Source organism: Corapipo altera, unplaced genomic scaffold (assembly GCF_003945725.1).
Source record: "Corapipo altera isolate COAL_440 unplaced genomic scaffold, ASM394572v1 2c, whole genome shotgun sequence".
NCBI classification, from domain to species: domain Eukaryota; kingdom Metazoa; phylum Chordata; class Aves; order Passeriformes; family Pipridae; genus Corapipo; species Corapipo altera.
In genome coordinates, this window is record NW_020884923.1 from 2,623,958 (window position 1) to 2,867,750 (window position 243,793).

The 243,793-nt window shown below is 38.9% G+C and overlaps 6 protein-coding genes across 16 annotated transcripts in view; 4 read left to right on the plus strand and 2 right to left on the minus strand.

Moving 5' to 3' along the window:
• ERO1B (endoplasmic reticulum oxidoreductase 1 beta) overlaps positions 1 to 14,745 on the minus strand; it is a 28,337-nt gene extending 13,592 nt beyond the window's left edge. For both annotated transcript variants that reach the window (XM_027657263.1, XM_027657262.1), the window contains exons 1-6: positions 14,635 to 14,745; positions 10,163 to 10,282; positions 7,185 to 7,268; positions 6,761 to 6,802; positions 2,538 to 2,620; positions 609 to 682 (exon numbers count right to left, since the gene is read on the minus strand). In XM_027657263.1, the coding sequence (XP_027513064.1) occupies positions 609 to 682; positions 2,538 to 2,620; positions 6,761 to 6,802; positions 7,185 to 7,268; positions 10,163 to 10,282; positions 14,635 to 14,730 (499 nt within the window). In that variant the 5' untranslated portion in view covers positions 14,731 to 14,745. The remainder of the gene's footprint in view (positions 1 to 608; positions 683 to 2,537; positions 2,621 to 6,760; positions 6,803 to 7,184; positions 7,269 to 10,162; positions 10,283 to 14,634) is intronic.
• A 1,958-nt stretch (positions 14,746 to 16,703) lies between these two features.
• Positions 16,704 to 39,767, plus strand: EDARADD (EDAR associated death domain). Of its 5 annotated transcripts, none has more exons than XM_027657341.1 (6): positions 16,704 to 16,723; positions 26,901 to 26,959; positions 28,712 to 28,751; positions 31,503 to 31,591; positions 34,317 to 34,362; positions 36,849 to 39,767. In XM_027657341.1, the coding sequence occupies exons 2-6, from the start codon at positions 26,957 to 26,959 to the stop codon at positions 37,223 to 37,225; spliced, it is 555 nt and encodes a 184-aa protein (XP_027513142.1). In that variant the 5' UTR covers positions 16,704 to 16,723; positions 26,901 to 26,956; the 3' UTR covers positions 37,226 to 39,767. The 5 variants fall into 5 exon arrangements, with proteins under 5 accessions (XP_027513142.1, XP_027513139.1, XP_027513140.1 ...); XM_027657338.1 differs by lacking the exon at positions 16,704 to 16,723 and adding an exon at positions 22,654 to 22,743; XM_027657339.1 differs by lacking the exon at positions 16,704 to 16,723 and adding an exon at positions 22,672 to 22,743 and having other exon boundaries at positions 26,898 to 26,959; positions 31,521 to 31,591.
• A 5,268-nt stretch (positions 39,768 to 45,035) lies between these two features.
• On the plus strand, positions 45,036 to 60,509 carry LGALS8 (galectin 8). Of its 2 annotated transcripts, XM_027657344.1 has the most exons (10): positions 45,036 to 45,144; positions 47,218 to 47,392; positions 51,186 to 51,274; positions 51,990 to 52,200; positions 52,856 to 52,972; positions 54,706 to 54,762; positions 54,841 to 54,867; positions 56,255 to 56,343; positions 58,653 to 58,818; positions 59,225 to 60,509. In XM_027657344.1, the coding sequence occupies exons 2-10, from the start codon at positions 47,315 to 47,317 to the stop codon at positions 59,372 to 59,374; spliced, it is 984 nt and encodes a 327-aa protein (XP_027513145.1). In that variant the 5' UTR covers positions 45,036 to 45,144; positions 47,218 to 47,314; the 3' UTR covers positions 59,375 to 60,509. The 2 variants fall into 2 exon arrangements, with proteins under 2 accessions (XP_027513145.1, XP_027513146.1); XM_027657345.1 differs by lacking the exon at positions 54,706 to 54,762.
• A 996-nt stretch (positions 60,510 to 61,505) lies between these two features.
• Positions 61,506 to 97,612, minus strand: HEATR1 (HEAT repeat containing 1). The gene is made up of 45 exons (XM_027657343.1): positions 97,570 to 97,612; positions 97,175 to 97,353; positions 94,958 to 95,174; positions 94,255 to 94,396; positions 93,621 to 93,722; positions 92,572 to 92,712; positions 91,789 to 92,000; positions 90,427 to 90,560; positions 89,488 to 89,596; positions 89,027 to 89,137; positions 88,474 to 88,591; positions 87,121 to 87,228; positions 86,607 to 86,702; positions 85,488 to 85,576; positions 84,979 to 85,190; positions 84,585 to 84,706; positions 83,890 to 84,087; positions 83,051 to 83,234; positions 82,643 to 82,791; positions 80,940 to 81,132; positions 80,255 to 80,427; positions 79,764 to 79,931; positions 78,666 to 78,908; positions 77,804 to 77,935; positions 77,282 to 77,388; positions 76,035 to 76,178; positions 75,210 to 75,328; positions 74,856 to 74,977; positions 73,309 to 73,437; positions 71,646 to 71,876; positions 70,843 to 70,969; positions 70,373 to 70,539; positions 69,793 to 69,839; positions 68,846 to 68,969; positions 67,883 to 68,023; positions 67,381 to 67,670; positions 66,434 to 66,584; positions 65,766 to 65,924; positions 64,943 to 65,077; positions 64,579 to 64,683; positions 64,317 to 64,485; positions 63,430 to 63,584; positions 62,926 to 63,084; positions 62,135 to 62,243; positions 61,506 to 61,741 (listed from the first exon to the last, which is right to left on the minus strand). The coding sequence occupies exons 2-45, from the start codon at positions 97,314 to 97,316 to the stop codon at positions 61,653 to 61,655; spliced, it is 6,474 nt and encodes a 2,157-aa protein (XP_027513144.1). The 5' UTR covers positions 97,317 to 97,353; positions 97,570 to 97,612; the 3' UTR covers positions 61,506 to 61,652.
• Positions 97,613 to 113,913: 16,301 nt separating this feature from the next.
• ACTN2 (actinin alpha 2) lies at positions 113,914 to 182,857 on the plus strand. The gene is made up of 21 exons (XM_027657265.1): positions 113,914 to 114,311; positions 138,872 to 138,986; positions 140,243 to 140,362; positions 145,726 to 145,812; positions 146,495 to 146,582; positions 148,626 to 148,704; positions 151,562 to 151,643; positions 154,955 to 155,040; positions 156,481 to 156,573; positions 157,522 to 157,752; positions 158,838 to 158,985; positions 160,541 to 160,691; positions 168,446 to 168,554; positions 169,363 to 169,503; positions 169,865 to 170,047; positions 171,192 to 171,326; positions 171,813 to 171,992; positions 172,360 to 172,506; positions 180,007 to 180,072; positions 180,959 to 181,117; positions 182,463 to 182,857. Exons 1-21 carry the CDS (start codon positions 114,177 to 114,179, stop codon positions 182,619 to 182,621), a joined length of 2,694 nt encoding a protein of 897 aa, XP_027513066.1. The 5' UTR covers positions 113,914 to 114,176; the 3' UTR covers positions 182,622 to 182,857.
• A 12,938-nt stretch (positions 182,858 to 195,795) lies between these two features.
• Positions 195,796 to 243,572, plus strand: MTR (5-methyltetrahydrofolate-homocysteine methyltransferase). 5 transcript variants are annotated; one of them, XM_027657268.1, is made up of 33 exons: positions 195,796 to 195,837; positions 201,496 to 201,707; positions 204,190 to 204,279; positions 205,090 to 205,159; positions 206,178 to 206,270; positions 206,359 to 206,465; positions 207,727 to 207,786; positions 208,302 to 208,396; positions 212,074 to 212,174; positions 212,526 to 212,587; positions 213,410 to 213,477; positions 214,506 to 214,582; positions 215,691 to 215,803; positions 217,148 to 217,288; positions 217,924 to 218,109; positions 218,694 to 218,873; positions 219,862 to 219,978; positions 220,075 to 220,215; positions 222,849 to 222,938; positions 223,581 to 223,733; positions 224,301 to 224,408; positions 228,039 to 228,139; positions 230,091 to 230,158; positions 231,011 to 231,131; positions 234,080 to 234,161; positions 234,954 to 235,052; positions 235,800 to 235,875; positions 237,076 to 237,231; positions 237,916 to 238,112; positions 241,336 to 241,536; positions 242,231 to 242,423; positions 243,143 to 243,255; positions 243,388 to 243,572. In XM_027657268.1, the coding sequence occupies exons 1-33, from the start codon at positions 195,816 to 195,818 to the stop codon at positions 243,478 to 243,480; spliced, it is 3,786 nt and encodes a 1,261-aa protein (XP_027513069.1). In that variant the 5' UTR covers positions 195,796 to 195,815; the 3' UTR covers positions 243,481 to 243,572. The 5 variants fall into 5 exon arrangements, with proteins under 5 accessions (XP_027513069.1, XP_027513072.1, XP_027513071.1 ...); XM_027657270.1 differs by lacking the exon at positions 195,796 to 195,837 and adding an exon at positions 197,842 to 200,113; XM_027657271.1 differs by lacking the exon at positions 212,074 to 212,174 and having other exon boundaries at positions 195,807 to 195,837.
• The last annotated feature ends 221 nt before the right edge of the window (positions 243,573 to 243,793 follow it).

A 243,793-nucleotide genomic window follows, 5' to 3' on the forward strand; every position in this document is an offset into this window, starting at 1 on the left:
ACTTAAGCAGACATTTCTGAACTTGGCAATTCTCATGCTTATCTGAAAAACATTCCTTTGAGCTTTGAACATTACAAGCAAATAAAAAGACTCACATACGCGGAGCAGAGGGAAGACAATCTAATATCCTAATGTTTTAACAATAAGAAAGTCCTTACAAATAAGCGTGCAGAGATCATTTGGAAACAGCAAGGCTGGAAGAAGAAAAAACTCAGTCCAAGCATAGACAGAATAGCAACAAAAAATAATGCAGTAGTAAGAAACTGAATCAGCTGCAAGTAATTTGTCCTATATTTGTGCTAAATGCAATTTCTTGAAAGAAGCTTTTAAAAAATATATATGCTGCCCCCTCCCCAATTTACCTCCTTTTTTATTTCCATAAAAATTTCCTGTTCACTATACTAACAAGAGATAACAGTGAATGTGCACTGTGTAGGCTACAAAATTCTTCTTGTAAAATTACAAAAATGATATGAATTGTCACACTTCCACTTAGGACAAAATTAAAACCTTTTAAAAATGATTATTTGCAGAGAAACTATGATATTTTGTGGTTTTTTTAAGATGCAGTAAATAAAACAAACACTGAAAAAGCTTAAACATTTTACCATCAAGTTCACAAAAATGATCCTGTGAATCATCGTATCTTGCCCAGTCAATGAAAGCCTCCTTACTTTGGTTACTGAGGGGAGAAAAATACATCCCATTTTAAACTTTTAAAGTAACAACATCAATAAGAGCTACTGAAAGAAATACATTCCACATATAGCAGTTAACTCAGAACTGAATTCTGAGTTACTGTATCTGAAACTCGAGAATATATGGAGTTTTGGCTTGTTAATTGCCTAGAGAGTCAAGCAGGTATCAACTGCAATATTTTTAAAAGTCACCTTATTGTTGACACACAGATTTCACCATCATTATTTGAATGAACTGAGCAGTGGGTCCTCTTCCTTCAGTTAGAGCTTGGTAAAGGATGTTCATAGCATTCGTTTTTAACACTTTTCAAAGTACTAATTTTCATAATCTGTACTTTCAATGAAACCTACAATAGTTAGCCTTGCTTTTTACTGGGAGACTGGGTGTAAAAATCCCCCTTCCAAGCTAAATTACTCTATGAACATGATTTGTCATAAGCCATTTAAATAATAATGGTATTCCACTCACTCTAGCATTTTCAGAAGTGCTAGAGAGACAAGTGTGCCAGAGAGACAAGTGTTGAAGTTCCCATACTATGAAACACAAATAGTGCCAAAAGCTTACTTCTTTGCCTATGTGCAGCACAGAACTATTGATGCTGCACTACTGACAGCAAAATGTAAGCAAAGTTAAGGTTCGGAACTCTGCTCCAGGCTGAAGAGAAGCACCTTGAAATAATGAAAACTACCTATCCCATTTGATTGAATCAGTAATAGCTCAATTTTACAAACAGAGGCAATTCTACCATAAGATAAATTTCTAACCACCTGCCAAATCACAATAGGAGATTTTATACTCGGCATTAAGTGAGGAAATTCTCTGGTAATTACCAGAAGGCAAGATTTGATTATTACAAGAAACACAACTGATAAAGGAAAATAATTCAAAACCATGAGGATGATACACTCCTAGGCAGAGAACACGGAGGTTTGCCTACAAAGCACAAAGTCTTCCTGCACTTGCAGAATCCATTACCTGCCCTCTCCCAACTTTAATCGTCTATCCTACTCTCACAAAGGCATTCTCTTTAGGTCTCCATTTTTATATTCAATCTCATGTTCTTTTGCCCTACAGAAGTGGAACAGAGTTAATAGTTTCTTATTTCTCCTAAAAAACCTTGGATAAAGGCTCTTCCCAGTTTGGTTTAACACACCACACACCAGGCAGAAGCAGTTGGTTTTTCATGGAACAAGAAAGTTTCAACACCTCTATCAGGTAGAACTGCTGCAATTTCTGGCCAAAGACACCACATGTCTCCATCAACAGTGAACAATTCATTTTTCTATTTTTATTTTGCCAAGGTAAGTAACCTAATAGAATGCTAGGTTTCCTAAATGCTGTTCCTCACACTTTTGTACTCAGGGGCAACACCATCCTGCAGAATTCCTCCCACCCAACCTTGACAGTGCCATGAAAGAGCAGGGAATTGATCCAACCTTCAAATAACTTTGCCAACAACAAAAGTAACTCACAAGCTCCCTGATCTGGTTCACTGAATGACCACAAACAGGCACATCAGTGTAACAGTGGGACAGAGCAGGACAAAATCTCTTAATCCATCACAGTAGTCAAGAACAAAGAGTAGAAAAAAGGTGGGGTTATTTGCAAGTTTCCTCTGACTCTTGATGCTCTTTTAAATAATATCAAAATGTACTTTAACCAAAAAAAAAAGTCTACTTAACACCTTTACCTTTAGATGTTCATGCATCGTTTCATATTTCCTTTCTAATGGGTTATGGAAAGAATGAAGAACAAAAACCAGCACATTGCCCAAACCAGACAGACAAAATAAAATGTTCCTTACTATTTTTGTACTGTTGATATAAATCACAACATACCTTAAGGTACTGTTAACTGCTCCCAGTTTGTTAGCTTGCTCACAGTCTTCCAATTCTTTGGAATTGTTTGCCACTTTCGAATACTGTAAGAAAGGTCATATTTAATATGTAAATTAATTACTTAAAATACTCTAAGAACAGGTGTTGTGAAAATTATTTCTAAGTTTAGCAGTGAATTGCCTGGTATCAGAGAAAAATCTTCAGATTCTAGAAGCAGCAAGTACTTCTGAAACACTTCTTAATTCTATTTTTTTCTTCACTTAATTTCATCAGGTTGATTTCACTCATTATTTAACGACTACAGAAAGTTCAGCTAAAGATGCCAAAATTCTGTTTTGCTTTTTTTTTTAATTGAATTCTCTTATGTTATGAAACACCCTAAACGGAATGTTTCAGATAGTTATTCAGTCTCATAAAAGGACCTTGAAAGACAAGCAATGTCACACCTTGTATATTGCAAGTATATCCATACCTCATTTTATTTATCATTTCAGTAAGTATATTTATCAGTTTTGGCTATTTTACTCATGTTTCATTTAATCCAACTCATTGGCTTGCTTTCGATGTGCATAGGATTGGAAGAGAGGCTTTTCCTGCTGAACTCAAATGTTGTGTATTTTAAAGAGACAATTTAAGTATTTAAGCTGAACTTTGATTCTAAAGTATTTTTTAAAAAGTAATCCACTAAAATAGACTTACTTCTGGAACACTTCTAAGGAGAACACTTAAAGAATTAAATATTAAATTTCATTACTCTACGATAATATGGTTATTTTAGCAGGGAATTTCAGTCTGTCAGTTTAAAGCTCAAAAAGTTCTGAAACTTAAAAGGTAGCAACAGTGCTCTCTTAAGAGATAAACAAACTCAATTTTCCCTTTTTTGGTGTTTTTGGATAATAAATGATGATTTTTAAAAGAAAGAATAATCCACTTCTGAGGACAGACTTCTGGTCAAGATGCCAGCGGCAAAGTACCGCCCCAATACTTCTCAAAAAAAGAAAGGATTTAATTAAAACTGTTCATATGAGTGAGCAAGATGACTTGCTTTAAAAAAATGCATTTGCCAGAACTAATACAAGAGATAACAGCAGAATCTACTGAAGACCAAAGAAGTGAAGGAGATTAAAAAACACCAAATAATTCAAACCCTGTCAGGGCCCTCGACCATAACGAATATTTACCCTAGAAGGAACTTCTCACTCAATTTTCCTGGTTTTGACAGATATGGGACCTCATTCTTTAGCGTCATATGGACGTTAAATGGAAAAATCTGAACAAGGAATGGATCTGACCTAGACTGGAACAGATACTGCTGATGAAATAACGTACTGAGATGCTGAAGTAAACATTCTGCATGTCTAGAACTGCAAACCAATCCCTACCCTGAAGTGAAAAAAGGTTACTGCCAAGATTATACTCCTAAATTTAAGGTTTCAAATACAATGAACATTCAAGTCTCAAAACATGTTTCCAGCCTTCCCTATTCTACTGTGTTTAACAGCAATAGCTATCAGTGCTCTGTGACCCCTGACAAGATCAGGACAAAGAATCTGTTCCTGCCAAGCAGGATCTCTTAAGAGTAGTTTCTGGAAAAAAAACTGAAAAGAGAAGGGTAGGAAGCAAATTACTAAGTTAAATGCTGTAACCTCGAGTTACTGCATCCTGCCCCTTGCTTCAAAGATTTATACAGCAGCTGTCATGATAGTTCTTTAATCTGTAGCCCCAAAATATGTGTTTACCCCTCAAATGAAACAGGACTATAGAAGGGGAAATTACTGTATGCCCCTCCAACATTATTTCAAAAAGCTAATGTTGGTGTGCAGAATTAAAAAGAGATCCTTTATTGCTAACTGCACTCCTATGGAGAAGCTGTGCAAGTGTAACTTTGGTCTTTGCTGCTAGATGAGCTTTCAAAAGAACTGTTCTCTTTATTGCTCAGCAAACAAACAAAAAAAATCCCCCACAAAGCCTAAATAAAGACAGAAGTTTACAAGCTCCTCTACATTAGAAGAGAAAGGCAATGGGAAACTGCACAGAAGCCACAGAAAACCACTCCACAGGATTCTACCCCAAGTATTTCTACTCAAGAGATTATAGCTCTCACTATTAAAAAGATGCCTTTGGTTGTTTTCATCTTTCCCAGGCAGACATTATCAGGATGAAAGAGGGAAAGTGGACATGTATGTCCCCAGAGAAAAAAGACCTTTTTTTTTTTAACCCAATACCTTATGGATAAGCAACAAGACACAAAAGTTTCCAAAATGGGAAATTAGCACAGGCTAGTAGCACAGTACTTGCATAGTCCTTGAAACAAAACACTCGTACTAAGATGAATTTGACATTTCCTTAAAAAGGATATTAAATCAGGTTGTCAATTTCTAATTGGCTCCAATAAAGATTTTTTAACTGAACCAAAAAAGTAAGAAAATGGTGTAGATAAGACTTATGTCAGTCCTGATGACAATTTTCCTGCAGAAATACTTGCTTCTCCAACAGAAAATCAGCACATATTAGTGACTTCTACTGCAGATTGAAGGTGCAGAATCACCCAACGTTCAGTAGTGTAGCTCGTTGCAACAACCTGCAAAGCAACTCAAAGGAAACCACTGTAGCAAACAAACCAGCAAATGACAGCTTCCCAAAGAAGCTATCCCAGTTTCTTTATTATGGTGAAAGCAAAGCCTGCTGATTTTTCACTTCCTAAGTCCAATTTGATATGCTCATGTGAAGTATCTAAAGAACAGCATAATCCTTGGCTACTAATTAACAACTTACTTATGGCTCTCAAGATTAATCCATCATGCAGCTCAAATGCCTACTAGAAGAATCCTTTCTAAAACAGTCTTTAAAGTCTCACAATGCCTCTTTAGGAGGCATTATGGTATTCCAGGAGTCAGTTTCTCTACAGTCAAGCTCGGGAGAGAAAAGAATCAATGAAAAAAGAGAACTGGCAACAGATTACCCAGCTAAAACACATGATCTTCCTCTCCAAAACAGTGTCAACTTTCCAAAATAACTACTGCTGCTTGTGCTGAAATGGTGAATGACTGACATTTAAGTCATGTCAGTGAGAAAGATGTTTCTTCTCTGATTATCGGGAATCTTTAAATGAAGAGGCAGCATTTACATCAGAGTGAGTTAACAATATATGTATAAACAGAAGACAAGACTTCTGAGCTAAAGCTTGAGCTGACTTGCCTGCACTGCTCAAGACAGCAGGACACACAAGTCACCAATTCATGATATAGTATTCCTCTCAGCTATCTTTGATAATGTTTCCTTGCACAAAGTCTAAACCTAATGCCAATTATCATTTATGATACGGTGAACTACACTCAGGCTGCCCAGTGAGGCAGAAAGCACTGGGGAGGGTGGAGGTAGGATAGTTAATCAGGACATGAGTCTACAAGACAGCTGAGGCACCCAACAGGAAGATCTCTCATTTGGGCACCATTATCCCATCGACTGCTAAAATCCTATTCTTGGGCACTGTGTTTGGGATTTGAGGGTGGGGAAGGGTTACTGGTCTTTCTGCTCTGATCTCTCTTCCTAGGCATATATACCCCCTTTACTTTTTTGGCTTTGCTAAGATCATTTGGTGATCTAGGAAGGATGGTTTGGAGAAAAGCAAGCAAAAGCCAACAGCATGAACTGACTACTTGAGCTTGAACTGACCACTTTGGCCTAAACTGTCTTTAAACTAATAACCAAATAATCTCTGGAGTAATGTGACCTCCTGAAAATTAGACATAGAAAACCTACATGTAATTGTTTGGGTTCTTTTAATATTAGAGGTTGTGATTATACACAATTCTTAAAAAAGACTGCACTGCTACAGCATCTGTGCACCTTAGCCTATAGCTTTATAGAACGTGGCCTGTACTCAGAAATGAATAAACAATTTTGCAACAGGCATTCTGTGGCCATGTACTGCTCTCCCTGGCCATTCTTTGATTCAGTCTGCACCAGCTCTCAAGCAATGATAGACTCAAAATGACATGACAGCACCAGCTACGTCAGAAACACTAAGGTAAAAACTACACTAAGGTCAGAAACTACATAAAGGTAAAAAGGTAAAGCCACATATAGGAACTGATCAGTTATCTTAAGTATTTCATCAGTATGCCAACACTGAAGGTTTGTACTAAAAAGTCACTCAGCTATTGTACTCTTAAGATAAAAAAAAAAAACAGAAAGAACTTAGAAAATAAATGAGTACTTACTTTATTAGAGCTCCCAGCCTTAATTCCAACAGGTATTTTGCTCTAAAACCAAAAAATAAATCACAGGTTTTACGCTGTTCATAGAAATGTTTATGCTTGATTAAAACCGACAAATTAAACGTCATCCCTATAGAGGCCAAAGCAAATTTTTTAAAAAATAATAAACTTTACCTTCTCAACATGTTATATCCCAAACAGTGCTAGAAGAGACTTATTCTTGAAGTTAGCCACTTTGTTCATAAGAGGACTATGACCTCAAAATACTTTGGTTGTATTTCTACTTTTGAAATGGCAAAGGATTTTGTCATTTTTACTTAAATTGAAGTTCTCATCAGTACATATTGTTAGTACAGTACTAGTCACCAGAAATTAGCAAACTTGTAGCTAAAAACCCTTTTTCTATTATATATTATTTGATCCATACCTCAGGACAAGGCTCTACATGACAGTCTTTGATAGAACAATGGCCATCATCAGCCCAAAATGGGCATGGTCTCTTCAGGTTGACCTAAAAACACAAACCCAAAAGTTTATAACCAACACTTCCATAAGGCAACTGCAGAAGAAGGGTCTCAGTATCAGGAAATCCTTTAAATTAAAGGAGAAGATACAAGGTAAAAGAACTATATGTAATACTTTAAGTTTGTGGGGGTTTGGTCAGTCTCTCTCTGAGTACATAAGCTGAAGCTTGCTGCAGTGCAATTGTTAATGATAATGGTCTTCAGTGAATGAACAAAAACACATGGTATGTTAAACCACAAACTAAATCTCTAACCACTGAAGTTTACTAATTCAGATATTTTGGATTTCAAGCAATGAAAACAGGTTATTATTTTAAAATGTTAAACAGATTTCTCAGTTAAAAAAACCTAACAAGACATTTAGCAGATCGTACGACTTCTTAGGAGTGATGACAAATATCTTCTAGTTACAATTCAAACCATGCTAGCACAGATACAATAAAAGCAGAGATTTTGGTTGCTTCCCCTCATTTCCCCTATTCAATCCAAAACCACCACCCCTAGGAAAAAAAAAAAAAAAATTTTTTTTGGTACTTGTTCACTCATCTATTTTATAAAGTGCAAAATAATTTTGCATTCTACAGTAAGACCTATTATATAAAACTTTTCCCTCCCACCTATTTCTACCATAAAAAAGAAGACCAGCTAAATTACAACTATCTTCAAAGTAAACTCTCGCAATAAAAAACGCTTACATACTGAGAAAGAGACAAGTAATTAGGCAGTCACTGCTTTTACACAGAGGAATATTGTAAATAGAAGAACACTGTTGTATAAGCTGCAGATTAATTCAGAAAGAACACATGCAAATCAAGATACACTAGTTCTAGAATGACTGAAGAGCACTAAAAACCAGCAGACCCACAAACTGAGCTTGTATAGCACTTGTACTTTAATCAATACCAATCATGCACTATGTAGAACATCCTCCCACTTTTTTCAAGGTCTGAAGCATTGAGTTTCATTATTAAAATTTAGAGTATTACTCAGTAGTTTTCACAGATTAAAAGATAGATTCTTTATCATGAGGCTCCCATAGTCTGTGTGTTTTAATGTATAAAACTAAAAAGACAAAAATTTTTATTCCTTTATTTCTTTCATTGAGAAGTATTCTACTATCTAGAAACCATAGCACAATTTCTGCAAGAGTTTATAAAGGAAGTTTTACCTGGCCTTTATATAAAAACTACCTCATCCATTCAGTATTATACATCAAGATCTGAGATCTTTTATGGCTATTGAACTAGTAACACCATACTGTTGTGACTGTAGTTACAGAAGTTCACAATCCAAGTTCCTACTACAAATTCAATTACTTCAGGGTAGGAGTGTTTTCACTCCAGAACAACTATATTTCCCCTATGCTGTAGTTGACCTAGATGGTCATTGCCTACCTCCACAATTTCCACATCCATTCTGTGCAGGGATATTAAAAAAAACGTTGCTTATTCAGACAGGAAGGAGTGAAGAACATTCTGACTTAATTACTCAGTTGGCTTGTAAAACACAAACTCTTCCCTGTCACAACCGGAAGGACTAAGGGAAGTGTGGTGATGGGTGGACTGCACACTTGTAACTGCCAAGCTATTAGGAAGATCAGTATAAAAGATGAGACAGGATTGTAATACACCATTAGAGTATGAACTGCAGAACTGCTGTTTGAAATAAAGATTAGCTCTAAATTTGCAGGATGAAATTACTTCGTATGAGACCTTGCATACTTGTTGCTCCTCTTCAAATACTTTGTTTTCTATCTTGCTGTTGCCTCTGGACAATCTAATTACCACTGCTATGTCATGTATTAGTACTGAAGTTGCACATATCTTGTTTCTCCCAGAAAGCAAATTTAGAACTATATCATGTAGCAAGAGATTCAGGGTGCAGATACACATTACTGCTTGCTCAGAACAGAAAGGGAAGAGTTTAGTACTTTGTTCTCCTTCCTCAAATTCCTAACCCCATCTTGCATGACGTTAATACTTGTGTGATTCCAGACCAGCTAGATAACTTCCTACACCCTGAGAAGAAAAAAACCCCAAAACCAACAAAACCAACAAAAAGCCCCAACAAAACCCCCTATCAAATGACAAATCCAAACATCCAAACTAAAAATCTACCAGGTTAAAGAGATGCATTGGCCTAACCAAAAGATAAAAGTAGGAAAGGGGCAGGATGGTCTGCCCTAGAGGAGTGTAACCTTCTTTTTCCAGAGACAGGCAACCATCTCATTAGCTCAGTCAAAATACAACCTCACTATCAAGTTAAGCATATCTGAAAAGAAAAATATCAGGCTTCCAATCTTCTTTTGCACATCATATTCTAATACAGAGGGAAAAAAAAATGTTTAAAGTAATAAAAAAGTGATATTACATACTAATTGAAAATGGAATAGTTCTACCTACTTTTCAAAAAAATAACAGTTCTCTAGATAGCAAACACTAAAATCAGAACTAAGACAGTAATTTAAAAGGAAATCATAGCAATATTTCCATTTCAAATTACACACATTTCTTAGAAGACAAGTACTGCATGCTGTCAGAAAGTTGCTAATATATGATCCTTTTCTAGATGCAGCAGTACAAAGGTACTATCTTTAAAATTACCATTTATCAGTTGAATGATAAGAGTCATGATTTACTGTCACTGACTCCAGGATTAACACAGCAAACAAGACACATTATCAACATTTGTTCTGTATCTCGCTGTTGCCTCTGGACAATCTAATTACCGCTACTATGTCATGTACCTGTTACAACCAAATTAAAGAGCTGTGGGTTTCTTACAGACAGCTTAACATAAGCAAGTTGATTTGATATATAACCCTTCCTATATTTTCTGCATTTTATTTAAAATATTCAGGAAAATACCATTATAATTGTACCTTGTAATATCTGAAGTAATCACGTTCTTGTAGTTTCTGTATTTTGGGGAAGATCTTGAAAGTATTGAAGTCATCAATGCTTTCTATGTCACATAAACAATCATCTAGGACTCCTGTGAGCTGTTGAAACAATACATGAAAATTTTTTAATATAGAAATAGAATATTAACTACAGAAAAACCCTCTAAAGAGAAAAAATACAGCAGTAAACCCTCTAAAGAGAAAAAATACAGCAGTTGAAAGAAATACTAGTGAAATGTAGTTCCATGGCAAATATTTTATTTCTTATCATTAAAATGCTCTATAACATATCTTACACACTCAGAAAATAAGACCTTAATGCTTTTTTGAGCTTAAGTCCACCTCCAAATGCAATGCTGAATCAATGTTACCCAGATTAATAACTGCAGCCCTGAAATTTGTTGACAGCTTCTGTACTTTCTGTAGAATGAGCAACGAGACTTTCCAAACTATGAACACGTGGTATATAAGCAGAGTTGCATACCAAGTATTCTCCTACAAAATACTCATGAGTTGAATTGCCTAAAAAACCCCTACAGTCACACACTGTCATTTTTATACTTCTCAAAGTTTAAGAACACCCCATCTAGTTTCTTTAGAGGTATGGGGAAAAAGGGGTATAGGTACTTCTGTGCCCAAGAAATTTGTAACTTCATAGTTAAATTCTACAAAAAAATCCTAGGAAAACCAGGTGCAGGGATCTATATCGTAATGCTGTAAATCTATCGTGAAACAGTCTGAACTTTCCAGGTCTCATCCCTCTTCTTGTGCCAGGACAGCAAGCTGGTTCAAGGTACCGCGCTAGGTTAAGACCAACTCTATGAAAAGCAGCACACAAAAGTGTACAAGTGCTACTGCCAACACACAAGAGCAAGGAAGAACTGTGCATGTAGCAGAGGACAGGCCCAACTAACTTTGAAGACTAGGCTACAGCAACACTTTTGCCAAGACCCTGAGAGTGTCTTACTCAAAGGTGGAAACACTGCAAGTGTGATTCTATGAACACTTGTATGATAAATTTCAATAAATCTGAACTAACTGCTCCCAAGCACAGCTTCTTAAACTACTACATACATGTTTGAAAGGTCTTTCACTTCTAATGAAATGAAACCAAACACTGCTGTTTACTGCTACTATTCTTCAGCCAGGCAGGAAATTCACTGACATCTATGATGGCCTAGAAAGCATTTAATATAGGAACGCCCACACATCTTATGTCTTGCATGGGATTAGAAGAACTTTTGACTGTTAAAAGGTTATGTGTAAAAGGAGAGAAATATTTTGTAGCTTTTTTTTTCCTCCACAGATTTCACATAGATGAGATTATGAAATCATCTAATCTGTTTTATGCATGATAAATCACTCCAGTACTTTACAGAACAGATACCCTTATATAATCAAGCTTGATGTAAAGGAGCCACTAGAAACCAAACTGTAGGCTTCTGCTCTTTTATGAAGCCTAAAGGAGGCCTGGAAAATGGATTTTCCCTAACCCTCTGTGAGAATAAAGAGGCGAGGGTATGGCAATAAAGCACATAAGTGGAAAATTCACCTTATGTAGATCCTACTTTTCCTGAGGCGCTAAATAGGCTGTCACAATTCTGTAGAGTGATATGGTAATGAAGTAAAACTAATTTAAGGAAAGTTACTTTACCCAAAAGTTTCCATGCTGTTATGCTTGCCTTGTTAGTGTTATCTAACTTCAAACCTGGGCAAACAACTATGAAAGAGCCAATGTGCAATTACAGGTTTTTCACAAAGCCAAGAATGCTCACAGCCCACATGACTACCAACTTCAAAGTCAGAAGACAAAACATGTTATTATTGATACTCACAGAAATAAAACCCCCATGTATTTTAATCTATCATGATTTCAATAAAAATTTCAAATTTTCTTATTGATTGCACACAGGCAGAAACCTGTAAAGCTATGGCCTTTACACGTAACACCACACCACAAAACAAACAGCAGAACATTTCATTACAATATATAAAGGCAAAAAGATAACTCTCAACATTTTGCTCAAATAATACTAAACTGCATGGATAGGACGACATGAGAAATTTTCTTTGGACTCAGAAGATAAAGAGTAGGAAACTATTTTGACAACCAGCTCATTACCAGCTTACAAAAATAATTTTACCATCTATGCAAAACAGAAAATGCTTTTTCAGGAGGAAAACGTCCCAGATAAACATGTAGTAGTTACACTCAGTGTCAAATACCCATGGAAAAAATAAAAAGCTGTAGTGTTTTTATTCAACTAAGATCTCAATCCAAAGAATGCCTCTAAAAATGCAGTACAGTTTACTTAGATCAATGAAGTTTAAGAAAGGAACCCTCCCCAAAAACTAGAACTGGTCTAAGAAATTATGAAGAGAAAAATTAATTCAGAGTAACAAGTGCAAGCAAACTAAATTCTCCATTTTTTTCCTCACAACTTTTCAGAACTGGAACAGTTAGCTCCTTGTATATATAAAACAGCAACATCAGTGTTTCCTTGAAAAGCATACTCTAAAATTGAACTGTGCTATATCTGTACCAAACCACAATTTATTAAACAGTTTGACAGCACATATGAAGCACCAATACTGCACAGCAGTAGAATCAGTTCATAGCACAGTAATACAACAGCAACACAGCCTTCAAGTACTCCAGTCAGAGGGTTTCTTTATTAGTCCAGGTATTGCCTTCAGTGCTCTCACTCGTGTGAGATGGAACACTCTAAGAACATGCAGAAAATTGTTTTGTTTTTGTCAACACCTGGATCTTCCAGTGAATTTTTTTTTCCAACTGGAGACATCAAAATAAGAACAGTGTACTACACAGTTAAAATCACATATCGCAAGGCCTACTTTGTTATTCACACAATGGGTATGTGGCCTTTTTTAAACTGAACTGCACTAGTTAACTTGGTCCACAAACACAGACCCAACTGTACTGTGAGCTATTACAACTTTTATTACAATGGGCAATTACCAAGATTTCTTTTCATCCTTTAATTACTTTGAACTCTACAATAAATTCTAAAATCATTAGCCTGTTATAATTTGTATTCAAGAAGTCACCTGACATTGAGTAGCTGCTATTTTTTTTTTTCACATTTCCAATATGCTTATCAAAGTATTGCCAGATATTGCCAAACCTAGTTTAGTTCTTGAACAAGTATCAGAGCTATACTGGAGATATAAAACTTCTTATTCTCTCCAAGATAAATCAACCTTTCAGAAGAAAAAGCCAATGACCAACCCATATAAATTTCTCCCTATGAAATCTGGAAAGAGAAATGCATTCAGCACTTCAACATTAAGAAAAACCTGAATAAATTCATATATTAAGAAGCAGTCTATTCACACAAACAACCTATTAGCGTTAACAGGTTGTTGTCCTTTAATTGCTTCAACAATTAGAAGACCACCTGGGACATCTTGTTTTGTTTCTTAAATGTTTTACTTGCCATAGCTGCAGAATGTGAGAAAGCATTAGGTAACGTGACTTCAAGAACTAATGGCTAGCTTATCTTTTTCCTGTGCAAGTCAAACTTCGAATACAATATGCTAACAATTTTATGAAATAGCAACAACTAATCTCTCTGCCAAACATCACAAGAAAACCGTGCCAGTTTATGAATGGCTTCTTTGACAATTCCAATTCCTTAACATTTAGTCACACTAAAATAGCTACTAAAGTAATGGGTTTTCAAACCTGAAACAACCTGAACTTACAATAAAAAAAAAGGGCAATTCAGAGGACAAACTTTGTTCCACGTGGACGTTGTATTCCTCTATAAACTCACTCTGATGTCTTTGGCCAAGCTAAAAGCCTTTCTCACTTGACACCAGCTTTTCATTTCAGTCACAGTCATGCAGCTGATAAATAGCAAACTCCCAACTACAGACGCTTGCCCTCCTGAAGCTGTGAAGGCAGCTTATAGAAAGAAGGAGCGTTCTCATCCTTCTCTGTAATGTGGGCAGACAGACACGACCTAAGCACAACCCAAGTGCGGGCACTGGCATCACCATTCGAACATATGGTTTCTCATGGACTTCATCAGGACACCCAAGTTTCTGCCTGAAGCCAACGGCACGATCCCACCTAGAGCTCCTCGGCACAACATCCCACTGACTGGTGCTTTCTGTGCTTCCCAGGTCAACCAACTTCTCCCCGGAGACAGGAGGCACCAGCCCCAGGCTGGATGCCGGCCGCAGGGGATGGAAAGGGAAGGACGTGGGCTACAGACTTCAGAGAGAGATACCCGACTTCTCCACGGGGAGGCTGCACAAGACACGGCCCGGAGCTACCCCCACGACCCCCCGGAGTCACCTCATCCCCAGGAGTGCTCTCCTGCCCCTCAAGGGGGTCCCGCAGCGCTGCCTACGGCCAGCGTGCACCCCTGCCCGGCCACGCTCTCCCCGCGCTCCTTCCCGTCCCGCCCGCCGCCGGTCCCCACCTGGGCCTCCGCTGTCAGGACGCAGCCGAGCAGCGCCAACAGCCGCACCGCCAGCCGTGCCCCCGCCGCCGCACTCCGCCCGGCGCCGCCGCTCATGTTGCTGCCGGAGGAGGGGGCAACCCCCGCCCCGCCGCCGCCGCCGCCACAGGAAGGAGAGGGACGCGGGGCGGGTCGGCGGCGGTGGCAGCAGCGTCTCCTCCTGCCGGCGCGGCCGCTCCTGCGGGCGGCGGGACCCGTCGGGCGGGGGCGCCGCGCTCACCGCGACCCGCCCGGGCTCCTCTCGCGCAGCACCAGCACCGGCACCGGCACCGCCGCCCGCTGCCCCCAGCGCCCGCCGCTCCCCCGGCCGCGCCGCGCGGCATCCCGGGAGCTGTAGTTCCGATCCCGGGCCGGGGCGGGGCGGGACACGGCGCGCGGCGGCGGCGCCGCCCAATCGGAGAGGACCACGCGCGCCTCCAAAACAAGCGGCGGCGGCGCGCGGGCGGGGGTGACTGAGCGCGTGCGCGCGGCGGCGGGAAGGGCCGCGTGAGGGGAGGCACGAGCGGGGCAGTGGAGGCGGGCTGTGGAAACCAGTTTGTCCCAGTGAATCCCAGTGCATCCCGCTATTTCCCAGTTCATTCTAGTCTAACCCAGTATAAACTGAGTCCAGGCCAGTATATCCCAGTCCGGGACAGTACATCCCAGTCCATTCCAATATAACGGAGTCCAGACCAGTATCAACCACTTTGGCCCAGTATCATAAAATCACAAAATATTCTGAGTGGGAAGGGACCCAGAAGGGTCATTGGAGTCCAACTCCTGGCCCTGCACAGGAGAGTCCCAAGAGTCGCATCATGTGTCTGAGAGCATTGTCCAAATGGTTCTTGAACTCTGTCAGGTTTGGTGCTGTGATCACTTCCCTGGGGAGCCTGTTCCAGTGCCCAATCATCCTCCGGGTAAAAAACCTTTTCCTGATATCTAACCTAAACCTCCCCCAACTCAGCCTTATTTTGAGTCCTGTCACTGGTCACAAGAGTGAAGAGATCAGTACCTGCCCCTCGGTTTCCCTTCGTGAGGGTGTTGAAGACCACAGTGAGGTCTCCCCTCAGTCTCCTGCAGGTTGAACAAACTAAGTGTAATCTAGTCAATCCCCCTAAACCCAGTTAGTCACAATCTAAACCCAGAACAACCCAGTCCAGACCTGTATAAACCAGTTTGGCCCAGTATATCCCAGTCCATCCCAGTCTAACCCAGCAGGCTGCGGCTGTGCTGTCCCAGCACTACAGGGGTGAGTTGAGCAAGGCTGCAGTTCCCCCGCCCCACTGTTGGGTTTATGGCCTTAGTGGTGCCCACGTCCAGCCTTCAGCTGGGTGTCCAACAGAGACTCAAACCACTTCCAGAGGCTTCCCACCTCCCTGCTGCTGGGAAGTGCCCTTGAGGTGGCTGTGTTGGGCGCTCAAAGGCTTTTTTTCTTTTCCATTAAACTGCCTGTTTCCCTCGGCATGGCTGCATTAATGAGAAGCTATTTACGTGGAGATGGGTACTACTAATTATTTTTTTTAGAAGCATGAACTATGTCTGGTTCTCTCACCTGTTCCCTTTGAGAGCAAGGCTGGAAACTAATGAAGAAGCTCCAGAGTCCCTCCACTGGTTTTGTTTGTTTGTTTGTTTTTTGGGTTTTTGTTTGTTTGTTTGTTTTGGAGGGGGTTTTTGGTTTTGTTTGTTTTGTTTTGTTTGTTTGTTTGTTTGTTTGGCACCCTCTACCCCCCATGCTATTTTATTTTTTTTTTCCAGTGAAGACACAGGCTCCTGTGTAGCAAATTGAAGCCTACCAGAGAGGAAGGAGATGCTTTCAGGCGTTGTTTCAGTAGAGCTAACATAATAAAATACTGAGTTGTTTGGAAAGAGACACTCCTGTTTCCCTCTCTTTCCCTATCCCATGTGTCTGAGCTAGTTCAGCTCCTTAAGCAAATGTTTGGGGTTTTTCCCTGCTTGGAATAATTTTCTGCCAGAACAGCCAACTAAACTGACTCACTGTATGTCTACTTCATTGCTCAATCTGATTCAGGGGAAAAGGCCAGGGTACATATCCCGGTAGGAAGAAGATAAGGTAGGACCTTCGCTTGCAGTGGCTACTTGCTGTTAGGTCACTTTAGCTACATCTGATTTTATTTTATGAAATATTAGTTTTTTACTGACCCCATAGGGAGACTGTATGACACTTTAGAGGTTGAAAGTTCCAATATGACATCAATTGAATTTGTCTACCTGTGCTTCACCAATAGCTATTGGATCTGGTCTAAGACTTACTGTGGCTTCTTTCCAGTTCCTTTCAAAATATATTTTTTTTAAAGCCCAAACAGCTCAGAACCAATCTGTTGCTCCTGACAGTTCGAAGTTTATATGTAAATTATTTCCAGAATTGCAAAAAGTGATATTCCTGTGGAAAAACATGAGTGTTGCACTGAGGTAATGTGCAGGGTTGCTTGAATTAGGATTTTGTTTTCAGTTCAGATGCCAGCTCAGGCTCTTCTTACACCCTTTCACTTAGAGAATACTGCTTTACTGGAATATGGAGGTGAGCTTTAAGCTTTAAGCCTGGAGTAACTATATCAGAGCACGCTTAAAAGTTTTTAGATTGACCATTTTTATTTACTTATAAATTAATTCAGATTAATTTTGCATTATATTTGTCCTTAAGTGCCAATATGTCACAGATATTTGCATTGCTGAAAATGGCCTGAGACCACGAAATAAAGTAGGCAGTAGTTTGATTCTCTGGTTCCAGAGAGATGATGTAATTGCTCCTTTCTTTCCTCTCTGGAGTACAGACAGTACAGACAGTATACCTATTATTTGGAAACGACTAAATGAGAACCTATTCCTACTTTCAGCATCAGTGGACCAATAAATTTGCTAGATATTTGAGAAGAAACAGCAGAACAGCTGATGTTAATGTTTACATTGCCATAGTTTGCTCTCAATATCTGTACTCCACACTTTATCGCAAGTGGCTTGTTCTTCTCACAAAGGAACTGTTTCTGTTCAGCAGATTAAGGTGAATGCATTGTATTAGTTTACATTTTGTACCTTTGATTCTGGAACAAAGTTTCTATGATGAGTGTTTAAAAAAGCCCCAAAACATTGGAAGAATCAAGCACATGCACTGTCTCACACTTGGGCTGCATAAAGGACTATACAAGTTAGATATAAACTATCATATTTTTTAAGTCATACTGTTCACTTAGTTGCCAGTTCAGAACACTTTATGCTAATTATAGAAGGTACTTTATTTCTTCACCTCTGAAGTGCTTGTATTAGAAGTTAGCAGTGGTTTAGTTTTTTACTGCCATATTAGAAGGACAAGAAACTCACTGTAAAAATGTATAATGACTTGTTTTAAGAGGACAAAAAAATATTTCTTGTTTACATAAGTATTATCTGCTATACCAGAACTGAATGTAGCTGAACATAGTTTTCTTAACTCTGGAGTATTTTCAATCTTATTTTATGCTTTAGTGTTGATTTAAACCTATGAATGCTACTTCGATAGTGGTATAAAAATGTGTAAAAAGCCACCCCAAAAATAAAAATCCTAATATAAGATTTCTTTGTGAAATCAGTTTCAGGAAATAGAAGAAACAGTCTTTGAATTGCAGTCAAAACCTAATAGCATATTACAAAGCTCTAAGTATCTACTTAGCATCTTTCATTTAAAGAAATTTGCCACGATGTTATGATATTTTAGCAGGGGCTGAGAACAAGCCTTTACTGGGGAGAGAGATAATCATAGTTTACAGATTACTGGGGTCATGAAGAGTATGGCCTGTATATTTAATTTTTTAATGTGGTTGGCATAAGAACAAATATCTCCTCTGATTTCATAATATGCATTGCTGTTAAAAATGTTGACAGTTCTATTTGCAAGCTCTTTCCACGTGCAAGCAAAGAAAGCCTTGAACATGGAAACTAAAAACTTTATTCTGTATTCACAAATAAGAATTAAATAATGCACATCAGAGTCATCTCTTTCTCATCACAACGTTGTTCTCTTGAGTGGGCAGAGATCTGGGTGCACCAGAGAGTGACAGACAGTCTTTTAGCGGATGTAGCAAATCTGTAATTACCAAACTTGCCTCTGGCCCGCAGAGAGGACACAGTGGGACTTGAAACTGCTCAAGTCTTGCTACTATCAGCTCCACTGTGCTTTTTAGCCAGGTCTTATTTGCCAGAATTAAGTTTATGCACTCTGGTTGTGGATAGAAATGATAACCTACAGTCATCAACTGTGTAAAAACGGATATTAGAGATTATTATGGACTAATTTAAGTGAACATACAAGGCAAAAGAGGATGGTGTCGCATTTCATGTTAGGAGAAGCTTGGTAAATCCCAGCTGCTTTGTCAAGTTCATGAACTAGATTTCAGTAATATGAAACGTGGATTTTTCTTTTGAATTTTTTTGCCCTTGAAACTTTTGCCTTTATTTATTTTTCCAAATTAACATTTGAGTGAGTCCTTCCTAAACTTACGAGAGTAAACCAGAAGAATCAATATGTCACAAACTTCTGTTTAAGTGTGGCAAACAGCAGCGGTGGGAGGGCAGTGCCTGCTGAGCAATGGAACATCTTGTGGTAGTCTGGATTTAATGATACAGCAAGGCACAGCTGTGGGTAAGGACTTTCGGTAAACCACCTGATGTAAGTACAGAAAGCAGACAAGTAGCAGGGCACTTGAGTTCAGTGGTCTGTCAGGCCTTCTACAACTGAAAAAGCTTTTGTAGGTGGTGAAAAACTAACTACAAATCTTGGCTATAAACCTGTACTGTCATTTCCATGTTTTATGTGTGTGTGTTAGAGCTGGATGCTAACAAACTGCATTGTGTAGTGTATAATAGCACGATCTGAATGAAGGGTAGAAGTAATGTATGGAGTCTTAGTGTCATTCCTGTACCTATAATTTTTTAAGAAGGAATGCTAACAAAGAAATAAGTCTACTAGCTCTGTCAAACTTCTGAATATAGTGGTAGCAGATGAACATACATAATCTTGTTTAAAAAACCCCCTAAGATTTGTGCACTTGCACTTTCTGTACATGTGCTTATCTGTCAACAAATCTGACCATGAGGTATAGATCTCAGCTAAATTGTAGATTGATGGAAACAAGCAGCCAGGCAGGGGGACTGTGCTAGAGTCCCTGCAGAGAGATAAGCTGCAGCCTGAAATCGATCGTATTAGGCTCAGTTTCAAAATGTCAATCCAGAGAAAGCAAGGTTTTACTGTTTCTGTGGCGTCTGTTTGACTTGGACACAGCACAGCTCCTGGAGTGGTGGGAACATTCCCATATCGTGCAGTCCTGTCAGGCAAACAAATTATCCACAGGCTTACATAAGATGGTCTAGGTGTGCGTCATTTCTTATATTTTCTCCATATAATGCTGCTTCTGTCAAATAAATGTCAAAATCGTGACATTCCTGTAAAAGAACTGTAAGAGAACAGACCAATATAATTATTGGCAAAGAAAGTAGCTTTAACTTTTTAGCTGCTGATTTATTATTCCTACTCCAAAACTGTCTCAAAATTTTCAAGAACTGTTCTAGCAACTCTCTGAAGCTGCTGACAGCTGAAAGCTATGTCTAGGACACCTGGGAGAGAAAATGCAGGGAGGTTTTTCCTAAATCTACTGAAACACATCAAGGGTGAGGAGTTTATGTTGACATAGAAGTATTTTACTCAGTATGAACTTCCTTAAATGAAGATATTTGAAACGTAGAAAGCAAACAGATGAGAATGAATAAACCAGGTTGCCATGCAGTTCTGGCAGACCCGCGGTTACTGTGTCTATTGGCAACCCCTGTCAGGGGGATGGGAAGGTTACTGTTCCACTGAGTTATAGTGGCATTTGTGATCTGGAGCAAAAGCTCTTTATTTCCATGGGGAAGAGCCACAGAGGATCAGTTGAGAAAAAAGTTTGGGGTTTTTGGTTTGTTTGTGGTGGTTTGTGTTTGGTGGGTTTTTTTGTCGTTTTTGTTTTTGTTTTTTGTTTTTGATTTTGGTTTTTGTTTTGGTTTTGGGGGGTTTTTTTGTTTTGTTTTGTTTTTTGGTTGCTTTGGTTTTTTGAGGTGGGGGGAGATAGCAATAATATTTTTCAGGAGAGGAATATATTGTCCATGGTTTTGTCTGCAGTCTTGTGCTCAGACAAATGTGGGAAATCCCTTGAGACTGTGCACTAATTGCTATTTCAAACAATAAACTATCCAGCTATATATTACCAGATAGTTTGTAGATCTTTGAGAAAAGCCTCTGTCCTCATCAAAGATGGCTAGTTTGTTTTTTTTTTATGGGGCCAGGAAAGGAGTGAGAAGAGATCTGTGTAAACTTGATTTGTAAAAACTATTTGAAATTATTAATTCTGTACTTGACTGAAAATTTACAAAATCCTGAACTCTTCTCATTATGATTAGTTATGCTGAGTTTAGTAGCTTACAGGGTTACAGCCAGGTAAGAGATAGACTGTAATAAGCTATAGAAATTTGATGAGAAAGTTAATTCAGCATTTTAGAGAATGCTGTTGCCTAAAGTTATCTTATTCTGGACTCAGCTTTTATGATACAGTTGTATTTAGTTTTGCCAAAATAATTCCTGGCTTTCTGGACTGGTCAGTTAGCTGACCGACACTTATTTAATAACACACTGTGAGGAATGACAAAGCCACAGTACAGCTAAAAATTTTCTAGATTTTAAACCTAGCAAATTTATGCCTCAATAAAATGAATGCTGTATCTGCCCTGAAGACCTACATGTATGCATTGTCAACCGATACCTTGAACAGCCAGACTCCAAAGACATGCCTAAAAAAATCCTTCATTTTTTACACACCATGAATTGCAGAAATCTTAGTGATTTGTTACCTGTACCTTGGAGACTAAGATGTATAAATATATATATGTACATGTTTGTGTGCATAACCCAATGGTGAAGGCCCCATTTATCTCAGATGAAATAAGAGTAATGCTCTGAATCTCCTAAATACCATGTCTGTACTTTCACTGGTAGGATGATTGAGAGGTAAGATCTCTCTTCCAAACTCCTTATTCTTTTACAAGAATTCTCAAATTCAACAACAGAACCATTGAAAAATATTTTTTAATGCTTTATGGACTTTTGGTTATGCCAGTGTAAGCCATTTGGCTGAATTGGAGCTTTCCCAGTGTAACAGAATAGAATCTGTCTGTAAAGTTACCTTGTTAGTAAAGGAGCCAGGTGGCTTACTGTCAAATGTGATCTTTCTAATGGCATATTCACTTATGCTGGCTTCTTTTGCTTATATGGTACAATAAATAGTAATACATAATATTTCTCATTTGGAGAGCGATGTCATGCACAGACCCCATTTAAGAAACCTGCATTACTTTTATACTGAAACCTTAAATGAGAGAATTTGCCAGAGATGACAGTGGAGTCCCAAAGCAATTACATCCAAAAGTTTAACATCGTCGTGGTATTGGAAGTGACTGTAGCAAAAGAGGACGAATTTTAAATATCTGTGAGAAACCAGTGCAGTTTATGATTGTCGCTTTGCCGCACTCGGCGTTGGTAAACTCTGTCCGTGCACGTTGAGACATCTGCAGGAGCACCTTGAACCCTAATAGAGACCGCCTTTCTCTGTCTGAAGGCAGCGATTTGAGCGCGTTAATACCCGTAAGAGCAGGAGAGAGAGCACTTGATTTTATGTTGTTGAAGTGACTTTAGGTCCAAACTAGCATTACTTGAGGAGTCGTATATGCACCCTGTTGTGTGTGGTGTTAGGGAAACACGGCGTTTTCACATAGCGGAGCCCGGAGCGGTTAATTCGACGTATCCGCGGGAGCGCGGTGTTCCCCCCTGGGAAATGCGGTCTCCCGACGGACGCGCTCTCTATCCCTGCGGGCGTCGAGGCGTGAGACCTCCCTTCCTTTCCTCCCTCCACCTCCCGTTCGCGGGAGCGCCCTACCTGTGGCGGGGCGGTGCAGGAAGGGGGCGGCGCGGCGGGGCGGCGGTTCCGGGCACGTCGGCGGGCGCTGCGCGTTCCTCGCACCGGGACCCGCCGCCGCCGCCCCCCATGGCCGCTCCGCAGGACCCGCTGCCCCCAGGTGAGGACCCGCCGCGGGGTGCCGGGCGGGCGGGGAGTGCACCGAGGGGCGGCGGCGGCTCCCGGGGTCCCCACGGGTCCGGGACAGGCGCTGTGCGGGGCGCGGCCCACCGCGACCACCCGCGGGCTAGGGGGACCCGGGGCCGCGGCTCAGGGGAGCCAGGTGAGGAGCGCAGCCCCGGCTGGGATAAAAAGAGTTGGCTGGTTGCTCCCTTCCCCCTCCGCACACGCTAATTAAGCGTGGTAATAATTTATCATGTGCTCTGCTGATGTGATTTAGTACAACCTGTCTTGTCAAGCCTGCTGTGGTGTTTAGGGTGTAAGTTAGTTTGCGCTAGCACGTTACAAAGACATTTGTAAAAAGACATTTTCTTAGAATCCCAGAGTTTGGGTGGTTAGGAAGTCCATGCATTTTAACTTACACAGCTAATGGAGCAAATGACTTGAGTACCTCATCTGAGGTGTGCCAGCATCACAGTTTTTCCCTACTTATCTGCTCAGACAGGGACAAAATATTGAGTAGTTAACAGTAAACAAAACTGCACAAGTGCTGATGGACTCAGATTTTTCAGAGAGCTGATTATTCTGATACAATTTGCCATACTTCCTCCTCTTACTAAAATCTGAAATTCAGGTGCTTCTGGTCAAAGAACCATTATCGATTTGATTTACAGGGTTCATCTTTATTAACAACATTAGTATTAGGGTGATAACTTTGTTTAAGTTGTATGAAGTTGAACTATTAATTTCACTTGGTGTGAAAGAGGTCTCTTTTTGTGCATGGTTGAACTACCCAGCTATGGTCCACCTTATATGTTTCACTCACTGCTGATAGTGTCAAGGCTGTGTTGCAAGGAAAAAACTAACGGGGGGGAATTCCATCTGTGCTACATAGTGCTTTGTGAATCCCCTCTGCTTAAAGGTCAAAATGCTGAGGTCCATAAAGCTCACCTTCAGGCTTCCTTCCAATGCAAAGATGAAAAGCAGATACAGAATTGACAAACTGTTTGTGCTGGTAAGGGCACAGCACTGCATCCCCATTGCAGTAGCAGTGTTGAACAGAGAGCAACGGTGGGCATTGGTACAAGTCGGCTGCTCTTTGTGCAGACTGGTTATACTGGATGGGCCCAGGCAGAGCTGTAGCAGCCGCTGGGCAGTGTGCAGGTGCAACAGGGTGCGAGCAGAAATGAACCTTGGAAGCAACCATCGAACCTGCCTTATGACTGTCTGAGACAATTTGCATGAGCTGATTTACGTCCATCTGAGTCAACTCACTTGTGGTTCCCTGTAGAAGTGTGGAGAAGTAAATGTAGGCCAGTGGCAATGTGCTGTCAGTGGGGAGTATGGTGATAGTGATTTTTTTGAGGGATTCCAGGTAATGTTGTTATGAAGCTGTCTGTGAAAGTAACTGTGAAATCAGACAATATGCACTGAACAGTCAGTCAGATGATACCTTCATTTCCTGTTGGCCTTTCAGCATGCAAAACTGTGGATGGTTTACATTTGAGATAAACAGAGAACTTTCCTCCCTGCTGCTTTGTGCACCTGTGCCCAGCTATATGACATGAGCTGCAGAATGTTGTGCGAGATATATGTGGGAAAGAGAGAGGGGACATGGCATTTTAACTGTGTTACTCACAATTAAATATTAAGTCTGGTTTTCAGATTATCTGCTTACTATCAGTGGCCAACAAGAGCACAGTGAATCATCTGAAGCCCAGTATGTTGAGTCTTTAATCTTAGGTATAAATATTCATAAACATACATACCACTTATAGAAAATGTTGGGACTGGGTTGTACTCTGCAACCTAAAAAACATGGAAGTCATTGTTCATGAAGAACTGTAAAAAAAGGGAAGAAATTAAGGTATAGCAAAAGAAACAGAGTTTTAAAATATTTTTCAGGATGGATACTAAGCAAGAAAGATGCAGAGCCATAGATTCACGTGAGTGTGTTTCTGAGTGAACCTAGAAAGCAGGAGTCAAAGATACCACATGGGACCCCATCAGCTCTTGTAGAGACATCCTGGAGTTTGTCCAGTCCTTGTTTCAAATGCCCATATTCTCGGAGCTTCTCCCATTTTTTCAGTGCTTCCCTCTGGATCATAGAAAGTGAGTTACCAGTGCCATAATGTACCTTGGTCGTATCTTGGAGGTGTAACAGAGGATAGGGGATGAAGCCCTTACCATAGCTACATAGCCAGCAAGGTTCATGGGCATTCTATGGGGTCTGCTTTCATCTACCTCAAGGCTCCTCTTATATTGGTTGCATGCTTTGCCATTGGGTTTGAATGGAAAAACCAGAAGACTAGGGGTGCCTGGGCTGGCCTTCTTGCCTAGAGCCTTTGGTTGCCAGTTCCTCATTGTTTTCAGCTTTCCTTTACAATGTGGGCTTCTCTTTTCCCCAGCTTCCTTTTCAGTTCCTCTGCAGCTTTCAACCACAGTTCCCACAAGGAACCTCCATTTTTGGCCCTACTTTTGTGCAATGTCTTATGACAGCTTATTGTATTTTCTTATATCCCGCTGACTATCATCCTCTCTGCATTTGAGTTGGGAAGTTTATGTGCTTCAGTTTGTGCTGACTCTTGCTATCAGGGAAGGCTTTATCCAGATCATTCTGTTAATATCATGTTTCTGGAGCAGGGATTTCATATTTACCAAAAGGGGCATGTGTGACAAGAATATAGGGTTTTGGTAGGGTTTTTTTTTTCCTCTTTTGCATATGGCTTCCTAAACTGCAGTGTGATCGATGCTCATCTGAAATTTCATAGTCCCCTGCCTTTTCAAAACATTCGGTGTGTCTCTGTGTAAAGACTGTGCTCAAGCCTTGTCGTCTGACACCTTTGATCATGTGCCACCTGCCTGGACAATGCCTGTGGATTTTCTGTGGGCTCTAGTGCTGAGAAGGGCTCTGCCTGGCATCACAGAGAGGAGCTGGGCACCATGCTGGACACCCAGGAACTGCTGCTGGTGAGGCTGCCTCACAGAAGCAGGAGGGAGAACAGCTCTGTCCCACTGCTGCCACCTTTTTTATTTTCAATATATTGGACTGTCTTGCATTTTTTACACTTTAGCTTGTTCTGTTGTGTTGAGTAGATTTGTAGCAGTGGGTTCCAAAATAAACAATTATGCTAAATTTGAGTTGGTTAGAATAACGTCTGTGTAACTTCTGTGCTATTTTGGGGTCCAGTGTTTCTACTGTGCATTTTATAGTTAATTTCTTGGACTGCATTCTAAATGCATTACTTTTTATATATGGGAGGAGGTAATTGCCAAATATTGATTCCAATCACCTCTTACTGGTTGCAGCTGAAAACCTTTAATGTGTACTTGTAGCAAGTATGAGGACTTTGAGTGAGAGTGACAAAAATGGAATGACAATCTGACTATATAATTTAAAATGCTTTTCAATTTTTGAGAACATTGATACTTATCATCAGAAGACATTTCTCGAAAATATAGCAGGATGATGTTAAATTACAGGAGTGGTTTTCTGAATCCTGACTTCTGTATGAGATTTGTTTTAGATTCTCTGTGCACTTGTGGCCAGTACCTCCCTATTATTTGTCAGTTTAGCCACTGATGCAGAGGGGTTGACATTTCATGATTCACCTGCAGGTACTTTGAAGATTTCTTTTTTGTATTCTTTTGATGTTCATATAGTTGAAGTTTATTATTCTATTTTATACAAATAATATTTTCCTCAAATATGTTTTTTAATTACGTTACTACAATCTGCTGTTTGTAATAGTATTAATTTTTGTCATAGTGGGTATGTTTCCTGTTTGAATGATTTCTTTGGGGAAAAAATGGAGTGCTGTCACTGGAAGAACAGAACTCAGCTTTTAGAAAATTTACTAGATTTTATTCTTCATTACTGAATTGTTTTGTGGTTTTTTTTTTTAACTAAAAATAGTTTTCATGTAAGTCTTTTTTTTGTTAGCTTAGAGTTGGGTTTTGTTGTTGCGTGTACTTTCTCATCTATGTGCTCTGACATTTTCCAGTTTGTCATGTTTTCTTGTGGAAATGTAATGACATAATGCATATAATGGCTGCATAGTTGTGCTTTATCTTGGTCAGACAAAGAAGCAAAATATGAATTGGCAGACAGAAATACTTTGATGATTATATAGTGATAAAGCTTTCTTATTCCAGCAGATCATGCAGCAAAAGAGCCAGTGGAGGATACAGATCCAAGCACTCTTTCCTTAACAATGGTATGTGTTTCTGGTCTAATACCGTTCAAATCGTTATAGCTCTCTATGGTTATGTAATGCAGAAGTGAGGTAAAAACGTTCAAGGATGCTAACTCTAAATAAGGATTTTGCTTATCTGTATGATTGCATAAACAAATTTTAATTTACTAACTTTGTGCAGTTAAAGTGTAAATAAAAATACCAATCAGTGCATCAGCTGAATTGGATGGTGTCAGCAGAGCTGTCCATGGGATAACCTCCAGAGGCTATGATAGTGCCATCTTTTTAATTTAAAAAAAACCCAAGAACCGAGAAAAATTGGTGCTGACATTCTTCTGTCTGTATAGTTTGGAGGGATAAGAAAACCCATCTAGGACCTATAATGTCAATTGTACTAAGCTGTTATTCCTTCCTGTGCCAGATGAGTTGAAGTCGTGGAAAGGTAGTACCAAAGAGCAGTGCCTTTGGCAGGCACGGGTGAACCTAGGGAGGGACCAAACAGAGCCCTCTAGTGCTTACTGGCAGAGGAACATCGCTTAGGACAAGTGTCTTAGGATATCGAGCATGCCAGTCTTATGCTGAGGTAGGAGTATATCTGCTGGGGTAGAAGTAATATGAAATCCTATGAAGTCTTTTAAATGTGGGGATTTATTTTGGTTTTGGTTGGGGTTTTTTTGTTTGGGTTTTTTGGGGATTTTTTTCTTTGTTTGTTTGGTGGTTTTTTTTAGTGTTGCTATGGATTATTTATTCTGGGGGAAAATTTACAGTGCCATGTACCCCAGGGAAAACTATTGTCAAATATAGTTATGTAAACAGATTGAAATGCGTTAATTTATTTTATGAATGGCAAGTGAGCAAATTATTGCTTTGTCTTGGTGTTTTCTTCCCATTTTGAAGCTTTGCAACAGGGACTCTGCAGGAAACTCTGAAAATTTCACTAGTACTTTAATGCTGAGGCTGCACTGCTATCCATTATTGCAGTATGTTTATTTGCATTTTTGCTTGCAGGTTTTAATAAAAACTATAGACTTCTCTTTGGTTTTGTGGACTGATTAAATTAGATACTGTATTTTGCTAAGGGGATTTTTTTTTTTAAAGGTGAGGGAAAGTTGCTGTGTCTGAGACATGAAGTTTCTTTAACACACAACCCCACCATAAAAGATCTTTTAATCCATTTGCTTGGTTATGAGCTTCTTTAAAAGCCTCACCTACTTTTGCATAAGGGTGAGGGTCATAGGGAAGGAGGTAGATTTCAGGCATAATATTAGGTTATAACATGCCCAGAAATCAGTAGCTATCTCCTTAGACTCAGTAATAATAATTTTCTATTGCATCTTAACTGACTATTTAAGTTTAGAAAAGAAGGGGCAAATATTTCTTTTTTTTCCCAATACAATAATTTATCAAAAGCTCCTATCTCCTAAAAAAGCATTTTAAATCATCTCTGTTCCTCCTGGTATGCATTACCTTTTCAAGATTATCTTGCTACTTAAGTGCAAAATTTCTTTCCCAATCTCTGCTATTTCACTCGAAAGTAATACATTTAAAAATACTGTAGCAACACAGCAATCTCTATTACTTTTGCATGTGCTAATCAAAATTGCTAGTAGCATCTCAGTTACCACGTAAGAAGTGTTACTGTATCTGATGGTGAACAGATCAACTAGTAGCAACTTAAGTGATGCAACTATAATTACACGATTTTATATGCTCTTTCTCCAGCACAATTACATTCAAAATAACAAGTATCTGTTTCTTGCCTTTTTGTGACAGACTGAAAAATATCCTGTCCAAGACACAGGAGTACCTAAAGGTAAGTATTGTGAATTCTGTCTATTCAGGTGTCATAGATATGTGTTGTTACGTGCAATAAAACCGGTGGTGCTATCCAAAAATTGAAACACTCATACTTTTTCCTAGATGTGTGTTTTAAATGTAATGTCCTCTTCTGTATTTTTAAGGTCAGTTTGGTGTGTATATTTAACTTCTGAAATAACCTTCCAAAGTTTAGTTTTGATCTAAAAGTCAGTCTAAAACTATCATCAGAAGATCTGGGTTCTCAGTCTGGAAGGAAAATACATCGAAGAACAGTGTTCAGACAACAGATGGTAGAGACATCATTATGTTAGAAGGTGGCTTTGAAGAGGTTACCAGTGCTTTCAGGTTGGCAGAAATAATAAATCAAGAAATACCCTTCAGGTCTTTTGCTTCTGATTGCATTCTCAGCCTTATAACCAATCAACTCTTCGTGCTGTCCTTTGCCTTCAGCAGATGTTGATGCCATGTACTTGGGACTTGTCCAGGGAATGCACGGGCAGGGGCTCAGTTGAGAAGCCCTCTGCAGACAGTGTGTCTCTGTCCTGTGTTGCACAGCAGGTCTGCAACAGGACAGACACAGAAAACTAGGCAGGAACTAGTCACAATGGAAACTTTTGTTGAGGAGTGTGAGCAGCATACGACTGGGTTTAGAGAAAGGTCGGAGGTTATTTTGGGGACTTAAGGAAGCCAGCTAAAGGAAATGAACGTCTTTTCAGAAGTGCTGCTCAGTAGGGAAATATAACACAGGATGAAGACTTTGAAATCATAAACTACTTTCTCCTTATTTGCAACAGGTGGTTTGGTCATTCAAAATTGTTTTTAGCACTAAAGCAATTACACTGTAGCATTCTTTTCCATGTGCTGTTTTTTATTTCACCCATGACATTAGGTTCTCCTCAAAATTAATTAGATAATTCCTAAATTTTAAATTTGTCAAAGCTGTTTGAAATCTGAAATTGCATGTTTTAAATGCATTTAATTTAAAAAGGAAAGTTAAGACGTAAGTAGAAATGCCAGCATGAAAGGAAGTGAAATCAGTTTATATTTAGTTTCGGCTTCCTCTTGCTATGTGTAAGAAGATGGAAGTACTAATATAAAAATATAGCTTGACATTCCCCCTTTGTAGTTGAAAGTGATACAAATTCCTCTTAATATTCCATTCATTTCCATGATTTCAATTTTTTTTTCTGAGAATGACTTTTCATAACTATTTCTATAAAAATACACTTAGAAATAGGAACCTGTGAGATAAAAGGTATAACAGATGTGTAGGTCTGATTCTGTGTAACACACAATTATGTTTGCTTCAGATGTAATGTTTGATCAGACAGTACATCGGGAGAGTGGCTGTCTGTTGCTTTTAGAGCTCAATTAATTAATGGGCCATTTTGAGTCCATAATTTATTAAAGTTCTTGGCACCCTTTACTGATTATGAAATAAAGGGGAGATATGGGAACTTTTTATCTTGCAGGGGTAGTCTTAATGCTTATCATGATTTGATTATAATTCTACCTTCACTCAAATATAGAGCAAATTTCACATGTACTGTTTCCAGAAATTTGATGCCCATGCTCTTCATATTCAGACAGACTTTTTTTTTTCATTTTGGTTTTTTGTCATTGTTTCTGGGCCTACAGTAATAAAGAATAACAATAATCCTTACTAAACATTGACCCTGCTAGGGGTGAAATACTATTTGGCTTTAAGTTTCAACAGTCTTATAAATCCAGAAAAAGAGGAAAATAATGATTTTTGGGTTTTTTCTTGCAAGTGTAAGGATGAGTTCTTTGATTCAGATAAATTTATTGAGTGAGATAAGCAAATATGTCTTCTTTCTGTTATCTGAAGATTCATAAAGCTAATAGATGTTCTTTAATGAGATCTTACCACTAGGCAAACAGCAAATGGAAATGTACCAGCACTACAAAGGTAGTCAGCACCATGGAGCATTCCTTTGTGTAAAAATGTGGAATATAACCTCTTTTAAGCTTGTGTTAATGGTTGGTCAGCATCTGACCCAGGGGAATGATGGAAATGGTTTGATGAGGAGGACCTTATTAATCATGCTGAGTGGAATTTGTCTATTTGCACAAGGTTCACAAAGGGTTTATGTATCCCTTCTATCCCATTTTGAGGGCTGTAGTGATGCATGAAAGGTTAATAGAGTTTGTGCTGTAATGGGGAATGCCGTGCTTTTCAGTAGAGTCCCAGGGCAGTTGATAAACACACTTTAAAATTGATTATTTCAGTGCTTCAGAAAATTCCTGTGCAGTAGAAATAAGCAGGACGAGCCCAGTTCACAAAGGGGCAGAATAAAAAGTAATTATTTATGTGGTATATATTTCAACAACTGTCATTGTGTGATGAGAAAAGCAAACCAAAAACTATAGTGACTTGTGATAATCATCCTCAGCCTACTTTGATGTATTGATCCTGTAGTCAGCTTTCTGAAAGAAGAACGTGACTCTTGCTTTAAAAGTAGCGCAGTGTTTGTTTAGAAAACAACTGCTACTCTAATAGCTAATCTCTGCAAGGATTATATTTCTTTGCACAGTCATGCTCTGCATTATTGTTACAATCTCTGCTGATTTAATATTTTCGTCTTTTAATATAGCAATTTCCAGTGCTTGATCATGATATGGAGTTAAATTTTGTGTGTTAGACACCTATAATTTATGTTTGATAGTCTTACTATTTAAATTTGTATTTGAGCGGAAGACCAGTGTTTCACACTCTTTGTCTTAGATGAAGAATACCTTACAGATCAAGTTACGTTGGAAATTGCATCTGTGAACATCAAGACCCTTACACCAGATTCTGGCCTAATCCAACAGGTAAGAAAAATGATACTTGAATGTGAAATAAGTTATTGCTGTTAGATTAAGTATTTTAACAAATAAATATATTTTCAGATTATATCTGGAGAGCACAGAATTACTCAGTAAAAGAGATCAGAAATAGGCTCTCTTTCCAAGAGTTCAATGAAGTAAGTTTTTGTGGAGAGAAGCAGAAAGGTTATTTTATCATTAACATATCCTTTTTAGTTTAAATAGGTTTTGATTAGTGTGTAGATGCTCTGAAGAAGAGACAGCAAATAGTTAAGGCTTTGTCATGCATGCTGTCCCTCTTTCCTGTTGAAAATAGAGCCAGGGCAGAGAATAAGTGAAGAAGTAAGGAATCCTAGGTTTTGCCCTTAGGGAGGCATTTGACCATTTTGCTTTGATTTTGGGACACTGCTCTTCCCATAGTTGAAACACTCTCCATTATTTGTGACATCTTACATTGCCATAGAATGGACAATACTGAGTGACTCCCATGCTCCATGGTTATCATATTTCAAGTGAATGTTATTTGCTGAATTTCAAATTGATTCTCTTTGGGTTGAGCAGAAAACTTGGAGAAGAGAAATGAATGAGCATTTTCCAGCGAGACGAAGAATTAAAAGGAGTTCCTTATGCCAGAGTCCCAGCTGAATTTCATCAGAAACAAACATGGGTTTGGTATGCATTTCACAGATGATGGAGGTAACGGTTCATTCCCATCATCAAGAAGAGAGCATTTATTGACAGCTTAGAATCACTATAAAGATAATTCAGTGTATCAGGGTGTTAATGATTCCACAGAGCTGGAAAACTTTCTGCTTACCTTCAGACTGTGCTTAGGTTTATGGCTTTGATTAGATCCATAGAGGTTGAGGACCTTCACTGTGGGCTTAAAAATGCTCACATGGGCAGTAACACTACATTGTCTTATTGCAATTACATTACAAGAAAATTATCTTGAATAAACCCGAGTGCATCTGACTTGATAAAAGTGGATAATGACTGATGGGTAAAAATATGAATTTTGAAAACAGATGTATGGCACAGGTAAGTATCCCTGCTTTATTTTGTACATTTTGCCATACAGCCCACTCTTGTTAATTTTTTTATCACAAGACATGTATAATGACATAAAGGCATTTAGGTATCAGCTTTCACAATACAGTTTGAACTTTCACGAGTTCTTAAAGTCTAGGAAATGTTACTGAAGGTCAGGATAGCAACTAAGTGAACAGGATCTGCTTTTTTTTTTTTTTTTTTTTTTAATTTGCTTATTTGTGTCTTTTGAAGTAGATCTCTGGGGAGGCTGAGCTGTTCTGGGAAGTTCATCTTTCTCCCAGTGGGTCATCCTTCTGGGAGTTTGCTCCTCAGGGCTCATTAATAATATTCTGCTTTTTAAAGGAATTTCTGGGAGTGGAGACAATGACTATAATCAGAATCTCTATATTTAGTTTTTCTTAAACTTTGAGTGCTCACGTGTTGCCATGAAGGCCAACTTTAAGTTTAAAAAGCATTGTCCAGGTAAAGCTGTCATGGAGCCAGTGGAAAAGTAAAGTAGTAGAAGATAATGGCAACGCTTATCCTGTTGCAATTGGCAAGTGCAGTGTTAGATCTCTCTTCAGCAGAGAACAGACATTCTGATGTTGCATGTGTGATCTTGCCGTTTTCAAGGAATAAAGAAATGCTGAAAATAGTATGCAAATTTTTCCTTTGTGAGCATATGCAAGTTCACCAAAACAAATGGAAGTGCCTATATTCTATTTTTAATGGATTTCTTAGTAAAGAGGGTGTAGCAGGTAGGAATAAAGTATCTTATTACACCGTATTTTTACCCATATAATGACTTGTGTTTGCATGCACAACTTGCAAAATGTTAAGAAGCCTGCTGTGATAGTTTTGGAAGAATGACGCAATACAAAAAAATCAACAATACTTTGCTGCAGCTATCTAAGGGGAAAATCCCCTTCTGCTTTCATCTTTAAATCCTCAACGGAGGAAAGCTATTTCACCTGGCTCCACACCCGCATAGTTAAAATAAGGGGAGCTGCAGTTTCCCACAGTTCTAGGATCAAGGGCTGTCTTCCAGTTTTTAGATGTTGCCAAGTAGTTGAATTTTAACGTTACAACGTGTGTTACAGTCTTAAGTTGGTAAGAAATTTCATTATGTTTAATTAGCAAGTGAAAAACCACTGGGGGAATGTTTACTTCTAACAGGGGGAGGGTTAGATCTGAGCCAGCAGAAATGTTCAAATCAACATGTTGCCTAAAAAAGCTTCCTATATATGTAAAAAAGTTTGTAAAAAAAGCTCCCCCACTTTTCCTGGATCAGTGAAACAATCCCTCACTACTGCATTCAACAGGCAAAATCCTTGTTTTTTTCTCATTACAAAACATTTAAAAATATTTAGTCAAACCATGTAAATTGTTGAACAGCTGTTGAGGATTAAGAACAAATTATTCAAAAGATATAATGCTATAGCATATCATTAATTAAGATGACATTGTTCAGTGAATACAACCAACAGGGTAGTTCTGTGAGCCAAAGCATGGAAATCCTGTGTGAGAAGACTGCAGATTGTCAGGAATTCCTCAAAACATTATATATTCCCTGTCTGACTTTAAAAGAATCCTGAGCTACTTGTAAGTAATCTCTTGCCAGTTGCAAATTATCCAAATAGCTATTCTGGTATCAAGTACATTGTTTTATTTTGATTTATATTTGTTTTCTGCTTTGTAGCCAGAAGACAAAGACACGCAAAACCATACCAACGAATCACTTTCAGGTAACGTGTCAGCTTTCTTGTTCTATGTATTTTATTCATAGATTTTCTTTGAAAGTACTTTATTAAAAACTGCTCTTTGTCATAACCAAGAACTGCCTGCGTAACTAGTATTAGTGGACCTCATTTCATGACCTGTGTCATTTACAGCTTCCCCTTTGTTCTGAGAGGTTGGTGATCAATAATGCAGACCATACAAAATGTATAACTTGGGCTTTTCAAATGTATGTAGTACATATGCTTTTAGAAGTGATCTGTAAATAGCTGTTGGGAGAGAGCAAGAGCTGGCAGTAGGCTGTGGGGGCTTATCCCATTACTGTATGAGCTCTGCTGTGTGAGGGGTGTGTATGTGTATGACATACAGTTCTCTCAGTCTAACAGTGAGAAACTGAGTTTTCTATTAGTAAAAGAAGCTTGTCCTATCATGTAGCATCAGGATCATGCAATTAGTTGGGTAGGTCAGTCATTTGCTTGTCAGTGTCTAACATGGGGCATCTTAGAAAAGCAGGATTCTTTATGATGCTTTTGATAGTCTTGCAGATGGTATAGCACAAGAAGCAGGTTGGTTTAGTTTTGTTTACTTATAACTGTGCCCTTTTACAGGGGTGTTTTCTTTACCTCTTCTTCCCTGCTTTTATTGGAGGATAAAATTTAGTCTGGAATCCCTGCCAGAGTAAATAAGATGAAGTTCAGATAGGGTGCTCTCCTGCCCTTTTTGCTCAGCTAGAACTTTGATTGGATTATACTCATTTTGCCTTGTTTGCATAAGTAGATGTTGGTATGAATGAGGCAAGAAAGTTTTGTCTCACTTCAGCAAGAGCTTAGGGTGCACAAGAAGAACAGAAGAGTTAACATACATATTCCTCTAGAGAACAGCTGTAAGGCCTGTGGAATACCTGTGAGCAAACATGTCACCAGAACATGTTTACCCTTAACAGGGAATCTGAGCATTTGTATGAAGTTAAGTGTCTGCAGCACTGTTGTTGCTGCGTGTCCTAACTTGTTGAAAACTTCAGAAGTTGTCTTTGGCCTGCTAAAAAAGCAACCTGATGAGCAGTCTTACAAAAATAACAATAGCCTGTTCTTTCCTTAAAAACAAAATACAAAGTGCATGCAGACACTGCATTCAGCTCACTATTTGATGGTCTTTCTGGACTTTTCACGCCATCTGACAAAAATTACTGCAAATAAATTAATAATAATTAAAAAAAAAAAAGCCACAAAACCCCACAAACAAACCACCTTCACAGATGCTGTTGTCTGTATGAGTAGGTGACACTAAGTACCAGATATGTCCTTTGCCAGAGATACAGTTCAGGCTTCTGATCCAGCACTTGTAAATTGTGTGTCATTGTTTTCTGTTGTTCTTAATCAATGTTTTGATTAATACCAGCCCCTTTTTGAAAAAGTCTCATCCCAAGTAGGACTAGTTACTTCCCTATTTAAAGCTGTACAGTGAGGCTGGAGTACAGAAGCTTTAGAAAATGCTTCTAGAATGTGTCCATTTTGAGAGATCAAATTCTCCCTGCTTTCAAAAAGGAGCAGGGAGAGTTAACGTCATATCTACAGCCAAAATGCTGATTCCATGTCCTACATCACTGCAGTGTTAAAGGTTTTGGCATTAGTGTTTAGCTAAAAGTATGACTAGCACTGGTTTCCACATGCTTTTATGGGCTATAAATATATATATTTGGTCTGACAACACCACATTGTTCACAGTGCTGCAGAGATACTGAATGTTGTGCGTAGGAGACCTCTAAATGATGATTTTTGGTATTTGATGCAGATTTTAGAACATATCACCACCTCCTTCCAGCAACTTGATGTTTTTATTTTTCTCACACATTGAAGAGTATGCACTTTATTCCTTTCCATAATGCACATTTCAAATGGGCTTCCTTGGTAGAATAGGGACAGCTTCTATTGTAAGAGCCCTTACAAAGCAAAGGAATGTTTAGCACTTTTTTATTGTACTAAAGTACTAAGTGTTTGGAACTGTCAGCAGAGATTCTTGTGGGGCACGTATTTCATGTTGCTATGAAGGCAGCAGATCAGAAATGCAAAACCTTTTCCTTTATCCTACAACACATGTATGCATGATGCACGAAATGCATGCATAATCCTGTTGGTGATGTAGGCAGGGGTTATGGCAAATTCGAGGAAGCAACACAGTTCCAAAAACACAAAAGTGGAATATCCTAGCCCACACACTGCATTGAATCCCATGTCTTTTCTATAAAAGTATTAATATGGTGCTTTCAAAATTACTGTCCTTTTGATTAAAGCCACTGAGCATAGCGAAGAGAGGTTTTAGAAAGTTAATGTCATGAGTTCTTCTAAAGGAAAAGCATTGCATGTCGCTGTTCTGACTCAGAAGTGATTCACAGGAACATAAAACTCTTCAACCGTTTATGCTTTTAACATTTAGTTCCCGGTGAAACCACAACAATAGATCCTAACTTCTCCCCATGTAATGGTTTTCACTGCAGATCTCAAGAAAACCTGCAAGGAAAATGTCACCTGCTCCTTGTGCTTATTCCGTGCACCAACCATCAGTGACATGCTCAATGATGAGGACTTGTTGTACACAGTGAGGCTAAAGCTGGATCCTTGCCACCCAACAGTGAAAAACTGGAGAAATTTAGCAAGCAAATGGGGGATGACTTATGATGAATTGTGTTTCCTTGAACAAAAGCCCCAGAGTCCCACCTTGGAGTTCTTGCTACGGAATAGTGACCGGACTGTGGAGCAGCTGATTGATCTCTGTAAATTTTATAAGAGAATTGATGTTGTGAAAGTGCTGCTGAAATGGGTGGAGGAGGAATGGCCCAAGAGAGGGAACAGAACTTACCAGAATGACTTCTAGGTCAAAGAAAGTTGTTAGTCTGTACGTGTTAAATGCTGGGACTAGCTGCCACTAATACATTGGAAGTTTCCCTTGCGAGAGAGAAAAAGCCTGTACTGACAGTTTGTATACTGTGTAAGCCTTTTCTACTGTATACACATATGAATGCTCTGTATCCTCAGGGTTGCAAAGATAATCTTCCAAAAGGGTGTGGAATCATCCAGGCTGTGTTCTTGAGCCTACAAATTCCTTCAGCTTCTTTGCTGCTGTTGGTAGGCTTCCTAAGCAGAAGAGGAATGAAAAAGCCAGAATGCTGGTTTTACTACAGCAGTTGTGAACCATGTCAGCTGTGTTCTGTTGCTATTGGGAAAGCCACAATTAGAAGGCAAGTCTCTTGGCCTTACTGGCAACCCTTCCACAGTTTTGTCTCTTCTACCTAGTAGAAGATGAGGTGTATTTTTTTTCATTTTTTGTTTTTTTTTAAGCTTTGTGACTCTGTTTTTGGCACAGGAACACCTTAGCGTTCCAAGCAGCAATTTGGATTTGCATGTTACAATTAATTCAATGTTTCAACATCACATTTGAGCAAGTTAAGCTTTAAGTCTCTTTTATAAACAAGAATATATTTGCCTTATGAAGAAATCATGCAATTCAGAGAGACTTTCCAACCCATAATCTCTAGGGGGTCAAAAAAAACTAATTAAAATGCTCTATACTTAAAATTATTTTCCAAAGTTTTGAAGACAGTGTATACTCTGAGTGTAGGAATCAAATGCCTCTCACTTTCCAGTGTGAGAGGCTGTGTAAACCTTATCACTCACAGGGTATCGTTAGTATTGACTATAACTTCCCTTTTCACAGGCTGTGGTTTTCTTCACAGTCCTGTGGGTTGACCTACTTTCTGCCCCACACCAAGGTAGTTGCACACCTGTGTGAAACTAGCACTGTGTATTGATTAGAGCCACTCTAATGGAAAATTACCCAGTGAATTCACCTACAGTCCTGGTGGATGGTTATTGAAGCACTTACAAGTGGTTTAGACTGATGTTTTTCAAAGGATTTTGATACTCTGAATTACACTGTTTACAATGTAAGTATTTCAGAAATTGGTCTTTTTCCTACCATTCTTCTGACATCTCAGACAATACTAGTATGTACATAGGTGTATATACCAAAGCACTGGTGAATAGTATGTCAAGACATGGGGTAAAACTAGAATGGGTTGCAGGTTGATACGCTGTTTACTTTTCTCTAGTAGAAATAATAAGAATTAGTAGCAAAGCTGAGGAAAGTCTAATGCTGTATACTGACTTTCTTATTGTAAGAGAATGAAAAAGAACCTCTAGTAATACTTTACTACAGATGCTGAGTGATATGGTTACAGAGGGGCTGGAAGTAAAGATGAACATTTTCAGTGTCAGGCACTAGTTCTGGGGTGGCATAAATTAAGTTTATTTTAGTGACTTCAAGAAGCTGAAAATCTTGTTTCAAGGTGAAAAGAGTGACCTAAATTTGAGGTTTGAATTTTTTATTTTTTTAGAAAAGACTGCAATTTTTAATAACTTTTTTTTAATGATTCCTCAAAAAAGCTGCAACTGTTTAGAACTCTTTAGTTTTCTATCTGTATTTTAAGGAGGAAGTTGTACTGCTGTGTCTTGTTGGGGCTGCAGTTCAGATATTTTGCGTTCCTCTTCCAGGTACTGGGGTTTCCTGATAGATATCTGTCAACTCTAACTTTTGCAAATAATCTTCTGTCCTAAGTTAATGCTCCAGATTCAGCTTTGAGGACTATTGTTGTGGGTGGGCTCTTTGCTATTTTCAGTTCCTACAGAGGTGTCCACTGCCTATGCGCAAACAGCTCATAATGCAGCTTGTCCAACAAAATCCCCATACCCTGGGCCAACTGCACGCATGATTTAGGATTGTATGTCTGTGTGTTAAGTTTTTCTTCTGAGTGATGAGTGCTGGCATGTATGCCAAAGGCTCTTCCCTCCCATAACTTACCACAGCTATATGTGCGTGGTATTATAATATGCTTTGCTTTGGTAGATCCAGTCCAGCAAGGAGCTGGAACCCTCACCTAAGACTCAGAATGGGAATACAAAATGATGCAGCAGCATTCCTGAATCAATGTGTTCAACTGAAATCTACCCCTCTTCCCGTTTCCTGGCTAAAACTTGTAAAATTTTTAAGAAATGCTGATGTCTTCTGGAGATGAGTTCTGATCCCTCAAAGCTCTTGAAAACTCAAATGTCAGCTGCAAGGATTCATGTCTAATGGAAATAAAGCTGCTTCTGAGAGTACATATGTGGATTCTGCGTAAATTGAGCTCTGAAGGTTGAAAATATTAGCCTTAAACTTCACCACACACTGGATTATTTGTTAGTATACTTGAAATACTTTTCTTCCTCTTTGTATGTCGTAAATGGAGATGTACACACTTTTTTTTTAGTTTTATATCTTTTTACAAGATATTGGGTCTGAGTGTTCAGTTTATTCTTATATCTTCTGTTATAATGTATACTATTTTTAAAGAAATATAGATTGTCAATGTTTTACTTTATTGTTTTTGTTTTTATTACAGCTAGGAATACAGCTGTTTTCTTTCTCACCAGTCACCTTGGAACCACTGAACTATCAACTAGTTGTGGGGTGTAAAAAACATCTTATATATGAAATTCATGACTCCTTAAAGCACTTATGTTTGCAACAGGTACTGCTGTTCAAGAAAGGAAGATGCTCTTTTTAATCTATTCCATATGAAAAATAAGTTAATTTTGGTAAGATGATAAAAAGAGAGGTTTATCTAGACATTTGCAGTGGAGTTACTAACTATAGAGAGGTATGAAACCTATAGTGGATGAACTTTCCCTAAATTAATAACCAGTAATGGGCACTAAAAAGGCTCTAATAGGCTATCAGTTTTATTCTTTTATATCTTTCTCCTATTCCCACGTTAGACCTGCTCGCCCTTCAGGGGTTTCCAGCTTTTTGGCTGCTATCTCTGTGCCTGCAGGATTACCAATGGCCTCTCCCACCCACTTTAGCTTCTATGAAACTGCCCAAGCCCCTGTATTCTCTCATTCCTGCAGCTTTGTCTAAGACCTAATGAGCTTAATAACTGTTCTTCCAGGGCAAAGTTCCAGTGTTGTGCTCCAGGAGCACCAAGTTTTTCTGTGGGGCATTCCCAGCAAAACGGTGACAGTGTTCAGTTGCCTCATTCACTGCATGCACTTCCTTTTGATCTGTGAGGAGGAATGCAGGATGGATTTGGGACTGTCCTTTGGAAGCCTACCGTAAAGGATAGGGTAGTCAGCATGGCCCAAGATGCTTGCTTCAAAATAAGTTGTACAGCAACTGTAAACCAGACTTCTCAAGCCACTGCTGAATGATGGAGATCTGCAGCTCTGCCTGGGCAGTGCTTTGTGCAAGAGACTGCATGTTTTTCACTGTCTCAAACTGCCTCCCACAATTCCAAGTGAAGCTGTTAGCAAGAGAAAAAAAAAATGTAAATTCTGATATATGGTTGTTTAAGTTAGGCTGACTTACAGCCAGCCAGAGTTGGAAATTATTTGTCAGACAGCAGAATTGTTTAAACAAGGTCAAAGAAAGTGCATGGCATTTATAATAACTTACAGAGCAGCCTGCTTGTGTAATTTTTGCAGCATATCATGTTCTTCTGTCCATGAAGGCAAAACAATTCATTATTCATAACTAATTTTAATATATTTTGTAAACTTTAAGTTTTGGGTCAGTTTTGGGCAGAGGGGCAGAGCACCATTAAATGAGGACTTGGGCTTGTTGCCTGTTTTGACAGCGAAGTGCTTTGTCTAGCTCCTGAATTCAGCTAGTCTTGATTGCATGGCTATGGTCAGTTGGCCTTAAGTAGATAGGGAATGTATGGATCTACTGGTCAGACAGGCTGAATATAAGCAGCACTAAGAAGAACTTATTTGGAAAGGTGGAGTCTGTAGTATTTGGTTGCCTCTATTTTTGTCAAGGACTGGGACTGATTCCATCTTAAACTGATCACAAAGAGAAGTTTGCAGCTTTGGGAAAGGCTTGCTGTACTTTTTATTAGGGGCAGAGGGGCAGTTAAACTACTGGACAGACTTACTAGCTTGTTTGATCTCTGCATTTTATGTTTGTAAAATGGTGATTTTTGATTTCAAAGGCAAGTCTTTTGGATAAATATGTATTTGTTATTGTGGTAATGAGAGTCATGTGGGATTCTTAAATGTCAGAGAGAGCTGTCCAAGTCTTCTTAGGATGGAATCAGCAAGGTTGGCTTTAGCCTTTTGGAACTTCAACATGAAAGTATTGCTGTGTTAAATTTTTTTCAGGCTTTGTTTACTGGCCTTCACAGTGCTATGAAGATGAGGATTGAAATTGTAGAAGAGATGAGAAAGAAGTAGCTTCTATTATAAATGATTGGTGAGAAATAACGTCTATGGTGTTAATTTACTCTTTCTTCTGATGTATATACACAAATAGGTCCCTTGACTGAAAATCTTAATTATCTCTTTCAACTTTTATTGAGGAATTCTGGAAACAAGGCCAAATGCTTTAGTAACTTGGATAATAAATGTGTTTCTGTGTATCTGTGTACAGCATGAGATGGATACACAATTTTACATAGCCACATTAATGGGCTTTTTTTTTTCATTATGAGTTTGCTTCAAAATTACGCAGTGTTTAGTTTGGGAATGGTTTTTTGTCTTCAAAAATAACCAGAGTTTCATGTTGTTGGTAAAAGACCCAACTATAAAATTCCTTAACAGAAAGAGCCAGGATGAGAAAGGGGCACCCAAATCCTTACAGTAGTAATAATATCTTGAATCTAAGCTGAGGATTTATTTTTGTCTTTGCACCCAATATATGTCAGCTTCCCCTACTTCAGTTCATTCACAATAAACACATTTTTTTTTTGTCCTAATTTACTTTTGCCTCTGCTTTCTCTGAATCGGAGAAGTTCACCAACTCAAAGGTCTATTGAAAGCCTGTTCTTCTCTAACGATCAGAAAACACCTACCATCTTGTGGTGAGAAGTGCTACTACAGCCTTCTCACTTTTTCTTTGAAAATGTAGGAGTGTTAAGTGCAGGGGAGCTCATCTGTAACTGCAGAAACCCACCAGGGAGATCTAAGGGCAACTGCAATGCTGATGATGAAGGTGTGAAGGTCAAGTCCTAGGGATCTTGCGTTTGGTCACAGTCTCATCAGAGAGTTTTTCTCTTTTGCACAAATACGTGATGTTGCTTCTTTCTTATCTCCCTAGGTAGGTAGGGACTGAAGCACTATGTGCAGATCGTGGCACAACAACCTGGGGGGGGGGTGGTGTAGGGGGTTGGGATGCAGACAGGGACAGCTTTGCTCTAGTATCTATTGCAGTGCAAACGAAGAAGTGATCCTGACTACTTGAAGAATCCTAGAGTGCTGTGTGACTGATTTAAAAAAGAAGGGGTGAATGTTTTAGGGGTTATATGGCTTAGAATGGGTTTTAAAAAGGACTGTTTACTTCTCTGTAACTTGTTTGTCCTTTGGCCCTTGTATCTCTTCTATATCTTGTTTGCTCTTATGATTCTCTTGTACGTTTTGCCTTAAAAAGCAGGCATTGCAACAAAAAAATAGATTACTTATTAGTTTCTGAAATGGCAGTAGCATTTTAAGCTTTTGAATGTGTAAGCCCATTAAAAAACCCACAACTTTTTATTTTGTTCCCTGTGATTTGTAAGCTTTAAACTGAAAACTAGAAGCTCTGAATGAACATTGGAGCTAAGTACTGACATATCAAGGAAGAGTTATAGAAGGCCACTAATTAACTTATAGCTAAATAAAAGCTGAGCCAGCTGGACTGTCAACTGAAATTTTAATGTTGGTGTACCAAGAAGTGGTGACTCATGTCCTGTTGGAATCTAAAGCCTTTCAAAGAAGCTAGGGGAATAATTTCCTTCAGAAAATGCTGTAATGTACAAACAGCTCCACTAAAATTGTGAAAGACACAACAGTGTCAGTCTTTTGAGATCATATGAAGTCCTTACACATAAAGTTTCTGCTGAACAATACATTGTGTTGGATGCTTTATCCCCGTGGCCTGTAGTACTGTATTAACTAGGGGAAGAAGTTACAGTTATTCTGGTACCACACAACAATATAAACGAGATTAGCTGAGAGTAACTTTTGGTGGGGAGGTTCCTTAATGGAGACTAGTAGCCTACTTCGGTTGCCCCACTGCAAAGCTAGATAATGTGTGTATCCATCAGCTTTGGGCCAAGGATAAACAAACTTGTCATAATGCATATTTTAGATCTGTTACTAGCCTGTTAAGAACTCTTGATGGGACCTGCAGAGAGCCATTGAAGTTATTAGTATTGAATAATCGTAGTGGCGGATTACCGTGTAAGTGATATTTGTACAGTTCTGGTTCAGGACAATATTTATCTTGCAGGTTATTCAGACAATGGGTCATTAAAACATATTATATGCTGCTGTGGAGAGTTGTTGTGGAGGCCCAGAAGTGGTGTCCTTGACTTAAAAATGAATTGGGCAAATTCATGGTCTGCTTATTCAGTAAGATGGTGCAATTGTAACCTCTGGATCAGAAAGTCCTAAATGGCTGATTGTCAGAAGCTCTGTGTGTGCTTTGTGGTTCCTTTGGCTTTCTCTCTGCTCCTCCAGGCAATTCATGGTGGCCACTCTCTGTAATGGTCTGGGTTCGTGACCTTTTGACTTGATGTGGTGCAGCCAGTTTCATCTCTGCTGGACCACAGATGTCTTGTACTAACCTCAACAGCTGAACACAGGAAGCTGTAATGGTACTTTATGCATCTTGTGTCAAGTCTAGGGAATTCCATTACTGGTGGAAATTTTGTAATTGGAACTGTTCATAAAATATTGGGCCAAGTAAGTGCTACTACATATGCTGTTACCCTGACTTTGGACAATGGCTTGCTGCCCTGAGAGATACAGGCTTGGCAGCAAGGACAGGAGGTCTGCTTGAGAAGTCTCCTTTGAGGAAGTAGGATAGCATGTAATGATGTACTTTATGACACTGTGCTGAAAAGTGTGAGGGACTGGAGAGCAGGAGCAGGTAGCTGATTGGCAGCAAATAGCTAAGGCAGCTAGCAGAGCCAAGAGCACTGCTGGGGTGAGTGACTCATGAAGGACAGGGCAGCTTGGAATGCTGCTGAGTCTGGTGCAGGTTGGATGCAGCCCAGCTGCCCAGCAGGGAAGGCACCAGCCTCTGCTTTGGTGAGAAGTGCAGATGTAAGATGAGGTGTTGCCAGACTCTTTGTAGTGGTGTCCAGCAACAGGATGTCCATAAACTAAACGACAAGAAGTTCCACTTCAGTATGAGGAAGAACTTCTTTACACTGAGAGTGGCAGAGCACTGAACAGGCTGCCCAGGGAGGTCATAGAGTCTCCCTCTCTAGACACGTTCAAACCCCACCTGGATGTGTTCCTGTGTAACCTGCTCCAGGTGATCCTGCCTGGGCAGGTGGGTTGGACTGGAAGATCTCCAGAGGTCCCTTCCAACCCTAACAATTCTGTCATTCTGTGTGAGATGGGTCTTGCCAGGAAACTATACATAGAGGAAGCAAAGGGTTTGCAGGGGAAGGAGCTGAATTAACTTCACAAGATGTAAATCCAGCCCCGCAGGGCATGTGGCTCTCGGACCCTCCCAGTCACTTCCAACACACCCTCGGTGCCAGGCAGGCACTGCACTTCCAGGAAAAGTCCGTCTGCCCCCGGCCGGGACCGGGCGGCACACGGGCCAGTTCCACAGGAGGCGGGCAAGTTCCCGAGGGCCGGCCCCGCGGTGACGTGGCGGCGGCCGGAAGCGGCGGCGCGGGGGCGGAGCGGGGGACGGTGATGGCGGCGCGGGGCGGTGTCAGCCCGCGGGTGTGCCGGCACTGGTAATCGCGGAGGGTGGTCGTGCAGGTAAGAGAGGGAACGGAGAGAGCAGTAACGTCCCCCCTTCCCGCGCGGGTGTGGGTCGGGGAGAGGGGCTGCTCTCGGCGGGCTCTGGGGGGGCCCGGGTCTGCCTCGCGTCGCCGAGAGGTCGAAGTGGCCGAGGTTGCCTGGTGAAACTGGTCCTGTGTCCTTCCAGTGTGCTGGAGTGTTGGGTTTGTAGCTGGGGGCGGGGACACCGACGGTCTTTTGTACTTCCATTGCCTGCAAATATCCATAAAGTATCTCGGTTATTCTCTTTGCAGAAGCCTTGTTGGCACTAGTGTAAAATCCAGTTTTGATTATAAGGTCTGACTGGAGTTACCTTCATGAAGGACGTTTTCTGCGTGTCACAGTGGCACAGCATAATAGCTGGTTATTGGCCTGTATGGTTTCCTGTTTTCCTGTTGAAGAGATTTTGCAGTGTGTGAGAAAAGGAAAGCATATATGTCTTTTCAAGTTCTGAAAGTCCATTCAGGGAACCTCAACTTGCAGTGTTGCAGATACGGTGTTCCGTGTACTGACAGCGGTTCCTCTGACAGGAGGGTACAGGAGAGCCTTGCAGTTGCATGCCCGTCTCCTGGTTTTCACAAACAGATCCTTAATTGCAGCTTTCCCTGATTACTGTGGCCTTGTCAATAAAATACTAATAAACAAACAAAAAAGCCCCTCATCACTTTGTCATAGTGCTGCCAGGTCTGTTACGACTGATAAGCTAGTTCTGTGCCAGGATCCTCTCCCAGCAGGATCTAGATTGCTGTTGCACACCCAGAGAAGTTCAGATAACAGCTTGTTGGGTTGTAGGTTTCATTTTTGTGTGGTCTGCTATTGGACTTTACAATGGTAAAGGCAAAATTATTGTTTGCTTTGGTCTTGATTTTCTCCTTTTAAAAATGAAAACAACGAAATTTGCCTGCACAGGCAAAAGTGAATTGATGGTAGTATCCCATGGGAAGATCAAAAGGCAGAATGTTATGCAGTGTTGGCACCTTATGTTCTCTGAATTGTATTCTATACACTGGTCTTAAGCAGGTGAATTAAAACCCTTCTGGCTCAAATCTCTAACAAGGTAAGTCAGATACTGCAAAATGGAGACACTCTATTGTTTAATCATTGCAGAGATTAACCCCTGTGTCCTGTGGAACAGGTCACAGACCTTGGGGTTTTTTGTTTGGTTGTGTTTTTTTTAATTTTTATTTCTAATGTTGCTTTTCAAACAGTAAGCATGCTAAAACCCTCACCTTTGACTTTTTCCCTGTCTGCCTGTCATCACCACATAGTTTGCATGCTACCTTAAGTTGTTTCTCCAGAATATGCAAGTAATAATTACTTAAGAGTCTCAGTTGGGCCCTGAATTTTGGTCACTTTGTTAGAAGATTTGCTAAAGAAGTTGCAGTGTAGCTGAATATACTCACAAGCTGTTGTTTTATTTCTTATTAATGTTATGCATTTAATTCAAGTTTTACAAACTCCTGTAATTAATTGTGGAGTTCAGGGATTGTGTGTGTTGGAAGAAGAAATATAAAACACCCTTTGCTTCCCTGCTGTGTCTTTGCCTACAATCTCTTAACTTTATGTAAGATAAAGATGGAAAAGACAAGGTCACCCCCTAAGACTTGTCTGCTCTGGGAAATCAGGGGTTAGTACAGAAAGAGTAAAAGAAACATATATGTTTGTTTGTTTTGGAGAAACTGCTTTTGTTCTGTGTATCTTTTCCCCATCTGCAGGCAGGGGTCAGCTGCAAATGGAGAGCTACTGGGGCCCTGTTGAGGAGCACTGAGTTGTCAGTAGATAAGGATGATTTTTACATGTTTCTCTCTCCCTATACTGAATCTTAGGAAGCTGCCAATGACAGTGTGTACTGGTGTGCACTGTCCCTCATTAGAGTGGCACCTTCTTTCTTTAAGCAAGCCTCTTATTTTTGTATTTCAAAACTCCAGCAAATTTGCTGGATAGATGTTTGCATCATTTCTTGTGCTATTTAAAGTTATACCTTGAAGGATTTCACTTCATGTTTTGTCACTTTGTTTCTTTCTAATTAAAAGTTTTGGGTTATTTTCTAAGGGATCTCTCCTTTGATGCTGCCTGACCAGTAAGTCCTTGAAATACGCTCCAGCAGTGGTCACACAAAACTGACAAACTTAAAACTGGAGGAGGGAAGATGACTTCCTTGGATGTAGCACAGAAGACAATGAGAAACCTGACCTTGGATACACCAGAGAAGACAATCAGTAACCCGGTAACTCCTCTGTCATGTCAACAGTGTCTGCCTTGGGAAATGAGACTTTGCTGTTTTGTGTTGTGCTGTTTTGCGTAGTGAGGAGTGTTACTGAGAACTCTGCACCGCTCGGGTATTTTAGGGAGAATGTCACAGGTGACACTAGCTGGTGGTGTTTACAAATTGTGCTGTGAACAAATGGACACTTAATGCATCGGACTTCCAAAACAGGACAGACATTCAGCCTTGGAGGGTAGTCTTTTTTCATGCACAGCTTATGTAGGTGTCTGACCGTTTTTGCAGAGTGTGCTGGAGAGTGAAAATATGATAAGTAATGTTTTCACTCGTAATTCTCTGAAAATATAGGTAGTGCCTGGCATCTGTTATGAAATGTTTATTTTGTGGTGCCTGTGACTTCAGTCTGAACAATTAAACTTGGAATAATTTTTCATAGTTCGCATCTTAATTTACAAAATCCCTGTTTTGTAGGGAAGATTTGAGCTAACACTATTCAGGAATTGCAGAGAGTAGATTTGACTGAATGTTGTTTACCTGGCTTAGAGTCTGGAGACTTTCTCTGAAAAACTCTAACATTCTTATAATCTGTGACAGCAACCTGACCCTGGCTCACCCTAAGGGCTGAGCTGAAATTGTGGGTTTTTTGTTGTGTCTTAAAAAAGGTAGTTTCTTTGAATCTGCGGGAAATAGTATTTCTAACATTCTGTGCTAGAACAGTTCAAAATATTAAAGTCTATAGAGTATCTATGTGGAGTGTACAGTAACATAGATCTGCACAGGACTTCCTTATCTATTACAGCTTTGCACTGTCACACTCTTGTGCCCTCAGTGATTGTTCATTCCCTCTACATGCTCACTGTATTTGGGAAATGGATAGAGTTAGGGATGATGGGGGAATACGTTCAACCTCCCTCACAAGAACCCAGCTGGAAGAGAAATGAAAGCTCTAGGATTACCTAGAAGATGGAAGGACTGAACTGCAAAGGGAAAGGGAGCATGAAAGTTGGTAACTGGAGGTTTTGGTGGGAGAGGAGGCGTGAAGAGGAGGATTAGGAGGTGTTTAGGACAAATGAGCAATCTAAGAGAGAGAGTAAGACTTCAGAAAATTCCGTGATTGCAAGGGGACTGATGAGTATGATGGGTGAGAAGACTTAGCTGGAGAATCAAAGGGGTAAACTGGAGGTTAGGGGTCAAGAGCCTAAGGTGAGAAAAAGAATGAGTATTTGGGATTGAAATATGGAGGCAGAGCTGATGACTGCAGGACAGCCTCCAGACAAGGCCATGAACAACCTGCTCTATCTGACCTTGCTTTGATGAAGGCACTGGGCTGGAGACACCAGAGGTGTCTTCCAATCTCAGCCCTTCTGTAGTAAGGCAGGCCATGAAAATGCCATTATTTCAGTGAATCGCTCCATTAGCGGCAAAACTTAAGAGCTTTATTACAGGTTTGAGTCTGAGATGTATTTCTTCATCACTGTACTATTCTCAGACATCTAGAAAATTCTACTTTCCTCTTTATCCCCTTTACCCCACCCATCTGGTAAGAATTGTTTACATGTCCAATCTGATAGGGCAGCTGTCCAGTACCCAGCAACCTGGATGAAAGCTGTGTTATCACAGTCCTTTCCTCTGTTTTATGAAAACTGGCACATTTTAGAAAGAACTTCATCTTCAAGACCTCTCAAACTAAGTTGACATGAGCAGTTGGCTTTAGAGGTAATTTTTGAGGTCTGAGAGATGGGATAATGGTGGATCATGTCATGTCATAAGCATTATTCTTAATAAACGAGGAAAAATTAGTAGAAGAGTGTCTTGGGACATAAGGAAATTACAGGCACATTCTGTGATGACAAAGTCTCATTAAAATTGCACTGTTGCACCCAGAAAATGCTATATTATGGTCTTGCAGATTCCATGTCTGAGCTTCTGAAGAGTTGATGGGCCATCTTATTTTCTCCTAATTAAATGCATCCTTTTAAATAAAGAAGTGTTTTTGCCACAATTCCTCTTTCAGGAGTAAATGACTTTGCTTCACTAGAGCAGTTAAGTCCCAGTATCCCTGGCCTTTGTCTGTGTGCTTCTCTGGTTTGTCTTTGTAGACTGAACCAGTAACTTACTACTCTACTGCATTACTCAGAGCTACTACCCCTCAGGAGCAGTGTGCTAAAGCTAAACCAGTCAAGATAAGTTTTTTTCTTTTTTATTATTATTGTTCTTATTTTTTGAATAAAAATGAGCTTCTTGTGTGCAGCTTGTGTATTAAGGAACCAAGCCAATGCTAGTAAGCAAAGGGATTTCAGCCTATTTATTCTTTCAATTTAACACTTCATTTCACATTTTGGTCCTCCTCTACTGCACCTGCTTAAGCCTATAAAAATGATGAGACTTAAAACAACCTGATAATTTGTGAGTTTATACTTGAGAAGCAAGTTTTGTTTTGGTTTGGTTTTTTTCTTGATGTAGAAGATGACTCCAAACTAGGTGTTATGCAGTATGTGGGAATGTGGAGGGAAGTGGAGAATGGGCAGAAAAGGATGTGTATCTACTGGCAGAAATAATCATCAGTGGATTTAGACAATTTTTTACTGTCATTCCCCCTTTCTTCCTCACAGATTAACAAGAATATGTGTCAGCAAACACATATCCTTTTCATATCTTCCTCTTCCACGTGATTTTATATATATATATATAAAACCTCAGCTTGTCCTTTTATGGTCCAATATTCCATTCAAGAGTAGTATTTCCAGCGCATTCATTATTTTTCTTGTTAAATTACTGGAACTTGTTTGCAATTATGTTTCATTCCAAAGATATCCTAAAATCTTACACACTATTCCATAGATCGTGGATTTTGTGTGAAAAAAAAACAAAACAAAAGCAAAATTTTTTGTCTGTTTAACTAAAGCAAATGCAACATTTGCTACCATTTACTTCCTTTTTCAATCTAAAGCACATGTGGTGAATGCAGAGTTACAGCTTTGCTTTCAGATCAGTCTCCCAGGAACTTCCACAGTTTAATATCAAGGAGCACCCCTTCCCTTCCTGAAATGCTGGGTGCACCAGCTGATGATCACAGTGGGGCTTCTGTCAGCGTGTCTGAACCTTGCCAGTGAGCTGTGCTGGGGTGACTGGGGCTTTCGTCTTAACTGACGTGTCCCTTCATATGGCTTAACAGTGTACTGTAGATACTATAAGGTCCAAGACTCCTGAGCAGGGCTATTTCAGTGCACTTTGCAGTTCTTAGCTCATTAGGGTAAGGTATTTTGTTGTGTTTGTTTGTATAGTTTTTACTAAGGAGACACTCTGTGACATACTGTCTTCTTTTCCATTCACTGTTTTCCAAAATGCAGCAAGAACAAGCAAAAAGGCACCTGCTCTAGTGTCTGGGGTCAGAAGTGTTGTGGAAGTTGCCTCCTGGTACCAGCAAAGAGCTGATCATAGTCAGCCCTTGGGAATGACCTAATTTTAAATGAATCCTCTTTATCCTCTACGAAAAGTGAAGCAATAAAATATTACCACTCTTCATTTAAGAGCTAGGAATGGAGGATGGAAATTTTAGTTTTAGTTATATCTGGGATGCTTGCATTTCATAGGAAAAAATATGCCAGGTTTTTCCTTCCTGTTGTGGTTTCTTTTAAATTAAAAGCTAGTTATGTTTCTTTTAACATGCTAGAGCACCACATAATTAAGTATTAGAATACTAATTTTTAAACTCTTGTGGATTCTTTTGCCTCCATCACAAAATGTTATTGGAATATTTTCTCTTTTTTGTATTTTTTTTCCTTCCCTCTTCTAGGTCATTCCATATGTTGGGACAATACTTGGCGGCCTTGCTCCTGGAGAGCTGATCGTGATACATGGGACTGTTCCTGATGATGCAGACAGGTAGTGGCTGTGGTGTCACATTTTGCAGTGTCACCATGTGAACAAGAATAGAATGGAAAAAATGTTTCCAGGGGTCTTACTTATGATGGCACACAAAGGCTCGATCTAAATCCCTGTGATAGCATTGGATTAAATGCAGACTTCAGTGGATAATGAAAGCTTTGGGATGAGAAGTGCAGTACTGATTTTTTGCTGATCCTCTCTTCTCTCTTTTTGCCTTGCCTGCTTTGGCATGTTTTTTTCCCAGTCATAGCAGATGTGTGCTTCTCTAAAGGGATTATCTGAGACTAACCAAAATGATAACTGAATGTGTTGTGTGTAGGGATTGCCTTAAACTGGGATAAGGAGGTATGGTGTAGTACATGGGCCCAGTATGGGTGTTATGTTCCCTGACTTTACCCAAAGTTCATTTGATATATTCTGCTGAAGATGATGGGAGGGAAGGTGGTGAATACTATAAGTGAGGGGTTTACATGATATGAATTATAAGCATTAGATAGATACTTAAATACTTCAATTCCTTGCAATAAATCTTGGGAGAACCTTTCACAAATATGTAGGAGTTGGACAAACGTTCATTTTGTCTGCAACATTCAGCAACGTTCATTTTGTCTGCCTGTTCTGAGGCTCCACAGTAAAACTCAAATGTACCTAGCTTTTAGGTGATTTCTTGACAGACTGAGCTGAATGTGGTTTGTCTTATTTTTATGATTAGATTCCAGGTGGATTTACAGTGTGGCAGCAGCATAAAGCCTCGGGCTGATGTGGCGTTTCATTTCAACCCCCGCTTCAAAAGGTCTGGCTGCATTGTTTGCAACACACTGGAGAGGGAAAAATGGGGCCGGGAGGAGATCACTTATGAGATGCCCTTTGAGAAAGGGAAGTCCTTTGAGATTGTCATCATGATTTTAAAGGATAAATTTCAGGTGAGTCTGGGCCAATTCTTCACCTGCAGCTGGTTGTCAGCCCAATAAAAGAAAGGTATTTTGTATAATTAAAATAAGTTTTGGAAGTCTTGGTGTCTGTATTACCTAGGTATAGTCTAAATACAGAAAAGTTTAGAGTTTTTCTTTAAAGAGGTGCTAATTAAAACAGAGTTTTAATTTTGTATTGCTTCCATCTAAGTTGGATGAGTAGGCAAGTAACTTTATGCCATGACTAATGACTACTCCATCCTTCCCTTCTTATGTGCAAAAGGCTAACCTTGGGATAAACCTGTTCTGTGACTTATGTAGGGACAGTCCTCTTGGAGGGAACATGTGAGGTGTATTTATCTTACTCTGTTAGACTGCAATAGTAGATTCTATTAGATTGGTAATACCACACTGGTAAATGATTAGGTGCTAGAAACAAAGGTGTGAAATGCAAATTTTAGTGTAGGCAAATAAATCTTCTTCATAGTGATGGAAAGACAGACTGAATCGTGGATGAACTGAACTAGTCGATCTGATGTTTTCTAGGACACTCCCCGCTTCTGTACCAAACCAGTGTAAACCAGAGATACATGCATACATTTTGATACGTGGCTGGTGTAATGTATGTTTAATACAGTTTTTCTGATTTTGTTTCCTGTCTCTTTAGGTGACTGTAAACAAGAAACACTTGCTGCTCTACAACCACAGAATTAGCCTTGAAAAAATAGATACTCTTGGAATATACGGCAAAGTGCAGATCAAAACTATAGATTTTGTTTCTAATGTAAGTTATATAGATACCTGATTTGTTTGATTCCTTTTCTTTCTCTTGCTAAACTGCATAGTAGGATTTATGGTAAAAAGGAAGTGAAGAAAAGCAGCTACACAATCTAATGTTAGTAACAAGATTTTAGTTTCCCCACATTTTGACATGAGAGTCTTGTGAGGATTTCTGTCCTGCCATTTTAGTCTTGTGGTTAGGGGCAGAAGGGTGACAAAGCTAGTAGGACAGATGGTATAAGAATTGATTGGATACTGAATCTAGAAGTGGATTAGACTTTTCAAGTGTTGCAGGGGCTCCAGAAGGAACTCTTGAGTATTCAGTGCTTCTGAGTGACAAGTTTAGCCATGACTGTCACTTGTCGCTTGGCTTTGAACACCAGGGTCAGCCACAGCTGGAACTCCTTGTGCACATAACCCTGTTTTTCCTGCTAAAATAACCAAATTGTCGAATGAAGCCAGAAGTAGGAGTGTACACTTATTTGTGGGGAATGAGAAGAGATATCCTTTCTAAAAGACTTTGTAGCTTGAGTTATATTTGGACCAAACTGCAGTGAATTTGAAGTGAAGACAGTGCTGTTCTTCCTCTCAACTGCCAGCTCTGCTAGAGAAAGTACACCATCAGGGAGGAGTTGGACAATGTTTTCCCCTGTGCAGAAGGAGAGATTCTTCTATTCTGGGAGGGTGAGTCTTTTAGAGCAGAAACTGAAGGAGATAAATTCCAGGGAGATACAGAAGGTGAATGCCTTTTCCCTTTTCTGTCACTCACTAAGGCAGCCTACCTACTCCTGTGTATAATATTCTGTGTCTTTTCTGCTCCATCCTCACTACATTGTGGGCAAAGCTTGGGTCTCTTGCTGCCAAATATCAGGTCTAACTCAGGTCATCAGACTAACAATTGTGTTGGTAAAAGGTGAAGGACCTGAACATAATGAGGTCTATGCTTTAAACATAGGTCTTACCCACTGATAATTTGCAAAGCCTGTAAACAGACTTTCATGGGCCCCATCACTTGGCCTTGGGCATGTTGCCAGAAATGTGTTCCTACAGAGCTGTGTGAATCCTGGTCTTGGAGGACTGACTCTGAGAAGAGCTTGGGGTCAAGCAGGTGCTGTAGGTTGGTGTCTCAAGCACAAAAGTGTACACTTGGTTTAGTCCGTGGTTGCTGTAACCTTTGCAGAAGAAAAGAATGGAGAAAGGGTGATTGTTTCATTTTAGTCTTTGCTTCTAAGACTCTTTCCTGAGGAGGAAGGGGGAGGCTTGTGTTGAAATGAACAAGCTGAAGACAATCTGCTAGGACTGAGCAGGAGCTGTGTCTCTGCATGGCCACGTTGCTCATCTGTCTTTCCCATGGGAAGGGACAGGGATGCAGGGAATTTCTTAGAATCCCAAGGACCCCCCTGAATGGACCTGCTGTGCTGGCATTTCTACCCCAGTGAGGAAAACTGTGGGTACCCTCCAATGCCGAGGGCTTAATAGTGCTCTTACTGTTAAATAAAGATTCAAAATGTAATGATGTGGTCTTCAGAAATCTCAGTTTGGTTTCAACTATTGTACTTCAGGACTTTTCTGTGGTTTGTAGAGGTTTGGCTATCTTTTTCATTACCAGAGCCCTAGATTTCCATGTTAACAGTTCACCCTTCAAAGCAGCACAGATCCTTGTATGCTTCTAAACCAACTTTATGTTAAAAGTTCTGTGATGTTAGCAATGACACCTAAATATCTCTCTTTCTGCAGTCTTTACAAGGCTCTCAGCCCTCGTCTCTAGGAGTAACAAAGATAAGCACAGAAAATGTACGTATGTTTGTAGAAGGTTGAATGCATCTCCCTGTTGTCTGATAAGCTAGATAATGTTCTTTTTTTCTCTTGTAGGGGGTAATGCCGAGTGGTTCACAATTGGTAAGTGTCTTGTGTAGATTTGTGGCAAATGTGAAGAGTAAAAAAATCAAAATAAAAATATCTCAGTTGTTTGGGGAAAAAACATGCACAGAACAAGGGAATTGAGAGTCTACTGCGAGATGATCATCAGTGATGTTTTGTAGAGAGTAATCCTCTGCTACTAGTAAAAGTGAGGCTATTTGTCAAATCGTTTAGAAAACCCAAAAGATAAACACAGTTTCCACAACCATAACAGAGAAATAAAAAGTTAGGTACCTGAAGTTTTAAAGGACCAAATCACATTCAAAACTTTTTTTTTTTTCCAAATAAGCCTGCTTTGTTTTCTCTACCTTAGGGAATACCTGCAAAGCAAAAGTATTCTGCAGTCATACCATGTTAACGTGTGTGTGCTGGAAACCTGTCTGGTACATCTTCCTGTTGCTGACAGATCCATGCCATCCCTGTGTACACTTCAGGTAGCTGGATGCAGGCATTACACCTTAGGGTTGGAACTTGCACCCAGCTAACGTGGAGCATACACAGAGTGGGTCCTCATCTTTTTGCAAGAAGCTGTACAGGTGGACTGTATCCAGTCTGCAGTAAGGACCATGCTCAGACTGAAAAGGGGTTGAAAGCCAGGAATATATACAAATAGAATTAGTGGAGAAGGTGAAGTTGCAGTGAGTGACATGATTTTAGGTGTTTTGCCACTTAACAGCCTGCCTTCTTCAGTCTTATTTCAAAACCAGATAACATGCAGTATTGTAATTTGCAAGTGGTGGACTCCAGCAAAAAACATAAAGAGGAAGTACTTCTCCATTTACTCCTTTTCCCTGGTAAAAATAACTTCTAACACAATGAAAAAGTAAGATGAATAAAATATTTACCCTGTCTATCATTATGAACTGATGCAGGAGGACAGAATACTCATTGACCCTACTTCTGGTACTTATGCAACTGTGGGACACCACCACACCTAGCATGAGTCTTACCCTTCAAAGCAAACCTGATGCTTTCAGAGAGGAAAGGTCAGGATGTCTCTATCTATATAATTACATGTTTTGAAATTAAATTGTTGCAGGGAGTTTCATGCTTACATTTTTCTTGTTTTGTTTTTGCCATTTTCCTCTCCTTCCACCATTAGTGTTGGCAGAAGTAGTTGTAAATAATGCTAATTTTGAACCCAAGGTGGTTGTCTAAAGAAAAAAGCCAACTGAGTTATGTTTATCTCAGTGTTAAGTTTTCCACTTATAGTATTAGCATTCCAGAACATGTTGATGGGAATAACTTTAGCTGTAGGTGCATATTCGCAATTGTAGGCCAAATTTCTTCCTGCCGTAGTAAAGCTCAGCTTGTATATTGGAAAAGTAAGTCACAGTCAAAACTTTTACTGGTGGTGTTCTTCCAGGGTGTTCCTTATGTTGGGAAACTTGACACTGCACTTCATCCAGGATGCACAATTGCCATTAAAGGAGAAGTGCATAAAAACCCGAAGAGGTACGTTTTATGATTTGTTTTTCTGATATTTAACTAAAGTACTCTTGAGGATGAGTAGGCTTTTCCATTGCCTCTGTATGTCCTTATTGACTTGCAACTTTGCTTCTGGAATCATCTGAAACTACAGTGCAGTTTTCTCAGGAACTTGCAGGATACTGCTTTAAAGAGGACTTAAAGAGCAGCTCCATTGTGAAAAGTGAAGGTAAAACCTGAATGACTTACCTACTAAATCTGCATCATTCACATGTTTGTGTATCTGTTTAGGGCTTTCCATTGTGCAAGGTGTGTGAGCAAATGTACTGTACAGTGACAGCTTCTATTCTAAAGAGATTCAAGAGTAGGGAAATTGGCAGAAATAGGTGGAAAATGAGTGAGTTAGACGAGTTGCTGGTGTGCTCAAATGCTACATGTCACAACATTTCTCTGAATACCTCTCTGACAACCTGCTTGGTATATGCATGAAGGTACTAACTGACAAGAGCTGAGTGATGAACTGAGTGATTAGAGGGATGGAACTCCTCTCCTGTGAGAAAAGGCTAAGAGAATTGGGATTGTTCAGCTTGGAAAAAAAAGAATACTTGAGGGAGACCTAATTGCACCTTTCTGGTACCTGAAGGGAGCCTACAAGAAAGATGGAGACAATTTACAAGGGCATGTAGTGACAGGACAAGGGAAAAGGGCTTCCAACTGAAAGGGAGTAGGTTTAGATTAGATATTGGGAAGAAATTTGTTACTGTGAGGGTGGTGAGGCACTGGAACAGATTGCCCAGGGAAGTTGTGAATGTCCCATCCCTGGCAGTGTTCAAGGCCATGTTGGATGGGGCTTGGAGCAACCTGGTCTAGTGGAAGGTGTCCCTCCCCACAGCAGGGTCATTGAAACTAGATGATCTTTAAGATCCCTTCCAGTCCAGGCTATTCTGTGATTTTATGAAAGCTGTTAGAGAAGTATGAGCTATAAGTTTGATAGCAAATTAGGAACAACAGGTTGCAAAGAAGACATTTTCCCAACATGAAAAAAAGGTGGGAGAGGAGGGGAGCACAACATAGTCAAAATGTAGCTGAGGAAATGTCTGTGCTTCAGCATGCTTTTTATTTAAAGAGTGGTTTGGCTCTGCAGAAACATGCCTAAAAGTGAAGCAATTAGGGCAAATGATGAATAGCATGCTTTTCACACTGTGTGTGTGCATTGCATTCCTACTTTCTCAGGGCATGTTTCTTCCCTGCAGTTGAACAGCATTCAAAGTTCACATTCATACTGGAACCTAAGTCTAGAAATCTCATCAACAAAGTTTGGATGGACTTCAGATTGAACAGGATAAATAGTAATTGGAGAGTAGCATTTGTATTCCTTCTTTTGGCTTGAAAAGTTTATTAGCACATTTCAAGTGCTGAATGTGCTGCTTATAAGCATGACGAGGCTTTTGGCTGTTAGTTAAAGCATTGCAGGTTGTCTGCTCTTTGGGTTTGAGCTTTTAAATATGTCTATTTATGTGGACTTTATTAGTTATTTCATGACTTCCACTCATTTCACACAGTTCTTGATGTTCCTTTTTTCGTGGTGAAAAAGAGAACTTCACAGCTTGGAAGTACTGCAGTATTTCCTATCTGGACTGAGCAATTCTCAAAAGAGGGTAATAATCTAACAGCTGGAGCTAAATGCAGTAAGGTCTTTGCCACAGATTGAAGCATTTGTTTGAATTTGGATGACTCTTCCCTCTGATCACTGTTCTCCAGAGCTCTGCTTTAGGAACCCTGTTTTGTGGACATGTCTGCGACTGTGGAGTGTTCATTTAGCCTGGGCAGACCTATGCTGCCTACAGAATAATATTTTGTATGCATGGTGTCCCACTAGTCTTGAGTGCGTGGAGAGAAACCTCAAAACTTTTCCTCAGAGTCTAACCAGTTGGCAGAAAGAATAGTGTCTTCAGGTAAAACAAAGCCTCCTCCTCTCCATTGTCTGAGTGAAAGAGAAGGGGGAGCAGGCAGCACGGTGTGTTCCTGTGAGAATGCTGCTTCCTAGTGCAATAGGGGGCGGCAGGTCTTGGCCCTCCTGGCTCAATACCTTCCTGCTGAGACATGAGCAGAGAGCTGAGAGTGTGAAGCTGATCTAGACAGATCATGTCCTACATTTGCTACCTCCAGCAAAGGTTTCTGTGCAAGGGAGACAAATGCATGTTAGCTGCCCGCTTGGTTCTTCAGGTGAATCATGGCACTGGCTCCCAAACCGTCCTGAGTATTGGCTAAGGACTTGGTAAATGGCAGGGACTACTGCAACATGTTTATAAACCCTTTTAAAAAATATCTTCCAGCTTTGCTATAAACCTGAGACCAAGTGACTCAAAGGACATTGCGTTACATCTGAATCCTAGAGTGAAAAATAAAATTTTTGTAAGAAACTCCTACCTTCATGACAGCTGGGGAGAAGAGGAAAAGGAAGTTGCTAACTTCCCTTTCAGTCCAGGGATGTACTTTGAGGTAAGATTAACTGAAACAAAGCATCAAACAAGAAATTCTGCCAAAAGGATTAACATACAGATTTAAGTAAAACTGCTATTCCTGCATGTCAATGTCTTGAGAAGATTTAGGATAAGCAGAGCTTTGACTTGGTTTTAAATAGAAGCAAGAATTTGGCCTGTGCTTAGGATGAATTTTAATCGAATTGAGTTGGACTTGGTAATCCTTAGGGGTCCCTTGCAATTTAAGTTATTCTATGATTCTGTGAATTCTATCGATGTTCCACTTTTATTTTTAAAAGTTGCTTATGCATGAAACATTCTCTGTAACAGAAGCAGGTCTTGCCCAAGTCTGGGCTAGGTCATCAGGTTGTTTTTCATGTCTTACCTGAGTTTAAAACTTTACTGTTTCTCTTCTTGCTTTTCAGCTGATTATTTTCTGTGATGCCTACCAATTCAAAGTTGCTATTAATGGTGTTCACACTCTGGAGTACAAGCATCGTTTTAAACAACTTGAAAAGATCAACGTAGTGGAAGTCACAGGAGATGTTCACTTGTTAGATGTGAGGAGCTGGTAGTTCTTTTCAATCTAAAAGAATTAAGCCTCTTCTAATGACAGTGCCTCCTTGTCAAGTACAAACAGGTGCTGACTCATGCTGAGCCTGCCTTTAATCTGTCTAGGCTTCTGCATCTGCCTGAGTTAGGCAAGTACCAGAATTGCTAACTGCAAGATTAAATCCTCCTCCAGTTTACAGTTTCCTGGCAAGCTAAGTGTTTGCTCAGATAAATCTCCTGTATTACTGAACCTAGCAATATCAAAATGCTGCAACCTACTGCGTCTAACAATTGCACTTGTTATGTTTAAATTAAACTACTGTTCATCATTTCTCAATGGCATACATTCATATTGTGATGTAGAAATGAGACTGGAATATGATCCAAAGATACAGTTATCCACCTCAAAAGGGTTGTTCATAATTTATTTAAAATAGAACTGTGAAATATACTTTCCTACTTCTTAGTTAATATTAGCAATTATAACATTTTTACTGAGGCTAGATTAAGCAAACAGTTGACCCATTAGTTCTAGCAAAAGGCAAGGAGGAGTTTGATGTTAGTTCTTAGCCTGCTGCTGCAGCAGTACCTTCTCTGACACTCATGGTTGTATCACTTCCTGCTTCTAAGGGACCTAACATTTCTACCTTTCAGTTTTCTAAAGTGAAACAAAGGAAAATGATTTAGCTGGTTCTAATTTCATGAACTTTGGAAAGCTTATTTGATCTGAAGTGGCTCCTAACTGAGTTAAGATTGCTTAGAGCCTGAAGATGATGTTCGTGGGTTTCGTTTTTGAAAAATGTGTGAACCCAGGTACTCCAGGTAGGGTTTCAGCTGAGAGGGCACTTGAGTGATGACTACTCAAGTAGTCACTAGAGAATGAATCTTTTTTCAGTCTTGTATTAAAATACTGTCGGTGTGAAACAATGTTCCTATTCAGTTTTCTGTACAAATGTCAGTCTTAATTTTTAAATTATTTTTAAAAATAAGTTGCTATTGACTGTCAATACATGCCTGAAGGATGTCCCTATTTATCTTAAAAGCTGCCAGAAGTGAAGCAATTTCAAGAATAAGATGTACACTAAAAGACTGTTAATTACCAGATTTAATGTATAAAAAGCATAAATAAAAACATCTGTGAACTCTGCTTTTCTCCAAGTGTGGCTAAGTAGCTATGATCCCTTTTTGGTTATATCTTGTCTTGTTTTGCTTATTGTACTACCAGTATCTCCAGGTTGGTGTAGTGACCCTGACTGGAACACCATTTCCACTTAGTGGAATTAGTGATCCACAGACCAGTTAACCTGAGCAGGTGTAGTGCTGGGCCTTGGCTGTGCTGGTGTGGCCTTCAGGACAGTGGTGTGCTGTATGTCCCCCTGGGCTGCAGGATAAACTTAGCTGGCTGATTTTAACAGAGGAGCTGGAGGGCAGCTCCTAATGGCAATAACACACCTTGCCTTCCTATAAGAGTTCAGCGGGAAGTTCTTGTGTGACCATCCTTTTTGTTTGACAGCAGACACAATTAACAGTTGTTTTAAGAAAATCCTGTAAGAGCTTGAATGGGGTAACCTTTCCGTGTATGGGAGCTGCACCCTGGACAGAGACCTGTTCCCAGCACCCAATGGGGTGTAAGATCATCTCTTTATAGAGCAGGTTCTAACCAGTTGCATTTTCAACCATACTTTACAGAGTCTGAGTGCCTTTCTTACTACCAGTGTAATGAACCAGTACCTCCTGGTGCAAAACAGGTGGTGAGTTTTTTGGTAAATTCATTATCATAGCAAGCAATTTTTTCTGGAACTTCAACTAAGCAGTAGCAGTCTTCAAAGACTGAAAAACAGATTTAGTTTCTGTATGAATCAGTTTCTTGGAAACTTCCTTTTCAGTATCTTCAGTGGGGCTAGTTTTTACCTCGCTATAAATGACAGAAAGAGCAGATTTTCAGGGTTATAGTGCATGGGTCCAGTGAGTACCATGCCTGGAAAACAACAGCTCCTCCACTGGGACAGTAAATGTCCCCAGCACAGTGGAGTTCAGCGAGTCTCACGTTTTCACTCGGTGCCCAGCTATCAGAATTTGCTTAGAGCCTGCTCCAGTTTTCCACTTTTAATAAAAGAGCAGTTGAGGAAAAGTCTTAAGTCCCCAGTCCATCCAGAAATGACAAAACCACATTCTTAAAATATTTTATTAAAAAGTTAAAATCTTGGCTCTGATAAAAATTATTATGACAGTTTTTCTGTAACACTTGAACGTGTGAAGCTAACACAGTTCAGACAAAATTTGAAAACAAAGGGCATAAACTCAGAAGTAGCTTTGGAGTGGTTCTCCCAAAATTACTTCCAGTTGTTGAATTGTCTTCTGACATTGCTGTTCAACTTCTTCACATTCATCTAGAAAAAAAATAGAGCAGGAATTAAGTAGAACAATGATTACATAGCTACCCTAGGAAGGCTTCATCACTCATCAAAGCTAGAACCATCTTCAAACATCAGGTATGAAATAATTTTTCAGAAATATTTTGTGACTGAATTAAGCAAATTATTTCTACTGTAACACTGATCTAAAACATACAACTGGGGAGATGTGCACAGGCAACAACACAAGAAACTGCTGTAATTTAACTGAACTTTATGAGTGTATTGGATATAATCCATTTAAGTTTGCATCTCGCTGAGTTTAAGCCACTGTATACCAATTAGAAAGATTTATAGCAGTTATAGCAATCAGCCTGTCTGAATCTTTGAAATAGGTCACCCTTCACTAATGCCAGTTTAGAACATTACCTTCCATAAGCTCAGCTAAGAATGGAATAGATTCTGGTAGCAGGACGAGGTAGTTCTCCTTCAGTTTTTGTGCAACTTCTATCAAAGCAAGCAGGGAAGCAAATCGGACCTAAACCAAAACAATAATCTAAGTAAGGAAACAAACATTACACTACAGTTCCCTGTTTCCCCCCCACCCCGCCTTCTTTCCATTATAAGGTTGTAATCTCACTTTCATTACCAAAGGAAACTAGTTTTAAGCTAATTTAAATATTAACATCTGGGTTAAGATAATGTCAAACGAAAAACAGGTTGCAAGAAGCAGATATGTTGCTGCAAGTTATTTGATGTGATGGCCTTTAACCTTCTGGTACAATGCCACTTCCACTGGCATCAGGGCTTAGCTCAGCACTAAGAAAAACCAAGTAACTCTCCCTGAATATGTATAACGTATCAAATAGGAGACAAAACCCTCTTATATAATAAACAGGTCTGAAAGCTGATAAATAACTGTCTTCCAGCTCTCCCTCTAAGGTGCCCCTGTCTTTATACACAAATAGATTAGTGCTTATTCCAGCAGCTACCAAATCTTTAAAAAACTCAAACCACACAGTATGAAAGATGTGGAATATTGATGGCTTACAATAAGAGCAGAAGAGCATGTTGTATACATCTCTACAACTTGGGAGTACCATATTACAGCACCAGTATTTGCATTTAGGTTGGTATTTTAGTAATGACTTAATGCACTTCTGGTTTCCCATTTTCTAACACAACAAAGAAAACCAGTTCAAATTCTGATAGGTCCCAACCTTAGGAGAATTGTGCCTCGTTTTCAGTAGGATGTGGTAGTTCAGTGGTTTCCAAAGAGAATCATCTGCCATTGCCACTGAAAACTGAGCTATGCAGGGTATCAGGTGTTCTGTCACTCTTTCCTGGAACTTCTCATCTCCTCCAAGCACATTTTCTAGCTGTGGAAGTAAAACAGATCCAGGCTCAGATAAACCCAGCCAAAAGCACTTCTAGCTTTGGCTTTCAGGTATTCCAGAGTAAGGTCAAAGAGGATCAATGTGAGCGCACTGGTCTGCAAGAGCTCAACAACATGCATGAACCTTACAAACTGAAGACATTTAGAAAGAGGGTAAAAAGATAATCAGTAATTTAGAGCCTTAGGCAAGGCAGTTAATACTGTCTGTAGCCCAAAGACAATGAACTAATTCCCCCCTTTTTGTTAAGAGGACAGCTGATATTTTTAACTATCAGGTGGAAGGAAAAAAAAACCCCACCTGTGAATTGTTTTAAGAGTTTGTCAATACCTGATCAACCAGAGGCTGCATCAAAGTTTCTGCTCTTTCCTTACTCAGGAACTTCTGGGTGTCAAACAGGAAGAGCTTGTGCAGACAGTCCAAGGTGAACTGCAACAGTAGACAGCTCTTTTCTATGTTATTGTCAGAGTCAAAGAAAGCTTCATCTACACACCAATCAAGGAGAAGAAAAGAAAAACATCAACAAAATGAAAACACAAAACTTGCCCACAATATAGAAACATTGCTAGCTTGTGAATGTAGCTAAAAGATGTACTACATAGGAGTTGTGTACTCATCACTCAGAACAATAAAGTGGATGCAATATATTATCTGTCTTTTAGCTACTGCCCCAGCAGGTCTGCCACTGCCCTTCACAGACTGATGGGGATAAAAGAGAATAACCACAGGCTACAGAAAAAGCGCTTGACCATCCCTGTGGATATGAAGAACTTCTTGAGATCACTACAACTGGAATGGGCAAATAGTTTCCCATACAAAATAGTAAGACTTATTTTTGCCTAGAAAGCAGAGCTGTCTGAGTACACTAGGTAGCATATAAGAGAAGTCAATGAATGAAAAATTAAAAACCCAAACAGAAACAAGTCTCCCTCTTTCCACACAGTTTCAAACAGGGAACTCACGGGGACTGACACTGAAAATTTTCATGTGGTCTCAGCTTTGTAATGGCAGCCCAGAACCCATGGCTGAAAAATGTCCTTTGGTTCCACCAGAGATAGATGTTCTCATTTACCAGAGAAAGACAGAAGAGAGAAATGAGAGGTATGTGCTGTGAAGTAAATCCTGTAAGACTAAACTTTCAGCAATTATAATTAATTTCTCAGCAATTCAGACTGAGCCTGTCAATGTCTCTCTGTAGCCAGTAATGAACAACTTACCAGTTTTAGAAATGTTGACCTGGTTCAGTGTCTCAGCAAATGGCTTCACTAAATGACCAGCAAACAGGGTGAAGAGACCCTTGAGCTTGTCTGCAATGCAATCTGCTATTCTGTGGAATGTCAGCAGCCTGTCTTTTCGGGTAGATTCTGTTTTGGACCAATCAAAGAGCTGCAAGGGAAAGGCAGATTAGCTCTTTCCTGTGTCTGTGCACTGGAAGATACAAATATGCTCATGCAAGTGAATTACATTTAGATTTCTTACCTTGAAAAAGAGGGGCCTGAAAGAAGCCTCGGAAAGTTTCATAACCATACTTATTAGACAATCAATAATGTAAGCCTCTGTCTTACCAACTTCCTCTAAATCATCCTAGAAAAATCAGAAAACAATTCTAAGTTTGAAATGCAAGAATTTCAGCTTTCAAAGCATGTTTTAATTTTGTCTGTTTCACACTGAATACCTAACTAACATGTTTTCTACTGCAAGAACAATTCTGGAACAGAATATTCGATACCTAGAATTTTAGAGCACATTTGCAATGGAATCTACTAATATTTTTTTAACAACAGATAGAATTAGCATGTAGAGGTGTAGCTGCTGCTGCTGCTTATCCCCACAACCAAGCTACCTGGGCATGGTCTGCTCGGAAGTCCAGGACTTTCATGAAAAATGCTGTAAGTTCAGGCTGATGGGAGATCAGGTGCTCCTTCTCCATACCAACAATGTGCTCCCTCAAAATGTTCATAAGGGGACCCAGGCAGTTCTGCCAAAACAAAAGCAAAGCAATGCAAAGGCAACTGTGATATTGACAGTAACTGAGAACCATAACTAGGGAACTGGATTTTTGCACTTAGCACATTTACTCATTAAAATACTGTCGATAAAATAGATAAACCTTTTCCTGTATTTTGGGGGGCTTAAGTTAGTAGGATACCTGAAAAGAGTTTGATCTCCCCTCTCCAATAATGGAAATAATTCTGACTCAACTCATGTTCTCAGAATATAAATCAAGGCCTTTATGAGTGGGATGATCTCATCTAACATGCGAAGGACATTAAACTGGTGGATTTCTCCCAGGTCTACCTTTCCCAAATCAGCATTGCAGTACAAACCAAAAGAGAGACAATATAAAGACTGTGCTAGGTTTGGTTAGGATGGAGTTAATTTTCTTCACAGCAGCTGTGCTACGAAGAACGGTGCTGTGTTTTAGATCTGTGACCAAAACAACGCTGATTACACAGCAGTGTTTTAGCTATTGCTGAACAGTGCTTGCACGGTATTAAGACTTCCTTTGTTTCTCACTCTGCTGCCCCAGTGAGCAGTCTGATGGTGGGCAAGATGCTGGGAGGGGACACAGCCAAGACAGCTGAACCAAATTTTGCACTGCTTGTTTCCTTTTTTTTTTTCTTTCTTCTTTATCACAGTGCAAAAGGATGAAAAAAAATCCTTACCTTGCGGGTATGTGCCACTTCACTGTAACACTTGGTAACTGCAGGCAAGAATATTCGGGGAGCAAGCCTTGTAGCTAGGATAGTTTTCAGTGATGCTACACGTAAGCTTATCTGGGAAGAAGGACCAAACTCGGCCACAATCTTTTCCAAGCGGACAACCTATTAGGAATTTCAACAAAAGTTAGGCCCACTTAAAGCAACAGTAGTTGTCTTTTGCAAATGTCAGATGGGAATTTTGCTGTTTGCACCACTTGGAGCACCTTACATTAAGTTGTCTGTGTACAGAGCTTTGCTGTCTTCAGAAGACAAACACTGAAAAAATGTGTATATCAGCGTCAGAGAGTCAGAATTACTCTAACAAGACCTGTTAGATACATATTTGAGAAGATTGTGGTTATTACAGAATGATCTTTTGGGATTCATGTCCCTTTTCTAAGAGGCAAACTACAACCTATCAGAGGGAAGAGTACAAGATGCTCTTATATTCTGTATCTGAGTTATCTGCATAAGAAAATGAGTAGAAGACTAGTATGTTATAACCTTTCACATAATTGAAACACACTCCTACTACAGTTTCAGAGAGATAAAAAGTAATCTCTATAGCTTCTTCTGGGATCTGGGCAGATCCTGTCCCCCCTTTACAGATCTGTAGGAGATACATAGCTTACCTGCAACAAGCAATCCAGAAGGTAAGGACTAAGGAAATGTGGTAGTGTTTCCGCAACCTTAAGCAGAGCAGTGACAGCACTCAGTAAGTAAATCTCATTGGAGACAAGCTCCTTCTTACTTTTTAAAGTCTTTAACACTGCTGGCATCAGCCTGCGAATATCCAAGCATAAACAGAGAAAAGTGAAATAACTGACCATTTGGAGGTATGTTCAATCAAATAAATCCATCTGTTAGGCGTGTAGGGACAATTTTCACATAATTTTTACATGTGTATTTCAGAAAACTCAGTATATTCTGGGCTTTTCTGCCGTATTTCTTCTTTTTGAAGCTAATGAAGGATATTAGGTTTAGAAACACAGAATCATAGAATGGTTTGGGTCAGAAGGAATCTTAAGGATCATCTAGTCCAACTTCCCTGCCATAGACAGGGACACCTTTCACAAGATCAGGTTGCTCAAAGTCCTGTCTTTAGTTTAAAGATTTAATGACAATAATAAACTTATATTTGTAAAGAGATAAAACAGTCTTACAAGGAATGAGTTAGATGCTTGAATTCTTCTTGAATAGGGACAATAAAATAATGTAGTGTGCAGGGTTTCCAAATGTACTCATTTTCATGTTTTTAAATGCAATCTGTTCTCCAGTAAAAACACAGAATATGGCTCTGACTGTTCTAAAGCCATAAAAATTACCTCTCAGGTCACAGTAGCAGACTCCATAAGGAACTCTACTGTAGATTATTAAAGTCTTGCAATTTCCCCACTAGCTTCTCAGTTCTATGACCCCGAAGCACCTTGAAGCACTATGAATACTTTTATTCTTATCTACACAAAACACACATGTGAGCAGACTGCCACCTGGCCTTCATCAGCATTCCTTCAGTCATGCATTTTAGTGTAACTACTTCCCACTGCAATTGGTTCTGTTAAAAAGAACCCAAAAGTACCTTGGAAGCTCAGGTATTGCTTGGGCTTTCAGTGTACAGGTGACCTCAGCTATACAGAGCAAAGCACTTCCCATCACATTTTTCTCCTCCTTCTCTGAAGAAATAAGATCAATGGCAGTTTTCAGAACAGGTACAAATGGTGCTGGATTTTCTGTGCCAAAACCTTTGCAGAGTAGTTTGAGACTGAACAAAGCAGTCTGCCTGTTGATGGCTTGCTCCTCCTCTTCCTCCTTTCTTTTACACTTCACAATAGCAATGAGCTCAGGAACTAGCTCTAAGAGCTGCAGGATCTGAGAGGACAAGAGCACACACGCATTAGGCATACAATCACAAACTCAGGACCTGCAAGGTAACTGTTGGCAGGTATCCTACTTCTTACTACTCAAGAGCTGCCTACCAGGCTTGGCACTGGTACTTGACAGCTTTATACAGAGCCAAGCATTTCTAAATCAATCTCTGGGTACTTTTGCTACAGGAACTGGGTTTAATCACTTTGTCTCACCTGGCTCTTCTGCCACTTCGTGCGCTGCTGCACCTTATTGTTCAGAAGGTCCATTGCCTTGCGTCTCACAGATGGCAGCTGATTCATCATTAGTCCCCCAATCACAGGGATGAAGGTTTCTGTTGGCAATAAGGCATTGACCTACAAGAAAATACAAACAAAACAATATAATAAAAGCTCTTCCATGCACTGAGACATGGTAGCCTCCAAGAGACAGGCAAACTCTCTTCAACTTCCTTCATGGGTTTCAGGATCAAAGAAGAGAGGACAGGCTGTATCTGAGGTAAGAAAAGACACAAAGCAGGTTCCAGTCAGTCTGTGCTCACTGGCTGCTAATCAGTTATGATCTACTAGCTCTGAAATTTCCTCAGCAATTCCTTTTGTCTACACTGCTGAGCTATCCCTCCTTACCATAAAATAGTTCTGCTAATGCCCTCTGCATGTACATCATGAAGACTGGAATATGCTTCACAGGTAAAAAAAAAATTCAAGCTGTAAAAACATGTATGCTCCAAAGCATGCAACAAAATAGCCAGTCCAATTCTACAAATATACTTCTAATCAGAGAAATACTAGAAAGAAAAGCATAGGGATGCGTATTTCTTCATGGAATTTGAAACAGTTCCATTAGCATTAGTCTATTAATTTTATGAGTTAACAGTGAGAAATGCTGCCAAAAGCCATTCTTCTCCACCAGACAGATAGTGAAATCACTGCTTACAGCCAGTAGAATACTAACGAAAGGAAATAAGCACTCCTGATTTTTTCCCCGTTTTTTCTAAGAAGCTGGTAGCTGTAGTTATTAAAGTTGTTAGATGAGGTTAAACTCATGATGCACCAGACTGCAGACTATCCAATGAGGTTTAGTACTAATCCAACATGAAATCCTACAAAGTTTATAACCATATTAATAAGCAAAAGCAGAAATGTGCCACTGCTAACATGAGGGCTAATGAGACATACTTTATCCAGCATATCATAGCACTTGCTAAGCAGAACCCTCCAAAATTTGGCTGTTGGCTTGTCCACATGTCCTTCCACTGAAGATGCCACAGTGTTTATATAGTGAAGAACTTCTTCTAATAGCCTAGATAGAAAAGAAGTGTATTTTAATAAGTAACGAGGAGACTAAAGAAGATCACTTCTATTACTAGAAAGCATAAAATTTCACAAGACAAAAAAATAAAAGGAAATGGAACAGCTAATGGAGAGACTAGCAGATCATGTCTACTATGTCTTCAAAGTCATCTACCTGGTACCCCCAAAATGAACACCTACACACAACAGTAGTTCTGTTTAAGAACTCAGTTTTAAAACAAAAACAGTCTGGGAAGATACAGCCATTTAAAGATGAGCATTCCAGAAACAAAGCATTTAAAACAAATCCTACGCCCTTCTTCTCCTAGAACAAATATAAAAGTTAGGCCTCTGCAAAAAGACCCCTCAGTTTTGTATCACTGGCTTTTACAGCACAATGGCTACAACTGTGATCTGTGATCATGGTATTTTCCTTACACCAGTATGGGGACACCTGTGAACAATGATTTCTTTTTTCCCTACTAATGAAGCAATGCATTTTGCTAAAAATCTGGAATTCTTTTAGCGACTCAACCATAAATAGCATGATACTTATCACCAAGTATGTAAATAAGCACTATCAGAAATACAGAAAGAGTAGATATTGGGTACAGTAATCTTTCAGAAAAAAACACCCCCACATTCTATTAAGGGAAGAACACAAACCAAAACAAAACCCAAGTAACTTGCACATAATAAATACTGATTGTTGTAGAGGACATTAAAAAAAGTAGCCTTGGGGAAAAAGATATTCTAATAGGACTACACTTAAAAAATATTCCCAGGTTGCAATAAAACTAGAAATATGAGGAGTGCAGCAGATTTAAACATACCTCTGTTCCAACTTCTGCAGCTCTTCTGTTTCTTCACATTCAACTATCTAGTTTAAAAAGCAGGAATGAAAATGTTAAATGTGAAACTTACTTCCCCTCATTAAGCTAATATTCCAGAATACACAAATTTGTTTGTTTTGAATTAAATGTCCTCTAAAATGGTAATTCTGAGTCCCCACATTTGTACTTGAGCCATCATTCTATAAGAAAATCTGAGAACCTTGGGCAGTCACAGTAACAAATACATTTCATGCTGGTGGATTACATGATGCTGAAAAACTGGGACTACAGCCAGCTAGAGTCAGAGCCTAAAATTTGTAACATTTTCTCTTTTCAGGTAGTAGCACGAATCATGAATCCTAAAGCAATTGGAATTATACAGGCTGTGAGGGAAATCCCAGACTCTACAGAGCCAGTGGGAATCCACTGGGACCAGAATTTCACTTGATTACCTATTCATTGATCACACAAATGGAGTCTATCTAGAAAAGCCTTATTAAAAAGTAAATTAAACCTCATCTATTACAGTACACATTAATTACTTAATGTGGTCAGTTTAAAAGTAATCTGCTATTTTTACCTTTTTTACAAAGCTCTGAGAGGACAAAAGCTGTGACATGAAGGAGACTGACAAGAATTTGAAATGCCGAAGTTGTTTGTCGGAGTGAGACTCCACATTAAAGAGCTGCCCATCCTGATTTTTTGGTTTTGTCTTGCATGTTCTTGACTTTTTTGGCCCAGGATCATCTGATGAAAACATTCACAAAATAAATTTGCATCCGAGAGAAAAAGATACTTAATTTCTGATCACAGAAATGAAGTAAAATTACAGTTGCTCAAAGCACCATCCAGCCTAGCCTTGAACATTTCCAGGGATGGGGCATCCACCACCTCCTCTGGGCAACCTTGTTCCAGTGTTTCTCCACTCTCATAGTAAATGTCTTCCTTATATCTAGTCTGAATCAACCCACTTTTAGTTTAAAATCATTACTTCTTGTCCCTCGTAATGGGAAGGTTTACATGCATTTGTTGGCTTTGCTTTGTGGTTACCTTCTTTGTTCTCTGGCAGCTCCGTCAAGTACTGGATTATTTTCATCATGCTCTGGAACTGCGAATGTACATTAAATTCACAACAGATGAAAATCCAAAATTCAGTGTCTGCTTCCAGAACAGCATCCTGTTAATGGTTTAGAAATAAAAAAGAAACATTTGAAGAATTTAAAAAACATAATAATGATAAAAAGACTCAAAAACTCCACAGTGAGTTTCTGAAAATGCCATGCTGAGCTGGACACTGCCAGGATTAACACCAAGGATAACAGCAGCAAGCTCTTGGAGAGAATATAATTTCAGAGGGTGTAGAGAGAGATTAAACTGCTGCAGCAAAGACTGTATCTTCTCAGATACATGTTCCTATAATAGTTCTTCTAGTTTTGCCCATAAACTTTGATTTCATCTAATCTGAGGGCCTGCCTACACAAAAACATAACAGGTTTTTTATCTTGGTCTGTACAGGATGACCAGTATCATGTTTCACAAGCAATTAAAGAAAAAATATCAACTTCAATAATATTGAAGCACTTCCTAATTACCTATCAGCTCTTCAGGCCAAAGACTGCTGTACAATATGACCTGATTTATTGTTCAGGCTCCAGGACAAAATAATATTGTTTGTGCACTACAAATCAGAGCCAACACCACCATCAGGTTCTGCTACAGCACAAGCACAGAGCTCACTACCTTTTTCAGCATAACCCAGGGGCTTATTGTGAACCTTCTTAAAGGCAAAACCATGAACAGAAAGAGGGAGATCAGTCTCTCAAGGGAAAAGTTGACTCCATCAGTCTGCTAACCTTGTCTGTGCTGGATGTTGCTGTCACAGTTTTGGTCACGTACTGCTCGAACAGCAGCACCAGGAGAACCCAGAGGAACTTGTCTCCCCCCACCGTAGTGATCAGCTGGGACAGGATCGGCAGGCGCCGGTGCTCCGGCACATGGGGCAGGGCATCCACAAACACACGGATGATCTTTATCACCACCTCTTCCACACTTCCCGAGGACTCTGACAAATCACTGTCTTCAGCCTGTGTACAAACACGTACAGCAGCTCAAACAGGTTATTGCAGATGGGTGTAAGTTCTTCCTTACTAATTTCATAACATGGGAGAAAGCATCACGTGCCAGGTAACAGCACTGCTAAATGCATAATCTCAAGGGAAATGTAAGTGCTCCACAATAAAGCTTTCAATCACACAGTTCCTTTTCAGTGTTAAAGGAAGATGCTTCAAATAAAAGGGAAAAAAAAAGAAAAAGAGAGAAAAAAAGAGAAAAAAAAGACAACAAGGCAAAAAAGGAATAAAAAAGGAAAAAAAAATGAAGAAAAGGAATAAAAGGAAGAAAAGGAAGAAGAGGAAAAAAGGAAAAAAGAGGAAAAAAAAGAAAAAAGGAAAAAAGGAAAAAAATCGGAAAAAAGAAAGATTAAAAAGGAAAAAAAGATTAAAAAGGAAAAAGGAAAATAGAGAAAACCTGCTACTTGGCATCAACTGAAACAAACAGGAATTTTCAAGAGAAAGTGATGCCACATCCTTCTGAAAATTTTGCCTGTAAGCCTGCTATTTAGGGTCTTGGATTCAAGGGCCTAGTAAAAATAACATACACAGTCTACATGTTCTCAGGCAAGTAACATACGGCTCTTGCCACATGTAATAATTGTGTGTGCCGTGAATAATTTGTCACATAAACTTGTGTTAGCTGCTATGAAAGGTTCTAGATAAAAAAATACATAAAAAGAGAGACGACAACTTGATTTCTTCAACAGAGAACTGCAAGAGGATGAAAAACATGTATACATATTAAAAACACTCTGGGAAATTCCCAGCCCATTGTTAGAAGACAACATTTTTTCCCCCAATTCATTTTTACATAAGAAATTTATATAGCATTTTTTGTTTGATCTATTAATGATCTAGAATTAAGATTTATTAGGTGCAAGTGAAATCTGAATGAAAAAAGCCCTTTGAAAACAACGATGTATTTATTATGTAAGTGGTCCAGACAAAACCAAGAAAAGCCCCACAAACACCAGCAGGAAGAATAAAAGCATTTGTCAAATATTATACCTTTCCACTTCTTTCAGACCATGTCTATTATTCATATGACTATATTATTATAGGACTAATAACCAGTTTTTACTTCCAATGTTCCACTACTGAACTTGCCAGTTATTTTTATGATGAAAAACTTGAATTTAAAGTATGTTTCAAGTCCTCTTCATGTACAGTTCTGATAATTTTGGCTAAACCATTTATAAAGTGCAGGAACCCAAAAGCCGGAAAAGAAGCACTAGTCTGATGAACTCAGTTGGTAAGACACAGAGAAGTCTGTTAATACAGTTACTACATATAATTTAGTATCTAAAAATAAATCTAGAATAGGTGAAAACTTATTCTACTATCTATATTCTAAATCATTTACTGTACTTTATTAATAATATTTCCATTAAGTAGACAAATTTACCTGAATAAGAGCAGGAATAACCATCTGCACTGTCTTGTTAATCACTTGGAAAGTGTAAGTATCATCCAGACGCAAGACATTTGCTCCCATGAATGTAAAAATCGGCATAATGTTATGAAGAACTTTATCCTGGAAAAGAACAGATGAAATTAGTTTATCCTGCTATGCATATTATGCCTTAAGGCATTTCTCATTCTCACAATGCCACTAGATTCCTATAATAAAAGGAGAATCATGAGTATGTTCCAAAAATCTCCCTAAACTAATTTTAAATGTATACTGTCCCTTAATACTATTTCCTATGTGATTGGTAGAGTTCTAAATATTATTTAGAAACCAAGACACTTCTAAGCAAGTACTTAAAGAGTGGAAATTGAGAGTTTAGTCTGATGAAAAACCTTGTATCCTTCCACTCAGAGACATGGTAATATAACAAGCAAAACCAGCTATGAGGAGATTTGCAGAAGCACAAATGTGATTGTGGCACAGATTCCAGTAATTCTCATACCTTTCCCACCCACCCTTTTTATATCTGTAAAACATCTACAATCATACAATGTAAACCAACCATGCTCATCTAAATTTTTGTCTTTTTGGGGGCCTAAATTGTAATCAAAGTAATTAATTTTAAGAGGGCAGGATTAGAAGTGTCACCTAGCTCAAAGTTAGTTTCCTAGATTGTGCCAGAAATTATAAAACTTAGAGCAAGAAAGTATGGGAACATTTTGCATTCAGTGAATGGAAGAAGTGTTTTATATATTAAGAGAGAGATGAGATTGATACAAAATGTTTCCTTGTATTCTGACCATGAAAATCTTGTAAACAAATGCTCAATTTTATAGCAGGTTATGGTAGTAAGATGAAGATAAAAACCAAACAATAAAACTACAAAATCCTCCAAAAATTTGTCAAAAACATTACAGTTTTGCCTTTTGGGAAAAATGCTCTTTTGAAGTGTGTGAAATACTGAGGTAAATATAAAGATGCAAACTGAGTTTGATACGCTGGATTCATTTCGCTGCTTTTATCGTTTCAAAGTAAAAAATCTTATTTAGAAGAGTGTACAGTCAAATTTCAATCTATAGAAGAAAAGGCCTGTTTCTCAGTAAATTAAAATCAGACAAACCTGGTTTTATCATCAACTACAACTACATTTTCCAGTGTTGTACAAGACAGAAACTGTAAGAATGCACGTGCTATCACGCCAGGTGTTTTCTCTCTTTATATAAAAAAGCAAGAGGAGGAAGAAACAAGGCATGAGAATGGTGACCACAGTGGGAAGGTGAGGCAGGGCTGTTGACAGAAAGCTTCTTCCATTTCTAATGTGCTCCACTGCAAGCCACAAATGGCGACCAAAGCATCAAGTCAGAAGTTTCTTTTCAAGTAAAATGGAATGAAAAGCCATAAAAGCAGAGGCAACATGTACATTGCCTCTTGCTCTTTTCAGAAAGTTTCTCCCCATAGAACAGCTCTGTATGTTCATCACTCTACCCAACACCTGGAACCCAAAGAGAAGAGCTGACGCATAAATTTCAGGTGCTACTTACAGGAAACATTCCAGCGACAGCACCAAGGAGCAGCAGTGCATGGTGGTGTGTCTGGGGCATTTTAGATATCCTGATGCACTGAACTATCAGTTCCACGTTGAACTTTTCTTTGTCAAGGATATCTGCAAGTAAAAAACATCAATTGATTAACACTTTAAAGGTCAACCACATAGGAATGAACTGTACACTCAACATCTACAAAAAATGATTAGGAAGGCAAACTTGTATAATCTTATGGAGGAATCTCTCTCTCCTCAACTACACAGTGTAAACTAAAAAAAAACAAAGGTAGAGACCATTGTTTTAATGCTGTACTGGTAAAAGAAGTACTAAGAAATGAGTGATGGCTTTTACCTGCTGGGACCTTGCTACCATTGGACGACAATTTCTGACAGATACTTAGCAGGCAGCTGAGGATAAGCTGCTTTGTATATTCCATATTTTCTTCTTCTGATGCCATAGGTTCCAGACACCTATACATTCAGGAAAAAACATAGAGACAGAAAAAGGAGACAGAAAAATAAGTGACCAAACTGCATATTAAGACACAAATAAGAAACTGCAATCTTAATTCTACTTAAGTTCTAAATAGAAGCTTCTAAAAAGCCTTCGCCAAAAAGTGTCTCTTCGTTTTTTTGTTTTCAATTGCATCAACTGGTCTTATAAAACACATTTATCAAAGCACTGTCAAAAGTATAAGTCTAACCTGAACTGTAATTGCCAGTCTATGTAAAGGCAAGTCATAAGGAAAGAAAGACAAATACCCAATCTATATGTAAACTTTCCTAAGTGCCTGGAGATAGGGCTGGCAGGAAAAGCAATAGTTTTCCTAGGTTGCACTGGACAAAGATTGTTCCACCATGTGTTAAGAGGAATTTTAAAGCTTAGAGTATTGTACTAGCTCTGTCAAAGACACGACTCTTGTCAATTGTGCCAGTTTTAATCCTTCTTGGCAATCCCAACCCCTCTGCCAGACAGACAAAGTTTTCAAATAAAAAGCTACGCATCAGGTAAAAATCTTAAGAAAGTCCATTACACTGTTTAAAGGGAAAAAAATCATAATAACTTCCCATTCCCCTTCTCTGATTCAGAGACAAAGTAGCCCATATTTTAATGCTTTAGAGTGTCTGATGCAGAAGAGAGGGCTCAAGGACTCCTGGGTACTGGGAGCACCATTACCTGCTCAGCAGGTTAAAAAGAGCAGGTACCAATGCCTGTGGACGTCGAAGCTTCTTCTTATGCTGCAGTAATTCCAGAATAAGCATCACTCTCTGCCAGCTGAAGTGGCTTGTTTCTGGTGCCAATTCTGCATCTTGAGGCTTTCTAAAAAGATAAGACAAACAACGAGGATATACATTTGCAAAAGAAATAGTACAGTGTTTCAGAGAATACACACACAAGTAATTAATTAAAAAAAGGCAAGTATTCTTTCACATAGTAATGTCTTTAACTGCTGCTCCTGGGAGAAGTGGCAATGTGTGGGCTTTGGATTGAAGCAGCAACAAATAATCAACAAAAAATTCAGACCAAACTTGAAAAAACAAACAAGTACAGCATGCCTTCTGTGTATACAAAGGTTGTACAAAATGAAGACTTCTGTGGGGAAAAAAATAAAATCTATTACCAAATAAATATCCAATAGGTGATCTGCTTGCCATCCAGGAAACTTGCATCTTTGGAACTACTAGTGGTTAACACACTGACTAAGTAGGCAATCGGGGTGTGTGTGAGCTTGTGTGTTTATAAACAGGCAGATACAATTTACAGATGGATCAATCTAACAGGTGATCATTGTTAAAAAAGGTCAAGGAAAGGAAAATAAGAACGGTTATTCTAAGTCAAACCAACTATTCTAGGTCAGCTATTCTAGGTCAAAGTAGGTCAATATCCTGCTTCAACAATGGCTGAAAGACAATGTTTAAAGAAGAGAATAAATACAGTGGACAAAGCAGCTCTTTCCTTATGAGAATGGAGAGAAGAAACAAGACAAAGACCTAAAAATTACTGGCTATATTACTGTTTTAACAGAAACAAAATACTGTTTTTCAGTCAACTAACAAGAACATTTTGATGAGCATTTGTAGGTTTCAGCCATGTGTATGTAATCTGTCCACCCATCGATATTACAAACCAACTTTACTATCAACAAAAATGAATCTTGTTCAACTGTGTCAAGCCAGATTCTATAAAAGCAAATGTCAAGATTAAAAATGCTATTTTTTTTTAAATTTTAGCTGTTCTTCCATCTGTTCTCAAAAAGCAACATGAGTTGGTTTTCTCCTGCCAAAAGTAGCTCAGCGATTTTACTGTGCAGGGGAAAAGAAGAAATAGATGTTTATGCTTTCAATACAGACTATGCAATGTATTAAGACAAGTGGTATTTTCAAACTGTATAGATAATATTTGTGGGTTTCTAGTTATTTTACCTCTGTTGCTGCATTTTCTGCCTTCTAGTTTGTTGAACAGTGGCCAGACTTTTTGTTTTCTCAGGAGGCTCCAGTTCTCTGACAATCTGCTCAGCACACACTGTAATCTGAAACAAAACAATAATGTAAGCACCAATGAACTATGGGTCGCATCATATATCTGTGTTCCTTCCTTTTTCTAAAAACACATCCCTTTCATGCACATATAGATACATAATCCACATATTCAAGTCATATCCCAGAAAATGAAAATCAGTGCAGCAGAAATAAAGTGAATTCTGCAGAATTCTTTCACTTAGTGTAGTAAATGACTGATACATGGCTTTTAAAGAAACAGCTTCTCAAAGCAGTCATTTAACAAACTTTCCATGCCATTAACACTATTCTATTATTTGACAAATAGTTTCTGATTCCTTTTGTGCTATAAATGATATAAACAACAAGTGTTACTGAATGTAGCAGCACCAAATCTCACTGCAACTGGTTTGAACATATTTCTGTGTTCTGGAGTTTGCCACTTACCCCTTTAAACACACTGCTAATTGTCTGGGCACAAAGAGGGTTCTTACAGTTTAAGAGTAAGTCAAACAATACTTTTAGTAGCTTCTGTTGCACCATCCCATCTGACACAGCTGCAAAGAATGGTTTAGTAATCTACAAAAGGGAAAAAAGAAAGGATGCAGAGAGGTTTACTGTAAGAAGATAACAAAATCACAAGCTATAGAATTAGATATGTCAGATTACATATGACACGCACAATCACACGCGTTAGTATAGCAATAATTTGCATATTTACTATGTATTTGTATATATCCAGGAATTCTTAGATACCAATCATATACCTGTGAAATATCCAACTGACATATACTGATTCCTGAAATTTTTCACACAACTTGCCTGTTGCCAGCCTTTGGGAACAAACTTGCTGTTGCCAGCCTTTGGGAAGTATAAGCCAACACCTGGCTAGTAGAAGGCCTGAATTTGTAGCCTCCTTCAAATGAGACTATTTATCACCCACTGTATTTTGTTAACAATTTTTCCTCAGAGGAAAAATACTAAGTAAAGCTCTTGCCTGACTGACAAAAAACTAAGAACTGTGGAACAGTAGTATCTGTAATGATACACATATTCATCTGCATGCAAATACAGTATTTTTATTTTGTGCTTGTCATAATGCAAAAAATAGAGCAAGCAGAAATTTTTCTGGTAATTTTAAGGGAGAAAGTTTTGCAGCTGTTTAGATGTTCCAAAGACACTACAGAGACCTCAAAAACTTGTACTAAAAGAAAGACAGGTCAAAAGCTATGGACCCCTTTACACAGAAAGAACACTGTTAGTTTCTTCAAGGATAAAAATAAATTATAGACCTTTCATAAATCCATACCTGCCCAAGTGCTGTGATCTGAAATGGTGGAATTTCTTCATATATTTTCTTGGCAGCATGCAGACTTCTGATAAATAAATCCAGACTCTGCTGATTCTTGCACAAGAGGGGTGCTGAATATTCATTAAACTTTCCAAGGATTAGATGCAGGAGAATAACTTCATCTTTCAAAACTGCCTCAGGTTTCTTAAAGACCTTCTCTAGCAACTGGTCTAGTACAGGCAAGAGGTGAGAAAGAATCATCTGCGAACAGGGGAAATTTCTAATGTAAGTTTTTATACATTCTCGATTTAACAAACTTCAGTAGCACAGTTTCATTTTACTGCAACATCTCCATCCCCTCTTTAGTAACACACTGCATACAGTATTTCAATCAACAGCTGTTCAAGAGGAAAAATACAAGACTTAATGTGAGATTACTGGGAGTACATACTCATCTGTTACTTTGCTATTCTGCTTTGCAGAGTAGTATTTCATATTTTTAAAGTACAGAAATAAGGCAATATTTTCATGGATTTACGACTGCTGTCTTCAACAAAATCCAAATGTGAGGCAAGAACACTCACCCTCTATGCAGTTTGCAATCCTTTCAAGATACGTCCAACTGAACAGAGCATAAACATTCTGATTTAATTAATTTTTTCAACTTTGAACTCATGTATTTACCAGCACTTAGAGAATTCTGAATACGCTAGGTAAGAGTAGGTTAATATGTATAAATAAAATTGATAGTACTACTTAATACCTTGCAATTCTGTACAGAAAACTCTATATATTCACTGATATCTAACCAAGGTAATAAATTTCTTCTGGAAGAATCTCCTTCTGAAACAGTCTTCTTTAATAATGTCAAGGGAGTTTCCTTAAAAATTCCAGTGCAAAATGCTGCAGCCATTGCATTTTGGAGCATGCAAATGTTCTGTGTTTCACTAAACCATACTTTGCAGCATAACCACATATTATTAGAGGTGTCAACTGAATGCCTAATTATCTAACACATTATTAAGTTATTTAACAACATTATTACTAAAAGAAATTTGATTTCAGCTTTCCAATCAAGTGCAGAACCCATAAAACAACTCAAAAGGTGGCACTTACCTCACCATGGACTTCATGAAGAATTTTCATTAAGTTTCTTGCAATATATGATGGGAAAATAGGGCTCTGTACACAATTAAGTATGTTTTCCAAAGCTTCCAACAATTTTTTCTTCTGGGATTTCTGTTTTGGTTGTGTCTCAAGTTCCTCAAATAGAGTTCCCATAGTCTAATTCATTAACAAAGTGAAAATTAAGTTCTTTCCCTGCAATAAAAATGCCTTAAAACAACATTTATTCGATGCTTTCACAATAATGCAATCTAGATACAAATGGAGTTCTTAATTTGTAAATAAACCACAATTAACGCCTCTTAGATTCTCAGCTCTCTGTATGTAATAAATCACTTGAATATTTTTATAGAACTTACAAAAAAAATTATAAATCAGTCTGCTATTAACTTTCCTGGTTAACTTCATTTCTTTTCTAAAAGACAGGAGCTCACAGCAGCAGACAAAACTTGTATTAATGTACACCTTAATAAGAAAAATACCTGTGTTATGTATGTAGGGTCAGATACAATCTCTTCTGTCTTTTGCTCCAAATGCTGAAGAACAGGATAAAATAGAGACTCCTTTATCCCTCTCAAAGAATGAAGGCAGTTCAGAGCAGCCCTTCGAACTTCACTCACAGGACTACCCAAGTTAATTAGCAAAGATATCACCACTGCCAAAAGAATCAGGGAAGGAAGGAGGAAGACAATAAAGTGAGCAGTCAGAATTTTACTGTAGCTGTCCCTGAAGAGGCATGGACATCACTCTGGAATTAAAAAGTCCTGTCTTTTCACTGTAAACCTCTAGAGTGCACAAAACCAACCCAAATCTTAAAAGATCCATGTCTCTGAACTTCATCACAGTCCTTATATTCATGTTTAAGCTCAGAGTTCATATATTGCTACTGACTGTCAGTCACATCCTTGTACTGCACAGAAAGTAAGGTGCTGTAATTGACTTCTTCAGGACAGCTCTGTATTCCTTTAACACTTTTATAATTCAAAAAAAAAGTGGCTTCACTTCCAAGCTCGGACTGGTAACTGCAGCAGAAAGAGCTGTCTCAGCCTAGTGCAGCTAAACTTAACTACAGATACCCTTCATGGTATAAAACATAGTAAAATCAGAAAAAATCTAAAAAATTGTGATTAAGTCTTAACATGAGAGAGAAATACTATTTTACTTTACCTGGAGATGATGGCAATAGCAGCTGTTTTTTTTTCTGGTTTGTTTGTGATTCAAGCAGTGCATAGCCGATATATAGAGCTTGAGTCTGCAGCATTGCACTGACCTCATAGTTCAGGTGATTTGAAAGGTTATAACTGTAAGTCCATAAAATGGAAAGGAACTTGAAGAGAACCTCTGAATCTTTTAGATGAACCTTAAATTTAACAAAATTTAAAAAAAGAGGAAAGAAACTTTCAAAATTTATTTGGTAAACTACTACTCAAAACATCTGATAAACCACTCACATCAAAGGAGTACACTAAAAGGGAACTAAAGAGTTATAAATAGTGTCTTTAGGGACAAAAAAATTATTGAGTAGATGCTTGTGTGTATATTCAAGTCTAGCTTTAGAACCTCTCTGTCAAATTTAATGAGTTTAATTGAAGCAGTTACATCATTGCCTAACAGTATCCCAAATCAATTTAAAGTTCTCACTTAGTACATAGTCTGGCAACAGCTAGCATGCTTTCTGTCTGTAAATTGCTCACTGGAATCCTAACAGCTCTTCATTCATCAAGCAGAGTACCCACTCAACATCCCACAAACTGAACACAGCTTGACAGAACCACTGATACAGCTCCTGACATACTCTTGCCTATTCTCTTTTCCACAAGTCCACTAAGATCAAAGTTCCAGTTACATTAACTGTTCTAGAGCTGGCAAAAATAACTGTCTTGTCCCTTTCAAATTAAAAACCCTCAAAACTGGAGACCAACAGTACTGTAGAAGTGAAAGAAGCAAATTATTATTGCAGCTGTTATCTTCACAAGGTCCTGGGGCATTTTTAACCCCATTCCACAAACTTTCTCCTCCAAATTTCTTCTCTTCTTCTGTGCAATATGATCCAGCTTCCTCAGTCAAAACCTCCCACCAAAATAACCTCCTTCCTTTCCTGCTGACAGCCTTTAACTAGCCAGGCACTGAATCAAATCTCTTCATCAGCCCAATGTCAGTATAATTTCACTAGATCTTGGAGTGACTGAAAATGACACAAAGTTATATACGTGAATTAACATCAGAAGCAAGTTTTGTTATGAAATCATTGCTATTCTTTCCTTCTTTTGTTTGTGTTTGTTATGTGCTGTTCTTGCTGAAACAGCATCGAATTCCAGTAACAGCGGCTTTGTGTCAATTACTTGATTTCATTTTCCTCAGAATGAACAGTTATTACTCTCTGCCATCTAAAATCAAGACTGACAAAATTCCTTATTCTCTTCCAAAAAATGTATCACTTGATGCATGTGAAAGCCATGAGATGATGCAATAAGGAAACAATTTCTTCTAAAAGTTTTCCTTTCAATTTCCATATTTAAACACTAACAAATTTTATAGAGCAACCCCTCCTTTTGCTACCAGATAGAACCAAAACTTTCAGCTCAAACTTTAAGCTCTTGATCTTGTCCTAGAAACCAGTATTATGTTTTCACCTTTGCTTCAACTGATCCATTTGTGGTTTGTTTGGTTTTTTTTTACTTTTGTTCTCCACTATTACATTTAATTAAAGTAACGAGCTGAACCTTAGACTTTCATCTTCTCACAATACTTGTATGCCACAAGCAGTGTTACATGATCTGTTTACCATTTTTCTCAGTTTTCTTAAAATTAATGTAATTGCATAATAGTTGATGACTAATAATTCAGAGCAACAAATACAAAAACAGTACCTTGAGTAAGAGATTCATCAATGCTCTGTACTGAATAACATTGCTGCCTTCACTAGCTCCACTGACAAGCAGGTCAAACAGCCCCAAAAGGAGGTGCAGGAAGTCTTGGCTATCTTGATTCAGAGATTCGGGATTCCACCAAGTTTCCTCTAAAAAATACAGGTTATAAATAATTGGATGCATACAAACACCTTCAGGAACCAAGAGAAAACAGACATCTCTAGTTAAAAGGAGACAATACCTTTAGTTGATTTCATGTTTACAAGTAAGTAATCTTTTCAGATCTCAATCACAACAAAGGGAGAAGGCTAGGGAAGCAAGGTTTCCTTGTTTCCAACAACTTTCAAAAAAAAAAATTAACTTTCATTCTTCACTGATGTAAGCGACAGTCAAAATCTTAACACTTACCTTTTGGAAAGGATAGAGGAGGTTTTAGGCCATTAATGAAGTTTTTCAATAAGAATAGGAACATAGCTGACTCTTCTGCATGAGCAGTCTCATCACTATTGAGTTTTTCTATATATGCATTTAATAAGTCCTTAGGCACCACAGTTTCCTCTACTGTTTCAACAGACCAATTTAGGGGGGCTTCCTGTGAATGAAAATCGATTTCAATGTATTCTGTCACAATATCATGCAACAGAAAACAGAAATTTAGCATTAAAATTCAGCAACATTTAATTTCCAATCTCCAAAGAGGTATCTTTATGAAGTGATTTATGTTTCTGATTTTACATTGAAACATGCATCTGTAGTTTTGAAACCTACACCAGCTTTTTCTACCATAGTTAACAGTGTACAGGAGGTAACAGAAGAGTAAAATATCAATCCCTCTAGAATGTCTCTTCAAAGGGAATAGGAGTTACAGCATTTTGTGGACATTCAGCTTAATACTTTCATTTAGCTGTTCCAGTGACATAATCCATATCTTTCAAATACTTGCATATACAACAACTCATTAATGGAATAATCTGAGGTCAGATTAACTAATTACCATTTACCGCTATGTGTGAGAGGGGATGCACACATAGAAACACAGCTCTGCTCACATGGGTTTCTTACACACAAAAGTAAACCCCAAAACTGTTTCACAACAAAATAAATCAAGAAAACCCCGAGAGGAAAAATGCATAAAAATTAAGTAAAAAAGGAGGGCAGCAAGATACAGAAATACTCTTTCTGAACACTGTTCCTACAGATTTCTCCAATACAAAGAAAATGCCCTCTCCACACTGTTTGCATCTTACCTCTACAGGATCACAGGCTCTGAGATTTTTTATTTTTTTATCCAAGAAGCAGAAGACTCTGATAGCCACTGAAAAATAATTTTCCTTCATCTGTGTATTGCAGCAGCACTGAACAAGCAATGAACCAATTATATGAGTAATTACTTTCTGTCTCACACTGTCAGATTCAGTTTCAGCAACGAGTATCAGGTCATCAACCTTAGAAAAAGGAGTGGAGAAAAAACAACAACAAAAAGTCTGTAAGACAGTGGGACTTCAGTATGACTTTACACCATTTTTCTTTTGCATGTTCAGTTAAATCCTTTTTACCTTCTATCAGAGGTAACAAGTTACTATCTGCTGTCATGGTACTCTTTGGAACCTGGGAATGCACAAACATCTGTTTCTATGGAATACTTGTTTATTCTCATTTTTTTTCAGGAAACTAAAAATTCCTTGAATTTAGTTACATCAGTCATTTTTCCAAATAGGTAATAGCTTCACCACTTCTTTTCTTCGTGTTAAGGAAGAAATCTGTTTTATCTAGATCGTACTGTGGTTTGTTAATATATCTATTTGTATTTGCTTAGCAGCTTGATGATAGCACACTAGTGCTAAGAAGAGCACACAAAGTTCTTCCATATCACATTTGTTCTACTACAGTGTCCACCTGAAAAATAAAATTTCTTAAGGTCAGGGTAACATGGCACACATACCATTTGCAATAGTAAGGAAGGGTCCCCTGAGGTCAAATTTTTAGAAAGCAGTAGAATCATTTTCTCGTTGGCCACTCCAATCAACTCTGCAGACTTGGCAGATTTAATTGCCTCTTCAAGAGCTACTCCAGGGAATAAAAAAAATCAGATAATCTAGGTACACAAATCGCACATTAACACACTGGTGGCTCAATATTTAGAATCAGTCAGAAACATACTAGACAATTTCTACATCTTTTCAAAAAGATTTTTGAAGAAGTCTATTCACAGTCACAATATGATAGCCTGCTAATGACAGCCAGCCTCCTTCAATACGTGTTTAGGTTCATTAAGGATGCTGTCCTAACTTGTCACAATTTTTCTCTTACAAAATTAGTTACAATTAATGCTTTACCTTCTGGCCAGCCTTTCAGTAAAGGGTGTAAGGAGCAGAGCTCAGACTCTGACAGACAAACAGCCATTTTCCATTCTGAAGATTTTGAATTTGCATTAGTGATTACCATAAAAGGTAACAACTGCATTACTGCTTCATCCAGTAGTTCCTTCTTCTCTTTCAAAATCTCCTCTTTGACTAAAATTTTTATTGCTCGCTCCAAAACCTTGCACCTAAAAGAGAACAAATCATGTTGAAAATACACTGTTAAATCATACCAGCAACACTTCTTTGACTTGTTCTCTATTTTCCATGGTGATTTTCTGAATCAAAATAGCACGGAGAACAAATAAGGAGTTAATGGGAAATGGTATGCAAATAATTGAACATTTCTCCTGTAATTCAGCATAGAGATAGCATAACAAAAAGCATTTGCAGAGAAAAACATTTTCAAAGTATTCTTTAGAGTTACATTTAAAAAAAATTATTTATACAGAAAGAATGTAGTCTGAAAAAAGGCACAAACATACCACTTTCCCTCCTTTGAAAGATCTGCTCTCTGGAAGATGTTCAAAAGACTTGATACCAAGACTTCTGGATTGACTTGTTCCCTGAAAATCTGAAAAGTAATCAAGAAAAATGAATGAAAGTACAATAATATTCAAAATAATTTACCACATCGTAATGAAAAATGCATCTGCTATACCAAGTGGAAACAGAGATCAAATATCACTAACTGTACTCCTACTGATGTTCATGTAATTAAAACATTATCAGGGTAAGCAGAAGTTATAAGGCTGACCAGTATGCCCTCTAGATATGCTGAAGTATGGAGAATTTAACAAATGCAGAAATGTTTGGTAAAATTGATAATAAACAATATGCAAAACAATTAAATAAGAATTGCTTTTATTTTACATTGCACATGGATGACTAAAACATAAGGCACATTAACAAAGGATACTAAAGTTTAAAGGAGCACTCACGTGCTTCTATTCCTATTTTTTAGTGATTGAGAATGAATTAAAACACAAGACCAATTATACTACTGCTAATAATATTGTCCACTACTACTAGCAGAAGCAATAAAGACAGACTGTTACTCTAGCTGGAAACAATCAGTACAATGCATACCAGAGGCCTATCCAGTAAACCTGAGCTGGAGTTCAGGACTTTGCCACTATCAACTGACCAAATGACTTCTATATGGAAAAACTCAACTGAGCACTTCTCAATTGCGTAATGACTTGTGACTGCACCATTTGCCATCCAAAAGGCAAACAGCATGCCTTGTGTTTTTTATAGAAAAATGAGCAGAATAAGCAAGAAGCACACTTCAAACAATAATCAAAGATTTAAACATGCTCTAGTAACTACACTAAAAAAAACAAAACAAAAAAACCCCAAAAAACCCAATAAATTCATGTTAACTGCAAACACTTGTGGAAGGATCAGGTAGCAGACCTGCAGGGGAATTGTGAGGTGGTAAACAGCACAAGCCTCCTAAATTTATGCTGCTTCATCCTGCTAAAGGATAGAAGTCACACACTAAGGACACAAGTACAAGATGGACAACTACAAAGAATACAGCCCAGACACACATATGCAAGATCAACTAAAATCTTGCATATCAAATGATACTCACTTACCTCCAAAGAACTGAGAGCAGACATTACAACATCTCTGTTGTCATCCTTGAGCCGACCAAAAATTGCTTCTTCTATGAAAGCCTGATCAAAGCCCTCCTGAAAAAAAAAGGAAAAACAGAGTAAAAGAAGAAAAAAAAAAAAAAAGCATTTGTCGGTAGCAAAAGTTACCAGCTTTTAATGAAATATCTCAATTCTAGGGTAAGAAGTGGTAATATCATCTACATTAAACCTTACAGGCAGACTAACTTTCAATAACAAAAGAAAGAAAACTATAAATATTCATTAACTTAGATTTTATCTTAGAACGCAAGCAGTTTAATAAACAAGAACTACATCCAGACTCCAGAATATGGGAAAATGGTGACAGAAACCTACTAAAAACACCATGAAAAAACCGTGCAGATGACATATGCAAGTTTAACACACCACTCATCTTCAACTGTTAAGTCTGGCAAACAGCTTTTTGAAGACATTCTATGTTAAGTCAGTTCTGTGAGAGATTCAGGACACAAACCTTTGATGTTTCAATAACATCTTTCAAATGCTGAAGAGCGAGGACCCGCACAGCAGGCTGAGGATGATTCAAACTAAGTAGAAGGGAGGTATCAGAGTCTTCCAGAAACTGAAATACAGATTTCACAGTGACTCATTGCATGTTAAAAATACTTTACATATACACAAGGATAATGGGAGACATTCTTAAAGCAATTTTTTGTACCAGAAGAAAACATGTATAATCAAGACCTAAATAGTTATATTACAGAACAATAATGTTGTACAACTATTTCAAATTTGCTCTTCTTCACTTTTGCAGACAGTTTTTGGAAGATACTTGAGAAGTACAGTAAGCCACAGATGCTGTTATGTCCTAGAAAAGCATTAAACTTATCTAAGGATTCTGAGAAAGCTCTAGTGACAATATCAGTGTGACAGAGCACAGACAGAAACTGTTAAAAAGGCATCCCTGCCAATACAATTGTGTGCACTTATCTCAGGAACCTTAAAAGCTGGAAGAGAGTCATATGCCTATGTTCTGCATGCCTTGGTTTTCTGTTAATCCACTTGTTATTCAGCCACAGAATCTGTGCCTTTGTTAAATCAGTATAAAAATACATGAAGCACTTCTTTAGGTAGTTTCTCATATTTTCCTAAGTGCTTTCAGTCTTTCAATCACTGCAAACAACAGCCATAATACTAATCAGCTCTTAATGAATTTCTTGGAAGATCTGCTGCAGTCATGGCTATTCTGTGTTAGGCTGAGTTTCAGTTGCTCTTCAGAAATGGAAGAACTATGTAGTCACTCTATTTTTCCATGTTACTGACTCTAAACATTCATATAATCAACGCAAGGAAAAGACCAAGCCACCTTCTCTCAACAGTGACAAAGTCGTCAGCTTTCCCAAAACAGACACCTCTAACACTGACAACATCTTTAAGATGAGGCCTCGCTGGGCACTGCTGTGTTGTCACTAATGACCATTTCAATAGATGTAGTGGCCATGTTCCTAAGGAAAAAAAATTATTGATAGCAATTAGAGCAGGTGGAAATGTATAAATTTTAACCACTGAAAAAAATCTCATGCTCATGACTGCTCATGATAAACACAAACTTAGCTTTTGATTTTACCACAGTTTTGACTGATTCCCTCATCCCCAAAATCACCTTTAAGCAAGTTAGTTGTTTCTGTTTTGCTTTCGGTTTTGGTTTTTTGGGGTTGTTTTTGTTTTTTTTCGATTTTTTTTTCTTGTGGGAATGGTAGAGGTTTTGTTTATATAGAAGAATAGAGAGCAGAACATTGCCAAAAATCAGCCTTCTGCCTTCTGACTGTATAACCAGACAAGAGCTAGGATCTGAGCTTCTACCTACCTTATATTTTCCACAGCTTAATGAAAGAGAAATAAATTGGTGAAAAAGATTTTGTTCAGCCTCATCTGTACAATCTTCCAGGTGCTTCTCCAACACAGAGTCTAAGGCTTTAGGATACCTGCCAACAGACAAAACCACCAACATTTGTCATGGAGGATGACAGAAGAACATATATTTACACCAGAAATATAGGGGAATACAAGGAAACAATGCACCCACTCTCATCTAAACCAGATATTTTAAGTAGCTTTGCAAAGAAAATCAAACATTATGTTGTAACACAGATGAACTGCACACCACTAGGACAAATAACGAGCAGAACAGGTCATGCTACACAGCGAACAGCTTTACAAAGCCAGTAGGTCTGTGTGCATGTATTACAGTGATAACAAAATATGTGGGGACAGATAAGTAAAATAAAATTTGGACAAAGATTAGGAGTAATTTATTAATTCTATATCTATTTTGTCAAGAATACTGGGCTTATGACCCCCAGTAAGCTGACATAACCACTCTACAGATTGTGGGTCTGTAACAGACAAACGGAACTTACTTTCTCTCAAGAAGTCTGATAAGAGGAAGAATCTTTTGATTGAGTGCAGCCATTTTGGTGGGATTAGATCCAACCTCTGTACCACAGGAGATAAACTCTTCAAGAAACTTTCTAAAATTACAAACAAAAGGAAAAGTCACCACATTTTGCATAGTACAGTTTTCATTACTGTTATAAAGCACAGTGCTGAACAGGTTAGGATTAATATGCAATACTTATTGCAAGTACAGATTTGCTCCTGGCCCGAAGTTTCACTCTGTCCCACAAGTACTCCCACAAGTGCTAAAAGCATAGTTCTTCTGGGTTACCAAATGTTAAGATTGCAAAATTCAGGTTTGGAGCTAACTTATGAACTCAGAAAAACATGCTCATATAATGCTAATGCCATTGTCAGGAATGAGTTGTTATTAAACCAGAAATGACTGCAGTACTGCGTAAAAAAATAACTGAAGTTAACTCACGAAGCTAGCAGGCAATCTAAATCCTTTTCCAGTGGTACACTCTCAAGAATAGCTTGGAGGTGCCCGATGTAAATGTCATTTTCTGTTTCTTCAGATTCTTCTTGCTCCTCTAAGGACAAAGCACAACCATAAAAGATGAACAATAGTTTGAGAATAACCCCTTCGTACTGCTTAAAGCTAACAGCTTGTACAGGCATCACATCTGGTGAACCAAGCACACAACCTGAAGACCGCAAAGTTCATTGATTACTAGCAGTAACTCTCCATGAGCTGCTAGAAATGCTTTATATCAATGCCACTAAAATGCCAGAGGTTGGATTGCTACCAATAAATTCAAGTATGCTTTGGAAGATTCCAGATCTCCTACTACAATCTGAGCCAGCAACTCTCTACAACATTCTCTTGTGTCAATCTGGATCTTTTTAACAAAATAGCTTTCCCAACTGATTCAGCAGTTACAAGGCCACAGTGCAAACAGTGCAGACTCACTAGTGCAGACACAGGCTACTACTGCATGCCAGTCTGCCCTGCTGTCCCAGACTGTTCCCAGACACATTGAATTCATCAGATAAAAATAGATCTTGACTAATTAAACTTCATATGGAGTACATGTAATCTACCTAAGAAAGATTCGGCAGTACTACAATACATCTCTCTAAGAGTCAGAAACTTCATACATCAAAATGAAGTTACTGCTGAAATACTGCAAATCAACATCTAAGTCAAAGCGATATAGGTATAGTAATGCCTAAAACAGCCTCCTCTCTAGGGCCTAGATAAACAAAAAGCAAAAAACACACTAAAGCTCAATCAGATCTTCACATGTATTGGCACAGTTTTAATGGAAGAAGCAACTAAAATTACACAGCTGTGACATTTACCACAGCTATCTGTCCTTAAGACTAAACAAAGTTTTAAAAAGAACATGTGCTAACTTACCTGTGTCACTTTTCACGACAGCGTGAACAAGGTGAGGCAAGAGGTAACGCAGAAGAGGAGATATATCATATCCTGCTGACAGGCCTTGCAAAAGCACTACGAGTTCTGGGATCTTGCACAGATAATTAAACGGCCTGCACAATGGAACAAAGGGGGGGAAAAAAGTATGTATGTTCATCTGGGTTACCAACACTTTCAAAACCATACACACTTCCTGAGGATTCGATTTTCAGCATCAGGTAACAGCCTCATCGTAAAAAAGTGCTGAAAAGATTCAAAGGGTTCCACTTACTTACTGCCAAAGGTTTATTGGCATATTTAATATCCAAGAAGAAAACAGGGTACTGCCAGTCATCTTAAGTGAAGTTGCTACGATGGTACCTATGTTTTCTGGAAAGTTGCTGGTATGAGAAAAAAATACTTGTATGGACTGGAAGAAGAGAGACCCTCACACTGCAAGGAGTACATCTATCACCCAGCAGCAGCAAAGGGAAGGGATGAGAAGTAATAGCTCAAAGACAAATCCTCAGAGTAGAAGCAATTTCCCCTCCTGTTAATACAAAGTCACCTTGTCTCCTTTTGCACCCACCTGACTGAATGCTGCATAATTTATCTAACATGCCTCTCCTTAGTTCCCCACACCTTAGCTTTTAACCCGTTTCCCTCTACTATGACAGTGTTTAAGTATCTTGAAGGTAATCACTTCACATATCCCTAATAAGATTTTTTCTATTGGAATATTCAGGCTAACCTCTCTGCTCAAGCAAGAAAACTCCCTGTAACATGTAGGACTTCCATGACTGTGTGCAACTGCATGTTAACAGCACTAGCTAGCTGTGTCAGGGCAGTGCAGACAGATCGATGGGAATGTACCTACTACATGTACCTGACCTGTGAGACCAAAGAAGTGGTGGTGTAGAACCACTTATGCTTCAAGGTGTTCAACTACATGAACTCAAAGCCCTTCCATTGAAGGGACAGAACTTTTTTCCAAGCTATTCAAATAAGCTTCAATTTGCACTACCATTATTATGCTGGCTTCTCTTCTGGGATTCTCACTTTCCAGAAAACCTCTTACTTGACAGGGTTTAGTTTTGTATGTTGACAGTAATATTTTACTAAGGGAAGTGGCAGCAGAAGGACCAAAAGATGACAGACTCACACCACTGAGACTCCTTAGCTGTAGAGGGCATACAAATTTTTAGAGTAAGCCAAAGGAACTTTCAAACCCTTTGAAATGTAAACTACCAAAATTTCTCACAGGGAAGTATTCCTTTAATGATGAGCATATATAAAACTCAAATCATCAAAGCGCAGTCTGGGAATTTAAAAAGTGGGAAAACTGAATTCATGTAGACTTACTTTTTCCCAAGTTTATCTCCTTTCTGAGTTTGTAGAAGTAGGTTCAAGCAAGCCAGCCCATCCCTGACTAATGAGGGTACTTTAGATAACGTCTTGCTTATCTGTAACATCAGGGAATGCACCAATGAAGTCTCCACTGTCACTTTTACTGTTATCTGGCAGATTATCATGTATGTTGCAGCTCTGTAATCCTGTATAGAGGATTTCAATCCCTACACAAAGAGATAAAGGTGAATTTTTAACACAGAATAACACAAAAGAGTACATTAGCATAAAAATAATTTTTATTCCAACATGCATGCAATTGCACTGTCTTCGTCTCCATGCATTAACATCTAAAGGATTTATAAACTCAACTTTCAATATGAGAAAGTTATCATGCAGGGTATACAGATAAAGAAGACACATTTATTAACTGCTGCTCTATTCATTAACAAAGTTCCTGGAGGAAAGAGGATAATAAAGCCAGCTGTCCACCCTTACTCCATTTCCTCATAGTTTAGCAAGACAAATTTCAAAGAAAAAGATGTTCATCCAAACTGTGTATCCATTTCTCACAGCTCCGTTCCTCATGCAGAGTGGGAAACAGAGTTCTTAAAGTGCTCATTTGAGGTGTGAAAAAACATTATTTCTCATAGACCCTCACCTGCCTGATGTTTCAAAGCAGTCTAATAGTACAATGCATACCACACAGAATGTCCCTCTTCAATGTCATCTGCAGATGCATGTCTGCAGCTCACAGTACACTTCATCACACAGGAAGGAAAACAAAGCTTCACGTACCTTTTGGATGTAAGGGAGCAGCATAGAGACTATAGTGTCTGTTAACTTCTCTGCAGCTCCAAGAGCTGATACAATGGTGGAAGCATAAAACACAAGAAGAACTCTCAATTGAGCTGAGCTGCCAGGACACTCTGAAAAGACCTGGATCACAGAAAAAAATTGGTTGTTCAGACATTATGGAAAGTGCAAATGCACATATGGCTTCCCCCAAAACCACCAAAACCTCAGAACTCCAGCCTGTAAGCTCTACCAGCTTGCACTGGCACAACTTAAGTCATCACCTCCTGCCAGCAGCAGCCCTCACCAGAGATTACTGCTCCTCCTTGCAGACAAGGCAGAAGGAAATGGGTGCAATTCTTAATGCACTTAATCAGAATAAGTAACCTAAATCACTTGCGATTTTGGTGTAACACTCAAGGCTCAGAACTGGACAGCCAAGAAGCTAAACTGCATATGTTTAACACCTCCTACTATATCTGTGAACAAACCCTCTTATTGTGTGTGCTTTGCTTAGTTTGATGGCACATGCATTCTCTAAATAATTGGAACTATTGTACATCTTACCCTTCTGAAACTATAGAACTAGTCCTCCATTTGACATTTACTGAAAAAAACAAATAAATTTCCTCACTTTCTAACATTCTCAATTTTAAGTTCTCATTAAATATTTGAAGACGTATGTTTAAAACACCCATGACAACCTCCATAAGAGATATGGAAATTTAAAGCACAGTTACAAACTAACAGCAGGAACGAGTTTATAAAAGACATTAAGACAATGAAGTACTTTGAGGCAATACAGTATCTTTAAGTCATAAAGTATCGCCAAATTGTTTTGTCGTGGCTCATTGGTTCTCAGCCACTTCCTTACAAGAACTTTTGATAGATCGTCATCTACACAAACAATAAGAAATCTTCATGTTATTTACTAATAACTGATTCCTTTTACTATTTGATATGTAATTCAAAATATTAATAACATATTACTATAAAAATATGGGAAAAACAAGTGACAACAAACAAACAACATTCTAGAATAAATGAACAACCTTCACAGATTTTGCCACCAGCCTGCAGATGAAATCCATGAAATTCAAGTCTTTGTAGCAGTGTGTAATGAGTGTACCCCTTGCCAGTGGGACTCCAGGTTTCTTTACATGTCGAAAAAAGTAAATTTAGAACAATCAGAGTGAAGTGAAACATAAAGCGAAGCACACAAAGTAAAAATTACTATTACATTAATCCTATTGATTGGTTAACACCATTTAAATTGAAATAAGTAATGGAAATCCACACATTGCTCTGGAATTCTTTGTATCTACATTAAGACAGACAATGAAGAGCATTACATATAACCTATATCCAAATAAACATCAATTTTAGTAACTGACATATCTTCCTAGCAGTAGTAAATACCCGCACCTTAAAAGCATACTTTAACTTAGCCAAAACAAAGAATAATTACAATTAAAACTTTTTAATATGAACTTTAGCTTTAAAGAAATATAGCAGAAAAAACACATGGGCATCCAGGCTCCATCCCTATAATTAAATCTTTTAGTACAGTTTTACAGCTAACCACATAAACAGGTGGACCATATTCACAAGCCTAGCAAAAAAGTCAATATATTATTAATAAAGTCCCTCAGGCTTCTCCCAACTTGCATCTGTTAAATACTTTACCCTTATTGGATCCATCCAATGCCATTTATGAGTTGGGCTTTTTATATTTAAAAGCTGAATAACTCTCACAAACAGATTAGTCTCATGATATGGCAGAACACAACCAATCAAACTGTCTTCATTGTAGAGATGAATATGAAATCTAAGGAAAAAAACATACATATACAGTTAAAGAGTATCTGGAAGTCAAAAAAAAAAAAGACCCATCCACATTCTTCTTAGAACACCTTGTTTACTAGCTTTTAAGCAAGACCTGACAGGACTGTTACACTGACTCAGACCTATGGTCCACCTACAGTCCAGAATCCTAAGGTGGCCAGTGGCCCGTATGTGCTAGAGAAAAGAAACAATGCTACCTTTTTTTTTCCTCACTCTCAACAATTTTAGGTCCTTATAGGACCTAAGATTACTCTAGTTTCTTCTGCATAGATTTCAATATCAAACCAGATGTTACCATAATCAAGTAGGAATTTCAGTATAATACATGTACAAAAAAACTCTGATCCAAAGGCTGTATCAACAAAATCACCCACTCTTTCATGACAAGAAGTATTATACTTTCTGCATCTGGAGAGGTTAATTTATACAACATCACAAAATACGTAGTTTGTTTCTTCTTCACACCTTCCTACATAACCTTGAAATGATAACAGTCTTCATGGTTCACAGTTAATATTGACATGCAGGATATTCAGTGAATTACCTGTGAATCAGCCATTCAAGGCACTTCTGGGCTGGCTTAAGCATAAAGTAAGGGGACAGGTGAATCAGGAACAATGAAATATTCTTATTCAGCTGCTGATTTACTGCTTTAGTCTGAACACTGCGTTCAAGGCCTTTGGATGTGGAACTAAACAAACTTGACTGGAACTCCTCAAAAGAAGGATCAATCCCCATCAGCTCTTCTAAGCCAGTGCATCCTGTAGAAAAAAAATATGGAGGAATGCCTTAAAGGCAACAGTTTTATTCACCAGTCCTACCTACCTATCTCCTCACTGGCATATCCAGCTTTTTTGCTATATGGATATACGTCATTCTCACTAAGCAAACCAAAACAAACAGTAAACAGGTCTAAGACCAAAACTTTTTACGTACTTGAAAGTATTCCTTAACTGACAAAGAAAAAAAGCATTAACAACTATCAGTGGAGCGCTCTTGCAGCAGTGAAGGCCAGCAGCATCCTGGGCTGTGCTGGAGAGAGCACAGCCAGCAGGCTGAAGGTGGGGGGAACCGTCCCTTCCATTTGTGAGATTGCATCTGCAGTATTGTGTTCAATTTTGAGCTTATCAGCAGAAGAAAAACATTCCCCTATGGATGCAAGTTCAGCAGAGGAACACTGAGTGGTCAGGGGACTGGAAAACAACATACAAGGAAAATGATGAACTGGGTTTTTTCAGCCTGGAGAAGACAATCCAAAGGAAATCGTCCTGCTCTCTTCAACTACTTAACAGGATATAGTACAGGTTATCAAGAAGATGCAGACAGGCTTTTCAGAGATACACAATGGAAGGATGGGAGGCAGCAGCTGCAAGCTGGAACATAAGGAATTCAAAGCCAATGTAGAGATTTATTTTTTTTTAACACTGGAGTGATCAAACACTGAATTGGAGGTCCAGCATTGGATCAGAGACCATAAAACCACCATCTTTCAAGCACAGCCAAGCAAAGAGTTCAGCAAACTGTGCTAACTAGCCCTGTGCTCAATTGGGCTACCAAGTGACCTTCAAAGGTCCTCTCCAGACGGGATTATTCTATGATTTTATATGGATGAAAAAAGCAAAGGTATGTCTGTGAATAAACTAAAATACAATATTCCATGTACACCACTGAAGAACCAGTGGAATTATTTCTCTATTTTACACAAGCTTGTAAATATTAATGCCTTTCACAAAGCAGGCAACTTGAGCTGAAATAAAAAAAACAGGTAGCTGGTTGAAACACGGAAGAAATAAATCGTTATATATAATAGTTCTATAGTTTCTTAAGAAACTAAAAAACCCACTCTGTGTTGCATCAAAGGGCTATATCTCTCTCTCTACACCTTAAAAGCAATACATGGTATCAATTTGCCAGGTTTCAGAAAACAGCTTTGTTATTTAAGAAGCATCACATTCTTGGGCAAAATTTTATACAAAAATGGAAAGACACAAGCACAAAGGATTTGAGGTGTGCCAATACAGCAATGGCTTTTGCCACTTTACATTATTTGTGGCCATGATGTTATCCAAGAGCAGCGCATCAGCACGTTTTCATGAGATCACAGAATGTGGGTTGGAAGGGACCTTGGGAAGATCCCTAGACCAAGGCAGTGCTCAAAACAGGGTTAGCCTGGAAAGCAGACCAGGTTGGTCCGGGCATTATCCAGTTACGGTTTTCAAAAGGATGGAGAGCACAATCTCCCTGGACAATCTGGTAAACCACCCGACTGCCCTAACAGTGAAAGGCTTTTCCTTCTATCCAGTTTGAACTTTTCTATTCTTTCAACTTGTGCCTATTGTCTCCTGTCCTCCAGCCACACATTCCCTGGACAGTCTGGCCCATCTTCTTGGAACCTCCTCATAGGTATTGTCAGGCTGCTATGAGACCCACCAAAGCCTTCTCTTTTCCAGACTGAATGAGATCAGAGACATTCCTCCCAGCAACCTTCCCTTATCGGGCAAATTCTCCAGTCCCTGAGCACCTTGGGGGTCCCTGACTCTTCCCCATCACCTTACCCTTCACATGCCTAGAAATGTGCTCTAAGAGGGCATGCTCTGCGATTCTTCAATGGACTGGAGTGATGCTGGCTAGCCTGCAGTTTCTTGAATTGTCCTTTTGGGCCCTTTTGACTATGGGTCTGCCCTTCCTATTTATGTTTCTCCAGTTGTTTTTTTGGATAGATTATTTTTAAAACCATTGGCATCTAAGCAGCCAAACTCACCGATTGCAAAAAACGTGTCCCTGTCAATGGTAGCGGCTTCCTTGCCGGTGAAGAGCAGCGATGCCACCTCGCTGCGGTCCAGGAGGCTGGGATCGGTCTGGGGAAGCGCCAGCCGCTTCAGCTGCTCCGCGAGGGACGTCATGGCTTCGCGCTTTGGGGAAAGGAGCCTCCACAGAAAACTAGGGAAAGGAAACCACAGCAGGCCGGCCGATGAGGCAGCTGCACGCAGACATGCTGCCTCTGCCGCCCCTTCCCGCTCTCGGCGCAGGCCCCGCCGCCCCTCGGGGCGCGCACATGTGGGGCCGGGCCGGGCCCAGGGAAGCCGGGGCTTGGCTGTCCACAGGGACACGTCCCGCGGGGACACGTGTCCCGGTCCCGGTCCCCGCCACACTCACCTGGCCGCGCGCAGCTCCCGGCCGGCCACACGTGGGCTGCGCGCGCCGCTCACCCGGAAGCGGCTCCTCCCGAGCATCGGGAAGTTCCCGCCCCACCGGCGGAGAGCGGGATACGCCCACAGCCCCGGCCGCGCAGCTCTCCGGGAGCGGCTGGAAGCGACTCGGAGGGAGAGGCTCTGTTGGTGTTGGTGGAGAGCAACTGGACATGAGCCAGCAGTGTCCCCGGGGGGGCAGAAGGCCAGTGGCATCCTGGCCTATAGCAGGAATAGTGTGGCCAGCAGGACCAGGGAAGGGATTCTTCCCCTCTATTCTGCACTGGTGTGAGTACACACCTGCAGACCTGTTGTCCAGCTCTGGACCCCTCAGTTCAAGAAATTGACGTGCTGAAGCTTGTCCAGAGAAGGACAGTGGATATGGGGAACGGTCTGGAGCACAAGTGTAAGAGGAGCAGCTGAGGGAGCTCAGGGTGTTTAGCCTGGAGAAAAGGAGGCTCAGAGGAGACCTTACCTGAAAGGAGATTGTACTCAGATGGGTGTCGGCCTCTTCTCCCATGCAACAACAGACAGGGTGAAAGGTAATGGCCTCAAGTTATGCCCGGAGTGGTTTAGATTGGATATTAGGAAAAATTGTTTTACTGGAAGGGCGATCAGGCATTGGAATGGGCTGCCCAGAGAAGTGGTGGAGTCACCATCCCTGGAGGTATTTAAAAGACATACAGACAGATGTGGAACTTAGGGACACTGTTTAATGGTAGACTTGGCAGTGCAAGTGGTTGGACACGATGATCTTAGAGGTCTTTTCCAACCTAAAGGATTCTATAGTTCCGCTGAGCATGTGCCACCTCCATGGATGGTCATGTCGGCATGTGGCTGGTCTCCATGAGGGGAGTGGCTGTTGTGGCAATTGTGGATGGTTTCACCCATCCAGGCAGATGCCTCGGAGTGCAGCGTCCCTGTGGAATCATCATGCAGGTGTGGGGCAGGGGCCAGACTGCCTGCATTGAGGAAGCAACCAGTCCAGGCACAAGTCAAGGTGTGAGGACACGCAGCAACTATGGATCGATGGAGACACCTCAGTGATGTGTCTGTTGCAAGGCTTGTAGCTGACTTTGTGCTGAGCCCTGCAAGGCAACAGCCTGGGCTGTGCATGGGGAGCCACTAAACAGGATCAGCATCTATTCATAGAGAAGAGATGCAACAACTAGAACAACTAGAGTTCTGGGATTTTTCCATGTCTGGAGTGAGTGATGCTACAGGAAGTGCAGGATTCCTATGAGCAAAAGGTCTTGAAAGCTATAGTAGTGTGTATGGGCTAGATCCCAGCTGCAGAACCACAGAATGGTGTAGGTTGGAAGAAGCCTCTGAAAGTCATCTGATCTAGCCCCAGAGCAGGGCCAGCTTACAGCAGGTTGCTTAGACCTTAGTCTCATTGTGTTTGGAGTATCTCCCAGGATGGAAATTCTACAGCTTCACTGCGCCTCTCATCCAAGGATTGATTACCCTCAGATTAAAAAGAAATTTCTAATATTAAAAACCTGATATTTTTTTGATTGTTCTAATACTTGAGATACTGACCATCTAGCAAATGAGATTACTAGGGATGGTACAAATCAAAAGGCCAGTAAGATAGTAAAAAAATAGTGAAAAAACAAACAAACAAAAAAGGTAGTAAAAAACCCCAGCTCTTTTCCACATTCGCTATGGTTTCTGTGCATCTTTTTCCTTCATGAAGCCTTCATGTGACCTTATTTTTAGCATAGTTTAAACCTGCCTAAATATGCAAGTTTCCATGCCTAAAATACCAAACATTAAAATATGTAGAAAATATGCAAAGTGCAGAAATCTGTTTCTAAAAAAAGGAAAACTAGCAACTTTTTTTTAGCAATGTGATTCATTATTTAAGTACTCTAGCCAGAATGATAAACTAGAAGTTGTAAATGCTGAATTGTGTTCAGGTTTTCCGGTACTCCTATCCCACTCTATTCTCTCCAGTGGAGCATTGCAAAAAAGAGGTTTTATACCTTTGTGCTTTCTGTTTCATGCTTGTTTGGTTTCAGAGTAAAGCCAGGATTCCCTTTGGAGGTTAACTGGAGGAACAGAGATACCTTCTTCATATGGAAAAATATTTGTTCTGGATTTAATTATAAAAAAGTGTTTCCTGGGAAAAATGTAAAACCAGAGATTCTATTAAGAAATATGCTTAGTTGATACTGTATTATCCAGTGTTGAAGCTGAATATCAGGGACATTTGCCCCATGCTGGACTACAAAGAAATGCTTCTCTGAACTGAAATTCAAACCTGTTTCAACCAGTTCCTTTAGCTTGTCATCACATAGGTGATCTGTATAGGTGGAATTCTTGTAGCCACACTACAGCTGAGATCACCTGTGCTGATGGCTGCTACTAAACTGTGTTTGACATATATTGTCTGTTCAAAAATCTTACAGTCTTAGAATATAAATTGTCATATGCTAACTTCTATTTGGGAAAAAGTGTTCAGTTTCAAGCATTTTCTGTAAGTCTATTCACTCGTAAACATTAGTGTGCTTGAAAAGATTTAATTGAGAAAGGCAAACACTATTAAACTTTTAATCTTCTTTACATCTGAGTAAATTTGTGGTACTGCTGGTGCAAATATAATTGATGTCTTTAAACAGTAAAAGGTCTAGTCTTTATACTCCTTTTCTTCCAAGTCAACTCACCAGGTGTATATATAGAGCTACATCTACCTTGGTAAGTAATGCAACCCAGTAGGAGAAGATTTGTAGAATGAAGTGGTGATGAGGAGCCCCCATCACACTGAGCATTTCAGAGATTTTATGCAGACCAGATCTTGTTCTGCCATATAGGCCAAGTTCCCATTAGCTGTGCTCGCAGAATGAATCTTTCTGATTTGGTTTCGTTTGTAGGCAACAGGTGGGGAGGAATTTTATTTAAAGAGGAAAAGGAAATCACTTCTGATACCAAAAATAGAATGTTCAGTAGCATTCAATTGTAATATATCAGAATGAAGGTAAGGGGTTGAGTACTACCTGTGCAATTTACTGTTTTCATACAAAGTTAGAGAGTGCTTTATTAAGTACTCTTAAATTATTATTAATTAATTTACTAATATGATGCTTCTCTTTCCTTCTTGCACCACCTTCTGTAATCTAGTTATGATTAACAGTTCTGAAGGAGACAGAAGAGAGTCGCCTTCCCTGTGCTTCACCACCACTTGTTAATAATCTTGTTAAGTACCCTGACATTTCTGCGTGCCATTTCTAACTGGAAATGTGACAATGCTTGGCATCCAATATATGATCTGACTGCAGCATACTGAAGTAATATTACAACCTTTCTAGGGTATGCAAGGGAGATCGTCATTTTCTCAGAGTGTATCAAGTTCTCTAACTTTTTAAGCAAAAGTAGGTGTTAGCAGATATGTTTTTAATGTGGGTGTATGTATGTGAACTGAACTGTAAGCCAATCTGTGTTCCAGAGCGGTGGCTTGAACATCTTGTTCACCCAAGGTAATCTTATTGTCAAGGAATATATTGTGTTTTGCTGTTGGTTGTAGGAGGCATTCCAAAGTTCTGTAGTTGTGGGGGCTGTGCAGTTAAACCTGCTACTCTGAGCTAATCTGTGTCCTTTGTTCTTAAATCAGAACACGTCTGTGGTCTCTGAATTTATAGAATTACTGTAATAATAATGAAGAACAGTGCTTTATTCTGTACTTTAAGGCTGCATTAATGTATTTTTCTCTGTTTTCAGTTCTTTCTGCACTCTGTAACAATGCAGCAGTCACCCTTCACCCGTGGGCATTGTGAAATGATGAGGCAGTACCCTTCTGTGGAGTACACATTGATAAGGCCTTGAGACCATTATTCCCTTGGCTAAGCTTTTGTTAGAAGCAAAGAGATAGGAGCCATTTTGTCATATAGCAGTGCAAATATGTAAAATGAGAGAGTTAAGGGTTTTTTGTCCCTGTATGCCCTTTCTCCCCTAAGGGCTCAATCTCTTTATGCTTGCATCAGTGAAACTCAGGAGTAATTCTGATGAGGTCTGTGAAGCTGTAAGAGTGCACAGCTGATGTAACTGGAGGCAGACACAATCAAGCATAATCCATAGAATCACAGAAGTATTTGGGTTGGAAGGGACCTTAAAGATCATCCAGTTCCAATCCACCATTCTAATATCCCACTGGGCTGGGACACCTCCCACTAGACCAGGCTACCCACAGCCCCATCCAACATGGCCTTGAATACTGCCAAGGTTGGGACATCCACCACTTCTCTGGGGAACCTGTTCCAGTGCCTCACCACCCTCACAGTAAAGAATTTCTTCCTCAAATCTAATCTAAACCTAATCTTTTTTCAGTTTGAAGCCATTCCCCCTTGTCCTATCGTTACAGTTCCTGATGGAAAGTCCCTCTCTAACTTTCTTGTAGACCCCCATCAGATACTGGAAGGTTGCTATGAGGTCTCCACGCAACCTTCTCTTCTCCAGGCTGAACAGCCCCAACCTTCTCAACCTGTTTTCATTGGGATGGTGCTCCAGTCCCCTTATCAACTTCGTGGCCCTCCTCTGGACTTGCTTCAACAGTTTCATGTCCTTCTTATGTTGGGGACACCAGAACTGTATGCAGTACTCCAGGCAGTGTCTCATGAGAGCAGTGTACAGAGGGAGAATCACCTCCTTCAATCTGCTGGGCACACTCCTTTTGATGCGGCCCAGGACACATTTGGCTTTCTGGGCTGCCAGTGCACATAGCCAGCTCATGTTGAATTTTTTGTCAACAATCACCATTCAGTGGTGGTTGAGGCTACAGAGAATTGCAGTACTTGCTGCTGGAACAGGACTGAAGAGAGAATCACTCTTCAGTTGAACTGAAGGGCTGGAAGAACCTTCCTTGCTAGGCAGTGTATCCAGCACATCATTCACTTACTGACCACTGTGGCAGGCAGTGTCGTGTTTTCCTGACTTGTCTTGGAAAATATTTTGCAGCTTCCCCCAGACATAAATTCTGGTGTGTAGCTGCATTCCAGATCTAATAATAAACAGAAACCCTCTGGATGGGCTAATGGAAAGCTATTTTGGGAAATTTACTATATTAAAGGCTTTCTGATATGGTAACATAGACTAGGGGCTTTTGAATCAAAATTGTTGTAAAGGAAGCTTTTAAATATATATTCTAGATAAGGAGAGATAACCCCCAAATAAACAAACTAGCTTCAGCTACACACATGCAAAGAAAGCATCATCCTGAAAAGGGTATACAATAGTCATCCTTGTAAATCCATTTGTATCCACTTGAGGCAGGTCTAGTTTATCCCAGAAGCATCAGAAAGAGGAAGGAAGACAAATGGAGATGGTGAAAAACAGAAGAAAAAAAGCAATCCTTTCAGTGCTGAGCTACTTGATGAACTGTGTTTTTTTAATTCATTGTGTAAAAACTTAGCTAGGAAGTTGGATTTTAACAACTGCACCATAGTTGCAATGAAAAATAGGAAAATTTCTCTCACGTGAATGTGATGTGAGTGTAATAGTCTTTTGTCAAGCTTTAGTATTTCTTAGACTGGGGAACACGACACTGTGTGTATAAGTTAGCTGTTTGTTATTACGAAAGAGTACCTGTGCCAGGCAATCTACTGAGAGAGTAGGTGTCATAGATCTACTGTGTGGTAGTTGTGAGTCACATTGTTTAATGCATTGGGAGAACTTGGTAATCAGAGTGTAGCAACGAGGCCATTGGGAGCTGGGATGTAATGTGCAGTAAGGAGAGTGTTGTGTACCAGACATGTCTCATCGTTCATAACAGGGCTGTAAACAGTAAAAGAGATGATAAACTGAAGGGTGGGAAGAAGGAAGAAGTGATCAATAAGGAACATGCTTAACACAGCATACTTTCCTTACTGCAGCGTACTCTGTCTTGCTGTCACTTCCTTCAATTGCCTGTTACTCAAACCACTGACAGGCGTTGGAGAAGCAGCAGATCTCACATGGTACAACTACCCATTCCTGACCTGCAGCTGTTCAAACCTCTATTTTCTTGTCAGCCAGCCATTTGCTGGGTCTTTTTTGAAATGCTAAGATGAATCACAGCTCTTTCCCTGGAGAAGAAATAGTGTTGTTCCTATCCAGATGCGCTGAATACAAATTTCAAATTTCAGTCTTTCCCCAGGCTGGCCCTTGAAGCCAGTGCTGCTGTCATTTCTTCATTTGCCCCTGTTGCTGCCAATCCATGGGCCTTTTCTGCAGCTGGTGAATATGTGGTTTGAACTGGAATAGGCTCACAACTTTATATGATAATGCCTGAAAACAGTATGATCACAGACAGTAGCAGAGAGGAAATATTTATCTCCCAGTTTTACTGTGCAATTATATTCAGTTACGTATTTTTATTTATTCACTTTATAAAGTTTATTTATTTTCCATATTTTTTTGTGTAGTCACGAGTTAAACATTCATTAGTGCCTAGCACAGTGCCACTGTGAACACTGTGAACAACAGAACATTTTTTTAATGCATGTGTATGTATATATATGAATATATATATATGAGATATTAATATTATAATATTTTAAAAGTATTAAAGAGTCACAGAGCGCTTTTCAGTGATACTGAATCATACAGAGTATCTGCAGTCACAAAAATCCCCTAATTTTTTCCCTACATTTCAGTGGTATTTTAAAAAGTGTTTTGCTTTTGTATTTGCTTTCATTGTGGATTGGAAACTCTTTGTGCAGTTATGTGTTGTGGGAATTCTTGGGGGGAAGACCCCTGGTATTAGAAGAAATAGCATGTTTGATTTCGATGGTGGGGACATGCCTCTGAGTTTTACTAATAAGCCTAGATCTCCAGATTTTCTGATTTACTGGAGGCGTCATGTTTTTAGACTTAAAATAGTGGCCCTGCTGTCTCTGTGCCTTGCACCCTTGCATAAAATAGTCTTGACAACTGGCAATGTTCTAGATAACAGCTAATAACTCTTATATTGTGCGTGCTAGTGAGTGACTTAAGGGAGCTCTCTGTAGAGAAAGAACTTGAGCGAGACTTAGAGATCCAGTGACACCAGAGGCAATTCCTCAGACACACAGAAAGGAGGGTGCTATTTCTGTATTTCCACAGAATGCTCAACAGGCACTTGGTATAGTGGGTAGGAAGGCAGCCTGGACTTGAGCTTTTAGTAGAGGGGAGTGTGTAGCACTAAGAATCAGCCACTGATGCTGATACACTTACTTTCAATAATCCTGGTGGCCAGAGACAAAACACTTGCTGCTGCAGTGCTCTGAAGTACTGCACAGGAGAGGTTACACTTCAAAATCTTTCTCACTTTACTTATCGTAGGATCCCTTGGGTTTGTATTTCCTGCCAGTTCTCACCAGCATGGTGACATATGTGCCTGGTTTTATTCTGTAGAGGGGCAACAAAACATTTTAAACAATTTATGACTAATCTAAAAAATGTGTCTAGTCTGTCTGTGCCACTGTAACACGTTTAAAGAATCATGTGTGTGAACTGCAACAGACAGATCTGAGATGCAAAACATGATATTCTTTCTTGAGCAGAAGCTGTAGTGGTTTGGGAACTGCTAAGCTGCTCTGGAAACCTTTAGTGCTTTCCTTAACATTGCATATGAACTGTCTTCCAATTCAGACCCCATTTATAATTACTTAATTTATACTTTATTTATGATTAGTTGTAGTGCAGTTATCTTAAAAGAACATCACAATCACAAGTTAATTAATGGTGGACTATGGTAGAGTTAAGTTTTCCCAGCTGTTTTGCATGTATCACAATGCAGAATTTAATTGTATAGTCACAAACTACTTTTTTTCCAGAAATTGTGCTTTGTTCAGTGTACTGCACAAGCAGTGCTCAACAGCATTATGCTTTCTCTTCTTTATTCAATGAAGTTCTGCTGCACTCAGTTTAAGCATGTTCCCAGCTACATAATTTAAGATTTTCAGCTCTGGTCATCACAGTGTTTGTACTTGTCTTCAAGTATTCCAAATCTATCTGGTGTTTGATTTTCACACTCTTCCTTATACTTCGCAGTATTAGTATTATTTCTGATCTATAGAAAGAAAACTGAGGCACATTCTCCAAACTGTACATAGTTCTGTTTCCCCATCCAGTAGACAGTTTTAGGATAATAGATGCTGGTACTAAGGAAGTGTCTTTTCCCTTAAGTGCTTTACAGAGTACAATTACATACTGCATTTTTCCCCACTGAGTAAAGCTGATGTTTTGAACCTTTAGACCCAGCAGAATCCTATTTTTGTCTGGTATTTCCATCATGCATTGTTTTAAACACTCTCTCCTGCAATTGAAAGTGCATTCTATGACCCTCCTGACCCCCACCACTGGTACTTTAACAGTAAAAAAATCAAGCCCTACAAATTTAGGGCCTGATCTTCCATATATCATCTGTGTGCCAGGTTTACCTATGGAAGTGGTATAAGGGGAATTGCTGAGCTATGGGGAGCAAATGAAAAAGTGCCGTGGTATTCTAGAAGCACACTCATAACAATCTGATCTGCCATAGAGAAGTCGAAGATATATTTGAATCCATCCATGTGAACTGCCAAATAAGCTTTCTGCTGAATGCTTTTATCAGGGGAAGATGTGTTCAGATTGTATCTACTGAAAAATGAACTTAGGAGTTTATATAAATACGTGTGGAGCCTTACAGCCTATAGAGGTAGGTTCACCTTTGTTGCTGTCCCCACCTCCAGCAACTGTTGTCCATATAAACTGGAAAATTACCTAGATCAGCTTCTGGCTTAAAAAAAACTTGTAACCTCTTGATTTTGGTTCAGTTATGAAAATCTGGAAGATTACCACTATTCCAGATTTAACTATGGAACACAGCAGAGGTCTGGACGGCCCATTAGCATAGGTCTACTGCATTTATCCTATGGAATAACTAGTTTCAAAGTGAAGAAATTTTTAAATGCCCTTCTGTCCTACTTTGCTTATGCTAAGCTGAACTTAGGCAGGAAGAGAGGTGAGCCAGTTAAGAAACAAAGGACTTGTCCACATTCAGAGGGATTGAAAATAAACAAGAGCCTTCACCATGAGTAGGTTATTGATGGTAGATCTCAAGAGCAACTAGTCTCATACTGGAAAGTGTGTTGTGTAAAACTGATATTCATTTCTCCTGATATAAGAATATGTTTGATGTTAGTGAGAAGGATCACAGTTGAAGGGAACATTGTCTTCAGAACAGGAATTGGAAAATACAGGCCTTGCTGCTTTCATGTTAGGCATGGCAGGAACATTGCTCATTTTCTCAGTGCTGGTTCTTAATACAACCGAGTGTCAGAGTAAAGCTTTGTTGGACAGGATGTAAAGACAAGAGTTCTGGAGAAGAAAAACTTGTGCAATGCATGTATAAAAAACATGTTATCCCTGTTTGGCAGTAATTCAGGTTGTACCTAATGCTGCTGTATACAGGGATGAATTTGCTGCTTTTACTAATCTTTGTATCACTCCTGTGAAATTAATATTAAGTAGCTGGTGTTCATTTTTACACACTGGCAATTTGTTCAACCAGGTTGCCTTCCTGAGTAACTTTAATCTTATAGATATTAGTGGTATTACATTGGTGTATCTGGAAAGAGAAATGAGGGCATCGAGACTGCAACTGTCAAAGGTCATTCAGTCAGCCTGTACAAATGCTGAGTTTAGAACACAGCAGTGTTGGATATCTAGTGCCCATATCCTGTGCCCATAATCTCAACCTCATACCTCAGTGATTTCAAACCTGCCATGTCTCATCTGTGCCTCTTGGATAATTATTGTCTGGAAACTCTGACTTAGTTGACGATATTTGTTTCTAGATAAATAAAGGCATGTTGTCTTTGCATTCCTTATCTCACCCCTTCCCCCACCCCCCCTTTTCTCATTGTGACCAAAACTGTTACTGAACACTGTGGTGTTTTTTTAGACAAAAAAATCACAGGATGGCCTACTAGGGGATTTTCTTAACTGGTTGCACTCATGAAGTATAAGTTGTATAATCAGTTGCAGCTTTCACATTGCCCTACTCACACAGTTTCTTCCTTGCTTAGTATCTCTGTGGGATAAATCTAAGCCAGCATAAAATAGGAACACAGCCAGGATTCTGAGAACACATGATTTGTGAATGTTTCTTCAGAAGATTTGTAATAGACCGTGCTATACCCCTAGTCCTGCCCCTTGCATTCTCGTCACTGAACCATTTTTAAAATCCTGGATCTGTCTCACCATTTTTTCCGACCTTATGCCAGCACTATTTGTAGTTTCCCCACCTGTTACTGGATGTATTGCGTTGTAGCTCACTGCATATTGCTCTACAACTTCAGTGTGCCAACAGACTGACTAAAGTTCTGTATATAAATTACAATATACTTTTCCCAGTTTTTCATTCGCACATTTCTAATCTGTGCAAAGCATCTATCAAAACTTCTAATATTATTTAGGCCATGATCTGTTCTGTCTTTGTGAGTTGCACTTACCCAGACAAGAACCATTAAACCAAAAAGGCACCCTCGAGAGGCTAGCTCAAGGGATAAGGCAGTTCAGGTGTAGTGGTTCCTTCTAAAAAAAACGAATAGAAAGATGTCAGAATGTGAGGTTTGAGGGCTCTTCTGATCCATGGAAGGTATGACCTTGCGTAGTGCTGCCTGGCAGTCACCATGGCTTGAGGGTTTGCCCTGCTACATTACATCTTTCAGCACTCACATTGCAGTCTGATTGTTATTATGTATCACAGTACTGCCTGGTGATACTGTGGCAGAGACCAGATGTTGAATGTTTCCTGCGGCTCTCTGCCTTGAACCCTCTCTGAGAGCCGGGACCATCTGCAGTGCAGGATGCAAAGCTCCAAGCGCGGCCTACAAAGAGTAGGAACACCCCTTCAAGGGTATAAGGGACCCTGAATGCCTGAGCAAGCCTGACATACTAGAATAATGCTAGATATTTTTGGGTGCAGGCTTCACACTGACTGGAGAGACAAAGATGGAGGTGAAGGGTGTTTGGTAGGTAAAGCACACTATAATCATAGTTGTTGTGTAGGCTCCTCAGGGCTTTTAGTCAGACAAAGCATCTGCTCCAGAGAATTTATGTTCTGGGTGGACATTAAGGACCGAAGGAAGCACTGCTCACAGTGTTTTAGAGATGGGACAGTGCAGCACAGCAAGCTTGTTTCTCTCCGTGAGAGCAGTCTAACAAGCCAACACTTAGCTTTTGGGGAAAATTTTAGCTGAATTGACTTGCTCAAGGTCACACAAGGGCATCTTAAGCTGGCATGATCACCCCATATCTCAGCCCCGTGATTTTCCTTCCGCACAAAAGGTTGGCAAAAGCCAGTGATGTCAGTGCAGTCAGCGTTTTCTCCATACCCCTGAAGCCCAAGCTACGCTTTGGTAGTATTTGTCTGTCCCATAAATGTTTCTTGCTACACTTCATCCATGGCTGAATTTCAGGGACAGAGTAAGTCGTGTCTATATATAGCTGATGAAACACTTCGGGATCTCCTGACAATGACAGTTGCTACTATGAAGCCAGCACTGCATTTTTTTCAGCTCTTTCTTAATTTTTATTTCCAATAAAAATTTGTAATATGAAATAATATACTTTTTAAAAAGTAATTAGCTACTGTATAGTTAATATCACCATGTATGAGTTGCGTGAAGAATTTTCAGAGTCAAAGTTTGTGCCTCTTGGTGCATGAATGTGGGAAGGCTAATATGCTTAGTGCCCACAGTGCTTTTCCTTAACTCAGACAAAGAAATTTGGTTCCTAGATCTATGCTTCTCTTCTCTGCTCTCTTTCTGTTTTCTCTGTATGTGTTCATTTCAGGAATATGAAGCAAGTTTAAAGTTTATTCATACTGCCCTTACCTAATGAATTAATTGCCTTTTTTATTTTTATGAACATACAATATAGTGTGTTTCTTAAATTGAAGAAGGCAGGTTATATTTATTGCATTAAAAAAAAGGCGATGTCTCTTGAAATCCAATAAATGATAAATGATAAATACATTTTTTAACACATCTCATCTTTCTCCTTAGCTTTGTTCAGGAAATATATGCATAATTTTTAACAGAATCCAACATTTTGAACCAATTTAAATTATCATAATCTTATTTAAATAATTCATATTCTTGTTGGTTAAGCTTTAAACTAGTGGATATTTGCTACAAGCAGAAATACACTTTATGTACAAGTGACAGTTATGACATGCTGTGAAAGTTAAAGGGCTTTTTGATCTCTTTTTTAAGATCCTGTTAACAGTTTACACAAGAGAATAATTAGTTTGAATTTATTTTCTATTACCTTTCATTGACTTCTTTATTGAGAAACCATTCTATTGTTCTTTTTCACAAAGAAACAGACAAACAAAAAGACTATGATTACTTAAAGACTCAATGACTGACTGAGCTCTCATGAGGTTCTTTATCTTTCTGTGGCCTTTCTGAGACAGTTTTGGCAGATATGAACTATTGCATTCCTATACAGAAGTGTTAAAACTGAAAACTAATGGTGATTATTTCTACATCAGTTGATTGTTTCATGGGCAATTATTTAAGTAGAGAAATCTGGCTTATTTCTTAGTCTATATCTCACTAAGTTCACATAGAGGAATGATCTGGTGAAATGTGGTGGTCAGCAATTTTGTTTTATTAACAAGTTGTGGTTTTGTTCTCATTCTAAGATTTTGTGAGAAGGAAGAATAAGAAGTGTGTTGAAAGTCTGAGAAAAAATGCAGAGTGAGTCCTTGAGAGAATGGTATGATGGCTTTTGACAAGTAAATGAATGTTAAATAAAAAATGTGTGAAACACTTTCCATTTCATTAAAACGATTGACAAAGATTGACTTTCTTTAGTTAGAAAAGCCCCCTGATTCTCAAATAGCTTAGTGCAAAGCACGCCGGGGAGGCATTTGTGTGACCTCACAGACCTGCTGCTCCTGTTAGGAAAGCCTGTTTGGTACTCCTCATACATGGGAAGTGATATCTGGTTGCCACAGTATTCTCCTGAGTTAAAGGCATCATTCTTCTGGTTAGGCCCTTGCTAACATTTATATTAGCATGAACTACAACTGCACACCTTTTGCCAAATAAAAGATAAAAATAGTTGACAATTCAGCTTTGCTATCTCCATTTCTTGTCTCCCTGTGCAACCTTATTTCTTCTAATTCATTTGGCAATCATGAATATTCTTTTTGTCTTGCCACATTGTAAACAAACTCTGTCATTTCTACCTCAACTGTACTTGCTGACTCTCCAGTGTCTTGCCATGTTAACTTAAAACTACCTGTCCATGTAGTTCATTGTGTTTCTTTCTTTTTCTCTATTTCTGACTTTTGTTCTTTCTTTCCTGCTCAGGCTGCTAATCTCTGTTTTGATTTTATTTCCTTTCTTCTTAGGCACACATAGTTTGTAGCAGTGCAACTCTGCCAGCTTTAGTGGAGATAGTTCTAACCTACCTCTGATGTGGAAATAAGCTGGTTGAAGCAAACTGCTTTATTCATACTACTGTGCTAGGCACAACTTTGCTTTTCTCTTGTTGAGCTGAAAGAGGCATCTCCCTTTCCACTTCAAGTTTGGCGTCAGAGTTCCATTTTGGCTTTTCTTCCACTACGGACCTCCATTCATATGCTTCTCATTACCATCTGCACAGCTAGTTTATAAAATTAAATTAAAGTAGTAAACAAAATACCAGATACTCCTCCTAAAGCTCCATCTATAAATATCTCTTCTGCCTACTCATGCTCTCTGATTAAGAGGCAGTAAGCAGTTATTCAGAGAACCTAAAACATGTCAGATTCCATCAAGATAGGCAGGTGGTTTTGGTTTGGGTTTTTTTTTTAATGGGGCTATTCCATTTAGTTTTCTGTTTTATAGGCAAAAAGCCCAACTTTCTGAAAATGCACACTGAAAAAGTTGAAGTCCCCTATATTTTTGATCCAAAATGGACTAATATTACCTAGCCAAAGTGGATCTTGAAATACTTACTTTTTTTAATCTCTCAGACTAGCTAGTGGGACTATGGTTCTAGCTTGGAACAATTTGGTTCTAGTTTGCTTGGAACAATTAAACATTTTTGTTTCATTTTCTTTGTTATCAAAGTACTGTTTACATATGTACCAAGTAAACATGAAAAAATGAACAGTACCTTTGCAGCAGTGGCTAGGTATGCTTTGAGTAAATCCAGTTATTTTATGAAAAAACTTGGCAAACTTCTTTTAGAATTCTGGAAAATTTGGCTAGACTTACTTTTGATTCCTAGAAATCTAGGCATGAGCCTGACTCTAGTCCTAATCCACAGTGTGATTGGATATTCTTTGTCACCATCCCACCTCAGTTTTTATTTCATGACACCCGCATCCTGGCCTGTGTTAGAGGGTAAAGGCCAACATATAAAACATGGATTTTAGCTAATACTTCCCTACATGAAGCCGTCAGTACCTGTAAGGCTCACCTGTACTGCACAGTGGGGAAGGGTGCAGTACCGTGTGACTTCATCCACATAGATCCCCAGACAAGGCAGTGCTGAGGAAAGGCACAAAGCTGGTTGCAGTGGCTCACCTCTAATGAGGGAGTGCATGAAAGGTCACAGGTTTCATTAGTGCAGTAGAGCTCTTTGCATGGGGGACAGCTCTGAGTCAGAGCATTACAGATTTATGTGTATACTTCTAGGGCTTCTCTGACTTCTGCATTTCCTTTAGAAATTCTTCTGTGCTTTGTATGGTGAAAAAGAAGAAATGGTTTTACTGACTTCAAAGGCTTAAATTATCATTTAGGTGATTGCAATTGGACTATTTCAAACCACAAGTGACTACTGAGCAATAAAAATAAACCACACAAATTACACCAGCATACACTTAATGTGTATCTATGTGAACTAATTTGTTTTGTAGTTGCAATTTGATATTGTCTGAGAGTATCCTAAGAGAATGCTCATCTGCACTTGAACAAAAAAGTCTAAGCAGCATTCACCAACATTAGTTCATTATATAGATGGAAGTGTAGCAACTTTGAGAATGTTTGCACTGAGCAGGCAAAAAGCATGTGGTTCTGACTTCACTACTTAGATTTGGAACTTCATTTTTGGACTGTTTGTCTTACAGTATGTGCATCAGTCTTCAAAAGTTCAGCTTGCTTTTATTGCATGAAGTGTTTCAATCCTTTTCTGAATTCCAATTTGCAACCTTAGTGCTATATTTATGAAGTTTTTTTTTGAGCTAGTGAATAGATATTTTCTGTGCATGTATGCATGTTCTTCTATATTGCATTGTTCTTCTATATTCTTATGGGCTAGAAGATGGCAGAAAGCAGAGCTTCAGTTAGCAACATGAAATGGAGGACATAAGCTGTAAATTATTCTGGTTATTCATCTACATTGTCTTAGAGACCTACAGTTGTCTTTACTGAACATTTCCCCCTTGTATATGAGTATTTATGGCTTTTAAAAGCTCAGCTTTGGTGAGCATTTTCTTTTCCTAAGTGAGGATGGAATTGTATCTTGCGTGGCCACTGCTAGCGAGGATGACCTTGGCTGATGATAGGTGCAGGTATTAATGACAAGCTACATGAAGAACATAGTAAACTTGCCAATTCCCAGAAGAAACCCTGTTACTGGGACAACTGAAATGATATGGCACAGGAGATATGAGACAAGCTTGCCAGGGTGCTTGATCTCAGTGCTATCCTTTTGGATTTTGCTCTATGGAAAGCACGGGTAAATGCTTCCTGTCACACGTATGTGAAGTTACTGGTTCTAGGGGCCTTTGTATGTGCTTCTTGGTGCCTGCTTTTGGATTTACTGAGACTGTTTCCTAGACAAAAATATATGCATTGCTTTTTAAAGTTGTGCTTCCATGCTTTCTGGTTAACTCCAGACATGATCTCCAATGGAAATTGTTTCATCTCTTGAGTGTCCTTGAGTGTGCTGGCTCGTGTGATCCTTAATCCGAAAGTGTGAAGTGGCTCAAGGACAGATACCGACTTCAGACTAATGATAAACTATGCCGAACTACATTAGCAAATCACAGACGGGTCTTGAGAAGTAGAAATACATGTCAGTAGGAGGGGAAAAAAAAGACATGTCTGTGTCAAATCGTAAGGCACGACAGACAAGCAGACGAGCTCCCGCAGCGCTGGCGGGAGACGAGCCCCCTGCCCATCCTTGCTCTCCCGCAGCCCATCCCAGGCTGCCCCGTGCGGGATCAGCGCCCACCGCCTCCCGCTGCCCGCAGCGGGGCTGGGACCGGGGCCGCCGCCCGGAGCGCCACGTGACAGCCCGGCGGGGATAATAAGCCGCAGCAATGAGCCGCCCCGGGCTTCTCCGAGGGGTCAGCCGCAGGGACCGACAGCAGCAGCCACAGAGGGAGAGAGAGTGAAGGAGGGCAAGGGAGAGAGGGAAGCAAGGTCACCACACGTCAGCACCTACCTGACAGTTTCAGCCTCTGCTCTCAGCAAAATTCATCCATATTCACTCCCTGTCACCTTGGAAAAAGGAAAAAAAAAAAAAGAAAGAAAGAAAAGAAAACAGACACTGCTATCTACAACCCATCAGCAAGTAAACTCAAATTGTAGTAGAAGCCTCAGCAGCTGAAGCTGATCCCCCGGTAGCATGAACAGCATGAACCAGATAGAAACAAACATGCAGTACACCTATAACTATGAAGAAGATGAGTACATGACCCAAGAAGAAGAATGGGACAGGGACCTGCTCCTGGACCCAGCATGGGAGAAACAGCAAAGGAAGGTCTGAAAATAATGTGTTTGTCTGTGTAGTTCTGTATGGAATGATGTCCTCTCTTATTTCCATGCTGTATCTGGAATTGTCAGGGCCATACAGCAAGGGGTTCTAATAAAACATATTTTACATTGTATAAAACATGTATATAATGTATAGTTGCTATGCCATATTTTGAAGATAAAGCATTTGCTGTTTTGATTCTTAGGTGAAACCTATGTCAGATGAAAATGATTTATGAGTCAGGGGTCTTTTTATATTGCACTGGAAATATCCTGTCAGTATCGCTAGATTTATGTATTAATGTTTCAGTAATTTTTAACTTCACTTCCTAGGTCCTCCTTTCAGAAAGCAGACTCTGAATTGATGTGTGCACCTGGTGGATTTTGAAAAAGAGTAAATTGCAATTATAAACAGGGAGATGAATGAGATGGTTCAAAATTGGTGTGCAACAGAACTTTGCAATATTTCTGAGAGTAGACTGAGAAATCACTTTTGAAGTTGCGATCTTGCAAGTCAGCTCTTAGTAGAATATACTCTTCATTCCAACTGAATGATCTGACAAGGAAAGTATTGCCTAGAAATACATCCAGGCTATATTTGGAAAACTGTATTTCACGATTAGGTTCCCACATGCCAGTTCACTGTCTGGGAAAAAACCAGGTCTGTAAATATATTGGAATATACTGTTGTGTAGGAAACGCTTCTTGCCTTTTAGGTGTAAGAAAGCTATTGAGCCACCAAGTACTGCCCATGCTCTTTTTCTGAACATAGGCAGAAATTATGGTCCCACATCAGTCTTGTCAGTGGTTTGATACTTTAGTAATATTTGCACTTCTAATTTCAGAACACTAAGTTTTAAACAGCACATAGAAAACAGAGATGAAATATTGTAGAAGATTTGTTACTTTCTAATTTGAAAGGTGATGCTGAAGTCACAGCTGACAGATCTGGGATTAAAAGGTTATCTGCTGGTTACAAGAATGGAAAAAAAAGGGAGAGACAGAAAGACAGTGCTCTGGACAATAAAATTGAATATGTATTCTGCATAGCTGAGCAGCTCACTTCAAAACCTAAGTAGAAGGTGCCAGTTAAGATCTTATGAGAGAGTCTGGCCCACTGTTGCAGTCACAGCTTCTGTAAAAGCTATACTACAAATGTATAGCTATAAAAGTAAGGGCTGTTAAAATTGTTGGGGCCAGGGGGTTTGCTTTTGCATTAAAGTTTGTAGAGCTGGTATTTTCTGCTCAAATTTAGCTTGAAGTCTCCCTCCTTCTGTGAGTTTTAGCTGGTTTTATTAATTTTCCTACATTCACACCTGTTCGGATCCTGCTGTATGAATATAGTGGGAGAAGTTCTCTGAGTTGAAGTTCACTTTTCTTGATCTACCAGCTGCTGCAACTCCTAACCAATAAGTTGTACTCATCAACACTGACATTAGTTTTAATTTGACACTCTTCAGATGGTCAACTATGTTTTTCTGTTTTATAAGGAGAATGGAAATTATCTTAGTGCTTAAGTGCTTTAGTGATTTGAAACTGTGCAGCTGTAAGAGGTTGTGGCTACATCTGATTAGGATTTAATTGTCCAGTATTTCAGAGAATGCTGTTTTCAAAAAAATTGGACAGATTACTAGATAGTCAGCACTCTAATGAAGTTTTCCTTCAATGCAGACAAACGATCAAAAGTAAAGAGGACTTGGATTAGGAAGACGTTTTTATGTTTACAGTAAGTCTCTTGACTTTTACAGAAAATCAGGGAGTAGCTGTACTACATTGAAAATTTTATGTTTCCATTCTCTGAACAGACAGCACTTCAGCAGAAAGTCAGATTTCAACATTGATAAATTAAAGCAGACTCTGCTTTACTTCCAACTTTATGTTGCCAGTTCCCTGGGTTTAGTTTTAATATTAACATGATAACATATGTAAATAAAATTTAGGAGTGGGGATCCTTACTCCTTGTCTTGGAAAGGAGTCTAAATTATTATTACATGAAAAGTACTTGCATGATAAAGGGTTGGTTAAACCTTGTAAAATTTTAAGGCTTCTATCTTTCCTAATTCATGCTAAGACAGTGGCAGAAAGCGCTTTCTTAATTCCTTATTTATTAGGAGAAGGTTGCAGGTACATGGGCACAGATCTTTGTTCTAACTGGTAATATAATATTGAAAAATGATCTCAGTGGAGCCCTGGCAGTTGGCAGCATATATTTTCTATTAGACAGTCTTGGATCAAACCAAAAATAAATGCCATTGTTTCTATTGTGGGCTGCCCTCTCCAGACTTGCCATTTCAGTGATATGCCTGGTATGAAATCTGTCAACAGATGCTGGTAACACATGATGACGTCCATAGGATTACAATGGATGTGACGCCTAATTATAACCATGGTTCGTGGAGTATTATGGTCTGCTGTAATCCAGGCTCCTTGGTGGTCACAGATGCCCAAAAAATATGAAGTACACTATAGGAAAGAAAGATGAGTTGTGGTTTAACTCTGTCTGAATGTGAGCAATAATTCAAATGCTTTAATTGAGGTAGCATTTAGCCTATGTCAACTCAGGAAATCAGGAAAATACAACAATTCAACCATTTGCTGCAATAGACACTATTGGCAAAAACTTAAACAGGATTGGGCATTTCCAGCAACAACTTTAAAGAAAGACTAAATAACAAAAAAAAAAAAAATAAATTGTATTTTGAATGGACATCCTGTAGATGTCCATTAGTAGAAATGGACAGTAGATGTCCAATAGTAGAACAGACACAGTAGATGTCCAGTAGTAGAAACTAATTAAAGAATTATGGCCTTGTTGTCTTTTGAACCTGTAGATGGGTACCATGAGATTGGAAACTTCTACAGTCTGCTCCTTGACCCAGTACACTTCCACTGCCCACGTGCGCCTAAGCAGTGGCTGAAAGATCTATGGGGGTGGCCCCTTGTTTCTTCAGTACTACACAGAAATAAAAAAATATTGGAAGTACTTTTGGAAAAGTCTGTCCAGAGAGGGTGGGATTTTCTTCTTCATTCTGCCCCGTAACCCTAGACAAGGTCAAGTCACCTCGTTTTTCCCACTGGTAGAAAGAGGCCAGCAGTGATAATTGTAAGAACTGGTAGAAGTGGTTTGTTCTATGGTCTGTCAGACTAGAGATCACTTGTCTTTCAGCCCCTACCCTGCTGGACTGGAGTGTGAACAAAAGTCATACTAGCTTATAGTGGAAGACTTAAAACATGATTTCTCTTTTCTCCATAATAAATATATTTCTCCATAATAAATATGTTTCTCCATAATAAATGTATTTCTTATATTTCTTAAGCTTCCAAAAAAAGGCTCAACAAATTCCACAGAGCTTTTGGTTTTCACTACCTATATCTCTGTATAACTAAAGGGGACATAGGGAAATGCAGTATCCCTTAGCTTAGGAAACCAAGCACAGCAGTGCTACTCAAAATGTGCACATACTGTATTTTTGCAATGTTTGATCTACCAACACTGCTTAGTCAGCCAGGTGTTTAACAGCACTTTCTTGTTTGTAACTTTTGCTATAAATAATTATAGGAGTAAGTGTGCTTTTTTAAACTTTGACATGAAATGTGTTTTGTTGGCTTTCTAGGGAAGACTGTGAAACAATTGTGATCCCTTCTTCAGGATAGTTATATTGTAACACACTAAATTGGCTTCACATATTTAATATGTGCCTTCTGCAGTCATTCAAATGTGTCTGACACTATTGAATCAACAAATGTAAAGAAAGAACTGGGAACATGTTCCTTGCCTTACTGATATTATTATATGTGGATGATCTTATTCTAGCTTGCTGTATGGCCCTGGTACCACCGTTTTGTTAATGCAGAAGGGTTTTAATGTAGGTGTCAATGTAATTTCTGACAATTTTGATGGTTTTTTACACTGGTATAGAATAAAGAAGAAGATTTAGAATATTTATTTACCTTGATATTGCCCTCTTCGTGAAAACAAATCTTGATAACGCTGAACCTTGTGCATGAGTGAGGACTTCAGAAAAGATTCTCAAGGAAAGAAGCTGTATCTTTCCAGTCTTCAGAAGCACATATCAGATTACATTTTCAGTGTGACCTATAAGGATTTATCTGCATTACCTCCTTTGGCTGGTAATACAACTCCTGTTGTCCTTGCAAGTTAAAAAAAAATGCTTTTGGAAGACACATGTATGGCAAATTATTTGGAAGAAGCTATCAGGACTGTGAATGATGGGCAACATCCTTATTGTTGTAGTCTTGCTGCAACTTCATTAAGTTCAGCAGATTTGAGAGGTTCCTTGCAGCCTGAAAGAGAAATTGACCTTGTGTTCAGTCTGACTTCAGTGTCTATTTATAGAGTTAGACTCAGTGTCCCGGATTTACTCTGAAGTTTGTCTTGCCTTCTTGTGGATGGAATCTAAATTGATTTCTTATCAGAAACCTCTTCCTGTAAGAATTCTACTGGTGTGTGAGAAGGCAGATATAGTGGAAGGAAACAGCTTTGTTCTTCAATGGAGGAGAGAAATAACAGAGCCTCAATGAATGAAAAAGAAATGTAAGGCAGAAAGAGGTTGACAGGAGAGGCTGGATGCCACCAGCAGAATTCAGTCCTGTAAACCACTTCTCACTTCTCCAGATTGAAATAATTGTTGTACATACTATAACAATATCTGCAATGTGTAGAGGGAATTCCAGCCTAGGTCTTCCTCTTTTACTGAGACTATCCGGAAATAAAATTAGCTTGATTTTTTTCTTTTTTAAACCATGCAAAATTCTATCCTTTAATAATGAGGCTTGACATTAGGCTCCATTGCACACATCCACCGCTAGAGGGTTTTTAATGAGGTGACACTTTTTACCCACTTGGAATACCAGTGGGATTGTTGAGAAGGCACACGGATTCTCCTGTGTGAGTGAGCAGCGTGAACAGGGTCTGGATGTGAATGCAGAAGGTGTGGGGGAAGGAAAAGGTACACTCCTTTCTAAGAGAGTATGAACCTTCAGATTACTTATTCCTAGTACTTACCTGTTAACTATGGATATTTCTTATAAAGATGAGGGTACTAAGTTGAGTAGCTTTAGAACTAGTTTCAGGAGGGGATTTATTATGCCAGGAGGAAAATCATCCAGACTCAAAAATGGAATGATAATGGGAAAACCATGTGCTATGATAACATATGCCATATTATATGATGAGTCCTACACTGCAATTCTCTCCCTCTCTTACCTTTTATGCAGATAATCAGGATGGTGTAGGTGTCTTGGAAGTTCTGTTGGTTGAAATGCAGGAGTTTCTATTAGTACTAATAATTAAAAGAGCAAACAATTTCAGCTTTTTTAGACTTTTTTTTTTTCTAGTATTCAGCAAGTACTTGGCTGCCTTCTATAGAATAACAATGTCTTGCCAAATGATAAAGGCCACTATACATGCAGAGTGCACCTTTATGAAACATGAAGTTTCAGCACTTCAAGACCAAATGCTCCTCCAGGGGCATAAAGAATTTTCTTTTCAAACAGTGGATGCCAAAAACTCTAGTGTTAAGAACAGATATAGAACATCTCGTTTTCTTTTAAATCCTGAGTGCTCTTCAAGTGATGATCTCAGTGGTAAATGGCCCCGTATGAGATCCAGCTCAGAACTTGGTAGTCAATGGATGAACTTAATTTTTTTTTTCTACAACAGCATGTCTTGATTTTTCAGGATCTACTGTAACTGTCCCAAGTATTAGACACTGATGCAACAGAAGGCCATAGAGTTGCAGTTTCTCTTATCCTATGAAGAGTTACCATGAGAGCAGAAGGAGTCTCTGTAGAAATATGGGATGTGTTTATGGCTTGTTCTGTACAATTGGCCTCTTTGAGATTAGTGCTTGTTAAAATAGTAACATGTTAAATTCCTCTTGCTGATGTTACTTGCATGGAAGGGTGTTTGAGAGGAGCATGCTGAAAGGATAGTGAAACGATCATATTTTGTCAGTGTGCTTCATATTTTGTCTTGAAGCCTGTCGATTTTGTGTGCAGGCCTGAATACTGTGATGCTGGTATATGAAAAAAATTCAAAGAAAAGTATTACGAAATTCACTTTACTTGAAATTATTAAGTACGTAGTTTGTTCGAATGGGAAGGTTTTCTTTACCAATACTAAGTGCGAGAAATAAATATATTACTCAATATTATATTTTCTATTTAAACTCAAATGAACCTCTCAGTGCTGACCTGTTCCAGGCTCTGTATGCTTTTATTAAGTGTTGTCAAATTGATAACTCCTACAGTCTCAATTCAGCTGTTAATTAACCCTCAGACATCTGCCAGGAACAGAACTGTATGATCATGGAAATAAATTATAAGGACCATTTTGTAATGGGAAGCAAAGACTACCTCCTGCCTTCATGCATAGATACACACCACAGCCTCCCCATAAATTTGTATAGTAAAATGTTTGTCTGCAGATATGCTGATCCAATTAGTAAGACAATAAGGATTGGAAGAAAGTATGGATCTGAGTGGGTTTCCATAAGCTGCAACCAAGGTGATTAAGAGCTAAAGAAAAGCTGTGTGTTAAGCAGTGGACTTTGCTATAATCTCTTGTGGGTGGGATGTCTGCATCTTGCTTGAATCTCTGGGTCACTGGAGTGCTGAAGAGAGAGGCATGGAAGGTGTGTGCTTGGAAGACCTCTGAGGGTTTCCAGCGCTGAGGCTGCAGTAAATAGGCAATCCATGCTCATACAATTGGTTGTCCTGCGCAAGCAAAAGCAGGACTGAGGTATATTCTATAAACTAATGAATCTCAATAAGAAAATATCATGATCACACCATCAATATCCAAATCAAAAGAAAACATCTCTGCAAGATGAATTTCGACTGCTTTTTGCCAATGGGGTAACACAAGTCAAAATGTTTCATCAAAGCTCTTCTGTCCTCTTACAAGTAAGACAAAAGGAGTTTCATCACTATGATGGAAGAATTGGATATCAAAAGCCTAACATAAATTTATCACTGTTGCATAACTTCTGATCTATTTAATGATTTTTAGTTTAGGTAGTAATTTCTGTATTGCACTATACAGTTCTACTGAATTAACTTCAGTGAGACTGAACATCAGGGTTTTCTTTAGCTGTGAATATCTATCTGTATAGATATCGGCTGGAATGCAGGTGGACATGATGCAGGAAGAAACATGTCAGTGAAATAGAATTAGATGGGAATTTGTACTGCTTAGCTTTGTCCCAAGTAAAAAAAAGTCCCTCCTGTGTGTTATTTTATATCCTTGCAAGCAAACAAATATAAAAATGCTTACACAGTTGGCAAAGTTGAGTTAGTTTGGATGGCTTTACTGCCAAGCATAACTTCTTCTGAGCTGTAATTGTTGGAATAAACAATTTGTAACTGATGTGGTATTCCTTTACTGTGAGCAGTGAAAAGTTGCTGACTCCTGAGTCAATATGACTTTTATGGCTATGCGTTCTTTACTATCAGCTGACACCACAAGGAGAATGTATTCACATCAAGCACTCCATTTTTATCTAAATTAAATTTCATTCCTAGTTTGGGGTGATTTTCACATCTTCAGTGTTTGAAGAACATCATTTCATGAAATTCTGTGATAAGGATGTGTGGCATTTGTTCTTATATCACTGGATTTGTTGATTTTAAATATGCCTCAGGTTGAGAGACTTGATGCATAAACATTATCATAAGTAAACAGGTCCTATACAGTGCTCTATTTCTACATGAAACTGGGTATGTATTTAAAGATAGAAGTTACCTCTTTCCACGTCATTTAACCAGCAAACACAATGTTATGATCACCCTCTGTGTCTGTTTCTGTACAAAGTCTGTAGCAGTTCTTCCTGCTGGCAGTACAAGGAACACTTCAGTACAGATCAAGACAGCATGGTCCTAGTAATCCTCAAACTACTGGTGTGAAAGGCTTACAGAGCGGGTGCTGCTGCTTTGCAGGAGCAGAGCATCTGCAGAGACAGAGGCAAAAGACTTCTAAGTGCAATGAAAGTTTATGAAAGTATCCTGCTTGAAATGGTAGCTTGTAGAAATATGTTTCATGCTTTTGAAGGCTTGTCCAGAGGGAAGCAGGTGACAGTTGTTTGGCTGATTTTTAGTTAGTTTGTATATTTGGACCTAAAATTTCTGTGTGTGCACACAGGTGAGAAAATCAATCCTAAATTTGTCCCAAGTGAAAGAATGGACACTATTGCTCCTATGTCTGGTCCCGGTTTTCCCTGCTTTGAGTTATAATGGCACATCGCTTTATATCTGTCTATCTATATCACTATCTCCAAAACAGTGATTGTAATTCCTATGTTGCTGGCTTTATAGATGGAAGTGCAAAATGTTTATTGGACTTGATATGAATAAGATGTTCCATTTATTTCAAATGCTCCCTCCCAGCTGCTCTTAACTGCCAGAATTCCTTCAACTTGAAATCTGTTTGTTCTTATTTCTCTTCAAAAACTTGTAAGTTAAAGAAGTCCAGCCATCCATTACTTTGATAACTTGCAGAACCCAATTTAGAGCAGATGGCTTCTAATCTTAACTGCCCCCCCAGAAGAGCTTTGCTCACCCCCACTACCATACCAGGAGTCCGTGGAAAGTGACTACCTTCGTCTAAAATTAGCATCTGTGGTTATTCCTTAAGCATCTAAGGAAACACTCATATTTTTTATAGGTGTTGAACACCCAGGCATTTCCACTGACGTCAGGAGGAACTTCTGTCTATTTTGCACCTTTGAAAATGAGCCTGCTCTTTTGGCACTCCCAGAAAGGCTTAACCATCTAGCATTAAATGATTTTTTTTAACTCCGTTTCATATTTAATCTTGACACTGGTGTAGCTTTTCACTGCTGCAAGACTTAAGACATTGCACTTTTGAATGTGAAGAGAACTAGTACCCAGCTGCATTAAATACAAATTTTAAAAAAAAGCAAAAACCTAGCCCAAACACCCAGCCATAAATAATTGTGTAGCTCTGGGGTATTATTTAGCCTAGAGGAGTTTCTTTGGGCTATAAAAACCCTCTATAGTCCGAGCTCATCTCCAGCTGTACTCTGGAGAGTAGTTCCACCACACATTTTCTTTGGCAGACTAACTGATCGCCTTTGATTCTACTACTATCCGTAGACTTCCAGTCCCCTTCATTTGCTGGTACAATGATCTTCTGCTATATACCAGATCACTGAAGAAATTTGAAGCAACTCTCCCTCTTCTTACTGCTTCTAAATCCTAAATCATTTCAGTAATGTAGTTTGCAGTGCAGCCCCACAAGCAGCTATATCCGTGCATGGACATATTATGTATAATGAACTTATCATCCATCTGGCATTAATACTGAAGGACAAGCAAAACACCATACATGAGGCTGAAGCTGGCTTGCTTTCCATGACCAAGCACAGGTCCCAGCATGGCTTCTGTTGAGAAATACGCTATAAATAAAGAACTGTGTGTTTAATTGATGAAGCAGCTTATTTATCACAGACACTGTACTGTCTAAAACACTGATGTTTATGCCTTCAGCGGTTCCAGTCATCATTGTTTATTTACCTATCTAAGTTAGGTGCTTTAGAACAGGCTACTTCGTTAAATTTCTAATTCATACGTAATCAAGCAATCCAAAGATCCTGAGTAGTGCTTTGCTCTTTAGTCTGTTTTTGTGAAAAGCTCAGTAATTTAGGAACCTAAGCCTCACTAAAAATTATTTATTAACGGTAACATTTTTCTGAGTTTTCTGAAAGTTTGCTGGCTTACAGGGTATTCTATAGCTAATGCCTCATTAAAAAAATCAACCCAATATGTTTCAGTAGTATCTTTTATTGCAGAAATTAGCAAGTTCTTTAAAAAACAGATTCTTAAAACAGGCATGAAATAAAAATTGAAATTTTTTTTAGTCGTCAGTTACAATAGTAAAGAAATTCACATGGGCAGATTATATGCTTTGTGTATTGAGAAATATTGCATTGAGTAAACCGGCATATATGCCACAGAGCGGTTTTTGTTGCATAATAGGGAATTAATGTATGAGGTTTTCCTTTCCCTATAAGAGTCTAATCTGAAACTGCAGTTTAGATAACAAGTGAAACCAGATTTGGTTATCTTCAAAGGTACTACATAACAGAGTGCAAAGATAGCATTGACTGTGTAAATATCTTGGAGTCTGACTACTGACATATTTTTCCCATCATTTATTGGTGTCAGAGACTTAAAGATGTGTGTGTTGGTGAGTGTAGAATTGAAAAAAACTTTCAGTATCTGTCAGAAGACCTGATTTTCTGATTATAGAAGTGCTTCAGAGAATGTTGCCAAGTTGGATAGGAACATAGTTTTATCCCACTCTGATTCACTATATTGACCAATTTATAATGGATTTACTTACTCACTTGACAGTGTAGTATATCATTATTGGATAAAGATAGCATGGTGAAGAAAATCAACAGAGAAAGCAAGGGAAAGACATTTGGAAATCCAGTCAACTAAATCCTGGATTAGCCTACTTTAATTAATCCTTCTATTTCCAGAGGGCATACCTTTAGTTCCTTCCATACTGTAATGTGTAAATGTTTCTTCCATTTCAACCCAATAGTATTTGGTTATTAAAATATGTATCTCTGAAACAAAACTGTTAGCCAACACTATCTGTGATAGTTCATAAGCTTTTGGGAAACCAGGAGGAGCACTGTAGGGTACAGTTTGTAGAAGAAGGATCTGAGACTGGAAATAATAGAAGATCCTGTCTCTTTATTAAGAAAGTTTATTTGACACTGATAGGGTAGTGTCAATGCATGTTCTTTGTTTAATATACTGGAGAAAAAGCCCCAGGCAGTATAAGGGGCATTGACTTCACCTTTAAAGCACACCTGCAGATTTGTCCTTGCAGATTACCACCTTTTTGGATTACCTATACTTCATTTTTAACTTTCCACATGGAGAGGCAAATGTAGAAGAGATTATTCTTTTCTTCTCTAATGGTGAAGGAGTGACCAGTTAGAAAATAATACGGGTGGAGAGAGAAAACCGTAGAATGACTGGTCTCAAATATTTTATCACTGCTGAAACGATTCCCTCCAAACCTGTTGGTATATTTACTGCAAATCTTTTTCTGAAGAGGCTTTCTAGTTTGCTGATACTCTTGTGAAGTAGAAATGCTGAGCATGAAAGGTGGTGCTCCATAATTAACTCATTCTGAGCCATGTAGAAATGGGTGAATTTCTTTTGACCCTATCACATTTCAACTTCTGGTTGGATATTTTAGTCCCATGACATATCCTTGTGTTTCTTGGTTTTTCAGAACTTAGATCCAAAAAGAGCTCCTTAAATATTGCTCTTTGTCTAAATAGTGCTTACAGTGAGACTTCCCAAGTATCACTTTGCTCAAAAGTGATCCAGAAAGCACCAGAATGCAAATAGGTCTCAGTTCCACTACAGCAAAAGTATTGGGAGGTGTCTAATTTTGTCCACCGAAGATCTGTCTCTAAAAATCTTCTGGAGAGCAAGACAGAGGGTGCATGAAAAAGAGATATTTGGGAGCATGCTTCAGTACATTGGACTTTCTAGCAGAACCTACACACTTTATGCTCTTCAAGCTCTCTGCTCAAGTTCCTAGTGTCATACTTGATTGGTTGAGGAGAGGTATTTGGACAGCACTTTAAGATATGAATATATACCTCTGTATAATGCAAAGATGCAGTCTTTATTACATGGGTGACAGAGTCTGTTAAAACTTTTATAAAAATGTGTACAACATTTCTTTGCTGCACTCAACTTCGTGCAAATCTATTTTAGTGCAGATCTATTTAGTGGCAAATCTATTTTAATGCCCTGACAACTGGGTGTGAACTAATTTATTTGCAGATATGCACTGTAAGGTTCTGTGGTGTAAAGTGACTGGGAATGCTGTGTAAGATATTGGTTGCTGTAGCCATACTACCTCAGGTTGTAATGTCAGGCTTACTTGTTTTTATAGGGTACATGCAAGCTCTGCAAAGTGCAGTGTATTGGAGCAGAGAATATTTGGTTAGTATGCTCTAAAGTTATCTTACCCCATTAAAGGAAAATACTGTTGTACCATGCAAATAGCTGGCAGTCCTCAGAGGTCCAGGGTGGATGCTGTAAAGCTCCCAGTCATGCTGCGTAGGAGTACTGTGGTTCTGTCAGAAAGGCACAGGTCCTTGTGGGTGATGCTTCTCTGTTTCTGCAGATTTCAGTAGGAGGCATTTTGAAGAGCAAAATTGGCAGTGTTGCATGTATATAAAAAAAAAACCAAACCATGATCAGTTAATTGTTGAATTATTAAATGCTAGAAACCATATGGCCTATTGAAAGAGATCAATATGTTCATAAAATTTTCCTTTGAGGGAAATACAAAATGAACATCTGAGAAAAAAAGAAAGCAAAAGCCATTGACCAAAACCAGATTATTCAAAACTTTACATTTGTGTTGTTCCTTTAATTCCTTTTTTGTTTGTATTTTGTTTTGTTTTCAAAGCTTTACTCCCATTTAAGAACTGTGTCCTGAATATGCTTGATTCATAGATAATTTTTTCACCAATATTTGTTTTTTGAGGATTATGAAATAAAAGTTCTTTTGCTTGCTACAGCATTTTAACTTTGCAAAATGTATATGAGACTGTAAAATACACTCCATTGTAAAGATTAACAGAGCCCTTCTAATATTGCATTTAGAGCTCTCAGTCCATGAGACATATTTATATTTCACCTCTACTGTGGGATAATGATTTGGAAAATACAAAGCAGTTTAATAACTTGAAAGAAGGAGTACAAAAAGCTGTGGAAGAGCAAAAACTCAGATACTGAGCCATTACTCACTGTCTGTCTTTTCACTTTTATTAGAGAATGCAATTTAATATGGGGGCTATTGTAACTCAGAAATTTGTTAGCAATTTGAGAACTTTGTTTACTTCACAGATTATACCATTATTTACCATTCTGTAGTGCTAATTTTGTACATTGAGAATGTGCATCGAGTAATGGTATGTAAGCCAGAAAATCCAGAGGTATTAATTCGGTTATGACAAGGTATTAACATACCTGTTGTTTTACATTAAAGGCAAAGAGAGTAGAGTCATCAAAAGGTAGGGTATAACTGTAAATGATGTCATGCATACTGTTACTGAAGTAGGAGGGAAAACAAAGAGGTAAGATCATTGCAAACAGCAAGACCCTGCTCCTCATTACTTCATCTAGCTAGAATGAATTATCCAGGGCTGCCATAATACAGCTGGACATGCACATTTAGGCAAAGGATTCTCATAGTGTATTGCCTGAATGCTGTTTGTGACCATCTTTTTTCAAGGATTCATGCATATAATGTGAATGAACAAACTGCAAAAATAGTCATTCACACCCAAGAGAAAGCTGACTTGCAAACCCCTGACCTTTGTCACTGCTTAGCAAGGTGGTGACATTATTAATTAAAAGTCTCAGTGTTGCAAAGCCTTCTGAGTGGAATATTCTAATAGTCCCTACACCCCAGCCCATGATGAAAGATAACCTTGTACTGAAGATGGACTTTTAATTTATTGATTGGGAATGTGTGGCTGATGGGAACCTTTCACTTTTAGGTCAGTATTTTGAACCCAGGCCAGGTGAATAAGTGACAAGGTTGCTAACACATGCAGACTGTTTGTTAATATCTATGAGGTGAGTTGTACACTCAGTTTAGCTCTCGGGAGGACAGGTGTCCCCATCACTTAAACCACCAGAAATGGAAGCTTCATTGGTGGTGCCCAAAACCGACCTTATTAGTGAGAGGTAGGGACAGTGACTTTTCATCGTAGGGGTGAAAGCTAAAAAAATTCCTCTATGTGAAAATGCTTTCTCAGATTGCATCTGTGGGGTTACTCACAGTCATTGCTATTCTTAACAGTTCCCTGAGCCACTTCTTTCTCCATACTGGAGAGGTTGGCACATTTCAAAATTTGCTAAGTATTTAAGGAGAGAAGGGTAACTATCATGTAACTATATTTACAGTAGTAGGTAACTGGTTTATACTAAATAGCCAGATTTGGTTTTCAAGACTTTGGGTGATATAGAACAGATGCTGAAGATATTGGTAGTTTTTGTTGTTTTCCATCTGTTCACAGTAGGTTCAGGTTTTGATTCATTTTTTTACAGTTCTTTATTTACAAGGTATTTATAGTTCTGTTAACTTTCTAATCTTTCTTGCTACTATTTCTTTATTGGGTTTTTTTTCAGGGTAGTGTTTGAGCATTTCATAAGCAACAGTTAATTTTCTGCTGCAATAGTGTGGTGGAATATGGAGGCTTTATTGTTCTCATTATCCTTGAATACAGAAGTGGAACACTTAAAAATACTCAGCTATGCCTAACATCTGCTTTCATCGTTGTTAAAAGGATTATAGTCCCATATGAGGAATCATGGGTCAAAATTTGCTCAGCATTTAGGACAGTAAAAACATTTTTTAAATTCCTGTCTTAAGAGCCTAAAAGGCTGTTGCAAAGTTGGGGAGAAAACACACGTCAGGGTCTCTTCTCAAGGATCATAATACAGACCTCAAGAAATCTACATACCAATAGAACAGATCATGGAATCCACTTTCATTTTAATTTGGTTTATGTTTAATTTTCTGTGAACACTCTTCTGCCTATTGACTTTGAATCTCCTTTCCCTCTATCCTGTTACATTTCTTCAGCTTTGTTTCATTATTATTCTCTGTCATCACTTTCTTTTTCTCCAATATCCCTGACAAATCTCCAGTATTAGATTTCTTTTTGCTAAGGGAAATTAAAGGGTCATATGAAAGTAGAAGAGGGAAATGGGGATCACCACAGAAAGAACACCCTGACAGAAACAAAATTTACAGCTATCTGTTGCATGCTAAGCATTTGGATTTCTATAAGGAAGTTGTTTTCTGCTGAGTGACTTCTTATTTTGTAGTCTTTGGATAACTTATGTACCTAAGTTTTAGGGCTTCTCAGACACAGAATCTGGAAGGAAAAACAGTCTTGCTATTCTCCCTTTTCAAGGCTGCGGTGTAGATGTCAGGATGAGAATCTTCCATGAACAGCATGGAAAGTATTACTGGGAGAATCAAGGAAAGCATTTAGTCCATTTCCATACTTTTAGGCAGAAGCAAGTATGCTCATGCTCTTTTTGACATTATTTATCCAACTTGTTCTTAATCATGTCCGAGAAGAGAGGTTCCACATTTACCCAGCCAGTCTCTTCCAGTGCTTCACTGCTTCTAGAAATAAGATTAATTTACAGCTTCTTCTTGACATCTGTCTAAAATTCTGTCTTCAGTGAACACAGAGATCTGATTTATTATCTTCTCTCTTCTGACTTCTTTAATGTTTGAGATAAGTATTGCTCTCTTTTCAAACTTCTCATTTATTTTTGTGTTTAATTTTCCTCTTTGATAAAGAGATGGTTGCAATAGGTAGATAACATAAGAAATCTGCTTCTGTAGAGTCCCAGTTTGGGGACCTTTAAAATACTCTACCTTAGCCAGTGGAACTAGGACAAATGGCTAGAGTTTAGGTAGACAAAATCATGATCAGAGGACATGCATGTACCTAACTGCAGGCTTAGAAATGTAGTACAATGTAAGTTTTTGCTTGCTTGTCCTTGGAAGTTTAATTTTGAAATATAAGATTGGATTTAGTAAAAATTGATGCTCACTTGCCTAGCAAAGTTTCCTACTTTTGTGTAAACAAAGTATGCCAGACCTTTTGTCACCTACAAGACTCTGTTTCTCCGTTTTTTATTAAAATTGACATGTGTGAATATGCCAGGGACTACTCTGGTCTGCTTAGTGATAAGAATCTGTAAAAAAAAATACTCAGAATACTCAGAATTCAGAGAACACATCAGAAGTAGACAGCAGTCTTTTTTTTTTCCTGACAGCTCCTTTGTCTTTCTAATTCCTGCCTACAAATTGGGTACATTGCAGTTATGTTGTAAAGATAAGAATGGGTAAAGGTATCCTACAGTTTTTATCATCATCATCATCATCATCATCATCATCATCATCATCATCATCATGGCCGGGCTTTGTGAACAAAGATTTGGGAAGGGCTCTACCCACATTTGTTACAAGCGTGCTGGTGGCTAAAAAGGCCAATATGAGACAGACAAGTCCGGTTGCAAAAGGCACAGGAGAAGGACTCCTTAGGTGGTATATTCTGCAAGACACGATTCTTTCTACTTTGTCTTTTCTCCTCGAGAGTGATCCTGTGTGCGTTCTCAAAGGAAACGGCAGTGTTATAGATGATGTGTCTCCAGGCCTCCCGACTGGAGGCCAGAGTAGACCAGTTATGTTGATCAATATGGTCAAGGCTGAGATGTTGTTTCAGGGAGTCCTTGTATCTTCTCTTTGGGGCTCCTCTCTTGCAGCAGCCGGTGGCAAGTTCACCATAAAGCAAGATCTTAGGGAGGTGGTGGTCCTTCATCCTGGAGACATGCCCTTCCCAACGCAGCTGTGTTCTCAGCAACATGGCGTCAAAACTTGTAACTGCTGCTTGTTCTAGAACAGACATATTAGTCATATAATCTGACCAGTGGGTGTTTAGGATTGTATGAAGACAGCATTGATGGAAGTGTTCTAAGAGTCGCAGATGGTGGCGGTAGATGACCCAAGATTTGGATCCATATAAAAGAGTAGACAGCACAATGGCTCTATAAACACTGATCTTTGTACTTTTCTTCAAGTGTTTATTTTGCCAAACTCTCTTATGAAGCTTTCCGAAGGCACTATATGCCTTTGCTAACCTGTTGTCTATCTCTCTGTCAGTCTTACCATCCGAGGAGATGAGGCTACCTACGTAATTAAACTGCTGCACTGATTTGAGCTCTGATTCACCAATGGTGAGCTCTGATTCACCAACAGTTTTTATAATGCAAGATCATAGAATCATGGAATCATAGAATCGATTGGGTTGGAAAAGACCTCCGAGATCATCGAGTCCAACCCTTGGTCCAAATCCAGTCCATTTACTAGATCATGGCACTCAGTGCCACGTTCAATCTGCGTTTAAAAATCTCCAGGGATGGTGAATCCACCACCTCTCTGGGCAGCCCATTCCAATAAAAGATAAAACCACCCCCATAATTTGCTGAAGATTTTCGTTGGATCCCTCCTTCTTTTATTTCTGTGTTATTTTTCTGAGCAAGGTTCTCTTATTTGCATGATTCCTGAAATTCAAAAAATGAAAAGTAGATCTAGACCAGAACTGTCCTACAGATCCTGAATACCTTTTAGTTTCAAATGGGGTTTTAAACATTGCATGTTCTCCTACTTCTAAAATATCAATGCTTTTGTTCAAAAATACATTTAACTAGGCAGAATTATTTTAAACTAAGAAAATACTCAAGCAGAACTACCCTATGGTACTGCATGTATTCTGAGAAGTCACATATTTGGATCTTACAGATGTTTGCAGCTGTAAAGCTTTCATAAATGAGTGTCATCAGAAGTAGTGAAAAAGGAAGGAGATTCCAACAGGGAATAGAGCTGTTGGAGCATTATATTGATGATTCATCAGAACCCTGCATTACCTGAAGTTTTACCTAAATTTTCCTGCTCAAGACTGATGCTTCTCCCTCACTTGCAAGGATGGGCTTACGTGTCTGAAAACTTCTCTCTCTTTTCCAGCTATCTCAGGTGATCCAATAAAGATATCCACCTGCTCCTAATCAACCTAGCAATAGTTTAACTGGTTTAGTCCCTTCAAAGACCTTGTAAAGCCTCTTAGCTTCCTTTGTTTCCTTCTTATTCTTTTCTTAAGAAAAAAAGTGAGGATAGTGCAGGCAGTGACCCATACTGAATTTCCCATGCATCTTGCTACCTCCTGAGTTTTCTTCCAGTTTAGATCAATAGAACAACATCGATCTCCTCTGAAAGAAAGAGCTAATGTCACACACTTGACATTTCTTGGGTTTCATTTTTGCCAAATGATTCTTGAAGGGATATTTACATGATCTGTTTTTTTTGGTAATAGTGAGCGCTGTAAAACAGACGTTCAGTCATTCAGTACTGGACAGAGTTGCATGTTTTACAAGAAACCCTAGACTCACACAGGATTAGGCCACCTGCTTCGCAAGGACTGAGGTTTCCCCAGGCTCTTCCAAGCAAGCAAAATGCAGAGTGCCAGTAAGACATGTGCAATGTCCTGTGTGATGAATGCATCCCTTTGGTGACTTCTCCTATGAATGATAAAACTAAGGGACTGAGGGGAAGTTCCCTTAGTTAGTAGAGCAGATCTGCTGACAGTGCGGAGTATGCTGGCATATCATCTGACACCATCTGTTCAGCTGTATGGATGGATGTGCTGGAGCAGGAAGGGCTTTCCCCAGCACTGGATTTGGGGCCCTTGTGATGGAGCTTCTACTAACTTACATTGTGAGATGGTTCTATTCTTATCATTTCTGTTGTTCCCAGGAATTTGGTTTTGACATAGTGCCTGCAATTTGAGGGTTTCCATTTAGTGACCTTTTGCAACACGCTAAACATTTTCCCTCCCTTAGCCTTCATGGTATCCCTCACTCAGCTTCACTTGCATTGCTGCTGTGCTCAGGTGTGTTTTGTGTTAAAATCCCACTTTGCCCACTGGTGTTTTGACATGATTGAGTTGTACTGGTGAATCACCTCCCCTGTTACAGTTATTCTAGTATGTGCCAATGCATTTAGGCTTCCACTGCAAGGGGAAAGAAGAGCAAGGGGACAGGTAATAATAGTTCAAACAAACAACCAAGATGTAAGATGTTATTTATTTTCAATTCGTAAAAATATCCTCATGCACCTAATTATACTGCAAGTATAGATATTCTAGGAACAGCTGAAAGGTGCCATGTGTAGTCATTGGTTCACATCAAGCTAGCTTATAAAGGCCATACAATTTTCTGCTGTGTTTCACCTTCATACCTCTTGTTTTGGGAGCAGAATTAAACAGTTAAGAGAATGAGGGCCAACATGGACTGTATCCTAATCCCAGAGAAAACCCCTGATTCTGCAGTCATCAGAACACTGTGTGGACACAGGAGCTAGGAGATCATGTTGCAGGTTCACAACTTATATTTTAAAACATGGATAACAGACAGATGGGAAATTCTTCAAGGGGAAACCTCAGGCTGGCCTAGTGGGAATGTTCTGGCAGAGCTCCTTCTGTAACACCCTTGCCGTGCACTCAGCCCAGTAATGTTCTGTATAATTACAGAGTGAATCACTGCATCCCATTTAGCTTAGAGGTAATGAAGACCCTCAGCTAACATAAAGAGAGGGGAAAAACTCCTTAGAAGAAGGGCTGTAAAGCAGTTTTAAGAAACAACTTTATCAGACTGAGATAATTCAGGATAATACATATGTATATAAACAAATGTGGTTTTTTGAATGTTTGTATTTGAAGTTAATTTTAGTCAGGTGTGTTCTTCTGCTCTGGTTATTAGAATTTAAGGTCCACTTAAAATCAGTTGTGCTTCTGTTTTGCTTAACAGGCACATTTTTAATAACGCATAGGTTAAAATTGGATTTTGTCTATATTTTCATTTCTTAATGCTATAGAAAGGCTAGAAACTCAAAAACCAAATGACTCCTGTGAGCAAGTAACCTTTCTTGGGCTACTGGTAGGGCTACACTCAAGCAGACACGTGCTTTTTAAAATAAATATTAGTTTTGAACACTTAAAAAAACTATAGCAGACAGAAATTGATTTGAGATGGAGAGAGTGAAGGTAGAGTTAACCTCTGATATGAAATATATGCACTAATAGCATACGGGTCCCCAGTCCATCATTAGGCTGGATCCACTTCTAAATTTCAATTCTGAGTGCAAGCAAATAAATCTTTCTGAACTTGTGGAGTGTATCCCCTCTGCATCCAAGTTATGCTGCTGTTTTAGTGATGTTCGTTATGGACTCACTGTCAGTGCCAAATTAGAAATTTACTCTGCATCTTCAGGAGGTGGAACAAGTTGTCTTGTGACTCACAGTGGGTAACAATATTGGAGAGTGTGGTAGCTGGTACTTTCTCATTTCTCTTTATTCATATTATCACATGCACATGTGAAACTTTCTTTTAAAGCATCTTGTTTTCTGGCTTTGAACCACTATTTAAAGTAAGTTATCATTAAACTCACATAAAAAGGACATGTCGGCTTTCCCAGAAGTGTAGGACAATTCTGACCTCAGAGGTACCACTTTTTCAAGCAAAGCACATCCTTCAGTGTGCATGTGTAAAAGTATTTGCACAAAGTGGGCATACCCTATTCCTTTTTGGTATTAGCTGCAATTGACTGATAATTAGAGATATTTCCCTTTTCTGTCGCTTGATTGTAATTCTACTTGTCAGGGGCTTGTAAAATTAAGTGGTGTCCCGACTAAATTACCAGGTAAGGGGTTTTCTTCCTTAGGTGTACACTTTGCCATCACAGATTATGAATCTGAATTATGGAGAATATGCTATTGGCAGTCTTCACAAGGAGGCTAAGTGGGCACAGAACATAAACCACATTCCCTTTTCTGGATTTAGTGTTTCCAAAATAGACCTGTGACAGAAGTAGACAATTAATAGAGCATTAAGAGAACAAGAGAGTTCCACATTTACCTGTGGGACTGCAAATTGTTTGGGTTCCTGCCCTGTATCCCCTCTTCTGGGGTCTCTCATCTAAGAATGTCAGCAAAATTTCTTTTGTAGTAACTTTGAAAAGGAGGAATTTTTATTTATTTATATTTTAACTTTGTAGAGCCATGTATGGTAAATAAATTCTGAAAGAAATATCTAGCTTTTTAGACACTTATTTGTATCCTTCCTGGTATTCAGCTCAGTGCCTTCAGTCCTGCTTTCTTTCTCTGGGCAATCTGATACTCTAAAATGTTCTGTACAGCTCAGTAGAAAAAGGAATTTGCTTTGTCTAAGTCATTTAATAGCTTTTAAATCCCAACGGATTACAAATTTGCAGCGTGCTATACGCTGGCTGTATCTTGATCTCCAGGACTTAAATGTGCTTTGAATTGTTACTCAATAACTATGAATAGAATTGTTAGTTAAAGCCAAAGCCATATGAACAAGTGGTATTGAAATAGGAATGGAGGGATGAGGGTTAAATAAAATGTGGATTGTGGAAACTCTTAAAATTTGCAAGTTAAGTTTTGCAGTAGCCTTGATGCAGTCACTAATGGCTTGCATCACTGAAACACAGTAAGTACTTCCCCAAATATCATTCCTATAACCATGTTTAGTCCTAGGAAAAATAAGCTAGTTTGGAAGGCACCACACGATGAAGCCACATGCTGAGAGTCTGCTGTGATGTACTGCTGTGGCACTTCCACGAGGCACAGGACAATTCTCATAAGGGGATAGATGGTACCATTCCATGAGCTGGTGCACTAATAGACCAGAAAGCTCTGAGAAACTGTACTTTAAATAAAAGATCTAATTCTCTTATTCTAGATATGGGAGACAATCTAAACTATGTATATACAGATAGTCTAAATAAAGAATCCGTGCACAGTAGAGTGCTTCAGTAGAACTTATTATCCCATGAATGGAGGCATTGTAGGTAATTCCTAGTTTATCCTTCAGAATGCTACAAATGCCCTTACTGCTGGAAAGAATCTTAAACAACCTACAGACATAAAAAAGCAGAACATAAAACCAGTGTCTGTCATCAAACTGTTTATTGAAAACACCTTGACTCAGCAGTAGCAGCACCTTTTCCTTGTTTATATCATAGTGACATTGGCTACTTAGTGTTTCCATAAAATGAACAATATTGAGAAAACTATTTGTATCTCAGTAAATTCAGCACCATAAAAATGTCCATTTTCAAGAGAAACTATTTAAATTACTTGAAAACTTCATGATCTTTGTATAAAACTTATGTTTTGTGTCTATCATTGCAGCATTCAGTAAGTTGAATCAGCTATTGTAGAGGTAAAGTAGAGGACCACAGTGAGATTAGAGGTGGATAAAATTCTAATTTGTTTCATATATGTATAATCATAGAATCAACTGGGTTGGAAAAGACCTCTGAGATCATCAAGTCCAACCCTTGATCCAACACTGCAGTGGTTACTAGACCATGACACTAAGTGCCACATCCAGTCTCATCTTAAAAACCTCCAGGGACAGTGAATCTACCTCCCTGGGCAGCCCATTCCAGTGTCTGATTACTCTGTCTGTAAAAAATTCCTTCCTAATATCCAACCTAAACCTCCCCTGGCAGAGTTTAAGACCGTGTCCTCTTGTCCTACTGCTGCTTGCCTGGGAGAAGAGACCGACGCCCACCTGGCTACAACCTCCTTTCAGGAAGTTGTAGAGAGTGATGAGGTCTCCCCTGAGCCTCCTCTTCTCCAGGCTAAACAACCCCAGCCAGACCGGTTGTCTTCCCCACCGGTTCACCTTTCGGCACACTGGGACAGCCTGCTCCTCTGTGTTCAAGACTTCCTTCTTGAAGCATGTCCATCCCTCCTGGACCCCTTTGTTTTCAAGGGCTGTTTCCCAATGTACCCCTATGTATGTATATATAGACACGAGTACTAAGAAGTACCAGGTTCCATTTTTTCTTAACAAACTGAGAAGTAGCTTTTTTCACAGTAGGAATCAGATTTGTATTTTAAGGCTGCTCAACTGGTGGGGTTGTTGCCATTAAACCATTAATTAAATGAAAAACGAGGAAAACTCATTTACTTGAGTGGTACAAGGTCAGAACACTTACAATAAATGTCTAAAAGAAGAGATGGAATTGGCTGAAGTTATTCTCCACGTTCCTCTTTGACTTTAGTGTGGTGTGCTTGGAACAGTTCTACAAACTGCAATAGCATCTGCAGATAAGCACATGTCCATCACTTAATTCATGAAAGGCTCATTTATTTAGTGGTTCAACTTTCTAATATTTATTGCCAAATTGCCATGCAAGGTTCATGTGCATTTACCCTTTAGTGCTTTCAGCTGTTTTTTCTGTATTACCATAATATTATTCCTTCCAAGATGCTTGTAATAATTTTTAGTGTTTGCCAATGACTTAATGTGGTGCTAAGCCTTTTCAGATACATATCACTAGAGTAAGATACTGCTTGAGGCAGACAAATTAGTCTTATAAACTAGATCCTAACTCTATAATGATCCAAACCAAATGCCATCCTAACATTCCATCATATCATGCCCTGAGGGTAGGGGTGCCTTGTATCTCTATTGTGATGATTGGTACACTCTGGTTTCAGGTCTCTCATGAACTCAGTAAAGCTAGTTACCTTAACATGAGGAGCATTTTACCTTCCTGAATGACTGCTTTTCAAGCTAACATCCCTTTATTAAAATAGATGAATTTGCAGAGATGCTTCAGCTGTACCCATACTTATCTCCGTCTCCACACAGAGTAACTTATGCCTTTACCTGCAATCCATCCTCTGCAGGTCAACAGGATCCCTGCCCAGAACCACTTCCAATACTTTCTTCTCTCTCCTCCTTTTCCTGGTGCCTAGAATTAAGGATTTCACTCCACAGCTTTGCCATATCCGTAGCACTTCTTATTTGCTTTCAATTCAATAGGAGAATTTGATAAAACTAAAGTTTAGCAAGCTGTTCCTTGTCACTGTACAAGCACTGAGAAAAGAGCCCAGGAAGCTGCAGGTCAATTGTTCATATAAATTGGGTCAAACCCAACAATAGTAAAACTGTTATTTTTAACAAAAGGTTGCATTTTTAAGAAAAAAAACAAAACATTTTGGAAAATTCAGTCCATGTCTTCTTAAGGTATGTCTAGAATTTACAAAATTCAATTCCAGGGAGAATTTTTGTCATCATCTACTGTCCTTCATTATTCTGTTTCTGAGAGATCAGAAATTAAATAATCTAAAAAACTACATAAGAGTAAAGAAGGCCAAAGGGAATTTCATATTGACAGTTGGGATATATTTTATTGTTTTAAACTATTTGAATTAAATATTTTTAAAACTATGGCAATTTAAAATAGCAGAAGAAGAGGAATTCCAAATATCTGACAATTTCAAGTAGCTGAAGTCTAACCTAAATACCCAGGTAAAACACCTAGTAAATACAAACTTGCTTTATATATCTTAACAGACACTGAAAAGCAAAGAGAATTTGTCAGAAATTTCATAGTAGCCTGTGTTTTGATTTAATTCATACAGAAACTAACGTGTATATGACCTCTGCAGATCAATGGAATTAGTTCTGCTTTTCATCTCTGCAACTAAAAGCAGACTTAGTTATTCTTCATGGAATAGAGAAAACTGCTCATGGTTGCTTTTGTGATTGTTTTTTCCCTGCAAACCTAAGTATCTCCATTTGTGTGCAAGCTTTGTCTTTATGTGTAGATCTTTTGTCAGGAGATGCATTGACAAGCAGAATCTAACACAAAATTCCTTCTATTCAAGAAATCCTTTGCGTCTTCATCAACATCTGGGATAAGAATTTTGAACTCGTCAACATGTATAGAATGAATGGGAGGTGGACATCCAAATCTCAGATGCAGAGTTTGCTCAGATGGCTTAGCAGTTGTTTTGGAAAATGCTGTGTTGATTAGTATTTTTTTTAATTTCTAATTTTTAATTACTATTACAGACATTTACAGCCTGGTGCAATTCTCATCTCAGGAAAGCAGGCACACAGATTGAGAACATTGAAGAGGACTTCAGAAATGGCCTCAAACTGATGCTCCTCTTGGAAGTTATCTCAGGTTAGCTAAAATAAAGTTTTCTATGTATTTACAGCACACTAACTGAAACACTCTTAGAAAAACAAAAATTGTTAACAATATAAAACAGTAAACACAAAGTAAACTGAAAAGTGAGAGATGAAACACACTGTAAAGCAAAAGGAGGGGAAAAAAAAGCTCTGCTTTCTCCTTGTCTCCAAAATTTTCTGCTTGGTGCTTGTGTATCAAGGTATCATTGATGTTGTTGGACAAACCAAAAACAACGAGGACCTTGCCTTAGCCCCTAACAATTAAAAATCCGTTACACTTAGGTTACAAATTCATTTTATTCTGCTTTTATTATAAAAGTTTTGCTTTGCTTTTAATGACTTCGTTGGATGGACCAATGCTTTCAAAAGTGAGTATCTAAAGCAAAACTAGATCAATATTTAGTCATAAGTAAAAGGTCTCATTTTTCAAAAGAGTGGAATATCCAAGAACTTTTGACTAACTGATGTAAACTCACTATGTCACCTTTGTTATGTGTTATTCAGAGAGGCAGTCCCCAAGGTGCACTCAGAATGCCCCTGAATGGGAAGGGAATAGCTCAAGTTACAGACAGACAATAAAGGTGAAAAGGGGCAAAAAGATTTTTAACACATCTTTATGGAAAATACAGTTTACATTTTTGCTGGAAATTTCAGTGGGAAAAGAAGATCTTCAAAGGATCATTGGTCTTTTTAAAAATGAATCTGCTTTGGGGCCATTTGAAAAGAAAAGTTTGTCCAAACACATCAGCCAATGCTCTGAAATGAGCTGCTCTGCTGTGCTGGATGAAGTTGTTAACAGCCTTTGGTTTTGGTCAGATGTGAAAGGATGCTACAGCTGATCTGCTGGATAGAATCCAGCCTCTCTTTGCAGCTAGGCAGGTACAAATGATGGGCTCTGAGAACATCCTGCCTTCTCAGTATTCAGCTACTCTAACAGACAATGGCAATGAACCATACGTTGAGTAGCAGGAAGCATGCATGTATCTTCCAGATGTTTAGGGCAAACAAAAATTTTACTCTGGTTTTACTGCTATATCAGAAAGATCTAAGCGACATGCGTCAACATTTGAATTTTCTCTTTAGGGTTTTGTTCAAACCCCTTTGGCATTCTTTCAAAAAAATACGTTTTTAAAATTACTGCTAAATTTAGGCAGTGTTCAGACCACATCCACTCTTGATTTCTAATCACTTGTGCGTCTGTAGCAAGGTGTATGTAACAATAAACACATTAAATTTGTTCTTCTGCAGGGGAAAGGCTACCAAAACCAGACAGAGGGAAGATGCGCTTCCATAAAATTGCTAATGTCAACAAAGCTCTGGATTATATCGCCAGCAAAGGAGTAAAACTTGTGTCAATTGGTGCAGAAGGTATGTGACAGAGCTTGACAGTGCACTTTACTTAGGTCCTGAGCATTCCCATGGCAAAGAAGTCTGATGAGACCCTTGGTCACATTATGTGGACTGTTTTCTATATATGGGTGACTCAAAAATCCCTCAATACTGATTGCTGACCTATAACTGTGAAAGAACAAGACATGGAAATTTGTGGACACCTGGAGAGGGATAGGGGTACAAATGAGCTCTAAGATTACTTTATCTCCAAGATTAAGTTGAATTGTCTGTGTTTGAGTGGGTATTGAGATAATGATTTTTTTCTTTCAGAACATTGTTTTTCCTACATTATTGAAAATAAGGAACTCCTTTAGAAACCAGGTTGGATTTAAGGGTGTGCTTTATCCAATATGGGATCTTTTTTATCTTAAGGAGATATTATTAAGACAAGACAGAGGCTGACATCACTACCAAGTGGCTGGGACCTACTCCCATTTTTTCGTGAGGCTGACTGCAGCTGTGTTTCTAAAATTCAAATGCAGGGCTAAGGGAGTGATTGAAAGAAACTATGGTATCTAGAGAGAGACTGAACTTATGAAGAAAGTGGAGTGAGATGCTATTTACTAAAGTAATTACTTTTTTATTGTTCTGTTGTAGCTAAATACAGACCTAGCCCACTTCATTCCATGAGTATTGTTCACCGAATGTGTTCACTTTCTAGATCTAGAACTCAAAATCTCAAGAATTGGATTTTCTGGACAAAGTGTTTTTTTGAACTCACTCTTTATTTATTTGAGACCGAACTGGGTGGGCCATCTGAGTCCACATCCATGCCATCTATCCATAGGCATGTAACAGAGACCTTTTTTGGGGAATATGTCACCAGTGGGGAGAAACAGGCAATTTCCAAAGGCACTTCAGATCTCAGAAGAGCTCTACTGCATTTCAGAGGAGCCTGGCTCCCTCCATCAGTTGTACCAGCAGTCAGGGGCACTTGGGCCCTTTGTTCAATTAAAGTGGGATGAAAAAATATGCTGCTACCTTAAACCTCTGCAGTTAAGGTTCTTCTGAGAGTGACAAGGCATTGAATGGACAGCAGAGGGTACTGAAGAGACAATTTGTGGGTGGAAATGAAAATTAAAACACAGAAGCCTGTTTGATATCTGGTGAAGAAATGCTGAGAGTACAGAGCATAGAGCAAATGAACAGTAGTTTCTGTCTCGACATGCAGGTGGCTCTGAGGCTTCCTGACCAAAGAGTGTAGCAAAGGGAGTATCTTGTGGGACAGAGTGGTCATTGTCTCTGATCACAGTTTGCACAAGGCTGGAATATTTAAACCAAGATACATCACTTCATATCTGCTTCTCAAAGGAGCAGTCCAGCCCTCTGCACTCCCATCTCCCTTATTTTGCTCTGCTTATTGCTGCTTATTGCTGCCCAAGGTGCTCATTGCTGCTCAAGGTGCTCAAGGTTAGGGAACAGTGCTTGAGCACTTCCTGTATCGCCTGACGGCACAGCATCTGGGATAGCTCACATCAGACACTGAAAACATTTAAAATAACCCTGCTGTTCTCCTTGGCAGCAACTGGCATGAATTCAGATGCTCTGTGATTTAGGTGTTCTCTTATGATTCCCTTTGGAAAGGTGGAAGGGGCAGTAACCTCTGCAGCTTTTCAGCCAGTTGCTGCAAGGTTACCATCCATGCGCTCAGTATTTATTCCTGCATGTAACAGCAGGCTATAGCTAGTAACCCAAGGGATTACAGTGATGTTTTTAGGTTTTATTCTCTATTTCTGGAATTCTCAATCTGTAAAATGGAGGGATTAGATGCTAAATTAATTCATTAGCATTAAGAAAAATTAAAATAGTTAAATTCTTGGATGGAAGCATGGGAGAAAAATCCACTGCTACTTTCATAGCTTAGATGAAGAGGAGAACCTGTCATTGTAAGACATTACACTATGTCAAGTATGGCTTGATGCCCATATTAGATTATATCCATGTGGGCAGGAGCAGATAGATTCGTGTGCCTTCTACTCCTACTCTAAAGAGGCTGAATACAAAGCCAGATCTGGCACAGGCGTGCATAGTGTCCTGTTAAGTTTACTACATCCCCTCTACTAAATTTGTTATCTAAGGCACAGTGTGGTGCTGATGCAGCAATACAGTGTCATGTCTGACTGGGTATGGTTTCACAGTGTGGGACCTCTGGCACCAGTATGTGTTTAAAGAGCCCCTGTGCTCCCTGGTCCTGCATACTTGCTCCCACACTTCACAGCCCTACCCTATCACTTGGGCTGACAACTGTTGCTGTAGCTCTGCTGGAGACTGGATCAGCAATCTGATCAGGTTTTAAAACACACTTCACATCCTTTTTTTCTTTTGTTGCATTTTTCAGCATTGTTGACTGGGTTGTCATTGTAGTAGGTTGGAGTGAATGCCAGCAAGGAGGCAGAACACAGTGCCCTTAAGATTGTATTTTTATCAAAGTCCATAACCACTTAACTCACTGCCTCTGTGTGTGAGCACAGGGCATGTGGGCTGGCCCACACCCATCTGTTCTGGCATTCTCTGAGTTACATGGATGCTTGGAATACTTTTTAATTTCCAAAGCATAAAAGTTTTGTATCTAAATCTGCTAAGGATCATTTTCTACTATCTGATATGCTGAATGGTGAGGAGCTTGTAGGCCCAACGGGAATGACTGTCATTTAAAATGTGGCCTCAAAACAATGATTAAACTGTGATTCCTGTGCGACATCAATACAAAGACCAATTTAGTATTTTTAAGGGGCCAGGGACATTCTTTAAAGTCATCATTATTGTTCTGAGCATGACTTCTTTGGGCTATCTGTGGAGTGGAGAGAGCTGATCACCTTTAACTATGATGCTGAGATGAAGCCAAATTTAGCTACTCTGATCTGTCTTGTGTATGGGTCTTTCTCTCCACTGGTCATGATATGAGACTACAGAGTCAAGAAGCTAAAGTAAAACTATGGAAAGTAGTCCTTATGAGCCATTCACAGTCTGGGAATTAGAAGTTTTCCCTTAAGGTTTAATAAAAATGCAGAAACGCTATTTGTAAGGTGATCGCATCCTGAATGAAATCAAGTAAATACGGAGATCCACAAAAGATCTGTATCCTGTTAATTGGAAACATTTCTGTATTGTTTTTCTGGGGAGCAGAAAAAATGTTAAAGACTGAATGAGTCTGCTGCAAGAAGGTTGGAATAAAAAACCCAAAAAGTAGAATAAAAAAATGGAACTAAAACCTTTGAGAACTTACCACTCTGTTTTGCTTAGCTTTTTCCCTAGACAGTTTTTATTGTTTTCCCTTCACTTTCCCTTCTCTCCTTTCCTGCCCTCAAACCCAGAAAGCTGTATCTTTGCATATGTGAGGTGTAGGAACTATATTCCTTCGAGAGGAAACAGGCAGTATTAAGAAACTAATGAAGTCTTCTACTGAACTGTAGAGGAAAATGATAGGAATGAATCAGTATTTTTTTTGTCATTGATACTTTTCAACATTTTAGCAATTTGTTTTTCTTCACTGTCTTTCATAATGAGTCTTTTTTGTGTTTTATGCCTGCAGCAGATAATGAGAAGCCAAAGCTGACAAATCACTTGAAAATTCTCCCGAGGCACAACATAGAAAATTCTCTCTCTTGCTCTTTCATTCAGTCTGTGTGTACATATGGATATGTAAATCAAAAAAAAGATGTAGTGATTATGTAAATCCATGAGTTGATTGCCTGACAATCAGCAATGCCTCCTGAGTATTTAAATTAATTTATTTTAAATTTGAAGAAATTTGTCTTTTCTGTAAATACTTATCGGACATTAAAATACAATGAAGTACTTGACCAAGGAGGAGGGAAGAAAGAGCTACATGCTCTAATTGCCATTTGGTCTTTTTTGTCTGAAAGGGTTTAGTTTTGAGATGTGAAATGACTTGAGATCTTTTAGGGCCAATAAGGTATGATACATGGAAGGCAGGCAGAGTGAGGTGAGAATTCTGGAAAATTAGTGCACGATCCAAAGGGGAAAGCAGAAAAATAGCCATTCATATATAAACTTGAATTATCACACTTACTAAGTATAGACTAGCGATGGGTGACATATTTCCTATTGCATTTGTTAATTCCATAGGTTCAAATGACAGCTTGTGTCACGTCCTACTGCAATTCAACATGAATCTCAAGTCTTGGAGACAGCAGCTGCTTTGTTCTGTAAAAGTTGCCCCTGGATTCAGGCAACTTCTAAGTAGCAGAGTGACTGCATTTTCTGCTGGCATCTCTATTGGCATTTGATGTTAAATTGAGGAAATTCCTCCTGATGCAAGCTCCTCCTGCTCCTTCCCCAGAACACCAGTGGGCCCCCAGGCAGCCACAGCTGCTCCACTTTTTGAGAAAGGCTGGAGGTGACTTTCAAGTAGGGGAGCAGCTGGTGCCTTCCCCCCTCCACTGCTCCTTTGTATGAGGTGACTGGAAAGTCAGTCTGCAGTTCCCATCTCTCATTGTCCCACCTCCTCCCTTTCCAGTGGTGGGCCTTCATTATAGTCTCACTATGTTTTTCTGAGTCTCTTGACTTGCTTTTCAGATTGGTTTAACATTACCAACACATTTAAATGGTCTGGCAGTACATTTTTTGGTGTTGAGAAATTTAAGTGGTATCACTTAATTACAATGTAGGAGCAGGGATTTTGACCTGGCTTTACAGGTAGTCTCAAGCAGTCTTGAAACAAATTGAAACCGCAGAGGTAAAAAAATCTCATTTATATTAAAGACATGTAAATGTGCATATGCATTAGAGCTGTAAGACATTACAACCTCATGGCCACGTTAATGAACAGGCAGGAAGCTATGTAGCTTTGTCTCAGGAGGTGCTGTGTCTCAAGAGCTGTTCTTCATATCTAGTCTGTGCTGGCATTATAGGTAAATTCTCAAACATATCTAAATAGTATAGGGGAATTTCTGAGTGCTGTTAGTGTCCTGTAGTTTCTTAAAATTTGGGTTAAGATCATATTTTTTCAGTTCCTTTGTATTTGAAAACAACAAGGCTGATATTGTTCAAACTTTCCGCATTTCCCCTCATGCTGTCTCTAAAAAGTCACCCTAAAAGGTAAAGATTTGAAACAGTTACAACTACCTGGGGAGAAGGCTTTTAGCATGGAAGGGCTGAAGTGGTCTTAACCTCAGTAGTCTTCAGTCCAGAGTAGCACAACCAGTAGTTTGCTGAAAAATGAATCCAGGTGAACTCTATGTGAATAAAAAATTATCGTAGAAATATAAATAATTTATTAGATGCAATGTATTACTGGTAGAAATCTATGATTAAAATAAGATAAAATTGGAAAAAAACACTCTAAATACTACTGCAATATGTTTTTTTTACCTTAGAAATTGTGGATGGCAATGTGAAAATGACGCTGGGTATGATCTGGACTATCATCCTTCGCTTTGCTATTCAAGATATTTCAGTGGAAGGTAATAGTAATGCAGTTATGTTAAATAATTAGGAAATCTGTTTAAAAGCATTTTTATATGAATTGTGCGTAAGGGAGAGGAGTGTTTTAAAAACAAATTTTTTCACAGAAGATGATACCGCATCTGGTATCATCATTTGCTACCTGGTGACAAAATTAACTTCGGGAGGGAAAAAGTAATTACTCTCCTTATCCTGACAGAGACTTTGAGCCAGCTTTCTACATGCAGAAGTTCTGTCATGTCTCTCAGTTGAAGAGACAGAAACATGACTATGTTTCTGAGCTTCAGTGTCCTGAAACTAATTGCTGTATCCTTTGTGTTTGGTCCTATTTCCAACATACTTTTTTTAGTCCTGAACTGAAACTACAAACATGTTTCATGTAGGCACCAACAATCTTTTATGTCTAGTTGTATTATATTTGTATTGGGTATTTTTCTCCAAATATACAGTCTGCTGTCCAACCAATATAATCCCATAAACTTCTAACATCCCAGGACTTCTGTGCAGGCTGACTCTGTTCTTAACTGAACTCTGTGTTCTAATGGAGCCCCAATTGTCCATTTATATCTTTTAGGATTAAATGTTGGTTTATGCCAGTTTATGGTGGCTGACCATTAGAAATTAATTACTTGGGCACTTTTCACATCTTTCCTCTTTTTTACTCCTTTGTGTCTTTTACAGAGACCTCTGCCAAAGAAGGGCTGCTGCTGTGGTGTCAAAGGAAAACTGCTCCTTACAGAAATGTGAACATTCAAAACTTCCATCTTAGGTAAACTTTCGTTATTTCAAGACGTTGACACAATCTAAAAAATTTTACATTAAATTTTTCCCACAGTTGTGTAGGTATATATTTGATAGAAGAATTTGGCTCTTCACTGTCAGCTAGACTGTTTTTCAGATTCTGGTGCTCTATCTTCAGAGTCTTATTTTGGTTAGCCTTTGGCATTATCTGCTATGACTTCCATAGTTACTATTTAAAAGAAAAAAATCCTCCTACATACTACATAACCATACTACGTTATAAGAAATCTTTGGTATATGGGAATTTTTGAGTACTACAGCACAGTGGCAAATGACTGCTTTCAAACGAGAGCCACTGCAGAAAGCCACAGAGGGACTGTTCTGGCAAAAATACCAATGTATTGAGCATGCAAATATCTCATAGAGAATCAGTCTTTATCATTTTGTAATGTAACTATAAGCAAAGAGCAAAAAATGCACTTAGATCATACACAACAGCAGCAATACTTTAAACATGTTTGTTTTCAGAATCAGGATCATGACCTAAGTTGGAAAACTTAGTAAAGCTCCAGACTTGTGGTTCTCATTAAGAGTTAGAATGGGAGTTCCAGGCCATATACAGGCTGCCTGGTTTGGGGATTTCCTTGGGCTAGTTCCTGAAGCTCTACCAGTGACCTACTTCACTAAACTACATGGCTTGCCATTTGCACTGTTTAACCATGTGATCTTCCCCTCCCTGAAACCCTTCTGGTACTTAAAAAAACTCTTTAATAGTGTTCTGATGTTTTTAATTATTTCTTAATGTGCAGTACCTAAAACACATATAGTGACAGAGAAGATACAGTTCATACATGCATTCCAAGATAAAAAATATTTCATTTACAGTTCCTGTATGGCCTTTCAGAGATCTGAAATTTGCTATGTGTTACTTTCTCAGAATATACAAAGGTATATTTCATAGAGCTTTATATGGATCCAGGGTATACTGTAAGTTACACTACCAGAATCTTGTTCTCTATATGTACCTATTCTGGTCTGATACATGATATGGGGAAAACACATTGAATGGAAGTGCCTTGATTAACGCTTGGGTGGATCAGCTCTTACAGGACTACCTTACAGCAGGCTGTCCAGATTGTTTTAGTTTACACCTTTTGGAGAAAAATTTGTTAGTTTGGTTCTCAGCTTGATTAAGTTTTACCTTCTGGATGATGTCATATTATACAATATAGGTATATTCTGCTTATTGTATTACATTTTTATTGGAGATGGTTCTGTTATTTGAAGGACCTACCCAGACATCTCAGTGACGGATTTTAACAGCCTTAACATGCTTAGGCTCACACAAGGACAAGACCTCAAATTACAGACCCTGTGATTGCTTAAAGTGTTTACATAAAGTATCTTTCAGAATAATTGCTTATGGCTGAAAGAAACCTCTCATAATCTTTCCAAATAAATATTACTTGTATCTCCATTCATTGTCTGTTCTTGCCTCAAGAGATAACGAGTCTGAAGTAATGATGAAGTGTAAGAACTCAGATCAAAGCTGTGATAAGTGAGAAGCATTTTAAATAAACTGAGCTGATTTATGATTTCTTACTTCTCAAAGCACATGGTTGTGCCACTAAACTTCTCTGAAATAACTGACACAAAAAAAGCCAATTGCTTCAGCAAATTCAAGTAATTGCAGGTTTGCTCTTCTTTTTATTTTTTCACAAATATGCTCTAAGTGTAATGGGAGATTATGTTCTATCATTGATGAACATGTACTTGAGCTATCCCAGAACACTGCATGAAATCAGGTACAGTTGCACAAAATGTACACTGTCTTAGAAAGTATATGGAGTTCTTAAGTGTATATGGACTGCAGAGTAAGGTATGTATTACAACAAAAGGAGCACAGTAACAGAACAGCTCAGAGGGATGAGACTTGACAGAACATAAGTGTCAGGATTAGACAGGAGAATTCCTGCTTGATTTTAAGCCTTGAGCAAGGATCAAACTGTAAAATGCCATGACTTTATTAACTAATTTTTTATTTTTTTCCATTTTATTTTTTGTTGTAAAGCTGGAAAGATGGCCTTGGATTATGTGCACTTATCCACAGACACCGACCTGATCTTATTGACTACTCCAAGCTAAATAAGGTCATCAGTCTGGGTGGTACAGCATGCTGTCCTGCAGTGATTTGGCTTGCTTCTGGTTTGCTTAGCATGTTTTCTAGAAGACAGGCTGATGAATGCATACTAATTCTAACTGACTTTCTAAGGTACTTCCAAAAAAACCCCATTGACATGGGGGAGAGGACCTTGTCCTTTCCTTCCCATTACAACAACTTCAGCATCTAATTGCAAATAATCTTGTCCTCAGCTGTTGGGCAGTTGTTGAAGTCCTTTACACTGCCCAATACAGATGTTAAGTAAAACACATGGAATTATCCATTTACTACGGATAGTATTGTACAGTCCATCCTCTTTAGTATCTAGTGTAAATTACTGTAGATTACAGATCAGTAAACAGTGACATGATGATTAAATTCCTTAGAACAAACACTACCCTTGATAATTAGGAGTACCCACTGAGTTATTAGTCTTACATAGAAAATATGCACCAATTCTCAGATTAACTTCTACCTATAGTTCCAGACAAGTGGAAACAAAACTGATATCCTAACTTCCTTAGGTAGTACCTCATGGGGATTGCAAAACTAATTTATTACAGTGTGCTACTCATGGCAAAGTGGGTATTTTCTAAAAGATACCAGCCACTTTCATTTGAGAGGGAGGAATGAGGAACAAACAATAATGTCAGAATTTCTTCTTCTTCAGAATCGTCATTAATGAAGAATAAAACATAAAAAGAAAGTGGAATGTTGTTGTTTTACATTAGGTTTCAATATATACATGCTCTCTGGAATGAATGCATCTTCAGGTCTCACGTAAACACCAGTACAACAGAAAACTTAATCATTGATTTTAATCTGTTAAGTGCAACTTCACATTGATGAGACTGGTAAAACATCAACTGTATTTTCCATTCCATGTCATTACAAATTGATTTTACTAGTGGAATCAACTGTTATTAGAAAGTCTTTGATGAAACAAAAGATAAATGAATAAAGTGAAAATATTTTAAAACTTAGTTTGCTTTATATATATGTTCAGTTTATGCCAGAGTCCCCAAGGTGTGCAGTGATGAAAATTAAATGAACTTAGTACTGAACACATTAGATTTAAATTTAGGTAGCTGTTAGGATAACTGCAGATCTGAACCAAACGGCAAAATATTAGCCATCAATACCAGCTTGTTCTCTAATTCTATATACAACCTTTCCTACAAATAAACAGATTAATGGAATGACTAAGCTACGTGTCTCTGTGCTTATTATGCATGGCACAAAGAGAAGTTAGTTTGATTGAATTTGTGCTTTGAAAAGTGTTACACAGTCCTAAAGAACTTCACAGTATAATAATCCTGTAGACAAGTGCTGAGAAAATGGAACAGAACACAAGCAGGTCTGCCTCAACATTACTATTTCCCTCTTAGAGATTTCTAAAATAAGAACAGGTCAGGTTTCAAATTGAGGCTGAGCTGTGGCACGTAAAGCACATGCAGAAAAAATCCTAAAATAGATCTTGCTTTCCTGACCTGGCTGTGTTTGATTGACTGCTCATTTTGGTTACATTAACAGCTGTCTTGGTGTCTTGTTTCTTGATTTCTTATCTCCTGCATGCTGTCCTTTCCTTTTCACACCAATGCTTTTTGTGTGAACTTGTAGCTGGAAAGATGGCCTTGCTTTCAACGCCCTTATCCATAGACACAGGCCTGATCTTCTTGACTATGACAAGTTAGATGAGGTATTTCTTTAGCTGTAGCAGAGATTTTTAGTTACTGTGGCTTGTAGTTTTTTAAAAAAGGATGGGTGATGGAGATCTCCAATAATTCAGAAGCTGCCGTGATTTTAAAGAAGTGCTTTAGCAGTGGAGCACTGTTTACTGATGGACTTAGTACCAAGCACACAAATATGAGGTGCTCATCACTCATTCATAAGCAAAGTGTTTTAACCTAGTCAATAGGTCTCACTTAGATTTACTGTATTTTTTACTTTGCTTTTCTGTGTCCTGTTTTCCCAGCCTCTCTCTGTAGACATGGGCATTGTTCAGACTGGTCAATACTTCACCAGTTTGCAAATATGTGAAAATAATAATAGCATTTATGGCATGAACTGCCATTTCTCATAGGGTGTTTTCCCTCCAAGCTGATATGGGAAGGCTCCCTTAGTGGTAGGCCCAATCTGACATACTTTTGCATTGTCAGCAACACCTGTCTGTAGTGTAAGACATGAAATGTCTGCTGTCTGTCTGAACTGTGCTCACTGTTTCCTTTTTTCTTTCCTTCGAAAACCAAAGTCTCAAAATCAGAGGAAGTGCTTGAATTTCCATGGCTCTAAAATTCAGTTTATAGAGGCATTGCATATTTTTATGTCCAAGCCCAAACTAGCAAGTTTTGTTCCTCCTGGAGAACTGTTCTGTCTGTGCTTGCTGCTTCTCATGCGTTCACCTGACCAATAGAGAACTCAGAAGTCATATCCCTGTAATATACTGTTGGGTATAAGTTGGGTAAAAAATAGGCAGGACTAACTTTGTTTTGAATGATCTAGTTTAGCCTGCTGGACCAGTGGCCTTTACTGTATGTATTGCTGCTGTACTTAATTCAGAATTAGCCGAGAATTATGAGTGCACACCGCACACAATATCTACGTTCCTCTCCAGAATATGTTTGCCACAGAGTCCTAGTGGTAGATAATAGCCTATTAAAGTTTTCTTTGAAAAGTATAGCAGCAGATAGACCAAAAGTTCATATACCTAGACTCTGCTTTTTGAAGAACAGTAGTTGTGAATGCAGTTTACAGTTTGGAAAACCAGAATACGTTTTATTACCTACTGTAGTTTTGCTTCAAAGAAAAACTTCTATCTTTGACTCAAACTTTTTTCTTTAATGCAGGATGACCCCATAGGAAATATCAACCTTGCCATGGAAATTGCTGAAAAGCATTTGGATATTCCAAAGATGCTGGATGCAGAAGGTGAGGGTTATATCTTACTTGTTTGTGTTGCTTATAAGCAGGACACAGTGATATTTTTTTTAATCTAGCAAGTTTTCAACATTTCTTCTACATAAATCATAATGTAGCAATCTACTTTGTTGTCAAGTAATATTTTCCTTCTTTTTCCCCATGCATTGGATAATTTCCCTCACTTTTTTCTTTGTTACTGGTTGTTTGTTATCATTTGCATTTATTATACTACTTTGAACCCTAACCTCAGCACATGGCCCCACTGTGATAATTGAGGTAGAATGCAGAATCAAGTTAATCCTTGCCTTTAAGTAATTAAAATCTAAGTTTAATAAAGGTAAATACAACTGTTAGCAGCTCAAAGCATATTCACTATGTAAAATGTTTAACTGAGAGGACCAGAAATACAAATGGAAGTACAAAACTTTCAGAATACCTGAAACACATACTGCATCTGAAAGAGAGGTAGGTTGAGGGAAGCATTTTTTTGGTTTACTTTTTTGTAAACTTTTTGCAGTGATAGTTTTAACAAATAGTTTGTGTATCTCCAATAATTTTTAGTTTCCTGAATTTTTTCAAGACAACCGAACTTTTGTACTCTAGGCAAAAAATGCTGCCAAAATACTGGAATTTGCCTACAGTAGTTCAAAGCGTTCATCTCCAAGAATGGAGACTCTGTTCTGCTGGCTTGTCAGTAGAGCAATGATAACACAGGAATTATCCAGAGCACTCAGCTGGCTATGTCTGTTCCTCTTGAAGTCTTCGGTAGGAAAGTTAGGCAGGATGATTTGGAAAATCGAGATTGTAACCTCTTCGTTGAAGAGTGGTTTCACTTTCATGCTTCAAAATAAATTGTTTCCATATTTTGAATTGCAATTCCCCTTTCAAGCACCATCAATTATTTTTCTCTGAAACACTGTGCAAGGAATAAACAGAGAAGTGCTGCCTTCTCACCATTGAGCAGTTCCCACTTTCCTCATTTTTTTCCCCTCTTCATAGTCTATATAAGAAACCCTTTATTTTCCTCACCAGAGTTTCTGCACATTCTAGCCCTTATCTTACTATTTTCCTTTTGGAAGGGGCAGAGGAAATGAAATTATATTTCTTCTAATACCCTCTAAGTATTCATGGTTGCTTTTTATTCTCTTTTCTTCCAGCTTGTTATCAGTGGAAGCTTTGCAAAGTTTTGTTCACAGCTATGTAAAGTAGATGTAAAATCAGTAAATACATTGGTCCTGAACTTAGAAATCTCACTGTTAATATTAGAAATTGTCACCTCATTCCTGGGTCTTTTCATGTTCGTATCTTCCCACTCCTTACATTGACAGGAATCCTTGCAGCTTGCACTAGAATCATTCATTGCTCAGCCATAATTGTTGTAAACCTACCTTTTTCTGCCTTTCTCTGTTACTCATTGAAAAGGTCAATTTTTACCCATGTACCCTTACCTTGATTGCACCCACTGTATATTTTCATTCTTTCCTGCCATAATGGGAGCAAAGATATCAGCCAGCCAAGCCAAACTCTCCTGTGATTTATGCTATTAACTAAAAAGATGGGCTGGCACAGGGATTACAAAACTGTTACTATCCAAGCTTTTCTTAGCACAAAATGTATTTCTGGACTGCAGGACTTCTATGGGTTTCCAATATATTTCAGTACCTCATCAGCTACAGGGTCCCTGTGCTGATACACACTGTATGCATTTCTGTTTTGTGACTGTCAGTGGCTGTGTTTAACTCTGGAATAATTCTAGTGATTTAGATGAAGTTGCTTTGGAGTGGCAGTGAAGCTGAACCCAGTAGATCTGCCAGCCATGCCATCTGCTTGGAAGTTTCCACAAACCAGAAGGTAGCAATACCCTTCTGTACAGTCTCAGCCTTCAGATGTTTTGCCATTTCAGAGAGAGTTGTATCTTTTGCATTTACTGACTCCTAAAGCTCAAGTGGCTTTGCACTGATAACAGCAAACAGATGCAACCTGAATAATGGTGTATTTATCTGGAATCCTTGCAGCACTGAGGTGGCACCATTAGCATAATCAGATGAAAGTACCTTGTGAGAATTTCTGAGCAGTTAACCCTCTTCTCTCTACACAGATGTAGTAAACACTGCCAGACCTGATGAAAGAACCATTATGACTTATGTTTCCTGTTACTACCATGCATTTGCTGGTGCTCAGAAGGTGAGATTGTAGATGGATCAGATCTCATCCTTCACCTTCTGTCTTGTTTCTTTCAGCAATTTTTCCTTTTCTGGTCATTTCCTTGCTAGTTACTAGAACAGCATCTTAGAGCTGAGCTCGTATCCTGTTGCCTGATTTTCACTGTGAACCACTGTCTTAGTAGAGCCAGTAGTAGTCTATCCATTTGTTCCATAGAAACAAACCTTCTTGTCTCATCTTTCTGTATATTTACTAATAATATCCAGTAGGTTTTTGACAGCTGTTTACTGAATGGGATAGAGGACGATACCCTCTTTAAATATTGTGTGCATTCATTTGAAGCACCATTAAAAATGCAAAATGAAAATAAGCTCATAGTGAAAAAACAATTTCAATAGCAGAATGCTATCCTTCTCTCTGCTGGATATTATTTCTGCTATAGATGTCCAAATCATCATAACAGATGCTCAGAAAATAAACCCTTCTCTTATGCTTTCAGGATTGTTTTTAAAATGTTAAATGCTTAATAGTAAGTACAAACAGCAATATAAAATGATGCTACTATGCAAAACAGACACAGAAACATACACAGACATCTCAGACGAGCTCTGGAATTGTGTCCTAAAGAAAAGAAGGAAAATTTTAAAAAGCAAGGCACTTCGGAGTTGGGCATACATCAGGTATTGGCAGTGTAAAGAATACTGATATATAATGCTGAAGTTATTACTAATCCACATGCAACTTCCAGAGAATGTCTCCTCAGATCAAAATGTAGTCTGTCTTTCCTGTGTCTAAGTCAACCCCCCCCACACACACATTCTAAGTCATTAGACATATGCATATCAGCCATAAGCAGACAGTCCTGGTAAAATTGTGGTCGCTCCCCCTCTGACAATACTGCAGGATCAAGCTTATTAAAAAAAAAAAAGTCCTCCTCTTCATAAGAGCTTACAATGAATTTTTAGTGCACATTTTATTCTGTCAGCACCTGTCAATCTAACACTAAATTTATTACAGCTTCTTGGAGTTTCTAGAATTCAGAGCTATGGACAAGAAAACAGTCAGAATGACATAGAGTTGTACATTTATTTATTCATCCTGTTTTCTGCTCCTCGATTCTCTTTTTGCTTTGTTTCAATTTCTCCCCCATCTTGTAGATATTGTGAACACTCCCAAACCTGATGAGAGAGCTATCATGACATATGTGTCCTGCTTCTACCATGCTTTTGCTGGAGCAGAGCAGGTATTAATCAATTGTCCCTTCAGGTTGCTGTGTTTTTGATTGGTTTGTTTCACATTTCCACTTGTTTATTAAAAAAAAATCCTAATTTAGTACTATGTGGTTTTAATTAACAATTGCAAGTACTACTTGAGCACTAATACTTGATTTTAACCAGCTCTCTAACCTTAGTTAAATGTTGTGTAGCAAGTTAACTTATAAAGACTACTTCAGAAAAACTGCATTTGAAGATACTGTAAAATGGAGTTGTTGCTTGTTGCTACAACAATATCTTATGCATTTGCTGCATAAAGGAATGTTTGATATTTGGAGATTGAGACTATTCTAGACTTACTCGTGCTGAGTAGTAATTTAGGGCTAGATTTTCAAAGATGACTAAAGGTGCAGAAAGGCACAGAAGACATCCAACACAGTATTTGTTTCTGCTTCCCACAGAAGCCAACAGAATTATTCGTGGATCAAAGTACTGCATAAAAGGCATGAACATCAGCAGCAGACCTGTCATACAGGATGGGATTCTCACTTATAAATGTGGCATTTCCCACTGTTCTGCTTCATACTTTTCTAGCCTACAAATGGACATAACCCAACTTAATGTGAAAAAAACCCAACAAACCCTTAAAAAAGTAGTTGATATTTTTCCTAGATCCTCAGGATTTAATTTCCTGTCCTGTCTGGTAGGTCACCTACACCTTACCACAGCACAGCTCTACTGTTGCACCCTCTCGCTTCTCATTATGAAGGTTTTGCTATTCAAGCAAAAGGGGAATTCCAAATACTCTGTAATACAGGAGTCTACACAGATATTTGTTTGCCTAAATGTACTCCAGGGTCACATTTGTATGAAAGTATAGCTCTGTGATCTCAAACTACTAATGTAAATTTTAAATATGGCAGAACTGCACCCTGCCTTCACATATAAGTTTGTCATGAGGCATGAAAAGATTTGCTGTCGGTGGTTGAGCTGCATTTTTTCTCAAGGGTATATCTACATATGATGTGCAGATATAAAGTGGTCTGAGACTCCTGAATTCCATGTGGTATCTTTCCAGTGTGGCTAACAAATCTAATACTTTTTTGGTGTGATTTTAAAAAAATAACCTAATAGAGATCTCTAAGAATGGCCTAAGTTGTCTTTGAAAAGAAAAGGTTTATTAGACAACTGTAATGACAGTTCAAAATTTCCCCTTGTGCAATAAGACTTTGTTGTACAACAAGGGGATGGACTTCTGTGCTGACCTGTGCCTTATTCAGGCCATTGAAATCTATGACTGCAGAAGAAGGGGAAATGAATATCTAAGTAACCTAGGAGCATGAATCAACAACTATAAAAGAATGTGATTTTTTCATTTGCAGCAGCCATGTCCTCTCTCTTTCTCCAAGGCTAGACCTTTCTCAGAATGTGTTTATGACTATGTCCTGTTTATTCGCTGTGTTTTACAGGCTGAGACTGCAGCTAACCGGATCTGTAAGGTGCTTGCTGTGAATCAGGAAAATGAGAGGTTGATGGAAGAGTATGAGAGACTAGCAAGTGAGGTAAAGATGCTGTATCTGTGATGTGGTGACAATGAACTACTGAAAGCTGAAAGATACATGCACGCTCTGGAAGAGTGGAGACACTATGAGTGTAAATCTCACAGTGGCAGGGTACAAAGCCCAGCTGCCCAAGATGTTAAGGTTTAGGTGACTCCTTTGCCACAGACTTCCTGTGTGACCTCCAGCAAGTCAGTCAGTCTTGTTAACATGCCCAAAAGGTGTTTCAAGGACTGTCATGTCTGCCCCAAGACCAGGCTTCTTGTCTCTGTAATCTTCAAAGATAGCCATCCTTGGCCACATGTGGAACATATCATATCCTGTCACTCCAAGCAAGCCCATTGGCTTTGTGTACTGCAAAGCACACCTGGGGGGGGGGTCTGTCAGGGTGTTCACAATTCACCTGTGAGCACAGACAGCAGATGAATGAAGAGGGAGGCACACTGTGCTCCTCCTGTCCTTTCTTGGGAAATGGCAAATCTGAGTCAGAATTACAGATTTATAGTGAACAAGTGAGAGCACTCTTGTCTTTTATGCATAACCTGCAAAAACATACTGAGATCACAGCACTACTGTCTGTGTCTACATTGGCACTAAAGGACATGAGAGTCAAGATTTTTATTTGACCTGAGTTACTTGGCTGGTTTCTGTCCTGATCCCATCACTTTTGAAAAGTGGCAAGTGATTTTGGGTAATTCATATTTTGAGTGTGTTCATCTTTCTGAAAACTGGGCTATTTCTAGAAATACATAGAATATCTGGGCAAGTTAGTTAGAAAAGTATTGTTCAGCTTTGAAAATCTTGTGGTTACTCACCATTAAGGCATCAATTCCAACAGAAGTCAATAATGTTAAAATGGAACAAAGTAATTAAGATTTGTGTGTTCGATATAATCTTTATTTGGTTGCTTTTCCATTGCCTTTGTATGAATTGTTTGTGTTGGTTTGAAAGCTTTTAGAATGGATTCGCCGGACAATTCCTTGGCTGGAAAACAGGACTCCAGAAAAAACAATGCAGGCTATGCAGAAAAAATTAGAGGATTTCCGGGACTACCGCCGCAAACACAAACCTCCCAAAGTCCAAGAGAAATGTCAACTGGAGATCAATTTCAACACCCTGCAGACAAAACTGAGAATCAGCAATCGTCCAGCTTTCATGCCATCAGAGGGGAAGATGGTTTCAGTAAGTAAAGGAGGCATCAATATTCTGTTCACTTTATCAATGATCCCCCAAAAATGTCAACGTGAAGGTTTGATGTTTAGAAACATCAGTCTGTTGCACTTTTGCGACACCAAACCACCCTTTTGACATACTTCCTTTCATTCTAGAATCTTCCTTTCTATTAAGCATGCTCCTGCCTCTTTGAAGGCTTTCCTAAGAACAAATTGTCTTGAGATGCAAGATGGGAATGTTATCAATACTTCTCTGTCAGTGAGGACAAATATTGTTTATGTAAGCAAAACTCACAGTGGTTTCACTGACATTTTAGTCACCAGACCTACAGAAACTGAGATTGCTCAATGTATGTTTCTGCTTTTTTCTCCTTTTAAAAATTCTATTGCCTTCTTTTCTTATGTCTGTGAAGATAAGTATAGTCAGTACCAAGAATCTCCATCTGCTGATAAATGCTGTAATTTGACTGTGGGTCAAAACATTTCCAGTGGAATATAGCAAACCTGGTTTTGTACTCTGTTCTATCATTGTGTTTTGGTTGTTCATAAACAAATGATTGCACTATCTGAAAGAAGCCATTGTCCACCCCCCAAATGCAGGAAATTATGGGCTCTGTTACTTCAGATTCCCACTTACACCTTTGAGTTTCTCAGGAAGCTCACAAAACTTTGTGCACCACAGAAACTGGTAAGATAAGCACCAAATCTTCTTGATACTAATTGTTTTGCTATTGTCAACTTGTGAAAGCAAAGCACTTTTATTTTGATAACAGATAGGTATGTAATAAAAGAACACACACATTGTAAAATGGGAGATAAAAACAATATATCATGAAGACATTCCAAGCTGTGCTTGGAATTTGTGCAGGGGCTCCTTTCATGAACCCAGCTGAATACAAGCCGCTTTTTGAAGCAGGTGTCTGGACTGAAAGACTTCCTGAGCTGCCCAACAACATTATCTATGATCCACGAGTTTACAAAATCTGGACATAAAACCTTCTCTTTTTCAAGCCAAATCATGAATGAATCAGAAATCTGTAAATTTAGATAGAGATTATAGTTTCATCCCCTCTCTTCCATGTATTCTCTTCACAGGATATTGCCGGTGCTTGGCAGAGACTTGAACAAGCTGAGAAAGGCTATGAAGAGTGGCTGCTGAATGAAATACGACGACTGGAAAGACTTGAACACTTGGCTGAGAAATTTAGGCAGAAGGCTTCCACTCACGAACAGTGGGCATATGGTGAGCAGAGATGGCTTTTAACATTTTTAGTGTTTTAATGTTCAAAGTCGAACTGCCAATGCTGAGTATTTGCTAGCCAGGAACTCACTAATAAGTAGTTTGGATGATTTTAGAAACGTAAAATAATAACAGATAAAATGTCCGGTTTTGTTGACTGTAGTTGTGATCCTAAGTTGTTGGCCTGTTGCTAATGAAATGTAACTGTAAAAATCATACTTGAGGTAGTGATTCAAACAAATGGAATATTTGGCATTTGAATATTACCATTACTGCTCATGTATTCCTATGAATTTGTACAGAGCAATCCAACCAGAAATGCAGTGACAGCACCTGTTAAGTGTGAAATTATTAACAGAGGTATTCCAAGTTGATTCTTATTCGGCCATCGTGATGTTTTGAATAGTCCACATAAACTATATGATAATGGACTCATTTCTGCTTTGCTCCAAACCCCATTTATAGTTCTGGGTTTTAATGGTAACCTAACCTTATGTGTGGTTGTAACAGCTATAAGACCATACAGTGGCATTTAGTTTTGTTGGGGACTAGTAAACATGGATCTGCTCAATCATCCTATTGTTTGCCCTGACAACTGTCTTCCTGCTTCTGCCATGCTTTTTCCAGCTAGATTCTTTTCACACTGTGAGAATAAACCAGTCCATCCTGTAATGCAGTTGCTGGAAGCGCACAAGGCTAGAAATGGCTGCCAAGCCGATACTAGAAGGGAAACTACAGTGTTTGTTAGCCCTGAGAGCCTATTTTATGAGCATAAACTACTCATGGTGACAAATTATAGCCGCTGTGCAGGGAAAACTTCACTTAAGCTGGCACATAGCAAGTGAAACAATAGTTGTGTCTGGCTCTAGAATTCATGGAGCTGTGTAATGCTATGTGGTGAGCTGCAGCTGTAGGGCCTGTCTGTGTGGATTCAGTTGTGCAACACAGGAGCTACTCAGGAGCAGTATTTCAGTTTCTACTTACTCTTTGCTTCTCTAGCCTTTTGTAAATAGGTTGGCATTTTCCACTTCAAATTCAGTATTGGATACAAAAGGCAGTCACACATCTCAGGGTTTTTTGGGTTTGGTTTTTTTTACGTGCTGAAACGAATAATGAATTGAAGGCAGAACATAAAAAAGAATAACATATTGTTAGTAAGAGTGAAGCTGAGCATAGCAGTGAGATTTCTGGTTTCATAAGTCTATTCGTAAGTCTATTCTACAAAAGACTTATCACAATGGTTTAGAGATCCAGTTTTTGCTAATATACCATTTTTATGCCAGTTTCTCCAGCAATTTCTCCAGCAATACTCACTATTTTAAACCAGTATAAACAGCCTATGAGAAAATCCAGAAAATACTGTGAGATCTTTAAAACTATATGTTTCTAATTAACACTGTTGGGCTGATAATTTGCTGCTGAATTTCAGTGGGGTTGGGATTTCATCTCATACATACGATTTTTCACCATGCCTGAGTTTAAAAAGTTGATTAAATTTGCAATTTTTCTAACAAATAAATTAGTGAAAAATGAGTAATATTTTAATTTCCTCTTTCAGGCAAAGAGCAGACCTTACTTCAGAAGGATTATGAATCTGCTTCTCTGACAGAAGTCCGTGCCATGTTAAGGAAACATGAAGCTTTTGAGAGCGATTTGGCTGCTCACCAAGATAGGGTGGAACAGATCGCTGCCATTGCCCAGGAGCTGAAGTATGTTCCATTTAAAGGCTTGCAGCTGCTGACATTTAACTTTGCGATAAACTCTTTCCAATGAATTTGATAGTGTCATAGGTACCAACCTAAGAATTCCAGAGATAGCTTCATAAGTATATTATCTGAGCTGGTCACTGAGACCTTTCCCTCATCTCCCCCTTGCCCCCAACCAAATATAGATATTCAACTGACCAAAATTATTTGAAAACAAACATTTTCAACTTGACTTAACAGTAATCTTCTAGCATTAGTTCTGCTGATGAGTCCATTGTGTGTTGATGGGAACCCTGGAGGTGTTTATTTCACAGTTCATATGGTCTGCTGAGAGGTACTGGCTTTGAGTTATTTAACTTAGAGAATAATTCCACTTACACAAATTACAGATCCATCTTCACAAGTATATTGGTCTTTTCAAAGGGTTTCACATCCGCAAATTATAGCAGTGGGTAATGCACTGACTTTCTTGAAGATTTGTCTCTAGTATGTTTATTTTCACAAACACTTCATATTATATTGCAAGTGCCATTGTCTCCATTTTACAGAAAGGACAGTGGGGCATATGGAAACTAAATAAATTGCTCATTGTCACACAAAAAATCAAGCACACACAAGGCTCTTCATAGCAGAGCTAGAGTTTTCACCCACAGTTCTATCAACTTAGCCAGAGGACCAACTCTTACTCAGCCAGCATACTATGCCCAGAGAAAACACAACCAGAGCTGAGAACAACTCTGCAACACATTCAGGTTACATCTATATCGTTGACATCAGCTATATAGGTCGGGGATGTGAAAAGTCAAGGCTCCTGACTGACTCCTTATGGCAACAAAGTCCTGAGTGCTGTTCAGGTTGGTCTGGCTAAACTCTGCTTGCTGGTGGAGCTTGCTTTTGTTTGTGGGAAGGTTGTTAATTCACCTGCATGAAACACAGCTTTGTCAGCAAAGCTCTGCCCACACTGACAGGACTGTAGTATTATTACATACTGATGTTCCTTTTCTGGTCAAGTCATCTTGGTGTATACACCAAGATAAGCACATTCAATTTTATCCCCTTATGCAGTTAATTGCACTAGTTTTGTACTGTAAATCAGTGGTGCCACTCCTGGTCTTAGCAATTTGGCACTTACTTAAATTCCTTCTTCACCCGCAGTATAAATCTGTAAAGCCAGCAGGAACAAATGTGCAGTAGTGGTCGAAACAGGAGCCAAGATCAAAATTCTCAGATTCCTGCCCTTGGCTTCAGCTCTCCAGGTTCCAGTTTCTCATCTTGAACAGGCAAAACACTTACTGCTTAGAAACCAAGTGTTAAAAACATGCTCTCTTTTCACTTTGCAAGGGTCATGACTCATAAACAGCTCCATATTCATTAACAATTTAAAAATCAGAGACTTGTCTAAAATGTAGTTCATACCTGTACTTACAATTACACATACAGTAATTGTGTAATTCAAAGGGATTTAGAAGAAAAATCCTATCTTCAAGATTATTTAAAGGATGAAAAGAAAGCACAGGGGCAGAGTAAGTACTTGTTTTCAGTTAATATGTGAAAGAAATCTGAATAATACAGAGAATGGAGATTGCACCGAGTATGTGAGCTTATGAAACACCTTCTGGTATGCCTTGATCTCCGTTGTGGAGTTATTTCATAGAATCATAGAATGGCTTGGAAGGGTCTTAAAGGGTCTTAAAGATCATCTAGTTCCAATCCCCCTGCAATGGGCAGGGACACATTCCACTAGACCTGGCTACTCAGAGCTCCATCCAAATTGGCCTTAAACATGTCCAGGGATGGGGCAGCCGCAGCTTCTCCAGGCAACCTGTTCCAGTACCTCATCACCCTCACAGTAAGGAATCTATGCCTAATATACAGTCTAAACCTATCTTCTTTCCATTTAAAGCCATTCCCCCTTGTCCTTTCAAAAGTCCCTTTCCAGCTCTCTTGTGGGCCCCTTTTAGGTACTGAGAGGCTGCAATAAAGTCTCCTCAGAACATTCTTTTCTACAGGCTGGACAGCCCCAACTCTATCAGCGTGTTTTCTTAGGAGAGATGCTCCACCTCTCTGATCGTCTTCGTGGTCTTCCTGTAGACCAGGTCCAACAGCTCCATGTTTTTTATGTTGGGGTCCCCAGAGCTGGATGCAGCACTCCAGGTGGGGTCTCACAAGACCAGAGTAGAGGGACAGAATCCTCTCCCTTGACCTGCTGGCCACACTGCTTTTGATGCAGCCCAGGACACGGTTGGCTTTCTGGGCTGCACGTGCATATTGCTGGATCACACTGAGCTTCTTGTCAACCAACATCCCGAAGTCCTTCTCCCCAGGGCTGCTCTCAAGACATCCTCTGCCCAGCCTGTATTTGTGCATGGGATTGCCCCAAGATTTGTTTCTCTTTATACTAAAGAAAGTTTCATTGTTAATTCAGCTTCATGAGTTATGAGAAACGTGGGGAATGTAGTATACGTAGTGGAGCATCTGCTTACCAGTGTTTAGAACCCTGTGTCCTTTACCTCTGGTGACGCCAGTGAACACTGTATCCTATCTATTTTGGGATTGTCTCTTCTCGGTTGTTTCAGTAATTTGCTATGTGAAGTTAAACAAGTTATTTGTGGCCTGGGCAGCAAAGGTGCTGAAAGCTGAATGCATTTAGAGATGCTCTAATTTGACTTCTCTGCTTCTCCATACAATGGGGCTATGAGTGCCTGATTTTCACCGTGACTCAGTAGCCCAGTTAGGCTTAATGCCCTTGGAGAACACTGAATGAAAGGTCATAAAGGTCAGGTTTTATCATTGGCTTCAAGCAGATAGGCAGCTTCTATTTAAATACTGATTTTAATTATTTATACATCATTCCTCCCACAGTAAGATTATGGAGGAAAATGCTGATTTCTTTCTTCATTCATATTTTTAAAGAAGGATTAATATCTGAATGCTAAGAAATGTGCATTTGCACTACACACACGAAGTGTGTGTATATTTTTTTTCCTCATCACTGAATCAGGCCCTTACAGAAATCATCAGCATCTGTGTCTAAATTCCAAGTCAGTACACCTCCATGTTTTGATTAGTCAATCTCTTGGATGCCTACCATTCCTATTTCAAAGGAGAACAATTGCTGCATGACCTTGAACTCTACTTGTTACAGTTTCCTGTCTGTTCTGATATTTTCTGCTGCAGCAGCTCAGTCCACTGTGTGCTTAAAGGTGAAGTTGCCACAAGCTTGTTGTTTGGTGCTGTTTAGATAAAGGATTTTTGTGTGTATGCAAACAGGTGATTCCAGCTAGGATGCTGCTATAAGATTCCCAACCTGTACAGACTTAGATATTCCTTGGCAAAGAGGCATGACAGGGCTTGGATAGGGCTATACATAAAGCTGAAAGAAGACAGGCATTTCTAAAATGAGATTTACCATTTATGACATAGCAAATGCTCACTTGAGTGAGCTGTACTATGAAGAGCCATGTTAATTTATGATCTTTTGTGCTTATTTTAATATTTTCAATCATCAAGGTAAAACTTTTGGAATGCATTTTCTTGTATACCCATCATTTCTAGTATAGCAACTTAATTTCAGCTAAGCAGACCACTGTCTGTAACACTGATTTGGAGAGTCTTTTTAATTCTGGAGACCTGGGCTCAAATTGTGCTTACGTGCATGGTTAACAGGAGCCTTGTTCTGAAGCAGTGCTAAAGCATATTGCTCAGTGGGTTATTTTTGTGACACTATCACTGTTCCTAAAGCAAGCTCATACTTAAATGCTTCTCTGGATCAGGTCAAAATTTGACTAAACTTTTAATTTTTGACTGATAAGATTGAATTACTAGTAAGAGCAATAGGAATAACTTAATAATTCCCAAGGCTGTAGATTTCAAATGACCAAACAAATAGAAATTAATGTTCTCTTAGAAGGTCTGAAACACATGTGCAGCAGTACTTCATGTACTGCAAAGCAAAACTTTTTACAAAATCTGAAATCTAGTCTCTTTAATGTTGAGAGAGATATAAAAATTAGTAGGGCAAGGAATGTAAGCCTGTGTTTTATTTCCAAGCAATTAGTCTCTTATGAGTTATTTCTTTCTTTGAACAGAACTTTGAACTTTCTGTTCTTTGAACAGAAAAATGTTCTGTGACACATATAATACACTTATTTGAAGTAAACAACAGCAGGCCCAGAGGGGTAGTGGAGCTACACTAATGCCACTTGGTAATCTAACTTACAATTTTTGATCCACCAGTGCCCTTTTTAAGAGTTGTTTTGATGTTATTCTCTTACCTATTGTGATGTCCACATAACATATCCCTGGAAGAAATAGGGTAGCAGAGATCTTATGGGCAATGACTGAACCTCCCTGGCAGAGCTGGTGGAGGAATGTGGCACATTACCTTCCAGGACTTTGATTGGAGCTGGCTAAACTCCAATTAGTGAGGGAAAGCAGTCCCTCACTTTCATGGAAGGACCTGCCCTTACCCTAATTGACAAAAGGAAATAAGCGATCCATTGAAGCAAAAATAAAACTTGCTCTCTCAGGAACATCATCTAATAATCTCAATATACTATAATGAAAAAACCCAACTTCCAGCCAAAAATTCAGAGCAGGAAAATAAATCTTAGCCTCTTTCATCCAAAACTCCATGCTCCTGACTTAAAATTTCTTAGCAGATAGATGGCTTTTGTTGCATCCCTTGAAGGCTAATGAAAAGACTTGCTCCAAAGGAGGAAGCAAATTTTTGTATTGAGGAGCCTTTTCATAGTATGACTTGCTGGCAGCTTTCTCTGTACATATAACAGTTTAGTTTCACAATTTTGGGTTGGTTTTGTTATTTTTTTAAATTGTTAGGAGGATTGGGTTATAGAACACCTAGGCAAACTTGACACCTACAAGTTTATCAGCCCTGATGGGATGCACCCACAAGTGCTGAAGGAGCTGATGGACACCATAGCAAGGCTGCTCACAATAGTCTTTGAAAGTCCATGGTAATCAGGAGAGGTGCCTGAGGACTGGAAGAAAGCAAATGTCACCCCAGTATTCAAAAAGAGCAAGAAGGAGGACTCGGGGAACTACCACTCACTCAGCCTCACCTCAGTCCTTGGAAAGGTGATGGAGCGTCTTATTCTGAAGACCATGCCCACCCACATGGAAGATAAGAAGGTGATCAAGAGAAGTAAGGTAAATCATGCTTGACCAATCTGATTGCCTTGTACGAAGAGGCAACTACCTGGATGGATGAGGAGAGAGCAGTGGATATTGTCTACCTTGACTTCAGCAAGGCTTTCAAGACTCTCTCACAACATCCTCATGAGGAAACTCAGGAAGTGTGGACTGGATGAGTGGACAGTGAGGTAGATTGAGAACTGCCTGAATGGCAGATCCCAGGGGGTTGTACTCAGTGGCAGAGAGTCTAGTTGGATTCCTGTCACTAGTGGTGTCCCACATGGGTCAATACTGGGCCCAGAGTTGTTTACCTTGTTCATCAGTGACTTGGATGGAGGGGCAGATGCCTCCTTAGCAAGTTCACTGATGGCAGAAAGTTGGGAGGAGTGGGTAAATATCCCAGAGGGCTGTGCAGCCCTTCAGCAGGACCTCGACAGGTTGGAGAATTAGGCAGAGCAGAACTGTCTGAAGTTCAACAAGGGCAAATGCAGGGTCCTGCAACTGGGAAGGAATAATCCCCTGCACCAGCACAGTCTGGGGGCTGACCTGCTGGGAACTAGCTCTGCAGAGAAGGATCTGGAAGTCTTGGTGGACAATAAGCTGTCCATGAGCCAGCAGTGTGCCCTGGTGGTCAAGAAGGCCAATGGTATCCGGGGGTGCATTAGGAAGAGCATTCCCAGCAGGTTGAGAAAGGCGATCCTGCCCCTCTACTCAGCCCTGGCAAGGCCACATCTGGAGTGCCATGTCTGGGCTCCTTAGTACAAGGGAAATGTGGAGCTCCTGGAGCAGGTCCAGCGGACAGCTACAAAGATGATTAGGGGACTGGAGCATCTCTCTTGTGAGGAAAGGCTGAAGGAGCTGGGCCAGTTCAGCCTTGAGAAGAAACAACTGAGATGGGACCTCATCAGTGTCTCTAAGTATCGCAAGGGAGGGTGTCAAGAGGATGGAGCCAGGTTCTCCTGAGTGGTGCCAAGCAACAGGACAAGAGGCAAAGGGCAGAAACCAAGTCACAGGAAATTCCATCTGAGTATGAGGAAGAATTTCTTTACTGTGAGGGTGGCTGAACACTGGAATATATTGTCCAGAGAGGTTGAGTCTTCTTTACTGCAGATATTCAAGAACTAGCAGGATGCAATTCTGTGCAATGTGCTCTTGGATTACCCTGCTTCAGCAGGGAGGTTGGACCAGATGACCCCCTGTGGTCCCTTCCAACCTGACCCATTCTGTATTTCTGTGATTCTGTTATGGCATTTTATTTTTACCTGTTTTACCATTCTTCACTTTCAACAGTCAATTGATTGCAGAACATCTGAAACCTCTTTTAAACAGAATGTTTCACATACTTCTCAGCTTTATCCCAAATCAGTTTGCTCTGTGGAGGAAGCATGAGCACTGCCTCTGACCTACAGAGCTTCTGGCTTCTGGCCTGTGGCTTCACAGAGGAAAACTGCCTCTATTCTCCTTTTGTCCTCTGTGATTCTCTATGTTACTGGCAGTGTGATCTGTACAATCTTCTTGCAAATTGCCTAGGGAAGAATACTCAAAAAAAGGAAAAAAATTCTATCTGCATTTACTGACTTACTCAAGCCTCAAAGTAAATCTTAGATTCATATTGCCATGTGTGACATAATCACAATCTCTGCAATGCTTAATACTGGGCAAAGTGTCCTCAAGGATCAGCCAAGAGCTGAATTCAGTGGATGGTGATACACTGATAAAAATGACTTTCCAAAGTGTCAAACACATGTATTGTGTTATGGATAGGTATTATCTGCCACCAAAATCAAAAATTCAGTTTGAGGCAGACTCAGTGCAGAGTCTCAGTACAGAGCCTTAAAAATTTATTCCAGTCTCAGGTACAATAGTAAGTTCTTTCTATCAGTATAATATAAGCCTATAAGGTAGGTGAAAAAGGAATGGTAACTGCCACATCCTTTCTGGGTGTGCTGATTCATGCTGGTGGCATATGTGGGTGTGAAGATCCCTGGTCTCTAAACTAGCCAGTTCTGTGGTGTAGCTCTGTGAGGAGTTCCTGAAAAGGAAGATGAAAATTGCTCTCTGTGTCCCAGATCTGGGCAGCCCCTATTAGTATTGCCTGTGAGATAGATTATGCTTTGAATGAACCTGAGGTATATTTCTCAGTTAAATATTTTCAGAGCATAAAAGGATTGAAAGGACCATTGGATTATTTAGAACAAAATATATATTTCAGGCCAATTAATTTAAAACTGTACCAATCATCAGAAACTTGATAAACACCCAGACTAGAGCATGATGGTCTTTGGGAGATCAAATTGCTTGTGCCACAGGAATAGCTAAGATAAAGATGCTTAGACACCTTAATTGTCTTTAATACCTGGATGTCACAGATGGATACTTGATTTTTCTCACAACAGAGGAGATTGATCCTGATCCTGTGCTGTGCTTCTTGAAATGCTGAATGTCTAGATCACACATTCCTATACTGCAACACTTGCTTGCCTTGAGGAGAAATATTGCAAAAAAAGAGGGGAAGAATTACTGAGGGCCAGTGGAAATGTGAACAGGCAACTGCTCCTGTCTTTCAGAAAGTCACACAGATTTTTGTCTTCACTCTTTCTTAGTGAACTAGACTACCACGATGCTGCAAGTGTCAATGATAGATGCCAAAAGATATGCGACCAATGGGACAGCCTGGGAACACTCACTCAGAAAAGGAGAGAGGCACTGGAGGTAAACCATATAACAACGATCAGCAGTTCAGCTGAGGCAGGGAGGGGGAAATGAACCATTTATTTCAGATCTGGAAATGGTGCCATTGAGCATCCACTTTGGAATCCAAACCCTTTCCTCAGATCTCCATTTCATCTTTGTGTGATTTCATTTGCAAACAGATAGGATTGCTCAGAGCAGACTTGAGAGTACTCAGCTGCCAGGGATACTTCTAAAGCAGCAATAAGTGGCATGTAGTTTGTAGCACCACTCTGGGAATTTGATGTCCAGCATGGCTAACAAAAGCCATTGGTTACATACCTTTTCATCCTTGTCTGAATTTGCAGTCTTGCATGCTTATCTGGCCAGCAGTGGGTTAATTTTTTCATAGTAAGTATTCCAAAGCACTGAGTTACTTTCCAAAACCTTGTTTCTTAGGAAAAGAGGAAGTCACATGTATGCCAAAGTGGAAAACATATGTCTAACTCTTCCTTTTTGTACTTACAAGAAATTACTAAATTTACTAAATCAAGATTAGCAGATTTTAGTTCATTTGCAGATAGATCCCAACAAAAATACTTAAAATATCAGTAGTTATACTTCAAAGGCATACACTCACCCCTTTTAATGTGTTAGATATGAGAGTATCTTTACTGCAATTAGTCCCATTGCCTTGAGTGGGAATCCTCAAAGCAGGTGGTGAAATCAGTCAATGCAATCAAATGCTTTGAAAAGACAAGGCACGACTTTGTGCATGGGTGGGTATGTGTTCTGTGGAGCTAGATCTTGCCCTAATAACAAAGGAATGTACTTTGCCCAACCTGTACAGAGGACGGAGAAATTGCTTGAAACAATCGATCAGCTTCACCTGGAGTTTGCCAAAAGAGCTGCTCCTTTCAACAACTGGATGGAAGGTGCTATGGAAGACCTACAGGACATGTTTATTGTTCATAGTATAGAGGAAATTCAGGTAAATGTTTTTTTTTTTGCTTAGAGTCATAGGGAAAACAAGAAAGGAAGATTTTCCTTCCGGGAGAGTAGAACACTTGTAAGAAAAATACCCATATCTCCTTGACATTTTCTTTGTGATGGGCCATGCCTGCTCTATTATAAATAGAGGTCTTTGTTGGTATGAAACAATGGTCCTGATAAAGTCCTTGAGGGCTGTTTTGTGAATGTATCTAAATGTGTTATTTCCTGTATCTACAGATACATGTAGACAGGATGTTTGAGAGGCTGAGAGAGGAGCTGTGCTTATTTACAGCAGATGTTTCAGATGTTGGAAGAAATGTTAAAGTTTTCATGGTTTCCCCCTCTGTTTCTGATTTTAGAGTTTGATCTCTGCACACGATCAATTTAAAGCAACTTTGCCAGAGGCAGATGGTGAAAGACAGGCCATACTGTCGATCCAGAATGAAGTTGAAAAAGTTATCCAGAGTTATAGCATGAGAATAAGTGCAACCAATCCTTACAGCACTGTTACTGTTGATGAGATTCGCAACAAGTGGGAAAAGGTAATGTATGCTAAATACATAAAGGATATTGTAACATGTTCTAGTGTTCTAGTTTAGGAATACTGAGAATATTCAGAGAACTTTAAAATAAGTCTCTAAATTATTCTAGATCATCAGATGCCAGAATGAACTTTCTACAGTACCTTATGCAATCATTTATGTTTGCCAGGCTCGCTTCACAATATCCCTTGCTCCCGTCACTCAGTATTACCTATGTCCTCCTTGGCTTTTAGTGGGGCAAGAGAAGCATGTGTTCAGGCTAATGCAGAGCTGGTGGCTGGCCAAGGGGTGCTGTTAAAAGAACATAAAATTATCGTATTCTCTCTCTCTACTATAAACAGTAGTATGTGTGTTTCTTCTACCCAGATGCTGCTTTTCACAAATGTTCTATAAAATTAGCATTTTTGGGACCATTAATGTTCCATCCAATTAGACTGGAATTGGTATTGGCAATTGAAAATTCCTGGAGAGGGATTAAAGAGAGGCACCTAGAGCATTCCCACAAACTTTATTTAATTAGGAACCAAGACAGATAATATGCTGAAGGTACATTATTGTGTAGAGTGTAGAATTACATAAACTTACATGGACAAGAACACACCCTCAATGGGTTATAAAAACCAAGCAGTAAGGACTAAGGCCAGAATCTCCCTGGGCAATTCAGAAGGGTAAGCCAAACAAAAGCATTTGCAATGAATTAGAGACCTTCAGATCCACATGATGGACAGAACATGTCTCATACTGTCATAATGGCTGTGCTCAAATAAAATGATTTGCACCAGCTGTTCTTAGAACAATTACATAGAGATTGTAAAATCACCCATACTTCAAAAGAAAAACGAAGTAACTGCTCTAACAGCAGTTCAAGTGAAATAATTGTCTTGAACTTGAATCCAGCCAGAGGTGAGAATTTCTTCCCTCTCCATTTCAGTCTGTCTCGTCAGGCTGCCCAAGACCACGTTATCAATTTCATATGTTAGCAAAGAATTTGTTAATAAAAGAGTAATCATGATTCTGGCTTGTTCTTCTGATATAGACCTTCAGACCAATAACAAAAATTAGTCACTGCAGACTTATTTGTTCCATTTATTTTTAAACTGTTCGATTGTGCCTACTCACATTTAGTACTTTCCCACTGTAACAGGTGAAGCAGCTGGTGCCCCAGAGGGATCAATCCTTGCAGGAGGAATTAGCCCGCCAACACGCCAACGAGCGCTTGCGTCGCCAGTTTGCCGCTCAGGCCAATGTCATCGGGCCATGGATCCAGACCAAGATGGAAGTGCGTGTCAGACTCTCATGCAGAAACTGATGAACAAAGCGGTTTATAATTTTTTTATCTCTACTTTATATACAGGGCAACAGCAAAGTCCATGATAGTTTACCAGGTGTTTGATCCTGAACTATTTAGCACCTGTTAAGGTGATTTTTAAAACTGTGGAAGCTTGTACAAGTGGTATCTTAATGGTGAGCAGGAGATTCAGCTCTGAAAAATCAATCACTAAACAATTACTGTTTAGCTTCTGCTTTTTGTAGAAATGATACTAAGATCACTGGGGTCTCAATGTTGACTCCAGATATAAATGTGCCACATTTCTTTTGAAATGTGTTTTCTATGGCAAAATTTCTCATCTCCACTATATGAATGTTTTATTACTATTGCTTCTTAGTATGAAAATACAATGCATTTATGTTAAAGTTGGTCAAATTAGCAAATATGAAGCTAAAATTTTGTGGGACTGGGGGGTGTCTTTGTTTCTTCCGACAGGAAATCGCCCGCAGTTCTATTGAAATGACAGGGCCTTTGGAGGACCAGATGAATCAGCTGAAGCAATATGAGCACAATATCATTAATTATAAACACAACATTGACAAACTGGAAGGAGATCATCAGCTTATACAAGAAGCCTTGGTGTTTGACAACAAGCACACGAACTATACTATGGAGGTAGACATTTACTCCCTTTTGTACTTGTCAGTTTATTCTGCCCTCTTCTGCTGTGTAACTACTGTTCCTGATACGAAGGTACTGCCACAAATGATGAAATTTGGCAGGTTTTATGATAATCTCATAAGATTTGTTTTATTTTCATTTATTTTCACTTTTAGTGAAGAAGTACCCATTTTAGAAATGAGTTCTGTATTTTTCTGAAGGCCATTTTTATTTTTGATGATCCTTGGTCATAATACAGAGTTAGTGGTATGGAAAATGTATCACATAAATACTTGGAGCTGATTTTTTTCTTATTGTACTTTTTATACCCTTAGAAGAATATATTTGATTCTGTAATAAATAAGTATTTTCTCTCTCATAGCACATCCGTGTTGGATGGGAGCTTCTACTTACCACCATTGCTCGAACTATCAACGAGGTTGAGACTCAGATCCTCACAAGAGATGCCAAGGGTATCACCCAGGAACAAATGAATGACTTCAGAGCATCATTCAATCATTTTGACAGGGTACAGTACTCCTGCTTTTTCTCAACTAGCAATCTTTATTCTTCCTTAAAGTGAGTTTCTTTTCATTCCAAATGTAAGCCTTTTTAAAAAACTGCAAATGCAGTAGCAATGGGCTCTTTTTAAAGGAGAACAAAAAGATCAGTTAAGAAAGAATTTATAGCCTTATAAAGTCATAGAATGGCTTGGGTTGGAAGGGACCTTAAGGATCATCTATTTCCACCCCCCACCTTGGGCAGGGATGACACTCGCTAGGTCAGGTTGCTCAGGGACCCACACGACCTAATAGCATTGTACAGATAAATTAAAGATTAATTTTTACTCTTTAAATGTAGTGCAGAATTATAGTTCTGCTAATATGGTTTAGTATTTGTTCAAATAACAACTAGAGCTGAATAAATCTGTGTGTTTTGGCTAATAACATGCCCTTTATTTTAAGATAGTACAGCATGTTCTATGTACTTGCTGTTTGCTTACATCTCATTAAATTAAGATGTAATCTGGATTACAGGTTTGGTTTTTTTTGAATCACAAGTTATGTCCCTAGAAATATATTTGTAGGAAATATAACTGGGGCACTGATAGCTGTCCAGGAATATCCTTTATTTTTCTGGCTGCGTATGGGAAATAACAGGCTGTTATTTTTGTCACTTATCTAAATATTGATGAATAAAAAAGTAGGAAGGAAAACACTACTGTGAAGAAACTTACCTCTATAAGTTATGCAGTATTCATGGTCAGAGGGTTAAAAAGATAACCACTAATAGACACAATAGCAGGCACAATGCAGATAGGGATCTGACATTCCCAACTGGAGAACTATCTGTACATGAGTTAGCTTTGATGGCTCTGCGCTCCCTTGAACCCACCTTCAAAACCAAGTTCGCAGTTCACGTACTGAAAAAAGTTACCACAACGCAGCATCGAGCTGTTGTCTTTTTACCAGTACGGATTGCTGTACTTAACAGTCTATGCATAACTTTTGACTTATATTCTGTTATCATGTGAGTCAGCTTCTTCAAATCATTTCAGGCTATAGCAAAATGCCACTTTCTTTTCCCTTACATCCTGTTTGTCCAGCTCTACTCAAACTGGTTACCCATACCTGCACTTGCATTTGATATCCATTGGGTACTGACAGTCTTAGTTTGCTAAATATTGTTTAGAATACCCTTAACTGTTTAGAAAGAAGAACAGAATTGCCAAACCTCTGCTTTCTGAAGAAACACGCAAGCATAAGGAAGTTTAGCTACACAGGAAAAATCTCAATGTGATCCTAATGCAGCATAATTCTTTTTTTTTTTTTTTTTTTTTGTATTTTCTAAGGAAGTAGAAGATAACATCACAGAAACAGAGATGAGTTTTCTGGGGTGGAAGGATGTAGCATACTAAATGGCTTTCCCAATGCACTGGAGCAGATAACTGAGCAATTAGAGCTATTAAAAGCAGACAGAGTACCAGGCCTGGATAAATTACACGCCAGTATTTGAGAGACCTCATTAAAGGAAAACAGGGACTTTGCACAAACACTTGACAGCTCCCTAAAAACAAGGAAGCAAGGTGACTGAATCCTGGTATATCTTACACTGGATGGCTATTTGTAGGATCCCTGTACCTTTGTAGTTCACAGATGAGTTCTCTGGCACACTTGCAGCAAGGCTGGTTTAGTGGCTGAGGAGATACTATGGCCATCTCTTGGTGCTTCACAATGTCTTGAAGGGAAAAGCTAAATCATACACCAACCGTCCCTATTGTTATGGATTTTTAGGCTTTGCAGATACAGTAAGACTGAGATAGCAGAGGATACAATAGAACAAGGCCTTAAGAAAGTCTGCATGACCCAGAAGAGGGTGGTCATGTCACACAGCTGGCAGCACACTGGAGATGGGCTACAACAATAATGTGTAACACAAAAATTGCTTCCCATCTCCTAGATTCTTACCTATTCCTGACTGTCTCCTTTCCTCAGGCTATAATGATTCATGACTTCAGGCTGTGCTCCTTCTGCCCTGGCTTCTGTTGCAGGAAGCCTGAGTGGCTGGGTCAGAGGGGTAAGGAGACAGATAATTCATCTATCATTCATGATTCATACTCATTTGTTTCTATGGCCTCAATAACCTGGGCCTAGACTGCAAGTTTAGCTGTAGACCTTGCCTTCCCTCATTTCAGATATAATCCAACAGCCTTACAAGAGAGGTGTGGAAGGATTACGTAAAGGGAAAGACCCTTTTGCAAATGCCCTCTTTAGTGGACCCCTTCTGTCAGCATCAGACATGGGAAACTAGTCTAGGAGGACTTCTGACAGTGTAACAATTATGTACTCTGTAGCATAATGCAAGTTAAAGAAAGGAAGAAGGTAAGCTCTAAAACCACTCAGCCATCAAGCCAGGCTTTCTGCAGGGGACAGATAGTAGAAACACTGATAAAAGAGAAGCTTATACGGATTAAATTACAGTGTTACTTAATGGACAGATGCAACTCAATCTACACAGGCTAGAAGGAGATATTGAACAAACATGTTTGAGAAAGGCAGGCTCAATTTTCATTTTTCTGTCTTTCCTATGTCCTTGCACACATGAATCTTTGGTGTTGGTGAATAAAGGAAACTTAGGGTGCTTCAGAGTTATGTCAGCTTACACAAAATAATGAAGACTTTAAACTTGGAATTTAGACAGAGAAGGCAGTAATGGATTCTTTTATGGTCTTGATTTCCTTAAATAGAAATGAAGATTAAAGTGGATTATCTGAAAGTAAGCACTAACATGAAAAATACTGTCTTTTCCATGTCAGATGGAATTAACAGTATATGTAAAAATTTTGTTGCACTTAGCAGCATATCTGAATGCCTGATGCAGTTTAAAAAATACTCTGAAAGAATTGGACTGCCGTTCACAAGGATGAATAGCCAGAGAGGATCCTGAAAATTAATACTGTCTCTGACAAGGAGGCTTTAAATATCTAAGCACAACAGAATCATTTATGCATGCTATAGCTCTGACTTCTGTGGCATTTCTCCAATTTAAAACATTTCTTAATGTCTGACTCTCAGTCTGTGTTGAGGATGTCAGCAAAGTACTAATAGGCAGAGTACTCCCTCATTTTAAAGAACATTTTTTGGGTATACATAAATCTAACGTTTTATAGATTGCTTCTAGAAACAACATCCTTTGCTTATAAATCTGTGGAAGAAACCTCTGTCTTCCTCCCCAGGAAGACTGTATTAAAAAAATAAAAATCTTACAGTTCATAACCCATTATGTGGCTTAATTCTGGAGTTTTTAATCCTTTGAAAGAGAGCTAGATAATTGGGTGAATAGTTTTAAATGTCTTCTACATCTCAAATATTTGAAAGAAAGCTCTTCAGCATTTTACAACTTTTTTTTGGGGGGGAGGCTGTATGTCCCAGATTCTCAAAATGGCTTAAATGGGCACCATGCATCTAAGAATTACAAGGGCAGGAAGACTTCTGTTTCTGTCAGTGCATCCACCATCAGAGATGCGGTGGCACAGAAAGCTTTACAAGTCACCTTTGTAAAGGCAAGTGGTAAATATGCTCTCTCCCTTGGGTCAAGGGGGCAGCCCTCCTGTGTTTCCAACAGGCAGGTACACACGCTGGTACCCCAGAGGTTATTCCTGAGGATGCTGCTGCTTTCCCATTACTCCTTGCTGGAGGTTGTGCCTGAGGGCACAGTCTAGTTGTAGGTATAAATATAAATCTTTAGCAGTGCTGTTATTTCCTTCCTTAATGTGACTGCACAGACTGAAAAAGAGAAAGTGGGACACAATGTCTGAATCACAGAAGCAGCTTAGAAGTGTTCAAAATGATGCTGAATAATGGTATGCAGCCAAACTGGGACACCACACAGACACATTGTCAGTCACTGGTTTTGAAGTCTTTTTATGGAGGGATTCCTTTTTCTATTCAGTATATTTAGTAAATTCTAAATAAGATTGTGAAGTATGTGAGAAAATATCTGCAGCTGCTCTGCCTGCAATATCCTAATGGCTGCTAACATATTCTACTATTGATTTTTGTGCAAACTACAGACTTCAAGTAGGAGGTCTGCATGATGAACAATAGCATCATACCACCCTATATTTTACTAAAAGAAAAACAACAGCTCCCTACTAAAGGAACCATATATTCAGGCTTATGCAGGTCAATTAGCATTCAGGAAAATGAAGGACATATTTAAGAATGGATTAGTTTGACTCAGAAGCTCACTTGTTTTATAAAGCCAAATATAAATCACAAGGAGGAGGGAAAAGATTTCTGGGGACTAATAATGAAACATGAAGTAAGTTTTCAGTGTTTTACTTTGTATTGGCAGGAAAAGATGAACAAGTCAAAGTTATTTATATGCCTTAAAAAATGAATTTCAGTGCCTAATGTTGGTCTACAAACAATAAAAATAAATGGCACGAGCTATTTCCAAATGAGAAAGCCTTTGCATGGACTTGTTCTATGCCTTAATTACAAAATGCTATTGAATCCCTTGAAACTCTGATATACTGCTAAGGCAAATATGCCTTTTTAGGTCACATACAACGGAGATTAGAAAAGAAAATTTCACTACAAGAATGTGAGAATCTGCTATAGCACTTGGCACAACTACTTGGACACTCACTAGGGAGTCCCACTTAACCAGATGACAGCTCTGAGCTCCAGCACAACCATTGCACTTCTCTCCTAAAGAAAATGGTTTCTTGGTAGATGTGCTGTCCTCTCACTCCCATCTGCCCTTCGCTGCTTCTTGCATGACTCCCACTGCCCTGTGTGCCTGGATGGGGAGCTCATGCACACACTGACCACTGACTCCCCGGAGGAGTCAAGTAGCTCATAGTCCTCTACCAACAGCTGCTAGAGATGGATGACAGTGTTTGGCTCTTAGCTCCCATTTTTAGATCATTTTATTTGCAGTCACAAAATAGTATCTTCAGCTTTAGAAATAAGGTAAATTAGAAATAACTTCGCCCCTGCTGTGACCTTCCATAGCCTGTCTCCAGGATGGTTTTTGAAAGCTTTAAGCCAGTCTAGACTAACATTTTCAGGGTGATAAAATAAGCCATTTTGAATGCTTTATAGCAGGAATTATCCTATAAAATGGAAATATTAAAGGATAAAATGTTTACTGTGATTATGGCTTTTAACAAAATGCTGCTCCAGATTTGTAACTTTGCTTTTTTTCTCTTCATTGACTTCCCACTGTTATTTTTCATCTTCCCTTTATGGATCTGGTGGATGTTGACACAGAGGGAGTCAATAACAGCATGATATTTCAAAAAATGCATGGTGTTATTAACTTAATAAAGTACCACTTCATCTTATTAGTATATTAAATAAGCCCAGTGCATTTGTTAAAACTTCTATAATTTTACTTATGCATAGCTATATAGAAATTTTTAAAAAATAAATTATTCATCTAGCAGGCAAATATGTAGCAGACAGAAAAACTTGGATCTTTTCCAAAATGACTGTAAAATCAATAGTGGTAATTTTTCATCTTAGAACATCTTTTTAATTGTATTTATGCTAACTCAGTCTAAAGTACCTCTCTGATAGTACACACTGTGTATGAACAGGAACAAAAAGACAAGCCAGTCTGTTTTTAAGAATTTAGTGGCAGTTTTTTAACCTGCAAAATAGAAAAAAGTATTGGTTCAAAAAAAAAAATTGGTTCAGTTTGATGTGGTGTTACTAGAAGCCACTTAACCTAGAATTCAATGTGGCTTTTTTAAAATCAGTTTTCAAAGCAAAACCTGAATGTATAGATTAAAGAAGACAGATAACTGAAAATAAGTTGCCAATTAAAAATTTATTTTGTACTTCTCTCTTTTGAGATATGTATATTATATTAAGTAATATTATCAGATCAAGAGTGAAGAAATAGTAATTGAGTGGGAAAATATGTTTTGCCCAGGTTCAGTGATATTTTTATTGCATCTCACATACCCTGCATGACAATAGAAAATGAAGGAAGCAAATGGCAGTTCAATAGAACTAAAACTGCCTTGTCAGCAAAAATGTTTATAAAACCCAAAACAAACTCTGTGGAGGAAGCAGAGTTTTGACTCTTTAGTTGAAGTGAGGACCCTCTTTCACTAAGAAAAACGCTAAAGCATGAAACTGCAAAAACCGTATACTTTTCAGGTAATTCATTGCAATATGCTGACATACATTTCCATGAAATTCTGTAAAAATGTGATTATTAATAGAAAAGTAGAATGTTCTCTACTAACCAACTAACCTGATCTGTGACTTTTCTTTCTTTCCTTTCACCTTCCCAAATGCATGACCTGTGATGGGGATGCTAGGACGAGTCTCACAATCTACAGTCTGATGAATTTAAAGCCTGCCTCATCAGTCTAGGACAGGTTGGAAATGACCTGCAGGTAGAGGAAACTGATTTAATTCTGTTTTCAAACAGACCAATATAATAGCCAGAGAGACTGTGTGTTTAAACTCCAGTCTATTGGTCATAATGCTTTGAAAAGATCCTATATCTGGGAAGACAACTGGATTAGATGGACTGTCAGCATCGCTCGGAGCTGTATTTTTCTAAGTGGTTTATATGCAGTTTGTTTCTTTTACTTGGCTTGAGATGTTTTATTTGGATAGATACCCAGGGGAGCTCCTATGCTTCTTGCACTCAGACTTTTCCCAATTTTTCTTTCCTAGGACTCAGTACAAGTTCTCTTATGCTTTATCCAGATTGAGGATGATACAATTCTCTCCAAACCACTGCATTATATCACAGCACAGAGGAAACAGCTACCTTCTTACTATCATGCCATTTAATGTTTACTCAGCTTTCAGTCCAGAATGTCAAAGATATGTTATTGCCTGGAAAACAAGCAACCTCATTTTATACAAGGACTTCAACTGACCTCCTTCTAAGTCTTGTAAATCTCATCCTTTAAGCCAGTATGCATATCTCTGCTGTAGTCCAGGTCTTGACAGCCAGCAGTCAGAAAGAAAATCCCTGTACTTATTTCCCATATGTCAGCAAACAGCTCTCATAATGCACCTACCCTGGCCTTGGAGTGAATTACATGACTGTTTTTTACTATACTTATAGCCACAACAGATTCCATGCAGAACCTCTCAAAGACATTTCATATCAGGGAGGCAGCTTGAGCATCTCCTGAATTTGACTAGTTTAGTAACAAACTTTTCTCCTTGCCCTTCTCTTTGTCTTCCATGGTTGTGTTCTCTGTATTCTTGTCCCATTCATCTCCTCTTCTACCTTGTCTCTCCCCTGACCTTTCCTGATGTTACTTTTTGTGGTGAAAATGTCTGTTTCCTGTGTGTAATATGTTAGTTACTTCTTCCTCCTCTAAAACTGATGATGATTCTGGTGACCTGATCGGGCAACATCAATGAAATACTGTTCATGCACTGGATCCAATATGCCAATGGTCTAAACTCGTCATCTCTCTGGAAATTGCCTGGGATTCTTCAAACCTTCCCTTCTATATTCCTTACATTGTTTTGGTCAATAGAGGAAGAATGGATTGATGGACCATGATGATTTCAGAGCTTGCTTAATTTCAATGGGTTATGATTTGGTATGAGTTTTAAGAAACAATGTCAACTGATTCTGCTTATAGCTATAATGTTAACCACAGTAACACTAAAGCTTGTTTAAATAGACAGAATACTAATATAATTACACAAGATATACTATTTTCTTGTTTCTTTGTTTTTTCTCTAACTTCAAATGGTTAAAAGGGAAGTTAAAACTAGACACTTGAAAACCATATTCTGTGATCCAATGCATTGCTCTTTGAATTAAGGAAATTTTAAAAGTTGAAATTAGGAGTTACTAAATTATTTTTTTTTAAACTTATCCTTTTCTATCTGCATGATGAAGAATGAGTTTGTTAGTGTTTAATTTTCATAAATTTGCTTTGAGAGTTGCATTTTCTTTGCTTCGATTACTTATTCTAAAAATTTCCTCCCAAATTCACCCAAACAAAATGATCATCCTTAGTTAAACTGACATGTACTTGGCACAAAATTTTCAGAATTGTTCCCTCTCTTATTTCAGTGGGTCTGCAAGTACACTGTTTCTTGGGCTATTGTTTCACCTTCCTGTGTGGTACCTAAATTTACAATGGTTTTAGGATGAGGTGGAAAATGAAGTGTTAAGTTAAAACAAGTTAAACAGGCATTGAGGGAGGGTAGGAGGGAGAGAAACTGGAGACAGTTAATTGAAAGGTACATAATTGGTAGTTAGGACAAAGGATACATTTTTCAGAAGCACAGTCCTTTTTACAAAAGAGGGGTGGGCATTTAAGATCCCAGATTTCATCAACTCTGACGTTGATGTTCCTAAGTCAGGAAAATGCTTTAAAGGGTCAGTAACCAGTGGTTCCGACTGGTTTGTGAGAAGTTTGGGCTGCTGGAGATTGATATTACGGTGACCATTTTTTGTTTTGAATTCTGTGAAAGGGTGAAGCTGAGTTTGCCCGAATCATGTCTCTGGTTGACCCCAATGGGCAAGGAACCGTCACCTTCCAGTCCTTCATTGACTTCATGACCAGAGAAACGGCAGACACAGACACAGCTGAGCAAGTGATAGCTTCCTTCAGAATCCTGGCTTCAGATAAGGTCAGTCACCATGCTGCTGGCTGTAAGAATTCAACAGCTTTCCTCTCTAGCCCTTCTTATACAAGCCTTTTAGTAATAGTGAAGCTTTGTTTGCAGTTTGTAAAACTTCAGAGAAAGCAATTGCCTTTTTGTCTTGCTTGGAACCAAGATTCTTACCTGAAATGGGTGCAGAATACAAGGCTTGGTCCATGTATTCTCATATCCCAGAGAGCAAACACAAAATCAGACATCTTAGACAAGACTTGGACAGTTGGTCTGTATAATGGATATATTGTACATCAGGCTATTTCCACACAACATCCTTGATTAGAGAGGAACTCATTCTGCCTTTCATGCTGTTGTCTGGATGTTTCAATGTGAAGTTTGGGCGTCTGGAACATAGCCTGAGTCAGTTGCACAAGACTTTACCTAATTTTGAGCCATGTTGTGACCAAACAGCTCATTCAACAGGGCGATGCAATGTGGTGTACCCCTATCCCAGGAGGAGCCAGAAGGAGGAGGCCCTAGTTACAGGGTTTGTGGGGGAAGCTCCTGAATTTGGCATACTTTCCTGCCCACTGCCAGATCCACTGGTGAGTGGTGTATGAAGATGAGAGGGTATATAATGGCAACACAAGAGCTTCTGGAGGAGTCAGGGCCATAAACAGTGCTGCCAGGAAACCAATCCTGTGCTGTGCAGAAAGGAGAGATCACAGCAGCACAGGTCTATTTGCCCAAGCTCGCTCTATTGATTTTCTCATTCTGCTTGCTTGTATTGATTTTGTGATCTCAGTTAATGTGGACCACATTTTGAATTCCAGACATGTACTCAGTAGCAATTCATGTGGAAGATGGTCTCAGGAAAGGTCTCAGGAAAAAATGGTTTTCATTACACTGCTATTTTAAGCAACGTCAAGTCTGTTAACAGAGGGTATCCCTCATATCATAAATGCAAACCATTAAGAACAATAATGCATCTTTCACTACACATATATTAGAATCTTGAAACTAACAGGAACCATCTGTGTCTGTCCTGTCACTGCAGAAGGGGCAGTAGTGCACTTCTGAGATTCGGACTATGTCGGGATGAGCTGTATCAATAGCAGCCTACCCGTGGCTGCACAGTGCTTGGTAGCTAATGTGCACAGTCACATACCCCAAGACTGCATTTTGACCTAATCAGTTTGTTGGTAGACTTGTCCACTTCAACTCATAATTAGGGATGGAATTTACCAGGGAAAATATCTGGTCTCAGAAAAATAGGCAGGATGTCCAAATTTATTAGTCACAGCTACAGAAAAAAAATAAATATATTGTGTCTTTGAAGAATACATACTGAATTTGTCAATGCTTTTCCCCTTCCCAGCCTTATATCCTGGCAGATGAGTTGCGCCGAGAACTGCCTCCTGAGCAGGCTCAGTACTGCATCAAGAGAATGCCTCCGTACACCGGCCCAGGCTCTGTTCCTGGGGCTCTGGATTACACCTCTTTTTCATCAGCACTGTACGGAGAGAGCGACCTCTGATTCTGTAATTGGCCTCATTCATGGTAGACACTAAAAATACCCACCTTATTGCCCAGATTGCTTCTCAAAAGCTTTGACAAGCTGATTTAAAAACAAGTTTTACAAACACAGTAGGGTACCGTCAGTGTAAAGTGCTAGTAACTAACTGGTGTATACTGAAGTGTGCAGCACGCTAGATATCTGCCTTGTTGGTTTTAGGTTGTCTGTCCTATACGATGCTAGAAAATATATTAAAATATATTTAAAAAAATCTCAAGATAATAACTTTGAAAATATCCATTCAGAAAATAGAATGTAAAACATAAGAACATTGAAACTCACAAAATATTGATCCATTTTCAAAATGTTTCAATGCCATATGCGCTTCTTTTACAATGTTCCTACAAGTATGTTAGAAGTCACGCTTTTTTCTTTTGTAGAGCAATACTATTTTCCTCTCATGATTTCTGATTTTGTATGCTTCTACCGGTGGAATTTAATAAAATATTAAAATGCAGTATTTCAGGGAAGAAATATAACAACTAAGTAAACTACTTAATTACAAAAATAATCCAGAATGCTATGCTTTTGTCACAAAGGATTGTAATATAGGGGGGAAAAGCTGATTAAATTGCAGATTTAGAGTTCTGTAAGCAGTACTTTTCTTTTAGGCCTTTAACTTTTACAGCTGAGGGAGTACAACTTTTATAATCAGAAATAAGAAGGAAGCTAATTTCATATGATCTGTTCTGTTTTGAAACCCTCATTCTTGTCTGTGTTGGACAGTATTTGTTTCTCAGTATAAGAATGCATTATTATATGTATTAGTGGGCAACATTCATCTCTATCCTGCATATTGCAAACTCCCATCTGAGCAAATGTAGTGTGGTTGTCTTGCAGCTTTAACTGTTCACTGCAAAAAATTCAGTTTGTCTTCTACTGCGTCACAGGCTGTTCTGTCTGCATTCTGCTCCTGTGTGCTAGTTGTTTACTGTTCTTTTTCCATCTTGAGAAATCATAGAGAAGTAAAAGCAGTAACTTTTTTACTTGAATCCTACTGACACTGAGGAAATGCAATGTAATAAAAAAAACCCATTTACAAATGGTGAAGTGAGCTGTGCAGCTCAGTGCTATTAAAGCAATGATGTGCCTATTAAATAAAGTCTGCTTTTCAAAACCTTATGAGACTCTGTCATTGTCAATTATCTAGTGGTTCCCTCTAAGAACTGGAAACATTTCTGAACATCAAAGGAGTTTTCAGATGCTAAAAGTTCAAAAAAGTATGTTGTGCATTTCAATACATTGTGTTTCCATGAACAACAATCGCTATGTGCTGCAGGGACAGGTATGGTTTCATGAAGAAAGGTGGATCTCAGAATGAGTGGGAGAGTTTCTATTTAGGTCACCTGAGCACAAATGTCCATAGCTTGTTAGACTCCAAGCTTACGTTGATTTCCATGAGACTTAGGCACTAATGCTTTTGAAGATGTTGGCCTTAACTTTCCTGTATCTCCCTTTTTCCTCATGCAAAAAAGCAGATGTTAAGTATTCAGTGGTGCTTTCACTGGCCTTTGTTTGGAAATCTAAGGATGGCAAACATTAAAAATCTGTGTGTCATTTCAGTGCTAAAGTAGGCACCTGCAGGTAAGGTGCATGGAGTGAGAGCAATTTCAAAACAATCCCGGAGGAGACAGGCAATGATCAAATACCTCTTCCTCCTCCACCTTGTGTTCAAAGGCCAGCAGAGGACTTACTAGGGCTAGGATTGTATCTCCTACAGTGCATGTGCAGCCTTGCACACAGCCATAAGTTGCTACTGCCACGGCTGATACTGCCATGATGCAGGGCTGTTTCTTTCTGTGATGACAGTGCCTGTACAAACTAAGTCAGGAAACTCTGCCTTAAAGCAATGCCATTTCCAGCTAAATGGCTGCTGAACAGACTGAATCCTAGTAAAAAATAACTCTATATATCTCTCACTGTCACAGTTTAATGCAACTGGAAGAATAAAACACTGAGCTTCCAAATGCGGCACAAAAGCAAAATCTCAGTGCTACAGGCAGGATTATGCTAAAAGCTGACAGAGAGACAGTTTATATCTGACACTTCCAACATGTGTTGTTCATGTTCTCTACCTGCTAATTTTTATATTGTGATATTATTCCTATTTTTGATAGTATGGAAGGGACTTCTAAACTCCTCCTTTAGCTAAATATTCTGTTGATCAAAGCATATGAGAGAAAATGTTATCAGCAGCAAGAGAAAAAGACTTTTGCAAATCAATTTTTTCAATCCTATATCAAGTTTCTAGTTTCTAAAGTAGAGTCAAAAGAACCAGTATCAGAGAGCTGCAGGGATTAATTATCTATCCATACTTGTCTAAAAATGTTATACCATATTAATATGCCTTTCATGTAAAATGAAGAAGTGTCATAAAGTGATTTCTTCCATCAATATAAGTAAACTATGTTATTTTACCCTACAGAGGGTAAACCTCAAGGTTCTTTAAAATATTCTGTGGTCACTTTCTGGGGCTATGGGTTTTACAGAGAGATTTCCTTTTCCTCTAAGGCTCCATTTTCAGGAGATGGCATTTGTATATTTCTTCAGGATCACTCTTCACACTAGGAATCAATGCAATGGTGTTTTCTATTTACTCGATTCTGGCAGCAAACTAGTTTTACTACAAAGAAGTCCAGTAACTGAGTTCAGGGTAATGGGTGTGCCAACCACAGGGGCCAAATCAAGGCTCAAAGGGTGAAGGTACATCATTATTTTGAGGATCATGTGAATGAAGGTTATAGAATAACTTACAATTCAAAAAGTCAGTAACGTTTTAAGTTGCCTTAATGACTGTAACACAGATAATGTCTTCTGTGACTTTACATGGACAAAACAGTTCTTTGAAAACCTTCCTGTCAAGATAATCTTGATTTTGTAGTTATAATTTTCAGATAGTGATTTTAGAAAGGTGCTGATGCATTTAGAAATCTGGTCTCAGCTCTATGTTACCTTTATACTTCCTTTCTTTGTACATAGTTTCCAATGTTGCTTTTCTTACTCACTGACCACAAAAGGTTTGGAGCAGAACCGCTCCTAGCAGCTTGTATTTTCATCAGAGAACATCCTGTTGTTCAGTTTCCCTATTCTTGGAGGAGACCATGATCCTTTATTCAGGTTATTCATGGATTTGGATGGTAAGCAGTTTTCTTTCTCAGCTTAAATAGCTTGTGGTTGAGAGAATTCTGGAAGGAAGTAATTGTTCAATTATTGCTAGTGTATGAACAGTCCATTAGGAGCATGTTTCCAGCACTGTAATGGTATCAATATTTTTGGTGGGCTTCTACAAACAGTTCCAGTAATATTTAAATAATAATACCTGTTCATTACCCGTGTCCCTCTTCCCCAGGTTTTATGGTTAACAACCTGTGCACTTATTTGCTTGTGCATCAGTCTATCTTCTGCTTATGTTGAGAGGGCATTTTATTTGAGAAGCCACTTCAGCAGTGTTAAGTCTGCATTATAGATAGTTGTTTGCTAGTATGTTCTGGTGAGATTTCTACTTGTTTCAGACCAAATATTTTTATCTAGGAAAACTGACTGTTCTAAGCTGGATTTTATTTCATATTAGTCTCTTTTTAAAATATGTAATTCCTTTCTAATTTTAAGCCAAGTTGTGGGCTGCCACCACAAAGGACAAGTCTGTCTCCACTTTTTCCATGATCCTGTTTATTTATAAATAGAACAGTTCCCATGTCTAGTTACCATGCTGGCTGGGAATACATATCTAGGGTGCTTAGAATGGTAGATTATCCCCTTGAGCAGCAGCCTATATTTACATTACCTTAAAGTGATTGGGTAACTGTGGAATTAGGGGCCTAGCCACCCACTTTCACTGAAATGCCTTTATTATTCACAACAAAAGAACATTTATGTGCAGACAACAAAGCTTGAGCCAGTATGTGGAGTGCTACTAATCTCCCTCATTAATCAAGTGTTATATTAAACAATAAGCCCAGTCTTTTCCATATATGATCTTGACCAGGATTTCATATACTAATCTTAAAAAGAAAATCCTCTGCCAATTCGCTAGGTTTTGGGAAATGTCATTAGCATTTGTAATACTGCTTTGCACAAATTTGATTATCAGCATATTGCTTTAATTACTTGGAAATCAAATATATTGGATGAATGTCCTAAGAGGATAAAAGTCCTGAGGCTATTTTAACACGCCACTATCCCTCAATTATTTGCACCTGGCTGTTCTGTTTCAAAACCTGGCTGCTTTATTTGGCCTTAACTCATGGAAACTTTCTTCCTTTCAGGACACCTGTTAATACTCCAAGTGAAAAATGCCCTTGAGCGTTGTCCTTGGGAAGAGTGGTTATCTTATGTGCTCTCCTGAGCTGGAGCCTTCCAGCTGCATAAGGGATACTTGTGTCAGAAGCCCAGGTATAGAAGAGCTCTCTTGGCTCAAACACTGAAGGTCCCGTTTCAGGTTTTAGCTAATCTGCTGATAAGACTAAAAGAAATATTTACATAAGTTGCCAGCAAGTTTGGCCTTGATTTGAATGGAACTGTCAAGACAGGCACACCAAATTAATGTAATTAAAAAGAAAAAAAAAGTTCCACAGAAAAGCATAGAATGGCTGTATCAAACACCTTGTTCAGACTTGTATCCTGGCCCTGGCCATTACCAACAGGAGGAATAATGGAAAAATGTAAAAGCGAGACAGCGTGTGGCCATGTGTGCCCAAAAAGTCTCTGAGCTGCCAGTAATTTGTGGATCATGAACTTGTGGAACACTGCACACTGATGCCAAAATTTAGTCTGTTTTTCTGATAAAGTAATATTTCCTCTGAGAGCTTTTTGTATTCCTCTCAGTGGGACCTACTGCATCTATAAATTCTCCAGCAGGCTATTGGATATGCTTGAAAAAAACATTTACTGGTCTTTCTTTTATCTTTTGCAAACGGCTCTTCAAAGTCTTTTTGACTTCCCTGATTATCTGTTTATACTTTACCTGCCAGGATTAATAATCTTATTTTCCTCATATGGACATGGTGCCAGCTTTCTGAAGGATGCTTGCAAAATGCAGGCAATCCAAAAGAGAAGAAATCCTATGTCCCATGAAATAAACCCCAGTCCCAGTTTTAACAAACTCTTTAGCAAAGCTATTTAAATGAAAATCAGACACCCAGTCATGTTTGTTGGGTGCCCAGATGAGTGTGATGAACATGTACAAGAGACACAATGCTGTCAGACACTACATCCCTGAGGTCCTATCTACTGCCACTGTCATTAAACCAAAGACACAGAATTTAATATTGTGAGGCATGCTGAATAACAGTCTTGCTGTTATTTGTGCATTACCTAGGGACAACACTCCATGGCAGCTCTAACTTTTAGTGTTGTTATTTGCTAATGGAAGGTGACAAGGCTTGATTTGCCACAGCAAACTGGCAAGCACCCATATTGTCCGGCAAACACTTTTGCCACTTGGAAATAATAATTGTCTCATTATCTGAAGTGACTTGTGGAAGAAGGGGCTGAAATGTCAGTATTTTGATCTTTAAATAAAAATGTACAAATATCATTACAGTCTTTAGCCACTGTATTATATTTAAGTTTTTCCCCATTTTTCACTTGACTATAGTTGCATATGCACTTGTAAGAGGCTGAAATTATGCTTGTGGCAAATACACAAATGTAAACGTATATAAAAAAAGACAACATTTTTAACACTTTTCATTCTTTTTCTTAACAATCAAACATTTCTATCAATCAAATAAAACATTTCTATCAGCCATCTAAACTTAAGAAGACTGCCCAATAGCATTCGAAATTATATATTTTGGTTATGGTTGTGCAAAACCTCTCCTTCCATAAAAAAATGAATAACTGGCTTTTTAATATTATTTGAGCATGAAAAACTAAAACCATTCATTTATGATTGATCCCATCTGACTACCCTAACACTCTGCCTCTTCTGAGCGCTTGGGAAGATTTTTCTATAAGACTCATTGTTTCTTCAAGCCAGACCACAAACACAGGTGGCCCAAGTGGCTTTATTTGCAAAGAACAACTGGAATGGCTATAATGAAATAAATATTCTACTGAAGTCCTTTTGGAATAGCTCCTTATGGCAATACCCTGTTCAGGGTCCCTACTCCCTTTTATGGTGGTGGCCTTTGACCAAAGCGTTGCTCTGCAGACAGGATTGCCTTTAGCAGTGGCCATTCCTTTGGCTTTTCTGAGAAGGCACCTCCCTTCCTGCCAGCCTTACTATCTCTTTGCAGATTCCTTTGCCTTCTAACTCAGTCACCAGCCCTTGTCTGCCACTGCCCTTTTCCTGCTTTTAACAACAGTCCTTTCAAGCTTAAATGTTTCTGACTGGAGATGTTAACTTAAATCTAGTTTAATGATCTCAAGGCTATCTTGAATCGGATTTTAATGGGAGACACTTTATTTCTGCTTGATCAGAATGCAGTTGATTTGTACTAAGGCAATAAATGAAGTACTATTCCATTTGTTTTTATTTAGTATCTTTCAGCTTTACCTGCTACTCCAGGAGTGCTTATTAGACCCTTCAATAGACAGGAGTGATAGTATGCCTCTCCAGCCACCAGCTACATATTGAAAGACATTTGTATACCACATGAAAATTTAAGATATAAACCACAGATTATTCCACCACCACCTTCTGGCATCAAAATCCAGGGGCTTGCAGTGAGTTTAGCTCTACACAATAAAGAGGGGAGGGACAGGAGACTTTAGCCTGATTAACCTATTCCCCAGCTTGTACCCTCTTCATACCCTCCTGGTGGCTTTGTCAGCTCCCGATGTCCCTGCCCTGCCAGGATGTAGAAATGCAAATAGGAGAGAAGAGGAGGATACTACACAGTATTTTCATGCGCCAGAATATACAGGGAGACTCAGATCTACTTTCTCTTGCAACCCTCTAATGGTACCTACAAGCTCAAGTCACTGATATGAGGGGTTGTACAGCGTATAAAGACTGCTCCTGATCCAAGAAACAGTTGGGAAATTTATCTGGAAAATGCTAATGGGATGTAGCAATGCTAATAGATACTTCTGAGGACTTGTCAGCAGATCTTAAATTGCTTAACGTATTTCAGGCTTTACAAGTGTAAAGGCCCAAAACTAAGTCTTTGTCTCTTGACTAGACAAAAAAAAGAGATGTCAAAAAAACCCAAAGGGAATAATTGTAGGCTACAGAAGAAACTTTTCACTTCCAAGTTGAAAGGTTGACCAAAAATAAGACCTGATTGGTATAAGTAATGAACAGGGTGGAAATATTAGGCCTTTAGGATGAAAAAGTATACTCGGGGCATATTTTTTTTAGTGTAAATATATGTTACTGATAACTAAGGAAGGACTCCGCCCTAAGGCAGTGTTCCCTCTCAGTGTCTCTTGTTCATGCTCTTGCTAGTGCTTGCAGATGTAAGAGGCTGCTTCTTCCTCACAATTCAATTCCTGAAGCTTGGGCAAGATTTAAAACCAACATCATCTCCGAGTGTTTCTTCATTTCTTCATTCACATTCACACACAAGACTTTCAGCGTTAATTTTTTTTTCTGTCTGGTAAGTTTATATCATTATGCCACTTGCATATTTCTTTCATTTAATATGTTGATTTGAATAGTCATTGTTAATATTTCCAGCAAAAACAGTTCTTTTGAAGGATTCGTATTTCTGGAAGTGGTTCCTTTAACTTGTTTCCTAGCTCATGTCTGGGACTTAAATCCTTGCTGCTGTTTCCTTGCTCCTGGCCTCACCAGCTTACTTCTCCCCTCTATTTCTGCTCATCTGCCTAGAATGAATTGTTTGCCTGGGTGGAGATAGCATTGCTCAAACCCCTCTGAAGAACAGGGAGATGGTGATTGCCTGTAGAAAGGGTAGGGAAAATGTCACTGCTACATCTGTGGTCATATGCAGTTTCCACGAAGTGTTGAAAACCAGCAGGTTAGACTTTAAAACAAACTGAATGAATGGTACAGTTTTGAAGTCCTTTGAAGGAAAGAGAATTGCCTATAAAACATGCTTTTCTAGCAGATTGTTGATGACATACAGGATTGTTTGTATGTGTAAATTAGAGAAAGCTGAGGATCTTCCAAGGTATTTTACACAGAAGGATTCTCAGTGCTCTTGCAAAAGTGTCTTACAAGGTTTGCTGTTCAATGAAAGAATGCGATATAACAGAGGCTGCTCACTCCCTGGGATGGAGTCATGCCTGACAGCCGGAGGCACTGCTGGAAGCTCTCCAGGGCCACTCACACATCATATGACCTGCACATGTCCCTCTTCTCTGCCCTGTTGTGCTGTGTCTGTGCTACCAGGATGCAGATGGCTGCACTACTTGGCTATCTGTGTACTTTTCATTGTTCACCTTTCCAAGTTGGCTAAACCTTCTACAGTCCTTCTTATTAGACACATTTTCATAGATCTCAAGCTGTGTTGAACACAAACTGATGTCCTTGCCAGGAGGAGTGTAATCCCATTTATAGTTCACAGGCAGCAAGAGTATGCCTAGGGCTTGTGCTCTGACAGTCCCCCTCAGCTGCTTGTGTCTGTATCTCTGAGCTCATCTATCTACTGGTACAGCCCTAAGAACACCATCAGGTTCCAACTGCCCTCAGCAGCTACATATCAGACCTCCACCCCTGCACCTCCCATCCATTAGCATTTAGCTCAGGCCTCCTTTGCTTGAGCTATGTTGTGTGAACATATTGTCTAATCTATAATCTCCTGCCAATGGATTGTTTAGTGATCAGTGGAATGTGGGCTGAACCTGGTAGCATTGACAGACCTGCTCTTCTGTTTTGGCTAAGGCAGGATGGCCTCATTGCCTGTGAGGTTACTGCTCCCACCTGATGTGCCATGACCCTCACACCTACTCTGTCACCAAGGCTCTTCAGCTCTCCTTCACTGAGACCTGCAGCCTTGACTGGTTTTATGATGCACTGTCTGTTGGATGCAGAACTTCATGCCTGCATGAAATGGCCTGCTCTAGGCCCTCAGCTTGTACATGCCTGGCAACATAAGCAAGAAGTTCTGCCAGCAAGAAATAGAACAGGAGGTACCTTCAGAAACCTGTTTCCATAACCACTCTGGACTCATCCAGGGCAGATGTTGTCCTGCCCTGGGCAGGGGCAGTGCAGCTCAGACTTCATTCAGTTGATCTAATGGGGAGAAAGAAACCAAAATTCTTATGCACATCTACGACAAAACATTTTCTTATTCTCTGAGCTCAATGTTGAGCAGCAGACACCAACAGCACAACACTGCCAACAGTTTCTGGTGCTGTGATATATGATTTTGAGCAGAACTGAACAACATGGATGGTGACTGGCTCTCCAGGGAACACTGCCCTGGCACCCAACCACCTCTGAGCCCCCCCGAACTCTCAAGGGGGGGCCAATTTCAACCTATGACAGTAGATTAAATTTGTTGGTATTCCTCTGAGCTATGCATCTTAATCAGGCTATTTTGGGATTTGGAGTATGCTTAGAATTGATCTTGAAACACTCAGCTTTCTTTTGGTTTCTCGTAACATTTTGATTCTGGAAGAAAAGTGTTAAGATCATAATTGGGTTTAAATGGAAGAGATAATTTGTATTTGGATCATAAAAAAATCACCCTCTACAAAATTATTAAAAAGAAATAGTAATTCTTAAGCTTAGAGGAAATTCTGAAAATAAAATAAAAAACACATAGTGTAACTTAGTCAGCCAAAACAGGGCAAGAATCCAGCTGCAGCAAAACAGCACAAGTGGTAAGTGACCAGAGTGTCCAAGAGCTGTGCTCTGAAATCACATTAATCTGTTTTCTTCTTCAGACTTTGGCATGGAGTTGTGAATGCTTTGCTTGTATATAATTCTCTGAAATACGACTGTTCTTTAGTAACATGAATAATCCTCCTGTTCTTGTTAAAATAAGGATTACTTATGTGAATAACCCATGGGAACTGCATCCTTAGGAATAAAGGTAGATAATATGGGAATGAAAGACATATTTTTGTAATTAATATTATGGAGATATTTAAAACACAACCCAAAAAGCTGAAAGAGTGGGCTAAACCCCTGTGTTTGGTCTTACACATGCATAAGGTGAATATGCTATTTAACTACATGGGTGTACAAGTAGAGTAACGAACTGGTGAAACAAATCCTCGGCACGGAAAAAAAAATTAAAATACGAAGATGGCTTTGTTTGCTTCAAATGCTAGCTGGTTTTAAAAGATCTGTGAGTTTCGCTGTGTGTGTGTGAGGAGTTGGGGAAAGTGGTGTTTTGAAAATACCTTCAAATATACTTGAAATACCAGGACTTGGTCTCACGTAAAGATTTTTAATTTTTTTTGCTAAGGATATTAATTTGGATTTAATCTTGTTGCAAGTAAGAAGTTGTTAGCTTTACTGAACCACCACTTATAACCACCTTCAGCAACCCAGACTCTCACCATGATGACAGATGTTTGCATGAGTGAAACCATGTCTGCATCTGGTGTTTAAATAGGACTAATTCCCAACAATGTTAAGGTCAGGTTCCTCACACATGGGAATGCTGGCATCTTTGTGTTCTCCCTTGCTTTACTCCATTGCTCTGCAACTCTAAGGTGCTCCTGGTATTGCTTTAAACATATTAAATGTATTTTGACAGCCTAATTTAGCAAAATAAGAACAATGGTCTGTATGACAAAGAAAAAGCACTTTTCAAGCTTCAGGGCATGCTCACTGCAAATCCTTGAACGTTTCCTGCAAATGCACCATGTATTAGAGATTCTCAAAGAAACAGCTCAAAAATTTTGGTAACTGCAGGTGTGTGTCAGCCTCAGGGTAGGGATATGCTCCAGGTTTCAAGCACTGTGCAATACTGTCAGCATTGAAACTAAACCAAGGAAAGGGACGTGAGATTCTCTAACATTGCAAAACAGTTTCAGGTTGAAGTTCTGTGTTGATACTTCTTTGTTGGACTGTCTGGTTTGACGAACACTACCTTTAACCACTCATTCCTCTTCCCTTCAGCCTCTCGAGTGTATCTTGCTTCTGTGTCAGCTCTGCAGACCATTCTGCTGCAGATGAACTGGATCAGAGACCTGTTTCCACTGAAAACTGACCTTTACAGAAGAATTGTGGTCAAGCAAAAGAATGGAAATAAGTAGGATGGCACAGGGTGGAATCTGGGACTGACTTTTCATAGCACTGCACAGTCAAACTGGTTCACTCTGGTTGTGAAACTGCAAAGGAAATGGGACATCTGAAATGAACCTTTTCAAAAGCACCTTCAGATTTTCAGCATTTTTTTTTTTCCCCACTGACCTACTTTGCAGCAGTTACACAAACAACCGCATCAGCAAACGCAAGGACGTGCTGAGCTGTGGTACAAAGATCTGTCACCACAAAGCAACTGTGGAGACAGCGAGCTTTTTAACCTGAATTGCTGCCAGAGGAAATTTTCATAGTGTTATGTGGCATGACAAAAAGGTTGGAAGCTGTCCAGAAGTCAAGCAAGGAAATACACACCCTAAAATCTCACAATGAATGGTTCTCAAATCATTGTCCATCTCTGTAATATAAGCAAATTACGTTTAAAAGGGATGAAATCAAGAACTCTCTAGGAGTACCTAACTTTTGCTTCTGTTTAGTGTATTCGACGTCTGTTGTTAGGCTTTTAAAGACTGCATTTCCAGATTACCACATCTTACACTGGAATTTTGCAGTGGGAGCTCAAGCTGACCACTGCAATGGTTTGCTGACAGGCAAGGTCTGCTCTCCAACGTCTCCTGTCATTCAAAACCAGAGCATGGCCTCTACAACTGAAGTTGGACTATCGTCTAGTTAATTTGTGGGCTGCCTGTATTTTTTTTGAAAATGAATTAGGCATATACATTGTTTAAACAAATTTTCAATATTTTTGTACACTTAAATCACTATTGGCCAAAGTGACAGTTGATTATAAAAGTTCCTAGATCACATTGTACTCAAAGACTTTGTAACCACTGTTTCTGTGTCTCAAAAGAAAATTCAAGAATAAATATTTAGCCTCCAGGAATCATCTACACTAACGGCTTTTAATTAATTTTGAGTCCCCTAAAGACTTTCCGGGGAAAATGCGGAAGCCATTATTAAGTAGCAACCCATATTCTGAGCTGATAGAAGGCTCTACTGTTGCCCCACAGAGCTGACGCCCAGGTGCCTGAAGGAGGGAAGCAACCTCCATTCATTCCTGTTAACACAGAACCAGCGGTCCCTGCATCTTCACCTGGACCATTTGCTTTGCTTGCTTAAGTTATTACAGTGCAATAATATTGCAAGCAAAACAGGAAAGGCTGGTCAATAACCCATTTTACAGACTCCCTTCTTTTCCCATTTTGATTACTTAACTCGTTTAAATGACAATGCTCTTCATGTTTATTACTGGCACTTGCATTACTAACATGAAATGAGAGCAATGGTTATCCCCTTGAGCTGTTCTGACTCTTGGCAAGCACACATTCACTACACGGTGTCGTGATTGCAAGGCCGCTCTGCAACTCTGGCAGGCATTTCTTTCTTTTAAAAGGTGAGTCCTCATATAAGAAGCTGAAAGGATGTATCACCAGAAGAGAAACTCCTGTGTCAAAATGAGGCACATTTCGTTTTGTTCGACTGTCAAGCAAACTGTGCTTTAATTTGCTTAAATCCTTTAGTGTAAACTTGTTTCCAGGTTTACATGCCAGTAACACGGATCCATACACCGCTGCCAAGTCCGACTTCCAGTTTATGTAAGGCATATTTACGTTTCCTCTCAACACTACATTTGCCTATAATTGCAGCACATTTGTCGCTTGCGTTCGAAAGAATTATTCCCCTACAGCGCATCCCCGCCCTACTTCTCCCTCAAGATGAGGAACAGTTCATCTTGTTGATCCAAAATCATCCCCCCGGGGCCATCTAAAGCTGTGTCGGCACGTAGCACTAGGTGAGTTATCCGCAGACCAGACTCCGGTCTGTGTCTGTGTGTCTGTGTGTCTGTCTGTGTCTATGTGTCTGTCTGTGTCTCTGTCTGTGCGTCTGTCTGTGTGCGCGTGACAGGCGGACCACGCTCCCCTCGGGCCAAGAGCAGCGCGCGCTTCCTGCCCGCGCTCGGGGCGGAGCTCGCGCGTCACGGGCTGCGCGCGGGCCCCGCGGCCGCGGGCGGTGACGTCTCGGCAGCGATGGCGCCCACGGGGCCGCCCGGTAACGGCTGCGAGCGCCAGGCGCGCGGGGGCGGGGGGGGGGTGGTGGAAATGGCGGCGGCGCCGGGCGGTGCGGTGTGTGAGGGTGCGGTGGGCGCGCCCTCCTTCCGGCTTCTGGGGGTGCCCGCGGCTCGGTGCAGGCGGGGGCGGCACTTATGCATCGCTTGTAACCTTTGCAGAAGCCGCTTGTGGCGAGTCGGTGTTGGCAGTGAGCGAGTGCTCTTGTTGGCGGAGCCCCCGGCCCTGAGCCGGGCCCTTGGAGCAGCTGCGCCCTGCCAGGAACGGGTCGGGAGGTACCGCAGGGATACCCGCACCGCCCTGTCCGCCGACACAGTTATGTCGAGAAAATAAAAACCGGAGCTCGGTAGTAGGGACTGGGTGTCCACCAGCTGCTCCGGGGCTCTAAGCCAAAAGTGTCGTTTCGCGGGTTGAACAGAAGTCCTGTAAGGATAAGTAAGGGAGAATAGGTAAAGTTGCAGCTGCTGATTATCGTTGTTGGTATTTCGAAATGGACAGCTCCGTCAGTGGCAGCTTTCAGTAGTGCTGCTGCCTGAAGAGATCCCAAGCACTTTCCTTTTTAATATTTCGGAGGGAGTGCCTGCTGCTGAGCCTGTACTTTGCTCGGGATTGCATCCCTTGGCTTGTCGAACAGGCCTGCACCGGCACCGACTCCGTACTCAGCTTTTGTGGTCTGAGGCTTTTCCAGGTTCCTCTGGCAAAGATGATGGTGTTGACCTGCCCTGCCGTTTCTCCCATGTCATTTGGGGTCAAGCCATGACTGTCTTGCTGCAGAATGGAATGGGTTTGGCTGAAATGGGAGATATGGGAAGGTATTTCAGCAGCACCTGGAGAAGTGGTGGCAGTTGAAGAGAAGTTCTGTGTAGATGGAAGCAAAAATTGTGTGCTGGGGATGTTTGCGGAGCCCCACTGAGCAGGCACAAGGCAGTAGGTAATGGTGTGTTCATCTGGCAGTGATACAAAGGACCTGCATTCAGGGGTGGGCCATCGGGAAGCTGAGCACAGTGCTTCTCCCTAGCCTTTCAGGGGCAGTGCATGCCACAAAGAAAGGCTGTGCTGATCTGGAAGAAGATTTGTTTCCTGGTGATTCCTGCCTGTAATGAGTATCTGTTGTGAACAGTTTAATGTCAGAAGATGGACAGTTGTGGTTATAACACAGGGAGCATGGTTTTTGCGTGTTTGGCTAGAGATAGTGGACACAACAGAACTGTTATACTAAGAATTTGGTGACTTTAGTGGTAGTTGTTTGCCTTTCAAGCTAACTTTGTAAATACATTGGCTGTAGAGGTATCTTGTCTGTCTGTTATTTTAAGACCTGAATGGTTCTGAAGGCAAGTGCCAACACAGAAGATGTTCGCAAGGTGCACACAGGTGCCCAAGGTGAAGTGGTAAAATCCAATGCTTCTCTCTTTGGATAGACTGGGTAACAAATAACTTAGCAATGGGGTGCTGCTGCCCAGTGTTGCAGAGGACCTATGTGCCATCCTTTGCTACAGTTCATGAAACTCTTACTGTTGCCTGAGGGCACTCAGTGGAAGAAGATTTAATTAATTAAACAGCAAATAATGCTGAGGTTATCATGAGCTGCCTGTGGCAGACTGATAGCAAGAGCATCCTTTCTAGCCACTGTGTAGTGATTTTTTTGAATGATGGGCAAACTCGTGCTTGGAGCTGGTATGGTGCAACGCTGGTTTGTTGAATTAGAATGTGCAAATGTGGAATGGCCCTGTTGCCCTATAAGACAGGAGCTGGTCAGCCTAGGAAATAGGGGGTACTAAGTGCCTATCCCTCCATGTGGTTCTTCAATTTGTGTTCTTGCACATTAACGTGATGAAAAGGCTTTAGCACTGTCACAGCTAGGCCAATCCTCTATAAAAGTTTTGCAAGAAACTTGTAGTCCTTTATTCCCTTCCAAGTACTTGTATACCAGACTGTTTTATACTAAGAATAAATGGAAGTGCATAAATAATTATTTATGCACTTATGGAAGTGCATAAATAATAAAAAAGCAACACCTTTGAGAATCAACACCTTTTGAGAATCATTTCAGGCATCAGAAAAATGTATTTTTGAGGAATTTGCAACCTTTGAAGTCCTGTTTCTTGTGGAGAACATGCATTTATCCCTTTAATTTTTCATATATGGCCTGTGTATCATTGGATCAGGATAAGGAGATGAATGAACATCATCTACCGTGCTCCTTGACTGTTTAATTGCTATGTTTTGAAAAATGGAAGGTTACATGCAGTTGTGCAAAGTTTATAATTGTTAGTGAATGACCGTAGGGGTGAAAAGCTTTACCAGAGACACCTTGTGCGCTATGCAAATTTACTTGGAAAGATCTACAAGGAGTAAAAGTTCTTGTAGCTCAGATAATTTTCTTTTGCAGATGAGTAATCCCCTTGTTCATGTGATCTCAAGCCAGAGCACTTACCTTGGGAAAGTGAAGCAGGGTTCTGTATCCCACTGACTTTCAGGCCAGTGCTGTTGGGACGTTTTTGTTCATTTGGTATGATCTGCTGTTTGGTATGGTTCCAGCCCTAGAGCACTCTGTGTTGTATTTTAAGTTTCAGAAGAGTGTAAAATCAAGGTAATTGGTCCTAGGTCCTGTTATTTTTAATCGTTTTTTTGCCTCAGCAAAGGTAGAATCAGGGTTTGTAAACAAAAACAACAAAAAACCAAAAGGCTGACCTGATTTTTCCCAATTTAGGAATTTCTCCAGACCTTTTTTCATTCGTTTTGTAACAAACTCTTGCACCTTGTTTGCTGGAGAGGGGAATTACGTGAGTTGAATGTTGAATTAAGATGATGGTGTGCTTTTTTGCAGACCTGACTCCCAGCCTCCTCCCTGCTTCCTCCCTGCTTTTCTTCCAAGGGCAGAGTTCAGCACTTCCTAGCATGGCTTTATGAATCAATCTTCTTTGAATTCTGGGGTGTTTTTTGACCTGTCTGTAGACTTAGTTTCCGACTTGAAAACTGTATCATAAGTGTGCCAGAGCACGACTCAAGTAGTGCAGGCTCCTGACGGAAGAAGAGTGGAGTGTTATCTATAGCAAGGACAAGTAATTTGAGTTTTGGTTAGCTTGGAGCTATGCCATCCATCTGTAAAACATAGGCTCTGCATATCTCTGGTGCTGATGGCTGCCTTCATGATTCCTGCCCTATTTCCTGCAGCTTTTTGAGATGCTGATGAAGAAGCACAGGTTTGGGAAACTTCTAAGTTTGCAGTGATGAGGCAGAGATCTGTGCTCCTGTGAGCAGAAAACCATGCACCAAAGCAGGATCCGTTCAGCAAGGCAAGCTGTAGAGAAAGCAGAATGGACTAGATGAGGTGCAGGATTACAACCAAAGGGTAGATCTTTGCTTCCCTGTGTCTATGAGAAGATAGTTAGGAAGCATGTAGGTAAAAGGAATAGAAGCCTCTAGAAAGCAGGACTTGTTCTGGGAGGGCTCTGATAGCCCATCTCAGCTGCAGCTCTCGAGGCCAAGGAGTTGACTTAAAAGGCTCATTAAAGCAGCAGCAAGCTCTAATGTATGTGTGTGTCTCATCGGGCTGTAGCTCTTGCAAAGCACGAGTTATGCGCCATGGGAGCCTGCATTGCAGACCTGCTTTGAGATATGATTTTTTGTGTCTTGCTTCTAAAAGCCTTTAGCTCAAGGACCAATTTTATTTTCATGAATAATTTGATGGTTTAACGTGAGTAGGTTTAAGCTCTTGTGTAAGAACCTGCTGAGCCTGCCTGTGTGGTGTTAAAACTTTCAACTTGAAATGAGGGTGGCTTGCTTTTTAGTATTTTAATCTCCCTTCAAATGCTTCATATTTGTTAGAGAGCAAATTTTGTTTGGCTTCTCTTCATGCTGAGACTTTATCTGATTTAGAGCTGTTTTCCAGAGTATTGGTATACATGTAACCTTGTAATGCTTTCCTCTTAGCCTCAGCTTCTCTTCATCACATTGTTTTTTAACCGTACTGTTGCCAAAACAGAAGTTGCATTGCAAGAATGCAAAAAGAAAAAAGTCAAATCAGTTAGCATTTGCCAGTGATTTTTAAGTACTGCTGTGTGCAGTACTAGGTTGTACTTAAGTTGTAATGAGATATAAGGATATTTTTGTGCCTCAGAAATCATTAGTTTTTTACAAGGCTTTTGGTGATAGTTCATAACCAGAAAGCAATACAGGTCTTTACTTAGAGTCAGCCCAAGCTGAATGAAGGAGACAGATAAAGAATAGCACATCATTCATCTACGTGTTTGTGAAAGGTAAGTGGGGTCCTACTCTTGTAGTTTGGGTTTTTGATAAAGAGGCTGTTTGATTATTTTGTGATATGTACAGCCTTATCAATGCCTGTAAGTATCTGAAGGGAAGGTGCCAAGAGGGTGGAGCCAGGCTCTTCTGGATGGTGCTGAGCAGTAAGACAAGAGGCAACAGGCAGAAACTGATGAATGGGAAGTTCCATCTGAATATGAGTAATAACGTCCATACTGTGTGAGTAAGTGTGCACTGGAACAGGTTGCCCAGAGAGGTTGTGGAGTCTCCCTCACTGGTCATAGTCAAGAACTGTCTGAATGCAATCCTGTGCCACGTGCTCTAGGATTACCTTGTTTGAGCAAGGAGGTTGGACCAGATGACCCACTGTGGTCCCTTCCAGTCTGACCCACTAAGTGATTCTGTATGTGTGTCTTTATTCTGAAATGATTCTGTGTATGTTCTAAAGAGGAAAAGTGGAATTACTTTTGTCGTGGTCTTGTTTTCTTTTTTTGTAGTTGGTTGGGTTTTTTTGTTTTATTGTTTGGTTTTGGTTGGTTGCTTGCTTGCTTGGGATTTTTTATGCCTCTGATTATAGTTCTGACTTTTTCTCTAATGTTTGGAATGGTCTTTGATTGGGATCTTGAAGCATTATAGTACTGTATCTTCATTCCTAATGATAGCGCTGAAATTTCTACAGTTTTCTGTTTCAGTCATGGTTAGATTTACCCTGTCAAGTATCTTGTAATTAGCATGTGATTTGCCTGCTTTGTTTTCTTCTGGCTTTTTTGTGGAGGAGAAAAATGTCTTGCTATGTTTGTGCAAAAGAATGTAAAGCCTGGCTGTTATCTGTTGGTGTATCTTGGCGTTTGCCACGTTGTTATTTGGGACTCGAGTGAATTTGAGACTCAGTTGAATTGTTTTTGCTTGTTCAGTTTATTTCTCTTTTTCTGTCATTAGACAATTAAAGTAGGTGTGGTTCTTTTTTAATGAAGTTTAGTAATTTCTGGTTTGCACTTGCATAGCACAGTCTGGTGTCTGTACCAAAGAGCAGCTCTGTGTTGCTACTCAAATGTTGCTCTGGTGGAAGTTTATATAGAGAGTTTGAGGTATGCCCTTGTGAACTTTTGATAATAATTTTATCTGTTGTTGATTGTGTACAGGTGACTGTACTTAAGTAAAGGACCAATTGGGTTTAATTCTATTTAGATAGATGCAGCTGTTGCCTGACGTCAGGTTATTGGAACTGTAGGTGAAGTAAACCAATTACTTCTGATTTCAGTAGAGGATTAGTTATTTTATTCCATTTCTCGAATGGGAAGAGCTCAAATTGCGCAAGTGTATAGATAGAGCATTTCAGAACTACTTAAATATTTGGTTAATTTTCTTACAACAGATCCCCAGAAAAGTGTGGAAGATGAAATTGAATCCATTCTGCAGGAGCGAATAATGGTTTTGGATGGAGGCATGGGGACCATGATTCAGCAACGTGCCCTGTCAGAAGAGGATTTCCGAGGGCATGAGTTTAAAGATCATTCCAGGCCTTTAAAAGGCAATAATGACCTTCTTAGTATAACTCAACCTGATATAATCTGTGACATACACAAGGTAGGTGGTTCTGATTTCTGTCTCTTGACAAGAGAAGGAGGGAGAATTTGGCCTCTGTGCTCCCCTTTTCCATACCACAGGCTACTGGCTCTCCTGCGTCTGTTGGGAATAGGGAAGAGAGTGCTAGGTAACCATGCGAAAAAGAATGAGCAGATTTGACTGTTCTGGTTGTGTGAGCATAGCATTCGTGTCTTGGTTCCTGATGTCACCCAGGCAGTGCTGTTTTTAAATCCCTTTTTGACTTATGTCCCTAATGTATTTCTATTAATTGTAGATTCTGTTTTATTTCATTTTTATTTCCTTTTCTTCTCCTCAGCCAGCGCTAGAAATGCATCTAACTAGGACATATCTGAATTCTAGATGCATTTCTATAATTGTGTATTAAAGAGCTGTTAAATGTGGCAGCCTGAAGGCCTCTCCATGGTTAATGAATGTATGGGCTTCCTAATGAGTATACGTGCTTCCGTATTCTTGGGTTTTCCCTAGAATGCTAATGTGTGGCCCAGAGGATAAAACAGTCTAAACTGCTGATGATTAGGAGTTTGCAAACAGATTTCATTATTTTCCTGTCTTCAATTAGACTTTAAAAGACAACTTCCTAAGTGTTGTATTTATTGAGCTGCAGGTATTTGTAGGTCTTACTGTAATAATTGAAATGCTTGAATGCATCTATTTGTTATTCAGTTGAAGCTTCACATCTATTCTGGGTTTTTCCAATTATTTATTAACAAGATCTGTATTTCACTGATGAGAGTCGTATTTGGCTTATGTTTGTTAAACTTAGCAGGTAATCTGTATATTTTTGTTTACATCCTAACTGTCATTCTTTGGATTTTAAGAATGATGAGCTGGAAAGAATCAGCCTTTGACCTATAAAAATTTCAGGAGGAAGTATTTGTAGACTGAGTTCCGTCCCTACACTATCAACTGAGCTGTGGTGGTCAGGAACCTTGGACTTTATATTAGTTTGTGGTTTTAATAGGATAAACTGCTTTAACAACTGAATTTTGCAGGTTTAGTGGAGTAGTAGTGATGTGACTTGAGAATGTATGTGTTCAGTCAAACCAGATAGCCTGCTGTTATCTCTCCGATGGCCCGTTACAGGTGCTTTAGGACGAGTGCCTGTAAGAGCACTGCAGCAGCTATTGGGTCAGGTGCTTTCTGAGCAGTGGGTGATGACTTCATATTTTACAGCTACCAGTGGTTATTTCTTCTGAGAACTGGACAGAAGGAACTTGAAATAATAGATGAAAATATTTCTACAAAGTAGCTATGATCCCACTATATGTATGGTGGGTGGATTTTTTTTTTAAATTTAATTAATGACTTAGTGAGTCAGATCTCAGAGGTATCAGTAACTTGAAAAGTAAGTGTTAGCTGTACCTTGCCTGGCAAAGACAGATTCAGAGGTAAGAGATGTGATATATTTTCAATGGCAAAAATTCTCTTCCTGATTTGAGCATATTTCCTTCTACGGTGGTAGACAGTAAAGTCGAAGAGCTTTTGCTAAAATGACAGATCTGAACTAAACAAAATCTAGTAAAAAGATGGACACATTTAACATGTTTAGATGTTTTTCAGAAACTTAATTACTTGATTATTAGTGGACATGTAAGAGCTTGTATATTTGTAGGTACTTTCATACGTTTTCAGGAGGAGCTGTGAGAAAGCATATTTGTTTGCAGAAAAATATGTTTTAAAGTAAGTTTAATTATTTTCTGCTGTCAGTTGGATGAAGACTTTATTTGCAGTGTTGAACTCACTGAGTTCATCTTACTCTTATAGGAAAGTCTGAGTGGTTTATGTTTAATGGCTGCATCGGTATTTTTGACTTACTGGCACTTCAAGTGTCTTAATTTCCTTGAATATGCAGGGATCATGTAAGCATTCAAAGGGATCAGAAAGAGAAGTTAGGGAGGGGGAGGGCAACTGATAGAGGTTATAAAAATGCAGGAAAGAATCTGCAAAAATATTTCAGTTTGCGTTGATTTCAGTTTATTTCAGTGGGAATTAGACAATCAAAGTGGAGCAGAAGGCTTAAATGTTTTGTGAATCTTGACCATTAGTTAAACTTTAAATAAGATCTGCACAAAACCTAATTCTTCTAAACTTGTATTCTGTTGTTGTTTAACTGGAATTCTGAGACTGCCCGCAGCAGCCCTTGATTGCTAGTGGGAATTGGACTGTGTGCAGAAATCTAGAATGTGCTGCAGGTGCTGGACTTCGTGGCAGAGGTGACTCTATAAATGTCACTTGTTAATAGAAAAGTGTGGCTGACACTGAAATTCTGAAAATTGTTTCCGTGGAACATTTCCATAGCTTTGGCCCTGTGCTTTTGAATAAGGCCTTTAGAGTTTGATCTGCCTTGAATTAGGAGATGATTTGTGACTTTATCAACTGAATGGGACAAAGGAATTGGGCTACTTTAATTCTGTGTCTCATGTCTGGAGGTCTTGGAGCTTTTTTCTTTCTTATCTTGCAGGAATACTTGCTGTCAGGCGCTGACATCATTGAAACTAACACTTTCAGCAGCACCCGAGTTGCACAGGCTGACTATGGCCTTGAGCATTTGGTAAGAATGCTGAACTATTTACATATTAAGATATTAAAATTTTTTTTTTTTCCTATCAGGAGCCAAGATTAGCATAGCCCCAGAGTTCATTGGTACTGTGTTTATTGGCTGCATGCTGCCTCTTGAGCCATGTGATGGGGTTGTAACTCATTTCCACAACTGTGGACAATTGTACTTGCTGTTTCACAGATATAGCGTGCTTCTTGTTGACAAAGGCAATAGTAATTAGTCCTAGATTTTGTTTGAGCATTCACAGAATCAGTTCTCTGAACAGGGATGTTTTGCTTCAGTCCTTCCAACATACCACAAGGGAACTGCTTTTTTCTTGGAAGCACAACTTGTGCGTTGTTTGTGTTGGTGTGTGTAGAAGTCCTTTCTGGCTTACATTTGTCATACCTATTCTTTGTTGTTTTGAAGAATCTGAAGAAATATGTGAAAGAAAATACTTGGAATTATGCTACTTGAATAAAAAGTGAATTTAAAAGTAGGTTAATTTTATCATCAAAGTCCTGTTCTTCAGCTTCTGTTGACTTCAGCAGGATTTAATCAGTACCTTACAGATTGAAATTTTATGATTAGCAGTTGTTGGCTGGGGCCTGTGTGGGATGACACCTGCCGTGTAACTGTGTTGCTGAGATCTATAGAGCTGTTCCTTTTGAAACACTGTAATAGTGCTTATATATATTTGTGTGACCTGGGGAGCCCTCAGATTGTACAGTGAGCTACTGAATGAAGTGTTGTGTTTCTTTGAGAATGACTTAGGCTGTACTCAACTAAATGTTGCTCAGTAATTTTCTGGAATTGTTCCAGGCATATCGGTTAAACAGAGTCTCTGCACAGGTAGCCAGAAAAGCAGCGGACACTGTAACTGCTCAGACAGGTAAACAGTATTTATTTTAATTTCTTACTCATTTGTGGTTCTGACTGTTTCGGTACAATCTTTGAAATGTTGCTAACAAGAGGATAGCTTGATATTTTATATGATGGGGACATAACATGAGATTCTGCATGTCTGCAAGTTAGGCACAGTAGCAGCAATTTTATATCTCTATTCATATCACACTAATTTCATCATGTTTGAAGGATCTGGTCCTTAATGGGTTGTGCAGGATAGCTGTCCTGTGCCTGTTTTAGACTGTGGGTGATAGACATCTTCAGATGTGTTTTAGAGAAAGTAAACTCAGCGGGAACCATTAGAAGTTCCTTAGATTTGTACGGCACAAGTCTTTGTACTACAAAACTAGGATAGCTGATTGTAGATAAACATGGATTACCAGTTAATCCTAGTGTATGGCTAGTGGTTTAACTTTATTCAGCAGCTACTGAAACAATCTTAGTATGTGACTGTCATCTGTAAATGTTCAGTCTTTTATCTTCCAGGCGTTATGTGAGGGGGGTTTTAGCTCATTTATTGCTGTAGGCAATGCTGTCTTTCAAAGACTAGTAATTTCTGTTTGTATTCTACAATCAAACTGTGTTTCAAGCTAACAGTGCTGCTGCTGTCCAGATAACACCTTACTGATGTGATTTATGGTATGCAATAAGAATGTAAGATTTGAAATATGCTTTCAAGAAGTAGGTTTTTTTATGGCACATGCTGGAATATTCAAATAAGGTTGTCTAGTGAAAAATGCCAGGACAGTTCTATGCTGTGCATTTAAAGTAATTCAATGTAGTTTCCTGTGTCAGAGACAAATGATTCTTACAAGAAAAATTCATTGAGCCAATTGCCCTTTTCATAGATGTTCTTCTGTCTGAATGATATGCATGTCTTGGTGTCCTTGGAGATATTTTATATTAACTGTCATTGTAAAGCCAGAGGTAAATTGTTTAGTTTCCTTATTTTTCCTTTTTTCTTTTTTTTTCCCCTTTTTTCCTCCTCCCATGTCTTTGTTTAGGAATTAGGAGATATGTTGCTGGAGCCATGGGTCCAACAAACAGGACACTCTCTGTGTCACCATCTGTGGAGAGACCAGATTACAGGAACATAAGTATTTATAACCATTGAATTATTTAACCTAAGTGGTGATCTTGTAAGAGATACCTTCAGATGAAATGAACATCCTTCCTGTTTTATAGCTTTTGATGAACTGGTCGAAGCCTATAAGGAACAAGCCAAAGGACTTTTGGATGGAGGAGTTGATATCTTGTTAGTGGAAACCATATTTGATACCGCCAATGCTAAGGTGAGACTTCGGGGAAAAAACCCACCTCAGTAATACAAGTAAGGAAATTTTTTAAGAGCTGTCAGCTAGTGCTTACTAAATACATGAAAAGACTCTTCAGTTGATAGCAAATGGGTAGAGTATGAGGAGATGGCTTTTAATCAGCCTTTTCCAGAATGCTTCCTTTGCCTTTTAATATATGCCATTTGTATCGTTCTGGCTGTCTGTGCCAGCTGTCTGCTTATTCCCAGAAGCTCTGCTGTATTGCAAACCATCTCCAGTGGCATCTGATGTTTGTATTTTTCTATATAAGCTTGTCTGCCAAAAGGATGCTTGTGATGCACACTGGAGAGGGAATGTCCAGTGTATCTGGTTGCAGGTGTGCGAAGGCTTGTAAGACAGTTCTATTAAAAGGTGTTTTTTGGGGGGAACTCTGACATCAGGTTTAAAAAAGAACAATTGGAATAGAGGCTTAGAAGGGTAAAAGAGAAGGAAGAAAATGTTGAAATATGCCACATTTCATGTGATTTTGACACCTCCTTCTTTATCTAATAACTGCTCAGTGCAGGTGGTGGAGTTAGAGTGCTTAAAACTGTCTTGCAATTTTACATGGAAAAGTTTTGCTGGATGTGCACATGGCATTTCTTTAGACTTTTGCCACAGGCTTATTAATGTATTCAGGGGCATGACTTATCGTTTGCAGATTTGACCAGTCATGATGGAGGTTTGGCTAGGAACCTGTAGGCTTAATGTTATGGTGAGCTCCTGTTCACATGCAACTTTCTTACCCTAAGGAGGCAGGACATTTTCAGGACCTTCTGAGGAGTCGCTTACAGTCCTTACTGTAAAAATTTGTGGAGATTAGAACTCTTTGGAACTGGATATCTGAACAGACTAAAGGGCAGTGAGTGTGTACTGAGGATAGTACATAGAACCATGTTTGGGGTGAGGGTTGTGCTGCAGATGTGAGGGAGAAGTACTTGCTGATGTGATTTTGGTTTCAGAATAGTCTTGGTCTTATTTGATTACCCTGTGATACTTCCTTTCTACTTGGTACCAAGATGTGTTTTGGAACATCTAGAAAATGTTAGGGGTAAGGGTAAAACTTCTTGAGTGTAGTAAGTTCTGGCAGGCCATATAAGGCAGGAAGTTGCATAAACAGCCATAAAAAGTAATAATTAAAGAAAAAGGCAGCAAACCCACAGAAACAAAAAACCTTCCAAACAACAAACTGAAGAATTCCCAAAGCATAATTAATATTTTGCAACATATTCTTCTGTAGGCAGCTCTTTTTGCACTCCAGATGTTGTTTGAAGAAGAATATGCTCCCCGACCCATATTTGTAAGTATATGTTAATATTTTACAAATGCTTAAGCTTGATTTGTGAATAAGCTGAGATGACAGTTGATTAAAGTGCTTTGAAATGAAGGAAATTAGTGTATTGGAAATGTACTTTTTTCACATGACTGTGAAAATAAAACCTCTTACATGAAGAGCTTTATGAAATCAGCCTTGGGTAGCTCTGTCCAGCTGATCAATCTGAAGACTGAGGAATGACTTCAGTCCAGTGTGTATTCATTCTTTGTATTTCTGCAGGAAAGGTCTGATGATGATTTTTTCTTTTTTCAGGCTTTCTGTCTTAGGGACAAAAAGAACCAGTGCTTGAAGGATGAAATTAAGCAAAGTCTGCCATATTTTCAAGTAGCATGAGGTTTCATTTTTCTGTTTGGGTTGTGTCTTATCCATCTGAGTGGAGCACAGGTCCCTCTGCTTTGACTTACAGCAGTTCAACCATTTAAGTTCTTCATTTTGTTGTGCATTTAATTCTCCTTTCTCCGTGTTCAATTAATATTTAGGTTTCTGGAACCATTGTGGATAAGAGTGGGCGTACCCTCTCAGGCCAGACAGGAGAGGCATTTGTCATTAGTGTTTCCCACAGTAAGCCACTTTGGTAAGGAAATGTATAATTTCTTCTTTTAGTAAGTTATCTGTAGATTGTGATTCTCTTCTATTTTAACCCCCTGCTTGCATCTAAATGGAAGCTATACAAACTCTGATCATATTTACTCATATGCATTGCTAACATGTTCTGCTGTCATTCCCTCAGCAGAAATTGTTTCTAAAGTCAGCTGAATTTTTAATTAATTGCTTTAAATAATCTGGGGTTTTGTGTTTACAGTGAAATCACAATTAAGTCAAAATCTGAAACTGTAGTTTGCTATCTCCTACTGGTTTTGGGTTGTCCGAGGAGCCAATCCCTGGTACAGGCAGGGCTTACATCTCTTTCTTAGAGGGAAGCAGTGCCAGCTGGGAATGTTTCTGGCTGTCTTGAATGAGAAAATTGTTAAGATATCATTACAGTGTTCTTTTTACCGAACTCTTACAAGAATGTGCTCTGAGTATTTTTCTCAAGGATGTGCATAGTTATTTTGAGAGCTCCTGATGCCTCCATTTACTTGCCTTCTTTTCTGTTCAGGCAGAAAAGTTGAAATAAGCATGAGATTAAGTTCTGCGCAAATGGGTAATGTGACAGATTTGGTCATTGTACAAGGTTTTGCATGTCCATTTGAATAGTGTTCCCTGTTTCCCTGTTCTTCTGTGTTTCTGTATCCTGTTCTACCGTCTTCTTGCCTCCTCTTCCCTCTTTACCATTTTTACTCTCAAGCTGGTTCTTCACACAAAAACTTACACAGGAAATAGATTTTTTTTCCTAGAGTATTCTATCTAGGATCACTAAGTCACTGTTAGTAGTGCACACCGTGCACATTGTGATGAGCCATTGTTTGTTTTTACAACAAAATTCCAGCTAAACTGCACAATCTGTCATCTCAGTGATACAAAAGCAGAAGACTGCATTCACAGCTTTCCTGACTGCCCTTGAGGCTCCACTTTCCCAGACCAGACGGTGTTCCAGAAGTAACATATGGAGGCTCTTGGAACAGCGTAGTAGTTGACTCCTCTCAGCATCACAGCCTAGTGATCCATATTTGACATGAGTCTGTCTCAGATAATCTTTCTCTAACTCTTGCTTCTCAAGAGAAGGGCACTGGAGAAGAAATCAAGAATGTATTAAAGCATACTTCATGGAAACTATCTTATGGGACTGAATGCTTAGGGCCTGTTTCTCATTTATGTAAAGGCTACTATACAACACTGTGGCAGAAGGGTTTTAGTGGGAACAGATTGCATTCAATGTTATTTCTATGGCCAGATCGGTACAGAGTGGCTTTAGGGTTGTGAAAAAACTGATTAATAGTAGTATCCTAGGAATCATGTTATGTGTGTTCACATGTTTCCATTTAGGTTTTCTATGCCCTCTTTAGTGTTATTTGACATCCTTAAGTCAGTTTGTTTTGGAGTCCACCCTAAAAAGTGTGAGCATTATGTCTGGTTGATAGAAGTGGTAGCTGAGAAGCTCATGAACTGTGCTTACTAAGTGCTGAAAGACGTGTGGCAAGCGGCTTGCCATGAAAGATGCTCAGATGTGTTGAGATCCTATGGTTGTTTCTACTGTGGTAGCATTAAGGAGACATACACTGAGTTTCAGGTCCTAATGTGGGTTTTGTATTGGTCCCAAGGGCACTCTGCAGCCTTAGGAGTTGATGTGTGACTGCTGTGAAGAAATGAGCAATGGAGGGAGGAGATGTTTGAGATGAATGTGTGAATGGTTATTACACTAGGGTAGCAGTGATGGCATACCAGCAATCTGGCTCAAGGCTGCTGGCTCTTAAGGCATAGTTAACAGTTTGCTTTTCTCACATCTTCTTTCATGATGTTGTTGAGCGCTGTGGGGAGATGATACTGGCCACAGAAGCTACTTTTTGTTTCTGAATGAATTTGCGTGTCTGTGCTACAGTTTTGAGACAGGTAATGCTTGGATTGTGTCATGGTCATGGACATACTGGTCAGCAACCTCTGTAATGGGTAATCATTCAGGCAGTTTGTATTGTGGGGAAGTATGAGCTGAAAGCTTGTAAAATGAATGAATTAACAGTAAGAAATACATTGCATTTGTCTGCATTTGCTAATCATTCTTACCTTGCTTTGCTTTGAAAAGCTTGAGGGATGAGCTCCCACTTAGAATGAATTCCAGAGCCTCATTGCTGTAATGAATTGTGTATTCCTTGTCCATACAATTTGTATCCAGGGGATCTGTATGATGGATTCAAATATATGTAAACACCAAATTGGGAAATGAGAATAAAAGCATTGTTGTCAAGTTTTTCTGGCCAATATGAGATGTATTAGAGAAAGCACTTTGAAGGTAGGGTTGGCTGTTTAAAAGATGCAAACAAAGATATATGTTTAAAAAACCAAACATATAAAACAACCCCCCCAAAGAAAAACAACAGCTCCCTTACTCCTAAGCTATTGGAAGAAGGGGTTTGTGTATTATTTGATCTTGGTCTGTGACTCTGATATTCAAGGCTCTGGGTTTGGATGTTCCTGTGAGTCCCTCAGATCTTAAGGATTTGTCATTCTGTTCAACAGGTGAATCTGACTGCAAGCATTTATTGCTACTACTTGAGCACTTACCAAGGCCCTGCCTACTCCTTGGAAACACGGGAAAAGTCAAAACTCATTTTGTGCTCCCAGTCCTGTTCAGAGCTTTATTGCTTTTGACCTCTGTGAAACTAAGTGGGTATACAGGCACTTAATTAACTTGGCCACCTCCAAGGCAGCCTCTGTGGCTCAGTTATTTGGCAGCTGTGACTGTTACCCATTCCTGTTTCAGTGGGTTAGCTTGCATCCTGCCTGAGACTGTTATTCCAGGAAAGGAGAAAACTTTTCTCTGTCTTCCAGCAGCACTATGAGCACTTTGGAGTTTTGCAGTGCCCATAAGGTGGTTTCTAGAATGGTACGGAAAGATCAGGAAACATATGTAAAAGATCTCTTACATAGTTTCTGAAAGAGAAATTTCTTTATTTAATACAAATGGAGACATTTTGAGTGCAAGTCTCATTTATGTATCTGTCATTGAGTGAAAGAAAATGTTGTTGTATCTCTTATACTGGTAAAATTGTTTAAGAAGCTTTTTCATTCAAAAATATTTCTGCTGTAGTGCTGTCCTGGTTACTAAGATACAGCAGATTCAGTTGCCCAGGCTTAGTGCTGCCATGAGGCATCTTGGGGGTGGCTCTTGGTCTCTTCCAAGGTTGACATAATTTATGTATAATTTCAAAAGAAAATGATGAGTTAGCAGCTGGAAGCAGGTCTTGCTTTTTCAACCTTTTTTCATACTTTTTCCTGTAGCACAAGACTTCTTTCCAATCTGTCCTTCTCATTCCACTTGTTCTCTCTCTCACCTAGAAAATACAGAGCCATCGTGTTGCTGCAGTTGCTGTCAAAATGCTGCCACTTTCCTCCTGGATTTTGAAATGAAATCTTGATTTACTGTTTCCACTTCAATTCAGTCCAACCCCTTTCCCTCTCATACTTTTCTTCCACCTGAGGCTTCTCCTTTTGCAGTCTTGCTGTATTGATGATGATGAGTAAAGAAATTGGAGATCAGGTTGGTTTTGTTTTAGATGATTGTGGGAGTTAGCAGTTGCCAGCACTAACATTCATCTGTCTTGTGTGTAAAAGGTGTTTTTACTTCAACATAATTTTTGAAAATTTATTTTCCAGTATTGGCTTAAATTGTGCTTTAGGGGCAGTTGAAATGCGTCCATTCATTGAAACAATTGGAAAATGTACCCCAGCCTACATCATCTGTTACCCCAACGCAGGTGTGTTGGTGCACATGTTCCTATGCTTACAGGCACATGAAATGTAACTAACCTGTTCCGTCTCATTAGCAATAAAAGAGTTGAAGTAGCTTGAAAAGATGATTGTTTTTACTTTTAAAAAGAGAGTAAGAATATTTTAAACTGCTGAAAGTAACTGTTGTTAGTTCTATGACAGTGAACCCAGAATGCTTTCTTAAATAATTAATAACCCATTGAGTAAGGATTGCAAGGATGATGAGGCGTTTTAGTCCTCTTATAATTGTAGCTACTTTAAATGTACCTTTTATGGAATTTAATTCTGTTCTTGTGGGCTTTAAACAAATTGTAATACTAAAAAAATCATGTTTCAAGGTCTCCCCAATACTTTTGGTGGTTATGATGAAACTCCAGAAGTGACTGCCAAGCACATAAAGGTATGAAATACTTCTTGTGAGTTTGTCATATCTGACATACTAGTAGACAAGAACTTTTGCTTGTATTCTATGCATATTTGTTACAGTATTGTGGTTTGGTTTTTTTTCTTCAGGTGGCTATATATGTCAATTGGATTATTTATAGACAATTTGCTGATAGTGATTTGAGATATCACATTAGGACTAAACTACTTAGGAGACTCTGAAAACCCTACTTAATTTCATGTCGTACACTAAGCTTTCCTGCAGCTTGATCTGTAGATGTTACTCATTGCACTCCTATGTTCTTGCTTTTACATTTGGGAATTGTTCAAAAAGCTGAGCATTTTTTATGAACCTGGCAGGATTTTACTGAGTTGTGTGTACAGGAACCACTGATATTGGTGGTGTTCCAGTGCAGGGTGTCCTTCCACATGCCGCTTGATCTGTGCAGACAGAACTGTGTGTCCAGAGTTGCAGTGTGTCAGTGAGAACACAGTATTTGCTGCATGTTAATGCCCTTTTATAATATAGTATGACTAGTTTTTGATGCTCATCCAAGTTTTCATCTGGGGCTTCAGTATAAAATAGGCCAAATTCAAATGTAGTTTCTTAAAATTGGATGTTGAAATTGCTGGTTAGCCTTGGGAATCCATGTCTCAAAACAAATCCTAAAGAGAAGATATAGTGCTGATTGTTTTGGTTTTTTAATTTAGTGCTTTTCTTGTGATCTCCCTGAATTGCTTAACAGATGGAGAAAAATATTTAAATATATATATATATATTTTAAAAGAGATACCTTTATTAACTTGGAACAAAATTCTCTTTCCTTCCCTTTTACAGACTTTTGCGTTGGATGGTTTGGTCAACATAGTTGGAGGTTGCTGTGGTACTACACCAGCACATATCAGGTACTTCATGTGCTAGAGCTTATAGTGGACTGAGAAGTAAACTAAGTGCTGTTTCTGTGGAACAATATTTCATGTTTTGTCTCAGGGATGGATCACTTCAATGCCAATAGCAGCAATATATGGAGTGGGAACAACCTGACTTTCATAGTTGTGTGTATCATGAAGAATGAGTAGAGGCATGGCTCAAACAAGGATTATATGTCTGTGGTTTTGTCATCTAAAATTGTGTTGGAATTACTTCTCCCTCTATACTGTTGGATAGAATAGACTTCCCATCTCTACATTCTTGTGCCATTCTCTTTCTGGCAATCTTAACAAGGTGAAGCTTAAAGTGCTAGAAGGAAGGAAGTTGTGTGGATGTGTTGTGGAAATGCCTGAACAGAAGATCTACGAATGCCATACAGCTGGTGCTAGTCCTGGCTAGTCAGAAGGAGCATTTCATATCTTTCTTATTGGAAATAAGTCGGTGGGAAAGCGTCCCTTTTTCACTTAAGACTGAAAAAGAAGGGACCCTTGTGATTCATTTTTACCCTGATATAAACTGGGAAGAAGTGGCATGTAAAGGTGTAGAGGACACTGTGTGGTCACTTTTGACTGAAGTGAAAAAAAAAGTGAACGTGAGCAACATGAGTCATTCTGACATCTGAGAAACTTTTCTCAGTACAAAACAGTGTTTGTCCCTTGTTGTTTTGCTGCAGTCATCAGCAATTGCTCAGCTCAGCAAATCGTGAATATGGTAAAAGTTGATGTGGTTCTGATATCCTTCAAGTGGCCCGTTGTTATAGTATCTCTGTATATGAAAAACCTTCAGCCTTGTACATTCCCTGCAAATAGCTATGATAGGATCTTCTGGGAGTATGTTTTTGCCTTTGGCCTCACGAAGTGAAAATAGCTAATTAGTCTTGTCTGCTACAGGACTAAATTGCAAATATAGGTATATGTCTAGTATGTTCTGTTTGACTCTTGTCTGGAGTGATTTAATTTTAGTTGAAAACTTTTCTCTTTACTTTCTTCTTTCTATAACTCAGGAAAATTGCTGAAGCTGTGAAATTCTGTAAGCCTCGTGTTCCACCTTCTCTCTCTCAAGGATACATGCTGCTGTCAGGTAAACAGTGTAACAGTTTGAGTTTCATAGCTAACACAAGTTTCCTTTATAAATTTATTAGCCGTTTTCTGATGACCAGAACAACACTATGAATGTCTGGTTCTACCTGAATCCAGCAAGCTTATGCATGTGTAACCAGATCTAAATCTTACTGTTTTGACCAAAGGACTAATGGAACATTTTATTGAAATCTCGTATAACATAATCAAGCCAGCATATTTACTCTGCAAGTCTCAGTCACTTTGTAATGATGAAGTATCTTTATCCTCACCTTGCAACATGGCAGGGTCAAGCACAGAGAGATCAGGTAATTTGACTGTAGTTAATGGTAGAGCTGGGACAAGATGCTGGTACCCCTACTGTGAGAGAGCTGCCCTGTGTTGCCTCAGATGTTGATTCAGTCATACTGGAGCTGTGTTCCAGCAGTACATCTAGGTCTAGGACATCTTTTGTTTTAGCAAAGTTTAGATCTCTGTGTTCCATAGTCAGGGCCTTCTTTTAAACCTTTGAGCCATGTGCTGAAGTAAAACACTACCTTCATTTTGGTCTGTTATTTTAATCTCAAAGTCAAATCAGTTTAGTGCAAACAAAATAAATCATGGTTGGCCTGTTATGTCATGCATTAGCTTAGTTGGTTCTGCTGTAGTTTGTTTGCTTCTGCATTGCCTGCTACCCAAGGGTCCAGTTTGCCTTGTTTCCCTGATCTTGGGTACGTAGTTAAGGGCTGTACTTGTTACTCATTTCAATGGGCTGCTGCTTCTCTTATGGTGGTAGAGTCGTGGTGTAACATAGTTGAAAGTTGAGAGGTGTGTATGTGCATACACACGGATGTCCAAAAATCATAGCTTCACTTTTATATTGGACAAGTTGGCTGTTGTTTTTTTGCGGGTCAGGTAAATTACTGACTGTTACTGAGGAAGGCATATATGTTGGAACTCATGTCTTTGCATTGCTTTGCTAGTTGCTCGTTAGAGCACTGATGTGCTGAGAAATCACTGTTCTTAAAAGAGACAGACCTCTATTTTACAGCTTAAAAAAGGGATTTTGTCTTTCTTACAGAGTTTTTCTTTCCTGTTTTTAAAAATATGTTAAAAAATATCTTTTTAAGGTCTGGAGCCATTCAGGATTGGACCATACACCAACTTTGTTAATATTGGCGAACGCTGCAATGTTGCAGGATCACGGAAGTTTGCTAAACTCATCATGGCAGGCAACTATGAAGTAAACATTTTAACAATAATCTTTATAACTGATGCTTTTATTTTTCATTGTTCCATTGCACTGTGTTATTAGTTGTTTATTTTACTGGCACAAAGTACTATTCTACACCAGTTACAAGATTAAGAAAACACAGAAAATTTGTTTTCTCACTGTTCTTTGTTTCTCTGCTTACCAGCTGCTTATAGAAGGGTTTTACAAGGACTTTTTTTTTGACAATTATTACAGGAAACATGACTTTCCATTTTTATTAAGTTATACAGCTGATGAGGTTTTAGAAAATGTCCTGGTCTGTACTGCATCTATGGTTTGATTTACAGAGAAGGGAATAAAGAAAGTGGGTGTAATCCCCTCTCAGCATATGAGGTACATTTGTTTTGGGATAGACTGTGACATTGTGCAGTCAGTGCTCTTTCCCTCACTTCTCCAGTCCTGGTCAGCATTGTGGTTACACCTAATTGTTATATACTTTGCTGACTCCAGCATGCTACATGAGAGTTGGTATAGAAAAAGATGCTTAGAAAGTAATTGCTTTCTTGAAACCTCTGCAGGGCAGAAATGAAGAGACTGAAGGGCTCATTCTTTACTGGTGTAAATTGTTACTGTAACACTGAAACAAATAGTAGAGTAAGTTCTCTTGAGAGCTGAGACTCTGCCTCAGAGTATGTTCTGATGTTACAGTTGATGCAATCAAACTGCCTTTGTTTTTTAGGGAGTCTGACTCTTAAGCTCATAGAGGTCATGGAGCGGGTTAGACCTGTTAAATAAAGAGAGCTTTAAACACAGGTTGTTAGGGACTCTGTAGAATGACAAAAAAGAGAAAATGACCAGACATGAGTGTTCAGATAACTATGTAGGCTGGAGGAAAAGCTTTACTTTTCTTTCTTAGCAGTTATGATTATTTTGCAGCTGGAAGAAATGTCAGTCTCCAAAAGTTAAGTACCCTGTGTTATAAAAAAACAGAGGTTGTGATGCAAGACCCTTATTTCATACCATCATAGAGGCTGTTTTCCTGTAATCTTGTGCTATCAGAAGTCCTTGTTACCATGCAAATCCTAAACCATTCAATTAAGCATATGACCAACAGTCTACAGGCAGTGACACTACCAGCACTTTAGGTCTCTGGTGTCATGTTTTGTGAACAAACTAGTTATAAGTTGTCCCATATTAACAACTGTTGTGTACTGGTGTACATCAGAGGCCACTTCCTTATTTTCGTATGGGATGTCTTACAAACTTTTAAATTTTTGACTGCATGCTTAGTTTGGGGAAGTGAAATCTTATCCTGAGAAAAACTTGAATTTTCTGCTACTGACTGTTGTTTTGGTTTTTGACTTTGTTCTTTAGGAAGCCCTAGGTGTAGCCAAACTGCAAGTTGAGATGGGGGCCCAGATTCTTGACATCAATATGGATGATGGGATGCTGGATGGCCCTGCTGCAATGACCAGATTTTGTAACTTGATTTCTTCAGAACCTGATATTGCAAAGGTTGTAATTGAGTCACAATAAAGAACATTTTGTTGAGTTGTAAATTGCCTCAGAAGATGTTAATACCGTTTTATTTAGTAACCAGTTTAGGTGCTTCATAAGTAAATGTAGTTGTTCCCCAAAAGGAAAAGGTGCTGTGATAGGGAAGGCCTTTGAGTGAAACAGAGGCTTTAACATTGTATGTTTTCAGATAAGTATATGCTAGTCCTTTTCACTGGTTAGAACAGCTGAATGCAGGTTCATTTTGCAGCACTTATGAGCCATAATCTGTATATTTGCAGTGCATAACAGTATTGCTTTTCACAAAACTTAAAGTTGCTATGAATATAGGATGGTTTTAAAAGGTAGTTCTGCAATGTGCATTCTCTAAAAATGAGTATCTCAATCAGAAACACAAGATAATACAGGGAGAAGTAGAGATCTCGATATGATACGTGCTTGAGTTGCCATGGAAGCTCTTGGGTTAAACTTGCTCTGAGTTTTGCATTTAAAGGAAAGTGAATCATGTGGAAACTTTTATTCATAAATGCCAGTTAGTGTTATGGGATTTTTATGTCCAAATGGGCAAAGAGCACATGGAACTGTAATCCATAACTTGAATGTATTCTCCTGCCTTACTTCTCTGTTATTTACAGGTGCCACTGTGCATTGACTCCTCGAATTTTTCAGTGATTGAAGCAGGTTTGAAGTGTTGCCAAGGGAAATGCATTGTAAATAGCATCAGCCTGAAGGAAGGTGAGGAAGACTTTTTGGAGAAAGCAAGGAAAATTAAATTATATGGAGCAGCCGTGGTTGTTATGGCTTTTGATGAAGTGGGGCAGGTGAGTGTTGCTTTAAAGGAGAGGTATTTTTTCAGGATTGTGAGGCTTCCTTATTCTTGTACAAGACAAAGTTGTTTTATTTCATTGACAAAGTTGATTCAAAAAGGTCTGTATAACCTTAGCAATACTTTTGAATCTGATTTCTAGCAATTTCTTATGATCCTCACATGTTTAAGGAATCCAGTAACTGTTTAAGTGTAGCTCTGCTAACACAAGAGCATGTCTCTTGCTATTCAGCCATGCTGAATTCTTCCTTCATAAAAGAGATTTTAAGTTCAGAAACTATGTTTTGCATGAGAGTGGAATCTTTGTGAATTAATTTAAATATGTCAAAACCCACATATTAAGCTTTGCATAGGATGACGAAACATTAAGCAATGAGGTTGTTTTTTATGAGTTGAGTCACAACTCCAGGCATAGGGGTGGTGATATTTTTAATACAAAAGTCGTATATACAATCCTTTTCTAATGTTTGCGATGTTCAGATTCTAAGTCTTGAGTCACTGGAGCTGTAAATGGTTCCTGGAGAGTTTATTTTTTGTGTAGTCTGTAAGTTTCAGGTCAGAATTCTTTTTCTTCACTAGGCAACAGAAACAGAAACCAAGATTGCAATCTGTTCCAGAGCTTATCATCTCCTTGTGGAAAAAGTGCACTTCAATCCAAATGATATAATATTTGACCCTAATATCTTGACCATAGGAACTGGAATGGAAGAACATAACCTTTATGCCATAAATTTCATCAATGCTACTAAAACCATAAAAGTGAGTTGTAAGCTTATTTTAAGTTAAAATTGGGTGCTAATGTTACTTAAAAACCCAAACCCCCATAAAACAGAAAAACACCCACCTCTCAAAAACAACAGCAAGACACCACTGCAAAATGTTACACATTTTAGCTTAGCAAGAATAAGCTTAGCTTATTCTTCTGAAGTGCAACCATTCCCCAATACAACTGTATTTCCAGTAGAACAACTTCAAGTAGTTCTGTATTTTAATCCACTTTCTCTTCTGTAAATATACTACCTTAATTAGTGAGGTAACAATCACATTCATGTGCTAGCTAGAAGGACCTCTTTGAAGCTGCAGAAAACTGCCTTTTTAAATAAAATTCCTGTTTCTGTGAAAGGGATTTTTGCAGGAACTTGACTTTTTATTTAGCTAAAATGTGTGTAAGAAAGTACAGCAGCGAAGAGCATCACCTAAATAGAAGTAGTGCAGGGAAACTGCATTATTGGGTTTCACAAGACACTTTGATAGGTCAGGAGATCCTCTGTCAGTATCAGTCTGGGGCTTGAGCAGGCTATTTTGTCACCACTGGTCTCCTGGAAGGGGGGGCTGCTTAGCTGCTCAACTGCAGTCTGCTCCTGAGACATGCAAGCAGGCAGGCTGGCTGCTACTGTTTCCAGAGGAGTGGGGAAAGGAAAAGCTGAAAGTAGGTCTGCATGGGGAAAATACGGAAAGCTGCAGTGGGAGGACTGATGCGTTCAGAATAGCACCTATGTCTATGGAAACCACGGTTGCTGCTTATGTGGAACTAGGCTGGATCTTTCCTTTACTTATATCTTTTTCTGCAGAGATTTGAATTGCTTTTTATGAATATGAGTAACTGGAAGGATCTGGAACAGGGAAGACAAAGGGTGCATAGCCAACGCACTGAGCTCAGGAGCCAACTGTTTTATGAATTGAATGCTTTGCTTAGATTTCCTTTTTGGAAAGCACTTTTCTAAAAGTCTGTGTGCATTTCCTATAGGAAACACTGCCAGGAGCCAGGATAAGTGGAGGTCTTTCCAATCTGTCTTTCTCCTTTCGTGGAATGGATGCCATTCGAGAAGCAATGCATGGAGTGTTCCTTTACCATGCAATTAAGGTATGATGTGCTTTTGGCTTCCATGTGTTTGCACTTGGCAGATGTGCAGTTCCATGTCTGACAGCCCTTTCTGGGGGATTCTCTGTTTTTCTTCAGTATGGCATGGACATGGGAATTGTGAATGCTGGGAGTCTGCCGGTGTATGATGATATCCACAAGGAATTACTACAGCTGTGTGAGAATCTAATCTGGAACAAAGATCCTGATGCAACAGAGAAACTTTTACATTATGCTCAGGTAACTTTCAGTTTTAAGCTTTGACTAGTAGTTAGTTTAGCACCTGGGCTTGAACACCTCCCTGCAGATGATAATATAAACTGCATATGTCAATATACCAGTGGGTGTTAGAATTTACTGACAATACTACAAGTGGTTCAGTTATTAATGTAGAATAAAAAGAAATGTGTGGTAGATTGAGACTCTCCAATTTCGTAGGTGCCATGGAAGATCTGGTACAGAGTTCTTCATACGCTTCAGGAGACCAAGCTGCATAGGCATTCTTTAAAAAGAAAAACCCACACCAAAACCCAAAAAAATAAGAAGCAAAAAATCCCAAACAAACTTCCCCCAAACAAAGAGAACCCTCACAAACTGACAAAAAACCCAAACAAAACCCAGAAGAGGCCAACCCCAACCAAGCTAGTCTTGGTACTGGAACTGAATTGACAAGTGCACTGTGGGAGACAGAGTAAACCTTTCTCTCTGGTGGTAGTGGTTTGTTTGGAGTATAGGTAAAAGGTGAAGTAGTTGCTTGTGGTTTGTAGCTGTGGCATAGATTTCCAGTTCATGTAACATGTCAGGATGAGGATCAGCTATTTAGTGTTTTTGAGATGTTGTAATGACGGTGCTGATAAAAGACAAAGATTATACAACTGAAGGTTTTGAGATTATCATTTGTAAGACAACTGGTGCAATCCTGTTCTGAATGGAAGATACAGCAAAAATCTCTCGGTTAGGTGGCTCTTAGGTTGAAGTGCACAAGAAAGTTTGCATGTCTGTTTTGTAGCTCCTGGAGATATTATTTCTGTGCAGAGTTTCATTTGGTTTGTAGTTTGCCCTATGGTGGTGCATGCTTTATAGTAACAGTGGCAGCATTTTGCAAACCAGTACAGGGAGACACTCTCTGTCCGTTGTACTTAGGCTATTTTAGATGGTGCTGGTAGTGTCTAAGCAGTCCACCCGGGAGTGATCTTATCTGTTTAAGTGGAGTTGCACCATTGGGGTATTCAAGGTTGCATAAAGAGGAAGAAAAAAAAGGAGAATTAGAAAGGGATTCTTTAAACAGTGTTTCTGCAGAAGGCAGAATGTGAATTTAAATGGAGAAATGATTAATTTAAAAGTAGAAATGAAAGTGGATGATGACTTCCAGGTCTATAAGTTTGGGAAGCTGTTGTTGGAATCTCTACCGCTTTTATTTGCGGTGGTAGTTTTATTGTGGGAGTAAAATAGCACAGTTGCAAAAAAGAGGAACTTAATCCTTGCAGGTTTAGGGCATCAGTCTTCATTTGAAGATTGAAATAAAAAACATTTTCTGTAAAGTATATAGCTTCAGACATTCTCAAACTGAAACTTCGTTCCATTTATGATAACGAGAGTTGTGCTTCCAAAGGCAGGTTTTTTCGTCCTCATCATTTGGTATGATCATCCTGTTTTTAAAGATTTGCATATAGTGCTTGTCACTGTGGTCCCTGCATGCTGACCCTGCAGCTTCATGTTATTTTTAGGTTGGAATGGTTCCCTTGCTAAAGTGTCTGGCCAGAGGTTGAGGAGCACTTGGTACCATTTCAATGAATCACAGAAGGGCTGAAGTGGAAAGGGACCTCTGGAGGTCATCTAGTACAACCCTCCTGCTCAAAGCAGGGCCAACCACAGACATGTCCAGTCAAATTTTTAATTTAACTTAGAAGGAGGACTTTACAACATCTCCAAACAACATTTTCCTCCTTTCATTCCCGTTTTACAAACTAGATGTGTGAGGGGAATAAAATCAGGCAACAAGAAGCTGTGAAGTTAGCTAACATTCATATAAACATGAATGAAAACTTGTTCTGGTTTCTGTTCCCATGAGTGTGATATTGTTTCTATGGCTTTATCTTTAAAAACTTGCTGATGAGCATGCAAAAGTATATGAGGTTCATAAGGCCTGAAAGATGTCAGATTATATCCAGTAACTGAGTGAGGGAAAGCAATTACTTGCCTGAAGTGTGACGGCTGAATTAATGGATAGGGTGCTCTTCCATGAGCCTTTCTGAGGTGGGTGGTCATGAACTTTCTTGCACTGTGAAGCCCTTTTGGCCTCTGTGTTCATAGCCAAGGGGAGCATGAGGGTGAGACAAAGAGAATATGTGGTGGTTTGGGACAGTCTGTGTGCATGACAAACAGTAGTTTTGTGGGCTGCCTGATTGAAAACACGTCTGTGATATGCAATAACATAACCTATTCCAGCAGAAACTGAATTAGAGCCAAATTAATTAGAATTTTAAAATTAAGTGTAGTGTGCGGGCGAGGAATCAATTTAAATTATGTTCCCAGAAGTGAAACCCTTAGGATTAGTAATTTCATCATTTTTAGGAGCCTAAAAATTATCAAACTGCTCTCTCTTTCTTTTTATTTTTTAGTAACTTTTTTTTTTGCTTTATTTTGTTTACATTTTCACTGAGTTATGTACCCTTTGGGATGTAGATCCCCCTAAGTGCCTATAGTACATCTCAGGTGTTTGCAGCGTGATTTGCATGTATATAAAAAACCTTTTGAATAGTCTAAAATTATTTTATGACTCAGTATTGAAATGACCCAAATTTTTCTAAAAGTAAAGTCCATAATTGTAGTTTTTATGCTTGCAAGCTCCTATGGATGTCTCTCTTTTTCAGAATCATGCCCAAGGAGGAAAGAAAGTTGTACAGACTGATGAGTGGCGTAAAAGCTCTGTGGAGGAAAGGCTGGAATATGCTCTCATAAAGGTAAATCTGTGCAGAAAACTGTCCTACCCATCAGCTCTCAGAGACATGATCTCAGCTAAGACTTTAAGGGACATACTTGCCTTTAAAAGTTCTTCAGCTGCTGTTCTTTAACAAGCTATTTATTACTTAATAATTAATAATATATTTAACTGCTCTGTTTAACTTCAATAACAGAAAAAACTGTAGTGGTTTATCTTTAAACTTCACAAGTTGAAGTCTTCGATCTTTAGTATTTTATTCCACTGTGTTTGTAGAAACATACTGCTTTTACTTTGTGACATACTGCTTTTACTTCGTAGGGATTTTTTTGGTCCTTTAGTAGTACTGCACTGAATGGCACTTGTGCTGTGGAAGCAATCTTTGAGTGTTGGGTTTTTCTTATGGCATGGTTGAGAAAAATGAACAAATCTGTTAAGAGTGGGGACTTGCTTTGAATAACTTTATATGCCTAAGAAGTGTAGTGTTTTGTTTTCCTAAGAAAACCTATTTTCAATACACATTTGAGGTATTCTTAAAGACTATCAGTATCTAAAGCATCTACTTGTACTTTCTGTGTGATTTCTTTTGTCTTTTTTTGGGAGAATGCAACTAAATGAAAGTTGTATTTCTAGCAAGATAAAAGCTTCTCAATTTTTTTCCCAGGGCATTGAGAAGTATGTCACTGCAGATACAGAAGAAGCAAGATTAAATCAGGAAAAATATCCTAGACCTCTAAACGTAATTGAAGGACCTTTGATGAATGGCATGAAAATTGTTGGTGATCTTTTTGGTGCTGGGAAGATGTTTTTGCCTCAGGTAATGAGAAAATAATTTCATATATTTTACTGTTTTGCAAAAATTAGTATTGTAAAATGTAGCCAAAACATTCTATGCTGGCTGTTTTTTCAGATAGGAGGAATTGTAAAAATTCAGTTGCTGCTGAGAAACAGCAATTTTCATGTTTTATTTGGCAACCTGACTTTCTTTATGTAGGATTATGTGTTTGTTTCCTTTCTTCCTGAGTGTTTTTGCTTTATTTGAAACACGCTTTTAAGTCTAAGCCCGTGAAAAAGAGCAAGAGAGATAAAAGATCCAAATAAAAATTACTGCATTTAGCGCCTTCCAAGTCTGGGCCTGTTTGTAGCTTTCAGTTCTGTTGTGAGTGGTCCAGGAGGCTGCACTGTGCAAGCAAGTGTCATGTAGATCCTTAGCCCAGCCAGCAGCCTGCTGCCACAGAATAATCTGCCAAACTGGAACCTGAGTCTGCAAATGAAGTTTCATTTATTGCTTGAATGGGTATAAGAGAAAGCTAGGGGAAAACTGAAGCTATTCCTATACCTTGTCTTTATTGTTTATTCTGCCCCCTCTCCTTTATCTGTGCAGGTGATAAAGTCTGCTCGAGTTATGAAGAAAGCAGTTGGCCACCTTATTCCCTATATGGAAAAAGAAAGAGAGGAAAGGAGAGCCAAACGAGGCAGCATAGAGGAAGAGGCAAGATACAGTCTGTAACTCTGTCACAGCATGCTCTGACAAATATAGGAATTATTTATTACTAATTATTTTTACTGCCTGGAGAGTTGATGCAGTCTTACGCGAACTGACAATCTTGGCATAATTTGAAGTTGGTCTGAAATTCATAAAGTGCAGATTTTGTGTTATCACAAGTTTCCTGATCAGTGCCATGAGGCTTTGTAGGCCCTTTATACTGATGTAACTTAATTTCTTGTATTTTTGTAGGCATTTAGTTCTAGTGTTACTTATTCATGATACTTCTAACTTCATGGCAGATTTTGCCACTTGCTTGTACTACTTCTGCCCTCGTTGAACTCTGTAACTCCCTTTCCCATGTTCAAAGCCTGTCACCATGTTTCTCTTTATTCAACTCTTCCCTACTTCATAGCCCTTATCATTCTTCCAGCTAAACAAACCAGTTTTTTTCACCCTTTTTCTTCACAGATTGTGACTTCAAGAGATCTTGTTATGATAGAATAGTATGCTCACTGCATGTGTAGCCATGACCAACTTGCAGGGGAAAAGTGTGATGAAAACAAGGTCTGACTATAGTTGTCTTCTCATATGTGTGTTTTGCCACCAGTTTCAGAAAATTACTTTTTATCTAATATGTAAAATATATTTTAAAATACCCAATGATTTTTGGATTGCTGTGGGCCTTTATTGCAGTTCCTGTTTCGCAGCCTGTTGCTGATGCCTGAGAGTAGTTTTATCAACTACCTGTGAATATACTTGAAGTAACTGCTTCCAAGTTTGGTAAATGGAATATGTGATAGGAGGAACAGAAAAATGAAGATACAGGATGTACCTTGTTTGTCCATACTGACAAGACTGTATTCAGTAGAAAAGAGAGTTGAGATGAATCGGACAAAATCCCATTTATATTACTCGTGTCTGCTGTTTTTACTATATTTATAATGTGATAGGTGCTTATGGTTTTGGTTGTTAAATATTTTTCTTCTTCTCTTGTCTTTTTCTATCAGATTTAGGTTTGATGTACATTTATGTTTTCTTAGTCCTGTGGAACCTTACCTTGTCTTCATGAGTTCTCAGAGATAATAGCTTTAATCAGAACCTAGTTTTTAACACAGACAAAAAAGGAAGAACAGCAGAATTTTTCTAAACTGTGATATTTGTGTATTTCCTTTGGGTTCCCTTTTATGGATTTTTGAATGGTTCCTAATTCTTCCCTTGAAATCTTCTTACATGATATCTTTCTACTTGCTGTGGATATGTTGTGTAATTGTCCAGCATAAATGTAGCAAATACAGTAAATAATTTAGAAAGAAAAATGAGCTGATAATCAAACCTGACTAATCTTAATGGAAGCAGGAGAATGCCTGGTCTCTTTTCCCATGCTCTTTGTGGATGCCTTCTCTGCTGTATCTCAAGTGGATCTGTTCTTTGGGTGTCATGAGTTACCTTTCTATGTGTCATCTCTCTCCAGCTCATGCTGTTCTCTTTTATTTTAATTCAGATGGCAATGCTGGTATTTTGCACCTTCTAGTTTGTTCTGATGCTATCTAAAGTCATTGAAAATTGTTGCCCCATTGCTTCCCTGAGCACTGGATTAGGACCTTCTCTGAATCCTCTGGGACTTAATTCTCTGGTTAAAAGAAGTGAAGTGGAATTTGGGAGGTTCTTAAAAAGATAGCAAACACTCTCGAAGAGAGTGTAGATGTTCTGGTGGCTGAGGAGAACAGGAGGGAAAAGGCAGGACTTCTGTCCTCCTACTTCTTCTACCTTCTGCTGGGAAGGGATGTAAAGCCTTCCTCTTACAAAAGTATGTTGTCACTGTGTAGAGAACTGGGGAGTGAGATAAAAGCAACTGCGTCTGTCTTCAAAGTTAGATGTTGACTTGAAGGAAAACGATTTGCAGACTCTGGTAACTGATCTGTCTGATGTTACCCAGGCTACTGTAACCTCCAGGACTGTTTTAGTCACAGGCTGCCAGGAAGGGCAAAGCATTGATAGTTACATTTGAGGATAAATAGCTGTGGCTGCGGATCTCTATGAAGATTAAAAAAAAGAAGCCCTTTGGATGTGTGCCCAGAACTTGAGGACCTCCTTGCTTAAGACAGTTGAAATCACAGTGTGCCCTAAATAGGGTTTATTTAAAGTGGCATGTGCTCTGGCCTATGCTGTTTGCTGCACAGCCCAGATTTTTCTTCCTCTCGTGTGCAAATCCAATTTGTATTTAATTTTTTTTTATATCAATCACTAATTAAATCATCTTTAGTTATTCGGTGTGATACAATGTGGGGCAGCACTTTTTGTTTTTTCTCCTGTCCTTGATTAATCTCTTTCCCCAAATTCCTCTTACATTCCAGCAGTATATTTTCAGCTGCAAAATTTTTGTTGATGTACTGAGATGGCTGACTTACAGACCTCCATCTTCCCTTCCCTGTTCTCTGGTCTTCTGTAAAACAGAAGCACTGGGGAAATAATAGATTTTAGTAAACAGCAGCATTGGTGGGGATCCAGGGATTTTATTCAACAAATGTGTTAGGACCATGGGAAATACTAATATTATTCTTGGTAATATATAAAGATTGTTTTTAACCCATAATATTGGAACTACAGAAGGCAATGTAGGTTCAAGAAAGAGAGCTACTCAGGATGTCCAGAAACATGACATGCTTCATAGAAGGATTTAATCATTCAGTTCTGCCATCTGAAAAGGAGATGAGATACTGTCTGGAAAAATATTTTGTAGTTCTGCATAGAATATGCTCTGTACAATTTAAGTAGTTGCTTACTGCCATCTGATTCTGCACCAACTCAGACATACCACTGTTACAGCCTGGAGCTGCTCCAAATGACAACAGTGATTATACAATTAAAAATGTATTGCCATGTCCCGTGTCCTGGTGGAGAACTGCTATGGGAAGTTTCACTGTTGCACTGTTGGTAGCACCCTTGGTCAGGCTGAACGCCATCTAACCGAGGACCGTCTTGTGACAGAACAGCTTCCCTTCTTCAAGCAGATCCTTCTTCCAGCCCGTTTGTTCAGCTTGGGTAATCTGAAGTAGTGTGATCACTGCACTGAAATGTCTCCCTTGCTATTTGTTTTGCATAAAAAATGGTCTCTTAGCTTTTGCTAATTTCTCTAATGTTGCTCTAATGCTAATTTCCTTCTAATGTTGCTGTTTCCTTGTTCTTCTCAGCATTACATTGAAAGATAGATCTTGATGCAGAGACAGGCATGTTATTATGAGTATTCATGCCCTTTTGTTCTAAATATTTAATCTATTTAATCTCTTTATTGGTGAGGTGTATATTTGGAGCAGAAGTACCTTAGGAGTTCAGTTATCGCACTGCACAAAACGCTATCCAGATCTGAAATAGTTTTATCTGCTATTTTGTTTTTTTAAACACAGATTTTTGAATAACATCCATGCAATTTGCAAGAATAATTCATGTGCAAGCTTCAATTACCTGGATCTTTTAAAATAATTTTTATAATTTACTATATTATCTCCACTATGCTTTGCAATTACTACAAAAGGAATTTGGGACATGGATTGGGATTGCACTGTTGAAGAATCTGTACAAACATACTGAGGCTTCTGAGTTATTTAACTCTTGTGTTATTTCTTCAATTTGCAGGATCCTTATCAGGGTACAATAGTATTAGCAACTGTGAAAGGAGACGTACATGACATTGGCAAGAACATTGTGGGAGTTGTTCTGGGCTGCAACAACTTCAGGTAAAGAGACTAACTGTGAACACAACTGTATATGCATAGATAATTAATACCTTAGACTAGCTTTAGCTGTGGTGATAACAGAGGTGGGCATTTCTTGGGAACTGTCCTCTATTCCCCAAGTTGTGAACACAGATCATGGCAGCTTTACTAATGAGTGGGGCAAGATGGAGTATTGCCTCCTCCTTTAATACTGTGTTTCCTAATTAATTGGCATCTGAGGTGAATGCAATTTAACATCAGTGGGAACATAAGTAAGAACACCAATTTTTGTATTTGTTTTATATCAGTTAAATGTAATAAGTATGATGTCTTATAAGTATAATGTCTGAAGAAATCAGATACAACAATTGCAGTGGGCAGTACTGTGTGTGGGTTGCATTGAGAAAAAAGAAAGTCTTGTAAGATTAGAATGAAACTTCTAGTGTGTTTTTCAAGCTGTTTGTTAATTATGAGGATTAAAAACTTGCTGGGGTATGTTTTATTAAATAAGAGGTGAGTTTCTGAACTTCAAAAGTTAGAACTTCAAAAAAAGTCAGGTCTTTCATGGCCTGTCTATGTGCAGCAGGGTTGGCAACAGTGTTGGAGGGAGTGGTCGCATTCCCATCAGTGCCCTTTGTCAAGGGTCTGTCAGGTGTTGCACAAAGCTGAATCACCTTTGGAATTCTGTCTTATCATTCATTCCTTTAGTTTTGCTTTGACTTTGGGTTGTCATTTGCTCTAAAAAGAGCCAAAATTATCCCTTTATTTTAAAACAAAAACTGTTGAAGGCAGTAGCAGTGCTGTGTATATGCAATATATTCAATTTAATTTCCTCTTGAAATTCTATCGATTGGTTTCAGGCTTTCTTGAGCTTTATTTACACTTACTGAACTGAAGCCATAGAGTTTTTTGTCACCATGAGTAGTGTGAGTGAGGCTGAATGAAAACAGGCTGGGGTGGCTTACTTGAAAAAATAAAAACCTTAGCAATGGCTAGGGTTAATAGGATTAAAATGGTAATAAGGGAAGTGCAGTGTCTCATTTCATAAAATGTACACTTTAATAAGGCACAACTTTGATGTGAATCATCTTATATTCCTAATATATGATGTCCACAAAACCTTTTTATGTTATCCATATAATGTCAGAAATGCCTCTGCTGTTGACAGCCCTGGTAAGCAGCTAAGCACCAGCCAGTCACTTCCACCCAGCCAACCTCAGTGGGATGGGGAAAGAGGAAAGGAAGAATGAAATCAAGAAAAATTGTGAGGGGAGAAGAATGTTTAACAAGTGAAGAGGAAGTGAAAGAAGAGAGAAAATTAAAACAAGTGATGCAAAGGCAATCCCCTTGCACCTCCCATGGGTACACTGGTGCCTAGCCAGTTCCTGAGTCAAAGATGGCTAACCCCTGCTAAACCCCTTACTCTCCTTTTTTATTGTTGAGCTTTGACATCATATGACATGGAATATTTCTGTGGTTAGTTTGGGTCTTCTGTCTGGTTGTGTCTACTCACAGTCTATTCCTTGGGGGGTTAGAGTAAGAAACAGAGAAGGCCTTGATGCTGGGAAAACACTGTTCATCAGTTGTTAAATTTTAGAATGTTAGCAGTATTGTTGTGGTCACAGATCTAAAACACAGCACCATACCAGCTGCTGTGAAGAAAATTAACTCATCTCAGCCAGACTTAGTGCAACCACAAAAACTTATTTAACTAAAATAAAAAGCCTCTTACACTTGAATTTTCTTAACTACTATGCCATCTGGAACTCTGACTTATTGAAAATTTTGCCAGACCCAGAGATGTTTCCTATATTAAAATTCCCAAAAGTGGTCTTAAGGGAAACAAACAAAAATCTCAATTTTAACTTCAATTTTAGGTCAGTTATTTATGGTAAAGGAAATGTATTTGCCCTTTAGCAGATATTTTATTTATTATTTAAAGGATCGTGTGTCATCTCACTTCTTTTCACAGAGTTATTGATTTAGGAGTTATGACTCCATGTGATAAGATATTGAGAGCTGCTGTTGAGAACAAAGCAGGTATAGAGAGATTTCATTAGTACTTCTGAATTGTTTGATTTTTAAACCACACTTGCATTTTTTATTGCTGCTTATTGCATTCCTATGCTGTCTATGATTTGATCAGACTATCTTCAGAGAAATCAGAACTGCTGCATTAACAATATTAATTATTTAGCATTTGGCACTTCTGTGAAACTTAGTCCGAGGAGTTGAAACCCTGTATCAAAAGGACAATTCCATGAGAGATGCTTTAGTATTTGTTTTACAGATGGATAAATGGAGCCTTGAAATGGTTTAGGTAACTCCTTGTTGGGTCTTAAAGCAGTGAAAGAACTTGGCGTTTGGCTTGCCAGATCAGTGAGTGTGAAAGCAGGAATTAATTGTTGTAATAAATAATGAACTTTCTGAAACAAGTTGCAGTTGCTTTGAAACAGTCTACTGCATCTTGGAAAAGATGAATTGTGTGGAACATAGATGGTGAAGTTTGAAAGCGTTTCCAAGAGCAGAGCTTATAATTATTGTGTCTTATTTCACTCCTCAGTGCTGAGCTTCTGAGGCTTGGAGTTTGCTAATCAAAAGTACTGTTTATTTATTGTTGAAACCAGAGCAGTAGATGTTCAGCAACTGTGAAGACTGGGAAATATCTTAAACTGGGGATTTGGAATCATTGTCATTCTTGGAAAGCTTTTACTTTTTAATTGGGTCAAACCTTCCTTATAGGCTCATGACTACCCTGCTTTTTATCTCATTATTTTCTGACACATGAAGTTATCTGATGTATGATATAAACCTTTCTGTAATAATTTCTGTGTCTTTCTAGAATGGATTTGCTAAACCCCTTGTGTATGTGTGTTTGTAAATTTGCAATAGATATAATTGGCCTGTCTGGTCTCATCACCCCATCTTTGGATGAGATGATTTTTGTCGCTAAGGAAATGGAGAGATTGGCAATAAAGATTCCTTTGCTGATTGGAGGAGCAACTACTTCTAAGTAAGATATCTCAGTTGGGAATATGGGCAATATCTGTGAAAATAGTGTTAACTAGGGAAAAAGAAAATTTACAGCCATTTTTTTACCCCTTTGCCCATTCTTCTGTAACATACATACTGGTATGTATTTACTTATGATTGACAGTTACTTCTTGTCTTAGAAATCCTAGAATACAGAGGTAAAATGTAGTCAGGACATAACAAATAATGGACATCTTAAACATTTAATTTTTACGAGTGTGTATTTTGCAAGTGTATATTGTATGTGGAAGTACTGTATTTCCTCTAAAAGTTCATGCACATATGCATGTGAATACAGTTCTGTTCTTCCAACAGCTTGAATGTTCTACTTTGATTCATCAAAGCATTCCAGAAATGCAGGATTTTGAGACTAGAAATGATCATGTTGACATCAGGGAGCTATTATCTTTAAGAAAGTTACTGTATTTTCCTGAATCATTGTTTAGAAAGGTGATGACTGGGCTGAGTCTCCAGTCCTGTTCAAACAGGCTGATAGGGGATAAACTCTAGCTGCTTGCTTTGAAGTACTTAGCATATTGCATTTGATAGACTGAGCTTTTCTGTTGAGATCTTGTTCTCTCAGATCTGTTCAAATGAAATAATAGAGCTGCTATGATTTCCTGAAGATCAGTGTTGACAGCTCACTGACACCTAGTCGTAACATTACCACAGATGTGTTTTGGGCACGTATAATGGCCTTGGGTCACGCTTTGCTGACTCGTTTAGGTTGCAGTATGCTTGAGTAGGTGACAGCTCAGAAGACTGCAGAGGTAATTTTTTGTGTAACTAGAAGCTGTTAGTGGTGTTGCTTTTGTTATCAGAGCAGCACATACTGTAGCCAGACCTATTCTGTATTTCTGTCTTTAGCACATTGTCTCATAATCTGACAGATGGTGGAGAGTAGTATCACTACCAGTCTTTATTGTTCCTGTAATTATAATGCAAGGTTCACTGTATTCTTTTTCTCCTTCTCCCTGTGAGTCTCTTCCTACGACTTTGATACTGACAACAAACATGGAGGGTTTTTCCTTAAAAAAAAAAAAAAAAGCAGGAGTGGAGTGAAGGGAAGGCTTTATTCTAAGTGGAGGTCTTAGGAGAACCCTTTCTTCAGATCTTTTCAGTTTTTTCACACGAGGCATTGTGGTCTTGTAATCCATGTCAAGTAACCACCATCAAACAATTTTGTAGAATTTACTCACAGAGATGAATGTAGCTAAGAGGGAGGTAGCACTAGTTTTATCCTTGAATATGGAAATTACTGAGGAATATATACATAATTTTGAATACATAAATAGTAATTTTATTTATGTCAACTGTATATAAATATACACTTATGCATGTGCCCAGACACAACACAGTGTCTATAAAATATATGTCAAGTAAAGGTATTCTATATGGAAGACTGGATTCGTAATATATATTTAATTTTACTTTCCCAGTCTTAAGCTTAACCTCATGTGTACATTCTCAAACATTGTGTATGTGTCAGAGGTTGCTAATGAAGAACCATCTACTGTTTTTTTTTTCTCTGTGAAAAGTAGATGTTGTTATTTGGAATAAGGAGACCATAAATATTTTGAAGGGTGTAATGTGAGGTTAGTTTGAAAGAGAGAGGATGGATTTTGTCTCCAGAATCTGCCCAATAGAGTTTCTTCATAATTTACAGTAATGATGATGTTTGCATTCTTACTGTGCTGCTTTGGTAAATTCAGATGCTGAGAAATAATAGTGACATTCTCTCTGTGGTAAAGTTTATTTTAAAAAAAATATATAAATTAATATGTAGTGGTTGATACAGTGCCATTGTAGGACCATGTCCTCTTTGTTTCCTTTGTCTGTTCCTATCAGAAGAGAAGATAAAATATCTTCATAAAACATATTGCTGCCAAGATCAGAAGTGTGTCTCCTAGCAGCAAATTCAGAAGATGCTGAACAGTGTTTACGCAGCTGTATTGCAAGTCATCAGTAAACCTCTGTGTTCAAGTGCTTTAAATATTTGACAGAACCTGAAGAAAAAGGAGATCTTATTTCAGCTGTGGAAGGTTGCTTCCTGGACTCAGATTTAGATCTTATTTAAAGAATGGTGTTTGACCTTAGCATACAAGAAAGCAAACAGGGCTTTGGCCTATAAGGTCTTTATTCCTACACTTGCTTGCAGAGTTTTGACAGGACTCTGAGTAGAGGTTCTTTCATCACTAGAAGCTGTTAGCAGTGTTCCTTTCTTTATCAGACCAGCACATGTTGTAGCAGACCTATTATGTTCTATATTTATAGCTTTAGCAAATTCTCATAATTTGACAGACAGTGGAGAAGTAGGATCACTACCAATCCTTCTTGCTCCTATAGTTATAATTCAAGGTTCACTGTATCTTCAAGATGCAAGTTTGTAATATTTATTGACCACTGGCAGAATTCCTGCTTCAGGTGAGTAGAGGACTTGAGCCTCCAGTTTTGAAGGAGAGCCTCGCAGAAATGGAATAATCATCACTGAATTAGGTTAATGCTAATCTATAGACCCAGCATGTGGGAGGGAAAAATGTAAGATGAGCAAAAGGGATTAAAAAAATTGTTAGTTCTTGGTAGGCTTAGTTTGGAACATTGTCACTGAAATTTTCTGAGACTCAAACTAATGAGTTGCTGATTTTCATTCAGCTGGTAAGACAGTGAGGGAATGTGAGTTGGCACGTTATTTATGGAGTGTTCTGATAATCTTTGAAGAAAAGTGTTTATGTACCTATTATTAAAATCTGTGTTTAATGATTCATATGTAGCAGATGGACAAACGAATTTCTTCTTTTGAAGTTCTAGTCTATGATTAAGTCAGGATTTATTTCACTGGGGGTTTTGTTTGTTTTTGTTGGGTTTTTTGTTTTTGTTGGGTTTTTGTGTCAGTTGTGAAATGCTCACTCTTTTTCTTTTTCATTGAAGAACACACACAGCTGTTAAAATTGCCCCACGATATAGCGCACCTGTAATTCATGTCCTGGATGCATCCAAGAGTGTTGTGGTTGTAAGTTCTAAATTATAGTTTTTCATCCATGCAAAAATACGTGCCCTGTTTTTCTGTTGTGCCTCTCCTCCTTCCTCTAAGGCTTAATGTTGTAGCAGAAAATTGAAGAAGCATGACAGAGACAAGTTTCTAAACTACTCTTGCTTCAGTTGTTTTTTTTCTACCATGTAGTTCTCTCACCTGACTTATGTCAGTTATTGTCACTAGGTACTTTTATTTAAATGTCACATTTCTTTAGTGAGGGTGACATTAACTCTGAGTCCTTGGCTGTAGTTTTGAGATATTTTATAGTGAAGAGCAATAGAGTTAGATATGAACTGCTATTCTCTCTAGTTTGGATATATTTCTGAAGTTAGTTAGATGGCAACATTAGTAAAGAGAAATGTGCGGCTGGAGTTTTTTGGGCTGGATTCTCTTTCAGAGAAATGGGTGGTCTTAGCTGGCAAATACTTGCTTGTAAGAAGTAGGCCAAGCAGCGTGTTGTTTCTGTGACTATTAGTTTTTGAAGTTTTGGAGTATTTCCCTATCACGTCTTTTCAGAGCCAGACTTGGCTCTGCTAATATTACCTGTGAAGTAGGGCAGTGCTCTCAGTAGTACTCATATTCCAAATATGGATAGTTTGAATAGTTTGAATCTAGTTTGCAGATTATTGGTAAGGCTTAGTTTAGTGTTGCCAAGTGTAATTGGAAGTGAGTCCAAAAAGAGACTGCTTAGTCTGAAATTCATACTCTGTCCTTATTACAGTATGTTACAGTATGTACTTACTGCTTTCTCTTTCCTGTTTTTTTCAGTGCTCCCAGCTCTTAGACAGTAGTGTAAAGGATGATTTCTTTGAAGAAATATTAGAGGAATATGAAGAAATTAGACAAGAACATTATGAGTCTCTCAAGGTACAAATGTAATTGATTTAGTGTCTTGTTTGAAGTGGTTGGCACTTGCCTCATTACTCTTGGTTTCAGCTCCTTATGAAGAACTTCAGGTGTATTTGTTCTCATTTAAAACTTGCAGTAGAATTGATTGAAAACTTCCAGAAATGCTTATGAAATCAAATTTTCTAACCTATAAGGGAAAATTCTGCATGAGTCTAACATGTTTGGCAAATCCTTGATTGTCATCAGTGGCTAAGCAATGGTATCTAGGACACCTCCATGGAGCTGGCAGTCAACCTACAGGAGATTTGTGCTCTCCTAGAGCAGTAGCTGAAAACGGGGAGCTACAACCAGGATAACAAAAATGGCACTGGTGGCTTTTGCTGGTACTGAGCCACACTGTATTTTAAAACACCATGCTTTCCTAATGTCTTAGTCTTGTTTAGGTGAGGGATCTGAGCAATAGGAGAATATCTTGCTGTACCTGTATTTTAGTGTATTTTGAAGTAATAAAGGAACCTCTGCTGTAGTTCAGAGGAAATAGAAATCTTGTAGACCAGGTTTATTAGAAGTATACAGGAAAAAATAATGGTATGGTTGTGGAGTAATCTTACTTTACACCTGTGAACTTGGAATTGTTGGGACTGAAATTATTGGTTGTCACATTTATTCTGAAGAGTATTTTGAACTCTACCACGAAGTCAACAGTTACAGTTTATGTGTCTGAAAGATGGCTGGCTTTCTAAAATTACCTTTACATCTGTACAGGAAAGAAGATACTTGTCTCTACAGCAAGCTAGAAGAAAAGGTTTCCATAATGACTGGTTATCAGGCCATAAACCAGGTCAGTTTATATGTTGTTGTTTGTTGTTGCTGTGCCTTTGTTTATTTAATGTATTTATTTAAGATACATTTTTAATGAAATTATGCTTGATTAAACTTCAGAATATAGCAGTGTAACAGCTTGAGTAAATTGGGGTCTGTCTCAGCAAAGATCTTTTTTGCATAAATTTGAGCAATCTGTTTCTGCTTTATTTTTTCACAGCTCATTTAAAAATTAAATTTCAACTTAATAAAAAAATTGGAAAGAAAATCCTAAAACAATGAGTTATGCATAACATGATATAGTCAAAGAAAAATCTAATGACCACTTTGAAAAATAATGTCCGCCTGGCTCATTACATTGCAAAGCTTACTACACCATACTTGGTGTGCTATAGTTGTGATGTGGCACACAGGTTGTGACATGGCATTTCTATGAAATTCCTCCTTACACTTTTTCCTACCCTTCCCCCATAGTTTTTTGTACTGGGTTGCTTTGATTTTGTTCTTCTTTTAAATTAAAGATTAGAAGTGTAAACAGCATTCCACAAGAAGTTGCATCCTGCAGTGACATTAACACTGCTTTCTGTCATTTCATTTACAAGACTCAACAAGATGCTAACTTTCAATAGGTCATCTTGATAAAGATTGTGTTATAAAGTATTGAACAGCACAGAGAAAACAAGTGAAAAGCTTGTGGCTTTGCACACATATATCCATCTCATGTTTTCACTTGAGCACATGCATCTAAACGCGTGTGTGGTGGCTGCAGAAGTTCCTAGAAATTACATAAAAAATTATACAAATATTCTGCAGTATCATAGCATATAACATGTCTCTGTGTAGGGATTTGTAAATATGAAAGGTATATATGCTCATAAAATATGTTAGGTATTGGTAAGTTGTGTAGGTTTTTTTCGGTGTTCTGTCTTGGCCAACATTCTGGCCATTGAAGTAAGTTCCAAAGTCCAACAGCTAGTAAGTCTTGATTTATGTGAAAGGCCTTAGTTTTTCTATTTCAACTTTATATGCCTTTTATGTTTTTTGTAACTATGGAGTGTGGTATGACTTGGGAACAATATGACAATGAGAATTCTAAGACAATTAATTTGAAAGAGGTCATTTGCAGTGGTGGAGGCTGGTGAGCATCAGTTATGCAGCACATATAAGAACAATGTTAAATTATTTTCAGAATGTCAAATTGTACTTCTGATTCCTACAGTTAAACCAAAATTCATCGGCACAAAAGTCTTTGAAGATTATGACCTGAAGAGGCTGGTAGAATACATTGACTGGAAGCCCTTCTTTGATGTCTGGCAGCTTAGGGGAAAATATCCCAACCGGAGTTTTCCTAAGATCTTTAGTGATAAAACCGTGGGTGAGTATTGAAATTTGTTTCATGTAAAGAATCCCAGCAAGCCTGCCATGCTGCATTAAGATTCTGAACGTTTTGAAATACGTAAGAATAGTGAAAACACATGGAAAGTAATGTCACTGAAATAATTTGTTTACAGCAACGCTTGATGAACTAACTGTTGCCATGTGAGGCTGAAAAATAAATGGGGAAAAATGTTCAGTGACCTTATTTAGCATTCACCTACCAAAGCACAGGGAGGTATTTTAATGACAGAAAATAGCAGCAGAGCATTTGATATATCTATGTTTCCATTGTGGGTGAAGATGGCAAGAGAGCTCTGTCTCCTTTTGAAACTAGTCAGTAGGCCTTGAAATACGTGATAAAAGTGCAAGGGTGACACTGAAAACAACGTTCTGGGTCTGCTACTTTGTGGTAATGTAGGTGCACACACCAGGTCTGAAACATGCTGGCTGAAACATTTTGTGCATTTGTTTTTTTTTTCCCCCCTAAAATATATGTTGTTACAGCTATATAGACATGATCACACTGAAGTCTCCCTATTTGCTGTAGCTGACAGATCACTGCAGTCAGCAGAGAATTATGTGGAAAGTGAATCAATCTTCAACAATTCTTAAACCTATTTAGCCAGTTGTGAAAACATACTGTTTCTAAAGGGATTTTTTTTTTAATTTTCTTTTTGGCTAGGTGAAGAAGCAAGGAGAGTTTATAATGATGCGCAAGATCTACTGAAAACATTGATTAATCAAAAGAAATTACAAGCCAGAGGTGTGGTTGGGTTCTGGCCAGCTCGAAGTGTTCAGGATGATATCCACTTATATGCTGTGGAAGAGGCAGTGGGATCTTCAGAACCAATAGCAAAATTTTATGGCTTGAGGCAACAGGTACAATGACAGCACATTTGTTAAGTGAATTTTTTTTCCACTGCATTGCAAGAATGTAATAGAAGTGCTCTATTAAAATCTGTAGAAAATGGGCATTGTAATCTGTCTGCAACTGTTGTCTTGCCATTTCTTTCAGTAATAACAAGATCTTGTTTGTGGTGATCCAGGTATTTGTACTGTAGTATTTGTAGTGTTTTGCACTGTAATAGTTGTACAAAATGCCTTATAGGTTGGATATTTTCAGAAATGATGTGCATTTTCCATCTTAATTTTAATATTTAAGATATCCTAAAGCAATGTGCTGTATAACTTCATTACATGGATCTAAATGTGTTGCTAAATTAGAACCTAACGAACCTTAGTTCTCTAATATCCCTGGATTCTGCTTTAGATGAAAAATTCCGCTTGAATGTATTAAAGGTTAAACCCAGTTAGAATTAAAAAATCCTAGAGAATAAAGCTCAATGGAGATAAGTGTTTTTGATAGTCTTAATTTTTATGTAAAATTCACCGTATGGAGGGGCAGTTTAGAATTAGTTGGCTGCTAATTCTGATTGAGCTAATCATTATTTTAAGTATTCATGCTTGAATCATACTTACCTAGATTTGCATTTAATTTGATAGAGTGAACTTTCAAGATATTCTGCTTCTCCTTTTTTTTCCTTGTCTTCTGATTTGGCTTCTTCATAGTTCACATATTCAGAGTCATCAAACATGGTCAGAAAAAAAATTTCAACGATTACCTAAATTTCTGGAGTACTGTATTCTATAAGGACAATCATGTGCCAACACTGCAGGACTGTACTAAGAAATACATGACTGAAGTTCTTCTGTTCCAGTTCCCTGGAACAGATTATCTGTTGCATGGAGATGGATCGTGACAATCCATGGCAGATGTTTATATAAAATGCTCTCAACAAGCACACATGCAGGGCTGTTCCAGAGCCTTATGGCCTAGTTAAATATTTTGATATCCCATGTAAATCATGTTTACTACTGTTTCTTTTCCTGGCCTTTTCCCAGGGTTCTCCCAAGAAGAATATCTGGTTTGATAATATTATTGTAAAGGGTTTTATTATTGGAATACTGTTATTTTCCTTAGTCTTCTTTATCTTATATATCCCCAGTTATTCAGGCTTCTCTCAAAGGTTAAGGCCATGAAACTCTGTGCTATTGTGCATACTGCTCTTCTGGACTCTATATATTTTAGCTGCATCTCTTCCAGTCTGTTGTATGTAGTAATTCAGCAGAGTCTTCACCAGAGCAAAGTAGAAGTGAATAATTGTCTTCTGTTTCTTATATAAAATTTTTCTTTCAGTACAGAGAGTTGAGTTCATGACATTGACACTGTTAAGGATGTGACATAAATCTAAAAGTTGGGGATCCATTTCATATTTTCCTTAACTCTAATAATTACAAAAGAACCTCAAAATTAACATAGATTTTATCTGTGTGGAAAAAGGATATTTCTTTGGTGTTATAGTACTTTATAGTATTAACCTAGTGGGTTAACAGGCCATTTTTCTTTGTTTTTCAGGGTTGAAGGTGCTTTTAAGATGCAGTTGGGATTGAGTGGAAAGCATTGTTAAAATATTGTCATAGAATAGGAATCTTCAGCTAAGTGATAGCCATGAAATAACTTTTCTCTCTCTAAGTTGGGTAGATTTACAAGATCTGTGCCACTTCTTAAATAACAATCATGTTTCCACATGATATGATTCAAAATTTCTTTTTGGATGCTTAGTCACCTCTTTCTGTTACCTTTTTTCCATTTTTGGAAAAGGATCCAGTGAGCAGTATATTTCCTATTCCACAGAATCGCAAAATCAGTTGGGTTGGAATAGACCCCTGAGATCATTGAGTCCGACCTGTGACCCAGCACCACCATGTCAACTAGACCATGGCACTCAGTGCCACATCCAGTCTTTTCTTAAACACCTTCAGGAGTGGTGACCCCACCACCTCCTCTGGCAGCTCATTCCAATGTCTAATTGCCCTTTCTGTGAAGGCTTTCTTCCTAATGTCCAACCTAAACCTTCCCTGGCACAGCTTAAGACTGTGCCCTCTCATCTCATCAGTTGTTGCCTGGGGGAAGAGGCCAACTCCCACCTGGCTACAACCTCCTTTCAGGTGGTTGTAGAGCGATAAAGTCTCCTCTGAGCCTCCTCTTTTCCCAGCTAAACAACCTCAGCTCCCTCAGCTGCTCCTCGTAGGACTTGTGCTCCACACCCTTCACCACCTTCCTTGCCCTTCTCTGGACTTGCTCCAGCACCTCAATGATTTTCTTGAAGCGAGTGGCCCAGAACTGGACACAGTACTTGAAGTGCGGCCTCACCAGTGCCAAGTACAGGGGAAGAATCCCTTCCCTAGTCCTGCTGGCCTCACTGTTCCTGCTAAGACCAAAATGCCATTGGCCTTCTTGGCCACCTGGGCACACTGCTGGCTCATGTTCAACCAGCTGTCGACCAGCACCTCCAGGTCCTTTCCCTCTGGGCCACTTTCCTTTGCATAAAACCCACTTGAACTTCATTTAGAATTCAACTTTTCAGTAGTGATAGATCAATTTTGTTTGTTTGTATGTGTGACTACTGTAAGGTCTGCATCCTGGGCACAGTTTTGTCTGGATTACTGAGCACATAGTTTGTACCATGAGAAACCAGGAGTGTTTATAAACTCTCACAGCCATTCTATAGAGGGAATTGCTGAAGAATTTCCTGTTTGCTTATCAACCATCAGTTTTGCTAGCAAATGTGGAATCTGTGAGGGGTAGAGAGTAATTATTCCTCCTCTTACCCAGTTGGCACAAGAGTGTTCCTTATTTTGTAATAATTTGTATCACAGAAACTTCTGAGTTGGAAGGGACCCACAAGGATCATCAAGTCCAACTCTGAAGTGAAAGGCCCATACAAAGATTGAACCTACAGTATAAGCTGATAAATCTTACTGGCTGTAAACAGAAATAAAATATCTCTATATGTGTGTTCGGCGCAGCATCTCTTCTATGGCGTTTTGTTCTTCAGTGGTCTGAACACGCTCTGAGAGAGGTGGTTTCCTTCTAATTTAACTACAGGAAAGCCACTCAAAGTGGCTCAAAGACTAGTTAGGCATTTCTCAGAAATGCCTTAAGACCTTTAGTCTTAAAAATACTGGTCTTTAGCTTAGTAGTGCACTAATATTGTATTTTTAAATGTTCTGATTTATTGCACTGATTTTTTAACTCTAGGCTGAAAAGGACTCTGCCTGCACAGATCCATATTACTGCCTCTCTGACTTTATAGCACCGATGGACTCTGGCATTTGTGATTACTTAGGCCTGTTTGCTGTGGCCTGCTTTGGTGTAGATGAGTTATGCAATGAATTTAGGAAACAGGATGATGAATACAACATCATAATGGTAAAGGCTCTCGGCGATCGGTTGGCAGAGGTATGAGGTTTCCTTGCAACTTTCAGCAAACTTACAGCCACTTCAGTGCAGTGCAAGTGGGGTTAGCTCTAGGTGTGTATTTCAAGCTACAGCAGAGTTTCAGAAATCAGGATTAGTTGCCATCTAAAGATATTTACTGAAGTAGGAATTCTTCCTGAAGGGCAACTGTTGCTGGCAAAATAGCAGTTCAGAAAAGTTGTTGCCCAATTTCAGCTAGAGGAAAGGACCTCTGCTAAAAAGAGCAGCAGTGCATACTTATATCTGATCCTAGCATGGATGCAAGAATGATGTAGCCTTCCATAGCTAGACCTGGATGAGACACACAGATGGTCAAGACCTAGTGACTATAATGATATGTCACTACCATAGGTTAATGAGGTTACTTTTTAGGTTACTTGTCCACATCTTTTGAGTATGTAGGATTTTAAAGCAGGACAATCAAAAAACCACTATCTACTAATAAGAGAAGAAACTAAAATACTTGAGTTAGCAAAATAAGTTTTGCATGTGAATTTAAATTCTATCAAATTTCTCACCAATGTTAAAAGCTCCCTTAAAAATTAAAATGGGAAGGGGAGAAAGTCTCTAAGACATTGTTTGTCTTAAATAGCTATTGCATCATTCTGCATCATTTTGCATATTGCATCATTTTTTGCAAAATAAAAAAAAAAAAATCTTTTCATTCTATTCCAAGGCATTTGCTGAGGAGCTCCATGAAAGGGTTCGAAGGGAATTCTGGGCTTACAGTAGTACTGAGCAGCTCAATCTCTCTGACCTACGCAGAATTAAATATGAGGGAATTCGCCCTGCCCCTGGATATCCAAGCCAGCCTGACCATACAGAAAAACTCACCATGTGGAAACTTGCAAACATTGAGGAAACAACAGGTAACTCTGCTTTACTAAGATTCTTTAACTGTTTTTATGTGAATGAAAGATTTACATTCCAAAAATACAGTGAATTGGGTGGTGCAGAACTACATAAAATACTGATGTGCTTCTAGGATTTGCTCTCTTCCCCTTTTCATTGCCATTTTTATTTGGCCTCATTCAAGGAAGAATTTTAAAAACACTGTCAGTGCTTTTGGTGAAGGAGTTGTGTCCCTAAGTAGCAGATTACATGCAAACAGGGTTCTGCTGCACAGAGAAAATTTCTAGCATCCTTATGGTTGCAAGAAGACATTCCAGATATAAACAGGAAAAAAAAGCCAATTCAGCAGTGTGTATCCTGGTCCACAGGAACCTTGAGATGGTAATTCTTAAAAGGGAATGAATTCCATTTGTTTTCCTCTGATATTTTACATGTCAGATGTTTCACTGCTCCAAAAATATACCTTCCTGTGTTTCAAAACCTCTTGCCAAAATCTCCCAGGTTTTTTCCTTCAAACTGTACAGTGACTTTACAGTAATCATAATGAAAGTATATTTAAAGGTCTGTGGGTTTTTTTAATAGTTAACAAATGGAAAAAGGTTTTTGTTTTAATTCATCTGAAAACTTCTTCGGTTTTTTGAGTTTGCTTGAAGCTGTCCAACACAAAAAAGGTTTTGAATTTGAGCTTATTCTCAATTGTTCTCAAGAATAAGAGGATTCTCATTCACTTTTCCAGGAATTGGTTTAACGGAATCACTAGCAATGGTACCTGCTTCTGCAGTTTCTGGCCTCTACTTTTCCAGTCCCAATTCCAAATATTTTGCTGTTGGAAAGATATGTAAAGATCAGGTAACTTACACTGTTCATTGTAGTAGTGTTAGAACATTTAAAAACATCTAATTAGGAGATGTCTTAAAAAATTTGTAAATACTAAAAGCTGGAGTTCCAAAATCTCCATCATGTTTTGTGGTCTCTTTGCAGGTTGAAGATTATGCACTGAGAAAAAAATTGTCTGTTGCAGAAGTGGAGAAATGGCTTGGACCCGTTTTGGGATATGATACTGAACAACTGTGATACTTGTGGGTGAACTTTTTTTTGTGATGGTCCATTTGCCAGAAGAAACAAGAAAAGACTTCCCACTGAAAACAGCTTTCTTCCATCCATCCGTCCATCCATCCATCTATCCATCCATCCATCCATCCATCCATCCATCTATCCATCCATCTATCCCAGTAGCTCGTCTGATTATTTTAAATTTCTGATCAAGGAACTTAATATTTCAAATCAAATGTGCCCTGTGCCCTTGGCTTGAGACCATGAATGCATTTTAGCTCTCTCACTTATAGCAGCATACTTTTATTTATTTTTATTTTTTTGCACAAAGTAG

Coding starts and splice junctions, on each gene's coding strand:
- EDARADD (XM_027657337.1), top strand. CDS start 22,713: ATGGCCGCTCCGCAGGACCCGCTGCCCCCAG. Junction 22,744..26,897: donor GCAGGACCCGCTGCCCCCAG/GTGAGGACCCGC, acceptor TTCTTATTCCAG/CAGATCATGCAGCAAAAGAG. Junction 26,960..28,711: donor GCACTCTTTCCTTAACAATG/GTATGTGTTTCT, acceptor TTTTTGTGACAG/ACTGAAAAATATCCTGTCCA.
- LGALS8 (XM_027657344.1), top strand. CDS start 47,315: ATGACTTCCTTGGATGTAGCACAGAAGACAATGAGAAACCTGACCTTG. Junction 51,275..51,989: donor GTTCCTGATGATGCAGACAG/GTAGTGGCTGTG, acceptor TTTTATGATTAG/ATTCCAGGTGGATTTACAGT. Junction 54,763..54,840: donor CAAAGATAAGCACAGAAAAT/GTACGTATGTTT, acceptor TTTCTCTTGTAG/GGGGTAATGCCGAGTGGTTC.
- HEATR1 (XM_027657343.1), bottom strand. CDS start 97,316: ATGACGTCCCTCGCGGAGCAGCTGAAGCGGCTGGCGCTTCCCCAGACC. Junction 85,577..86,606: donor CTGCTCTCAGTTCTTTGGAG/GTAAGTGAGTAT, acceptor ATTACTTTTCAG/ATTTTCAGGGAACAAGTCAA. Junction 78,909..79,763: donor TTCATGAAGTCCATGGTGAG/GTAAGTGCCACC, acceptor CCCTGTTCGCAG/ATGATTCTTTCTCACCTCTT.
- ACTN2 (XM_027657265.1), top strand. CDS start 114,177: ATGAACAGCATGAACCAGATAGAAACAAACATGCAGTACACCTATAAC. Junction 140,363..145,725: donor TGTGTCAATTGGTGCAGAAG/GTATGTGACAGA, acceptor TTTTTACCTTAG/AAATTGTGGATGGCAATGTG. Junction 156,574..157,521: donor ATGAGAGACTAGCAAGTGAG/GTAAAGATGCTG, acceptor TTGGTTTGAAAG/CTTTTAGAATGGATTCGCCG.
- MTR (XM_027657268.1), top strand. CDS start 195,816: ATGGCGCCCACGGGGCCGCCCG. Junction 206,466..207,726: donor TTGATACCGCCAATGCTAAG/GTGAGACTTCGG, acceptor ATTCTTCTGTAG/GCAGCTCTTTTTGCACTCCA. Junction 228,140..230,090: donor CTGGGCTGCAACAACTTCAG/GTAAAGAGACTA, acceptor TTCTTTTCACAG/AGTTATTGATTTAGGAGTTA.